At 34.8% G+C, this 241,425-nt stretch overlaps 30 protein-coding genes, 1 long non-coding RNA gene, 2 other non-coding genes and 2 pseudogenes across 52 annotated transcripts; 21 read left to right on the top strand and 14 right to left on the bottom strand.

The window, feature by feature from the left end:
* Positions 1-9,152: 9,152 nt before the first annotated feature.
* LOC147395528 (uncharacterized) lies at positions 9,153-17,682 on the top strand. Of its 2 annotated transcripts, none has more exons than XM_086450941.1 (10): positions 9,153-9,713; positions 10,501-10,690; positions 10,801-10,934; positions 11,867-11,979; positions 12,086-12,209; positions 13,878-14,033; positions 14,918-15,073; positions 15,404-15,483; positions 15,560-15,609; positions 17,293-17,682. In XM_086450941.1, the coding sequence occupies exons 1-10, from the start codon at positions 9,333-9,335 to the stop codon at positions 17,427-17,429; spliced, it is 1,521 nt and encodes a 506-aa protein (XP_086307067.1). In that variant the 5' UTR covers positions 9,153-9,332; the 3' UTR covers positions 17,430-17,682. The 2 variants fall into 2 exon arrangements, with proteins under 2 accessions (XP_086307067.1, XP_086307068.1); XM_086450942.1 differs by having other exon boundaries at positions 9,596-9,713; positions 10,481-10,690.
* Positions 17,683-18,237: 555 nt separating this feature from the next.
* LOC147395527 (protein trichome birefringence-like 9) lies at positions 18,238-20,285 on the top strand. Of its 2 annotated transcripts, none has more exons than XM_086450943.1 (4): positions 18,238-18,775; positions 19,069-19,479; positions 19,559-19,717; positions 19,898-20,285. In XM_086450943.1, the coding sequence occupies exons 1-4, from the start codon at positions 18,396-18,398 to the stop codon at positions 20,229-20,231; spliced, it is 1,284 nt and encodes a 427-aa protein (XP_086307069.1). In that variant the 5' UTR covers positions 18,238-18,395; the 3' UTR covers positions 20,232-20,285. The 2 variants fall into 2 exon arrangements, with proteins under 2 accessions (XP_086307069.1, XP_086307070.1); XM_086450944.1 differs by having other exon boundaries at positions 18,241-18,775; positions 19,090-19,479.
* LOC147395526 (LETM1-like protein) lies at positions 19,941-35,349 on the bottom strand. 2 transcript variants are annotated; one of them, XM_086450938.1, is made up of 19 exons: positions 35,190-35,349; positions 34,250-34,706; positions 33,581-33,672; positions 32,945-33,109; positions 32,444-32,837; positions 32,157-32,275; positions 31,966-32,038; positions 31,520-31,740; positions 31,351-31,395; positions 30,604-30,691; positions 29,523-29,714; positions 27,869-27,993; positions 27,652-27,739; positions 25,855-26,007; positions 23,693-23,821; positions 21,815-21,985; positions 20,522-20,581; positions 20,279-20,424; positions 19,941-20,195 (listed from the first exon to the last, which is right to left on the bottom strand). In XM_086450938.1, the coding sequence occupies exons 1-18, from the start codon at positions 35,228-35,230 to the stop codon at positions 20,299-20,301; spliced, it is 2,739 nt and encodes a 912-aa protein (XP_086307064.1). In that variant the 5' UTR covers positions 35,231-35,349; the 3' UTR covers positions 19,941-20,195; positions 20,279-20,298. The 2 variants fall into 2 exon arrangements, with proteins under 2 accessions (XP_086307064.1, XP_086307065.1); XM_086450939.1 differs by lacking the exon at positions 31,351-31,395.
* Positions 35,350-47,111: 11,762 nt separating this feature from the next.
* On the top strand, positions 47,112-48,376 carry LOC147395525 (putative F-box protein At2g36090). The gene has a single exon (XM_086452637.1). The coding sequence runs from the start codon at positions 47,120-47,122 to the stop codon at positions 48,122-48,124; it is 1,005 nt and encodes a 334-aa protein (XP_086308763.1). The 5' UTR covers positions 47,112-47,119; the 3' UTR covers positions 48,125-48,376.
* A 1,809-nt stretch (positions 48,377-50,185) lies between these two features.
* Positions 50,186-58,268, bottom strand: LOC147395524 (OVARIAN TUMOR DOMAIN-containing deubiquitinating enzyme 6-like). Its single transcript, XM_086450453.1, has 9 exons — positions 58,085-58,268; positions 56,869-57,659; positions 53,812-53,973; positions 53,289-53,366; positions 52,095-52,173; positions 51,848-51,993; positions 51,695-51,760; positions 51,403-51,577; positions 50,186-50,580 (listed from the first exon to the last, which is right to left on the bottom strand). The coding sequence occupies exons 2-9, from the start codon at positions 57,469-57,471 to the stop codon at positions 50,354-50,356; spliced, it is 1,536 nt and encodes a 511-aa protein (XP_086306579.1). The 5' UTR covers positions 57,472-57,659; positions 58,085-58,268; the 3' UTR covers positions 50,186-50,353.
* Positions 58,269-59,905: 1,637 nt separating this feature from the next.
* ELM1 (fission ELM1-like protein (DUF1022)) lies at positions 59,906-70,011 on the bottom strand. Its single transcript, XM_086450661.1, has 10 exons — positions 69,512-70,011; positions 67,918-68,156; positions 64,749-64,845; positions 63,209-63,358; positions 62,940-63,066; positions 61,151-61,263; positions 61,009-61,072; positions 60,821-60,914; positions 60,603-60,711; positions 59,906-60,356 (listed from the first exon to the last, which is right to left on the bottom strand). Exons 1-10 carry the CDS (start codon positions 69,692-69,694, stop codon positions 60,255-60,257), a joined length of 1,278 nt encoding a protein of 425 aa, XP_086306787.1. The 5' UTR covers positions 69,695-70,011; the 3' UTR covers positions 59,906-60,254.
* Positions 70,012-73,275: 3,264 nt separating this feature from the next.
* VAMP714 (vesicle-associated membrane protein 714) lies at positions 73,276-83,548 on the bottom strand. Its single transcript, XM_086450658.1, has 4 exons — positions 83,208-83,548; positions 79,190-79,380; positions 74,236-74,399; positions 73,276-73,679 (listed from the first exon to the last, which is right to left on the bottom strand). The coding sequence occupies exons 1-4, from the start codon at positions 83,422-83,424 to the stop codon at positions 73,589-73,591; spliced, it is 663 nt and encodes a 220-aa protein (XP_086306784.1). The 5' UTR covers positions 83,425-83,548; the 3' UTR covers positions 73,276-73,588.
* Positions 83,549-85,114: 1,566 nt separating this feature from the next.
* On the top strand, positions 85,115-87,480 carry LOC147395521 (uncharacterized). Of its 2 annotated transcripts, none has more exons than XR_015180237.1 (3): positions 85,115-85,579; positions 85,669-85,718; positions 86,942-87,480. It is a non-coding gene; the product is annotated as an uncharacterized LOC147395521 (long non-coding RNA). The 2 variants fall into 2 exon arrangements; XR_015180238.1 differs by lacking the exon at positions 86,942-87,480 and adding an exon at positions 86,723-86,935.
* Positions 87,481-89,066: 1,586 nt separating this feature from the next.
* LOC147395520 (NEP1-interacting protein 1-like) lies at positions 89,067-90,800 on the bottom strand. Of its 5 annotated transcripts, XM_086450533.1 has the most exons (5): positions 90,154-90,778; positions 89,995-90,060; positions 89,596-89,679; positions 89,332-89,487; positions 89,067-89,229 (listed from the first exon to the last, which is right to left on the bottom strand). In XM_086450533.1, the coding sequence occupies exons 3-5, from the start codon at positions 89,629-89,631 to the stop codon at positions 89,179-89,181; spliced, it is 243 nt and encodes an 80-aa protein (XP_086306659.1). In that variant the 5' UTR covers positions 89,632-89,679; positions 89,995-90,060; positions 90,154-90,778; the 3' UTR covers positions 89,067-89,178. The 5 variants fall into 5 exon arrangements, 3 of the variants coding, with proteins under 3 accessions (XP_086306659.1, XP_086306658.1, XP_086306660.1); XR_015180527.1 differs by having other exon boundaries at positions 89,067-89,487; positions 90,154-90,772; XM_086450532.1 differs by lacking the exon at positions 89,596-89,679 and having other exon boundaries at positions 90,154-90,784.
* Positions 90,801-95,974: 5,174 nt separating this feature from the next.
* On the top strand, positions 95,975-99,199 carry LOC147395519 (Vacuolar protein sorting 55 (VPS55) family protein). The gene is made up of 5 exons (XM_086450529.1): positions 95,975-96,056; positions 96,144-96,195; positions 96,969-97,008; positions 97,107-97,191; positions 98,893-99,199. The coding sequence occupies exons 1-5, from the start codon at positions 96,001-96,003 to the stop codon at positions 99,074-99,076; spliced, it is 417 nt and encodes a 138-aa protein (XP_086306655.1). The 5' UTR covers positions 95,975-96,000; the 3' UTR covers positions 99,077-99,199.
* A 3,213-nt stretch (positions 99,200-102,412) lies between these two features.
* Positions 102,413-102,513, top strand: LOC147395518 (small nucleolar RNA Z266). The gene has a single exon (XR_015181253.1). It is a non-coding gene; the product is annotated as a small nucleolar RNA Z266 (small nucleolar RNA).
* A 214-nt stretch (positions 102,514-102,727) lies between these two features.
* LOC147395517 (small nucleolar RNA Z266) lies at positions 102,728-102,830 on the top strand. Its single transcript, XR_015181252.1, has one exon. It is a non-coding gene; the product is annotated as a small nucleolar RNA Z266 (small nucleolar RNA).
* Positions 102,831-105,346: 2,516 nt separating this feature from the next.
* Positions 105,347-111,108, top strand: SNX1 (sorting nexin 1). Its single transcript, XM_086450526.1, has 11 exons — positions 105,347-106,052; positions 106,165-106,299; positions 107,827-107,962; positions 108,373-108,506; positions 108,690-108,764; positions 109,230-109,389; positions 109,487-109,620; positions 109,888-109,956; positions 110,224-110,303; positions 110,537-110,597; positions 110,713-111,108. Exons 1-11 carry the CDS (start codon positions 106,041-106,043, stop codon positions 110,926-110,928), a joined length of 1,212 nt encoding a protein of 403 aa, XP_086306652.1. The 5' UTR covers positions 105,347-106,040; the 3' UTR covers positions 110,929-111,108.
* Positions 111,109-112,122: 1,014 nt separating this feature from the next.
* Positions 112,123-117,299, top strand: LOC147395515 (chaperone protein dnaJ-like protein). 2 transcript variants are annotated; one of them, XM_086450527.1, is made up of 8 exons: positions 112,123-112,459; positions 113,162-113,279; positions 113,842-113,961; positions 114,056-114,142; positions 115,255-115,331; positions 115,507-115,634; positions 115,733-115,869; positions 116,751-117,299. In XM_086450527.1, the coding sequence occupies exons 1-8, from the start codon at positions 112,242-112,244 to the stop codon at positions 116,826-116,828; spliced, it is 963 nt and encodes a 320-aa protein (XP_086306653.1). In that variant the 5' UTR covers positions 112,123-112,241; the 3' UTR covers positions 116,829-117,299. The 2 variants fall into 2 exon arrangements, with proteins under 2 accessions (XP_086306653.1, XP_086306654.1); XM_086450528.1 differs by having other exon boundaries at positions 112,126-112,459; positions 113,165-113,279.
* A 721-nt stretch (positions 117,300-118,020) lies between these two features.
* Positions 118,021-120,580, bottom strand: LOC147395514 (large ribosomal subunit protein eL42). Its single transcript, XM_086450531.1, has 4 exons — positions 120,481-120,580; positions 118,767-118,946; positions 118,485-118,559; positions 118,021-118,392 (listed from the first exon to the last, which is right to left on the bottom strand). Exons 1-4 carry the CDS (start codon positions 120,481-120,483, stop codon positions 118,333-118,335), a joined length of 318 nt encoding a protein of 105 aa, XP_086306657.1. The 5' UTR covers positions 120,484-120,580; the 3' UTR covers positions 118,021-118,332.
* A 3,343-nt stretch (positions 120,581-123,923) lies between these two features.
* LOC147395513 (pentatricopeptide repeat-containing protein At1g76280-like) lies at positions 123,924-134,560 on the top strand. Of its 9 annotated transcripts, none has more exons than XM_086450603.1 (14): positions 124,491-124,516; positions 124,627-124,679; positions 124,768-124,823; positions 124,895-124,968; positions 126,760-126,867; positions 128,862-129,044; positions 129,318-129,956; positions 130,674-130,769; positions 130,940-131,113; positions 131,528-131,755; positions 132,483-132,626; positions 132,759-132,947; positions 133,411-133,530; positions 133,914-134,560. In XM_086450603.1, exons 5-14 carry the CDS (start codon positions 126,766-126,768, stop codon positions 134,319-134,321), a joined length of 2,283 nt encoding a protein of 760 aa, XP_086306729.1. In that variant the 5' UTR covers positions 124,491-124,516; positions 124,627-124,679; positions 124,768-124,823; positions 124,895-124,968; positions 126,760-126,765; the 3' UTR covers positions 134,322-134,560. The 9 variants fall into 9 exon arrangements, with proteins under 9 accessions (XP_086306722.1, XP_086306721.1, XP_086306729.1 ...); XM_086450600.1 differs by having other exon boundaries at positions 124,493-124,516; positions 126,741-126,867; XM_086450596.1 differs by lacking the exons at positions 124,768-124,823; positions 124,895-124,968 and adding an exon at positions 123,924-124,145 and having other exon boundaries at positions 124,459-124,516.
* Positions 134,561-136,620: 2,060 nt separating this feature from the next.
* On the bottom strand, positions 136,621-137,250 carry LOC147395512 (germin-like protein 9-3). The gene has a single exon (XM_086452704.1). It carries the CDS (start codon positions 137,239-137,241, stop codon positions 136,621-136,623), a length of 621 nt encoding a protein of 206 aa, XP_086308830.1. The 5' UTR covers positions 137,242-137,250.
* Positions 137,251-138,213: 963 nt separating this feature from the next.
* On the top strand, positions 138,214-138,851 carry LOC147395511 (putative germin-like protein 9-2). The gene has a single exon (XM_086452724.1). The coding sequence runs from the start codon at positions 138,214-138,216 to the stop codon at positions 138,835-138,837; it is 624 nt and encodes a 207-aa protein (XP_086308850.1). The 3' UTR covers positions 138,838-138,851.
* A 2,099-nt stretch (positions 138,852-140,950) lies between these two features.
* LOC147395510 (germin-like protein 9-3) lies at positions 140,951-141,571 on the bottom strand. Its single transcript, XM_086452656.1, has one exon. The coding sequence runs from the start codon at positions 141,569-141,571 to the stop codon at positions 140,951-140,953; it is 621 nt and encodes a 206-aa protein (XP_086308782.1).
* A 611-nt stretch (positions 141,572-142,182) lies between these two features.
* LOC147395509 (putative germin-like protein 9-2) lies at positions 142,183-142,806 on the top strand. Its single transcript, XM_086451545.1, has one exon. The coding sequence runs from the start codon at positions 142,183-142,185 to the stop codon at positions 142,804-142,806; it is 624 nt and encodes a 207-aa protein (XP_086307671.1).
* Positions 142,807-144,321: 1,515 nt separating this feature from the next.
* Positions 144,322-144,942, bottom strand: LOC147395508 (germin-like protein 9-3). Its single transcript, XM_086452652.1, has one exon. It carries the CDS (start codon positions 144,940-144,942, stop codon positions 144,322-144,324), a length of 621 nt encoding a protein of 206 aa, XP_086308778.1.
* A 305-nt stretch (positions 144,943-145,247) lies between these two features.
* On the top strand, positions 145,248-145,625 carry LOC147395507 (uncharacterized). The gene has a single exon (XM_086452650.1). The coding sequence runs from the start codon at positions 145,248-145,250 to the stop codon at positions 145,623-145,625; it is 378 nt and encodes a 125-aa protein (XP_086308776.1).
* Positions 145,626-146,672: 1,047 nt separating this feature from the next.
* On the top strand, positions 146,673-147,310 carry LOC147395506 (putative germin-like protein 9-2). Its single transcript, XM_086452292.1, has one exon. It carries the CDS (start codon positions 146,673-146,675, stop codon positions 147,294-147,296), a length of 624 nt encoding a protein of 207 aa, XP_086308418.1. The 3' UTR covers positions 147,297-147,310.
* Positions 147,311-152,019: 4,709 nt separating this feature from the next.
* Positions 152,020-156,141, bottom strand: LOC147395505 (myrcene synthase, chloroplastic-like). Its single transcript, XM_086450932.1, has 7 exons — positions 155,844-156,141; positions 155,445-155,706; positions 153,574-153,949; positions 153,226-153,450; positions 152,995-153,133; positions 152,629-152,877; positions 152,020-152,528 (listed from the first exon to the last, which is right to left on the bottom strand). Exons 1-7 carry the CDS (start codon positions 156,018-156,020, stop codon positions 152,226-152,228), a joined length of 1,731 nt encoding a protein of 576 aa, XP_086307058.1. The 5' UTR covers positions 156,021-156,141; the 3' UTR covers positions 152,020-152,225.
* Positions 156,142-161,850: 5,709 nt separating this feature from the next.
* On the bottom strand, positions 161,851-163,787 carry LOC147395504 (germin-like protein 9-3). Its single transcript, XM_086451498.1, has one exon. The coding sequence runs from the start codon at positions 163,655-163,657 to the stop codon at positions 163,037-163,039; it is 621 nt and encodes a 206-aa protein (XP_086307624.1). The 5' UTR covers positions 163,658-163,787; the 3' UTR covers positions 161,851-163,036.
* Positions 163,788-164,266: 479 nt separating this feature from the next.
* LOC147395503 (germin-like protein 9-3) lies at positions 164,267-164,890 on the top strand. Its single transcript, XM_086452966.1, has one exon. It carries the CDS (start codon positions 164,267-164,269, stop codon positions 164,888-164,890), a length of 624 nt encoding a protein of 207 aa, XP_086309092.1.
* Positions 164,891-166,064: 1,174 nt separating this feature from the next.
* LOC147395502 (putative germin-like protein 9-2) lies at positions 166,065-166,688 on the top strand (annotated as a pseudogene).
* A 3,751-nt stretch (positions 166,689-170,439) lies between these two features.
* On the bottom strand, positions 170,440-171,060 carry LOC147395501 (germin-like protein 9-3). Its single transcript, XM_086452414.1, has one exon. The coding sequence runs from the start codon at positions 171,058-171,060 to the stop codon at positions 170,440-170,442; it is 621 nt and encodes a 206-aa protein (XP_086308540.1).
* Positions 171,061-171,209: 149 nt separating this feature from the next.
* On the top strand, positions 171,210-172,319 carry LOC147395500 (putative germin-like protein 9-2). Its single transcript, XM_086451539.1, has one exon. The coding sequence runs from the start codon at positions 171,672-171,674 to the stop codon at positions 172,293-172,295; it is 624 nt and encodes a 207-aa protein (XP_086307665.1). The 5' UTR covers positions 171,210-171,671; the 3' UTR covers positions 172,296-172,319.
* Positions 172,320-174,406: 2,087 nt separating this feature from the next.
* Positions 174,407-175,026, top strand: LOC147395499 (putative germin-like protein 9-2; annotated as a pseudogene).
* A 5,826-nt stretch (positions 175,027-180,852) lies between these two features.
* LOC147395498 (kinesin-like protein KIN-5C) lies at positions 180,853-193,227 on the top strand. 2 transcript variants are annotated; one of them, XM_086451149.1, is made up of 23 exons: positions 180,854-181,053; positions 181,335-181,464; positions 184,076-184,234; positions 184,342-184,691; positions 184,772-184,910; positions 185,839-185,936; positions 186,010-186,166; positions 186,987-187,056; positions 187,154-187,230; positions 187,786-187,839; positions 187,942-188,022; positions 188,100-188,211; positions 188,289-188,375; positions 188,478-188,653; positions 188,771-188,932; positions 189,048-189,155; positions 189,582-189,740; positions 189,818-189,901; positions 189,985-190,190; positions 190,385-190,486; positions 190,897-191,006; positions 191,489-191,640; positions 192,755-193,227. In XM_086451149.1, exons 1-23 carry the CDS (start codon positions 180,995-180,997, stop codon positions 192,950-192,952), a joined length of 3,030 nt encoding a protein of 1,009 aa, XP_086307275.1. In that variant the 5' UTR covers positions 180,854-180,994; the 3' UTR covers positions 192,953-193,227. The 2 variants fall into 2 exon arrangements, with proteins under 2 accessions (XP_086307276.1, XP_086307275.1); XM_086451150.1 differs by lacking the exons at positions 185,839-185,936; positions 186,010-186,166 and having other exon boundaries at positions 180,853-181,053.
* Positions 193,228-197,544: 4,317 nt separating this feature from the next.
* On the top strand, positions 197,545-205,729 carry LOC147395497 (rho GTPase-activating protein 1-like). The gene is made up of 5 exons (XM_086450544.1): positions 197,545-198,346; positions 202,673-202,793; positions 203,087-203,206; positions 204,024-204,254; positions 204,931-205,729. The coding sequence occupies exons 1-5, from the start codon at positions 197,937-197,939 to the stop codon at positions 205,504-205,506; spliced, it is 1,458 nt and encodes a 485-aa protein (XP_086306670.1). The 5' UTR covers positions 197,545-197,936; the 3' UTR covers positions 205,507-205,729.
* Positions 205,730-210,039: 4,310 nt separating this feature from the next.
* On the bottom strand, positions 210,040-214,321 carry NLP1 (nitrilase-like protein 1). Its single transcript, XM_086450024.1, has 9 exons — positions 214,161-214,321; positions 213,290-213,338; positions 212,820-212,911; positions 211,938-212,089; positions 211,802-211,848; positions 211,660-211,693; positions 211,233-211,399; positions 210,495-210,591; positions 210,040-210,378 (listed from the first exon to the last, which is right to left on the bottom strand). The coding sequence occupies exons 1-9, from the start codon at positions 214,241-214,243 to the stop codon at positions 210,203-210,205; spliced, it is 897 nt and encodes a 298-aa protein (XP_086306150.1). The 5' UTR covers positions 214,244-214,321; the 3' UTR covers positions 210,040-210,202.
* Positions 214,322-215,770: 1,449 nt separating this feature from the next.
* On the bottom strand, positions 215,771-225,513 carry LOC147395495 (leukocyte immunoglobulin-like receptor family A protein). Its single transcript, XM_086450025.1, has 4 exons — positions 225,339-225,513; positions 223,246-223,335; positions 220,233-220,500; positions 215,771-216,224 (listed from the first exon to the last, which is right to left on the bottom strand). The coding sequence occupies exons 1-4, from the start codon at positions 225,379-225,381 to the stop codon at positions 215,963-215,965; spliced, it is 663 nt and encodes a 220-aa protein (XP_086306151.1). The 5' UTR covers positions 225,382-225,513; the 3' UTR covers positions 215,771-215,962.
* Positions 225,514-228,768: 3,255 nt separating this feature from the next.
* LOC147395494 (F1F0-ATPase inhibitor protein) lies at positions 228,769-235,160 on the top strand. Of its 2 annotated transcripts, none has more exons than XM_086450665.1 (3): positions 228,769-229,007; positions 229,151-229,234; positions 231,565-234,209. In XM_086450665.1, exons 1-3 carry the CDS (start codon positions 228,867-228,869, stop codon positions 231,574-231,576), a joined length of 237 nt encoding a protein of 78 aa, XP_086306791.1. In that variant the 5' UTR covers positions 228,769-228,866; the 3' UTR covers positions 231,577-234,209. The 2 variants fall into 2 exon arrangements, with proteins under 2 accessions (XP_086306791.1, XP_086306790.1); XM_086450664.1 differs by lacking the exon at positions 231,565-234,209 and adding an exon at positions 234,974-235,160 and having other exon boundaries at positions 228,778-229,007.
* The last annotated feature ends 6,265 nt before the right edge of the window (positions 235,161-241,425 follow it).

Below are 241,425 nucleotides of genomic sequence, written 5' to 3'. Positions count from 1 at the left end.
AAGTAAACCAAATCCAACCCTGCTCCAGATCCGAACCGATCAATTATGAATAGGATCATAACAAATCCATGATCTGATCCATTCAGATCGGTTGAATAGCCTTACAACCATTCCTATTATTTCTCCCATCAAAGATACCAACCTCACATTCAACAATTCTCACTGTTTTCCAGATCTAACAAAGATTAAAGGTGGTTCCTTGCTAGCTCCCTGTCGTCAACAAATTTCATAGATCTACCTTGAGATTTGTGAAATAAAATCGTAAATGATTTTATTGATTTTAATAAAAAGAGATAAAAATCTCAATGTTATCTTCTGATTAATAATCAAATACAAAATAAAGATGGTAACATGTGTATAGCTTTCTTCTCTATGAACTTCACAGGTGATCGAGTAAGAAGGTTGTTTTGATAGTGGTTTTGTTTGTGTTTTATCTTCTATAGAGACTTCTGTAAATTTTCTTCTCTCCGAATTTTGCAATTTATTAGTTGAGAAAGATTTCTTAGTTTTTAAAGAAGGGCTTTAGACTTGATCTTCTTTTTAATCAAAGTGTGAGTCTTTTAAGAACTTTATTTCATCTCTAGAAGAAGTCTTGAAAGTTTTTGTCTTTTGAGAGAGTGTGATTCAAATCCTCCCCAGATAAGGAAGGTTTTGGTATTTATAAACGTAAGTTAAACTACATCTTCAACTTAAAGATTTAATTGGTTGGTTTAAGAGTCAAGTTTGTCCAAATCTTATTTTAAGGATTCTATAGATTATTAGTGGGCCAGACTCATTTATTTTGGTGTAGAGCCTAACACTTAATATATGGCTCACTTGATTTTATTTAGATCACGAGCTTTATCACAAAAAACTCAAATCCAAATTATATGTGATCTGCCTTGATCAATAAGTCTTACTTAAAATATGTACGCCCAAGTCTGATTTTAGGGACTTTTCGATAATTTAGAGATTTGCAAGTTCTCTTTAAATTTTAATGCCTACACTCTCATAGTCAGAAGGTAGTTTCAGCTTTCTCAAGCTTCCCATTTTATCCATAAACATAAACATTAATCAAAACCATCTAATTTTTCAGGTTAGATGGTAAAGTGGCACTCATAACTGGTGGGGCTAGTGGAATCGGCGAGAGCACTATGAGGTTGTTCTCTCGCTACGGTGCCAAGGTCGTCAGTGCCGACATCCAAGACAACCTTGGCCACTCAATTTGTTAAGATCTCAAGTTAAAGGAAACCGTCTACTTCACCCATTGCGATGTTAAGCAAGATTCCTATATCGAAATTGGTGTAAACACTGCTGTAGCAAAATATGGAAAATGTCATGTTCAACAATGCTGGCATCAGTGGATATACCCATATTTTCTTACAATAATCAGCATATAAAGAATTATTTAACTTATACTTGAAACTTTTGTGATAGGTGTCGCATATTTTGCAGATCAATGGGGGAATTATTTTGGTTGCACCTCATAATGGGGTGTGGGTGTGTGTGTGTGTGTGTGTGTGTGTGTGTGTGTGTGAGAGAGAGAGCTTAACTAACATAGAAGGATAAACACTCAACTGATGAAATCCATGAAAGCATGAAAAACATTAGAAACTCTCCGACAAGTTCTTCAAACATGCCTTAAGAGACAAATCAGAAGTCCTCGAGGGAGAGTGAGTAATTAATGCCTTGGTGTGACTCAAACACAAGTAACTAATCACTCAAAAGCATTACAACATATCCACTCGCCATGGGTGTTTGGGTTCGAGGTGGCTCGGTCACAGACACAGGCCCTTGAAATAGAGTGAACCCATGGCCTCCTTATATATAGGCAGCCACACAACATGTAATAGAATAAACCAGTCAGGTGGGGCCTCCATATCTTTGACACTTGATATCGGTGGAAAACCAGATAGATACCTTTATCTCTCAAAACAACAATAATATAAAATAAATAAATAAAAGGTTGGCCCTTACTAGCCTTGGCAAGTCATCACTTCTGTTTCAATAAAAACAAGAATAAAACAGCTAATTAGGAATTCTCAACCATACCCAAATCACACACTAGGTTGTCTAGTAAAATATCCTGTAAACCTATTGTGCTCCTTTGTCATGGGTTACAGACCATTGGATGATCTTCAGGATTCCTATGTTGTGAATCCCAAGGACCATACAATGGTCTGAACCTTGAGATTATAATTTGGCCAGGGATGACGGCAAAACAGCTCTCAAGTCTCTCCAAAAAGGTTATTTGAAAAAAAGGAGCCCTTTTGACATTTGCCAAATGTCTTACTTTTGTTCTCTATATCCATACCTAATAGCATATCTGATTCTATCATAAATGGAACATGGGCTGCCCAAATTTAATTCAGCACATGTGAGAATTTATATTAAAATCACACTTAATTCTTCTCCCTCTTCTTTATTTTTGTTTAGAAGTAGACAAAAACTTTTGTCACATAATGGATAATAGGGTTTTTTTTTTTTAATTACTTGCACATCAGTCCTTGTGGGGGAAAAAAATGTATTTTATCCTCTCATTATTTTACATTATTAAGGTCATTTTCGTCAAACAAATAAAATTACAATTCATGACTTTATGGACTGAACCTAAAACAATCAAATGCTAATCAGATCTCAAAATCCTAAGTGAGTTAAAGCCCAAGCAGTTTTGATCATTGAAATGTGTGATAATAGGTCAATCAAAACCCATAAGTCGTGTCCACGAATAGTCCAAGAAATGAGTCCTACTCTATTTTACCCAATTCGTTGCTACTAGTCCGAACCACGAATCGGTACAAACCAGTTTGTGGTATGGTTCATATTAAGTTCGTAAAATCAAGCGAACCACAAACCCAACAAATTTTGATTGGGTTCGGCAAACCAAACTAATTTATTATATTTCCTTCTTCCATGGTTTATATTTAGAATTTGGATTATTATATTAGTTTTTATTTAACTTGAAAATTTTTAACATTATAATTATACTTATAACTTATATACTTGAATTACATATACGTACAAGTGAACTAATCTAAAGAACTAAAGTGAATAAAGAAATAAATTATCTCTACCCACTCTACAAATCGGGTTCATTCTAGAGCGGCGAACCACAAACTCAAATTTGAACCGAGCCAACCGACGAACCATGTAAGATAAGTGATCAGCTTGGAGAAGGATAGATTTCCAAAATCATGGGATCCATGTTCTCTTAGAGGATTGCTTGAAGCAACTAAAAGAAATTATAAGTTTTTCTTTTCTTTTCTTTTTTTTGTTAGAAGAATTAGAAAATATAGATTTTGAAAGTGTTCCATGTTTGGGGAACTTGATGATTTAGGTATTTTAATTTTAAAAAAAAATCTTTAGATGGATATTTTTCATTTTATCAAATTTTTCTTAAAATTTACTTAAGGTATGTTTGATTGCATGGAAAGTCATTTTCCATGAAATTTGAAATCAATGGAAAAATAGTAGAGAAAAATAGGTAGGGTTGAAAATTCAAATTCTATTATTTGATTATACTTTGATAAAGTCATGAAAAATTATATGGGAAAAATGAAGAAGAAGAAGGAGAGGAGGAGGAGGAGAAAAAAGATGAGAGGAGGGAAAGAGGAAGAGGAAGAAGAAGATGAGGAGAAAGAGGGAGGGAAAAGGATGTCGTGGTGGCGGTGACGACGGAGGTAAGTGAGAAAGAAGATGATGAGGGGAGAGCGTAGTGGTGATGGCGACAGAAGAGATGAGAGATGGAGAAGGAGAGAGAGAGAGAGAGAAAGTGATCGGAGATGGTGATGATGATGACAATAACGACAACGATGATGGTGACGGTGACGGTGACGGTGACGAAGATGGTGACGACGACAAGGTTATTGTGATGGTGATGGTGGGGGTAGGGAAGAAGAAAATATGAGTGTGAAAGAATTGGGGATGAAAATTTTTGGTGGATTTCACTTTCCCACCTATATAGGTGGGAAAGTGAAATCCATATTTTGATGGACTTTTTAATTGAGGTGGAAGATAAATTTTCATTTTCATATGCAATTAAACACTTGATAATGTTATTTTTCATGAAAATTGATTTTTCACCCTATTTTTCATGTACAATCAAACATACCCTTAATAAGTTTTAAAGTCATGTAGGTTATGTGACTTTTGGCATCTTGTGTCGTCCAGTCCACTCGTCATTTCCTGTTTTGGTGCGACTCTAGAGTGTGATTTGGTTACATCTGTAAGATTAAATTAGTCTAAAAGGATCATTGATAAAAACATCCTGGTCCACAGTTTGTTTGGAAGACTTTTACTTTTCAAGTAAAAGTAAACAAAATATAAATAAACTAATTCATATATTTAAACAAAATATATAATATAATATAAATAATTTTTCACATTTTATGGGATTGGGACCCTTTCGGATTGGGATATAATTGACTCAGGACAAATCCAATACGTTATCAAAACGGATTTTATTGGAACCCAAATTTCAATCCATATCCATTGTTATTGGACTTGAACAGGCCAGATTTCAGGTCAAGTCAGATCCGTTGAAAACCCTAATTTATTTAATAAACGCATCAAGTCCAAGCGTAACAAATCATGGTCTGACCACGATTACCAGTTTGATTTTTAAGACATTATTGGGTGTACTAATTAATACTAATAACAATGATTTTGAAAGTTTTTTTTTTCTTTGTTTTGAAAACATAGCAATAGACATTAATGGTGTGATAAAGTTTTTGGAGTCAAAATAATAGGCCCATCTATAGCGCATTTTCGGTCAAAATTTCACGAGTATTGGCATAGTGACCGCATGCAGTGGGTGTGGATGAAATAATGTGCATGGAACCATAGATATTTTTATCTCGAGGAAAAACTCTATGACTCTTTGCATATTCCATGTCAGTTGAGTGTATTTGTTTGTTTTTAGTTAGTCAATTAAAATGTTCATTTTCTTTTGCTTTACCTACTCTATCCTTCCCAAAGAAATCACTTTTTCTACTTTAAGTTGACAATCTTTAAGAAAGTAAAATATTTTAGTTAATTGAAATGTGCATTAGAAAAGATAATTATGGTTTCATGTCTTAGTTATATATTCAATAACCCCATGCCCATAAATATTATAGTAAATTTTGAAAAAATAAAATAAAATTTTTCTACTTTGAAGGTTTCTGATGAGTTATATTTTCTTTTCCTTTTTCTGTTTCTGTTTCTTTTTTCTTTTTCTTTTTCTTTTCTTTCCTTTTCTTTTGATGATACATGCATTCCAAGGGCATGATTACAAAAATAAAACATAAAGAAGATGCAAACAATTTCCATTATCCAAGGCAATCTTGATAGACGGGCAGATTTAAAGTCAACTAAAGATTTATGAGCTATTGCGACAAAAAATAACGACGAATAAGGAAATCCACCACTATAACCCCCACAATTTTTTTTCCAGTATTAGTTGCGCCACGAAAAAAAATATCCACTATTAGTTGCCCCTATGCATGTAAAGTCCCGGCTCCGCCCTTTGTTGATAGAAGCAGAAAAAGAATATCTTGAAAGATTAGACTGGGAAATGTCCACTCAAAAAGCACATGTTTCCAAGCCATTATCTTCTAATTATCTTCCCTAAAAATATGAGAAATCGTCCATGTTGATGTTGAGTTTGTAATATTTCTTCCATAAGAGCTCTCAATTAAGTAACATTGTTCGATGAAATCCCAAAATAGTAACTGGAAGCCCACATCATTTCACCATCTTCATTTGATAATTTCCCCATCACTGGTAAGGTCTGGATTACCCATACAAGACGCATCAACATTAAATTTAATCCGACCTATATTTTAGTTTTTTGCATGGAAACTGTTTTGGGATCCTTGGAGAACAAGAATCAATTAGGTTCAACGTATTCTAAACGATATTTTTCAGACCCCAAAATAGGAACTTTCGGAGTACGGTTGTCTAATATTATCCAATTATGATAACATTTTAATTTTTAGTACTTTTACACTGGTTGTCATTTAGTTTGTAGTAATAAATAGGGTGTGAATACGCGGATTGGGTCGATTCCACATATGCCCAAAATTGGAATCTAAATAAAATTTTAGTTCCGGTTCTTTTCTATTTCAATTCCAGCTATGAGATCCTTGGAATCAAAATCAACCCTACAAATACCTGATACCCATCGAGTACCCATTTCAATAGTTTTTTTTTTTTTAATGAAAAAAATTCCAATAAAATAAATAATTATTATAAATATAATAAATTAACATGTAATTCCTCACTTCAAAGTTAAGATCAATAAAGAATTCTTTAAGTAAATCAAACTTTTAATAACAAAATCGTAGAAAATAATCCTACAGGACATTTATTTGTTGTTAAAATTATATAATATGCAGAAAATGACATTCTCTTTATATTTTAATTTTAGTACTTCAAGTGCATTTACTTCAAGACATCTCTTTGTTAGGATTTAATTAAATCACTAATTTTATTATAAATATAATAAATTTACTAGTCAAGTACCCAAATGAGACTTGACTCTTATGAAGTCCTTAAGATAGCTACCCAGAATTAGACCCCAAAATGATCGGATCCATAATGATAGACCCAAAACCAACTAATCGGCTTTAGGTACATTGAGTACTCATTGACACCCTTAAGTAATCATCAATAATTTATTTGCATCATCATTTAAGAAAGAAAATTTACTTAATCAAGTGACCATAATAGGTTTCTTCATGGAGGGTTCTAAAGTGCGAGAGTGGTTTCAGAGCAAAAGCAACTTCCCTAATAGAAGGATACGGTTATATCATAGCCATCCGAATTATTGTCAATTTATTAAGGAGAGATTATATTGCTAATCCAATTTTACAAGAGTATCCCAATTCAATCATATAAGTGAAGAATTTATATACATCTTAGGATTCATTAAGTAAAAGTTGGTGTGGCAGTAGAAGAAACTCTCTCTATTAAAACCATTGCCATAATATTTCTTGATCATCAAATATGATGCAAGAAAGTTGTTGAATTATTGTGATAGTTACCAAAAACGTATGGAGACATCATAAGGGTCCCCACCCCACAATTTTCTTTCTTCTTTTTGGAGTCTCACGAGGTGGGTTGGTCCAACCACGTGCCGCGTCACTGTAGGCAATAATTGTAGTGTGTGCGATTTTGGAGACCCGGTCTACTGTACATACCTATTGGTCCACGTGTAATAAAAATATTTTAAAGAATCCTACTAGCCTTACTAAGTTAATAAGGATTTCACACTTAGTAAGGGTTCATCTTGTGACATCAAAAAATATGATCCAATGCTTCAGGGTTGTAGAGGACAAAATTATATGAATTTTAGAAAGAAAAAAAAATCAAAAAAATTATTTTTCACCGTTTAATTTTAATCTTAAATTTTAGAATTAAGTTGAACTTCAGAAACTGCCCATTTTCAAAACATTGGATGAAGTCTCCAAAAAATTTATTTTCTGAAATATGAGGTTTTCAATGAAATTTAGATAGTTGTAGTATTAAATTGCTAATGTGGTAATCTATTTGAGCAAAATGACCCTTAATAAAACTTCAATCTTTACTAAATTAGTAAGGAAAATGTTTATCTATCTCAAATTAACAAAAGAGAAATATTTTTCATATAAATAGTAAGATTTTGAGTCTTACTAAAAATCATTTTGCTCAAATGGATTATCATCATTAGCAATCAAACATCATAACCCTCTTGATTTCATGAAAAACTCATACCTAAAAAAAAGAATTCAAAAAATCATTTTATTCTGTGCTTAATCCAAGGTTTTGAAAATGGACGGTTACTAAATTTTCACCTGACTCCCAAATTTAAAATTAAAATTTAATGGTGAAAAATAACTTTTTTAAAATTAAAAAAAAAAAAAAAAAAAATCATATAATTTTGCCCTATACAACCTTAAAGCATTGGATCATATTTTCGGATGCTACAAAGTGAGATTAAGGACACTTAGTAAGGGCAAACTCCTTACTAACTTGGTAAGGTTAGTTGGACTCTTTACAAAAATAAACCAAGGATAAATTGACTCATAAAAACCAACATGTTCCTACACAAAATCATAGATCTATTTTCTTATATATTCCAAACAAAAAGATCTATAATTTGTACATGTCAAGAGCCTCAATTTTGCACGTCAATTTATTTGAGACTAAAAAAGAGTCATAATATTCTTACTTGAAAATTTTCACTTGGTCTATACTCGATCAACGTGGCAAGAGCATAGAACTATAAATCTTTTTCTTTTGGATACATAAAGAAATAGATCTACGATTCTATGCACTTGCCACGTCAATCGAGTAAAAATCGTTGGAGTGAAAATTTTCAAGTCAAATTATCATCAATCACGAAAAAAAAACATCCACAATAGGGACGCCTCCAATACAAATCGACCACTAGGAATGTGCGGTCTATTACCATTTCCAAAACGCCAGTCTCCCAAGTTGCATTCATAATTGTGACGAAAACATGGGACCACACGCATGTACCCATATGAATCGATGATCCGAAAGTTCCATATTTTAAATATAAAGTATCAACTACAGTGTGGATTCTGTACTACAGGAGTTGGATAACCTTAATAACCTCCATCTCTCAAATTGTCAAATCCCAACACCTTATGGTCGATCTGCTATAAAGATTTGACTCAATATTTTCATTAAGTTGTGAATCGTGATAAAATGACATACTAACAAGTACGAGCCTTGTACGTGATTAACATGACAAGTGCACAGAATCATAAATCTTTTTCTTCGTGATACATAAAGATAAAGATCTATGACTCTGCTCACTTGCCATGTCAATCATGTACGGACCTTGTAAGTGACAGTGTGTCATTTTATCATTAGTCATTTTCATTTGAAGAGAAACTAAACAATTTTTTTTCTTTTTATAAAAGAAAACCTAATAATTAGGCTCAAAACCCTTGATATAAATGATGAAATCAGATGGCTAGTATTCACCAATCAGATGCTCCTGTGTGCCGGCCAACTAAAAAGAAGGCTACACGTTAATGAGTGAATAGACCTGTAAAAGATATGACACGTGGCAATAAGTAATGTATAAAGTTGGCTAGTATAACCCTACTCCTGGACTATATTATCCACACCCCTCTCATTCCAACTGGAGAAGACTGCGAACAAATTTCTTCTCTAACTTTAGTTACAGCTCAACCTCCTTTGATTTTTTAAGATTCCATCTCTCTCTCTCTCTCTCTCTCTCTCTCTCTGCAGTCCAATAAAAACAACAACAAACCTTTCAAAACCAAGTTGGGTGGATAGGAAACCTACTTCATCTTCTTTACTCTTTGAATCTTCTCTTCAAACCCAAATTCACAAACATGAAAATAAAGGATTTTTTCTCCATTTTTCTTTGGTTTTCTCTCTTAACTACATTTTTTTCTCCCTCACTTGCCAAAATATATCCTAAGTTCCCTTCTTCGATCCTTCGACCTGAATTGCTATCTGTTTCTATCGAAAACGAGCTTTACAAATCAAAGTACTTCACCCAAACACTTGATCACTTCAATTATCATCCTGAGAGCTACCAAACATTTCAACAAAGATATTTGATCAATCAGAAGTACTGGGGTGGGCCCAAAGAGAAGGCGCCGATCTTTGTCTACACAGGGAACGAAGGCGACATCGAGTGGTTCGCACAAAATACGGGTTTCATGTTTGAGACTGCACCACACTTCAAAGCCCTTCTGGTTTTCATTGAGGTAATTTTTATTTTTATTTTTATTTTTCATTGTAAAACTATTATCTTTAGTTCTTTCTACTTACTATGTATCAGTTCAAGGAAATTTATATTGACATACGACCTTTTTGTCCTAACACACCAAATAATGAAATTTCTTTTGGGTATGTGGATTATCATTAAACTTTTTAATTACCACACCCCATTCCATTTCTTCCTTCACCCCATTCCATTTCTTCCTTCACCAAAGTTCTTTAATTTGGGTTTATTTAGTCTCTACTCAGTTGAAATTATTATACACCTTATGAATTTGAAAATTTGAAATAAACGAAGTATGAAAATTAATATAGTTTATTGCACGATAATTTCTAAGGGGCTAATTGCCCCATTACTTATGCGTTGTCATATATGACTGTTATAAATAATTAAAAAGTTCTTCGAATACTTAAGGAACAGGAATAGAGAGTGAGAGAGTCATCAAGGAAGAAATCGAAGGTTAGATGTAATTAGATCAACATGGGTATTCGAAAAACACCAATTTCAAAATGATTGGTGTGTTAGTAAAATTTGGTGTATCAATAGAATCTTTCTTATTTAATGTGTTGTATAATGTAATAATTGGTGTGTGATAAAATATAAGAAGTGGATGCCCCTATATCAGCTCTCTATTTCAATGAAGCTCATTTTAGATAAACTTTGAAATGATCTTTGAATAATTCAGAATTAGTTATAGAATGGAAGAAATACACATTTTTTATTCTTCTTGCTAGCACAACTTGCGTAATCTAGGTTGAAATTCTGAATCTCAGCATAGATTTTATGGAAAATCAATTCCTTTCGGCGGTAACAAAGATGTGGCTTACCAAAATACTAGTACACTCGGATATTTGAGCTCGACACAAGCCATGGCTGATTACGCAACTTTGATCATCGATTTGAAGAAGAATTTAACTGCATATGACTCCCCAGTGGTTGTTTTTGGAGGTTCTTATGGAGGAAGTAAGTGTTTTTTTTTTTTTGTGGACATTATATATAGTCTTTAAAGACTTTTGTGATTTTTAGATGAAAATTTTTATGAGTCATTGAATATGAACGTTTGGGTTTTGCAGTGTTGGCTGCATGGTTTAGGTTGAAATACCCACACATTACAATTGGGGCCTTGGCATCATCAGCTCCAATCCTCAATTTTGAGGGCATCACTTCTCCATACAGCTTCAACAACATTATCACAAATGATTTCAAGGTAAAAACATTGGGTGGGGACAAATAAGCTTTATAATAAGGTCAATAACATACATACAAATAATAGAAATAGGACAATCCCTAAACAATGAATTATTTAACGAATTTGATCAAATAATAATACAAATTAATAGGACAAGTCAAGCCAGCCCACCAATCTAGTGTTTCAAAAACTTGACCACACTAGGGTTTTTGTAGAGCCATTTTAAAATACAAAACTTTGAAATTTTTCTATTTCAATTTATGATTTTTGGGGAAAGAATATAATTTATTTTCAATAATTAAACATTAGTAATATATATTTAATTAATAGAAAGAAGTAGAAAAATGGGTCCTTTAAATGAGTGTATTAGCCTATTTAGCATATTACAGAAAAGAAAAATCATATTGTATTTCAAGAACTTCTACTGGCACCCAACTTTTACATATTGCACCTCAATTATTGAAATTATTTATTACACTTCAAATAAAGACTTAAAGCACACATTTAAAGTGCGAATTAACATTTCTTCACTAGAGTTTTCTCACAAATGACCCATAGAGTTCCTTCAAGAATGAGAGAGAGAGAGAGAAAGAGAAGGGTGGTGCATACTGGGCGAGATTGACACTCGTCTCCTTCTACCTCTTCAACGTCGACTGCTAGCTCTATGGTTTCTCATCACAATAGAGTAAAACAGATATCATTGTTTTTCTCTCAATTGAAAGAATGACTAATCTCACCCAATTCACTTTTTTTTAATTGGGGTGATATACACAAATTTTGGGGTGTCAATAAAAGCTCTCTTTTGGTTTTTTCTTTCCCACCAAATTAAACCAAGATTTGACCACAGCCCAACAAATATGACAATTTATTTTTTAATAATCATTTAAGTTTCTAAATCATTGTTACAATTTACAGATCATAATCTTGATTTATATTTTCATAAACATCAGAGTGAGAGCGAGAATTGTTACAAAGTGATCAAAGGGTCATGGAATCAAATCGAGGAGACGGCAAAACAATCAGGTGGACTTGAATTGCTTGGAAATTCATTCAACATATGCAAGTAAGATTTTGATTTTATTTTTATTTTTATTTTTTGAATTCTTAAAGTTGCCTTAAACTTTATATTCTCCAGCTTAATTCCTTTTTTTCGTTTTATTTTGATACAGAAAACTTACTAGCGCGAATTCGTTAGAAAATTGGCTGCAGACTGCATACATTTACACTGCCATGACAGACTATCCAACTCCTTCAAACTTTCTAAATCCCTTACCAGCTTTTCCAGTGAAACAGGTGAAAATTAAGTCTAAATTTTTCATGTTCTTGTCTTAAACTATTATCAAATTTTAAGAGAGCTGCTATTGCCGCACTGAATTTTACTAATGCCACACCAATTCCTATATAAATCACCAAAGAATTGCACATAGTTGGCGTGGCGTTAGTAAAAGTTGGTGAGGCAATAGTAACTCTCTTTTTTTTTGTAAATGTGAATTGTATTATTTTTTTACTAAAAAAAAAATCACCTCTCACCGAGATATTTTATCATTTAGTGGTTATTTTAATTTATCATGAGACTAATAAATGACAAATTTCTTTGGAAGAGGTGAATGGATTGGTTTTGGGTCAGATTTGGGTTGATTTAGGACCAATTCAACAATGATCAAATTGGATCCGAAACCAAATCAGATCCTTGTTGGTTTTGGTTTTTTAATGGACCTTGATATTAGGATCTAAATTCGATCTGATAGCAGTCGGATAAGGTCCAAATCGAATGAAATCCGAATTTATATACAAACTATAGATAAACATCGTATATTTAAACAAAACACATCATATGATTTATATTAATTTCTTAAATTTAATCAAATCAAATGGTGTGTTGTGAAACATCGGATCATGTTTTTGTAGAGATTAAGACAATTAGATTGATTAAGATTAGGCTAAATTTGTCTGTGAGAGAGAGAGAGATCTTTTATTAGGACTTCATTTTACTATAGTAGATTTCTTTTTTTTTTATCACTAAGTACACTTCAATGAGAGTGGGCCTTTCTCTCCTCCACGTCATCTAATTCATATCCCGACGTGCTTTGGCCCACTCATGCAGGGTGTTTTGAGTTTAATCCCACATCGGATACTCATTGCCTTGTCTCTCTCCTTATAAGCTCTTGGGCCTCTCAACTATTGCCAATTGGTTTTGAGATGAAGTCCAAACTTATCAAATGGGTCTATCGTTTCATCACCCAACCACTTTATCAACTAAGCTAACTCACACCTGCCCAACCCCTTGTATGTGTTTTGTGGTTTGATCTGTCACTCTGGTACAAACTCGTGGGGCTATAATAAAGCCTACAATGGAATTTATTTTGAGCCCATTTTTAGGTCCAGTGGACACCATCTGATTATTTCATTTTGGGGTTGATGCATCCAATTTGAGTTGATTTCTAATATTAGTTTTAAGTTATTTGATCTTTGGGATGCCGTCGTCAATAACATGCATTTAGTTATAGACGATTTTTTTCGTTCTTGAATGCCGTTATTTCCAAGAAACTCACAATAATTGTTGATCACTATGAGTTTGAGGGATGGTATTAGAGTATTAGACATGAAATATTATGATACTCCAAGATATGTTTTTAAGATATTACGATAGGATTAATCTGATTAATATTAGGTTGAATCTATTAGGCATAAAGCTTGTCTCTGACTAGGATTTCATTATACTATTTTCTATATAAATCCTATTAAAGATCCTATGATTTTTATGTTCAAATCAAGAGAATCATATTCTATTCCTTAGAACAGATTCCCAAATTAATTCGAGCCTATCTTTTTCTGACTAGAAAAGTTCTCTATAATGTTTTTTTTTTTAATAGAAATTTTAAATTTTAAAAATATAAAGAAATAAATAATTTCAACATGTATTTGTGATGCTCTCTTTTTGACTTTTTTTAATCGCTTCAGATGTGTAAGGCCATCGATGATCCAACAACAGGAAATAACACATTTGCCAAGTTGTACGGTGCAGCGAACATCTACTACAATTACACTGGTAATGCCACCTGTTTCGATCTTGACGATAATTCTGATCCACATGGTCTTGGTGAATGGGTATGGCAGGTAATTAATCCACCAGATTTATTCTTGTTCTTATTTCATGCATGTATGTCCCACACCCACCCTAAAATAACACTCAATAGATGATCATGGTTTTTGCCATTGATGGAATACTTCAATCAAGGGCTGTCAATGGATTGGATCAGACCTGAAATCCAAACTGATAACATTGGAAATGGATCAAAGATTTGAGTTCTGATAAGGCTTCAATCTAATGACTTATCAGATCCGGTTCTAGATCAATCATGTCCCGATCCAATTAAAGGGGAAACAACATATAAATTATAGAATTAGGGATAATACATCCCTTGACTCCTAAGGACTCATGAAAAAAAAAACACATGATCCCAACCCTTTAAATGCAAAATCCAATGATTGAGATTTATCCTCAGAATAAGTATCTTTGAAATTTGTGTTATCAAGATACTCATAAATCTCAACCATTGGATTTTATATTTAAAGGGCTGGGATCATGTGTTTTTTTCATGGGTCATTCTTAGGAGTCAACGGATCCCAACCCATTATATAATTAATAATGCATTTGAACAAAATCTCTAGTAAGGCTTAAAATCTTAGTATGTTAGTAAGGAAACTCTGTCTATTAAATAAGACCGGATACTTGAGCGTCAGATCCATGGTGAAATTTGAAAGACTTGCAGTTGGGTAAGATAATTTTATTATATTTTGTCCATAATCGCATCTTCTATTATTGAAATGATTTCTTATTTGATTTCACTATCTTTATTTATGTTCTTTTTAGGTCTTTTTACACTCTTTTGAACATTCAATAAAATATATTTGTTGTGTTTAAAAATAAATTCATTTTTCTAAAATATCTACAAGTATTCATAAATCAAATAATTAAGGCCCTTTTTTGCTTAATGTAGGCTTGTACAGAGATGATTCTACCAACTGATGGTAATAATGATGAGAGCATTTTCCCCGCCTCGCAATGGAATTACAAAAATCGAGTTGCTTATTGTGAAGGAGCATTTGGAGTTGAACCAAGGCCAAAATGGATTACAACCCAATTTGGTGGTCATGTGAGTATCTCGATCCAACATAATTATCAATTTAGGTGCATACTTGTTACGTCCTAGTGAAATAATGTCGTGCCGTCACCGATTGAAAATAATAAACACTCTTTTTTCCACTGTGAATTAAGACCCTAATATTTGGAATAATAACACAGAATCAGTTCAAACTATAGAAAAATTAGAGAAGACAAATTTCTTCACAGAATTAGTTGAATGTTGAAACTAATTATACCAGTGAAGAGCTAAGCTTGAGCTGGAGTAGGTCTAGACTTGGCAAGACTGACATACTAAGACCACATGATGCCTAAGCTTTTCTGTGGTGATTTGCATTGGTAGGATATTAAGATGGACTTGAAAAGGTTTGGGAGCAACATCATCTTCTTCAATGGTTTAAGAGACCCTTGGAGTGGTGGAGGGTATGAAATCTCTCCCCTCTCTCTCTCTCTCTCTCTCTCTCTCTTTATCAATAATTATCTCAATAATTGTTGGCAGGGTTCTAAAGAATATATCCGACAGTATTATCGCCATAGTAGCAAAGGAAGGTTAGTGAAAATGTCTCTTTATTTTTAGAGTCGTGATGAATCTATGCGGTATGTACACATTTGACACGGGCAAAGGCACAAAATTATAGATCTTTTTCTTCGATACACATGAAAAAAGACCGACGGTTCTGTGCCCTTGCATCATTAGCTGCATACAGACCACATATGATGCACCGTGTGCATTCATCATTATTCTTATTTTTATTCCCTTGTGACTAGGGCTCTCATGGATATTATGTTCGATTATTCACCGAAACAATGACCACTCAATAATGTGATGAAGGCAATCATTCTACCAATCCCAACCTCATAAAAATTAAATTAAAATAAAGATCTACGATAATATGACTCGTCATGTGGCATATTCAAAGGACTCCATGACGTGACAAGTTCGGGTATCATAGAACTGCACGCCTCGAGATACATGATTGCACTTCCCCATAAAAAGTGTATCCCGAGGGAATAGTATATCCTGAGACGTATAGATCTACGGTTCCCGAAATTGTCCACGTCATGGAGTTATTTGAGTATGCTACCTAGCGAGTCATATTAGCATGACTCTAAAATAAAATAAATTTTGAATTATATTAAAGTTGGACTCTTAATTTAAAGGTTGTATCATCCAACATGACATTCATGAGGATCCTTTATATTTGTAAAATATAATATAATGGAAGGTCCCTTTCCAACCATAATTATAGGGGTATAAACATTTCACTCCAATCACAATGAAGTAGGGTCCATACTACCTCACTTTATTTTCATTCTTTTTCACCCCTTCAACTTTATTATCTTTTCCGTTTTGACCCCTTTAACTCCAAAGAGGATGATCGGCACAGTAAACTCTAGACTATATAATAAATTACAAAAATGGATCCCATTCCAATTATAGTTTTGAGGTTTAAAATTTCCACTCTAACTACAGTGAAGTGGGTGACTCGGGTTAGTTGAGATGGTAAGGATGACTAGGTTTACTCCTAAGGTCACACATTTGAATCTCTATATACCCCTCTACAAAAAAAAGTGATTATATTTAATTGTTGAACACATACTACGATGGTTGGTACATGCGGTCCACCAAAGCAAAAAAACCTTATAGTGGTGTGGGATCTTCTAGTTAATGTTCCTCTCCTTATCCAAAAAAGAATAACTTTAACTTTATTGTCTTTTCTATTCTACTCAATTTTCAAAAGTAACCCCTTCAACTTTTTATGTTACCTTTCCTTTTCTCCCATTTTATAATAGTACTTCTCCAATTTTATTTTCTTTCCTCTTCTCCTTTTTTTTTTTTTCAATAATGCCCCTCCAACTTAATTGCCCTTGTTCTTTTACCCCTTAACCCAGAAAATGATACTCGTACTCTAGGCCCGGCAAACTCTAGTGTATGTATTGGAGAAAAACTATTTGTTACAATGTTTTTTATGACCTTCAACCATCCATTTTAAAATATTTAATGGCATCTGATGATATTGTAAGAGAGAGACGTGAGCTGGGTAACTCATCAAAAATGACTCATGGAAAAAAAACATGATCTTGACCGTTGAAATACACAATCAAATGGTTTGGATTTATACATAGATCCCTATGAGGCTAAGATAGAAACTAACCTTACTGTATTTCATGTTTATATATATTACTGATCCAAATTTATATATGTATGTTGTTGACGTTGGCTTATGGCAGGGGCTCACCATGTAGACCTGAGGTTCTCTAACAAAGATGATCCAGATTGGCTTTTGGATGTGAGGAAGCTAGAGGTCCAAATCATAACAAAATGGCTTCAACAATACTACACTGACTTAGCCCAGCTCTCTCTTTAAATTCCATAATATTACCTTGTTTGTCTCTTTTCTTTCAATTAAATGAATTTTGTTTTTAATTTTTAAAGCCATTGGTAACCACTTGGTTTCTCTCCAAGGAATGATCCAAAAAAGAAAATATAAGTTATGTGTCCTGCCAATTTTATCTTAATCTCTGTCTCTGTTTTTTGTTGGAAATACTGTCCCATTAGATTTGATTATAATGGGTTGGACCCTTAAGATTGGAATTGGGATTCAACTTATTTTTAAGTTATTTATCGGATCTTTATTATCGATCTAAATTCATATTAAATAATTCTTTTTTGAAATTATAAAAGTGCACTTAAATATCCTAACACACATATGGATATGTTTCTTTTAAAGGATCGATAAAAAAAACATATGAGCACGACCAGAATTTATATATATCATGATAATATGAATTTCATAGATACCTATCTCAAACATGGTTTTAAATCTCATCCGAGACCAAGACGACTCGTCCGATACGTCTCAGAATCATCCACGAATGAGACAGATAGACAAATCAAACGAATCGGATGAGATTTAAAATCACAGTTCATTTTTCTCATTGTTGAATGAGACGACTCAAACATTTTGGAAAACTCATCCAAGACGACTCGGTCTCATTCGTGGAAGACGTCAAAATGAGTTTAAAAACCATGATCTAAAGAAACTTTTCTTCCACAAAGCCGTTTACATTAAGACTAACTAAAATAAAAATAAGTTTTGAGTTGACTCAACGATTTGTAAAACTAAGAGCATGCAATTACAATGCACGTTACACAAAAAGAACCAAACGTGTCTGATATTACAAGAAGAAACGTTCAACTTTTAACAAACTTTCTTCCACAAAGCCGATTACATCCAGACTACCTAAAATAAAAATGAAAAACCCTTCATTCTCTCTCCTCTTCTCTTCAAAAACCATTCATCCTTCTCCTTCTCCTTCTCCTTCCTCTTATCATGGATCTTCAATCTCCTCCTACACCTTTGGTCCAAAAATATCAATTTCTCTCTTTCGTTAAGAAAGAACGAACTTGTGCATTTGTCTTTCTTCTTCTCTTTTCTTTCTTTATGATACTTAGCCTCATTAATCCCTTCCAATTTCAATCCGTTCTTCATAGCGGTCTCTCGCTGGGATTTCAACAGAACAATCGAAATTCTGATTCTGGGGTTTGTGATTATTCTATAGGCCAATGGGTAAGAGACGAAAGATATTTGCTTCAAACATATAATGAAGACTGCCCATTTCTTGATCCTGGCTTCAAATGCCAACAAAATGGACGTAAGGATCGTGATTATATCAAATGGCAATGGAAACCGGATGGTTGTGATCTTCCAAGGTAGGGTTCTGGTAATGCTCTCTTGATTATAGTAGTAGTGGTTGGATCTGTTAATACTAATGAGAAAAAGCGAAATAACACCCTGTCATGATTTCTTCCCTCAATTGTTGTAGGGTTTATATTTCCGTACTAACTTTTATTTAGAAGCAATTATAAGGTTTTGAAACAAAAGAGAAAAAAAATTCCTAGATCAACAACCAATAAAATGGTTATCTACATCAAACATCATACTTAAAAGTGTGTTAGTAAAAAGTTGGTGTGGTAATATAAAACTCGTTTTTCCTTTGTCTTAGCTTTCCATCTCCAATCAACAGATTTAATGCGAGCGAGCTACTAGAGAGGAGCAGAAATGGACGAATAGTATTCGCCGGTGACTCAATAGGTAGAAACCAATGGGAGTCTCTAGTATGCATGCTTGCACAGGGAGTCTCCAACAAATCAAGTATTTTTGAAGAAAATGGGAACCCAATCACCAAACACAAGGGTTACCTCTCCATCAGATTCCAGACCTACAACCTCACACTTGAATACTACAGGGTCCCTTTTCTAGTGATCACAGATCGTCCCCCACAGAATTCTTCGGAACAAATCCGGAGCACCATCAGGATCGATCAACTGCACTGGTATTCCACTAAATGGGTTGGTGCAGATGTCTTGGTTTTCAATGCTGGACACTGGTGGAATCAAGATAAAACTCTAAAGATGTATGAAACCCATTTCCCCTACTAAGAAAATCAAACCTTGTGTCTAATAGATCCATAACAGTTGTATTTTGTGTTTCAGGGGATGGTATTTCCAAGAAGGTCGAGAGGTGAACATGACGATGGATGTGAGGGAAGCTTTTCGGAGGTCTCTACAGACGTGGAAATCATGGGTTACACAGAATTTTGTTGCCGAGAACAACCAAGTCTTCTTCCGAAGCTACTCTCCAGTGCATTTTAGGCAAGTAAACTGATAATAATCAAACCAATACACCAAGAGCACAAGAGACAATGGCTTAACTTTCTAGACCATTATCACCTCGGCTCTTTTAGCATATTGTTTCAAGTTCATACTATAAACTAGATGAGCATCACCTAAGATATGTGAAGAAACTCATGATTTTGAATCCTAAGATTGCAGTAGTGGAACATGGAGTGATGGCGGGCAATGTGACTCTGACATGGAACCAGAAACTAACAACACCAATCTTGAGGCCGAGCCATGGAATAATGTGTTTATTTATGAAACAATTGAACAGATGAAGAATGCAAAGAGAAACGTAGAGTTTCTAAATATTACACATTTGACAGAGCATAGGAAAGATGGTCACCCTTCGATCTACCGAGAGGCAGGTACACCAGTTCCATTCATTCAAGACTGCAGCCATTGGTGTCTCCCCGGAGTGCCAGACACATGGAACAAGCTTCTCTATGCCCATCTGTTATCAAAGGGCTACAGAACTAAGAAGAGCTAGACAGTAAAGATGGGTTATCATAGAGAATTATTAGATTATATCCAAACCTTGTACAGGGTTTCGAAGCTTATAAGTTGCCTGGGCTATTTCCCTCTACAGTGTCTTCACGGTTCATCTCACTGCTCTCCATCTCCTTCATTTTCTCAAGCTGCCTCAAGAGATCTAACCTCTCTTGTCCATATGTTGAAGGTATCTGCCAAACACCAAACCGTTGGAGCCTAGTGTATATATACTGACATTCCAGGGAGATATTCGGATTAAGGTAGAAAACGGTATCAGAAGCTACATACCAGAGCTGGTACATATCTTTGTATAGCAGCCAACATCGCCGCATGCCCGACTGCAGTAACCTGTAAATTACAAGGTTTTATTCTCTAACATTAGATCAAGAGCAGGTTAAGAACTAGTAAAAGTATAATAGAGTTGAATTGTCTTGTAGTCATGGAGGGTGTAATTATTGGTAAGGGAGTCATGTGAAGTACATCTATACAATAGGAGAGACAAAACCAATATAGAATAATATGGTAGAAGCAACTGCATTGATTGAGAATATGGTTAATTAAAGTGTTAATAAACTTCCAGTTAATTTGCTAAGCAATGTACAATAAATCAAATGGAGATTGTGAAAATGGTTAAACAATTCCTAGGAATTTGATGCATAGCCTTGTCCTGGTTCCTATTTTTCTATCCAGTTAAAAAGTACAATCAATGGGATGATTAAGGCCATCTAATAGTCTAATTTTGGATTCCAGACATTTTACAGAGGCCATCAATGCGATGCCCCAAATCACAGCAACTGCAACAAACGCACGATAGAGATCTCTCCAGACAAGCATGGAGCAACTAGCATCCTTATAAATCCATGTTTGAGTACCTATCTTCCAAATGGTCCACGATATAACCACGGAACAAGACTTGCATTGAGATGAGGAAGTTCAATTAGATGGGTTAGATTTTTGTGTCATAATGGACACCAATATTATATCAGTCATAGCGAACTTACACAATCCGGAACATATTCAATTAGTAGGTTGCTTCCTCTTATTTTTCTTTTTCATTTTTTTTCTCTCTTTTTTCTTTTTTTTTTTTTTTTTTTTTTTGATAGGTGTAGGGTTAGTGGTTAGCACATGAAGTTGAGTTCAAGTGGGTTTGAACCTAAGACGTGGGAACAACACTCCACACGTCTTGCCACTTATAGCTAAGTTGGTGGCTTCTTATGTGGACCACACCCAAAAATGATATCAATTGGGTGATCACAGATTTCAGGTCGATATCCAACTTCGACAATTGAAAGGGTTATGCGCATGTGAAAATTGGGCATTGAAATGACGATTGAAAGTTGATCATTTGATGATTGGGACAATAGGTATGTTCTCGACCATGGCCTGAAATAGGTGGCCAACTCATTGTACAGAAAAGCAAACATGAGCCGCACAAAAAATCACAAGGAACATATATTTTATGTCCATCTCAGCCGTAGCTTCCCAAATACAATCAATTAAGATGTGGAGATACGAAAACATTAGATCAAGAGAGAATATGGCAGGCACGGAAATAAGAGGACATGAGCAGTAAGTACGTACAGGAAGGAGCATGAGAATGCCTATAGGAACCACAGATGCCAAGTCCGTTAGAGTTCTTCGAAGTGCTTTCTTCTCTTTTTCTGTTAGTTCGTCACCTGTAAGAGCCCTTCCAAGCAACACTGAAGCAGCAGCTACATCGATCCCTAAAAGTTGAGTGCCTTGCCAAACATCCTGCTTACAGAAATATTACATAGTAAGTCTCTTTTGCTGAGAGACCAATATACAAACTTCTACAAACAAATAGATCAATTTCTTGTCTACTCACACACGTGATCTAGAATAAATTTCTAGCTAACAACGACTACTAGTTTACTCATGCACACTAACTCTTCAATAAATGTAACGGGTAAACTACTAAACCATGTTAAGTCTACCAAAAGGTTTTACTCAAAACAAACCTTTGATGGCTAGTTAGGAGCAAGCTATGTTACCTAGATACAGCAGGAACATGGCGTGGCTATTTTCGAAAGGAAAATATCATCTAGATGGTTTTATTTTTAGGCTATGTAGCTGTAGCCCACCCAAGAGGTGGCTCAACATTGAATTGTTCAAAACATTGAGTTGGTTCCATGGCATGGCAGTAATGTTCAATGTGATGTAAACCTCAGATTATATCATCATCCCAATTAGAGGAGCAGGCAACATGAACACTCTTTCACCATTTAAGTCTATCATAATCATATCTTATGTCAATAAATGAGTTTTTCTCGTCTTTTCTTCCATCCATGTCATTTTCAGTTTTCTTCTTGCAATTTTAGGGTCCTCGGTTTGCTCCAAAGCATTCATTCTCACTGGTGTTGCTATTGATCTATTTTGCAAATGCAAAAACTATATAAAAGTTTCCTTTATTTTATCTCCTATTAGAGCTATTCCTAAATTTCTTTCAATATATTCATTTCTGATTTTCTCTTCTCCAGTCTTGCTACTCATACATCTCAACATCCTTAACTTTTCTATGAATGTGTTGTTTCTTCCAAAGCACAGCTATTATTATTATTGTCTTGTACAATTTTTTCCTTTCGTTTGACTGATACAAGCGGACTTCATAACACTCCAATTTAAAAAAAAAAAAACACGCACACACACACCCGCACAACACCAATTATTTGGGTAATATTCTCACCAATTTGTCCATCTTTATGTATACTTGAATCTAAATAATGAAAGTGATCTTTTTGGGGTATTGTTTGTCTATCAATTTTAAATTAGCACTTCATTAGATATGTCATAAAGACATTTGCAGAGCATTCCATCTTGGTCCTATTTATCTTAAAACCCATAGTTTTGAATGAATTCCTCCATAGTTCTAGTTTTGAATTTGCTCCCCTCTTGAATTCCATCTACCCACATCACAAAGATTTGGAGCTGGCTAAATGAATCATGTTCATCCATTCCACTTTGTCCTAAATTAAGTCTTTTGTTATTGGGAGTGAGTTCATATCTTCTTTCACTACATCTGCAAATTATATACACAAGGGACCTCCCCTTGAAAATAAATAAACAAAGTGGCCTCTTATGATTTATAAATATAAATATGGTATTTAAGATTCATGTAAATAAACTGAAGAGGGTGACCTTTTGATGGCCCCACCTAGAATATCTCCCAAGCTAAAATCCAACTCAAAGGTGATCTTAAGCATCCAATATACCACATTTGTTTGGACACCCCAAAAAGATATTACGTGGTCACTCACTCTGATGGTTTCAAACACCTGGTAAGAATGAGATCATATTGAAATTTGACCTACGAGATATAAGACCCATCAAGCGGTGGGTCTCGTTCGCTCTCTTTGCACCTTGTTTATCTAACATAATTAGCATCAGCAACACTTAGCTAAATATCATCTCTTGACTAATGACACTAGAAGACATTCATACCGTGCTAGTTTCTTTTAGCTTATCAATTGATTTGTCGATGATATTTTCTTTCTTTTGCGCCTGAACTAGTTGATTGCCTGCAACTTCAGCGCCATAACTGACTTTGTTGTGCTCTGTAATCTGAATATCCTGAGAGATACACATCCATCAACTTCATTAACACTAGTTATCCAAAACCAACAGGAAAACTACAAAATCAGTTTTCACCAGAATGAACTCACAAAGAGAACTGAGTATTAGAAAAGTGGCAAAAAATCATTATTTGTCTGAGTTTTGGACAGTTAAATAGCATGCCATCATATATGTGAAATCCATTGGTCAGTTCCAGTATTTGGTCGCACCAATGACAACTACAGCATGACAAAAACAATTCTGATACATAAGCAAATACATTGAAATATATAACTAATTAAGCCCAGATGACCTCCAAAATATAAACAGAAAAAACAAACTAAACATGATCTTTACAAAGATTTTCCCTCATAAACAAAAACTCTTTTAAAAATATACTTTAAATTCCTTGAGACTACAGCAACTAAAAAACATATAACCCAAAATGCTAATGATGACTTCTTGTAAAGAGTACTCCTTGCCTTCGAAGACCTTGCAATTCCTTTACTTCCAGATGCCCCAATATGAAATAGGGGAACCTAGGAACACCCTAAGATCCCAAGATTGAAACAAAGAAACCACCAATGAGGGAAGCAACTTGAATATCAGAAAAGAGACAAGAAATGAACCCATATCTCACATGAGAACCTACAATGCAGAGAAAGATAATTGATTGACTCACCACTCTAGAGGCAAACGAACAATGATAATGGATAAATGCCTCGAGCGATGATGTTATATATAGTTGGAACTTTGTTCAACATGGTAACACAAAAGAAAAACAAGTCGGTCAACAGGCCAAGAGGGCCTACCTTTGGAGTGCAAAAGTGAAATATAAAATAAATAACCTCACTCCTTGAATAACTATCCCAAAAGTACAAGGTCTTGATATTCAAAATGATAGACTGAAGCAAATATACTGCAAATATTACACTCTTTCCGAAAGCCCCAATATACTGCAAATAGTAACAATCCCCACAAAACTCAACCTCTAGATTGGAAGACAGAAATCAACCAGCTTTAAGAAAGGTCCAACATAAAAAGAAAGGAAAAAATGTCAAACTAACATCAAATGAGCTAAAGTAATAACCTCACAATTCCCTAGCAATCACAACATGAATAAGATGATTTATAGATTGGCCACAAGCTTGCACTTAAGGTGAAAGGAACTTCTATACGTGGTTTAAATAATATTTCTTTTTTATCCTTCCTTGCTAACCTTACATACAGGTCAAGAACCCTCTTTGTCTTCCTGCCGCAACTTTAGTACAAGAAGACTCCAAGAATGTTCCCTTTCTAGACGAATTGCACAGGAAGCAGTTCATTTTATCTCAAGAAATTAAGACAACAATTTCCTAGAAGTAACACTAGGTGGGATCAGTAAATTTTACAAGTTTGCACAGTTCAAGGGAAGGTCGGGGTGCCAACATGCCTGCACACTACAAAAAAATAAAATAAAAATTCATAGGAAAATGGTGATCTAGGCCTTAACTCTTACAAGTTACAACCCATCACAAAAATGAATAGAGAGAATGGCGAATAAATATGGAGCAAATTAGTTGAACTTCTCATACAAAATGACACACAAAAAAGATATCATCCCAAAGACTTCCACATGCAAATTGTTTTTTAAGAGACTTATACATCAGTAATCTAAAACCGCAAAAACAACAAACGCTTAAGAGTTGATTTGATTTAAATAACACATAACAAAATCAATGTAGTAGTACTTCGTGGTAGGAGCTCGGAGAAAAGGGAGGTCAGGAAGCAAAATGGAATTCAAAAGTGGGAATCATACCATGGGAGAGGAGAGGCACCTACCACTAATGGCCAGACAAGCTTTTTGGAAGGAAAAAATTTATATGATTAACAGAACCTCAAGGCCTCCAACAAGTTTTTGGATCATACATCAATTGATTTTATCTGAATTATGCATTTGCTAAATTCCTCCTATAGATTTATGAACTTAAGTACACGTCTGTCTCTTAGGAAAATCTCTCACAAGATTTTAAATGTTAGCAATATGTTAAATACAATATACTAAAAGATACCTCATTGTTCTCGGACTGGTTGCTACTTCTTTGAACTCGCTTTTCAAGTTCAATTAGTTCACTCCTTAAAAGTTCAAAGCGGCGAATCTCATTTGATTCCAAGTTTGCTTCACCTTTATTTTCAGAAGTAGCCTCCTCAAGACACTCATCTTCCTGCAAAAAGAAAACATGATCAATGAAAATTTAAATAAAAAGTATGAAAAGTATGAAAAGTTTTCTATAATACAAGATAGACGTCTAGCTTCCAGAATTTCTATCTGGTCCAGCTGGAGCAAAGTAAATTTCTAGGATATTTTAGCAAAAGACAATATGGTCCCCATATCAATACAATGGAATGGATCTTAAAATACATTCTCAAATGGTACAAGAGTGAAACTAACACTCCGAGATTATTTACCTAACATTGTATCAGATTCGGGCTGACTGAGTGTAAATTTTTTCTTTTTCTTTTTCTTTTTCTTTTTCTTTTTTCCTTTTTTTGACTCTTTCTTTCTTATTTTCTGTAAGTAAAATTTTATTGCGTGGGGAGGTCAAGAAGACCTACCTAAGTACAAAGCAGAAAATCAGTAACTACTTTGGAACCAATCACATGAGGTCCCATTAAAAAAGAAATTCCTCCAAAAACACCCCTTAAACTCATCAAAAAGCTTACATCGAAAACTTAGCAAACCTAATGGACCAATGATCACCTCCAAAAGGGTGTCCGCATTCCCTTCAAAGATTCTTTTGGTCTTTTCTTTCCATATTCCTCAACATATGGGGGAAAAAAGTGTTAGTACCCACAAATTCTCTCTATTGGTGAAGGCCATAATTTGCCAACTATGGAATAATTCCAAACAATACTTAGAAAAGAAATAATTAGCATAAAACAACGAAAGGAGATGAAACCAAACTTCCCTCAAAAGAACCATGTATCAATAGATAGTATATCGATTCGCCATTAGATTTATAAACGAAATCAAAGTTTGCTTATCAATTGGCCATGATTAGGAATCTTTCCAAAATGGGTAACCAGACAAAGAAGGTGACCTTAGACATAACTTTAGGAACCCAAATAAAAGTAACATGAAAATCCAAGGGAGAGGCAAGGATTAAGGCTGAATAAACAATTTAACCGAGAACAACCTATCCTGGCAGTCATAGTCACCAAATTCTCTGACTTTTCCCTTCACCAATTTAATCACGACTTTTTTTAATAAGACGCAACTTTTACGAACTTTGTGATTAACTTGATTAACATGCAAGATGACCTTGATGCACGGTAAGAGAACGTGACCTTTATGAAGTTGATGGTGACTATTTTATTGATAATGCGTAAGATAATGAGGATGACATTGATTTTGATATTTTTGATCAATTGATGACTCCGAGTTAGGATTCATGATTGTGATCTTTTCCATATTTTAAACAGTATAAACCTTGAATATGTTGCAGACCTGAGGTTATTTATTTTGGATACAAGAATAATATCAATGTGTGGTTTGGTGATTTATTGTTGATATAATATGAGAACACCAACTAGTAGGAACAGTTATACAAACCTAACCCTAGCTCAATTTTTCCTGATTTTACCGAAATTTCCTCTTGTAAATTGTCCTCCGTTGCACTCAACCAAACCACAAGGAATAATAGCCAATTCTATAAGATAATCAACTCAGGAAAGAAATAAAATTCCATAACGCGTTTTAAAAATTCCGCCCCTCCATCGGGACTTTGATGTTTTTTAAAAGGGAAAAAAACTAATGGATACTACCATAACAATAAGCAAGAACTGAGCAAAGTAATGACAAGTCATACAGTTTGATGCAATGTTGACGATCCGAGCTCTTTCTCAGTGGACCGGTGTACCAAAAAGCTCCATAAACCACGAGTATTACCGACCTTGCTGAAAAATGAACTGTGTAAATCATAGTATACCAATAAAGGGAAAAAAATCACAGGTCTGTGCCCTCAACAAGATCGCCTGAGTATGACAGCACAAAATTACTATAAGCATGTGGTTTGGCAGTTGAACCTATTTGCAGGGATTCCATCCGTGGCACTCCTATCTGGCATTGCATTAGCACTTTTTCTGTTTTTCCTCTTTGAATACTGTCTCTGCTTACTAATAGAAGACCTTGACGAGGATTCATCTTCTCCCTGATTGATCAACACAAACCAACCCATCAGAAAAATGTAAGGCCAAGGTTTGGACTAATATCATTACTGTTGCATAATAAGCAGAAAGAGGCCATAACAGAATCCCAGATGTTGCCTATAGAATTAAGGCCATTATGTTTGTATATTTTGGCCCTGAAATGTCAAAGTTCTTTCCACCATCACCCTTAATTATGTGGTGCATAAACAGGTAGGTCCCAACACAGAATTATCTAGTAAAAAAGCTGAAAACTGCAAATTCAACACTCGAAAGAAGACCACTTAGCAGCCGCTTAGCAAGAACAACATTATAGACTGTTCAATGAGAAGGCAAACCCACAATGAAGACTACAAATATGATCCTTATTTCCCCCCTAAGAATATGCTTAGGTCATGTAGAATATATGACCTAACAAATTAATAAAACCACTTTTCACAAAGGTCGCTGTCCAGACCTGGACAACAAATGAACAAAATTATTCCCTATATCAAAAGGGTAAGTTCTCATTTGAAACTTACCATCAAATATGATTTTTTACAGTTTTCCCTGTCTTTGACATGAATGAGAAGACCTAGAATCCACCGATTGCATTGCATATTGGGCCTTAGAAATCTATAATCAACTTGCATAAAAAACAAGTGTCATCTTGACTAAATTCTCAATCGCCTTCTGATTCTCATGTGTAGATACATGAAGAAGAGATGGAAAACGTAAGTGTCATCTGCTTTAGTTGTTTTAGTGAATTTCATCAATGTCAGTAAATGATATTGGATTCAACACGTAGGCGACTCTTGGAAGGCACTGACAGGATCAGTGACTTATTGAAGCTGATTCGTGAAGTGAAGATATGTAATACCAAGAAGCAAACTACATAGCTATTAGGCTCGTAAAGTTCTATGGTTAAGTTTGAGTTCGTTCTATAACAATTGAGCTTACATTTGCTTTACTTTCAAGAAAGTTATAGCGTAGCTCGTAAAGTTCTATGGTTAAGTTTGAGTTTGTTTTATAACAATTGAGCTTACATTTGCTTTACTTTCAAGAAAGTTATAGCGTAAATGATAAAAATAGTTCAACAGAAAGCTAAAACTTGATCAATGCAACATGCACAAGGAAAATTATAATAGCACATTCTAGAATTTCCATATGGAGTATTTATTATTAGGCATGACCATACGAACAGAGACAGTTCAGTATTTTCCAAACAGATCATTGGTATTAAGTGGATTTTTCCTTCCGCGGTCCCTTCTTTATTCCAAAGTTGGCAAACCATGACCCTAAAATTTAGGAAGAGGAAAATCTTAGGTGAGAAATAATTTCTTTAGGAGATCATCATCAGCATTTTATCTTTCATCTTCCATTGGTGCAAGTTGCACAACGATTTCTGGGTATCCCTTTTTGAGGACTTTATTTGTAGATGGATCAAGTATGTAGGGACAATTTGTTGTTATATTTTCTCTTGTTAGGTAGGTCTCCTCAACCACCTTGTTTATTTTCTTGGATCTAATAAAATTTATATCACCCAAAAACAAACCTGTTGAAGAGAAGCTGCCTTCGCTCTGAAAGATGCCTCAAGAAATTCAGCTTCTTTCTTAAGTTTCCTCATCCTCTCTAGGTCAGAACAAGCAGCTTTTAGATGCTCCTTTCCAGAATTGGAGCTGGAGACATGTAGCTCTTGAAGCAATTCTTCCAATCTTTTTAAAGCTTTTTCAACACTCTCCAATGCCTGGTACCGTATATCAATTCCAAATTTATGATTAGAAGTATTTAACAAGTCCCAAGGCATTAAATAATTTAACAAGTCCCAAAATATAAAAACATAGCAAAAGGACCAGCGCAACCATGGGTCAGAAACTAGTTAATTATAAAACAAAAATGCAGCTAGAATACTCAAAACGACAATAAGAATTAATGAGAATCACTATTCCATATCCAGTAGAAACAGACATATATCCTTATTCCTGTGAGTTTAAATATGTGCGTACAGAGGTGAACACACTTTTGTCAAGTAAGGTGGACTTGAATCCACGTCCTCAAAGTTGCATTGCAATACAAAGGTGAACAAGTGCGTCTTTTCTGTCATTTTTTCTACATTATTTAGCTCTATTCCAACTACAGTCAAGATAAAATGAAAAATATTTAGACATTTAAGTGATTTGAATAAACAACTCAGTACTTGGTCTACTGACCACAAAAAATCCTACATAAATTCATAATTAATCGGGCACAGATAGTAAATTGATATTCATACAACAATTGGCCCCAGATTCATAGGGGACTTCAAGCATTTCTTGCCTGTAGCAATCAAAATTAGCTAAGCTATTTTTGACATGGAAATTATCACCTATTATAAAAAAAAACAAAAAAATACCCATATCAAATAATTCTACCAGCAACCAAAAGGAAAATAGACAAAAATTCAAGAAAAAGGGTCCCAGTCCAGAGTACAATCAGCAATATTTGCATCAAACGATGTGTAATGCATTAGTTGTTCACTCAACTGAAAGAGAATAAATAGACCCAAATCACTAGCAGCAGTCACAACTTATAAAGGAACAAAAAACCTTTAACTACGTTGCAATTTAAACTACATTGATACCAGTGGTGATGCCTACCTTGTCAAAAGAATCTAGCTCTCTCTCAGTCCGTGAACAAGTCCCAGATCCACCAGGAAAGTGAACAATACTTTGCCTCATTTCACTCCTGCAGCCCCAGCCCATATTTTTTGTTAGGTTATGTACACTATCATTAATCATCTCTAAACATAGAGTGGTAATGAAAATATGAAGGTGTAATTTCTTTTTTGTGATGTTTAAGGTTCAGGAAGAAGCATACATATATAGCAGTAATTACTTTCACATAGAAATACTAGGATCTTTATCAAAAGTATTCACACATAAGATCAAAATTATTTGAGTTAAGATTTGATTTGAATCATAGGATTCAAAACGTACATCATAGGACAGCAATAATGACAATGATAAAGTTGAGTACATGCCAAGGACCATTAACCATGAGCCAAACAGTGAAATTTCCTGTTTGGGATGAGTTCATCTTTGTCACCCCAGACACAATCAACCATTAATAGATTACAAAGAAAATAGAATAAATGAAAATGAGCCGACAAGGTCATATGGACTCATTTGGCAGACCAAGCCAATCTCCATTACCATGATTCAAAAATTGTAAAATATTTTTTTGCAATGGATTTTACAGAATTGGCAAGACTCAATGAAGTGGACGATTTAGCTTATAAATGATTCACATCCAAAAAGAGTGAACTCATCAATGTCTCACTAATTGAAAGGAGGTGAAAAAAAACAAAGAGGGAAGACTCGTTGATTTGGCATTAACGGACTCACTTGAGCACGCCCAACTCTTCCATGCTTTCCTTTAACCTATTGTGCCTAAGGGACAAGATAGAAAACATTTAGAATTAAATACTGATTAGATAGGCCATGCCATTAAACGAATAAAGAAACTGAGAAATTAAAATAATTTTACACATTCACCAATCAGAAATTAAATTACCCTCTAGAAAGGAATCTTGCTGCCTTAATATTAGAAGGGTTCTCCAACCATTTACTGTACTTTATAAAACTTCGCATCCAGTAAGAGCACACATCTAACACTCTAGGGATGGCTTCTGCATTGGGAGATCCTTCTCGTTTACTTTTGTGGTCACGAGACTCCTTCAATGAGCCCATATTGCTCAGATAGAAGGGAAGCCACTCCAGCTCTTCACAGACTACCTGTGGATTCCAAAATAAAATCAGGTTTCATGATTGAAAAAGGAAACATATTTGCTCAGACAACATTAACTATATATATATATTGCTTGCAAAAAAGGATTAATGGTCAGCAAAGATGGCTTCAACAGATTTTAAATCTAAGTCGAGGGATTGACACTTCATGCACCTTACCAGCTTTAGCTAAATTGGCAACTTCAACATTAACTAAACATACTCAGTGCTCACCTCCACATACAGTTGATAAGAGCTTATTGATGAGAGCTGAGGATAGTATAGCACGCTGCCTCCAATGAGATATCTAAAGCACCTCACACAAATGAATAAAAAGAACAAACAAATTAAAGAAGATAAACAAACCATTAGGGAGCAATATCCAGATAAAGTGGTAAAATGACATTAAAAACGCATTATTATACCTTATGAAGCTTTCAATAGGATCATCTATGACATCAAAGCGATTTGCGGATAAAAAGGACTTTGTGCTTCTCCCTAAGGCAATGAAGAACCCGAATATTGCAAGATCTTTTTCCAAAACCTGCAGTAAAGAGCAATGCTAGTGTTGGTTAAAGACAAAAATACTTATAATTTGCACAACACCATAAACACTGATAACCAATAAAGAGATCTGGACCCTTTCAGAAGCGGGCCACCTCTTGAATAGGTGACAGAAGTCCTACATTAAGAAGCCCTTGGTGTTTCTAACCTCAATACTTTCACATGTTGTCAGCCTAGACCATATCTTCTCCCGATGAATAACCCGCTGAAGCTGTTCCTGTACAAGTTCCACCCAAAATGCTACCTCTTCTGCTCCGAGATCATTTTTTATGCTACACGATGCAGCCCGAGGACCAAAGTGGACAAGGAATTCTCTGCGTAGACCGATATCCTTCATAAGCTGATAAGCTTGACGTATTGGTATGAAATCAACAAGCATATCCATCAGTCTACCAGTTACATCAGCGATCGTGGAGAAGAACTGAGGGCAGGAAACTTTCGCTGGCCCAAGCTTCGTGATTGCAGCAACGCAGGTCAAAGCAAGCAAGAGGAGTGATAAATCACTTGCATTGCCTGGACCAGAGGACAATCCTCCACCACATCTGGCAGTAAAAGAGAAGTTACATCCTTCATTTCTCAGAGCAATTCAATTTCCATCCATGCAAATATAAAACCTCTAGAGGTAATAATATGGAGAATCACTACATACAGTGTAGTAGCTGCAGTGAAACGTGGATCCCTTTCGAAGTAGTTAACAAAAGTTGTAACAACCATTGGAAGTTGTTCAGACCAAAACCATTCATAAGTGTCAGGTTGCTTGGCTGATAATTCATCCCGGATTAAAGTCTCCAGGGGAGCAGATTGTCGCGATAAGCTGCATCAATGCAACAGAATATGACATAAAAACCACTAGATCTTATGTAAGGAAAGCAAGATAATGGGACACATACTGTAAAGTGAGAAATTAAGGTTGAACAGAGTGTGGTGTGTTTGTGCGTGCATCCGTGCGGGAGTGCACGAGCGTGTGTGTTAGGATAATTTCCAAATTAATTAGAATTCTATGGGATTCTGACTCCCCTACTCCATGGGCAATTGAAAGAAAAAAAAAAACGAGTTGCATGTGCCATTGTGTTTTCTTCAATTCAAATCAGAAGGAAAACCACATACATTATAGCATGTGTTTAAAGTATGCGTCAGACCAAACTCGTCAAGCTTAAGTGGTAGAGAAAGTTACAAATCAAAAAAAAGTAAAATAAATGGTAGAGAAAGTTGGATCCCAATATAAGCTATACAAGATCTGAATGAAAATTAATACATGAAGGCTTACACTAGAAATATTACCGACCTTCGTTGTACAAAAACATTAATATCCCTGTCTCTTCCATCTCCACGAGATGCAATCTCATTTGCAGCTTGCAATAAAGAAAATACTGAAGCCTGAGAATAATTCATGAATCTTCAGACAAGAAACATAAAGCTCCACATAACAATGTTAAAGATTGACTGGTTGCATCCTAATGCAACAAAGAAAAATGTCAACAGGAAGAAGGGAAATCATTTACAAAAAGATCAAAACAAAACGGCACCATAATAATAGGGATGTGTGCATTATAATACATTTTAAAGCGTATATCAGGCTTTCTCCTGTTTCATTTTTCACTGCCTCTCTGCCCTACTTAAGTGTTATACTGTCAAAATTAGTGCAGAGAAACAATATAGACACATTTTATGCTCTATTCTCCTTTTTTCTTACTTTATTTCTCTATCTTCTCTTCAACATGGTATCAGAGTACAAATCCTAGAGTTTGTGATAACTCCATCACAGCTATCAATGACATTATCAAAGAAATTAAACAAGCAAGCTTTAATTCAGGAAACAAAAAAATCACAAATATGGTAATAAAACTCAAATTTCTATAAACTAAAACATAGTTGGGCCATGGCCACATGATTGTACTGTTACTTAACAAGTATATGCTCAGTTGCGTGCTGTTCAATACAGTACATGACGAACCTGATAAGATAGTGCCTTGGCCCATGCATTTTTGTCTACACCAAGCCATGCCTTTGAAAACCAAGAGATTTTCGATAAGGAGCTGCATTCTTTAATTGCTAACTCAAAAACTCTAGATGCATCATGTAAGGACTGGATCAGTCCATCACTATAATCTTCACCTTGCAAAGATTGATTCAGTTTGACCCTCATTTCCTCTACTTCACTGCTGAAACTGCCTTGTGGGGTCCCATTGACTGTTACACCATCATCGGAAGATGCTAATGGAGAGAGATGCCACAGCTTTCTCGCTTTATAAAAGGTTAGATGGTTTTTATCGTACTTTGATAAGGCATGCTTCATACGGTGCCTCTGCCTTGGATAACCCCACTCACATAATAGACTGTTTAGGGTAACCACTTTCTTGTAAGAAAAATGAATTTTAATTGGTTCATGTGAAAGGCATTGACTTGAAGTGCTGCAACATAAAAATTCAAGAATTAGGGTTGTCAAGTAATGTGATAGTGTTGAAACATTTAGGTTTGAACCCAAGACATGGTGTTGGCTCTGATACCCAATGATACAAACCCAGCCAATATACCAAAACTACCTAGTCGACAATTGTGTGGAAAGTTAAGCCCATATCTCTTTGGGGTCTTGACATGATCATATAAAACACAGAAAACGCACCACCTGTAAATCTCAATCTATCCAATTAACTCAACCAAAAGCTCAAAAAAAAAAAAAAAAAAATTCACAAAATCTTCGGAATGAGCAATTATTCTAGGCTCGCCAATTACAAAACCAAAAATTTTGATAGATTTTGACAATTTTGAATATTTATTCTGATACAAACGAAAGTATTCGACCAATTAGCAAAACTTTCTCTACAAGAATTCTTATACAGTATAGAAGCCCTAACTACCATGAAAAATACACAGAAAAGAATCAGATTGGATACCATGAAGAGATGAAGCTTGAATTATGCAATTTAATCGCCATGGATGAGAGAAAAATTTAGATAAAATTTTTATTTTGTTTGGGTGAGAGAGTTCAAGTGGGAGATGAGGAGCTCGAAGGGATTCTTGCAAAAGAAACAAAGAAAAATGGTGGGAAAATGAAGAGATATTGATAGGCGCGTAGCGCGCTTTTTGTGAAAGACGGTGTAGTGCTGACGTGGCTGTACTCTGCCCGTAAAAGTAGGACTGTAAATGGGCCAGGCTTTCTAAGGCTTAAAATCTTTACTTAAACCCAGTCCATCTATTAGACAGGCCGGACCAAGTCGCTAACGAGCCTAGCTCTCAAGCCCTAACCCAACTCTAGACAAGAAACAGGCCTAGTAACACAACCAAAAACCCGATCAATGAATATGGAAGAGAGAATTCTAGGGGTGATATAGTCAATTAGACAGAACCCTCCACATTTTGATCAATGTTATATGCACACTTGTGTGCTTCAAATTGATTACATGCTCCCCTTGACCAAGGTCTTACTATCTAAGACAAATACAAATGACTTAAATGCCCTCATATTCAAAACTAGTCGAAAACCTCTTCATCTGAGTGCGATCCTCTTATATGAAAATGGACTTGAAAGAAAGTGGAAACATTCTTTGTCTTCCATTGCTTGATCGGATGAATTATGCATAAATAATTACGACTAAATCTTTAAAATTTAGATTTTCTCATTTTTTGTTCATTATTCTTTCTCAAAAATCATCAAAATAGATCAAAAGTTTCGTATAAATCTTCGAAACTTGTTAGTATATTGTTCTCCATTCGTCACTCACCGTCATAATCATCGGAATGGATAGCAATGGCCGTTGAAAATCAAGTATATTAAATACATCATAAGAAAAAGGGCATTTTGGATATTTCAAAAATATTATAGTGGATGTGGGGATGAGAGGACTTTACGAAAGAAAATATTTACAACGATCGAGATACCGCCCAAAAGTAAGAGGATATAGAAAGAAGTCCCTCCATTAAGTAATTTTCGCCTTCTTTTTTTTTACCGTATTCAAACTAAGTCTTCAATCTCTTGTAGAAAACCCTTAGATTTTTCTAACCAAAATTCCATTGGATTCAACTTCTCCCAAAATTCGATCTCGGACTTAGGTTTTGATGTTGAAAGACAAAGAATCTCAAGGTATGAATAAAAAGTTTCGCATAGGTGTTGAAGAAAATGGACTTATATGTTTGTCTCTTAGAGAAGATTGTGGTCAAAGTGGAATGCCATTAGTTCAAAATCATTCTGAGTGGAATCTTAAGTACTTGTTTAAAGTTTTAACAGTGCAACCAAGGGTTGTATATGAAATTGTCTTCAATGGGTACAGCTGTTGAACATGTAGGCCCATTCTGCAAGTATCTGGGCCTATTTATGGGTTAGATCATCAGTTATTAAATCCATCGGGCTGGACCACCATCAGACTAGCTTCCCAGCCCATTCCGAAACATGAATCAGACCTAGCATGTGTCAATAACTAAAATGGGCCTTACATACTACCTCATAAATCCTCGAAGTATGGGCCAAAATCAGGCCCATTAACATGCCCAGCTATTAGGGTTGCAACCTGGGCTGGTTGGAGGGTCAACCCAGGCTCAATCCAAGTTGTAGAACCCTCAACCCGATCATCGGGTTCGAGCTCATTAACCCAAGCTTAACCCGAGATTGAATTTTTAAAATCGGGTTGAGCTCGGGTTAAGCCCAAGTTAGGTAATTTTGGACGGGTTGACCTCATTGTGCAAGCTTAATTTCATTTTCAAGTTAGGCAATTTGGGCGAATTGAACTCATTTTTCTCTCTTCAAAATTTATATAAAATTGACTCTTCATTTTCAAATATCTGCAAAATAATATACTTAAACATATATAGCAACAAATTTAAATATAAAAAGAAAAATCAATACAAATATTTTTTTCCTTAGTTTTGCATATATATGTTCGAAGAGAAAACTATTTTTTTTTAAGTAAATAAAAATATTTATATGTATTTAATAGCATCGGGTTGAGTTGGATTGCCCAAAGTCTCAACCCGAATTCAATTCTGGTTGAGATTTCCTAGCTCAGGCTCAACACATTTTCCATGTAACCTAACCCAAGTTTGACTATTATTTGGAAGACATAAAATGCCCCAAATTTTCTTGATTCCTAAGATTTCCACATCAAAATTTGGAAGACATAAAAAAGCCCCAAATTTTCATTAAACCTTATTATTCTCAAGCTTATTTTCATTTTTTCTAATTATTTTATACCATTATAACAACAATTTAAATATTTTCATTTTCATACTGATCAAAATTAGTTCCCGAACTATCTTAAATACAATGAGAACGAAAAGTTATAAAGTTAAGGTCGTGCTTAGTACACCACAAATAATTTGCATTAAAAATGTTTTGCAATGCAAATATTTTACAACAGAAAACCTCTTGTGAAATCATTTCAGAGAAGTCTTAGAAAAATTTTATTTTTATTTTTCTTCTAAAATCTCATTCTGAACTGTACTTTTTCTAATGTATTTGGTTGTATCATCTATGGGTATTTTTGTGAAGATTTGAATCCTCATGTCTAATAGTGACTTCTAGGGACCAAAATCAAAAAACGATAAAACAAGATCTTATCGTCCTTGTTTGAAGTTAGTGGCTTAGAAGAGGCAAGTTTGTTTTTTTTTTTTTTTTTTTTTTCAGTTAAATGGGAGTTAGGCAGACCCCCAACCAAAAAAAAATACATGATTTGCTTAGAAGCATCCTTACATATAATGTCCACCGACCACTGAGGTAGGTCCCTATGCTCAAAAAAGTTATTTTAGACAAATTTAGTAGTGGACCATTAATTTCGACTAGTCATGGTCAACGAGGGTGTGATGCACGTGTTTCTTTAAGTAATGATATTTTTTGAAAATTTATAGATTTTTTATTTATTTATATTTATTAGTTAATATATAGTATTCTAAATATATATAATAATAAAAAAAACAGTTATAGAAATTTAAAGAAAATTAGTAGTTAAAATAATATTATTATTTTTATACACATTATCATCTTAAAAAATAAAGTTTGCTAAGGAGTTATAATAATTTTTAATAATATAAATAATAATTTAATATTTATTAATGAAAATTGTGATTCTTGTGAGTGCACTATTAAAGTACACAAGGTATTTCAACCAAAACATTTAAAGAACTCATTCGGACGTAATTATTATTAAAATTTGTACACTCAATTATGAGATACATTTTTCTCTTTCTCTCTTCTTCTTTTTTTTTTCTTGTGTGGAGGAGAGGCGATAGTTTAACATCATAGAAAACAGAATCGTGATAATCTGTCTACCCCACATGGTAGACTCACTCGACTACCTGACGTGACAAAATTGAGAACCCTAGATCTACGTTCCTGGGATACACGATTTCCTCAAGATACACTTTTTATGGGGAAGTGCATCTATGTATCTTGAGAGTGTAGATCTACGGTTCCCAAACTTATCACGTCAGGTTAGTTGATTGAGTTTGCCACGTGGGGTAGTCAGATTATCATGATTCTAGAAGAAAAGCTTAGTCTTGATTACGATGACGTGTGTAGTTTATCAAACATGCCTCAAGGCACAAAGTGGCATACTTGCTTATAAAGGTCAATAAACCTGGTTGTTACCATGGTTTAAAATATTGGAATGTATCAATATCGGCCAAGATTGATACGTATCGGTATCAACCAAAGATCGATACGAAACATTGAATATAGCATGTTTGTATTACTTGTATCGGTCAATATCGTATTGACACCAAGTGACTGTGATAAAATAATTTTTTTTTTTAAATTACTAAATTAAAGGATCCATTTATGCTTATTAGTTACTAATAGGTGGAATGTACAAATGCATATGTATTACGAGGGTCTTTTGTAATTTAAAATATGTAAAGGGGCAAATCAAAAATATATATGTAAAGAGGATGTGTAGATACTATAAAAGGGAGATATTTTTGTAATTTAAAAAATTGCATAACTTAATTATAAAGAAGTAAGATATTTTCTAAGAAATAATTTCACTTTTGATCAATATTAGGTAATCATATTTCCAAAGTGATGATATGCCCCTTGACTAAGTATTCTTCTCCAAGACTATCATAAATGACTTAAAGACCCTCTCAAAAATTGATTCTATAAAACTGATTTGTTTATAGTGACAAACTGCAAATCCAAATTCGAATCATGAGAATTGACGAAACAAATAATATAATTCTAAACTAACTTTAGCTATTGGAATGTAGAATTGGATTATGAGGAAAACTAAATCAAATTAAAAATCCTAAACAAACGGTCCCCTGCGTTCATTAGTGGGCTTCACAATAACAAAGAGTTTCTATTACCACACCAATTTTTATTAATGCCACACCAATTGTATCCAATTTTTTTAATTATTTATATAGGAATTGGTGTGGCATTAGTAAAAGTTTGTATGATAATAGTAGTTCTTTAAATAAAACTTTGAAATTGGATTTTGTACCGAAAATGACCTTGGAAAATATATAAATTATTTTTTACCAAAATACGCTCAGATTCAAAATCATTTATTACACAACTATTGTTGACGTCAGATGTTGGAGTAGTACAAAAGTTAATTAATTTAGAGTTAAAATATCAGCGTCTTTTTCACGCTATAAACGTAACATTTTGAATGGAATCTTTCGAACTCAATCATTAAGATATAAACCTTCATCGGTTCAATCCAATTCCATTCACACGTAGGATGTTGCTTTCCCAACAACCTATTAAATCCTTTTCAATAAATAAATATATATTTAAATTATATACATATAATTAAAATTTGAGAGCAATTACCTTGTCTCTCTCCTGTAAGCTCTTGGGTCTCACCTTTCATTGTCAAATGATTTTGAGTTGGACTCCAAACTCATCACTCCTTTGCACCTCACCCTTAACATTGTTTTTAAAAGTAAGAGAAAGGGAGAGAAAAGAAGAGAAAATAAATGAGTTTCTCCTCATTTCTCCTGATTGAATCGTTAAATTGGAAAGAGAAGAGAAAAAAAATTAGAGAGAAGAGGATAGGAAAAAAAAATGTAATTTTTTATTTTTTTTCAAAAGTGGAGAGAAAATAAGAGAAGGAAAATAGAGAGAAATCCTTTTAAAATATTTTATAATGCTAATTCTACCCTTAGATTTCTTTTAAGATATTTTAAAATTTCAAAGTTATCCCAAATTCTCTCCCATCAATCCAAACATGATAGAGAGAAATTGAGTTTATATTCTCTTATCTTCATTTCCCTTCTCTTCTATTCTCTTAATAAGTTTCTCTTCTCCCCACTTCTCTCAATCCAAACACAGCATAATTCTTTTTTCTTTTTTCTTTTTTCTTTTTTCTTTTTTTTGTTGCGGTGCAAAGGATAACTTGTGATTAATAAATTATATAAAGTTACATTTCAACATTTTCTTTTTCCAATGAGAGAGAGAGAGAGAGAGAGAGAGAAGCCCTTAATTCGGGAGTGCAATTATACAGGCATCTTTTAAGTAGTGCGACACAATTGGATTTAGGAGATGTGCAGATTGTCGATTCCTACAAAAATTTGAATGTATCAAAGATAAAAATGTTCATGTGCTCTTGAGAAAAATGTAAGAATAGTTTCGATTATTGATAAATTAAGATAAAGTCATTTGAAATAATTTAAACATATTCAAAGAATGCAGATTATAATCCCGATTAAAATAAATATTTAAGTTAAATATCTTGAAGTGTAATCCTTTTCTTATTAACATAGTAAGATTTTCAGCCTTACTAAAAGTTGTTTTGCTTAAATGGATTACCACATCAAGAATTCAACACCACAAAAAAAAAAGTCAAAAAATAATTTGTTTTGAACTAAATCCAAGGTTTTGAAAATGGATGGCAACTGCACTTCCACATAACTCCTAAACCTAAAAAATGAAATTCAACCATGAAAATAACTTTCTTTTGTTTTTTTTTTAAATCATAGAATTCCATCCTCTACAACCCTAAAGCATCAAATCATGTTTTTGGATGTCAAGATGTGAGTCTAAGAACCCTTAGTAAGGGTGGAATTCTTACTAACTTAGTAAAACTTGGGGGACTTTATCTCAAAAAAGTACGAAGAAAATCCAAAAGAACGTAGATATATATGGAGATAATTTGGATTTGGCTAAATGAAATAGAGTAAAATTGATTTAGTCGACTCCAAATCTTTGAGATCACAATTTTTTTCTATTACATATTAGATTGGTTGATACTACAATCATAAAATCTCAATTTATATAAATCACAGATATTAAAATTAATTACATTTGTATATTGACCAAACACCAAAATTGTTTTATATTGGTAGAGTTTTTTAATATCTAAAATTAATGCTCGATGTTTTAAAAAATTCATTGTTGAAGTGGTTGGTTGATAGAGGAAAAACAACATAAATACTTCCAAGACTGAATGACTAGTCAAATCGATTTGGTCTTTTCGGAGGATTAAAATCATGATGAGAAGTATATATCATATAAATGGCAATTGGATTGGACATGGTTCGCTATATCTTCTTCTTTAGAGTCATCAATGTATTGACGAGTTGTTCACGTCGATACTCAATAGGCACGGATCTGACAACAAATTAGTAGATGCGAACCCAACCAACGCCTTTTATTTTATTAGTTAGCATGTTTTTAACGAGTTTAGTAACTCGGTGACGATAGGATTTGAGTTCAGGCCTCTGTTATCATTATCAAATGACTTTACCAACTAAGCTAGTTGACACCTACACCTAACCAAATCTATTGTATTAACCTTGAAAACGATTCAATATAAGATTTTGTGTTCTAGATCTGTGGATCTAATTTGATGCTAAAATCAATATTTCTAGATGCACTTAATCTAATCAAATTTGATTTGATAAAAAAAAAAGATATACAATATATTTTTAAATAAAATATGTACAAACATAATATTGACACAATTACTTTCAAATTATCATATAGTTGATCCAAAATCGCTCCAATGAATTATCAAGCTGGATCATTCAAAACCCAAATTCTCAATCAAATCGTAAAGCCGACTAGATTTGTCACTAACATGGGAGTGTTGGGAAGTGTCTTATTATTACTGGACAGACCCAAAAAAAAAAAAAAAGTTGACATCGTGACACATGACCTTAAGCAATTATTTAAGAGTCGTGCCAAGGAAATTTGATTTTCACTACGTTCTACACTGCGCTGATAAGGAGATGCGCACATAACCATAAATGATTTTCACTCGTATCTTGAAGAAACACATGTATAACCATTCACCACCACATCAATGCAGTGTGAACACAGTTACAAACAAAGTCCCCCAATTTCCATTATTTAAAGGTCATGACTCATGCGTGGAAGCAAATCCATTTGAAAAGATAGGAAAAAATTTCTGGCATGGACCCTCGTAAATATATTATTACTTATAAAAGGGCTTGGATTAATAATATATGATATATCGATATCTTACTTAACACGCAGAAATCAAATTATTTTAATTCCATTAACACGTTATTAAATAGAATAATGATTTTTAACTAGAAAGTCTTCACTCGGTTAATACCCGGCTGATGTGTTGTGGATATGGAACCATAGATCTATTTTCTCGGGATTCATACTTGCAAATCATTATAAAGCATTTGCATATCTCAAGAAAACAGATCTATGATTTCGTGTCCGTTACACGTCAACCGAGTATTGACCAAGCGAAGACTTTCTACCTAGAATATCAACCCCTTATTAAATAATCCTTATCAAAAAAATAAATAAAGAAGATATCCTTAGATATATCCCTCACATTTTGATGAATATTTGAGATACCCCAATTTTGAAAGTGCTGCGTATAATCATAATTTTTTCAAATATTCAACACACCAACTTTTTCTTATAGCGCATTAATCTATATGTAACATTTCATTTCACAAGGATTGTTGTGTTATAAGTAAAAGTTGGTGTGCCAATAGAAATTCTCTTCATAAAAATATTTTGGACCAACCTATTAAATTGGTTGTTTGTCAATTAAACGTTGAATATGGTAATTTTTCTTTTTTTTTTTTACTTTTCAACCTCAAATGTTTATCAACTTTAATTTTCAAACCTCAAGAATAAGATAGGTTTTTAGAAAATTTGAAGATGATTATCATAAGCATTATTTATTGAATCGTGATTATCTACTTATCCCATGTGGCACGCTGCATGCTCAATCGACTCTCCTGACGTAACAAGTTCAAGAGCTGCAGATATGTATGTCCTGAGATACACAATTACACTTCCCAATAAAAACATGTATCCTGAGGGTTATAGATTTTCAACTCCTGAACTTGTCATGTTAGGAGAGTCAATTGAGTCTGCCATGTGGGGTAGTCAGATTATCACGACTCTTATTTATTTAGTTTTTGAATTTTTCTTGAACTTATCCGAATTTAGCGAAATTCTATTAAATAATTGCCTAATAGAAAATTGGTTGCTATGTTGCTCGATTTTTATTCCTAAAATCATTGTCCCAACCTATTATCTGAACACCCTCATCTATAATCTTTAGTCAAAAGTCCTTGATTTTTCTTCCAAAAATCACTCATCTTTAAGTTCTTGAATAATTTTTTTTATCCTTAGATTTTATCTACATCAATTTTCAAGTCTCAAGAACAAAATAATTACTTTAGAGAAGTACAAGACGGTGACATTTAGGACAGAAAGACAATAATTTTCTTCAGATGTGGATAGATGAGGTTGAATAGATTAAAATTAATGTACCATTGAAGAGTTTCAAGATAATAAAATTTTGAGAGAGGTCTTGAGTTTAAGCCCTTTTTTGACCATCGACAAGAATTTATCCTATATTTGTTAGTATGTGTGATTTGTGGGATATTGCATGTACTCGACAGATTTGTGCGAGATATAATGCTCTAAGAGACCAGTTGTGTTAACCTTGTTAGTTGAACCCTTATGAGTTAAGTCGCTCATATTATATAAAAAAATATCATTTTTTATTAGTTCATAAAAAAAAAATATAAGGTCAAGGGGGCATGTCTTTGGGTCGAAATCATATGAGGGTATCTCAAATATTCACCAAAACGTAGAGGGACTAAGATAATAAAGGCATTGTTCAATAAACGTCATTGAGTCATAGACAAAAGGGAAAGGTCATTTAAGTTTTGATTTCATGATGAGGGCACACGTACACCTTAACAAGACCCTATTTATTATTATATATTTAAAATAACATAATTAATTATTATAGGTAGGATTGCTATCGTAGATTAAATGTATTCGAAATCGTACATTATTTAATATATTATCTCCACCTTACTAGATTTTTAATGCAAGAGTATAATCATGTAGTCCCGGGAGAAGATTTACAATCCAACTTCAGTCCTTTTTGTAAGTAAAAACATATGTAAAAATAATGGTTTTTCAAAATATAGGTTAGAGGTTTCGGATTGTGTTGAATTTTTTGTGAGGATGATCTCTATAATGAGAAGATCATTCTCACAAAAAATAAAAAATCCCGAGTATCTTGACCATGTCATCTTGGTTCTCAGACAAGTCTATACAATGGACAATTCACACTAACTATATTGTTTGGTCACCTCTAATATTAGGATGCCTCACTTGAGCCATCTAGATTTTTGGATAGGCGGTGGAAACTACCAAGTTGGTGTACGATGGGGACAGAGGAAATTTTCGATGGAACGGTGAAATGCGTCAAGATCGAAAAATGAATTTGGTTAGGGAGATGCAGAAATAATACTTCAAGATCCATTATGTGTCCAAAGCCTTTTTTTCTTCTTGGCATTTTTTATTATGGCACAAATCTTTTTGGTTATTCAAATAAATAGTTTAAGAAGGGTCAATTGTCCGAAATGAATTTCTAGATCCACTGATGTAAAAACAATCATTTTTCAAAATATGGGTTATTAGTTTGGAATTGAGCTGAGTTTTTGTGAGAATGATCTCTATGATGAGAAGATCATCCTCACAAAAAATTAACCTAATTTGAAACTTCGAAATCCATCAAAAGTGTCTACTAATTATTGGTAAAAAACAATGGTCAACATTCTAAATAACTTTTGATAGGGTTAGAAGATTCGGACTGGGCTGATTTTTTTGTGAGGATGATCTTCTCATCACAGAGATCATCCTCACGAAAAATCAGCTAAATCCGAAACCTCTAACCCATATTTTGAAAAACCATTGTGTTTTACACATGGTTTTATTTATGTCTCATGAACCGCCCCCATATATATATTGTAAATCCGTGGATCTAGAAATTCATTTTGAACAATTGAACCTTCTCAAACTATTTTTTTTAAGAACCAAAAAGATTTGTGTCAGAATAACAGATACCAAGAAGAAAAAAAAGGCCTTGGACACATAATGAATCTTGAAGTACTATTTCTGCATCTCCTTGACCAAATTCACTTTTCGATCTCTACGCATTTCACCGCTCCATTGGAAATTCCCTCTGCCCCTATCATACTCCAACTTGGTAGTTTCCACCATCTATCCAACAATCTAGATGACTCAAGCAAGGCATCCCAATATTAGAGGTGACCAAACAATATGGTTAATGTGAATTGTCCATCGGATAGACTCGTCTGAGAACCAAGATGACATGGTTGAGTTACTTGGGATTTTTTGTTTTTTTGGCATAATTTCTTTTTAATTGTTTGAGCATTTACTAATCCACCTTATAGTAAAAAAGTTATAATTATTTAAATAGATTAATATGTAATTTGATTTTGATTTAAATGGTTTGACTCATTCGATCTAGGATGACTTGGACGAGTCAACTTGGTAACGTCAAGGGCAAAACTAGACAAGAAACTATGATTTAAAATCATACCATATAGCATTGTTTTGGTTCGGCATTTTTCTTATTTAACATTAAAACTTTGAAATCGAAATAAATAATTATCCATTCATGTACATGTATCTCGTTGAGTAGCTTTCAAGATGAGATCTTCTTACCCTGAGGAAGATTGGGCAGAAAGACTCCCTAATAAAAGAGATATTTGTTCTGAACCCCATGTTTTCCATAACCACTAGAACTACTGCGACACCTCCTCGTATCCGAACACTTATAGGCAAAGCATAACTTTGAGAGGGTGGATGTTTGACAACCAAGACATTCGCCATAAACAACATGGTGGATTTATATACCACACAAAATAAACTATAAAATGAGGAAGAAATGATGGACTATATTTGTCATATTCTCTTATTTGAACCTAATTTTTTTTATCATAGTTGAATTGATTTAGGCGTTAGAGCCTTGATAAGCTCCTCAACAAAGAGTAGGTCAGGTGTTCGAAACCCCACGAAACTATAAATTTCTTAAGACCACCCTCCAAATCTTGTTGACCCTTAACTCAACATGTTGCACGTAGGACTTTCTGAGGGGCAGTGTGTGTGACTGTGAGATTAGACCCACCTGAAGTGTGGGATACCCACCCACTCTCTCTCTCTCTCTCTCTCTCTCTCTCACGAAGAGATGTCAGAGTTAAATTTACATTATCCCTAACAAAGTAAATTCTAAATTTGAAAAAAAAAATTATAAAAAAATGTCACAAAACCTTTACTTGTTAGAGGCGATTTAACCTAAAGAATGAAAAATAATCTTATAATCAAAATGTTCCTTTAGAAGTGAGACATACATAAATTAGCGGTGGATCAAACAGACTGCTAAGTTGAAAACCAACTCCTAGGTGTACAAGATACACGCTCTTTTTCACATGAAAAGATTCTAATTCACCATAGAGTTGATGAAATTACCAAAGTGCCCCTACTTTTGAAAGATGACGTGTCTTCGACATCCTATATAAACTCCTCTCCACCATTCCTTCTCTGCCCGTAAAGCTTTCGACACTTACAATGGCTCTTAACGCATCAAAGACGACAGCCGTTGATCCAATCAGAACTACAACAATCTCAGCCGTCCATCCAGACATTCTTCTGACACACATTCTCACTCGCCTCGACGGCCCAACACTCGCCTCAGCCAGCTGCGCGTCGTCTCAATTACACACTCTCACCAACGAAGAAAACCTCTGGAGAAACATCTGTCATTCCACGTGGCCTTCCACAAATCATCCACGTGTACACCAACTCATCTCCAATTTCCCCAACAAACACCGCTCTTTCTTTTCCGATTCCTTCCCCTTCTCAAACCCACCATCGGAAAATCTCCACCCTCCATCATCTCCTCCTGAATTAATCTCAGCCGTTGATCTCCACTACAAGAACAACCTCATCTTCTCCAAAGTTCAAGAAACAAAAACCCTAACCAGTTGGTTCAATTGCTCACCCTTTCGAATCGATCTTCTCGATCCAAAAGATGTCGTTGCAACTCCCGTACAACACCATAGAGAGGACACGTGTCGAATTCTTTCTGAAGAGCTGAAACTCAGCTGGATCATCATCGATCCAATCAGACGGCGCGCAGCGAATCTCTCCAGCTGGACGCCTGTTTCGGTCCACCGGCATTGGTTATCGGGAGAAATACAAGTGAGATTCGCAACTATCTTAGCTGGAGATCGAAGAACAACAGAGTTTGTACAGTGTGGCATAGTTGTAATTTTCTGGGCTTGCGAGGGCGGAGAGATGCAAGTAAGAGAGGTGAGTTTGCAGGTTGAGGACATGGATGGAATTAACTTGAATGGTAAGGATAGTTTGGGAATTCTGATGAGAGTGATAAATAGTGGGAAGAGAGAGAAAGGAAGGAGAGAGGAAGGAAAAGAGAGATATGAAGAGTATTTGAAGATAAAGAAAGGGAGGAAAGAGGAGGAGTTGAGAAGAGAGGGAAGGTTGGATAGAATACTTGTGTCTTTTGGGGTTTCGATTTTTATTGCTTTTTGGGTGTTTGTTTTTTTAAGTTAATTTAATTTGTTTTACCGTTAAAATATAGATAGAAAAAATAAATAAATTATGAGACAAATAGTCGTTTTAATTATTTTGTTCGATTTTAATGAGATTTTGATAATTAAAAGTATAGTTTTAAATAAAAATCTTTAATATTATAATGAAAGAAAGTGGAGTAAAAGCAGTTGGACACCAACATTTGGATTCTAAAATGCCCTCATTTAACATTTAAATTTAATATCATCACAATCAATTAGGTCAAAAATGAAGAAAATTGTAATAGCACAGCCTTTACATCACATTGATTAATTTTTAAAAGTACAAAAACATCCTTTTTGTCATGTAATCTTCAGAACACCTTTAATAAATATTCTAAATTACAAATAAACCCTTCAGAAACATGTGTGTCTGGCTCCCTCTAGTCACCAGAGTGAGGAGATGACTTGACTTGGGGGCAATTGTGCGAGATGGTTAATGTGAATCGTTTGTCACATTGATTCGTTTTAAATTTTAGTTGTGGATGTGGATGATGCAAATTTTGTCGCAAACACATGGCTTGGCTTTTCCGAATTGAATTTTTGGGGTCAAATCCTGAATCATCCCAAATAAGGCCTAACGTGAGCCCATATATAGATTTGGACTTCGACTTCCACAAAGCTTGAATCAAGAACTTTTGATTTTTTATTTTAAATCCAAAATCATGCATCTTCAAGTACTTCAACCTCTATTGGTAAATTATGTTTAATTGAATAAGCTTAGTGTTAATCTATCTTTTTCAACTCACCTTAATCCGCTATTGGATCTTCTATTTCAAAAATCCTATCTTCTTTTTGAGATTTGGATAAAGAATATTCTTCAAAGACGCATGACCTTATACACAAAGAAGTCGAAGTATACGTGGACGATATAGTCGCAAAGTCCTAAGAAAGAGAGGATCATCTTTTTAACTTGCAAAAGCTTTTTTACCTTTTTGAAAAATAGAGATTGCGATTGAACCCTCAGAAATGCCTTTTTGATGCCACATCAGGAAAGCTTTAACTTTATTCTCAATCAGAGAGGGATTGAAATAGATCCTGCCAAAGCGAAGGCTCTGCAAGAGCTTTCTTTAAGAAGCTTCTCCTTTCGGTATACAATATAAGTAAGTAGAGCTCTCTTGTAGCTTTCTTCCCTGCCCTTTAATGAAAAATGATACGAAAGGAGATTGATTGAGTGACCTATTAGAGACGGCCGATTGGTAGACCACACCTTCACATAACATCCTAAAACGTGATTGAATGCCATATGGGTGTCTGGTATAAAGTAGAAAGATAATTTTTCACCATTTGATTTGAATTTAAATGTGGGTGTTCAATGATGGTCTATTTTCAAAGTCTTTATCAAGCGAAAAAAAAAAAAAATTTATAGTTTGGATTTAATATATAATTTGCACTTTTTTTAAAAAATCTAATCTAGACCATGAACTTTAGAGGACCAAGGTTTTGTGATTTAAATCTAAGAGAATCAATTAAGTTTTGCTACTTAAATAGCGATGGACTAATAAAGAATATTGAAAGAATTGGATTGATTCTCTTAGATTAATTATAATGAACCTAATAGGATTTATATAGATAACAAGAACAATCGTAAATGTAATTAAAATCTGCTTAAGAGAATATAATCTAATCTTTACTTAATCTTCACCATAGATAATTGGGTGTAGCAGCATGTAGACGTATCATTATAATACTCCTAACATCTCTTGATATTTTGATTAAATAATCCTAATAAAGTTTCTTAGAAGAAAATATTAAAATATAAGAATAAATCAATCCTAATTTAGAAAGTGCCCTTTTCCAAAATTCGTCAAATTTATTCACTGAAAAAAAAGGCTTCTGCCCAAAAAACAAGGTCATTAATCAGTAACTTTAAGATGATAACTTGATCAATTGAAATAATTGCCAACTATTACAACAAAAAAAAAAAAATTGGTGATATATCAAGTGAGGAATTACCTGTCAATTTTAATATTTTGTTTCTCTCAATGGTTTCTGAGTAAATATCTCTGAGTTAACTAGGTTTGATAGCAATGCAATAACTACATTTTACACAAACTAGCTCATCTATAAACTTTTATTGAATTAAAAATAGTTGGAGTCCTCACAAGCTGCCAATACAGAAGATTTTTTTTTCCATGATTCCATCTTACATAATTTTATGCCAAAAGAAGCTCACCTACTCTCCAACCTTTCCTAAATCTTGTTAATTTGTTCACTCAGTTGCCTTCCCTTTGCGTCTGTTTATGTTAACAGGAGCGGCACTACTACTTCCAGTCTCCACTAGGTAGCAAACCATCGAATCAACATCGTCTCCAAAGAGGCTGTAAGCTTCAATCACCTGCAAGTAACTGAACCCCATCGACAGTACTATCTGCATACTGTTGCTGAGGACCATATTATCCTCCTCACTTTCCAGCTTCGACTCACTCTGTAACGGCCCTGTTGCTTTGCAACATTTGTCAGAAAGCAGAAAGAAATTGTAGTAAATGAAAACAGGGTTATAACAATCAGAGATTCTATTGCCACCCCAATTCATATGTAAATCATAAAGAATTAGCACACATCTTGGGGTGGCCACCTTGGCAAAAGTTGATATGGAAATAGAAGTTCTCATAACAATTGCAAATAATAATCATGGCTCAGAAAGCAGGTCCATCTAAAAATGCCTTCTAATACAATGCTAGAAGAAGGTAGTATTCTATTGTAGTTCATAATCTGAAAGTGTGATATTTTTTAGGTGAAAAAAATAGTACTATTTTATCAAAGTACTACTCATAATCTTAAAGCCTTAACCCAACTATTTGGAGTCGGCTAAACGAATCTTTTTCCTCCACTAGAAGCACAAGAGGCATGTATTTTGTTATTGAAAGTGTGTTCATATCCACCTTTTAAAACCTTCAACTTGAATTTTTTTTGTAACTGGGGCTGCGATTGGCATTAGTTGAACGTGCCCAAAAACCATACAAGTCAACTTTCTCTTAGTTTTTCGCCCATTGGAGCTACTCCTAGATTTTCTTGAGTGCATTAATTTCTAACTTTATATTTCTTAGTCTTTCCACTCATTCATCTCAACATCCTCATCTTTGTTAATGATGATCTCAGGTAAGAAGAATATCTGTGCTTTGGGTGGACATCATCAAAGCATACCCTACATCCTTCAGTGGTAGAGCTAGTAATTTCTCTACTTTTCCATCCATTCTGGTGGTAAGCTTGGATAGAACCCATAGGAAAAAAGCAGAATAATAAACATAAACAACTCACTTGCCCCAGAAGACGATGGTTCTGTACTAGACGTGGAAGACTCTCTCAAGCTAGGCTGATGCTTGAACTTGTCATCAGCAAAATATTCAGCCCGTGAAGCTTCCATCACCATGCGTTCAATTTCCTTCTCAGTCAACTCAAGATCTGAATAGAAGCGTCCCTCGGCCAAAAGTGCCTATCAAAAGATCACAAAATAAAAACAAAGAAAGAAAGTAAAACCAGCCATTCGTATGTGACGTCAATGATTAAATAAAAAATAAAATACAGGGAAAAAATACCAAATGTGAATTACATTATCAATCTGCTGGTCCTGTTGAGCTCTGATAGCGGCTTTTACTTGATCCTTGTCAATGTTTGCCTGTAGGAATATAAAATAAAATAAATAAAAATAGTTATAGATAAAAGTGAAAAAACGAGTAGAAACAACTAGGCAGGTAGGTCTCACCCCCTGAAGACTGCTAAACCCAAGGCCTGCACCAATTGTCAACCGACGTGGGTCGACAAGTGAGTTGTAATGGTTTCCATGATGATAACTTAGCCGGATAGGTGGTGTATCCGTATCATAGTTTCCTTGAAAAATGTTGATAGGTTCTGCATTGATGGATTGTTAGTAAAAATTTGGAAGAACGTAATACGGATTATTGTCTCTATAGGGCCATTAACTATTGAATAATTTCAAATAAGAGTGGCACCTGTGGTGTAGGAATAAATATGGATAGAGCGATTATACATTTCAGATAAAGCCTGGATCTCAACATTGTTTCCATAGACCTTGCATAAAGAAACAAGCCAATCAATGAATCCGCAAAAGCTGAGAAAGGTCAAAGAAATGAGGCCTTCCATATTTTGCTGAGATCCAATGAAGTTATCATTACATAATAATTAAAAATGGGGGAAGGTAACCTAAGCTTGTAAAGTCCAGGGAAGGCTTCAAAAGCTAGTCCTGCATTAATGCCAAGTAGCAATTATCATCACACCTGGACCCATTAAGTGTTGGGTCACCTCTAGAATGTTCCACAACCCAAAAAAATCGCAACAATTGAGTGATCCTAGACGTTGGATTTGAATGTATATTCCATGGACTGGGAGCCAGTATTAATTCACTTTTTTCCTTCATGGGCCTCCAAAACTAGGCCCAGGCTAATGAAGGAAAACCCTCACTCGATCAGTGCAACTTTAGGGTGATTGTGTCATCAAGAGACGGCCAAACGAATCCAAATTGCACCAGTTACTTCAACATGTCATAGAAAGAGAGGGGGGGCGATTTCATATACATGACACAACACTTAGGCCACATTACCACATTAAAATATGAGCAAACTGGAATTTTACTTATCAATAGTTAGTAACAATAAACAACATATTCAAAATAAGCCGGATTCAACTACAAGGGCACGCTGATTAAGATTCCTAACACGAAATATTTGTAAGTCAGTCCCATTAGGGAAAATCTTGGACAAGAATGGATGCCAAAAAGTAGGGGAAAAGAATTGAACTTAAAACTCTAGTTGACACAAGAAATTTTGAAAAAGAACAAGAAAATAATTACAATCTGAATGAACAGCTCATACACTGGAAATGAATGTTCAGTCAAGAAACGTTCTAAATATGCCTTGAATATTTTATTGTTATTCTAAATTGGTGTGATTGCTCTGGATAGAGATAAATGGAAAATTGAAGATTCAGCTCTGAAAGCTTCAATAAAAGTAGGTTTTTTAATATTTCTATCGGCAAAAAAGCCAAACCAGAAGATTCCTTAAAGATAGTGCTTATAAGGCCTAAAATTGTAGCTAGACTCCAAACAATTGGGCTAGGCATATGATGATAATGGTGTGGTGATTGCTGCACAGAAAGCAGGAGTAGCCAATAGAGGTAAATAGCCATACCTTGTCTCGCCTCTTCCTCTTACAATAAGACGTGAAACCCTCTGTTATAAACTCATTGAAGTGATCCCTCTCCCTCTCCTGTATGAGAAAAGCAGAAATTATTACTTTCCACTTCACCTTGTACAGACTAGTATACAATGAAACCACTGACCCTCAACAAACATCACCCAAGTACCTATATCAAATTTTGAGAAGAAACGTCACGGCTCAACCACACAACATTTTCCACACTTTTAATGAACTACATATTTGGTTAGAGCATTATAGAATGGAAAACACAGAAAGTAGCTGCAGATGGTTTTAACTTCTAAAGAAACTTAGTCTAATGTGGACACAGCAATCTAGGCTGTAGCATGTCTTACAGTTACAAAACTTCCCTCCTAGACACACGTGTCAGGGTGCTATTTAACAGGGTAAAAGATCGGTATTTCACAGAAGATAGGAGATCCAAGCATAAATACAAATGTAAGTCCACCTTGCATAAGAAAAGGATGTAGTTCTTCAAAAATATGAATTTGCATACCATATAGTCAATGCACATCTGCCGAATCAAATCATATGCTTCAGTGTCTCCATACACTTGATCTGCAACAGCACGAAATAGACAGTTTCCATCCTCCAGCATCCTTTTGACTTCTAAACCTTTTGCTCGTCTTATATCCAGCTCAAACTGGCGCTCTCTCTCCTGAAATAGAAGCAACATATTAATGCTCGACATTTCAAGATGTGGTTTTGGAGGTCTTGGACTTTTTGTTTTTTCGGAGTAAATTGAACCTGGATTTTAAAGGGGTATTCTTTGAGGAGTTTATATTTCGATGGGGTTCTTTGTGAACGTCGTAGATTTGTAAGGTTGTCTCTTGTTTTTGTGGTTGGTTACTTCAACCGACTGGTTCTTTGATTAATAAAATTTGTCTACTTATCAAAAGAAAAATTGCTCGCCACTAAATTCGGCTACATACAAGAAGGTGTCCACGGACACCTTACATGGCTAAAAACCTTGCACAACAAATTTACTGTAAAAGCAAACGCTAGGAGATCAGGCCGAATAAAGAAGAGGGGAGAACAGGCTTCAAGTTTTGAGGACTGTAAATTGGAGGATGTGACGGTAAAAGGTTGAAAGGGTTTTAGAACTACATCTATTTCTTTCCTGGAACCTATCCATTACTAAAAGGTTCATTTCAGGGGGGAAAAGTAATCAGATGTATGAAAAGGTTCATTGAGTGTAATTATGCTATTTCAACATTGTTATGGGCTAAATCAAGAGAACTTCAAGCAATTATGGGAATATGGCTTACGGGGAAAAGAGCATTAAAGTACCTATCTAAAAAAACAGAGCTAAAGTATACAAAAATAAAGGAGACTGGCCTTCTGGAAGAATTTTTTGAATAATTGTTTGTTTTGGAGATATGTTCAAAAGGGAAACCTTTGCTAGTAGGTATCCTTTGTTCAGGGCATTAAATAGTAAAACATTTTCATGAAATATACAAAAATACTTCCATTTTTGCAGGGAGCAAAAAAAACCTTAATCTTATTTCCACTTCCCTGAAAAGAATATTTAGAAAATAAAAAATAATTAGCAAATATGAATTGTGGTAGGAAACTAGTAAACTAGTTGTAAAATTGATGTGTAATAGAGAATCCATAACATATAATAATAGTATAAATTTTGACATATTTCCATGAAATATACAGAAATATTTCCATTTCCATAAGGTCAGACACGAAACTTAACCAATGGTTTCTTTTTGTAAATATTTTGGTGGAAGTTGCTTTGAATTTCGCAAACCATGGAATGACGTGAAGGTTTGGCAGAATGCAATAGTTACCTCTGCTTCATTTCTTAATGGTGAAATACAAGAAAGGAGAGCATCTTGGGGAAGGAATTTCATGGCTTTACCTTATCTAATTGTTGGATGTCTCTGTTCAATAAGTTCCATTAGGGAATAAATCATCGTCATATGGCAAAACGCATATAAAGAATTGGTTCACGTAGGAATGGACATAGAATACTAAAGGGAGTTAATTCATTTTCAAGCAAGTTTCAACAATACTATTAGTCCTCCACCGGTACTTGTGCATTCAAAGGCACAAGAAGAGGGATGCCATTTGTAGTTCAAACATCAGTGCAAATGGTATTCATACAATAGCGGATCAGAGAAAGCAACAAGCAGAAGTCAAGATAAAAGGTCTTGGTTTCAAAAGAGATATAGCATTACGAGCCATTTGTAGCAGTGGTATACTATTAAGTTTCGTACGAGACAGAATCCCTTCGCCACTTAATGTATGTAGACCTAAAAATGCATTAAGTTGTTAGCCTTCTATCTATACCAATAGTATAAACTCGAAGTTAATGTATACAATTTAATAATTGATTGTGCTTCTAGGTAGAGCTTGTTGAGTGTATATTTTCCTCCACTCTCGAATGTGTCATACCCTAGTTGCAGTAGGGTAGAACACACAAACCTAGAGTTTATGTTAAAAATCTGGTTCTAGGGTGAAATCCGAAGGACTAAGAGTAATGAAGAATCTCTATGTCGAACAAAACAAACTATAAGCTTCAATCTAGGTTTGAGATTGATGGAAAACAATCGCAAACACTAAAATTAAGAACCAATATCGAGCTCTTATGCTATAAAAAAAAAAACAAAGAAAGAGAAGAAAAGTCTCTTCTTTTATTAATCAACCTTCAAAAAAAAAACTACTTTATTGAATTTGTTTATTGGAACTCCTTATATAGATAACTCCATAACAACTTAGAAACCTTCTAAAATACTAAAAAGTAACTTCATAATCTACCTATAACATATTACTAACATTCTATCTCTATTAGAACTTAATTTGAACATCTAAAGAATAAAAACGAATTTAGATAACATAAAACAAATTAGAAACTAACTAGGAAAAGATTTCTAAAATTGAAATAGAAATTAACTAGGATTACTTAAGCAACTTAAAAAATAGAAACTCAAAAAAAGAAAGAGTCCTAAGAGAAGTTGGACTAGGTCTTGTAGACCGGTCAAAGATTGGGTCGAGTTGATTCAATCAATGCTGCTGATTTCTTTCTTCAATGCATCTTAACTCGACCATAGACATTCAGATAAGTATCAGCAAGCCTATCGACATGACTAGTTAAGCCCCATGACCCACTTATAATCATAGTTCTCCTCCTCTCCAACAGATCGGTCTTTTTGAGTAATTGGTTGGTTAACATGGTATCAAAGCACTATGTCCGTATAAGTCACGGGCTGGATTCTTTCCCACATTATAGGTGAAGGGGAGTGTTGAGTTAATATTTTCCTTCATTCTCACGCATGTCATACCCCAGTAGAGCCCCATGACCATCTTATATTCATAATTTTCGCAGGCAGGTCTTAGGAGGGTGTGGATATTGTAGATAGATTAGAAACCTACTTGTAGAGCATGAAATTTTGTATAGTCAGTCGTAGGAGTGTCGATGTTGACGCCAATTTTGTTTATTTAGGTTCTCTTCTTTCTTTACATAATTTTAATACTTTCAAACAAAAAGGAGGGGTGTCACAACACTTAAATTAGTAATAAACAGTAAAAAACCAGAACTTACCGCATCATCAAAGGAGGACCCAAAACAAGGGCTCTGCTCATCTGCACTATTGTAACCTTCAGCTTCAGCATAAGATCTAGGAGAAGAAGGCCTTGAACCTGATGGCGAGGTCCGAGTTGAAACAACAGGCCAGCTTACAGCCCTTCTAGAAGAACCAATCCGTACAGCATTTGAACCACTGAAAACAGTTCTTGAACTCAAATTTGCCGCAGAGGGTTTCGGGGGTGGTACTGGAGGAGGTGGAGGATATGAGCCGCCACTGATGATCTGCAACGGACCAATACTCGAGCGATCATTATCATCTAAATCGAGTCTCTCTCTAATCTGCAGCACACCCAACTCTTTCATCACCATCCCTGCATTAACGTCGTCATTGCCGGCTCCCTCCTTACCAACAAATTCATCAGATGCAATTTCTGACAAAATTTCGTCATTTTTCACGGTCTTGTCGTCTCCACTTGCACAACAGTCTTGATCCTGCACCTCCTCTTCTTGAGGCGTTAATAGGTGTTGTATTGGAGCTGAAGATGAACTCGGCTGGGATAAGCGGCTCTGATTCGACGAAGAACCTGTCGAACTTCGCTGAACAAAGATTCGAGTCATCTTATCTGCTAAAATGCTACCAACTTAGAGACTGAAAACCCTAATTAGCAATTTATCGCGTGTCCTCGCCTTGGGCACGGTGACACCAATTCCTTGGCTGAATGATTCCTTCCAGCCTAAACCCTTCTGCTCCTCACGAATCAATCTATGCATCACCCTAAAAATTCTCATGAAAACCAGACCTCTACCTGAAATTAAATAATAATAAAAATTAAAAAATCAAATTAAACTTACAAGAAAACAAAAATTCCTTGGCAGACCAATTAACCTTAAAATTTCTAATAAAGGCCAGACCTCTACCTGAAATAACAAATAACAATCTTAAGAACTCAAATTTTTTTACAAGAAAGAGAAAAACTTGTTTCTAATACCAAATTCACCTAAGAGAACCAAAAACATCAAAATCCACGACCATTAGGAAAATAAAAAAGATTATAAATTTCTCTTCCCAAGCCCTAATCCATCAATCACCATGGATAGAACCTCGTCGAACTTAAAAGAAAGATCTCCAAAATAATCAAGATCGACGTAGAGAGCTGCGACAATTTCCTATAAATGAACTAAAACAATGAAAAGAAACGAAAAAGAAAACTTGACCGATCAAAAGCCTTACCTTGGAGACTTCCACAGCATCTGAGGACCACAGAAGCTGAAATATCGAACAAATTCGAAGCAAGAAAGGGATTTGAGACTTCGAGGAGAATCAATTTCTAGGGTTTCTTGAGAAGCAAAAGAAAGGGATGAATTATAGACGGATTATTCTTTTCTTTTCTTTGCGCAGAGAGAGAGAGGATCGGTTGGGGGAACTTGTGGGGTTGTCAATTGGGCCTCGTAGCCCATACGCCCACCTCGAAAGGCTAGGTTCATAGCACTCGAGCCCATAAAATGTGGGTTATATTCTAGGCCTATTCACACGAGGATGGTTTTAATGAACGAGACCCACTCGTCTCGAATGAGCTTTCCAATACGTTTGAGTCATCTCGTTCAACAACGAGACAAATGAACCATGGTTTTAAATCTTGTCCGATACATTTGACTTGTCTATCCTTCTTGTTCATGGATGATACCAAGACGTATCAGACGAATCAACTTGGTCTTGGACAAGATTTAAAACTAGCACAACAGACATTATGTTGAATGATTGCACTCTGATGCTTCCTCTAACATTTTCTCAGGACATGCTAGTAACTATTTGTTGGGGGTGATCATAAGAGATCAGGGCATCTGTGAAGATCGAGGTTCAGGAGGAGTACTCGAAGTGGAGGGAAGCTTATCATGAACTTCAAGCACCTCATCTTGTATTCTTGAGTCAAACTAAGAATGGGAGATCATCTTGTATGAAACTAAGGGTGAGGTCTATGATTTTAAATTTAGATTCAGGATCAAGTTATGGGATTGAGAGGTGTTAAGCGCCAATCCATCCTGTTCTGTAACAAACTGGCCTTTAGTCTCTACTTATGCCTTGGATATTTACATTGTAAAAGACATAAATTTCAAGACAAAATATTAGAACATCTTACCTAAAGTGATTGCAACAATTGATTTCCTCAAAATCCTTCTTTGATCTATACCGTTCTTGAGCCAAGTCACAGGAATCAAATTTGATCTAGAGCTTGACCTTTATAGTGATTTTTTGAGTGTTGCTAGGTATATCGAGCCTTTTTAAAAAGATTTCTATGATGAGAAGGTGAAAGATTTTTGTTTATTGTAGTTTGGAACTTCAATTTTTGGCTTCGAGAGCTCTCCAAAAGAGCTTTTAGGGTGATGAAAAAAATATGGGGTGTTATTTTCCATATTAATTGGAGTTGGAGGTTAGTTTTTAGGATCATTATTAGCTTAAAAATGATTTTATTAGAGTTCAATTAGGTGAAGTCTGAGATTTAGAATTTTATTAAGAGTTAATTTTTTCTATAATGGTTTAAGGAAACTTTTTTAGAGTCTGATTTTCTAATCATACACTCCCTGATGTGGCATGGGCAAGAACCACAGATCTTTTTTTCTCGGGATACACAACTGCACATCAACGTAAATATATGCAGTTGTGTATCCCTAATAAAAAGATCTATGATTGAGGGGGTTCGGATCTGAATTTTTATGACCCATAAGTAAGGAAAATTACTTAATAGATCCAAGTCAGAAGTGTTCCTGCTAAATGCACCCCCCGCCCCAACTTTTGAGCGACAAAAGAGTTGCTGATCACCATTAAGATGAATTGATGGAATGATTTTGGCCCACACTCTAATCATTAAAGCGCTCTAATGGAATTCAAAGGCGATACCCAAACTCTGTATTGGGCTGCCTTACTTTACTTCCCCTTATAAAGAATAATCCAAATGACTGGAATTATTCCACTAATAATTTCTTCATGTCCTCCCTCAAAGAAGTATAAACCTCATATCGTCACTAACCACAATAATACAGAAGCGCAAAACAGTAACAAGCCAGTAATAAGTTTCGATAAGAATGTGTTGTTGACATAAACGCAGTGAAGCACATGTCTTCTATTTTACAAAACCAAGCTGCTACTATTGCTGCTATTTTATTCTTGAAACTACACCGCAAAATCCAACAGAATTGTGTTGGTTGTAAATATCATGGAACCATATTCAACAGTTTTTTTTTCTTTTTTCTTTTTTCTTTTTTCTTTTTTCTTGTTTTTTTCTTTCCCGTGCTCATTGCACTTCTTTTTGGTATGTAAAAGCTATAATAAAACCCTGGAGCTCAAAGGTTGCAACTCAAGCAGAGTCCAATTGAAATACCAAAAAATATAAAACAAGCTTTTACTAAGACCGCAATCTCCATCCACGCTCAGCAAGTGCTTCACGTACCCGACTGGCTGCTTCTGCAGTGTCGTTAAGGGGTGGGTAGCTCCAGCTCTCTGATATCTGTATATTCAAACCCAAGAAATATGTAAATGAAATAGTGACATTAGAATTTTTGTGTGTGCGTGTGACGGATATGTTACATATGTGGTGAGACAAATTTGTTTGTTATGCAAAATGATGCTGTTAGATCATCAGTCCTTAAATTATATCTTCCATTCGAGATAATGGTCATTCTTCCATTGCTGATGCCCTGCCAAGTAAAAGCTATACATACCATAGTAGTACTAAAGAAGGTTGGTAACTTACATCCTCTTTACCAGTGAATGGCCGAGCTACACCTCGTTCCCGCAGAGACTTGTGGAAGTCCGAGAATTTCCATGTACACCGCTCAGCTCCAATAACATATACAGGCTTCCTGCAAGTTCGGGATTAAAAAAAAAATAGAGATAATTATACCTTGAAACCTCGAAAGAGATTTTGTATTCGTTATCAATCATAGAGGTAGTTCTGGTCAAAGCATATACCCTGTGCCGCAAGCTTCGCTCAACATACTAACTGAATCTGCTGTGATGACGAAAGCATCGGCCCAAGCTAGATGCCCCATATGTGGATTTGGCCCTACAGTTTTTCATAAGTACTTGTTACACAATCCTTGGTGGTACAGAATTAAAATTCTATTAGCTCCTTCGGAAACCAGCACAATAGAAATTACCTTCACCATCCCAAATGAAAACCTTTGAATGATTACCAAGTTCTTTCAATATTATATTGGATACCTGTTGATAATGCAATACAAAAGTTATTAGTATTCATTGGGATGATTAAAAAAATATTTGCTATATGCAGTTATATACCTTCTGAGGAGTCCTCCTAGAGAAAGAAATCCTCAGGCTTCCACAGCTTGCAAGCACATTTTGCAGTGAGCCTGTTAACTGCTTGGCAAGATCAGCACCATATCGGCAGCGTCCTGTTATATTTATAAAAAAAATGAATAAAGTATTAGACACGGATAACCTTATAATTATCTAGTTTCAAAGGAGACCATTAAGGCAAGAAGGGCAAAGTGAGGAAAGTAGGATTATTTTCATATAAGTTTCTTCGCAGAAAGGGAGAGTTGCAACCTGTACATGTATCATAATGTTTCTAAGCATGCACACAGTTTTGAAAAATTAAACCATTGTAGCAGAGGCAGCACCTGAGGAGGTGCCTAGAGACTGAAGCAGGATATCAACATAATTACAATCAAGTAAAAAATAACAAAAATATTTTAATGTTTTTTAACTTGAAATTAATGACTATACATTATCCCTCTTTCATATTCCCTTTCATGTCCACAAAAGTATGAGAAGGAAAAAAATGTACAATGGATTTGTGCAGTCACAAAGTAATTGGTTGAGGCTTCTTATTCATAGGAACATAGTCATAAACATAGATTAAGCACGGCATTTTCCTAGCAAACAAGTAAAAAACAAAGTGCTTCCATGGCTTAGACCCATAGCTCAGTTGGTTAGCATATGGCAATGCCATTTAGATGTCGTAAGTCCTTATCCATCCAACAAGATGACCTGGATATGAATCTACCAAGAGTTTCGTCATCCAAATCTCCTATGTAAGATATTCCTAAGAAAGTAATCCTCAAATAGCCTATGGCACAGACATTCTCTACAGGATTAAGGGGGTAAAAGAGGAAAGACAATAAAGTTGGAGGGGTAATATTAAGAAAAGGGGGAGAAGAGGAAAGACAATAAAGTTGGAGAGGTATATTGGAAAAGGAGAGAAGAGGAAAGAGAATGTATAAAGTTGAAGTTGTCCTCAAGGTAAGTTCTTTGTAGTGGGGTAAAGATTGAAGACAAAAGGAAAGTAGAGGGGGGGGGGGGGGCTGTTTTACTATACAGGTATGGGTCAGATTCCCTCAACTCATGAAGAATGACTCATGGAAAAAACATATGATTTCAACCGTTTAGACACAAAATCCAATGGTTGAGATTTATCCTTGGGATAAATATCTCCGAAATATGTGTTACCAAGATAAGCATAAATCTCAACTGTTGGATTTTGTATATAAACGGTTGGGATCATGTGTTTTCTCATAAGTCATTCTTTATGAGTCACCAGAACCCAACCCAATCTATATATAGATGTGTGTATGTATAACTTGTGAGAGAACCCTGTACAACTCAGTCTGGGGGGGTGCAACCATCCTGTTTTACTATACATATATGGGTCAGGTTCCCTCGACTCATGAAGAATGACTTATGGAAAAAACACATGATTTCAACCATTTAGACACAAAATCCAATGGTTGAGATTTATCCTTGGGCTAAATATCTCCGAAATATGTGTCACCAAGACACACATAAATCTCAACTGTTGGATTTTGAATATAAACAGTTGGGATCAGGTGTTTTCTCATAAGACATTCTTTATGAGTCACCGGAACCCAACCCAATCTATATATAGATAGATGTGTGCATATATAACTTGTGAGAGAACCCTGTACAACTCGGTCTGGTATGGGAAAATGTGAATGAAATCAGTACAAACCCAGTCAGATGCAAAAAATTAGCAAATGAATATTATAATTCTAATTAAAATCTACAAATAACAACAACAACAAAAAAAAGAATTGCAAAGAAAATTTACTTGTAGGCCCCCCTATGTTAACCACAAGCAAAGGCTTTGGCAGAGGTGCCAATTCATCATGCCAGGCAGCAGCAGCATTCCGAAGTGCAGCAGAATCAGCCTGATGTAGAGCTCCCACGGTTAACACCTAAGATTCAAAATCTTCAACCTCTCAGAAAAATTTACAGCAATCAATTGTATAAAGTATGCTACAATCTAATCATGGTCGATGTTTTAATATGATAGAATAAACCCAGATAAATGAATTTTTTTATTGTAAAGAAACGTACCACATGACTGTCAGGTGGTTCAATAGGCGTTATCCACCTCCGCAGAAACCGAGGGATTTGTTCCTGTGCTTGAGGAGTCAATGGGTAATAGTCATGCTTAGGGGTAATCACCAGGTCAAACCTATTCAGATGTGACCTTGGATGTTGTATCTGCAAAAAAATTATAAAACAAGATGTTTGTATAAATTTTTTTACTTCATGCCAACAAACATGAATACGAACCAGAATGTTAACAGGTCAGGTCGGCTCTGATATTAACGAACCAGAACTTATAAACAATGGTTCGGGTTCTGAAATAGGTGGATCTGAAACCAAGGTAATCTGTTCTGGTTCCAGTTGGGTATTAACTACGTGCATGATGTACAAATTTTAAAATAAAAATAGCACAATGAAACATACAAAGATGGATTAAGATGTGAAAAAGGAGACAATTAATTCACTGAATGACAATGAAATGAATCACAAAAACTTTAAAAAACAAAATAATGTGGCTATTCCCAGCAATTTCAGGAACTTGTTGTCAGCATAGTGACAAAATTCTTCGATTTTTAGAAAAGGTCACGACACTAATTTGTGATTCTTTCAATTGACGATTTAATCCCGACTTATTCGTAAACCTTTGAAAAATACATTTTCATATTATATTTAGAATGAATATAATAAAAAAAATATTGTATATGCAAATCAACCTTGAGGTCGTGGGTTCAAGTCCAGCTTACTCATCTAAAAAAAAAAAAGCCACTTCCACCAGTTTAAAAGGATTGTTGATGTACAACAGCCTTAGCCAATGAATCAACCTCAACATTGGAACTTGTAAGACAAGCTCCATGTGCCCACCGATATCACACCAGCTAATCTAGCTAGAACCATTGCCCATGGAATATCAAACAATTGGAGTGCTGGAACCCTGGTGTTCGGTAAGAGGACCTAAAATATAGAAGTAAATTTACATTTCAAAACCGCCAGACACTCCCTTTACAAAGGAAATCATTATGAACTGAACCATTTAGCCCAGTGTTGTCAAAAGCTGCACCTAGGCCCTGCTTTGGTGCCTAGAACATCCAAGTGCTTAAGTGGGGATTTCAAAAAGATGGGTTAAAATAGTAATTCTATCATCTATGTAATATTTTAGGAAAAATTGTGGTCTAAGGAGCATTTAAGCAAATGGAATAGTCATACAAACCAGAAAAAAAACACATATTTGTGTTTTGGAGGAATTTCCAGGCACCTGATGCAATCAACTCTCAAAGCACATATTTTCGAATTAGTTTTATCCCAGCAGCACCTAAATTTCCCTAATAAGCTCTTGTGAGCCCGATGCCTCTCATGACAGAAAAAAAGCATTTATATATTCAGTTACATAGATAATTATAGCGTGTTAAAAATTAGCAAGGGCTACACACTGATTTTCACATGCAGCAAAAATTTAATACATAGTTTCCTCAGAAATCAATGTACTGTTTTTCATTTCTGTCTTTCCAAATACATAAAAATAAAACACATACAAAATATACAAGGATAAAAAGTTCTATTGATGAACCTGAACCACAAAAACGTTTTCAGGTGCTAATCGTTTTATGGAACTTGCTACAGAGATAGTATCCCGGCCAGACGCAACCACCAGTAAAGGGCCATCCCTGAAAGAAAATGACACAATTATATGGATAGCCAAGAAAAACAGAACTAGATTATAAAATGTATCGCATCTACTAGCTACAGATACTAAAGCATGTGCACTTATAGAACTTTGATGTTAGAGAAGTTCAAGATAGAGATCAAAATTACAATTTTCTTCGATGGGTAGAACTTAAATTGTCATCAAGCCTAAACTGCAACAAGGAATGGTGTACCCAACAAAAATTCAGGAGCAGTTTGAGCAGTTTTGCTATTAAAAATTTCAGTAACTATTATTTTCCGAGTACTTTAGAATAATGTGAATAATTCACATACAATTTGTGTATAAGATGACTGGTCCAAAATTATGTGAATATACCAAAGCATTAAAAATCCGGGCCTATAATACATCATAAAAAAAAAACACAAATGAAAATTTAAGTACAATACTTGCATAATTCGTGAACTTGCTACTCAAAGTTTCTTCATTTATACTATAATTAAAATTATATATGTATTTCATTTTAAACTACAAGGTTTCAAACTAATCGATTTCTTTCGATGGACAGAGCAATTGAGGGAGAGGTATCCATTCCATGGGAAGGGAATTGAAGGCTGGAATTTGTAGGAAAAAACTGTAGTACATGGCGGGGAGTACACAATAGGCATGACATGCACATCCATTTGGCCAATCCAGACAGTTGTCTATCAGAGTCCAAAGTAGCCAAAGAAGCACTCCAAGTGTGAAGAAAACCTACTTTACAGAGAAAATGTCTGGTGTGTTGCTCCAGAAATTTTTTTGCCAATAAAATACACACACAAAAAAACACCTAAAATCATTGCAGGAACATCGTTCCTTAGAACGATTACCATAGTTTAGAACAATTACAGGAGTTTCTTGATGGAGTTTAAGACAAGCGACAAATCATAATGCATACTCCTCAAAAGAGTGTCATGTTTGAGGTGTAAAATTCTACTTCCCAGCAGTTATGGTTGCCTTCGATGGCTCATTGAAAAGAGATGTGCATACCGGTGAAGTATTGTCAAACTCGCATTCTTCTCATCAATTGTTGCTCTGAGATAGAGTAAGTTGCGCAATGGTACCCTCACTAAAGTTTCATGATGAGAATAATGGGATACTTTCAAGGATTTAGTGTCCCTATTGACATACAATTTGGATAATATTGATTATGTTTATGTGATGCTAGCAATATGGACGTTTGTGACATTATCCTAGAAAGATCATGGAAAAATGACATAGATGCTATTCACAGTGCACAGAGTATTATGTATTTCACATGAAAGGACGGTTGTCACATTATTTTCAACCCTCAATTCATTCACGTTATGCTGAAACAGAAGCAGCCTGCACTTCAAGTGATACCATCTGTCACCAGTCTATGCAAATAAGTGTCCTAACTAATTCAAGGCCAACATTTTTCATAACCACGTGTGATACATGCATGTGAAGAATTCAAATCCTCCACATCATCCAACACTTGCGTGCTCCTCACAAAAGAGCACACCCAAAAAAGCTCATTTAAGCCATTGGAACAACGTTTTGCAAAAAGTGGTGAAAAGATTCATGCTCTACTTTGGGTGTGTCCTAACTAATTCAAGGACAAGATTTTTCATAACCATGTGTGATAAGAGGTCAGATCTTCCACATCATCCAGCATTTACATGCCCTTCACAGAAGCACACACCCAAAAAAGCGGATTTAAGTCATTGGAAGAATTATCAAAAAAAAAGTGGTGAAAGATTTATGCTATTTCTTCTGTTGATTTTCTTGGTTTGGAATTAGGAGTAAATGGATTGCTTTTGTTAGTAGGACCTAGTAGGTTTATTTGTTGGAACATTTTCATTTAAGAAGATTTTAGACCTTGGTTTTGAATTGAATTGAGTTGATAATTTTAACATAAGAGTTGTGTGAGGAAGAGTATTGCTCCTGATTGTGCAAACATCTTTAGGTCTGCATCAAGAGGTTCTCTCTTGAATGAGGAAACTATAATCCATAGTATTCTATGGACTAGTATTAATAATCACATTCAGATACCACGACGCCCCTTTATATGTTCTTTATGGGTCTTGACATTTTCCATTGCTATTAAAGAACCTCATTAGCAAAAAGATATAAATGAAAAATGTGAAGATCTTCACTAGAATAATATCTATATGGTATCACCAAGAGAAACAATATGGACAACATTAGAAGTAGATTGGGCAGTTCAAACATTATAAGGTAATCCTATATTCTACAAAAGTAAACTCCATTTGAATATATTATCAATCCCAAATGATCAAACTTAATACGAGGATGATATTTCTTGAGAATTTTGTATTTAGGTGGGATTTGGTAATGTAGGCGGAGAGTTGATTGTTTGTAGGTGTTGACTTGGTTGCAAGTTATGCCCTGTCTTCTACGGAATTTGTTTGCAGTCCTTGGCTTGTATGATTTTAGCACAATTCTCGTTAGGTCATCTCAACATTCAAGGAAGGCTTCTTGTTTGTATCTTTTTGGCTCTGACTGCTATTGAAATCTCTTACACCTGAGGAAAAAAGGTCATTTAATGACTCTTATTATGGAGACTCTCCCTCTATATGTTGGTAATACCATTATTGCCAATAACGGTGCTTTTGTTGCCTATTCAAGCCTTGAGCACAGTGTTGTATGAAAGATCCTGGCACCCCATTATTTACTTTTATTTTTTTGATAGGCAAAGAATTTTATTAAAAACGTAAGGCGGGTAGTTGAGATGACCAACCCAACATACAAAAGAGAACACCGCACCCCACAAGAGGGAAGGTTACAAAACATAATGCACTCCGTTATTAATTTTGAGAACAATAATGTACTCCAAGAAAATTGCAAATTCAATTAATTTTTCTTCTATTTGCAAATTCAATACTGATATTATTCAGAAAAAAAATACATGCAACAATTTTATTAATTATGAGATATAGCAATTCATGAAAAACTAGGTTAGTTTCAAGGTAATTGTGTCCCTCCACGGAGAAATGGTGAAAAAAATTACTAGATATTCATATTAAAAAAAATTGATAGATAGATGTATGAAATTTCAAAGCATACATACTTGTCAAAAGTTTCACAAGCCATTGTTGCAAGCTGCCTCGCATCAGCTTCTAAAACAGATGACAAGCCAACACTGCCTCCATTTTCAGAAGAAAGGGGCATGAGTTTCTTCCCCCCGAATGTCATTGGAAACCGTGATTCACCACAAATCCGCCTTACAATATAGTATAACTTTTTGTGCAGTGAGACTGGGAGCCAATGCAGCCACTCATTGATGCCTCCCCTTGGCCTGGTAATGCGCTACATGTGTCAAGAATGAGAAATGTGATCAACGCCAAACTTTTACTGTCATCATTAAAAAGAAAATGTGCCTACTTTATGGTGAAAAAAATTTGTGTGATCAATACCCTGAACAAGCAAGGAACCAAGTAGTTTCTTATGCAGAAAATCTATATAATAAAACACAACTGTAGGGGCCACTTTTGTGGGGGACAAACTTCCATCCAGCTAGGATAAACATCTCGTCCAAGATCCAAATACAATTTTTGTGGGGCCCACTTTATTGTCTTTCCTTCACCTCCTTTAACCCACTTTCTTGTTTTTAATCTTTTAACCATGAGGAAAAAAATGTAACACTTACATAAGTACATAAGTACATATATACGCATTAGTGCCTTGTCAAAAAAAAAAAAAATTAGTAGTGCCTTGTACCAAATAGTACCAACTATTCGGATTCATTAATTTATCTAGAGCCATGTGCCCTAACATGAGCTCGAAACAACAAATTTAGATTCAGTTGCAAAGAAATCGACAAAAGTTTTTAAGCACTCTGCAAAATTGACACTACCCTGCTGCAAACCATACATGTCACCTATAGTCCTAAGTTGAACAGTGTGAGTGAACAAACTCTAATACATATGGATTTTGAAGACAAATTTCTTGTATCAACACTCGCAGATTCACCAAGTTGGCAAGCTCACTCCTTCAACAAGGCCATGAATCACTCGTATATCACAAGATTAATATTGGTGACCAACATTCTTTTTACCACAATTTAGCTTACCGACCTCTCAAGTTCCCATGTACCCTTAAAGAACAAACAAATCACCGTAGTCCACATCGGTTTCTATGAACTTTCCTGAAAAATAAATCTACGGTCAAATTTGATGCTCTTGTGCTTAAGCCAATGTAAAGGTGCACAAAAAGAACATAAGATTTATGCTATTCTTATAAGTGGGTGATATCCTTTTGGTTTCAACCATGATAAACATTTGGGTGCAAATCAAATCCAACCAAAATTGACTCGGCTTTTAAATCATGGTTTAGTATCAACCGCTAACCAACTAACTGTTCAACATTGATCTACATACTCATTTGTTGCCCCTTAACAATTCTTTCTTCCTTTATCAAAAGCAAGCAAGTTGATGTTTAGTAATTAGTAGTTGAAGGCGGGTTTTCAACATAAGTCGTGGTATCAACACTCATAAGCTATAACCGATAACCATTCCGTAGAGTGTAGGAGAGAAATTCTATTTTTTTAGTTTGAATTCCTATCTGTTACTACTCCTAGTACGATCTATATATATCTAGGTAATAAAAGAACCAATTGTTCCCAATATAGTGGTAAATTTGCAGATTAAAAACAAAAAACTCACATATAACGATTGCTTTTCCGAAAGCCCTAGAGCACGAACCAATCCAACACTCTGATTCTCCGCACCAGAGAAACCATTCCCAATTATAACCGCTCGTCTAACAACACTGTAAATCCCTCCTTCAAAGATTTCTGGCATGCCAAAAGAACCGCTGGGCGGTTCAGGAAGCCTGATTGGCCTCATCGAAAATCAAAACCCAAAGAAAATCCTCCCACTTCAGTTGAATTGCAGAGACTGAATCCCTTCTGATCTATGCTTTGAAAATTGCAAAGTGGATGAATTTACGTTTTCTTCAGAACTTTTTATTTTGAATTATCGATTCAGAGAAGTAAACAGATGAATTTCGAAATCAGCGATGAAGGAGAAGGAATTCTGTGATCGTTTGGGCGTGGAAGAACTATTAGGGTTTGGAGTTCGTGGCAAGATCGGTTTCCTGCAAGAACACGAAGTGGTGGGAAGTTTTAGAAGAATATTTACTAAAACAGCTACTTATTTTGCCGAAATAACTGAATGAGACCTTTTATATTTACGAAAAGGGTTATATAACATGGGGGGCGTTCAAGGGCCAACTTTTTAGCAAACTTTTTGGCAAAACATTTTTCAAAACATGGGTTAGAGGTTTTGGAATGGGCTGATTTTTGGTGAGGATGATCTCTACGGTGAGGAGATCATCATCATCCTCACCAAAAATCAGCCCATTCCAAAACTTCTAACCCCATCAAAAACAGTTTATAAAAAATTGACGGTCCACGATTTTTCAACTTGTAAACTGGGGCTAGAAGTTTTGGAATTAGCTGATTTTTGGTGAGGATGATCTCCTCACCGTAGAGATCATCCTCACCAAAAATCAGCCCATTCCAAAACCTCTAACCCATGTTTTGAAAAATGTTTTGCCAAAAAGTTTGCTAAAAAGTTGGCCCTTGAAAGCCACCCATATAACATATATCTGATTTCCTAATTATTTTTCAAAGAAAGTCTCTATTGGCACCCCGACTTTTACTCATCACACCCCATCTATTTTTTAAAAATAAAAATAATAATAATAGAGTGAGCGAGAATATCATCCTTTCAATCTAAGAAAAAAGGTTAAGTCTAAATATTTTCTTCTCTTTGATGGAGAGATATCAATGAGCAAAGAGTACAAGATCAACATCAATAGATCGGAGTAGATAATCGTTTTTTATGTCAACTTATTATTTTTGATGAATTATTGTCGACAGTGGTAATCCCCGATTTTTTTTATTTAATTTTTATTTTAAATGGCATGTGTTATCGGAGTAGATAATCGTTGTTGATGTCAACTTATTATTTTTGATAAATTATTGTCGATAGTGGCAATCCATGGGTTTTTTTATTTAATTTTTATTTTAAATGGGGTGTGTTGATTTTTTTAAGTTGGGAAGTAGTAAATAATTTATGTAATTGAAGCATGATAAGTAAAAGTTGGGGTGCCAATAGAATTCATCTTTTACTAATTTGATGAACTAGTGGAAGAAAATTGAGTTGAAGGGTATGTCATTAATTTGATAGGGTGGCTCTATTTGTTCACAACCAAATGGCTTATTATACCAACTTTAATAACAACCCCAACACTGGCATCTTCTTCATTTTGAAGCCCCACGCCACTTTTGAACTCTAACCATCTTGGCTTCACATCACACATCACCATTCAAGACTTTAAAATACTATTCACTCATGTATAAAAATGAGAAGAAGAAAAAAAAAAAAAAAAAAGAGTTGTTATTGGCACCCCACTTTTACTTATTTTACAATCTAATTAAAATAAAAAGGACACACGTGATATTTAAAATATATTACATGAAAAAAATAAGAGTAGATAACATTTATTTTTTAAAAAGGATGTTGTCAACAATAAAGTTTAGAGATCTACATTAACATTCATGAAGTAAGATCACACATGATTTTATTAATTTTGATAAAAATGGGAGTACAAATTTCAATGTTTTCCTCTGATTAACAGTTAAATACAAAAATAAAGATGACATGTGTGACTTTCTTCTCTCCAAACTTTACATGTGATTGACTGAGAAGGTTATTTTGACGGTGATTTTGTTTATACTTGATTTTTTTAGGATTTCTATTAATTTTTTTCTCTCCAGATTTCACGCTTTATTGGTTAATAAAAATTTATTGACTTTCGGATAAAGGAGTTAGGCTTGATCTTCTTTTTAATTGAAGTCCGAGTCTCTTGAAAAGTTTTTCTTTGTCTCTGGAGGAGGGTTTGAGAACTTCTTCTACTCCAGATGGAGAACTTTTGTATTTTAAGAGAAAGTAATATAGATCCCCCTTTAAATGAGGGAGGTTCTTGTATTTATAAACTTAAAGATAATTTAACTTTTCAATTATGTCTCAACTTAAAAAAATTTAATTGATTTATTTAAAGGTTAAATTTGTCCAAATTCAATTTTGAAAATTCTATAAATTGTTGGTGGGCTTTACCTACAAAAATTCAAATCTAATCTTTAGAAGTCCTATCCCAACCAGTAGGTTCCAATTTTGACACATAAATCCATTTCTAACTTTTTAGGAGCCGTACTTTGATGCCTCTAAACACCATTAGTATTTAAATAAAGGATGAACGATGATGTAGCCCAGGACTTCAAAAATCTCTGGGGCTCTAAATATAGAATCGTGAATAGTGATTTGGAGCCCCAAAACTTCAAAATGAAACCCGATTGGAGCTTGCTTTGAGGGCGTTATCTATAAAAATCAGAATTTTGCAATCCTGATGGAATTGCTCTAAGTGGAGTAAAAAAATATATGGATAAATTAAACTTTCACCCCATGAGGTTTGCAATAATTCTATGTTGACTCCCTATCGTTTTGACAGTTGCACTTACCTCCCTTAGAGCTATCTAAGGGGCTCACTTAGCCCCCTTGGGCTTACCAAATAGCTAAAAAGATGTTTTATAAAGACTATTTTACTCTTTTCAAAATATTATTCATTTTTTAGAAACAAAAATATCCCTATGAAAAAAATGGGTTCCCACATAATAATATGAATGCTTAGATTGGGAGATTTTTATGATTTTAAAATTTAATTATTTTTTAATTAAAAAAATGAGAGGGTAAACTAATAAAATAACATATGAACTTTAATACAGTCTATGAAAGGGGAGATAAGTGCAATAACGTTATGGGTCAAATAACAGAGGGTTTGAACCTAAGATACAGGAACACCACTCCACAAGTTTGACCATCGTAGCCAAGTTAGCTGAGGTTTGTGCGATTACAGAGATTTAAAAAAATATATAAAAAAAAAAAATTCCATGAAAATATGCAATCATTTGCATTTTTTTCCCAATAAAATCTTTTTCTCGAGCAATCATATGTAAGTTTTAAAATTTAGTGGGGAAATTTATTTGAGATAAGGCATAGAAGATGATCATCGATGGTCTGTGCTTCCACAAAAGATATGTAAAGTTGAATGGTGAAATAAGATTCTATTGTCGATCACATTATTTGAGATAAGGTGTAGATGTACATTGCAATCGGGTGGCCCGATGTCCAGATCAATTAGTTAGGTTGCAGCATTTTCTTTTGTAAGGACCCTAAATTTCACAAATATAAAGAAAGGAGAGGAACCCTTGGCAGGAATAATAAGGATCCAAATCAAAAGGGAAAACAAGGAATATATCCTACACAACAAAAGCACATGAATGACAATAAATAATGAATAATAATCCAAAGATACACAGAGCTTATTTAAGCAGATGAAGATAAAAAACAATCAACATAAATCATAGTTAAAAACTAAGATTTGATAATTTATAATAGATTACTTACAACACAGATTATCCTGGAATTTACAGATCTGTATCAAGGAAAAACTCAGAATTCTCAAGCTACAGTACTCGTAGAGAAATTTGTCAAAGCTCCCCAAGATAAAAGATCGGTGCTATTAATTCTGAAGCCCTTGCAAACATAATAGATGTTTCTATTTGCAATCACACCAAGGAAATCTGAATCATGAAACAGGTGGGCCCTCCTATCTATTAAAGAGGTTTTTGGCATTCTGAAACTAAGATACTGCGTACCTCAATAGAACTTCAAATCTCAAGATCGGCATGAAGGAAGAGTGATGCCCCCACAACAAGCAGCGATGATTATATACAGTAACAAAACTATTAAGCATGTCAACATAGCCCTGTGATGAACAGGAAAAATGTAAGCTTTCAAATTCCAAGAGACAATAAGAAACATGAGCAATTATTAAGGGACTTGAGAGTTTGAGGTTCACAAACAGTTTAACGTGACCAACAGACCAATCTTCAAATTGGGAGCTGTTCTTTAGCAACTAAATTATCTAGATCTTCAGCCCACATGTGGCCAAAAGAAAGGTAAAAGGAAAAAAACTAACCAGAAATGGTATTTGACAACCATGATGCAGAATAAAGTTTCATGCTTTCACATCCATCCTTGGTGCATGCATGCATTGGGTGTCTAGCTAATTGAATCACTAGGCAACCTCTTTTTTAATTGGCAATAACCGAAAATTAAGATTCATTAAATAATCCTAAACATCAAATAAATGGATTACTTTTGTACCATTGAGCCAAAAGTTCAAGTGAAAAGATTGACTTATTTGATGATTAGAACAACTAGGGTTACCTTGAGATGTACCACATGCATAGTGCGTAAGAAAGGAAACATAACCAATTTTGGCCATTATTATCTTGAGCCCTAGAAGTGGAGGTACTCACAAGAGCTTAGCATTTTTCATCCAAAGAGCTCGGCGAAGTCTTCTAGATTGCTTCTTGAAGTGAAAGGCACTGTCTTGCATTGTTGCAGTTTTGTCCACCAGAAGGTCAATCCTATCACCTCTCTCCAGTATCTTGTCAACGTTCTCAACCATGATTGTACGAATCTGAATATCAAGTTGTTATCAGTATAAAAGAAACATGGGATATTAAAACCAATATAAGAAATTTAACGCCCGGATGTCTCCAATATCCTGCAAATATCAATTGTGCTGCAACTTAACCAACGAAAGGTCAGAGCGTCCATGAGATGCAATATTTTCAGATTTTTTGAAAAGGAGGTCATGAGTCTAATGAAAATTGTCTGCCAAAAAACACACATAAAATGGGGAAAAGAGAAGTGATCTGTTTCAAGGAAAGTCGGACCTCGTGATATGACAATGAGAACTTCTCATTAACTTCTAAATTCGTCAAGAAACACGAGAACATAACAGTTACCAACTAGATATGGACCTAAAATACTAAAGAATCTCACCCGAGATAATTATAGAAACTTAAAAAAAAAGAAAAAAAAAAATTGGAAGTCTACTAACCATCTGGTTTGAGAAGCTACCATATGGAACACCAGAAGCACCTTCGCTGTCGTGACAGCAAATCAAGATAGCATGCAACTGGCCCAATATTTGGGTGGACCCAAAAAGGTCCATGGAAGCATGAGGCAAGTTCCGCATAACCTCGAATCAGAACTAAAGGTTCACTATAAGGCTGTAGGTACAAATTATCTTAAGACTTTGAAACAATATTCTGATCAATCATGTCTGCTTGCACCGTCATCCTTGCTCGAACTGAACTCAAAATTTTCGTGTGCAACTCAACGTGTTGACCTTGATACTGCAAAGCTTCTTTGGCATGCTGAACCTCCTTAATTCCCCGAACATAGTCATCGATAGGAGGATATGATTGTCCCCATATAAGGTGTCATCTTAGAGAACTTGTGGAAGAAGGTGTCATACACTCGTACCACCATTTGGCCGAAGAAAGCCACTATACCACTGCTTGGGTTGGTGTTGCAAAACACAATGTTAGTAAGCCTTCAAACACCAACTCTCTTGGTTTGCCATCTGGTTACGGATGCTACACCATTCCCATTTACAGCTAAGTTCCTTGTAGGCAAAAAAAAACCAGATGCCCCAGTAAAGACCACCTCTCTTTTCTTTTTTCCTGAGGGGAAGCTTGGGTTACACAGACCCCAACCAGCTATATTAGTATGTATAAAATATATCTACAAGGGTTTATATGTACAGCCAGGGGCGGAGCCAGGATTTTCTTCTAGGGGGGGCAAACTATACTTAGCGGGTAAGGTTGAAGTACTTTTATATGACTGGTTTTGGAGAGAAAAATCAGGGCTAAGTGCTTGAATATGACTGGAGTTGGAGAACAAATTCAAGGGTTTTATTTTATTAGAAGTTAAAGGAAAAAAATGGTATTTAGGTCATTTCTCAATAGTCTCTAAGAGAAGACCTAAATCAAGGGTGACAATGTCATTGGTTTAAAAACATGGGGTATCTCAATTATTCACCAAAACACCTGCATGTACCCTTTAACCTCGATCATCTGTAATAGATTAATCCAAAATGACCTCATTACTCTCATCTTCAATTTCTTGGGTAAAACTTTTACGCTAATCTTCAACCTTAAGATTAATTAACCCTTAAATCTAAAGAATACAATAGGACTTTTGAAGTGAAAGATGATGACATTTGTAATAGAAAACGGATTAAGACGAGATTCAAAGTGATGGATTGAAGATGAGATTAAATAGATTAAAATTAAGATATCATATTAGTTAAAATGATTGAAGGTAGTCGTTTAGGAAGAAAACTTAAATATTTTTTATTAGAGGTTGAAAATGAGGGTATTTAGGTTATTTTTGTTAGTCCAGACAAGAATGACAATGTCACAGGGGGCATGTCATCAATTTGGAAGAACATGGTTATATGAAATATTAATCAAAATATAAACGATGTCTAATCACAAAGTGGTGTTGTCAGAAAACTTTCCTTACTAAGTAAGGGAAGTGTTTTTCAAACATGGGTGGCACAAAAATAGGTATCCCTCAAAAAAAATTCTAAATCACCTAAGCATCTACAACAATAAAGTTGGAAACACGGTCACAGTCAAAGGGAGGGGGCAATCAATTTGAAAATATGGAGGTATCTCAAACAATGACAATTTGTAGAGGAAGTGTTTAAACTATCCCAAAGTTGAGAGGGGGGGGGAACTGCCATCTCTCGCCGCCCCTTGGCTCCACCCGTGTACAGCAATAAGCATCTACCACAATAAAGTTGGAAAATTTGCTAAGAAAACTATCACCAACCTCGAAGCCTTATCCCAAAGGTTTGGGGGTCTGCCAAACAAATATTGTTCCTCATTGAGGTTGCAATCAGTCTTTGTAGAGCATGCCTAAACCATCTGAATCAATTTTCTCTTACCACAGAATCTTTTGGAGCTACTCCTACTGTTCTCGGATGTGTTACATTTCTAATTTTACCTTTCCTAGACATTCCACCCATCCATATCAACATCCTTATCTTTACCATGTTCAATTTATAAACATGATGTTTCTTGACTGCCCAACATACAGTTCCATGAAGCGCAGCTGGTTTTACTACCCATCTTGTGAATTTTTTTCCGTTCATTTGATCGGTATGTATCAGTCACATAGCACCCCAGAAGTGCACCTCCACTTTAACCATCCGGCTTTAATTCTATGGGAAACATCATCCTCAATATCTCCATCCTTATGTACAAAGTAAAAAAATAATCAGCTACCCTACGAAGATGAAAAACTAGCTAAGAAGTCAGCCATCCAATTCATATAACAGAAGGCAAAATGAAAAGAAGCTATATCAAACTTGGATTTCAGGCTCTCAATAGAAGTTAACCATAAATGAGATGGTCATGGACAGTCCACAAGATGGTTGATGCAGAGGATTGCAACTGAAGAATCACCGATGTCTACAAACTATAAAATGTCTTTGTCACTTGTGCTGTGGCATAAGTATTAGACAGGAATTAATGAATCATACAATTTTTGATCCACTTCTCGTTGGGCAGTAAGGATCAGATGATCCACTACTACTCATATTGAGCTGTTGCCTTGAGATATAGGCAACAACCCCCCCCCAAAAAAAAAAAAAAATCCAAATCTGTTTGAATACACTCTGAAAAGGGTAGTAGTTGAAAAAGCCTGGCAATGCAAGCCAATAAAATCTTTTTTAATTCTATCGTGGACTATGCATTCAGCCATATATGCTTGACATCTTTCTCCAAGCATCACCAATAGAATACTAGGAAAACTCCTTGATAAGTTTCAAAAAGTTCAAATTCTCTTCAGAAGAACCAAGCAGAATTTTCATTATTACCCCCTTCCACTTCAAATCCAAATAGAGGACCATTCACCTTAATATCTCAAGTGACCACCCCAACTAATATTTCAGTACCTGGGTATCATCACTTATTTTTAATTAATGCCTGCCATTTTGGGTAAATCAAGGGATCTTGATTAATCATCAACCCATGTGGGAACTGATGAAGTGCTTCTAAAGTGGCAGCATCACGTAATCTAGAAAGGGTAATACGTGATAAAGGAGAAATATGTGTGCATGGAATTTAGAGAGAACATCGGCGGCATCAAGCCAACCGATTATTTGTAAGCTCTTATCATTTTTATGTTGATAGGTACATCAGTCAACAGATTCTGCGTCCTCCTTTTGCATAATCTTGTCGCAATAAACAACTAACACTGCCAACCATTGGAAAATAGAATTGGGGGGGTGTGGGGGGGAAGGCCAACCATTTGTGTTGAAGGAAAGAAAGCCGTTTCACCATGAAGTACTCCAAGCTTTGGTGGTCCTAATTTCAAAATTTTATAAAATACCTACATAAGCAAGAGTCGCCATTTATTTCACATAAACATTCCCAAGCAATTTATTTTACTTTATAGGCTGAGATTAGCCCCTCTTGCAGCACTCATCTCCTATTCCAACTCCCAAAAGGTGGTTTAGAGAAATTGGGCAAAGCTAAAACATGTGGAAGATGTGACCACCTTTAAAATGCACTATTCGCTTATCCGTTCTACCAAAAACGAATTTTTCACTAGTGATGTGGTCCACAGAGCTTTAGTTTTCTCTAAATTCTTTAAGAACTTCCTCGATAACCGTTGAATCAGAGGAAACTGAGTAATGCTTTCACTGGAGTTGGTCTTGGCCAGCTTATCACGCTACCCCTAGTGCTAATGCTATGGGTCAATACTCACCAATCTCTCCATCTCCATGGATGATTGAGCCTAATGAATAGAACTGGTCTCTTTGGGGAATTTCTTTCCCAACAATCTTAACTAATGTCTCTTAGGTATTCCTACAATTTCTGTTCAGATTCTTACAATAGCTTTGCATATTTTAAATTCGGTAACTTCTTGAGTATTTTGCAATAAGAAAGCAAAGCACTTATTAAGCACATGACCATAGCCTATTAGACAACAAATCCCACACTACTAAGAATTTATTGACAAAAAGTAATAAAATTTTAATACCTATACATAGAAGAGAAAGGCAAACCACCCCAACGCTCGACAATAAAGGTTTTTTTTTCTCTTTGATGATTAACTTTCCATAGTAAGAGGCAAGCCTTAAATTTCATCTAGACTAGCATAGAACTGAGGAAGGGAGATCATATATATATATCAAACAATAATTGGAATATTTCAACCTAAAAGATGCCAAAATCAGGGCATATTAGAATTTTAAGAAAGGTTTCAAGTGATGACAAAAACTCCTTAAAATTTTGGAGTTCTAATATCCTCATTTATGGAAAGAAGAAAAATTAGGAAATTGAAAAAAAAATTGATAGGTAGGAAATAATAATAAAAAAAATTGAGCATAAAAAAGATACTTGCCTCACCAACTTCGCCCCTTACACGATTGAGAGTATCTGCACTGGGATTACTAGAGAAGAATTCCATTTGCTGATGTAAAACCCTTGAAAACTCATCATTCATTGCATAAGCTGGTGCAGAGTGAGCAACTCTACCATAGTTCTTCATGAATCTCATGTGAACATCCTCCAAGTAAGAGAAAGGAATTCTTCCTGGATTAAAGCACTAACATAAGATCATGGAAAGCAAGAAGAGAAGATGAATGGTAGAATTCAATCATGTGTCAAGCGATTAAATAAAAGTATAACAAAATAATAAAACCTAAAATATTGAGAAGAAAATTCTTCATAATGAAATATCAATCAACGAGGAGCTAAAAAACATTAATCTTGCTGAAAGTATTAAGAAATAACAACAAATACAAGAACATTCTATGAATGAATATCCTCTATTTTTTTAGAACACACATAGGCTAGTCTCATATACTGTACTTTTAATTTATGTAACAACGGCATCAGGAGCAGAGCCAGGATTTTGCCCATGTGGGGGCAACCAAGAGTAGAAAAAAAATTGTGGGGGCAACTAAAAGTGGAAAAAAAAAAAAATTGTGGGGAAAACTAAGTAGAATTTTTTTGTGGGGGCAATAGTGGCAGATTTGTTTATCCGCAGCTAATATTTGTCGCAATTGCTTATTAATCCATAGACTTTGAAAATTCTTGTGAGGGCAAGTGCCCCCACTGTAAATCCGCCCCTGAACAGCATGCATGTGTGTCACTTTCTGACATAGACATGAAGTAATAGACATAGAGAACCCAGGGGAAAAGCCAAAGATTGGAGAGAGGGGAGGGGGAGCTATAGTCTATTGATAATGTTAGTACTTGCTCTACAACACTTTTTCCAGAAAGACCAACAAAAAGAAGAGAAAATAATATTAATTCCTTTTTATAATTAAGGTACACCATTGAGATGGGAATTAAAGACCCCAACAAATAAAAGATATACAAAAAAAATTATCCAAAAAAATCATTTCTCACTTAATCACTTTCACTAAATAATTAAAATTTTCCATGACAGGTTTTCACTTTTTGAAAGCGTTGCATGATTGCCCCATTGTCTATACTATTAAAATTATCTTTCTCAAGGTTTTTTTTTTTTTTTTTTGTGGATAAATTAAGACTTTATTAAAAGATGACGAGATAGCCTCAAGGGGAAATACAAACAACAAGATTACCACCTCCCGTTACAAACTAAATCCCATCTAAAAGGGGAAATCCTCGAACAAAGACCACCCTCTAAATTCACTATTGATTACACCACCAAAAAATGAAACCCAAAAAGGTGATAACCACATTCTGGAATGACAACTCTTTCACATTGAAGACAATACTATTCCTTTCCTGCCAAAGACCCCAACAAATGGCGAAAGGAACAAGATTCTATATTTGAGCGAAGGTCCATTGGCTTCCAACTCTGGATCAGCTACAGGTATGTTATCAAACAATCATTCATCTGGTCATCCCCCATTCAATTACGCAATCAATTTTCTTTATCCTATGCATCGCAAAAAATGCTCTCTCAACAATGACAGTAGCAACCAATAGGATTAGAGTGAATGAAATGAGTATGTAAACTAATAGATACAAAATGTTCTTTTTGGCCTCAACCATCTTCTTAGGAAGGCCTCCCATTCACTTCTAAGAACCCATTGTTGGAGCATATGTAAATGAGGAGTTAAGGTGTTGTGGGGGGATGCAGATTTTTTATTGCTACCACAACTTTTACTAATTACACCCCATGAAAGAGAAACAAAAAAGTACATTGGGTGAGAATAACTAATTCTTTCTCTCAGCAATGGGCATATTCTCTTTCTCTTGCCACATGTTAGAGAGAGCTATGAACTGTATTAATGGCTACCATCAAGTTTAAGAACATTTCTCTTTGTATGAAAAGGGATTGAAACCCTAGTTTTAAACCAAAGACCTAATTATTTTTTAGTTAGGTTTCTAGTTTTATAGGGGGGTTTTGATTTTATAGGTGTTCTTAAATTTTTAGAGTTGATATTTATAATTCTAGGTTTGTCAACCAAAAAAAAAACTTAATGAATTGACATTTTTTACTATACCCATTATGCTCTTTTCTATTGTAATGGTTTGTTCTTTATATTCAAAATTTATCCATAGACAATGTGAATGTCATAATTTATTATAGATAGAAATAGATGATACTCTTCTTTTCTCTTTTCCCCACACTTGTTTTCTATGCTAGGTTATTCAGCTATTTATCTTAGGACTTGGTTCTGTTTTGTCTCTAATTAGTAATAAGAATGTTCTCATCCATCCAAGGTGTCCAACTTATGGTTCCATCTACAACATTTGCTAGACCAAAGGTGATCCCGATAGGATGATCATAACCACCTTAGTTTGAGGATCCATGGACACCCAGAGGCCAGTTGTCAGAATTTAACGATGAGGTTAATTTTTCTTTAATTCTAAAGATGTTGCTATGATGATTTGTCTTAGTTGAGACTCCTTGATAGATGTTAATATTTTTTTCTACTTAGTTCAATTTCTGTATCAAATGAAGTTCTCACTCATTAAAGAATCATGTCCCCATCCAATCTAAAGAAATGTCTTCCGTTACTTCAAATATCTTCATATCTACCCTCACAGCCTCAATCGACTTTCGCTTGCATATTCCTTATAATTAGGGTTGTTAGCAGTCTTCGTTGCACACAACTGGAACATTTCAATCAACTTTCCCTTGGTTTATCGGGCTTGCTCCTACATGTTCACATATGCACTCATTTCTAATTTTAACCTTTTTAATCTTTCCAACCATCAACCTCAACAAATTCATTTGTGCTATACTCAATATGTTAATATGTTGTTAAGGATTGGCCTATAATTGATAACAAACAATCTTTTCATAAGCTTATATCCTTTAGGAAAAGCACAAAACTATATCCTTTAGAAAATAAATACATTTTCTCCGATATTGCACACGAGGAATGCAAGGACAATACACAGGAAATTTTCCAAGTGAAACAAAAATCCCTACAACATGTTTGTAGAGGCAGCACTATCAAACCAATAATTTCCAAAATTAATAGTGGAGATGAGGACAAAAAGGTCCCCAAAAAAATTTGAAGGATAAATTAAGGAACCATGATACAATTCATACAATCAAAAAATGCTCCTCGGACTCCACTTCACGATCAGCAAAATTTCCTTAACTGATTTATAAATGTGTCGAGACATCACCCCAGTTACCGATTACACTTTAAAAAGCTCAACTAGTTCAGGCAATAAGGGAAAAATGATATTAGTTTGGTAATAGTAAAAAACTTACACCAGATGTGAACAGGTCAAACCACAACATAAATGCAACTTTGACAATTTGGGGTCTAGAACCTAGAGAACACACACACACACAAAATCCCAGAGAAAGAATAGGAAAATGCTTGATTTGATGTTCTTCCCAAAAGTTTTATGTGCTTCTCCTACAGCCTTCTATGAATTGAAATTCTAAAAGCAACTCTGACAACGAGAATTATTTTGTAGTCACCTAAGCAACTCTTTCAGCATTTTTTACCAATATAGTCCCAAGAATTGCTTCTATTTCATCCCCTCAACTGAGCATAACTGAAGAATTACTCCACTCCATCCTACTGTTAGGTTCAAATATTTCCAGTTTTTTTCTTTCTTTCTGATAGGTCAAATATTTCCAGTATTGAACTAAGAACTCTCGTTTCCACCTTTTTATTAGAACCCTAAATAATGAAACTATCCCTAAAACCCCAGATATCCTAACAAAACCTACGATCAAACCCTAACAATTCGAAATTGAATCGTAATTCATAAATCGATCAAACGATTCCAAATCTGCCTTTCATTCTACATCAATTAAGTAATAAGTCCATCTTCAACAAATTGAATTTCTCTTAATTACAAATAATATGAATCTAAAGGAAATAAATAAAATAAAAAATCAAACCAAAGTAACATATTTAAGAACAAAATTGAAAGAAAAAAATACTAACTTCCGAAGGTATCGTTGGCCATGCAAAGGAAGGTGAGTCCATCGGATCTGAGTATATGAAATATATACCGATCTTGTGAGAAACAAAGCCTTGAATCAGCTTCGGATGGCAATTTTTCCAAGATCCTTCGAGACACAGCGCCTATGTTGCCAGATACGGCGCTGAACTCTGCAAGAAGTACGGTTCCTCTCGCGACTACTGCGTAGAGAATCGCCATTGTTTTCCAGAGCTTCGAGATCTCTGCTTCGATCAAGCAGATGTCATTGAAGAATTTTGGGTTTTTCGATGATTTTTTCGAATCGTAGAGGACAACAAGATGATTACACTCAATAGTTCATTGAGAGGGGGACCGGTTGGTACTTGTCAGCAATGGGTTGACGATCTGCTGGTCCGGTTTGACTCGCCCGAATCACGACTGGACGATTTTACCCCCATTAACTCCTTACATGTGGCGAGTCTTGGGTAAGTTTGGTAACACTTCGGAAGTCTTAAGTCTCTAGTTTATGTTTTTTGAAATCTTAAATTTGAAATCTTATATTATAAAAAAATTATTTGTTTATTATTTTTAAAAAAATTTCGTTATAAATAAAATTTAAAAATATAGTCATTTTAACAATATTATCCTTTTATAATTCTAATAAATTATTAATCAAAAAATATAATATGTTATATATAATGAAATCATCCACGTATTTCATTTTAATTTTTAAGAAATCAAACACCCAAAAAGTATTATTTTCTAATTGAATCATACTTGAAAATTTATATTCCAACAATATAATACTCAAACAGTAAACAATCATGCATTTTTTAGTTGAATTGTAATTTGATCACATAAAGTGATCATATTAATTTGTGCCTGATGTAAGAATATTTCATTATAAAATGATAGATTTTGTAGTGATTCAAAATCTATTAAATAATTGCTCGTTTCATCGACATCAATTTCATAAAGTAAAAACAACTCGTCATGAAAATAAACACAACATAAGAAGTCTTATTGGGTGTGATAATGATATGAAGATAAAAAATAGTTGTACCAATATTACAATAAGAAAGCAACAATGCAAATATATATATATATATATATAGGGAAGGGATCAGTGAACAAAATCTGAGACCAACATCCATACAAAATATCGTGGTCGTTGGATCACGATAGATTTAACGGCGTAGATAGAATTGAGATGCTAATAAACCACGTGCTATTTTTCTCACTTAAAAGTTTTATAAATTATAAACACCTCCCCGAACAAAGACTAAATTTAGATTTCTCTTGTCCTTGTTTTACATTCTCTAACTAAAACCCTAACTCTAAACTCAGATCAGATTTCTCTCAATCCGATCTGCGCTCTTTTCCTTGTCTCCTTGTTTTACCTCCATCTCCATTGTTGTCTTCTCCCATCCCAAGCAACGATTTTATGCGAACAGAACCCCCTTTATTCAGTTCATCTTCCTCTTCTCAGGTAAATGGTAGAATGTAGAAATCGATAGAAATCAGTGAGATTCGAACTCATTTGATTTGAATCGAAGAAAATGAGAACAATCGAAGCTAAATGCATGTCTTTTTAGAGGAGGTGATCTCTGATTTTTATCTAGAATGGCGCGGACTGCAAAGCTGTGGGTGATCGAGGGGTTAGAGTAATTAATTTGCATTTTTCTTTTTGATTATGATTGATTGGCAGACTGATCCGGCTTGCTAGGCAAACTGATCTATGCAGGAAATCAGCTCACCAAGAGGTCCATCAAATACCTAGATTTCGATTTCTGATTTTGTTTCTTTTCTAAAGTTGTTTTTTTTTCCCTCACATTTTTTGAAAAATTGGACTGTAGATGGCTGTCATTGCTCAAATTCAACACCCTTACATTGTAGAATTCAAAGAAGCATGGGTGGAGAAGGTGAGAAGGTTTCTTAAAATCATCAAAAATAAAGCTTTTCTTTCATATCTACCATTTTGTTCATGAATTAGAGATCGTAAAATTCATAATATAGGGTTGCTATGTTTGCATTGTCATGGGATACTGCAATACATTTTATGTTTGTTGTAGGTTCATAGATGCATCCATAAAGACTTTGTTGAGGAATTTTATTGAGACATTAGTTCAATAAAAATGTTAAGTACTTATAGTACTTCATCGTTTTTGGAGATAACTAGTTTTGTATGAATTAGGTGGTTAATTAATGCTTAGAATTTACATTGTCTGAACACTTGGATCTACTCTGTATGTGTATTTTTCCAAAGAGGTGAAGTGATAGGAAGATGGAATGGTAGCGTTCTTTTGTGCTTAGGTCGTCGGAACTCCAAATTACATGTGCCCAGAATTGGTTGCTGATATCCCTTATGGCTTCAAGTCTGATATATGGTCTCTAGGTACAAGAACATTTTCCTTTTGATAAGGATTGTAATGTTTGTAGCCCGGCTTTATTTTTTTTAAACTTTAATTTCTTACAATTGAACAGGGTGCTGTGTTTATGAGATGGCTACTTGTCGCCCTGCATTTAAAGCTTTTGTAAGATTTTTCTCATCCATTTGCTTTACTTAAACTCTTATAATTTTACGGTGTTATAAGATGCTATACTTGGTGCCTGAGACATTACTTGGAAAATGTCTTTCCTGAAACTCAAGAAGATAAAAGAAATATTTGATATAGAGCACTGTCACTTTTTTTTCCATATGAACACTGGGGAGAGTAAATTTAACCCTACTAATGTCACTTAATTGATTTAAAGATTGAACCATGCTGATGACTCTCTTCTTTTTCATGATAAGCAGAAAATCCCTATGTTATATAATGGAATGATAAAATAATGCAAGAAAGTGCTCCAAAGTGAAAATTATAAACCTATATTTTCTCTCTTGGCATGCTCAAAACATAGTCTGGTTTAATTTTATTGCTCTCGTTTCTCTTTGGAGATCTTAATCTTATTAATTTTGTTTGCCAAATCTTATCAATTTTGTTTTTCCGAATGCAGCTTGTGTCCTTTGCATGTATAACCTTGGCATTGTTACAGAGAATTATTTGGTTTTATTTTGACTCAGTTTCTTGAATGTGTTCATTACAAATTTATCTTTCTTGGTTTTTTTTTTTTTTTTTGATAGGTAGAGCTTTAATTATTACAAAAGAAAGAAAGTATACGAGTAGCGAAACTATGAACTCATATTTTCTTAGTCTTTCTACTTGTCAATGTTAGCATCCTCATTTCTGCTATGCTCAACATTTAGCTCCATAAAAACATAATTAGCCTTACTGCTATCCTATAACTATAAAGCTTTGATTCTATGAGCAACATCTTCACCAATCCATCCATCCTTGTGTATAATACACTTGAGATGACAAAAATGATTGGTTCAGGGTATTTTTAGACTATCATTTTTTACTGGACATTCCTTTTCATGGGTGTCAAGGCTAAATTTACAATCTATACATTTGGTGTGGTTCTACTTACTAAGTCATTTGCTAATAACATTCTCCAAGATATTTGTTCTTTTAATATGAGTAGTTACTTCATCTAGGACTAGAACCCACAATATGGATCCAAAAAAGTGGCTTTCCATGATGGCAAGGGATTGCAATCGTTTCTGTAAAATTATGGTTTGTCTCTCATCTTATTCATTTTGAAAGAAAGGATTTGGTGTTTAATTACAAATGAAACAAAGAAAAAAAATAGCTTATTTCTGGGTTTTAGCCAATTTTGATGTGATCTGTTTCAGTAACAATTTCTTTGATCACAGAAGTTGACGAATAGGAAGACTACTACTGGATCTGGTCAAGGGGGTCCACAAGGAGAAGAAGATAAAATTTGCAAATGAAGCTGGTGGCATGCTCTGTCATATCAAGGTTTTCGAAGAGAGTCCAACATCTTTTTTTATCCTTGAAAATGATAAGGATGACAAAAAACTGCATGCTAACAAGAATTGATGCATAAGCTCTTTACATTATTGTTCTCTTGATCTTGAAAATGCTGAACTAGCCATGGACAACTAAGTTGATTGTTGTTGGAAGAGTCACAAACCAATATAAATCATTCCAACATTAACTATGCCGTTAGGGTGTGTGACCAAATTTTTGGATTTTTGGTGGTTGTTTTAGGCATTCTTTCTCCCCTGTGTTCCTTTAATGTAATTGTATTGATTCGGTTATCTTGTTTTGTACCAGTTGGGACAAGCATGTCGAGGGAAACAGTGGTAACGTATGTTGTGTATCTCAAAATAGATGAATTTATTTACTTCAACAATAGAAAAAAGAATGAAACTTACATTGTTCTTAATAGTGTTTTGTTTTTTGTGTGTGTTCAATTTGTCCTTGTATGAACTTTTAAGTATTGCATTCCAGTTAGAAAGGGGGAGTCGTGACTTTTTGACTCCCCCTGTTGACATACTCTCCTGATGTGGCATGTGTTAGAACCATAGACTTTTTCCTCAGGATATGCATCCCCATAAATATTTGTGTAGTTGTGTCCCGAGAAAAAAAACTATGGTTCTAATACATGCCACGTCAGGAGAATTTGTCAGAGGAGGGAGTCATAAAATCATATTCTATTCTTAATTGATTTAAGAATAATGATAAATTGACTCCCCCCAAACTCTCCCCATGTGGCTGTGCATAGAACCATAAATTTTTTTCCTCGCATATAATTATGGAGATGTGAAATTTTGTATTCCAAGAAAATTATCTATGATTCTCTACACAGCCACATGGTAAGTTTGTCAGAGGGAGAGTTAGAAAACCGCCTTGATTAATTGATGGTAATAGGACACTCTTGTTGTCAACCTTCTCGTTCAATCTTACACTTTTTTGGTCTGAAAGTCAAAGAATGCCAACCCTGTAAAAGAAAAAGTCTAATTTATATTTGTGGAGTCTAAGGAATTGGGTTGTAAGCAAAATTACATTAAATGAGAAGGTGACTCATAATATTTGCAATAGCTTTGCAAAATGGAGAAAAGAAAGAAGAATATGATGATGCTCTAAGAGATGGGATCATTAATGATAATGGAACCCTCACTTTTTATTTGTTTTAGTCTGGACCCATTAATGTACTATAATTTATGTGAATGTGTATAATAGTAAGAATGACAATCAATTTTTCTCAGAATTTGTTATATTAATTTCAAAAAAGGGTAAATTCACAAATAATTAAAAAGGTTTTCGGTATTTCCAAGCTTTTGTTAATGTTGACAAAACTACCTCGAAATGTCAAAATTACATGACAACTTTGTCAACATTAGCAACATTTTGAAAATACCAAAAAATTGATATTTACTAATATTATTGTATGTAATTAAGCTGAAAATGAGTCCTTGGTTCATGATTGTAGTAGAACACCAGTTTTCTATTACACTTAGAAGTTCATGAGAACCCCAAACAAGTTCCAAAAAATGTCTTTGGTCCAACACAAAAAAAAAAAATTCATAAATGTAGATTAGATGTGGTCTGCTAAGCTACCTTTGATCCACAGCTCGATAGAAAATTCAATCAAACAAATGGATAGCCAAGTCAACATTTGCATCCATTCTCTTCTCGGAACCTACCTTATAACCTAAAGATGACTAGATGATCAAATGGTAGAAAACCCATTTAAAATTAGTCTTTCTAGCTCATCATAGTGATCATAGAATGTTGATTTCTAACTTAATGAGAAGAAATAGATGCTCTATGTGGAGATAAACAGAAACTAGTTGAAAATCTCATAGAAACAAAGAAAAAAGGAACAACGCTAAATAATTTTATACATAATTTCTAGCCCATTACAAATCAATGTTGACATCGTACACCTAAAAAATTTAGTTACAACCAGGGTAGGTATTGGGTAACAATTAAGAATTGAATCAATTAAAAGAACCTCAAGATATTAGTAGAAAAAAAAAAACTCTTGATATTGTAATTTAGAATAAGAACACTACAAATCCCTTCTGCACAGTGGGCAAGAACCTTGCTTAAGGAGCCATGTATCGATGCAAGGTAGATGAAACTAGTGGTGACAGTGAGGGAAGCTTCGAACCATCTCTCCCACTTGGAAATCCTGAAAAAAAATATATATTAGAGACCCAAATGTATGAGGTTCTTCATATTTGTCTAGATAAGAGAAGTTGATTAAGAATTAAAGCTGAATCCAAAGGCACACCGAACACGATATTTTCTCCCCCAAGGCATCCACAGTATTCTTGGTCGTGATTTTAATCTTTGGGATCTTCTCAACTAAATCTCCTGACAACCCCTTGGCCTCACCAATCTCGAATATACTCGAAACATCTTCAAAACTTATTTCAATGGCACTCATCTGATAACAAACATTGAAATTTTAAACTTTTAAGTAAATTGTGATACATGATCTTCGGTGTTTCAACTTTCAATATTCATAATTTGATTCTAGATGTTGTGCTATTACCTGACTTTGTACTGCATTTAGCATTGCCGGACCCATCTGTTGTCAAACTAATCTTCCACTTAGAAGACTTGCAATAACATCTATCTGTTGGAAGTAAAATTAAAACATGAGAATTGGTGGAGTTATGCTGATTCAAACAAAACAAGTTAACTCGAAAAACGATGAAGTACTATAAGTACTTAACATTTTTATTGAACTAATGTCTCAATAAAATTCCTCAACAAAGTCTTTATGGATGCATCTATGAACCTACAACAAACATAAAATGTATTGCAGTATCCCATGACAATGCAAACATAGCAACCCTATATTATGAATTTTACGGTCTTTAATTCAGGACCAAAATGGTAGATATGAAAGAAAAGCTTTATTTTTGACGATTTTAAGAAACCTTCTCACCTTCTCCACCCATGCTTCTTTGAATTCTACAATGTAAGGGTGTTGAATTCGAGCAATGGCAGCCATCTACAGTCCAATTTTTCAAAAAATGTGAAGAAAAAAAAAACAACTTTAGAAAATAAACAAAATCAGAAATCGAAATCTAGGTATTTGATGGACCTCTTGGTGAGCTGATTTCCTGCATAGATCAGTCTGCCTAGCAAGCCGGATCAGTCTGCCGATCAATCATGATCAAAAAGAAAAATGCAAATTAATTACTCTAACCCCTCGATCACCCACAGCTCTGCAGTCCACGCCATTCTAGATCAAAATCAGAGATCACCTCCTCTAAAAAGACATGCATTTAGCTTCCATTGCCCCCATTTTCTTCGATTCAAATCAAAATGAGTTCGAATCTCACTAATTTCTATCGATTTCTACATTCTACCATTTACCTGAGAAGAAGAAGATGAACTGAATAAGGGGGTTTTTTTCGCCTAAAATCGTCGCTTGGGATGGGAGAAGACAACAATGAAGATGGAGGTAAAACAAGGAGACGAGGAGAAGAGCGCAGATCGGATTGAGAGAAATTTGATCTGAGTTTAGAGTTAGGGTTTGAGTTAGAGAATGTAAAACAAGGAGAAGAGAGAAGAGAAGAGAAATCTGAATTTCGCTTTTGTTCGGGGAGGTATTTATAATTTATAAATATTTTAAGTGAGAAAAATAGCACGTGATTTATTAGCATCTCAATTCGATCTGCACCGTTAAATCTATCGTGATCCAACGATCACGATATTTTGTATGGATGTTGGTCTCAGATTTTGTCTACTGATCCCTTCCCATATATATATATATATATCAAACAACAAGCACCATATAAACTCAAGATGTCCTAGTGTTAAATGTGTTTTCCATCAAAACACCTGAGCATCTATTGAAATTAAGTTAAAACAATAAAAATTTTCATTTTTTATGGTAGAAAATAAATTGGATGTGGATTAGTAATAAATATTGACATATAAAGTGAAGACCAAGGCATTACCAACGAAAGGCATATAAAATAGATATATTAAACAATATATCTAAATTGCAATTTGCAGGAAAAAAAATTCAAAATAACAAACACTAAAACTACTCTAATAATCTCAATTGTTTTTTCTTAAGACACTAAAATCAGCAAAACATAAACCTCATACTAACTTAAAAAATCCTAGAGATTTTTAAATTACAATCATATGATCAAAATTACATATATGAAACATATGATGTTAGAAAAAAATAGATGTTCATTAATGGGTGAAAATGATAAATTAAAGATGGATAAAGATCTTACTTTGTTAGTTTTGTTGTGAAAAATATAAGGTTTTCGAATACGAAACGAGAGAAAGGGGAGAAACCTTGACAACACAATTGCAAAGGAATGAGATGTAGAAAAAATTAAAATAAGGATTTTAAAGTTCGTACAAAAAATGGTTAAGTGATAAAAATCAAGATTCTGATAATGGTATTTTAGGAATAAAAAAAATCAGATTTCAGAATTTCATCTAGCATCCCCCCATTGCTGAATCAAAATTTCTGAATTTTGGTTCTTAAGTCTGAAATCTGAAATGAAACAAATGGAAATAAAAGTTTCTGAAGTCTAAATTTTAAAGGTGGACCATCTCCATCCAGACTCAGAAGTGTTACCAAACACAACTTGGTATTGATTTTTCTTGATTTTTATGTTTGCAACTTTAACTCAAGACAGTAGAAAGTCTGTTGGAATCTTGTTTTGTCTTTTGGCTATCTATAATAAAAAGCATCTGACATGTAAAGAGTTTATTGGAGTTGCTCTAAGACCTAGTAACAAATTAGGCAAAACATGGTAAAAATTTACGAGCCAAATTCTTTATCGTTTATTTGTATCCCATGTCTCTTTCCATGATATCCCAATATTCTCTCTTTCAAAATTTGTCCGAGTTTTAAAACCACATTTCTCACAACTGTTGATGCAAAGCTCTATGTATGACATAGTCAAGCCCTTGAATGGCACGAACTTAGATTAGTACTGGAGGGGCACCATCAATTATGGAATGACCAGTATGTCTTGTTGATTAATATAGAATGTTGGACTAGATTTTTGAAGATTTTGAGAGTTTTTCCCGCCACATGTTCCAAGCTTATTGGTTAATTAGATGCAAGTATACACTTCATCATAATGGATAGAATACCATCGTAAAATCATGGAAAGAACGACCATTGCATTTGTCGTATTTAAGTGATGGATTACAACAATTGCTACAATGAAAATGACAACGACTCGTTTATTAGCTGAGTTTACTATCATCATTAACCATGGATCAGGAATATGTCGAAGGTTTTGATGTTGATTGGGGAAGTTTTTCTAAAGATTTCAGTCGTTTTATTCACCCACATCACACATGCACAATCATCGAGTCGTGTTGTAGGTCATGTGATGATTTAACAGGTTTTATATTAAAAAATTAAAATTCATCTTCCTTACAAGTAATAAATTTAAGAAGAAATGACCCATTTTAAACTTTATATTTAATTTATATGAAATTTGAAGAACTTTATATAATATATGTTAGTTTAAAAACATAAGAAAATTTTCAATTATGTATAATGTAAAAATAAATGATAAAATAAATTGGTGTTGGGTACGATTGGATTGGACCTAACGGTTCTCGTTCAAAAAACCCCTTGTCCCGGTTCAATTCCGAGTAAATGTGCAAGCCTTGACAACCTTAGTCATGTTAAGAATAGCAACTCCTCCCTGTCAATGGGATTAATTACGGGCCCTGTAATGAAAAATGGGCTTTATTTCTTTTGACATCAATTCAAAATCTAAGGTGTTGTTTGTTAAACTGAAAAAAATATGTGCTGAATAGCATTAAGCGCTGAAACTTATAAGCGCTGAATTTAAGTGTTGAAAAAGTTGTTTGTTTAAATGTTGAATCATGCTTGTTACACATTGCTGAAATTGGTAAATTGTCTTTTTTACCCTTACAATCATATTATACATTGTTTGCATGTTTCAAATGCTTATTTATTATCAAACACAATAAAATATATTATTTCTTATAAAATTATAATATAATTTATTTTTAAATAATAAATAATACTCAAATCTTCAATCTATAAATAATAATTTATATTTATAAAAGCCCACAAATTTCAAATTAAAAATAATAATGTCATACAAGTCACCAAAATTTGAAATCAACTTTAAAAGAACTTAATTTTAGATGAATAATTTTCGATGAAAATGAAGGATGTGTAATTATAAAAGTACCACCCTATGGATTAATAAAGGCAACCCACACTATAGCCATTTTTTTTTGTTTATATGGGTTAAAGTTTTTGGAATGAGCAAATTTTTAGTGAGGATGGTTTATATGATTTAGAGATCATCCTCACCAAAAATTAGTCTATTTTGAAACTTCTAACTCATCAAAAATAGTTTAAAAAAAAAATGGACAATTTACAGTTCTTGAACTTGTTTTGATAGAGTTAGAAGTTTCAAGATATGCTGATTTTTGGTGAGGATGATCTCCTCATTATAGAGATCATCCTCACCAAAAATCAACTCATTCAAAAACTTTTAACCCATATAAGACAAAATAATTTAGTCATGATATGAGTTTATTAATTTGTGGGGTGTTTATATACTTATCCATAGGAGATAAAAGGTAATATCCTTTTAAGAATAAATGCATACTTGTCCATGCTCAAAAAAACAAAGGGCATACTTGTCCATGTTGAAAAAAGCGAAGTGCTTACCGCTTCAGTACTTTTTTTCAACATCAAAATAGTGCTGAATTTTTTTCACTTATTTTCAGCAATAAGCGCTGAAAATATAGAGTAAACAAACGCGCTATTTTGATAAAGGTGCTGAATTTAATTTTTTTCAGCAATAAGCGCTGAAAAATAGCACAAACATGCACAATGAGAAAGTTTTTTAAAGATCTCAGTCGTTTTATTCACCCACATCACACATGCACAATCTTGGAGTTGTGTTGTAGGTCATGTGATGATTTAACAGGTTTTATATTAAAAAATTAAAATTCATCTTCCTTACAAGTAATAAATTTAAGAAGAAATGACCCATTTTAAAGTCTATATTTAATTTATATGAAATTTGAAGAATTTTATATAATATATGTTAGTATAAAAACATAAGAAAATTTTCAATTATGTAAAATGTAAAAATAAAGGATAAATAAATTGGTGTTGGGTACAATTGGATTGGACCTAACGGTTCTTGTTCAAAAAACCCCTTGTCCCGGTTCAGTTCCGAGTAAATGTGCAGGCCTTGACAACCCTAGTCATGTTAAGAATAGCAACTCCTCCCTGTCAATGGGATTAATTACGGCCCTGTAATGAAAAATGGGCTTTATTTCTTTTGACACAAATTCAAAATCTAAGTTTTGCAAACGATTTAACTTCATTAAAATCTTACCCAATCATCAAAATGCCACGTGGTCCTTCTGGGTTCACTCGCATCATAACCAGATACCGCTACGATGTACACAATAACCTGATCACATTGGGTTTTGTTGTGCTTGATGGTTAAAGCACTACGCTCTCGGCTCCTTTAAAGGTCTCTCGTCTTTATTCGCGAACGAAGGGAAACAGCGTCGTTTTTAGGTTAGCGAGCTTCCAACAATGGCGATGACCATCGAAGGTACGGTTTTTTTTCCTTCTTCTTCAGAGAAAGCTCTCATGCTATTAATATCTATTAATCTCTTCTTCTGTAACTTAAAATGCTGAATCAATGATTTTATCTGCAGTAAATTCCTCCTCGTGATCTGATCTAGAGTTGTTTTGTATTTCATGCTTAAACGGATTGATCTAGGGTTTATAACTGTGCAAAATTTACATCTTTGTTCGAGTAGAAATTTATTGTTTGTGATTATAAGGATCTGTTGTACTTTTGTTTCGGAGAATCTACAAGTGTGGTTGGAGGAATTAGGGTTTTAGGTTTTTTTTCCCCCGAATTTCATAAAATTGGAAGAGAGTATTGTATTAGGGTTTTGATTGGTGTTCTTCTCCCTTTCTTGGTGGTAATATTTGAAATGGTGAACAAATCCCATTTCGAAGTCAAAGAGAAACAATTACTCTTTCTAGGGATTTAGAACTGATGGTGGGTTGTGGATACGTTTGGACTTGTTTGATCCTCGTCAATTCACGATAAGTTTTGATCTTCTCTATAACAGATTCTCAACCTGTACTTTGCTTATGAGCTCTGCTCAAGATGAATTAATTCGGGCTAGTGAGTCTGAATCTCGAATTGTAATTTTTGATCTATGACATGTGTATTCAAATTGATGCATCTGTTTTCCTATCTTGATTGGGTTAATCTTTATGTTCTGTTAGTTTGATAGTGTTTGTTGATTCCTTTGTATTCTTAACCTTCTATGGCTCAGTATTTGTGAAGTTAAGACTCATCATTGTTTATGATAGAAAATGCTTGTTTGGATATGGATTCCTCATTATAAAAACCTAATGTGTATCTTGTATGCTAGTCATCTCCATCAGCTTGATTATACTTTGATGGTTACTATTGGACTTTTCATTATGTTCTATCCATAGTGACAAAAATCGGCAATTTTTTTTTATTTTGTAAAAAAATTGCAATTAAGTCACAATTTTAGTTGTTGCCAATTAAATCACGTTTTTTCTTTTAAATAAAAAAAATTGCCAAGTTTTTGTGAAAGTATTTGAATTTTGAAAAAGATCACATTATTTTTCTAGTATTTTTTAGGTGTTATTTTATCATTTAATATATGGAATATATATTTTTTACATTTTTATACTTAAAACAATATTTTTATTTTTTTAATTAATCTGATATTTTCCCAATTGTATCAACTTTAGTCGACTTTTTCTTGCAACAACGGGAAATAAATGTTAATATTATAATTGTTTATTGTAACCTTCTTGTCTTTGGATATTCAGGGCACATGTTTACCTTGGAAATTTAATTATTTTGTATATTTCTTGATATTTGGTTCTAACTATTTTATGTTTCATTGTTACATTTGTACTTGGTTTGGGGAATTGCTTGTATTCTCAACAGTGTAAGTAGAATTTTGTCAATTTTTTTTACTTACTTCGCATTGCTGTGTGTGTAGAAACCTTTTAATATAGTTTTTCATGATATGCAGGCTTGCGGGGCTTGCGTTTATGTTTTCAGCTAGCATACTACTGCAAATACTGGTATCTTTTCCATCAAACTGGATACTAGAGTTATTATGATTTTGCATTTTGTAATTTATTAAAAATGAATAATTCCATAATCTGATGGAAGTATATTAGTTGTATCTTATGTTGGATTAAACTTCCCAAAATCATTATATTTTCACCGCTCAACATGTATATATGAATGATTTCTCTGCTAAATTGAATTTTGTTATTGTGATTCTTAGCTAACATGCTTGGATCCTAAATCCTAGGGTTGTGGATTTTCCAGTTCGATTTTTGAAATGACAGGCATGTCATGGGTATTGCATTTCCCATATTAAAATTGATATAAGAATATATATTTATACATATAAAAGATTACTTAAGGATTCTAAAGAAAGACATGAAGCTAATCATTTTTGTGTTTCATTCATGGAGTGGATGGCATCTCCTTCCCAATTGCGACCATGATTTTGCTCCGCATTTTTACAAACTTATGAGATAGATGTTAAACTACAATTTGGGAAATGTTTGTCCCCCCCCCCCCCCCTCCTTTTTTTTTTTTTTTCTTATTTTTCCATTTTGTTTTATTTGTTTAATCTGTTACTGGATAAGTTATTGGGACCCAATTGTGAGAACTCCCTACCACGATGGTCTTATCAAAGTTACCATGGATTGATTTCATAGGGCTTTCCCCTTTATCAATATTATTTACACTTAATAGAACCAAAATAAAAAGAAGTACACATGTTAAATGCCTTACGTTATTTCGCCATTGATTAATGGATCCTTTTTTAATTTTATGGCAGGCTTGTGCATTATACAACAACTGGTGGCCAATGTTAGCAGGTAATGGATAACACAAGTTGGTTGAAAATTGGGTTTGTGTATTGTTAGCCAATGTTGCACTCGAGTCATTGGTGATGTGATCTCTTTCATTTCCACAGCCCTCATGTATGTGGTGGTGCCTATGCCTTGCTTGTTCTTTGGAGGTGGATCTACTCACTTTTTAACCAGTCGGGATGGTGGAGGGTGAGTATCTTTATTCAAGCTCTTTTAACTAATACATGTGCTCATTCCTATATCCATTGTCACCAAGTTGGAATATGGGTTTAAAGTGGCAAAGGAAAACTTTAGAAAAAGGGAAAAAAATATGATAACATACTTACACACATTAGACATTTATTTTAAGTTTACAATATATCTTTTAGCAAAACATATATATATATATATATATATATATATATATATATGGGGGGCGTTCAATGGCAAACTTTTTAGCAAACTTTTTGGCAAAACATTTTTCAAAACATGAGTTAGAGGTTTTGGAATGGGCAGATTTTTGGTGAGGATGATCTCTACGGTGAGGAGATCATCATCACCAAAAATCAGCCCATTCCAAAACTTCTAACCCCATCAAAATTAGTTTACAAAAAATGGACGGTCCACGATTTTTCAGCTTGTAAACATGGGTTAGAAGTTTTGGAATGGGATGATTTTTGGTGATGATGATCTCCTCACCGTAGAGATCATCCTCACCAAAAATCAGCCCATTCCAAAACTTCTAACTCATGTTTTGAAAAATGTTTTGCCAAAAAGTTGGCCCTTGAACGCCACCCTATATATATATAAAAGGAAAAAAACAAAAACACTATTGAATATTGTAGATGGTGCAAAATGTGAGGAGGGCATTTAAGTCATTTCATTCCCTTTTTGCCTATAAATAAGAAATTAGGGTAACAAAGGAGGGACTCACTTTTCTAACTCTAATTTTCATCTCCTTCTCTCCGAACCTTCCTCCTGGGGGTCTTTCCCCTTCAACTTGGGTAGCTGCCATCTTCCCTCGGATGATCATCATTATCATCATCTAAGACCTTATCCACCATTTACCCCATTTACATTCTAAGACCTTATCATCCATTGACCTCATTGACACACTATTGAATATATATAGATTAAATATTTTGTCTCTATGTGGGATTTATTGAGTTAGTTTTTGTCTCTATGAGGAGTTTGTTTATCGTTGGGATTCCATATGTAATGGTTGATCTTCTTGTTTTGATTGGACATCTTGACCGATCGTTGTTTGTAACTCTTTTTGGTATCTATGAAATTTATATTTATAAAAAAAAAAATAGTTCTGCTTCTTCGGGAATCATTCCTGGTTCTCGCTTGGCTTTTTTCTACATTTTTATAGATGATTCAGGAAGAAATGTATGCCGCCACTCCCATAACATCAACCGAACTGCCATTCACTACTTAGAATGGCAAGAATATTTACTTGATTCATGATATAATACTGATCCAAGTCTCTTAATGGTTGCACCCAGAAATTTTTTCTGGAAATTTCTCAAAGAAAGTTTTTGTCTGAACTCCTTTGATTAATTCCTAGGTTGGCCCAGATCATTAAACTAAAGAAAATTCTCGAAAAGGTCTTTCTTAAATCCAATGAGGAGTGCTTTTCTGCAAATTGAAGTAGATCTAAAGATTCAAAAGGAGAGCAAAAAATGATGGTAGATTGAAGTACTTAGAAAGATATGATGACATATGCCTTGATAGAAGATATGGTTTGGATACAGTTGAATGGCAGGTAGGATTGATGTTGCCGACCCCAATGATGATGATGAACATCTCTCAGTTCCTTTCGAGTTTTGGTTGGGTTAATCACTGAAACTAACCCTAGTAAATTGTTAACAAACCACATAACAATCGTGCTGATGGTTTATTTTGTAGATGGGTAAATGCTGCAAAGTTCATGACTGGAGCATCTTCTGTGGGGAGCATTGCTATTCCTGTGATCCTTAGGCATGCAAACCTGATCGAGACTGGAGCCATGTTCATCGAGTTCTTTTCTTTTCTCATTCTTGTCTGCACTGTCTTGTGTTTTCATCGTGCTAGCCTCGAAGATGATTGGTGATAAATATTGGACAGGAAAAAAAAAAGGAATTAAATCTGTGTAGTCCAATTGTACGAGATTTTAAGGAAGAAAAATTCAAATGTTATTGTATACAAAAGAAACATACTACGAAAATTTCTCACATATCCAAAGCTAATGTTTTGTGGTTAGAGACCCAAAGTTTTTTCTCTGAAGGTAGTTCTTTGTTTTTTGATAGGCTACAAGGTGACTCAAACCATCTTTCCGAAGATGGTTCTTCTGAGGGATTCTGTTTATAATGAACAACAATGAACTATCTTCATTTGACTTCTTATTCCAGCTTAATCAGCTCTTTTCTCGGGTACTCAAGTATATGGAAATATGACCATGTGTACAAGCTCTTCCCATACATGTAAGCTCTTCATCCTGAATTGCACTTGACTGAGGTATGGATATTGTTGCTTGTTTCATTGATAAATGTTATACATTTAGCATTTATTAAACCATATTATTTATCTTTCGTCACTTTGGATTTTAAGTATTTTTGTGCTTAGATTCAATAATTTGTATTGTAAGGCTGCATTTCTTTCGTGTATCACTGGATTATTGCATCATTAATTGGTTTTAAGGAAAAAAAAAAAGGCTGCTTCTAATTGACAGAAAATTGTTTCAGTCTGATTTATTTTGATAATTAATTGTCCAAGGATGATTTAGATCACGGTGTTTGTGATTTATTGTGATTTACGGTCTCTGAGATTTTAATGTTTTTATTCATCATGGGGTATACAAAAAACAGGTTAGAAGTGCTGAATGTTTGAGCTATGCCCCTGTTTTCAAGTTGATGACATACGTCCCATGATCTCAGTCTGCAGTGGAAAACAAAAGAAAATGAACTAAATATCCTCATCTTCAACCCCAGCAGAATTCTACCTTTGCTTTTTCTCCCATGAATCTGTCATCTTCCAGCTCTTGAGCTTCCAGTATAAAATATTGTAACCTATTCCACCTCGTATTTAATCTTTTCTACGACATGTTGTGGAAAACCTTTGATTTTTAAACCCAAAAATCTATCATTCTTCACTTCCCATTTTTTTTTTTTTTTTTTTAAATGATGGGGTTCCGGACCCCGGCCCAATTAGGAAGTGTTTAGGCAACTGGCCTATCAGAGCACCATGTCCCCATACAAATCACACATACCAGATAAGTTGGAATAAATCCTTGTGGGTACCCACTTCCCATCTTATCATGTTCTTGAAAATGTGACTCAAATTATTTGGAATTGATGGAGCACGTAAAATGATGATGATATATTTCTCACGGGAGCCGTCTTCTCTTGACAGAATATTTTTTTATTCTCTTTAAAAGAGTTTGTATATATATTACCCTCTCAAACCTTTTTATTTTATATATTTTTAAATAAACCAATTATGAATGAGATTAAATAAAAAAACAAAAGGTCATAAGCACGCCAAAAAGGGTTATGAAACCAAGGGAATAAATAGAAGGAAGATGGGAACAACCATGTTAGACCTTAGATTTCTTTTTTTGATAAGTACCTTACACTCTTAACCATTTAATCACCTGAGTGATAATTCAAATTGAAGAGTTTCTTCGCCAAGAAGAAAAGAATCGGGGGTGTGGTCATCAAGAAATGAAGTGACTACCCTCGCACAATATTTTATTTTGACTATTTACTATGTCAAAAATATTGCTGTTAATAGGGGCATCAAGTACATAACGAAAACTTGTTCAAGTATATTAGTAAAACTTTGCTTAGGTGTTCAAAGCCTCTAATAACATTTCATTAATGGCCAAAGTAAACTCAACCAGGTCAAGAATTTAACTTTTTAGATAGGTATGTCTATTAAATTCCCTGCTATAGACATGGTTTTAAAACTCATTTTGACGTCTCGTCTATGAATGAGATCAAGTCATCTCGGACGAGTTTTTTGATACATTTGAGTCGTCTTGTTCAACAATGAGAAAAAATGAACTGTAATTTTCAATCTTTTCCAATGTGTTTGTCTATCTGTCTTGTTGGTGGGCGATACCAAGATGGATTGGACGAGATTTAAAATCACAATTATGTATGGCAAAGAGGTACATATTAGAAAGATAGCTAACAAGAAGTGGACTAATAATGTGGACATTTGTTTCGAGAACTTCTATTGACACCACAATTTTTATTTATCATTACACTCTTAACTAAATTTAAATTATCAAAATATTAATAGGGTGAGAATATCTTTCTCAATTTAGTAAAGAAAGTTAGATTTGGAAATTTTCTTCTCTTTGATGTATTAACATCAAGAGGGCGGATTAGACTATCGTTCTGCAATTATTATGAAGAAAATTTTGATTTTTAACTGGCGTGTGTTAATTTTTAGTAATTGGATTGTAATAAGTAAAAGTTAGAGTGCAAATAGACTTTTCCTTTGTTTTTATCAGTAAGTATCTCGGGTCTGACCGATCCAATCTGCAAGCTAGCTCACCTAATATTCAGGGATATATACGTCATTTAAGATATAATCAAGGGCATATTTCGTTATCAAACGTAAAAACAAGGGACTATATATATCCCCCACCCGTTAGGGTTTCTCATTCTTTTTCATGGGAAACCCTAGTAGCCTCACTGCGGTCTTTCCTTTTCTCCTCTCATCAGTTCTCCAATTTATTTGTTTTTAGTTTTTTTTTTTTTTCTTTAGGTTCCATTTCTTCATCTTATTCGCACCAGGTACTTATTTTTCGTTTAATATTTTGTTTAGCATTTTTATACTTGAAAGTTGTAAACTGTTTTAAGTTGTTTTGGTGGGATTTCTCTCTTTCTGGATTCTGTAAATCGTTTTTATGATTTTAAATTTGATCTTAAAGCACAGCCCTTAAGATCGCCTTCCCAATCCATGGAAGCGTTTTGAGTCATAGCCGTGCAAAAGCAATGTTAGGGTTTCTCTAAGAGGTTTTCTCTTTCAGATCCTTCTCCCAATCCAACCTTCTCCTTTTGAGGCTTCTTTATATTGGTATTATTTTCTTAATTTAAAAAAAATATCATTTAAAGATTAATAGCTTCTTATGCTATTTTATCTCTATAGTTTTTATTTTTTTAATAAATGGGAATAATTACCAATATAAAAAAAGATATATAAATGTTTTTGTCTCGAAGGTGTGGGGGACAGAACAGATTACCATTAGTCTTTTGTTACTCTTTTTTTTTTAACAGATTGATTTAAACTTACCGCTCTATATTTTGGTAAATATTTAAGATACGCACATGTGTTTTAAAATTTGCTAACAGGCCAAAATGTTCACCAAAATGTGGCTCTTAAATTCTTTTTTTTTTTCTTCATTTTCTTGGGTTGTTTGTTGTAATTTTGTAGTGAGGAGTGGCAAGAATGATGAATCAATTAGATGTGTTAAGGGGATTTTCTTTTCCTCATGAACTTAAAACCATTGAGGCATATTTATATCCTGACTTGCGCCTGTCTCTCACTTTCCTTTTAAATTTATTTCCCCACTTTTGTATTTAAATTTAATATTATCAGTGTTATTTTGAAAGAAAAAAACTAATAAAATTTCAACCCATATGTGTAATCAGGTTGATTAGTTTTCAAAATTACAAAAGTATATCCTATATTCACCAAAATGCGGGTTGTTGAATTCTTTATTCTTTTTTGGGTTGCTTGTTTGTAGTGAGAAGACTGGCAAGAATGATGAATCAATTAGATGTGTGAAGGGGAAATTTGTTTTTCCTCATGAACTTAAAACCATTGAGGCATATTTATATCCTGACTTGCCGTTCGCTCACTTACCTTTTAATATTTGTAATGTAATTAATGAATATTTGTTAGATAAAAATGGTTATGTTTATGATAATGAGTGGTTTTCTTAAAATGTGGTAATTTTTTTTTAATTATTTTTTTATAGAGATTTACTCGGACTTAACTGTATTTTTATTACAAAATGTACTTAGCAACTTCAGGTAATTTGTTACTGACATAATGATGCTCTTGTGGTATGAAGCACTCTTGTGCTAGACTGACAAAAATAAAAATCTAATTGAGGGTCTTAAGCTCACATTGTGGCATCCTAAAACATGAAAAAAGTTAATTTTCAACATTTTGGATAAAAGTTCAAAATATAATTTTTTTTTAATTTTTTCATTTGTTAGAATTAGAAGATTCTAATGCTTATGAGCCCGACAATGACTGACTAGTTGAGATTTGCCCAAAACATTACTTGGGCAATTTAGACTTTCTCAGTTGAATTTTAAATATGTTTTAAATGATATTTTAATGTTTTTGAAATTAAAACATACCCAGAAATAAAACAATGACAGTATGAATTGCTCCTACAAAAGCATATATGGGTTAGAAAATACCAAGTTAGTAATCCCATCCATCCATCAAATAGATGGTTGAGATGCTGGTGATAACCAAGAAGAAATTGTTTATGGTTTTAAATCTTGGTTTGAATTATTAGAGAGCTGCAGTTGTATGTGATGGGAGAGCCTCAACATCTCCTCTAAAATGGTTCACAAGCCGAAGTCAAGCTTCTTTGATCATGTCAAACCTTAAACCTTCAAAGAAGGTTTAATCTTGAAGTCAGCAAAACAATTGGTCGGGGACATTGAAGGAAGGAAAAAAAGTAGTCTTTGAAAATTCTATAGAATGATGGTCTAGGGACTAGGGACGGTTAGGCGTTGTGTTTGGATTAAGAGAAATGGAAAGAATTGAAGAGGTGAAAATAAAAGAGTTTTTGGATTGTTGAGTGCGGGGAGAGAAGAGAGAATAAATTAAAAAAAAAAGGTTACAACTTTTTTCTCTGAAAGTTGAGAGAAATTCTTTTAAAATATGTCTATCATGTCATCTCTACCTCTAGATTTTTTTTTAAAATTTAAAATTATCCCAAGTTCTCTCTTGTCAATCTAAGTATAAAGAACTTCAGATCTCTAGGGCATGCGACTCTTAGTAGTGCTTGGATTGTGTTTCTAATGGGGGAAGTGCTCTCCTACCAATGCTTTGTTACATCCAATATGTCAATATAATTCTTTCTAGTTAATATGGGGTATTGATTTTGGCTTGACATACTTGTTGGGTCAAATCAATAAGGTCTACAAGAAATATTTGAATTTTAATCTCATTGATTGAGTATAAGCATCATATCATCAATGGAATGGTACTAGTGTAATCATATTATTTTTGAAAAATTACTTAAAAGACCTTGGCAAAGGGATTTCTTTCTGCCCTTCTCTTAAATAGTTCTTTTAGTAAAGTCTTGAACCTCACTCCACATTTCTCAAGAATGAAACACCAAAATGTACCCTAATTATTTTCATCACAAAAAATTAGATTGTTGACATCCTAATTGTGTTTCGAGACTTCATTCCAATGTAAAGGATTTGAGAAGGAAGAACAAATCACGTTTAAGTATTTTGAAGAATGTACAATGGTAGGATTTTTTCAATTTTGGATGAAAATCAACCAAGGACGGTTTTTTTAGTTTGAAAACACATAAGCAAGTTGTTATGTTAAGTTTTTAGTTGATTTTTTTTTTCATATATTTTAGTTGAAAAAATTCGAAAAATGAAAATGGGTGGGTTTTACTATTGTAAAGTTCACTAATTTTATTGTCGAGTTTAACATTTTTTAAAAATTATCGAATTCAACAATAAAAAATGTTGAGCTCGACAATAAATAAAAGTTGATGAACAAACAAAAGTGGGCATAATGAGGGATCATTAAGAAATTAAAAATTTACTAATTGAACTATCAAGCTATCGCTCAAAACTTAGGGACTATTTAAAAAGAATCTCCTCCATCATGGTTCTTTAAGTAATTTTTATTTTATGCAACCAGCATGATTTTAATTTGTCAAGGACCTCAGGTATCACGTCTAACCTCTTTGGTGTCCAGATATAATTGTTCATGATTTACTTTCCATGAATAATCTCATTATGTCCACCATATTTTAGTTAGATAGTTTTTAATTGAGAATTCATCAAGCATCATTCCTAATTTCTATTTTTTATTTTTTTACTCTAAGATCATGGGGACCTTAATTTGAATAAAATTTGTACGAGTTGATTTTTAATTTTAAAAGAATAATGCTGAAGTGAACTCAAGATTGAGCCTTAAATCCCACACCTCAACGTGAAAACCATAGATGTTTCCTTGAGATACAAGTGAAAAGCATCCATGGTTCTCATACATTTTCACGTCAAGATGTGTGATATGAGAACCTTGAGGTTACTCCAACACAACTCAAAGTATGGTTCTTATCCACTTTCACATCAAGAAGTGCGATATGAGGTTTTAGCCTAACGTCACTTTTGTATTATTCAAATTTTATTAGCTTTCATCTATTGCTCATGCCTCGTGTTAACATGTACACTTTAATTATTATTTTTAAATTATAATTATTAATATAAACATGAAGGTGTTGTGTACAAACACTTGTCAAAAGGGTTTATTTGTAAGTTAAAATTCTGGTCAGATTTTTAAAGATTAAATATTAAATTTGAAAATTAAGAAACGTGATTAGTTTTTTTATTTTTAACAAAAATAATTTCAATTATATTAAATTTAAATGTAAAATCAGGGGTATTTATGGCCGATCAAATTTTGGTGTTGAACCACTCCTAGGGCTTAAATCACAACGATTGAATTGGTAAATCTATCGATGCTTGGAGGAGAAATTCGATAACTTAGAGGCTGACATCAATTTTCTATATTAAAGGGTACAGCAAATTCAGGCCGCTTGACACGTGTTAATTTCTGGAGGCTTCCTACAGTTCTTTTATGTGAAGGAGCCATATCAAACTTGGACTCATTTAAAAAATTTATATCCCAATCGTGTCTTTCTGCGTACTACGCCCACCGGCGTATTTAAGAATCCTGCGCACCTAATCAAGTTTTGTAAGTTGGTCACTTTCTTCTTCTTCTTCTTCTTCTTCTGCCAATTTTCAGCCTTCAAAGTTCAAACACAGTTCTTTGGCCTCTCTGCTTTAATCATGATTATCACGGTAATTACGAAACTGCCATCAGCTTCTTTTATTTATTTATTTTAATTTTTATTTCATAGTGTTCGTGATCTGAAACTAATTAGGGATTTAATATTTTTTCCCCAATTTACAGCAGAGAAGTCTCTCCGGGTCCTCTCAAAGCCCTAGATCTCCTTCTGCGCAACCATTTTTATCAGTTTCTGTAACTGATCCTGTAAAATTGGGTAATGGAGTCCAATCTTACATCTCCTACCGAGTCATCACCAAGGTACTTTGGTTACTTTTATTGCTAATTTATCCTTCTCTTTCTTTAATTGCCTGGAATTGGGTTTGAGTTAGGGTTTTGGATTAGGTTCTATTTATTCTCAAACCGAATGATCATTTTTGTTGCATGGAGGATATTTGCAATTAATATTCTTAATTTTTTAGTAATAATTTGATCTCCAGTTGAGAATAATTAGAAGAAAAAAAATATTTTGATTGTGATTAGCTGTTTGGTTTGCTGCTTTTCCAAATCAAGAGAGCCCATTGAATAAAATGATAGAAATTTCAACCCCGAGCATGCAAATCACTTCCCATATGTGTTGGATGAACGAGATACTAGTGTAAGTAGTTGATTTTTTTTTTTTTTTTTATAAATGTTCTAGTTTGAAATTCACTAATTGACATCAACGATACAAAAAGGTTTAATCAGTGTAGAAACTGAAGTAAAGAGGAAGATGAAGAATGATGAAATTTTTGTGAAATAATCAAACAAAGCCAAGGAATGAGAAAATAATTGGTCGAGTTGAGAACATTTGTAGAAAATTTCTATCCTTTTTGAATTGTTTCTAGATTTTGAAAAGTTCCTTTGAAAACTGTATTATCTTTTTATTGTTGAAATCAGTGTTGATCTTCTAGGTCAGAAGTTACTGAGATCAACGCAAAATAACCTCATTCAAAATTTTCTTAACGTTGGCAACACAGTGGTAGATGCTGCCTGTCGTACTCCCATGTTGTCATCGCACTCAATCTCCACTTGGCGCCAAGAATGTTAATATTTATTATTACGTTTAAATAAAATATATATTTGATTAGATTCAATTTTAAAAAATAATATTTGTTTTTGGGTAATATGGGGTTTTTGTAAGTGCAAGGGTATTTTTGTATTTTACAGAGAATGTGCAAGTTAGTGAACTATCCCCTAAAAGGATAATCCCACATCAGAAAAAGATAGTCCCACTATCCCCTAATTCATTGTTATTACTTTTGTTTCTGGTATCTAATTTGTTCGAGTTATCAAGGCAATTCTCCTTCTTTGCAAGATGGCGAATTGTGATCGAGAGATTGGGCTTGTTGTATTCTGCAAACATCTTGCTGGAAACCGTTTTGCAAACTTGAGTTTTTACTTGTATAGGGAGCGAATAACGTTTTAAAGAAAATGATCTCCAGGCCTCGAGTTCAACGGCTGTTGTTTTATTTCATTAATTTTTCAGATTCTAGTCCAATATTTTCCAAGAAAGAACACCAGCAAGGCTTAGTTTATTGAGTGGAAGTTGGAGCTGCCTGTCTCCCTTGAGTCTAATAATTAATCACACCACACCACCAAGTCCTTATTCAATAGCTAAACCCTTTTGCTTAATCTAATACCTGGTGATTCTCAAGCCTGGGAGTTAGTATTCCTATGTCACAAAATGTTATAGTGTATTTGGGGATGCTATATTTGCATATCCTGTTTTGTATCTTTCTGTTTTTGGACCTACAGCTTGCAGTACCATTTAACCATTTTAATACATTGAAACTCAAATTTTTGCAGACAAATTTTCCTGAATATCAAGGACCAGAGAAGATTGTCATTCGACGTTACAGTGATTTTGTGTGGTTGCGTGATCGGCTTTTTGAGAAGTACAAGGGCATTTTTATCCCTCCTCTTCCAGAGAAGAGTGCTGTAGGTAACAATCCAACTAGATCTTCCTTACCCTATCACTTTTACTTTCAATTTATGTGGTAAAGTGACATAATTTTCTGACAAAATGGTCATTAGGCATAGTTATGGTTTGGGGACATAGAGAAACTTTGTGAAACTTGCAAAGACTAAGTTGATTTTCTGTGGTACTATCCATATTAATGGTCTGTCCTAATTCTGAAGATACTTCATGTTATGGTTTTTCTAGAATTGCATGGTTTTTATATAATAATTTGGCTGAAATTTTTCATAAGCTGTGCCAATAGAATCTATTGTCATCATTTTTCATATAAATGCTTACGAGGATTATATCAGTTGTACTTGGTTTTAAGCATTTGGTACCTTTTTTCCCCAATATTGTGTGGACTATCTCATTTTACACTCTTTCCTATGCAGAGAAGTTCCGCTTCAGTGCTGAATTCATTGAGATGCGGCGTCAAGCACTGGATATTTTTGTAAACCGGATAGCTTCACACCCTGAACTTCAGCTCAGTGAGGATTTGAGGACCTTTTTACAGGCAGAAGAAGAGGTGAAGTGTTTAAGCTGGAAAGAGTTACGGGAAAAAATTATATTATTTTAATATCCCATTTTTGCAGTTTGCTATATTATAGGCTATAGCTTGTACTGTTTTTGCCCATAAATTTGGTGGTTCTTTACGGAAGATCTATACTTTCTGCCATTGACTTTATATTGGTTGTGTTGCTTTGGGAAGACGATGGAGAGGGCAAGATCTCAAGAGATTGGTATTTTCAAAAAGAAGCCAGCTGATTTCATGCAAATTTTTAAGGTAAGCTTGTGATTTTTGAAGATGGAATCCAGAATGATTTTCGTATGATAAAGATATTTTACATAAAGTAATTACCATGAAAGGAGAATAATTTGAACATAAGGTGTAGGGAGACTCCAAGATTTCTTTAAAAGAATAATTGCTTCTCTTAAAATATGAAAAAAAAAAAAAAAAAAAAACAAAAACAAAACAAAACAAAAAACAATGAGGACTTGAGTTAGAACTGGAAGATGGCAAGTTGTCCTCCGCTACCTGGTCATTTACATTTGGAATCCCTTCTATTACAGGGCCCATCAAACTCATGTTGAAAGTTCTAATTTCCTCCACAACAAGATTTCTAACACTCGTGTTGCTAGAATCCTTTTGACAGTTGGATAAAAAAGCTATTCTACCAAGAACGACTCTTTATTTTTAGACTTCTTGATGAGCTAGCTGTGAATTTGATTTTGTTGAAATGTTTGACAGGATGTGCAAGCTAAAGTAAGCGATGTTGTTCTTGGAAAAGAAAAACCATTGGAAGAATCAAATCCCGAATATGAGAAACTAAAAAATTACATTTTTGAGCTTGAAGACCACCTAGCAGAGGCACAAAAGCATGCTTTTCGACTAGTGAAAAGGCACAGAGGTATGCTCTTTCTTTAGGCGTTCCTTTTCTTGGGCCATATATTTAAGCAGAACTAAATGTGTAAGAGTTGCTTTGTCTTGTCTTCCTGTTTCCACAGAATTGGGCCAGTCCCTATTGGACTTTGGGAAGGCAGTCAAGCTCTTGGGTGCTTGTGAAGGGCAATCGCTTGGGAAGGCATTTTCTGATCTTGGATCAAAATCAGAAATGTTATCAATTAAGCTACAGAATGAGGCAGGGTTACTTTCCATATTCAATCTTTGATGCCACAGTTTGCGAACTTTGTTGTTTCCATGAAACATTTCTTGGAATATCTTTGTTCAAGACCGGAACAGGATATCGATTCTTAACTGTTTTATGTTATGGGATGGTTTTATATTGTCTCACTGTTTCTCTTGATCGACCAAGACAAAAGTCTCGAGATGAGATTTTAAACCTTATTTGTTTCTACTTAGCGAGAGTTCTTTTTTATGATGCCACTCCATATCCTTGATGGTGCAGGCCCACAACCTTCTAATGAATTTTGAAGAACCTTTGAAAGATTATGTTCGTGCAGTGCAATCTATTAAGGTGAGTTCGCTTCTTTTAGTGTTATGAAACCAAACCATCCAAAGTACTGACAAGAGCTTGAATCCTCTGGTCAGTTTATTTAATTTAAAAAATGTTGAAATGAATTAAATAATTTAAAAATGAATGATATATATACATAGAGTTGTCGTAGACATCTTGTTAGACATTTCTATTGATTATTATTGTTTTGTATATGTTTTTTGGTGTGTGGAAGAGGGGTATGGGGGTCATAGAATCTAATATTATCGTTCCCATGCTTGTGAACAGGCTACGATGGCAGAGAGAGCCAATGCATTCAGGCAACAGTGTGAATTGGCCGAAACTGTCAAGTTGAAGGAGATAAACCTGTATTAATCTGAATTGGCCTTCAATTTTCCCATTTTCCTTTTTCTTCTGTTATATGCATTTCCTGCTTAGGTATGGGCATTGGACTTCGAATTGGAACCTACCATTAACCATTATTGTTATTCCGGTAGCACAAATGATTCACACATTTCACATCATTGAATCACAAGGTCCAGATTTGAAGTTTCTGTGAATTTATATGGAAATTTACATTTTTTCTTTTGGTGGTTTCCAGTGACAAACTGATGCTAACACGATCCGATAAGGTAGGAGAAGCTGAGATCGAATATAAGGAGGTGAACGCTACCACCAAGTTTACTTGCCAAATTGATGTGTATATTAATTTGTTATCTTCGGGTGCACTCATGCTGAGTCTATGCTATTTGTCTGATATTTGATGTCATGATGCAGTTGAAGGTGGAGAGTGAGGAAGCAACTAAGAGATTTGAGATGATCGTGCGGCTAATGAACGAAGAGATTGTGCGATTCCAAGAACAGAAAACGTTAGATATGGGTCTTGCTTTCCATGAATTTGCAAAAGGACAGGCACGACTGGCGAATGAGATTGCAGATGCGTGGCGTAGTCTTCTACCTAAGCTCGAAGCTTGTTCTTCCTCTAACACATGAATCTCAATGAAGAGAATACACACATTTAGTTTAGTTTCTGGAGTCTTTTTGTTTATTGTGAAGACTATGAGAGTGAGTTCTGTAATTCCTTCATAAGATATTAGAAGTATTGATGTTTGTTTTTTTGTAACTTCATACCAACTACAGGTTAAAAGGAAACCGAGGATTTTCAATCCTCAATTTTGTTTGCAAAGTAAATCCCACAACTCCAAATCTGTCTTTAGAGGCAAATCTACGTTTCCGAGGGAAGGGAAGGGAAGCTAACGAACAAGCTATGGTCATCGACATTAAAGCTCTACTTCTCAACTGATCTTTTCTTTTTGAGGAATATGGAGTCTTTTCTTGTTTCTTCACATTAGTGGCGGGAATGGTCGATCTCCAGAGCTTGCAATGTTCTTGTTCTCCTTTTCTTCTGTAATTAATAAAATCTATATTTACAGGAAGGAAAAAAAACTCAATGGATTTGCTTCTAGCATTATTTTTTGAAATAATAATCTCGATTAAGGATCAATTTCAAGTCGAATGCACAGTCTGGGTCAAGCATTCCAAAAATTATACTAGGGCTGTCAATCGATTGGGTCTGGAACACATTGGATTTGAGTCAAGTTGGGACTAATTTGGTAAGGATTGTAAAATGATCAGATTCGGGCCTCGGAGGATCATTTTTTTTTTTGTGGGATCTCAATATTAAGATCCAATAAAAATTGAAGTGGGCACATAGATGGGATCAAATCCGATTTTATATAAACTTTATATATTTAAACAATATATGTAATTTACATAATTTCTTACATTTATGGCATTGGGGCATTGTTGATCCAGAATTGACTTATCAGACCCTAAAACCTCAATTCGGATCTGAAGTTTTTTGTAAAATATCGAATTTCAGGTCTGATCCGATCCATGTACAACCCAAAATGACATAATATAGGACAAAAACGACTTGAGCTTGGGCAACTCCTCCAAATATGTAATTTAATTATGGTATTTTTGACATTTTTTTTATATATTAATTTAACATACGGTAAAGGATGTCCTTACTAATTTGAAGAAGTATAAGATCCTTAAATAAATTAGCCTATTTTCCTAAGGGGTACCTAATAAAAATGCTCAAAAGCTTATTAACCGTTAACGACCAACGCTACCGCGATGTTCACTCACGCGTGTGAACAAGACAAAAGAGAGTATCACACGTGCTATTGTCTCGTTGTCTCTTCGTTAGGCCAGAGATTCTCTCTTCAGAGTTTAAATTCGAAGAACTACCTTACAAATTCTCTCTCTCTCTCTCCTCTGTAGCCATTTCAGAGCAGAGGATGAGCTCCTTCGGTCTGTTTCCTCACCTCCAATCTCTCTCTCCTTTGAAGCTCGACTCCTCCAAAACCCTAATTTTCTTCTTTGACAACCCCATTTCATCCTCTCATGGAAGATCGAACCGACTTTCTTTCTCCACAAAGAATTCTCGATCACAAATCAGCTGTTCTTCTGGAGAGAACTCATCTGGTTCGATTCCAACAGGAGATAACAGCTCGAGGTTTGTTTGTTTTTGTTTTTTTGTTTTTCCAAATAATTGATTTTTGTACGGTTTTATTATGATGTTGAATTGAATTTTGATTTACTTTTTGGTAGATTTACTTGCATGAAATAATTGATTGTATGTCAATTTCAAAGGAACTGTAGAGATGAGGAGTTTACTTCTGCTTTAAAGATGATTTTTTCAGTGAGACTTTAGGGTTTGGTAGTTGAAGTCTTGAAGATAATGTCAAATATTGGAAATTTTAGGTTTTAATTAGTTGGGTTGATTTTCAAAGATGTTTCGTAATTGGGGATTTTTTTAACAGAAAAAGAGTATTTTATGGGACTTTGTTCTTTGGAGTGAATATTTGGAGTGATTTTACATAATTTTGATGCAAAGAGTAATTGGGTTTAACTGTTCTAAAAACAAATTCAAGTTTTTAATTCGGAGTAGTTGTGTGCAAGTCAGTCTGTGTCTCGCTTTGGTTGGATATCACGCAAGCATGTATGTCACATGTACATCTGTGCCACGATTATGTTCTATAAAACGTTACATTTATTAATCGTTTTCTATATATGTTGTGTATGGTTCAATTTTTGGCCCTTAGCAGATCAATTTTTTAATCGATTTTATGCTGGTTTGAGTTTTGAAGATTATAAATGATGTATAATTGAAAATTTTCCTAAATTTTTTGTTCTCTCATTCTATTTCTCTTCTCAGCAGTTTCTGTATTATAGAAGGACCAGAGACTGTTCAAGATTTTGTTCAGATGCAGCTGAATGAGATCAAAGACAGTATAAAGAGTCGACGGAACAAAATCTTTCTCCTCATGGAAGAGGTGAAGTTTCCAGAAGTTCCCAAATATTGTTGTAATGGATTTTTTATTTTTATGAAAAACACTTCGCTTACTAACATAGTAAGATTTTAAGCCTTACTAAGGGTCATTTTACTCAAATGGATTACCACATTAGCAATCCAACACCACAGCCCTCTTGATTTCATGGAAAAACTCAGATAAAATAAATAAATAAATAATTCAAAACACAATTTGTTTTGAGCTTGATCCAAGGTTTTGAAAATGGATGGCTAACAGACTTCCACCTCCCAATTTTAAAATTAAAATTCAACGGTGAAAAATAACTATTTTTGGATTTTTTTTTTTCAAAGTTTGTAGAATTTTGTCCTCTACAATCTTATTATGGATGCCACAAGGTGAGCCCAAAGACCCTTAGTAAGGGTGGAATCCTTACTTAACGTAGTAAGGCTAGTTGGACTCTTTTTTTATCATACAGAAAAAGGAATGGGTGTTTGCCAGAGTTTCATGATTAGATTGGTTTTAGTTTACATTTGGCACCATTAACTAACTTGGATGCTATCTTTCTCGTAATGAGTCTATCTAGGTGAGGAGATTACGGGTACAACAACGCATAAAGAGTGCCAAGTTTATTGATGAGAGTAGTGAAGAAGAGGCAAATGAGATGCTTGACATCCCGTCATCCATTCCCTTTCTTCCTCATGTGGTGATTCTCGAAAAACATATCTTTTGTGGTTCTTTATTGTCTTTGAGGTTTATGGTTTTCTTACTAATTTTTTGTGTCTTTCTTTTCGAACTAGACACCAAAGACATTGAAGCAGCTCTACTTGACAAGCTTTTCATTTATTTCTGGTGTCATAATCTTTGGTGGACTTCTTGCACCAACAGTAAGTTGAAGCTTCAAGTCCTTGGCTACTACACAAGACCTTTTACCATTCTTATCATGTACAATTAGTGAGATTCGTTAATTTATTGGAACGTATGTTAATAAGATCATCTTATATCCAACATTTTTTTGGATGCATAAACCGTCTTAATTGGTCTTTATTTGTATCCCCTGTTGGTATTATTCTTGAATCCTCTCCAATGTGCTCATTTTCATTTTATGTTTCCTAGTCTTACCATTCATCCGTCTAAACATCCTCTTCTTAGATACACTCCTATGAACATGTTGCTTCTTGATTGCCTTAACATCATGTCCCCGTAAAGCCTAGTTGGTTCTATTTTTGTCTTGTAAAATTGAACCTTTGTTTTTATTAGTACATGTTAATCACATAACACAAGGGAACATGGTTTACAGGATAGACACACGAGGAGTCAAAAAATCAAGGTGATCGGGAATGGCAGACTTGGCCTTGACTTTGTTTGACTCAGATCTAACTAACCCCCCCCCCCCCCCCCCTTTTCTCTCTCTCTTCCATCCTCCAATAATACCTTTTTGGGAGGTCTATGCATTTAGTTTTGTCTATAAATGAAATAAAAAGACATCACTCAACAGGAAGGAAGTTGGGATCCTTCACTCAATGGTTCCCCACCTAGAAGATCTCATAGGTCAAGAGACCAACTCATTCAGGGATCATAACCATTTGTCAATTTTATTCTTTTGGTTAAAAAAAAAGTGGTTTTGTGGTTGTCTTTGAATACACAATATATGAGCTCAACAAACTTTCTGAACATTTTTGGAAGAAAAATATCCCAAAATGCATCATATAAACTTGGCAGAGACACTTTATTTAAAATTTTCACAGGACTTATAGGCTTCTTCATAAAAAGCAATGTGCTATACTTGTATAATCTTATTGAAGAGGATTCAGGAAATGGTATTCCCTTGTGAGTGTATGTGCGCATTCACAACAAAGGGAACATCTCTATGAAATAAACAATATTAAAGAATATAATCTACTTTAGCGGGTGTACTTTTTTTTTACCCCTTAGTTAAGTAGGCACTTTTGAGTCTTAATGATGACAAGAGGTAAAACTTTGTCAATTTTAATGGCAGTTGGAGCTGAAACTGGGTTTAGGGGGGACTTCATATGAAGATTTCATACGCAGCATGCATTTGCCTCTGCAATTAAGGTATTTACTGTCGTTCAATTCCTTCCTGTGATGATATAGTGTCAAAACCAAGAACTTCGTTTCATATAGCATTTCAGGGATTTTCTTTGCCTCGTCTCATTAGTACTGCACGCAAAAATAATGACTGTGTGGTTCATATTAGTTGCCTGAATTACTTGTTTGAACCATGATTCAGTCAGGTCGATCCTATCGTGGCATCCTTTTCAGGTGGGGCAGTGGGTGTTATTTCGGCATTGATGATACTTGAAATCAACAATGTTGAGCAGCAAGAGAAGAAAAGGTGCAAGTACTGCCTTGGAACTGGTATGTACCAATTTTTTTAAGGACATTTACAAATAGTTGCCTTGAAAGCTTATCATTATAATAATGTACATATGGTTGTATACCCTTCTGAATTGCAGGATACTTAGCTTGTGCTCGATGTTCTGCTAGTGGTGTGTGTTTGAGCATTGAACCTATTTCAATAGCCAGTGGGCCTGATCGTCCTTTGCGCCCACCCACTACTCGAAGGTGTCCGAACTGCTCTGGAGCCGGAAAGGTATATAATTTGACCAAAAAAAATCTTAAACTTGTGTTATCTTTGGGTGCAATTGGGCTAATATGACTATTTTCATTATAAAATATATATATATATATATACGGGAAATGTTCAGCACCCAACATTTTGCCCAACATGTTGTGTCCTACATGGGTTAGAAGTTTTGGAATGGGCTGATTTTTGGTGAGGATGATTTCTATGGTGAGGAGATCATCCTCACCAAAAATGTTGGGCAAAATGTTGGGTGCTGAACATTTCCCATATAGGGTCCCGTTCGGCACCCAACATTTTGCCTAACATATTTTGTCCTACATGGGTTAGAAGTTTTGGAATAGGCTGATTTTTGGTGAGGATGATTTCTATGGTGAGGAGATCATCCTCACCAAAAATCAGCCCATTCCAAAACTTCTAACCCCATCACAACTGATTTACAAAAAATGGACGGTCCACGATTTTTCAACTTGTAAACATGGGGTTAGAAGTTTTGGAATGGGCTGATTTTTGGGTGCCGAACGGGACCCTATATATATATATATATATATATATATATTTGTGCTTTCCACATCCAAATTTGTTACGTTAATAGTTTGTGTTGTGGGATCCAATCCTTCTGATTCTCTTTTGGTCTCCATATTGGCAAAAAAAAATTGGCTAAGGCAAGCGAAATCAGTAGTAGTTAGTGATTAGTAGGTAAAGGTGGGTTGAAATCACATAAAATGTGGGTGTGGAGTCCCTGAGTGATGTTAGAGGGAAAATGTTCATCTTCTGTACTTGCAGTTTGAACTGTTACGTGGTAATGTTATCTTTCGGAATCTGTATCAGGTTTCCTTTCCTTTCCTTCTTGAATTGTGTTATAAGATATTTTTCATTCATGTCTCCAGGTAATGTGCCCAACATGCCTGTGTACCGGAATGGTTATGGCAAGCGAACATGATCCAAGGATTAATCCATTTGATTAAAAAGTAGCTGATGTTGCTTTAACATCAACAGTGTAGCTCTCCTGATTGCATTTGCAGTAGTAATGTGAAATTACAGTAATAGCTCTGGGATTGCAAGATTACCTCATCAATGGGCTAGGATTCATGCCCGTACCAAATGCGGATGTAATAGTATGTTGAGATCCATTGATTGAATACTTCTGTTAATCAAACAATAGGCGTTGTGGTGATGTGGCTAACCAAAGGTTTGGACCTTGAATTATAGTTGGAAGTCCCTACTCTGATTGATGAAAAAAATAAAATAAATGTAGACATCTTCCAGTCATGATGTTCTTTCAGCTTGTTACCATCATCATCATCAAAGATTCATCTAAAAATTTTGGGTCTTAATAGAATGAATCTTGTTCTTCCATTTAATTACATCTAAAGTCAACTTGTTTGCTAATTCGAGTCTATTTGTAATGAAAGCCATATCCCAAAATTATTGTTCAATGAACGAATCTTCTTTTTCTGTTATTTATATCGGGTTTATACATGTTCATGCTACCTAATTTCTTCTTCAATTTCTTGCACCTTAGTGGAATGATTAATTGGTGTATGATCTTTTCCATTAATACATAGTTGCAATACGCCTCATATGTGGGGTATGTGACCACTGTTATGAGGCCTTCATCAAGCCTTTTTTGTATAATCAAAGCAACCTCAACATTAGCAGCCATGCCTTATCCCAAAGATTTGGACTCGAGCCTTAAAATTTGCAGAGTTATCTGTATAAAAGCAATGTTTTCCAATTTTCAAGAAATTTTTATTTAATTCTATTTTATTTTTGCCTTTCTGGAAATTTGAGGCAAAAAGGGAAAACCCAATGCACCATGGTGAAATCGATTAACACACACATCATAAATTCCAAACACCAACAAAGCCTAATCCCAAAGATTTGGGGCCGGTCAAACAAATTCTATTCCTCCACCCCATTTTGTTGAAAACCATCTTTTGCCATTAAGATGGAATTCCTATCTGCTCCCAGTATCTCCATTCACATTCTTTTAGGTCTTCCTCTTATCCTTTTAGGACCTCCAACTTCTTCCTTGGCTCATTTAGAACTTTCAACTTGAATCTTTCTTCTAACTAGGCAGATAATTGATCTTTGTTTAAGTGTTCAACACTCTCTTAGTTTATCACCCATTGGGGATACTCCTACATTTTTTTCGAATGCATTCAAAAAGAAAAATTCAATTATGTAGAATGTCATGTCCTCTACTATTGCATGTTTACTTGGAACCATGCTCCTGGCATCACTGGCATTACACATTCCTCGTTGAAATTACACATTCCTCAATGAAATAAAATTTCCTACTTTCTAAATTTCGATTATAACAACCTAATGCCCAAAATCCTAGCAGAAGCATGGAACCCAAAAAAGTGAACAAAACAGATTCTAAGCTATTTTCCAACTCCAAAGATGAGCGACACGAGATGGAAAAAGAAAAAAGGAAATCCTGAAATGGATTGAGGAAGCCACTGTTTAAAAGAGGGAAGTTCCCTTGCCCTTCTTGTCTCCACCAATTTCAAAATGCTTGCATCTCTGTAAATCCACAAATGACCATCCATTAATATGAAAGTGAAAAATAACATCAAAAGAGAAACTAGAATGCAAACTATGTTGAAGAAATTAACCTTGATTGGGTGCTGGGACACATGTTTGCAACTCTGACATTGCAGCCTCAAAACGATCTTCTTAGTAGTTTTTGCCTAGAAGAAAAAATATTATTTAAACTTGAAATCACTCCAGAAAATATAATCCCAAAGTACCAAAAAAATTTATTAAAAAAAATGCAAATTTACAACTTACTATTTAGAAACATACTACATGGTCAACATGATTGACAATTCTTCCAAGTAAAGAAGAATATTCATGCTCAAAGGGAAATAAACTAGGTACCATAAATGGGTTCTTACTTTCTTGTGAAAGACGGGTTTTGTCTGACCTCCATAACCTGACTGCTTGCGATCATAACGACGCTTCCCTTGTGCAGCAAGGCTGTCTTTCCCCTTCTTGTATTGTGTAACCTTGTGAAGGGTGTGCTTCTTGCACTCCTTGTTCTTACAGTAAGTCTTCTTCGTCTTTGGAACGTTCACCTGTGGAATCCAAGTTGCACATCTAATCAAAATAAGGCAATCAGGCTAGAAATACATGCAAAGGACTGCAACCGACCAAAACGCATGTATATATATATTTTTTTCTATGAAAATTGTTGCACTATATCCCAATTTTCCAGTTAATAAAGAACCATTGGATTCGCAGCTTCCAAGCGATTTGTCCACTACGAATCAGACCCCTTTGGTTCTTCCAAAAACCAGTTCAAATCAGTCCATGGGTATCGGTTTTTTTTTTCCATATACATAAATTAGTGTTAGGAATTTAAATGTTCTCTACTGATAAAAAATGAAATATAGTTCTTTTTTGTAAATTTGATTTTATTAAGAGGAGTACATCTAGAAGACCTACTTAATTACAAGCAAGAAGTTCAAAGTACCCTTGATCTGAACATATAAGGTCACATATAAACAAAAAAATCTTAAAAAAATATTCCCTTAACCTCATCAAAACCTTAACACCAAAAAAACAAAAAACCTAAATAAATGATCGACGGTTAGTGGTCACAACTCGATCAATATAAAATGAGACTATATTATTGTAGCATCCCTTAATCCAATTTATAAAAGGAAAAAAATCTATTATTATTTTTAAATCTAAACACAAGTTTATCAACTGATACTAAGAGCAACTCCAACGCACTCAGGCTCTCACTTTGTATTCTCTCCCAACTGCCGTTATACAGAGCTAAAACTCTCCAAAAGAGCTCCAACGCACTCGCACTCGCACTCTGGCTCTCAACTTCAAAATTTTCTTGAGAGAGATAAAGCGTGAGAGCCAAAAGAAGAGAGTGGATTTCTCTCTCTCTACTTGTTGGTAGTAAAAAAAACGATGGTAGTTGTGACACAACTTAGTATAGCTGAATTTGTTGAGAGTGGTTTTCGCTAGTATGGTTGGAATGAAGACCACTTGAATAGGCAAGAGGACTCTCCACGATAAAATGACTAACAGAGATGCCTCACAGATATGTCTATTTGCGTTGGAGTTGCTCTAATATGATTTGAACCAATTTGAGAGGGATTGAACCACAGAATCAAACCAACTCGATTGGTTGATACCGGATTAAGTGGGCGCCAATCCAATCCCAAACACCCGGTTCTTTATGGGTGAACTCCAATATAATCAACAGTTAACACTAGATTCAATTCTCCTCCCAACACCACAAATGAAGCTTCCCAAGTTAAAAAAATAATACAACCCATCAAACTGAATGTTAGGCACATAAACCAATACGCCTAAAGGACTCTAGATCTGTTAGAATGCTTCAAATTTAAGCCCAATTTGAATTAAATTAGCCTAAAATTCGGGTTTGTATCAGATTTCAGAATTCGCATTTATTTAATTAGGGTTTGTATCAGATTACCTAATAACAAAAATCAATATGAAATTCCGTCGAGTTTAACAACCAATCTATCTACCACAAAAAAGGCAGATTTGTAAAAATCAGATCTAATATCAGTGAAAGAGAGGGACAGCAGCAATTAAAATTAATTGAGAGAGGGATCTCGGACTTACCATGGCTGCACGTTGAAACGATAGCTAGCTACAATCTTCTCTGTCGAGAACTAGAAAACAGAAACCCTAGACTTTTTTGAGTTTTATATAGAGATATTATATTACCAGACCAATATTTGTTAAGAACACCCCAATTCATTTGAAATCACCTAACATTGGTTGTTTAAGTAAAAGTTGGCGTGGAAATAGAAAGAGTCGTGCTGGAGTAATATTGATTATGATTAATAGATTATCAGAATTTTGATTATAATAAGTGTTTTTCGGATTTTAAATGTATATTGCTTTTATATATATATATATATAAATGATGTAATAACAATCATTTTTCGAAATATGGGTTAGAAGTTTCGGATTTAACGGATTTTTGTGAAGATGATCTTTATGATGAGATCATCCTAAATAAAATTAGCCCAATCTGAAACTTCTAACCCCATCAAAAGTGATTTATAAAATGTGGACCGTTGATTTTTTTGACCAATAATTTATAAATCACTCTTGATGGATTTAGAAATTTCAGATTGGATTGATTTTTTGTAAGGATGGTCTTCTTATCATTACCAAACATCAGCTCAATCCAAAATTTCTAACCCATATTTTGAAAAATGATTATTTTTACATATATCCTTTGTTCTGCCCCTATATATATTATGAATTATTTTACGGATAGATTAATGATTTAGTATATGAAACTTGAAGTTTATTATTTATTTAAAATGGTTTGGGATCAGTTGACTCATGAAGAATGTCTCATGAGAAAACACATGATCCCAACGGTTTAGATACAAAATTTAATAGTTGAGATTTATGCGTATATTGACTACACAAGTCTAGGACATAAATTATAAATCTTAACCATTGGATTTTGTGTGTTAAATGATTAGAATCATGTGTTTTTTTCACAAGTCATTCTTCATTCTTGATGAGTCAAGGGATCCTGATTCTTTAAAATATGTTCTCCAAAGGTTTTTCTAGAATCCAGGGCTTTCTTGCTTATTCTCTTTTGGGAGATGTTCTCCCGTTGTTTCTCTGCTTTTCCAAAATAAAATTGACTTGATTTTGTAGCTAGTTTGGGTGTGTCTCATCTTCACCTTTTCAATTTGTTATATAAATATGATCAAATCCAATGGCCCAGATTATACTAGATAATCTAAATAAATGATATTAATATCTCATCATCTATAAAAGGTTTGGACTCTTTAGTATCTCTTATTTATAGGAGTGAGCAGGAGAAAAGATGTTCTAGACCAAATTTATTGATCAACCAAATAAAAAAAGAGGAATTGTTTCTCTTATAAAAGATTTCAAGATTTTAATCGGAATATTATTTTTATTTGCCTCATATTCGTAGGAATTGAAATTTGGAAATTAAATTTTGAGAACAACCCAATAACTAGGTTCACTAGTTGGGGATGAACGTCCATGTGATTACTCAATTGGCTTGATAACTATATTTCTGAAAATTAATTTTAGAAAGTCTACTTTAACAAATTTAAATAGTTTTAAAAATATTTTATTTATTTATTATTATTTAATGTATAGCAGTGGAGTTTCTGATTTTGTCGACATCCAATGAAGATCTGACACCAAATTAATTTTGAGTTTAGTGAATTAATTGACTATTATCCAAATTAATTGATAAATCATTGAACAAAAACAATATATATATATATATATATTTTTTTTTTCGAACAATCAAATTAACCCTAGTTATTTGCATATGTGGTTTGTAGGATATTGATCTTTTGACAAAAATGACAAAAATTATATTTCTCATTAGATTCGACAGATCTATTAGATTTTAAAAGCTAACTTGGTCATCTCCAATTTAGCTTTCATAACAGACTTACATTGAAATTTGATGTAATCTCCAATACCACTCCAATTACTCCAAAACCATTAACACATCATTCTAAGAAAAATTACTAATTCTTAAATGAGAACACCATACGTGAATTATAAATGTTGGTCAATGAAATATTGATGTTTTCATTATTGTTTGATTACAGATAGAAAATAAATAATATTAAGATAAATCGTGTTATAAGATAACAATGTCGGAATCGTGCTATGCTATATCAATTCCATATATATATATATATATATATGGATGGCGTTATTACGACCCCCTTTGCGACACACCATTTTGTCTTATATGGGCAAAAATATTTGGAATGGGCTGATTTTTTGTGAGGATGATCTCTGTGATGAGGGGATCATCCTGGCAAAAAATCATCCCATTCCAAAACTTCTAACCCCATCAAAATTGATTTACAAAAATTGGACGGTTTAAACTTTTTTCAGCTTGTAAACATGGGGCTAGAAGTTTCATCCTCACAAAAAATCAACCCATTCCAAACATTTTTGCCCATATAAGACAAAATGGTGTGTTGCAAAGGGGGTCGTAATAATCCGACCCTATATATATATATATATATATATATTAAAATATTTCAATTTTTTATAGAGAAAGTCATGTGCCAAAACATCTTAAGATGGATGTTTTAATGCGATTTTCTACTTAATTTATTTTTAATGATGATTTAAAATGACTTAAATCTCATTATATTCAACCTCTACTCAAAAAAGTAAAAAAAAAAAAAAATCCTAATTTTTTTGTGCATACATCTTCAAAATATTAAAAAAAAAACTCTTGAAAATGACTTCTTCTTTCGTAAATCCTTTTTGACGGTATGAAGTCTCAGAAACTCGATTGAGATGTTAAAAATTCAAATTTTTAGATGAAAACAATGAGTTCGAACAATTAGGACATTCAATTGTAAAAAAATGTGGGAGATGAGGTTCATGGATTGTTAAAAATAGAAAAATTTACTAAATAGACTATTAATAGATCGACTAAAATTTAGGAACTATTTATAAAGAAATCCCTCCGTGAGGATCCTTTAAGTAATTTTTTCAAAAATCAAATAAAAATTGAGATAAAATTGAAGAAATTGAAAGAACAAATTAAAAAGAGTGTAATTGATTTGAGATTTCACATAATCTTATATCAATCAATCACACGAATCTATGTGCATTGATGGCATCCCCAATTTACAAAAGTATCGTCGTTAAATTTTGTACCATTGGTTATTTTGGATTTTGTGAAATTTCGAGTTATTTTTTTATTGAAAAAAAAAATCCCTCATAGAAATATAAATATAAGAGTTGTCATAATCTAATAACCCCACGAGACATACTCAATCGATTCTCTTGATGTGACAAATTCGAAAATCGTAGATTTGACACCTCGGGATATACAATCCTCTTGGGGCACACTTTTTTATATTAGAAAGTATAGTTGTGTATCTCGAAGAGTACAGATCTGTCATTCTCAAATTTGTCACGTCAGTAGAGTCGATTGAATATGCCACGTGGGGTAATCGGATTATCACGATTATAAAGAAAAAAAAAGAATGAACGTGCGAGTCAAATCGGTTGCTAACAATTTGAGATACACTCTCGTAGTGGTACGAGGGTTGAAACATCAAAAAACACTCTCCTACATTGGCCATTAGGGCACAAACACCAAACTCAACCCATATTTGGGTTTCTCTGCAATCTTCGCTCAGAATAAAATCCAAAGCATGCATATATCGTTTTGCAGGTCGAGGGCTCATCTTCGTTTATTTGCAGAGTCGTTTTGTAGAGCTAAATCACACAAAAAGGTACATTTTATTCACACACACACAATAAAAAAAAAGCACACTTCGCATATTTTTTGCAATTCTATTTAGTTTCAGTAAAAATATTAAATTTTTACTGATTATGACTTGAAAGTTTCAATTTTTTAATTCAATTATTAATTTTTTCAGGGGAGGAAGAAGTTGTTAATAGATAATTAAAAAAAAAAAATAAACGCTTTGCATAATTTTTTTTTCCCAACAGAATTCTATTTAATTTCAGTATAAAGGTTTAATTTTTAATGATCAATACTTGAAATTTTCACGTTTTTTAAGTCAATTATTAATTTTTTTTCAGGGGAAGAAGAATGCTTTCGATGGATCCAAATCCTCACGAACCTTTTCGAATTCGAAAGGTTTTTATTTTTATTTTTATTTTATTTTTTGTGATTTTTTAATTCAATTATCAATGTTCTTAAGTGTTCAAGTACTTTACAAGGTTTATGATGCCTCCTTACGGTTGCAGGTATCAGACATTTTAGCATTGGAGCAGAATCTGTTGCAGCAACGTCAATGCAGGTACAAATCGTTAACGCCCTTCATTTAGGGGAAAGAGACAGAGCTTCCAATCTGCTTTTGAATCTCAGTCAGCGGAATGATTCTTTAGGAGTTGATGACTTTACTTATATACTCGATTATTGTGCAAGATCACCGGATCCGTTGGTAAGCATAATAACTTCTCGAAATTATTGATCAACATTGAGTTTTAATGTGATCCTACATTGTCAATCTAGGTTGTATTAAGTCAACTACAAGAAAGTTAGGATCAAGAGCAAGTATATGGAGCAGTGTTTTTAAATGCTAAGAGGTAAGGTGATACTTCTCACTAGCCAAAGCCTCAAGATAAGCTTTATAGGCATGCGTTTTTAAAAAGATAAATACAAATATATATAAGTGAATAACACAAATTCAAATAAAAGGAGGCTAAGTTTCTTTTATACTATATTATGATGGTCATCTCGAATCAGATTATTTTCACATAATATAAAAAAATAAATAATAAAAACATAAAACAGAAATAAAAAACACAATACCAAATTATAAATTCCTTGAAACTAAATTAAAATTGTACCATACCCATTGTTTAACTCTTCCAAAGTTTTAATTACTTAAACAAAAAACACAATACTTAAGTGTAGCAATGACTCTAACTAAGAAACTATAGCGACACTTTAAGATTAGATGAAGATGTAGAGTAGGTTTTGCATAAAAAAAAAAGAACGAGAGAAAAAATAATTTAAAGAAAAAGTAAAAGAATGAAGATCCAATGATTGATGGAGTTGCAAATTGACTAATGCTTGTCGAGATTAGGACCAATAGTATGGACCTTTATGTTAATTAAATGTTGTACAACAACAACAAAGCCTTATCCCAAATCCTTGGGGTAAGGATCAATAGGTGCCAAAAGGCATACATGTCCTCTAAGGCATAAGTTTTCTTCAATGTCTCTTTGAGAAAGGCATAAGATTTTGGGGAAAATGTCCCTTACGTTAAAGTCTCAAGGCTTTTATGTGAGATGAACCTCAAGGCCTAATTCTCAGGTGCTTTAGAATACGTTAATACAGACTGCAACTTTTGTTACACACATAAGCTAGGGCTAGTACAAATTGATGTATAGGAAACACTTCAAAGCAATTTCCATTTCCTTGCTTCTGTTATCCATAAAAATGTAGAGGTTGATAAGCATGTTCCCTATAGAATTAGAGCTGGATGGTGGAAGTGGGGTGTGCTTCTGGTGTGATATGTGCTGATGCATTCGGATCAAATTAAAAGGAAAATGTTATGTGACAATTGTAACACTGGTTATGTTTTATGAAATTGAATGTGGGCAATCAAGAAATAACATGTTCGTAGTGTAAGAGATATGAGATGTTGAGATGGGTCAGTGGAAAAATTAAGAAAGATAAAATTAGAAGTGAATACATTCATCAAATATAGGAGTCACACCAGGAGGTGATAAGTTAAGGGAAATTCGAATGAGATGATTTGTTATGGGCATCAAAGACCAATATAACTTTTGTTAGAAGGAATATCCCTTTGTACAAATTGAATGAAATAACCAAATTCGTTCAACCATCCCAACTTTTTGGGATTTTGATGATTTTGCCTGTTTTTTTTTTTTTTTTTATAATAAAAAACAAGGAAAAAGAGTAAGTCTTACACTCTCCATTGTTTGTGTTTTTTTTTTTTTCTCCCTGGAACATGTTTTGATTTGTGAAATAGATCGGTTGCCGGTGAAAATGCTGGAGATTGTGAACAAATTGGCTAGTCCTTTCGGGGAATCTCAAGGCCTAATTGACCCATTCTCTCTCTTTTTTTTAATTAACCAACTTGGATGATGCTAAAAAGTAAATCTGTTGCATTCATTTGGATAGTTAGAAAATATTCATTTGGATTGGATGCTTAGGGTCATTTTAGAAATTGTAACTTTTGGCCAGGATAATCTCCTTGTTGGTAGTTAGGACCCATGGGTCCTTACATCCACTATGTGTGGGAGGATGGTTTGCCTGTTCAGCTTATTTTATGTTCCCTAGTGTTTATTAGATAAGAGGATGTTCTTTGAATGTTGCATTTTTGCAGATGACTCTTTCTTGTGCAGTTTGTCATGGAGACTTGGAGAATTATGGAAGAAAAAGAGATAGGTTTGAACAAGAGATGTTGTATGTTTATCATTCAATCTCTCACGAAGGGAGGCTATCTTAATGAGGTATACCATTCCAACCTTTTGTCTTTATCTGTTATTTGAAACTCTTTTTTATGGCTTTCTTTCATTCTCGGCTTCTGTTTACTGGTAATGGTATTTAAGATAATAACCATGAAAAGCAACCCAATCATGATTATAGCATGACCTCTTAGTCTGAACATGTGTTACTAGATTCATTCCTACTATGTTGAACAATGAACATGTTTTGTGGAATACAATGAACCCATACCAAACTAGAATTTTTTCTGGGTTGAGTTTGACATATCCATCCACATTTTGGTGAGTTTTTGTGATATCCCCCTAAGGTCTCAAACTGATGACATACCCCCTTTGACCTTGATCTTCTCTAATAGACTATGAATGACTAAATGTGTGCCTTCGTTTTCAACTTTTTAACCAAAGAAAACCTTAGGTTTTTTCTTCCCAAGACCAGCCATCTTTGAGGATTTTGTGTACAGATGGGATGGTTTATATGTAGACTGAGTTCGAGGCTTTTGTTGGTTTGCTTGCCTTCTTTTGCTTTTGGTTTTTCTTGTGTGGTGGCTGCCTTGACCACCTTTGCTTGTTTTTTTTTTAACCTTGTTTTTCCCTTATTGATAAAATCTTTGCTTTACCTTCATAAAAAAAAGCCATCTTCAACCTATTGGATAAAAATTTTTACCCTAATCTTGAGATTCTATCTACTTCAACGTTTAAAAAGAATTATTGTCCTCTTCAACCTTAAGATTCTATCTACTTAAACCTTCACCTCAAGAACAATTTTTTTTTTTGTATTTTTTTTTATTTTTATAACTGAAATTTTATTAATAAAAGAACAAGGTGTCCTCAAGAACAATATAGGATTTTTTAAATAGAGGATTCTGGGATTTTGGACATAAAAAGTGAGAGTGAGGGTTTTTTATAAGGGACTAAGGCCATGTTGAAAACAAGGGATTGAAGGTGAGGTTCAATATATTAAAGTTATTTATCATAGAGGTTGAAGATTGGAGATGATTGGTTTTTTGGGGAAAGAAATCTATGGTTTTTTGTTATATGGGTTGAAGAAAAAGGCATTTAGGTTCTTTCTTATTATTCTATGAGAGAAGACCTTGGTCTGGTGGGCATCCCATCAATTTGAAAATATAGGAGGTAAGATTGGGGGAGAGTGGGAGGGTGGTAGTAAATACTACTTTGGCTTTGTAGTGAGGAACTCCATTGCCCAGCCATTTAACGAACTTTATATGAGCTATCATTAGGTTCACACCCTTGACCAGGTTCAAATCTCAAGGCTATCCCTTGACAACCTTGAAATGGAGTGGCACCTTTATTTTATGCTCCATCCTACTTGGTTTTATTTTTAATTCTCGGTTCTGTCATATATGCATCACTCTGCTTTTGATGTAGCATGCACTTCTTTTGTTATCCGGTAGATCTAGTTGACCATATCTAAGGCACTTGCTAGCTTTAGAGAGCTCAAAATGTGATGTTTATGTGCCTCCCTCTATGTGAAATCCACCAAATATTGTAATCCATGACATATGAAGCACCTCTTTTTTTTTTTTTTGGGGGGGGGGGGGGTTTGTATTCTGTGGACATTTAATCACATTTAATTTAATCACATTTAATCAGTGATCAATTGATTGTTTTTAATTCTATATGTAAACAAGTTGATGTCGTTGCTTTTGCTTTGGTTACCTTTTTTTCGTTTTAATAATTGTAAGAACGTACTTATATAAAATAATGTAAGAATATGATCATTTCCTCTGGTGGTCTCTGTTGAGTGACTTGATGGGACAAATTGGATCCTTTGCTATTTTCAGATGAATAAACCTCTATCTGGATAGAGCACAAATGATATTTAAACATGTTATTATTGTTGTTGTTTGGTTGGGCACTGTCATGTTCACCAATATTGGTCCAGCAGTTGTAAATTCTGCACTATTTTGGTTGAACTGTAGTTGGAACTAAATTATTCATGTCTTTACCAACAAATTATCTTTTTTTTTTTCTTCTTCCAGGCATTCAATTGGCTGACTTTTCTTGGGGAAAACCATCGTACTGATTCTGTGCTGCCCATGTATAATGTTTTCTTGAATGGTTGTGCTCAAATGCGAAGCATGGCTCATGCCAACAATTGTTTGGGCTTAATGGAGAGCCGACTGATGGGGAAATCTGAAGTAACATACTGGGAGCTTGTCAAGGTTTGTGGTGCTCAGAGGCCTAGCTTCTTGTTATTGCACCACTGAAGGCACTTCATTCATTTCAGTTATCTTTCTTTTGGTTCCCTTACAAGTTTTCTTAGCATTAGTCTTTTTTCCTTTGTTGGTCTTGTTTTGTTGTTTCATTTATAGTAAAACTAGATTAATATTGTGGAAAGCAATTTCAGTTTTGGATGAGTCTTATGTTTGAGTTTTGATTAATTCTGCAATATACATGCATATTCTAATGCCAGTTTTATTTTACTTCATTTGTAGCTTGCAGTTTGGCAGCAAAACCTGTCTGCAGTCCATGAAATCTGGAAAGAATTGACCAAATTCTATAACCCAAGCATTATTTCACTTCGAAAATTTATTTGGTCGTTTACAAGATTAGGAGATCTGGTATCTGCTTGTGAAGCTTTACAACATATGGTGGCTTTGGCTTTCCAGAGAAGTGCCTCTATTAAAAGATCTTCTGGAGGAAAAATTTGTTCTTCAAGATTGGATATTCCCATTCCTTCAAATAGTGAATTTGGAATTAAGAGATGTTGCATGAAGGGCAATGGAAACCGTCCGCCTCATTCTCTATTTGAAGATGGTTCGACAAGAACAGAAGGAATTCTAAGAGACAGCCACGTCGATACATCTAATAAGACACACCAAGTGCCCTATGACATGTACAATTGTCTTGACAGTTCGCTGGTTGAGGCAGATAAAGGTTGTAGAAGTTTGTCTTCTGTGGCTAATCAGGGCAGTGCTTTGGGTTTAGAACTTCAGAGTGGCGGCTTTAACAGGCTAAGAAAAGATATTGAAACCATACCAATTATGAAAGTCTTAAGATGGTCTTTCAGTGATGTGATACATGCATGTGCACAGTCTAGAAACTGTGAGCTGGCTGAGCAGCTGTTGCTACAGGTAGTTTTCATACACTCACTTAAAAAAGTCCTCTTATGTTTTCTAGGATCTTGTTACATTTTAAACTGATATACCCCATAAACAATGTATCTTGAGGATGATTCTCCCTCCTCTTTTGTCTTCTCTCTTCTTCTCCTTTCTAAGAACACCCTCAACTTTATCGTCTTTTTCTCTTCTACCCCTTTCCAAAAACTCCCCTACAACTGTTCTATATTGTTTTTCCTCTTTTCCTTTTTTTTTTCCAATAATACCCTTCCAAATTTATTGTTTTTCCTCTTCCGCCCCCTAAACCCCAATATATCTCAACTTATCAATTTCTATATCTATGTCACGGGCAAACTCTAGTATATGTGTATATCTCAACTTATCAAAAAAAAAAAAAATTTATTTGGCAATAATCTAAATATTTACACTGAACATGGTGACAGTTCAATGAGATAAACATTTTACTGTGTGCAGTAGAGGAGATATTTTTCCTTCTAAAATTTATCAAGTTCTCTGCTTATACCTCGTGAGAATTACGGCATTGGGTTTGAAAATGATACAGACTCACAGTATTTTCAAGTCTCTTTACACTTCCTGTCCCTATGTACAGTTGAGGCTATGTTCATCCTGTTGACTTGTATGCTTTACTAGTTATTTTTATATGCACTTTCATTATATTTTATTTAGTTTTCCATCATATGGTTCACTAAGTTTAGGTTCCTGTTAATGTAGATGTGCAATCTTGGGTTGGAACCATCTAGCCACACATATGATGGCTTCATCAGAGCTGTTGTTTCTGAGAGAGGTGTTATTGATGGCATGAAAGTGGTGAGTTGTCTTGATGGATTGCAGTTTTCGCATAGAATATCAATATCTAAATTCTTTTGCATTCTCTTCAGTTTGCAAATACGACTATTTTCTTGCGTAAATGGCTTTTTTATTTCTGTTTTTTAGAAGCCATATTCTTTTCGACCAAACTTATTTTCATGTTTTGGCAGCTAAAAGCAATGGGAGACATGAATTTGAAGCCTTATAATGCCACTCTTGCAACCCTTTCCATAGGTTGCAGCAAAATTTTAGAACTGGACTTAGCCGAGGCTCTGCTGGAACAAATGGTTGAACATCCATATGTTCACCCCTTTAATGCATTACTTGCTGCGTGTGATGTTATGGTAAACATTTGCTTCTAAAACTTGAGATTCCTTATCATCATTATCTCCTTTAACTGTGTTATATTAGCTTCAACAGTCTTTTTTTTAGTTTTTTTTAATAATTAGAAAGAAAAGGAATCTGCCAAGAACAATTCAAAATGAGTTTTGATCCTTTCCTTTCAGTTCAAGAAGTAGGCCTTGTTTGTTTGATGGTACAATAGAAGTGGTTCAAAAGCAAGCCTAAGAGTCATTAATTTGTAGAGATCTACCAAATAAAAACCAAGATGGAATTAGTTTTACTGATTATGCTTCAACTTCATTCAAAAATTAATTCCAACAAATTATTTTAGTAATGACGACACCTGACTTTAGGTTCCCGTTCTACTACTTGTTTTTCTATGATGATGGAATTCTTGAACTATTGTCATGTTGCAGGATCAACCTGAACGTGCAGTACGGGTATTTGCTAAAATAAAGCAGTTGAAGCTCAAGTCAGATATTAGGACATATGAGCTGCTTTTTTCCTTGTTTGGCAATGTGAATGCCCCTTATGAGGAGGGGAATATGTTGTCACAGGTAGATACTGCAAAAAGGATAAATGCAATAGAAGTGGATATGATGCAAAATGGAGTTCAGCACAGTCATATGTCCATGCTGAATTTGGTAATCCTCTTTTTCATATTATCATCTTCTATCCAGGGGTGGAGCCAGTATTTTGCCCATGTGGGGGCAACCAAGAGTAGAAATTTTTTTGTGGGGACCACTAAGAATGAAATAAAAATGGTTGTGGGGGCAACTAAGAGTGGAATATTTTTTATTTTTTTGGGTGGGGGCAATAGTGGCAGATTTTTTTATCCGCCGTGAGCTCACTAATCAATAGACTTTGAAAATTCTTGTGGGGGCAAGTGCCCTCACTGTAAATCCGCCCCCTGCTTCTATCCCAGTTTTGTACTGGTGTGTAAAAAAATAATGTTAAGTTAACGTCTAGAATATTTGTCTTTGTTTGTTTATATATCTTTTTATTTCCTTTGGTAATAGCTGATATCATATATTTTAGTCCAAAAGATTGATAGTGGATCCCTAACCCCCTCAAATGAGAGAAAATAGTAGGTGTATGTGCTCATTGGTCACTAGACACTTTTGTTCATTCAATTTGTGAATTAATTCATCCAATGTTTCAGATGCTGAGGCATAGGGCATAAGGCATAAGCCTCGCATAATGAAATTTGTAAATTCATAATATAATATATTTAAATAAATAACATTAATAAATAGAAAAATTATGGTAGCTCATAGCCACCATGTTTCAAATTTCTTAAGATGTTGGTACAATTCTGGCTTTTGAGTACACTGGAAAATAACATTTATCTTATATTTGGTTTTCTTTCAGCTGAAAGCTCTTGGAGCTGAGGGCATGACTAGAGAGGTAATCCAGTATTTTGGTGTAGCAGAAAACCATTTCTTTCGCACAAACAGTGATCCAGGAACAGCTATCTACAATACCGTAATGCATTCACTTGTTGAGGCTAAGGAAGTAAGTGTTTTCAATAATGAAGCTAAACATTTTTCTCATTTTCTTTGTCCATATATATATATATATATTTGGCACTTTTTTATTATTTATGGAGTGCTACTTGACTATCCATCCCTTTGTCATCCAATGCAGAGTCACATGGCCATAGAAGTTTTCAAAAGAATGAAATTGTTTGATTTGCCACCGGATGCTGCAACATACAATATCATGATTGATTGCTGCAGTATTATAAGATGTTTCAGATCTGCTTGTGCACTTGTTTCTATGATGCTGCGTGATGGTTTTTGTCCGCAGACATGTACTTATACTGCTCTCATAAAGGTATTCTTCTCAAGATTCTTTGGTATAGAACCATTTTGAGGCTTATGTATCTAATAGGAGTTTTTTTCCAACTCTTAACTCTTAGACCAACATTCTACCACTTTCTTTGAGTTTAATTTGTTAAACATTCTATCTATTGTGACATGAGATAATGGATCTGTACTTAATATTGTTGGAATAAATCACGTAGTTTTGGAGCCGTTTATTTTCTGCCTACCGAATTTAATGTTTTGCCCATATTATGATGATTTTACCTTTTAGATTGGATTCTGTTATTTTGTGTGTGTGTGTGTGTGTGCGTGTGCGTGTTTTTCCTTTAATTTTCTTTATTCCTAATCTTTGGGTTGCCACTTGGTGCTCCTCTCAACCTCTGTTTTGGTTTCCTTTTTTCTTTGTATCCCCATTTCCTGATTAATGGAATTGTGTTGCTTATCGAGACAAAATGTTTTTTCTTTTTCCTCAGATTGTGTTGGCAAATGAAGATTTTGATGAAGCATTGCATCTTTTGGATCAAGTGAGCATGGAAGGGATTCAGTTAGATGTGCTGTTATTTAACACCATTCTTCTAGAGGCATCTCTGAAGGTACTCGTATCTCTGTATATTATTTTGGAAAGGAAAATACTCAAGTAAAATTGAAATTGACATCGATTGACACATTCCTGATGTGGATGTGTGTACGGAGTCATAGATGCTTTCATCGAGATATGAGTGAAAAGCATCTTTGACTCCATACACACATCCACGTCAGCAATGTGTGAATCGATGTCAAATTCAATGTTATTCTAGCACAACTCTTTTGGAAATAAACATAACTATTCAGTAGAACATTAGGGCATACTACAATAACCCATTTTACACTTCTGAGACTCATGTCATTCTATGCATGTGTCTGCTAGTAATTTAGACTGACCAACCTTTAAGTTCTGTTTGATGGTTGACCCTCTATGCTGACTTGATTCTTTCAGGGCCGAATTGACATAATCGAGCTTATTGTAGAGCGAATGCACCAAGAGAAAATCCAGCCCGATCCATCAACCTGTTCTTATGTGTTCTCCACGTACGTTGACAGCAGTTTTCTCAGCACGGCCATGGAGGCATTGCAGGTTCTTAGTATGCGAATGATATCTGAGGACGACAACATTCTTCAAGAAAAGAGGCAAGAGTTTGAGGATGATTTTATCCTCGCAGAAGACTCCAAAGCTGACTTACGGATAATAAAGATCTTTAGGGATTCTGGGGAAAATTTTGCTGCTGCCCTATTGAACCTAAGATGGTGTGCAATTGCTGGGTTCCCAATTTCATGGTCACCCAATGAAAGTCTTTGGGCCAGAAGGCTTTCCTCTGACTATGATCAAAGAAAAAGAGCTAGATGAGAAGCCAAGCTCACCTAAATTTTCCAACAAATGGGTTCCCCTAAATTTTTTATGTTCATGGGGCCAACCTATGAGCCAGTTTGTATTCTTTTTTATGAAATGGCCTAGACCTTTTTTCAAGCTTGTTTCATAGTAATCGAAGTTTCAGATGTTTACACCCGCAAGTTTCAAGATTGGGTGAACATCAAAGTCTATGTGTTGTAATAAAGTAAACTAGTAATTAACCCTCTTTTTGTTTAGTTTGTGATCATTGAACAATTCTTTTAAGCCTCTTTGCATTTAGCTTGGCAGGTTTAGTTGGAAACTAGAGTCACGAAGTAAAATACTGCCCCGCATCTAATGTATTTAAATTTAAACACATAAGTTAATGTTTGTATATAAATTAATTTGGAAGTGTATGTGTTGTCATTTAGTAATGATGTTAAGGCTATTTTGATCTTCTAGATAGTCAATATTGAGTGAAGCTAGTCGACTGGCTTGTTAAGATCGGTGGTGGGGTTGTGTGGACTGTCATGTTGGCAAAATAACACATCAACTCTCTGGGGTCCATGATGTGGTTCAGATTTAGGCGGAAAAAAAGGATAATGCTGAAGTGACCTCACATTGTACACCTTGACGTGAAAGTGTATGGGAATCATAGATGCTTTCCTCGAGATATGAGTGAAAAAGCATATATGGTTACTATCCACTTTCACTCCAAGATGTGCAATATAAGGTTCAATCCTGAGGTCACTCCAACACGACTCGAAAAAAGAAGCAATAAGCTATGAGGCATGCATACCAAACCAAAGAAGAGACAAGCATGAGCTAAGTAACAGCCATTGCACGTCCACAACACCAATTGGGTCCAAGAAGGAAATATACAAACAAGCCTAGTAAACTTCAACCTATAGTTGGCTACCTTGTGTACAACCTTTAACACAAAGCTTAAAATTCCCTTAACCTTGGAACTATACATGTTCATTGGCCAAGCTAAGTTATCTATAATAGTGTTTTTAAATACTATAAGCATCGAAAGCCTCTAGGCACCTTGCATAAGTCTTACATGCATGCATTTTTTAAATAAATAAGAAAGGGTTGGGATCAGGTAACAGGTAACCCATGGAAAATTTAAAAAATCCCGACAAGGAATTTACTTATTCTTGGGATATGTGTTTTATCCTAATGGTTGTCTCGACAAATTATTAACTTCGTCGAAGGGAAGTTCTTCATGTAACTGACATGCATGGACTACTCAAAACCAACACCCCAACCTTTTACGTGACAAGCTAGAAAAGCCTTTTTTCTGGATCATAACCGTTACAGTGTCTGTATTGCACTTATATTGCCACCTCAAATGGTGGAAAACCCTTCACACCACCCACATAGTAGCTATTGTTGTTGTGGATATGAAAACAAGTGCATTAAGGTGTGGAAGCTACTTAACTATTCTACAAAAAAGAGAAAACCAAGATTGAGTCACTTAGGTTCTGCTTGGCACAATTGATCATACTTATTTGGCATCGGTGATGCAATCCCAATTCTTATGCAATTGACTCCATATAAGCACTTCAATTGAATTGGGGTTCATGGGAAAATAAGTTTTGGTCGCAAGGTTCGGGATAGATCACATGAGCCCACGAGTTACATGTCACACAGTGGAGAGCCTTGTATATTTCTCGGGTTCATGGACACCATTAAGAGGCTGTCCATTTCATGTGTATTGGCAACAACCAATTGTGTTGCTCCATTCCTCATCATCTTTTTTCATAAAATAATTAACGCAACAAACATCACAAATTACAATAATGTTATTCAATATAAATACATGATATTCGTTAAAATACTATTCATGAAAATGGGTAGATACCCATTTCTGTAAATAAAAAAAAATAAAAAAACCCATCCCTGGTTATGTAATTTCTCTGGATCTTCCACCGGCATAATTCAACCATCCAAAAATTATGAAATATGATCAACTTGACTTGTGATAATTTATCTCTGTGTTTTTTCTGGAGTAGAAGAAACACATAAAATTAGTATTAAACATGCAATAACTAGGCTAAAATGATTGGAACCATCACCAATGATTGTGTTAATAGATGAACTTTATTATTAGTACATCTTGGATAAAGGCAAGAAAAATTCAATAATCCATTAAAAAGGTGAGCAAAGACTAGATTATTATTTTTGAAAGCTAACACAGATACCCTTGATAGAGTAAAAGATTATTATTCACTTCAAGTGAAAGGAAAATAAATCCACAACATAGATAAGCTGAAGGAACAACTGTGAGATGAAATAGTGAGGAGCTTTAATTTTAGGCTTTGATTGCAAGTCCGGCCTTGATCGCTTGAATGGTGGCAACATCAGTCTTGAATGACATAGCTAAGATGGTGTCATCAATGCCTGTGGTAAAGACAGAGTTGGGAACCGACACTGTTCCAGCATTTGCACTACCGAAGGCGGAGACTGCAACGGCAAAGTTCTTAGCATCTGCATTGTACTGGTAGTGAACGAGCCCCTTAGGGAACACAAACATGTCACCTGCTTGGAGTGTTTGTGTATAGAGCTTTTTATCCGTGTCGACGAAGCCCACTTCAAGAGAACCACCAAGGAGGAAAAGTAGCTCAGCGGAGCGGGGATGAGTGTGAGGAGGATTAATGGTGCCCATTGGATATTGTAGCACAGCATAGGAAACACTCTGGCCATCAAGAGCCGGGAATTCAGCCAAGCTAGTTTTCAAGACCTCAAATGTAGTGGGTGGGTCTGCCCCAACAAGGATCCGTAAGGCAGTGTTGGTGAAGAAGTTGGCGTCGACTGCAGTGACATTTGAGGGGAGTGTAAAGTCAGTGGTGATGTCAGGGTCCCCTGCAGTTGCAAATTTGAGAATGGCAAACACAGCTAGTAGTGCTAAGAAGGTTTCATGCTTGAAAGCCATGGTAGATGACTCGATATGTTATGATAGAATAGGCTGTATAGCTTAATAGCGTATTTTTAAGGATACTTAAGGGTTCGTTGAAGTGTTGTTTATATAAAGGAAGGCAAGGGAGAACTAATGAGGTTGTTGGACTGCAATTACAGATGGCAACTACAATGTTCTGTTTGTCTTATGTCTAGTTCCTTGAAGATATCACCTTGTTTGTGCAGAAGTCTGCACACTCTGTAATAATATCTTATTGAATTTAGTAGAACAAACAGTAGATGAATAAATCCAGATTACTATTAAAATTGCCTGAAGGTGTTATAATGTTGAGATTATAATTTGAGCCAAACCTTAGTCATGTTTGAAGAGTGTGTTTTAATCTTCAATTGGGATGTAATAAGTAAAAGTTGGGGTGCCAACAGCAGCTATCAAAAAAAAGAAGCCATTCCCAGTTATTAAAAAAATAAGAATAAAATAAAAACATAAGTTTCTAACTATAGAACCTATCACAAAAATACCCTTTTCCCTGATATGGGAAATGAAATTAAAAAAATACCAAGTGATACACATATGTGGTTATTTGAGGGATTTTTTTATTAGTAAATTAAGTTAATGATAAGGCAGTCTAAAACTCAAACAAGGACTGAAAAGTATCTTCAACTTGATGCAATCAAGACTCATTAGTCAAAAGCCTTATCCCAATAATTTGGGATCTTATTCTAATATACCATTAGCTGTTGAAATTCTCTTTTCTTGTCTAGAACTTCACATGGAACCAAAAGAAAAGGAGAAACAAACAGCCTAGTAAACATCAACCTCGGCCGGCCGCAACGTCTGTCACAATATTATAACATCCATAAAAAGCAAAGCTCAACACTCCAACACTATAAATAGAAAATCAATCAAAGCTATCCATAACTATAACAAGTCAACTTCAACAAACACTACATTCTTCAGATATTTGTATCTGCTCATATCCTTTGAACCATGGCCTTGAAATTTCTCAAGCTTACTTTGTTCCTTCTACTTGTTGCCTTGGCTACCTCCCCGATGTCCCATGCAAGTGATCCAGATATCACCTCAGACTTCATCGTTCCACCGAACTCTAATGTTGTTGATGGGACATTCTTCACCTATACTGGAATGCGTGGAATATTTAATACTGCCCCAGTAACCTTTAAGGTGACAAAAGCTAGCATGGCTGAGTTTCCAGCTCTTAATGGCCAAAGCGTCTCATTTGCTGTACTTCAGTACCCTGCAGGTTCCATCAACCCACCTCACACCCACCCTCGCTCTGCTGAGCTCCTGTTCGTTGTGGAAGGCAGCCTTGAAGTTGGAGTCATCGACACCACTAACAAGCTTTACACTCAAACACTCCAACTAGGAGACATGTTTGTGTTTCCAAAGGGACTTGTGCACTATCAGTACAATGCCAATGCAACGGTACCAGCTACTGCCATCTCTGCTTTTGGTAGTGCAAATGCCGGAACCGTGTCAGTCCCTAGCACTGTATTTTCTACTGGTATTGATGATGGCATCCTTGCCAAGGCTTTCAAAACCGATGTACCCACCATTCAGAAGATCAAGGCTGGTCTTGCACCCAAGGCCTAAATTTGAAGATCCTCTCTAGCCTCGATATAAGAGCCAACTCTTTCTCATCAGTATTTTGTTGTGTTTATTTTTCTTTTATATGTTCACATTGCCATTTGCTTTAGTATTATTAAATAATAATGAGTTAAGCTTGCAATGACATTGAGGACATTATCAAGAAATTGAAAAATTCTGTCAGTGAACATTTTATGACATTCTTTATTTTTGAGCAATGAGAGACGTTAACATTTCTTTCGAAATCCTGGCTTGTGCACATGGGTTCCGTACTATCTCGGAGTGACTTACCCAAGATCAAAATGAAACAGTGATCCTGAAACATAAAATCTATTGGGATTGTATCTAATATTCTCCTACTTGCAGGCCCATATGGTTAACATTTTAGATATCCAAACCGTACATTTGAGTCATTCTTAACATGGGAATCTTTATCAGCAAAAAATCAGTACATTCTATTAACATTACCAACTAAAGTAAAAAAGAAAAAAACTGCCTTACATTAACGGTTTAGATAATTGGTTCGGATTTTCCAAAATCAATTCAAGCTTAGAGAAGTATGTCAAAATGGATTGAAATTCTATGAGGATGATCTTCAAGCCATGGACAATTCATTGTACAGTTGGATCGTCTAAAATATTCTCCACATACCCCTCAAGAAAGAATGCAAACAAGGAATAAGAATAGGGAGTATCTCAATCCTAAGTCATACATATGGTGGAGTCAACTACCACTTCTAATTATTTTGGCACAAGAACAGTATTATGATACAAAAAGTTTGCAAGAGTGGCAGAGAGAATTTGAATATGTACAAAATGCCTTTGTTTTTAAAAAAATGAAAAACGAGACCAGTTAGTAGGGAGAACACAAGTACAAAATGCCTTACAAGCATAAAGGCTCGTCATTAATTTAAAAATATAAGCATCTAAAAGCTAAGGAATAATGTGAGTGCTATAAGTAGTAGAGGACCTCTTGTTTTTGGCCTTGGGTGCAAAACTAGCCTTAATCTTCTTAACAGTAGACATCGATTGGTTGACCTACCATTTGTCGTGGGTGGTTGAAAAAAAGATTAGGGCTGGTCTAATACCACATGCCTAAACTTGAATCTTCAATCTACTATATTAAGATTCAAACTTTTTACTACCATTATTTAAATATATATGAATTTCTTTATTAGTAGACATTTTAATTCAATATTGTGATGTAATAACAACTTTATCGTTATATTGGCTCAATAGTGGTGTAAATGAATGATATACTCAATCATAAGGGCCTTGTGTTCTTGAGGCTTCATCATCACCATTTACGCCTTATCCTGAATAACAGGTGGGTTGAACGCAATTTTGCCAATCAATAACTCGTGTTTTTGTAAACTATTTAATCACAAAAGCAAAGCAAGCCCATAAAAATCAAGGCAATGGGCTAATACAAATTCTTAATTTGAACTTCTATGGAGAATGTCAGCTCCATGTTCATGCTCAAATTGATTTCTTTGAAAATCAATAACACATGGGGGGTGTTTCTAATGATTCCATCCATTTGATTGAAATTAATCTATTTTTGTTTTACAAAATACTTTACTCTTTGTCGGCTTTTAGTAAACTAAAACTGGATAACAAAAGCTATTACATTTCCTAGGTCAAAAGTTGGCATCATCCGATGATACCAATTCTTGAATCTACATACTTTCTTCAGGAATTTTCACTAATTTGCAATATAAAGTTTCCTCTAAATCTAGTAGAAAAAGATATATTTTTACGTTTGTTTTTGTCTAGGAATTCTAAATTATAAAGTAGAATTAGCCTTTACCATTGGTATTATAGATTCTACAAATGTAGATAATCCATGATTGATAAAATGATCAGAATTGTCATCAATGATTGTGTCAATAAAGAATACACATTATTAATACATCTTAAACTCAAATAAAGGTGAGACAAATTCAATAAATAATCTAATCAAGTGAACCAACATGGAAAAAAGTTTAGAAGATAAAGGATAAATACCCTCAAAAGAATAAAATTTTATTATTCACTATTGAATAACGAAAAAATAAATAGATGCTCAACGTATCTAGGCATGAGGAGCAATGGTAACATAAGATAGTGAGGCTCTAGTTTTAGGCCTTGGTTGCGAGTCCGGTCTTTATCGCTTGAATGGTGGCAACATCAGTCTTAAAAGACATAGCTAAGATGGTGTCATCAATGCCTGTAGTAAAGAGTGTGTTGGGAACCGACACAGTTCCAGCATTTGCACTACCAAAGGCAGAGACTGCAATGGCAGTGTTCTTAGCATCCGCATTGTACTGGTAGTGAATGAGCCCCTTAGGGAACACAAACATGTCTCCCGATTGGAGTGTCTGTGTGTAGAGAATTTTATCCGTGTCAACGAAGCCCACTTCAAGAGAACCGTCAAGGAGGAACAATAGCTCAGCGGAGCGAGGATGGGTGTGTGGAGGGTTGATGGTTCCCGCTGGGTATTGTAGCACAGCATAAGAAACACTCTGCCCATTGAGAGCCGGGAATTCAGCCAAGCTAGCTTTCAAGACCTTAAAAGTTGTGGGTGGGTCGGCCCCAACAAGGACCCGTAAGGCAGTGTTGGTGAAGAAGTTGGCGTCGACTGCGGTGACATTTGAGGGGAGTGTAAAGTCAGTGGTGATGTCAGGGTCCCCTGCAGTTGCAAATTTAACAATGGCAATGATGGCTACTAGTACTAAGAAGGTTCTGTGCTCGAAAGCCATGGTATATAACTTGATATGGTATGAAAATGTAGCTTAGGTTTGTATTTTGAGGTACTTAGACCTTCATGAAGGTGTAATTTATATAGAGGAAGCCTAGGGAGAGCTAACGAGGTTTGCATTCTTTGTGCAGGCCTGTTGGATTGCAACTAGAGATGGAAATTACAATGTCCTATTTGTTTTATGTGTAGTTCCTTGAAGATATCACCCAAGTTGTATGGTAGAATTCTGCATACTTCGTAATATCTTATTGAATTTGATAGAACAAGCAGTAGATGACAAGGAAGACAGCAACTAAACCAAGGACTGAAAAAGATTTTCGACTTCACATAATCAAGAGTCAATTGTCAATGATTATTGATCATCGTTATTATCGATGTATTATCATAGATTGCGTAAAAGCTCTTTTCTCGTCCTCAACTTCATATGGAACCAAGTAAGAAGGATAAAGAAACAGCCTTGTAAACTTCAACCATAGCTGGCTGCCATCTCATGTTAGAAAATCCATAAAATTCAAAGCTCAACACCCTCAAACACTATAAATAGGCAATCAATTAAAGCTATCCATAACCAATCAACCTCAACTAACAAACACCACTCATATCCTTCTAACCATGGCGTTGAACTTTCTCAAACCTGCCTTGTTCGTTCTTCTAGTTGCCTTGGCCACCTCCCCGATGTCCCATGCAAGTGATCCAGATATCACCTCAGACTTCGTTATCCCACCAAACTCTAACGTTATCGATGGGACATTCTTCACCTACACTGGACTGCGTGGAGTATTCGATTCTGCTCCAGTAACCTTCAAGGTGACAAAAGCTAGCATGGCCGAGTTTCCAGCTCTCAATGGCCAAAGCGTCTCATTTGCTGTACTCCAATACCCTGCAGGTTCCATCAACCCACCTCACACCCACCCTCGCTCTGCTGAGCTCCTGTTCGTTGTGGAAGGCAGCCTTGAAGTTGGAGTCATCGACACCACTAACAAGCTTTACACTCAAACACTCCAACTAGGAGACATGTTTGTGTTTCCAAAGGGACTTGTGCACTATCAGTACAATGCCAATGCAACGGTACCAGCTACTGCCATCTCTGCTTTTGGTAGTGCAAATGCCGGAACCGTGTCAGTCCCTAGCACTGTATTTTCTACTGGTATTGATGATGGCATCCTTGCCAAGGCTTTCAAAACTGATGTACCCACCATTCAGAAGATCAAGGCTGGTCTTGCACCCAAGGCCTAAATTTGAAGATCTTCTCCAGACCATTTTTACCAGTATTTGGTTTTTATTTATTTACCTTGTGATGTGTTCATGTTGCAATTTGATTTTAAGTACTATTAAATGATAAAGAGTTAAGTTTGTAATGATGCTGAGGAGATATTAAATTTATTTTCTTTTGAAATTCTGTGAGTGGCCTTATTATGATGTTCTGCATTGTGATGTCTACAAATTGTCAGTGTGTGGTATTGAATCTATTGTCGCGTTTTACATTTAAGAAATATTAGTAACAACCAAATTTCGCGTCATTTCATTCCATTCCCTATCAGTTCCATTGATTGGCCGATAAAAATAATCTGGAAGAAATGATCGAAATACTCCACCATAAGGACCTTTTGTTCCTAAGGCTTCGTTATATATATATATATGAATTTCTTTACTTACTAGTAGACATTTTAAATAAATATTACAACGTAATAACACGTTTATCATTATATCGGTTCAATAATGGGGAATCTTCAGATCACCTACTCCTTCATTGCAAATTCACGTATGGAATTTGGGCACATTTCCTTAAGTTATTTGGTATATTAACTTGCTTGCCCAAAACAATAAAGGACCTTTTCACGAGTTGGACATTGAGTGGATGTTCGTTTGGTGTCATGAAGAGGTTACTTTGGAGTATTGCACCATTCGCAATATGTTGGGGGGTGTAGAGGGAGAGAAATGGCCATATCTTTGAGGGGATTCAAAAAGATGGCACAGAAACAATTATTTCCATTTTGGGCCTTTTGTTTTGTTGGTCCAAAGTTTTTAGAGAATTTAGGGGGATCTTCTTCGAGGATTTTATTTATAACTGGGATGGGATGCTTTGTATTTCTGGTGAGTAGAATCTGTTTGTAAGGTCTTGCTAGGTTGGTCACCTCGACTGGCCTAGTATTATTTTCTTTTCATATGAATATATTGCTACTTATCAAAAAAAAAAAAAAAAATTTATATCGGTTCAATAGTGGTGCAAATGAATGATATACTCCAACATAAGGGCCTTTAGTTCTTGATGCTTCATCATCACCATCTATACCTTATCCCAAATAACACGTGGGTTGAACGCCATGGTGCCAATTCATAACTTGTGATTTTGTAAACTTTTAATTAATCACAAAAACAAAGCAAGCCCATAAAAATCAAGGCAATGGGTTAATACAAATTCTTATTTTGAACTTCTATGGAGAATGTCAGCTCCATGTTCATGCTCGAATTGATTTCTTTGAAAATTCAAAAAGCATGGGTGGTCTTTCTAATGACTCAAGCCATTTGATTGAAATTAATCTATTTTTATCTTACATAAGGCTTTCTACTTTGTCCACCTTTAGTATACTTAAAAGAGATAAATTTATATTTGTTTTTGTCTAGGAATTCTTAGTTATAAAGTAGAAGATCAAGCACATACCATTGGTATTATAAACGAAAAAATAAATAAATGCTCAACATATCTAGGCATGAGGAGCAATTGTAACATAAAATAGTGAGGCTATAGTTTTAGGCCTTGGTTGTGAGTCCCTTCTTGATTGCTTGAACGGTGGTAACATCAGTCTTAAAAGACAAAGCTAAGATGGTTTCATCAATGCCTGTTGTAAAGAGTGTGTTGGGAACCGACACAGTTCCAGCATTTGCACTACCAAAGGCAGAGACTGCAATGGCAGCGTTCTTAGCATCCGCATTGTACTGGTAGTGAATGAGCCCCTTAGGGAACACAAACATGTCTCCTGATTGGAGTGTCTGTGTGTAGAGAATTTTATCCGTGTCGACGAAGCCCACTTCAAGAGAACCTTCAAGGAGGAACAATAGCTCAGCGGAGCGAGGATGGGTGTGAGGAGGGTTGATGGTGCCTGCTGGGTATTGTAGAACAGCATAAGAAACACTTTGCCCATTGAGAGCCGGGAATTCAGCTAAGCTAGCTTTCAAGACCTTAAAAGTTGTGGGTGGGTCGGCCCCAACAAGGACCCGTAAAGCAGTGTTGGTGAAGAAGTTGGCGTCGATTGCGGTGACATTTGAGGGGAGTGTAAAGTCAGTGGTGATGTCAGGGTCCCCAGCAGTTGCAAATTTGACAATGGCAATGATGGCTACTAATACTAATAAGGTTCCGTGCTTGAAAGCCATGGTATATAACTTGATATGGTATTGTAGTATAGGTTGTATAGGTTAATAGAGTATTTTAAGGATATTTAAGGCTTGGTAGAAGTGTTATTTATATAGAGGAAGGCAAGGGAGAGAGAATGAGGTTTGCATGCTTTGTGCAAGCTTGTTGGACTGCAATTAAAGATGGCAATTACAATGTCCTGTTTGTTTTATGTTTAGTTCCTTAAAGATATCATCTTGTTTGTATAGAAGTCTGCACATTTTGTAATATCTTATCAAATTTAATAGAACAATAAGCAGATGAATAAACCCAGATTACTATTTAAATGACTAGCATTATTGCTGACTATCTGGATGTTCTTATCCATTGTTCTTTCTCCCGGGCTATCTGGATGTTCTTTTTCTCCCGGTTCCAGGTGGATTGGGTTCTTCCTTTATCTTTTTTTGATCTGTTGGAGGGTTGGAGTTTGAATATCTTCTCTTCCAGAAAGAGACTTCTCTGGACTATCCTTCCATCGGCTATTGCTTGGGGTCTTTGGAAAGAGCGCAACAACAGGGTATTTCATAGCAAGGAGAGCTCGTTCCACACAGTGACTTTAGAGATTATTGGGCTCCTGTTCCTTTGGTCCAAGATGAACAAAGCGTTTGAGGGAGTGCGCTTTCAAGACTTCTTATTTAATTGGGATTCCATCTGTGACAACTAGTGTCAATTCTTGTATTGTTTCTTTATTTTTGCTTTCTTTCTTTTTTGGTTGATTCTCGTGTGTTGTTTGGGGGCTATCTCAGCCTCCCCCTTTTTCTCTTCTTCATTTATATAATCTTATACTTATCAAAAAAAATTATTGCTGACAGGCAAAATTCATCTCTGTAAATGTTAAAAAAGTAAAAAAAAAAAGATGGAAAGACTAGGGGATGAGCTTCTATTGACACCCCCCCCCCCCCAACTTTTACTTATTACACCCAAATTAAAAATAAAGAAAACAAATGAATGGTTGAGAATAAGTAAAAGTTGGGGTGCCAATAGAAGCGCTCTTTGTTTTATTTTTTTCTTCTAGATTTCTATTTCTTCGGTTTGGGATTTTATATGGGCCTAATTATAATCATCAACAACTGCTGAAATTGCTTGAAGGTGTTATAATGTTTTGTAATGTTTAGATTATAATTTGAGCCAAACCTTTGTAATGTTTGAAGAGTGTTTTGATGTGATAAATAATTTAAGAAATTAGGGGTGTAGTAAGTCAAAGTTGGGATGCCAGTAGCAGATCTAAAAAAAAAGGGTCATGCCCAGCTATTTCAAAATACCCTTTTCATGATATGGTAAATGAAACTAAAAGAATGCCAGTTTGAGGAATTTTTTATATTAGTAAATAAAGTTAATGCTAAAGCACTCTAAAATCAACTAAAGCCTGAAAAAAGACCTTCAATTTCATGTAATGAAGATTCATGAATCAAATGCCTTATCCCAAAAATTTGGGATCTTATTTTAATATACCATTAGCTGTCTAAATTCTCTTTTCTTGTCTAGAACTTCACATGGAACCAAAAGAAAAGGAGAAACAAACAGCCTAGTAAACATCAACCTCGGCCGGCCGCAACGTCTGTCACAATATTATAACATCCATAAAAAGCAAAGCTCAACACTCCAACACTATAAATAGAAAATCAATCAAAGCTATCCATAACTATAACAAGTCAACTTCAACAAACACTACATTCTTCAGATATTTGTATCTGCTCATATCCTTTGAACCATGGCCTTGAAATTTCTCAAGCTTACTTTGTTCCTTCTACTTGTTGCCTTGGCTACCTCCCCGATGTCCCATGCAAGTGATCCAGATATCACCTCAGACTTCATCGTTCCACCGAACTCTAATGTTGTTGATGGGACATTCTTCACCTATACTGGAATGCGTGGAATATTTAATACTGCCCCAGTAACCTTTAAGGTGACAAAAGCTAGCATGGCCGAGTTTCCAGCTCTTAATGGCCAAAGCGTCTCATTTGCTGTACTTCAGTACCCTGCAGGTTCCATCAACCCACCTCACACCCACCCTCGCTCTGCTGAGCTCCTGTTCGTTGTGGAAGGCAGCCTTGAAGTTGGAGTCATCGACACCACTAACAAGCTTTACACTCAAACACTCCAACTAGGAGACATGTTTGTGTTTCCAAAGGGACTTGTGCACTATCAGTACAATGCCAATGCAACGGTACCAGCTACTGCCATCTCTGCTTTTGGTAGTGCAAATGCCGGAACCGTGTCAGTCCCTAGCACTGTATTTTCTACTGGTATTGATGATGGCATCCTTGCCAAGGCTTTCAAAACCGATGTACCCACCATTCAGAAGATCAAGGCTGGTCTTGCACCCAAGGCCTAAATTTGAAGATCCTCTCTAGCCTCGATATAAGAGCCAACTCTTTCTCATCAGTATTTTGTTGTGTTTATTTTTCTTTTATATGTTCACATTGCCATTTGATTTAGTATTATTATATAATAATGAGTTAAGCGTGCAATGACGTTGAGGACATTCTCAACAAAAAAAGAAATTTTTTGTTAGTGAACATTTTATGTCATTCTTTATTTTTGAGCAATGAGAGACGTTAACATTTCTTTCGAAATCCTGGCTCGTGCACATGGATACAGTTCCATACCATCTCAGAATGACTTACCTGAGATCAAAACGAAACAGTGATCCCTAAACATAAAATCTATTGGGATTGTCTCTAATATTTTCCCACTTGCAGGCCCATGTGGTTAACATTTTAGATATCCAAACCGTACATTTGAGTCATTCTTAACATGGGAATCTTTGTCAGCAAAAATTCAGTACATTCTATTAACATTACCAACTAAAGTTTAAAAAAAAAAAAAAAAAAAACTGCCTTACATTAATGGTTTATATAATTGGTTAGGATTTTCCAAAATCAATTCAAGCTTAGAGAAGTATGTCAAAATGGATTGAAATTCTATGAGGATGGCCTTCAAGCCATGGACAATTCATTGTACAGTTGGATCGTCTAAAATATTCTCGACATTCGCCCCTCAAGCAAGAGTGCAAACAAGGAATAATGTGAGTGCTATAAGTAGTAGAGGACCTCTAGTTTTTGGCCTTGGATGCAAAACCAGCCTTCATCTTCTTAACAGTAGACATCGATCGGTTGACCTACCATTTGTCGTGGGTGGTTGAAAAAAATATTAGGCCTGGCCTAATACCACATGCCTAAACTTGAATCTTCATTCTACTATATTAAGATTCAAACTTTTTACTACCATTATTTAAATATATATGAATTTCTTTATTAGTAGACATTTTAATTCAATATTGTGATGTAATAACAACTTTATCGTTATATTGGCTCAATAGTGGTGTAAATGAATGATATACTCAATCATAAGGGCCTTGTGTTCTTGAGGCTTCATCATCACCATTTACGCCTTATCCTGAATAACAGGTGGGTTGAACGCAATTTTGCCAATCAATAACTCGTGTTTTTGTAAACTATTTAATCACAAAAGCAAAGCAAGCCCATAAAAATCAAGGCAATGGGCTAATACAAATTCTTAATTTGAACTTCTATGGAGAATGTCAGCTCCATGTTCATGCTCAAATTGATTTCTTTGAAAATCAATAGCACATGGGTGGTGTTTCTAATGATTCCATCCATTTGATTGAAATTAATCTATTTTTGTTTTACAAAATACTTTACTCTTTGTCGGCTTTTAGTAAACTAAAACTGGATAACAAAAGCTATTACATTTCCTAGGTCAAAAGTTGGCATCATCCGATGATACCAATTCTTGAATCTACATACTTTCTTCAGGAATTTTCACTAATTTGCAATATAAAGTTTCCTCTAAATCTAGTAGAAAAAGATATATTTTTAAGTTTGTTTTTTGACAGCAGCTTTTGGATTTTGCAAGGTATCTTAAAATTTTAAATGGTCAAGTAAGGTGCTTCTATAGATTGACATGTTCCTCTTTTGATTTTTAAAAAGAGCTTGAGTTGTTAGATGGTCAAACAACTAACAAATTTTTGTTTGTGTGGACACCTATCTGTAAGGAATTCAATCCGAAATTCCCAACATGGTGAGAAACAAAAATTAGAGAAAAACACACATCAAAAAGGAAAACAATCACACACACAAGATAGTATTTACGTGGTTCAGCAATTTGCCTACGTCCACGTAAAGATTTCACTATTATCAAGAAGAAAATACTAAGTGCCGCTACAGTCTCAAAAAAGACAACCAAGACTTTAAAAAAACCCTAATCACCAAAAAACGGCTTTTATATATCACGCAACATTATTCGGGTCGGGTCGTCAACCGGATCAAACATAACTAGGCGCCACAAAGCCCAACACTATCAAATTGGTGAATATTTGAGATATTCCTGTTTTCTCAAACTGGTGACATGCCCCCTCTGACCTTGTTCTTCTTTTGAAGACTAACAAAAAATAACCTAATTAAACAATTTCATTTTCTACTTGTAACGAAAAACACTTGATTTTTCATTGTAAAACCAGTCATCTTCAAGCTCTTAACCTTAATACTAAATTTTTAATCTATTTAACTTCATCTTCAATTCATTGTTTTGAATATCGCCTTAATCCCTTGTAGAAAACTCAAAAATCCTCTCTTGGTCAAGGAGTTGAAGGTGACTGATTTAGGGCTGCGGTTAGGAGTGCCCGCCGTATCAATAAAGGCACCCTGAACAATTAAAACTTAATTTTTTTACTTACGTTTTACTATGATTAGAGCACCCCACCATGTCGACATGCCTCCAAAAGTCAATTTTGCATGCTAAATAATGACATGAACATGTCAACAAAAAAAAGAGGTGCTTTGATCAGCTGGGGTACCCAGATCATCAAAACAATTAGTCGGAGTTGCTCGGATAAATGGAGTGCCCTAATTAATAATTTAGGTGCCTTTAACACGGGCCCTGACTTAGGTGCCTCGGATAAAGGGTTTTGATTTCAGGTTGATGACATTGCCCCTTGACTTGAGTCTTTTCTCATAGACTAATAAGAAATTATTTAAATGCCCTTTTCTTCAACCTCTAACCAAATCTCCATGAATTTCTTCCCATCATCTTCAACCTTACCACAAACTTTAGATTTACTTCATAATATCTCAACCAGTAGATTTCCATCAAATTTCTCCAAAATGTCGGGATTTATGAAAATTCTCTAAAATGTCCCATTTTTGCCTCATTTTCTATGAAGCCTTCGACAGAAGGTCTCCAACTCCGGCAAACACATGCCTGGTCTAATAAACAAAGGGGTCTTTTACTACTTCACGAACATTTTGCAGAAAGAGAAAAAATGCACAAAAGATGATAATTGACTCATACTCATCATGATGTGATGAGTCAAATCTCAATTTACACTTGTTCAACCGCAACGTGAAAAAAGCCCATATTCGACTGTCCAAGGCCATCGAATTTCATAAAATTTGACGGACCAAGGCATCAAAATTTTCATTTGTTGATTTTTTTTTTCAACTGGCTGAAACCATCAAATTATTGGAGAATGGGAGAAATTTGGCTGTTATAAGAATTGGAATCTAGAGAACATCAAAATTACAGCGGTCCTAGGCCATTGGAATGCAGTTTCTAAAATTCATGGGCCTTGCCCGTCGAATTTTCTTGTCGAATCTTCAAATTTTCATATAGTGAATGGAATATTCTCCTCTAATTAAATGTCAGAATTTTCAAAATGGATAGTGCATGACTTTTATTCTTGTCAAACTCGAGTTTGATCGACTGAAAAGAAGGCTTTGCTTTTGGAGAAAGGCTTGTATATTGTAAAGGTTTTTCTTGTCCAAGCTTGTGCTTGACCAGGCTTAAAAATTGATTCTTGGTATTCTTTTTAGAAGGGTTTGCGCCTCATCTGTTTTTGTTTGTAGGTTGGTCTTGCATTTTTTCTCTCAATGCTCCATACCTTATAGGTTGAGGAGTCTTACTTTCTATGGGGAAGGAGTTGTAGTGAATTTGAGTTTTCCATCCTTGAAGCTATTTATAGATCTGATATAATTATGGTTGATACATAGAAAATGACATACATACAAGAGGATAACAAGGGAAGGTATACCTAAAAAGAGGAAAATATGAGATATTCATGATTTAGAAATTGGAGCTACTTATTAAAAGAAACAGTATGGCACTTATATGTACCTAAGGTATGTACAACAAACCTCAGACTCATGAAGAATATTCAAAATCAAATTGGGTTGCATTTGAAGTTTTAAGCTTGGCCTAGCAATTCATCAATGTAAGCCAACAAAATATTTTGTTGTTAGATTGACAATACCGGGTGAGTTTTAGTATTGTGAAAATATGTTGCAAACTCTGCGACTCTTGAGCACACAACGATATTCCCTCAACTTATTTTTAGTAAATCAGGAGCGTGCGATGAACAGTTCAATCAGTATCCATAAAACAATTGGGCTCTTAAATGAAGACCTCATGAGGTCTACTTGTTATTCTTATTGAATATGACAATATACTTTCTCTTCTTGAAGAAACAAGTAAACAATACCTAATGGAAACTGAATTAAAATAAAATTAAAAAACACTTATAGTGATGTATACGAAAAAAAATAGAAAAAAATAATAATAAATGAGACCGAGACTAGAGTTTGACTCCACGTCCTTAAGACTATTGACTATTAGTCCCGTACTAGTGCTCACGGTCTTTGGCGATTGTTTCCTAGGATAAAACGATCTCTTTCTTGTGATAGTAGCACTTCAAACCACAAGAACAACGAAACAACTATGATTTGCACACATACACACACTCTATAAAACTAGTATGAAGAATGATCAAGAAAAATTCTATAAAAAATGCAATGAAAAATAGACTATAAATAGAAGAAACAAGACAGTTAAATACCTATTTATGGAGGGATATGACTGTTGGAAAATTACATAACTCTTTTAAAATGTATTGCAACTATTACCATTTAATACACTTATTTGAAGAGGTATATAACTCTTGAAAAATGTGCATTTAATACACCTTGTTGAAGAGATAAATAATTCTTGAAAAATGTATTGCCACTCTTAATAATTTTCTTTACACATGACTATTATGAATAGGTTTTGTAACTACCATGTGATTGTTAGTATGAACCCAAATTTTGAGACGAACCCAAATTCTAATTTATCATTCATTATTCCAACACTACCTACATATGTAAATGTTGGGTTTTACTGAATAGTATATATATATATATAGAGAGAGAGAGAGAGAGAGAGAGAGAGAGAGAAATTTCAATTACATTTTCAACAAGGATAAAAGGTTTTATTCTGTCATTAACGAGATGGGCTCAACAAGCAATGACAACACTTGATCCTTAGTCTCTTGGTTTGTAGCGCCAAAACCATCACCATAATGGTATATGGACTGTCCCCCTCGAGCAGCATTTATTGCAATTCCTATAAAAAGTTCGTTGAAAAGGGAATCATGTACTCGATCTTTGTTCATTTTTTTCCATGTTTCGCTGATTAAATGCAGAATATGTTCACGAGCAACTTCGTTGGAAAAGCCAGTTTCATGCATGTAACATTGGATTGATTTTGGAACATCCCCTCTCTCAAGCTCATCCTATAATAGGAAATAAAAATTAGATTATTCCATAAAGATTCTAGGATTATAAATATAAAAAAACACCGAGTCTAAATGTTAGAAAATGTGTTGTACACACCGTAGAAGTTGCCAGATCATCACAAAGTCGAATAATCATTGCCGATGAACGAATGATGTCTGGGTAACTCTCTAAGTATTCTAATGCCTCCTTGGTGATTTCTTGTGTTACAATGAAATAGGCATGAGTTAATGCCATAGGCACAGATATTGAAATCCATGCATTGTTTAGGTACTCCTCAAGACTTGGGGTATATTTGTTGTTATACCACTCTGCCTCTACTAAGTAAGCTTTGCATAAATCCGTCCACTAGGATAAAAAAGGGACAAATAATGGTTAGGGATTATTTAATTAGCCATAATAATTAATAATTTAATCAAGATAATTAATAATTGAAATGGAAGGAAAAAAAAACTAAATTGATACCGTTTTCTTTAGGTGTGGTAAGACATTCCAACCATGTTTCTTAAGAGTATCGTAAGCCAGTTCGTTACTAGTGTTGTACAGTGATAAGAAGCATAACTTCATATAATTCGGAAGCTGTTCCATTTCGTTAGTATCCCATCTACAAATAATTCATCAAATTTCATCAGGATTGTAAATTAAGATAGTAATGCTAATACATGTTAAGTAAATTAGAATATAAATCCCACTAACCTCCCTACGACATTAGTAAAGAGTTTGAGTTCATCCAAGGAACCATAGATATCGTAAACATCATCAATCGTTGTTACTAGGATAGCCAATTTTGTAAGTGCTTTCCTACAATAATCAAACTTAGGTTCGAAGACTGTTCCAACATTCCATAAAAAGCTCTCCGTCAACCTGTCTCGAGCAAATTTCAACTCAGAATGGGTGCATAGGCCAAGATCCCTCCACCATCTGAATTGTTAATTTAGAAGAATAAAATGAGTATATAAGGATGGACCGCGACTAAACTTGTTGGATCAAACCCCATGTCAAAACTAAAAAAGTACATTCGGGTTATATTTTGCATGCTCTTACATCAATAAATCTCTCAAATCTTTTTGGTGTGCTACTTGCACCATATTGAAATCCAGCTTTGCGAGTTCTAGTATATCAAGATTGATGTAATTTTCTTTCGTGCACACTTCAATGTACCACCTAGCCTCTGTTCGTAACATCCTCCAATGCAAGGGAAGTTCCAAGGAGTGGTTCACCAGTTTATGAAGGCTTGGGGCTATGGAATACCTATTAATGTTCTTTAGATGTCTACTTGTAAAATCTTTGGCCGCATCCAATTGATTTTCTCCTTCTATAGCAAGGTGAGAAGCTTCATACAAACTTAACATTCCTCTAACATCTTCACATAAACTTGCTTTGAAACTACCCACATTATCCTTAAAGGCACTAAAAACATCTGTCACTCATAAATATTTAGTAATAAGAACAGATAATCATTGAGAGACCTTACAAGATTTTAACTAAAGAAAAATGGAGAAGTTTTAGGTGGAGATGGGAAGGAAATAGTTCTATAGGAAAGCATTGGGCTGGGATAGAAATTAATATCTACCATAAAATCCATTTCAAGTGTTGGAGATGATTGTGGGTACTTGCGACATAGCTGAAGTCACGATTCTCCTAACAGGTTAGGAGAATTACAACCTCATTGTGGTGATCACTGAACAAATTCTCGATCCCAATAACCAGAATCGCAAGAAGGGTGAAGGAAGGGAAGAGCGATATCTTCAGGAGAGTATGGTAGATGAATGAAAAATTGAATTTGAGCCTATAATAAAATCTAGGCTGTTTTACACATGTATAAAACTTTTGATCCAATTAAGTCACCAAATATGATTTTAAAATATTTACATAGTCTGATAAATTTAGATAGTTGTTATTGTCCCACCAACTTTTACTAATGCCACACCAACTGTGTGCTATACTTTGGTGATTTATATAGGAATTGGTGTGGCATTAGTAAAAGTTGGTGTAGCAACAGTAGCTCTCTAAATTTATTCATCCTGTTAAAAAATAAATCACATTAAATTCACCTTTGTACTCCTTTGCTTTTCAAAAATTATGCGACCAAATATTTCAAAACCAAAGGAACATGAAGGTAAATTCATTATGATTTTTTTTAGAGACTGATAAACTTATTACCTATTTGTGTAGGTAAATAGTTTAAAATGGTATCTGATTACGTAATTGGACACAAAAAAAAAAAATTAGATTGTGCGAGAGTGACTTCAGTGGGGGACACTCGGGGGACATCTTGACGTAGTGAGCAACACATACCTATAGATGTTTTTTCTCTGAGATACAAGTAAAATGTATCTACGGACATGTACCCCATGGCTCTCCCTTCAAGATCACTCTAGCATGACTCAAAAAATTATTCAATAGATTTTAAAAACTATTGTCAAATGACATAAAAATAAAAAAAGTAGAAGAGCGTTTCAGAGGCCTTAAAGAGAGCCAAATATTTTTCAATATATGAGTTGGAAGTTTCGGAATGGGGTGATTTTTTGTGAGGATGATATTTATGGTGAGGAGATCCTTTTCACAAGAAATCAACCCATTTTGAAACTTCTAACTCCATTTTACAAGTTAAAGAATTGTGCACCATTATTTATTTTTAAATCACTTTTGATGGTGCTAGAAATTTCATAATGGACTGATTTTTTGTGAGGTTGATCTCCACACCATCAGAAAATTCTTGCCCATATATTGAAATATGATTGGTACAATGTTTGGCTCTCTTCGAGGCCTCAGAACGCTTCCCCAAAAAAGTAATTTGGGGTATTTATTTAGAAAGAATTCCTTCCCACTGGCAGGGTCCATTAAGTAATTTTATCCTTAATTTAAAAGTTACTTTAACCACGTTCAATCAAATTGAATGATTAATTCTCCACCTTGGGATATCTCATATCCATATTGTCTAAGGAGCCTAAAGCGAAGCGCCACAGCATGGAGACTCTCCTCAGCCTCAGCAAGATAGTTCTCAGTGGCTATGAGATCCAAAGCTCTCTTGATCTCCTTCTCGAAAAGATACGCCACACCTAGTCTTCCCAGATCATCTATCATCTCAAGACGATCTAACGGTCCCACGTCCTCAGTGTTGATCATAGACCTTACATCCTCCAACTTCTTGGCTCTTCTCTCACACATCTCCTCCTGTGGAAGAAAAACAAGAACACGTTATTATGATCATTTAACCAATTAAATTGATAGAGATCATATTAATATTATCACTCCAATTAGTTCGGATTGAGTCGACTCTATGAATCTTTAGAAACTTAGTTATCAACTACCTTGTAATCACTTTTCAATGACTGAATAAAATCAAAACCCCATATGCTAGGTTTGTAGTTGGCCGATCGTCTAGCAACCGATGTATTACAGGTTTTACGAGTACTAGCTGGGCAATGACCATGCCTTGGAGTGCAAGCAGTGTTGCTAACTAGAAGAGGTGTCATGGGAAAATTCATGGTGTAAAGCTAGTGCTTGATAGCTGTTTTGGTTAACCATCTTCACCTTGGACCTCATTTATATATACAACTCCCATTTGTACGACACATAGCCTCTAACATAATTCAGATGGAAAACGTGTGTAGTTCTTTTAAAATTAAATTCAAATGGAGAACAGTTTTCCATAGGGACATGCATGTTATTAAAACTAGTACAGGTAACATGCATTAAAATCAAACAATATTGTTTTCAAATCATATGGCCCATTTCTAGATGTGAATTAATTTGTAGAAGTTGATTTAGGAATAATTCTTAAAATTTTAATAGTCATGTTATCGTCTAAATCAGCATTGGATTTAATCAGAAAATTTGGTTTGGAGAATAAGTCTTTGGCTGATTTATGACATTTTATGGGCAAGTAACATTCCTACTAAAATAATGTTGTTCACATGGAAAGATCTTTGAGTCATCAAACCAAGACTCAAACCAAATTAATCGGCTCTCCATTTTCTTAACCTAGAACCGAATCGAACTACAATATGTTCCAAACCAACCCAAAGTTATAGGTTTGGTTCTCGGTTTGAACCAAACCAAACCAACCCAAGGGCTAAAAAGGATTATATATATACAACTGTAGGGATTGACTTTCCTCATTGAGTTAGAGAATAATTATACAATAATTATTCTTCGAGATGTCTGTAGGCTTATCCGTCCTCATTGAGGTGAGTCCCACATATGTTTTTTTTCACTAACCGAGTGTCTGGGCCAACTTGCGCGCACCACGACTAATCTCGGGGAGGACTACCACAGCAACCCACCGTCATGGTACCCCAGTTAAATCATGAGAAAAACCCAAGAGGGGAATCGAACCCATGACGTGTGCCTAACCCACACTTCACGTGCTCGCCCTTACCACTTAGGCAACCCATGGGTGGGTAGTCCCACATATGTTGAGAAGAGGAAAAGTTCCTCTCTCATCAATGATTTGCTCTTACCCCCTCACTCACTTTTACTCTTTCCATCGTACAAACAAAAGAAGACCTTTGTCTTACTTATAGTATCACGTACACTATTCTACATAGCGTATATACAAGAAGAAAGTGGGTAAAATACAATCTCATTGAGGTTTCTTTCAAATTCATCCCTTACCCCTTTTTCCCGAAACTCTCAAGGCCTATTACCCTTGTGAAGATTTATTTCTCAAGTTCATGGCATTTTCTAGCATCCCAAAAGATCAAGGTATGGAGGTATTTGTTTACTTAAACATGGGATGTGTATATTGATTTTTAAAAAGAATGGGGATGTGTATTTTTGGTATCAAAACACTACTTATTTCAAATTTTACCATTTTAGTAAAATAAAGTATTTCCAAAAACAATAATTTATCATTGTCAAAAATAAAATGAATATTGCACTATAAAGGTAATTTTTCAATTTCTTATTCATGTTTTGTTAATTTATCCTAATCCCAATCTAGATAAATAATTAGTACATTGGTTCTTTTAATGTATGTACCCTTTCGAGCATCTCTAGCAGACTCTTTAAAGTGTTGGCTCTTTACTTTAAAGAGTGAAAGGTGAAAAAATCATTTCTAAGAGACTCTTTAAAGTAAATGTTAAAAATAAAGAGGCGGCTTCCACTCTCTAAATATAGAGATCCTCCACAGTTAGTTATTATAATGTTCAAAAATGAAAAATATTTTTGTTACTAATTTAGTAAGATTTCAAATCTTACTACGGGTCATTGGGCCCTCATGGATTACCACATTGGAAATTCAACATGACACCTTCTTGAATTCATGGAAAAAAGTAATCTTGAAAAAATAAAAATAAAAATAAAATAAATTTTTATTTTGAGCTTGTTCAAAATGTTGAAAATGGATTGCTATCGTACTTCCAAAACTTAAAATTAAAATTTAAAAATGAAAAATAATGATTTTTTTAAAAATAAAATTCAAAATTATTAGAATTTCATTTTCTACAAGTTTATAGCATCAGATCATGTTTTTGGATGTTAGGATGTGAGCTCAATACCCTTTGTAGGATTTAAGTAGGTTTTAACAATACTTGTTGTTTTTAAATTAAAATAATAATAAATATTAAGTATAAAGAAAGAAGTATTAAGTCTCTATGAATTGGGATCAAATTTTGCATTAGTTAAAATAACTTTTGCTATTTCTTTTATATACAAAATATGCTCTTTATTTTAAAGAACATTGTTGGAGAAGCTCTTAGTATTGTTTATAAAGAGAATTTTTCTAATACCATTATTTGTAAATAATGAAAAATTTTATTGGATTAGTATCCCATGAGTTTTTTCTTTTATTAAATGATTTTTAATATTAAAAATGGTAGTGTACTTATGACTTTTGTGAGCCGCTTGTATCTGTAATTTAGGCTTCAATTTACTGTAATTTCACGTTATATTTAAATAGATATTTATAATAAATATTATTTTAAAGATTTAGACAAGAGTTTTGAGGGTACTAAACTTTTCAAAGTTTAACCCAAAAATAAATTGCATGACAGAAATTGGCTTTTTTAATATATTTTATAAAAAATGTGCTTAAAAAATTGGTGATGGTTTACTTTAAAAAATCTTTGAAATCTTTGTCACATCTCTTTAGCACATGAATCCATGATTTTAAAACTCGGTTTCATGTCTCGTCTCGTACATGCCTGATGTCGAGTCATTTCGGATGAGTTTTTCGATACGTTTGAGACGTCACGTGAGACAAATAAAAAATTTGAACGTGAATCCTAAATCTCGATCAAAAAATGATTTTGTGAGTTAGTCTCGTTCAGCTTCGATATCAAGTTAACTTGAATGATACGTCTCGATCTCGGACGAGTTTAAAAACCATGCATAAATCTAACTGATATTATAATTTCTTAATGCAAGCAAATAATATTATAAAGGAAGAATTACCAAACTGGTAGAGAAAAACATTTCAAGAAATATTTTTATGGTTTTACCAAAATTAACACACAGAAAAGAATTTCGAATTATATAAAACAAATGAATTTTGGAAAGTGTAATTTACTCTTTTTTTCAGAATTAAAATCAATAATCTACCGTGTTGGAAAATTTTCAATTTTCAGTACTTGTTTAAGTAAATAAGCCTATTATAAATTTAGCCTCCATAATATAGGAAACTTACTACAAGAACCTTTTTAGGAAAAATAAAACACAACCGTGACCAATTCAAATTTGAATTGCACTTTCAAAATCGGATGACTTAGTCTATGTTTTTGGAGATGTTGCATTTGTCTCCATGTGATTTGTGGGGGAAATTCTTAAAAGGAAAAATAAAACACAACCGTGACCAATTCAAATTTGAATTGCACTTTCAAAATCGGATGACTTAGTCTATGTTTTTGGAGATGTTGCATTTGTCTCCATGTGATTTGTGGGGGAAATTCTTAAACATGAACACGTGGCTCGAGCAAAGTCCGAAATTAATAATTTTAAGCTCGGATAGACTGTTACATCTGCCCGGTTTATTAAACTCTTCGGATGCACGGATGTCAAGTTCGGACCTGAGCCACCGATCAGTTAAGTAGCACGGATAACGACAGTGTAGGTCGGCGAGTGGGATCTGACAGATGTGCCATTGATTGACAGTTCTAACAACCCACATCATGTCAGATCAGCCCTGATCATCCCAAAGATGGCAGGGCAGTTGCAACAACTCCTACAGCTGACATGTCAAGGAGTGAGCTAACTGCCCTTAGTAAACTAACTGCCCTGGATCATTCCAAAGGGTAGCACAAAAAACGATCGAGTCAAATGTTTATAAAAGGAAGAGAACTATGGGTAAAAATGATTCGATTTCTTCTTCTCTCTAAACAAAATTACATTGATCAACTTGTCTAACTTGATCGTCGGAGTGGACTGATTTGCAGGTCCACTCGAACTAGGAGAGAGGAAAAGTGTAGAGCTAATTTCGGCATCTACATGATTCGATAACATCATGAGTCTCATCATAGAATAAAGAGTCGTGATAATTTGTACAAGAATTTTTACGGAATCATCATGGATTAATAATAGCACAGAAACCTTTAAAAAAAAAAAAAACAACAACAACAATAACGTAGTGCATGTATGTAATAAAGAGAGAATATTTTTGTCGATAGAATCCGGAATCCACCAATCACATGAGCCCTGTATTAATTTACATAACGACGCTAATTAATTAAGCTTAACGTGGCATGCACTGGAGAGTTGGTGAGCACTTCTTCTAGCGAAAAATCTCTCATATTAGAGATAAAGACGTGGAGTGGTACCAACCATGGAAGGAACCAAGACTACTTTTGAACTTGCCTAACAGTCCAAACCCATCTCATCACTAATCAGATCAACCATGGGATAGTGATTGGTGACCCATATAATAAACCAAACTCAACAAACCATTGACACATGCAATTAAGATATCTAATACTTAGACATCAGAATAGTTCAGCAATCCATCATAATCTTTGGTCTTATATATGGTCCATTGAACTTGTTCAATAAGACCACAAATTCATAATTAATATCAACAAATCATCTCTTAGATTGCATTAAAACTGAACTTAACAGCTTTTTTTAAAATAAAATATGTTTCACATTGGAATATTTATATTAGAAGTGAACATTGAGAAAATGCGTTTGGATCAGTTGAAAAGATGGCAGAAATAGGCCACCCAATGCATGATCTTATCATAATTATGATTCAATGCATCCGATGCACTTTAATATGCTGCATCATAATTGCTACTCTAACACCCTCCTGCAATTGTATGTTTTTCTGAAGAAGAAAGATGTGATTGATTACATAACTTCAATCCCGTTGATGATGTCATAACTTGATTATCGATGCATAGCCAAAACATCGATCTTGCTCATTGAAGATCACCACTGAATTTTGATGAATATGATTATCAATTGTGTGCCCTTGATTGAGATGAAGAAATTCTCTTGATGGTTGCCAAAGAAAGATGATGGATTATGTGCCACATGTGTAGATTATGAGGAGTATTGTACTCAACTCAACTCAGATGGACCTGGATATTAAGTGCCACATGTGTTGATTATGAGGAGTATTGTACTCAACTCATATGGGCCTGGATATTATGTGCCACATGAGTAGAAAATGAGGAGTCTTGTACTCAACTGAGATGGGCCTGGATTGGGCCATTGTTGGTTTAGGTAAAGACCAAAATCTGAAAGATTTTAATCCAAAAGTGATTTGATGATCAAATGGTCTTTAATGGACCAATTAAAGGGCTCCATGTCAGTTTTTTCATGGGCTTGAACATTGGTAACAGTCTCTATGATCGAGTTGACAAATGGAAGGCCTCTTTTGGGCCATTACCCATAAGCAATCTTTGTTCTACACAAATAGAAGAAGGAAGAAATTTGGCATTGAAATACAAATTTCAATTCAACCTGCCTTACATTAACGGTTTAGATAATTGGTTCAGATTTTCCAAAATCAATTCAAGCTTAGAGAAGTATGTCAAAATGGATTGAAATTCATTTTGTACAGTTGGATCGTCTAAAATATTCTCCACATAGGCCCCTCAAGAAAGAGTGCAAACAAGGAATAATGTGAGTGATATAAGTAGTTAAGGACCTCTAGTTTTTGGCTTTGGGTGCAAAACCAGCCTTGATCTTCTTAACAGTAGACATCGATCGGTTGACCTACCGTTTGTCGTGGGCGGTTGAAAAAAAGATTAAGGCTGGCCTAATACCATATGCCTAAACTTGAATCTTCATTCTACTATATTAAGATTCAAACTTTTTACTACCATTATTTAAATATATATGAATTTCTTTATTATTAGACATTTTAATTCAATATTGTGATGTAATAACAACTTTATCGTTATATTGGCTCAATAGTGGTGTAAATGAATGATATACTCAATCATAAGGGCCTTTTGTTCTTGAGGCTTCATCATCACCATTTACGCCTTACCCCGAATAACAGGTGTGTTGAACGCCATGTTGCCAATCAATAACTCGTGTTTTTGTAAACTATTTAATCACAAAAGCAAAGCAAGCCCATAAAAATCAAGGCAATGGGCTAATACAAATTCTTACTTTGAACTTCTATGGAGAACGTCAGCTCCATGTTCATGCTCAAATTGATTTCTTTGAAAATCAATAACACATGGGTGGTGTTTCTAATGACTCCATCCATTTGATTGAAATTAATCTATTTTTGTTTTACAAAATACTTTCTTCTTTGTTGGCTTTTAGTAAACTAAAAGTGGGTAACAAAAGCTATTACATTTCCTAGGTCAAAAGTTGACGTCACCAGTTGATACCAATTCTTGAATCTGCATACTTTCTTCAGGAATTTTCACTAATTTGCAATATAAAGTTTCCTCTAAATCTAGTAGAAAAAGATATATTTTTACGTTTGTTTTTGTCTAGGAATTCTAAATTATAAAGTACAATTAGCCTATACCATTGGCATTATAGATTCTACAAATGTAGATAATCCATGATTGATAAAATGATCAGAATCGTCATCAATGATTGTGTCAAAAAAGAATATACATTATTAATACATCTTAAACTCCAAATAAAGGTGAGACGGATTCAATAAATAGGCGTATTTTTTAGGGGAAACAGGAAGATTGTATGACAACAATTATATACATTTTGGATCTTATCTTTTGTTGGTCCAAAGTCTATAAGGAGTTTAGGGGGATTTTCTTTGAAGACTTTATTTTCAATTGAGATGGGATTCGATGTATTTCTAGTGAGTAGCGTCATATCTGTAAGGTTTTGCTAGGTTGGTCACCTCGACTGGCCTAGTGTTATTATTAATGAAATACTACCTATCAAAAAAAAAAAAAAGACGGATTCAATAAATAATCTAATAAAGTGAACCAACATGGAAAAAAGTTTAGAAGACGAAGGATAAATACCCTCGAAAGAATAAAATTTTATTATTCACTAATGAATAACGAAAACATAAATAGATGCTCAACGTATCTAGGCATGAGGAGCAATGGTGACATAAGATAGTGAGGCTCTAGTATCAGGCCTTGGTTGCGAGTCCGGTCTTTATCGCTTGAATGGTGGCAACATCAGTCTTAAAAGACATAGCTAAGATGGTGTCATCAATGCCTGTTGTAAAGAGTGTGTTGGGAACCGACACAGTTCCAGCATTTGCACTACCAAAGGCAGAGACTGCAATGGCAGCATTCTTGGCATCCGCATTGTACTGGTAGTGAATGAGCCCCTTAGGAAACACAAACATGTCTCCCGATTGGAGTGTCTGTGTGTAGAGAATTTTATCCGTGTCGACGAAGCCCACTTCAAGAGAACCATCAAGGAGGAACAAGAGCTCAGCGGAGCGAGGATGGGTGTGAGGAGGGTTGATGGTGCCCACTGGGTATTGTAGCACAGCATAAGAAACACTCTGCCCATTGAGAGCCGGGAATTCAGCCAAGCTAGCTTTCAAGACCTTAAAAGTTGTGGGTGGGTCGGCTCCAACAAGGACCCGTAAGGCAGTGTTGGTGAAGAAGTTGGCGTCGACTGCGGTGACATTTGAGGGGAGTGTAAAGTCAGTGGTGATGTCAGGGTCCCCTGCAGTTGCAAATTTGACAATGGCAATGATGGCTACTAGTACCAAGAAGGTTCTGTGCTCGAAAGCCATGGTATATAACTTGATGTGGTATGAAAATGTAGCTTAGGTTTGTATTTTGAGGTACTTAGGCCTTCATGAAGGTGTAATTTATATAGAGGAAGGCTAGGGAGAGCTAACGAGGTTTGCATCCTTTGTGCAGGCCTGCTGGATTGCAACTAGAGATGAAAATTACATTGTCCTTTTTGTTTTATGTGTAGTTCCTTGAAGATATTACCCGAGTTGTATAGTAGAATTCTGCATACTTTGTAATATCTTATTGAATTTGATAGAACAAGCAGTAGATGACAAGGAAGACAGCAACTAAAACAAGGACTGAAAGATTTTCGACTTCACATAATCAAGAGTCATTGGTCAATGATTATTGAGCATCGTTATTATCGATGAATTATCCTAGGTTGTGTAAAAGCTCTTTTCTTGTCCACAACTTCATATGGAACCAAGTAAAAAGGATAAAGAAACAGCCTTGTAAACTTCAACCATAGCTGGCTGCCATCTCATGTTAGAAAATCCATAAAATTCAAAGCTCAACACCCTCAAACACTATAAATAAGCAATCAATCAAAGCTATCCATAACCAATCAACCTCAACTAACAAACACCACTCATATCCTTCTAACCATGGCGTTGAACTTTCTCAAACCTCCCTTATTCGTTCTTCTAGTTGCCTTGGCCACCTCCCCGATGTCCCATGCAAGCGATCCAGATATCACCTCGGACTTCATTATCCCACCAAATTCTACGGTTATCGATGGGACATTCTTCACCTACACCGGATTGCGTGGAGTATTCGATTCTGCTCCAGTAACCTTCAAGGTGACAAAAGCTAGCATGGTTGAGTTTCCCGCTCTCAATGGCCAAAGCGTCTCATTTGCTGTACTCCAATACCCTGCAGGTTCCATCAACCCCCCTCACACCCACCCTCGCTCGGCAGAGCTCTTGTTCGTCCTGGAAGGCAGCCTTGAAGTGGGACTCATCGACACCACTAACAAGCTTTATACTCAAACACTCCAATTAGGAGACATGTTTGTGTTTCCAAAGGGACTTGTGCACTATCAGTACAATGCCAATGCAACGGTACCGGCTACTGCCATCTCTGCTTTCGGTAGTGCAAATGCAGGAACCGTGTCGGTGCCTGCCACTGTGTTCTCCACACGTATTGACGATGGCATCCTTGCCAAGGCTTTTAAAACTGACGTAGCCACCATTCAGAAGATTAAGGCTGGTCTTGCGCCCAAGTCATAAATTTGACGCTCTTCTCCAGACCATTTTTACCAGTATTTGGTTTTTATTTATTTACCTAGTGATGTGTTCATGTTGCAATTTGATTTTAAGTACTATTGAATTATAAATCATGAGTTAAGTTTGTAATGGTGCTGAGAAGATATTAAATTTATTTTCTTTTGAAATTCTGTGAGTGGCCTTATTATGATGTTCTGCATTGTGATGTCTACGAATTGTCAGTGTGTGGTATTGAATCTATTGTCGCGTTTTACATTTAAGAAATATTAGTAACAACCAAATTTCGCGTCATTTCATTCCATTCCCTCTCAGTTCCATTGATTGGCAGATAAAAATAATCTGGATCAAAGGATCGAAATACTCCACCATAAGGACCTTTTGTTCCTAAGGCTTCATCATATATATATATATATATGGGTAGCGTTCAATGGCAAACTTTTTGGCAAAACATTTTTCAAAACATAAGTTAGAAGTTTTGGAATGGGCTGATTTTTGGTGAGGATGATCTCTACGGTGAGGAGATCATCCTCACCAAAAATCAGCCCATTCCAAAACTTCTAACCCATGTAGGACAAAACACGTTTGTTAAAGTGTAGGGTAAAGCTTAGGGTGGCAAACAGGACCCTATATATATATATATACATGAATTTCTTTATTAGTAGACATTTTAATTAAATATTACAACGTAATAACACGTTTATCATTATATCGGTTCAATAGTGGTGCAAATGAATGATATACTCCAACATAAGAGCCTTTTGTTCTTGATGCTTCATCATCACCATCTATACCTTATCCCAAATAACACGGGGGTTGAACGCCATGGTGCCAATTCATAACTTGTGATTTTGTAAACTTTTAATTAATCACAAAAACAAAGCAAGCCCATAAAAATCAAGGCAATGGGTTAATACAAATTCTTATTTTGAACTTCTATGGAAAATGTCAGCTCCATGTTCATGCTCGAATTGATTTCTTTGAAACAAACGGCCTGGTAAACTTCAACCTCGCCAGCAGCAACGTCTGTCACAATATTATAACATCCAAAAAAAGCAAAGCTCAACACCCCCAACACTATAAATAGAAAATCAATCAAAGCTATCCATAACTATAACAAGTCAACTTCAACAAACACTACATTCTTCAGATATTTGTATCTGCTCATATCCTTTGAACCATGGCCTTGAAATTTCTCAAGCTTACTTTGTTCCTTCTACTTGTTGCCTTGGCTACCTCCCTGATGTCCCATACAAGCGATCCAGATATCACCTCAGACTTCATCGTTCCAGCGAACTCTAATGTTGTTGATGGGACATTCTTCACCTATACTGGAATGCGTGGAATATTTAATACTGCCCCAGTAACCTTTAAGGTGACAAAAGCTAGCATGGCAGAATTTCCAGCTCTCAATGGCCAAAGCGTCTCATTCGCTGTACTTCAGTACCCTGCAGGTTCCATCAACCCACCTCACACCCACCCTCGCTCTGCTGAGCTCCTGTTCGTCGTGGAAGGCAGCCTTGAAGTTGGAGTCATCGACACCACTAACAAGCTTTACACTCAAACACTCCAATTAGGGGACATGTTTGTGTTTCCAAAGGGACTTGTGCACTATTAGTACAATGCCAATGCAACGGTACCAGCTACTGCCATCTCTACTTTTGGTAGTGCAAATGCCGGAACCGTGTCAGTCCCTAGCACTGTATTTTCTACTGGTATTGATGATGGCATCCTTGCCAAGGCTTTCAAAACTGATGTACCCACCATTCAGAAGGTCAAGGCTGGTCTTGCACCCAAGGCCTAAATTTGAAGATCCTCTCTAGCCTCAATATACAAGCCAACCATTTTTCATCAGTATTTCGTTGTGGTTATTTATTTATTTTTATATGTTCACATTGCCATTTGATTTAGCATTATTAAATAATAATGAGTTAAGCGTGCAATAACATTGAGGACATTCTCAACAATGAGAGACATTAACATTTCTTTCGAAATCCTGGCTCGTGCACATGGATACGGTTCCATACCATCTTGGAGTGACTGACCCGAGATCAAAACGAAACAGTGATCCCGAAACATGAAATCTATTGGGATTGTTGCCAATATTCTCCCACTTGCAGGCCCATATGGTTAACATTTTAGATATCCAAACCGTACATTTGAGTCATTCTTAACGTGGGAATCTTCGTCAGCAAAAATTCAGTACATTCTATTAACATTACCAACTAAAGTAAAAAAAACTGCCTCACATTAATGGTTTAGATAATTGGTTTGGATTTTCCAAAATCAATTCAAGCTTAGAGAAGTATGTCAAAATGGATTGAAATTCTATAAGGATGGCCTTCAAGCCATGGACAATTCATTGAACAGTTGGATCGTCTAAAATATTCTCCACATTCTCCCCTCAAGCAAGAGTGCAAACAAGGAATAATGTGAGTGCTATAAGTAGTAAAGGACCTCTAGTTTTTGGCATTGGTTGCAAAACCAGCCTTGATCTTCTTAACAGTAGACATCGACCGGTTGACCTACCGTTTGTCGTGGGCGGTTGAAAAAAATATTGGGCCTGGCCTAATACTACATGGGATGGTGATTGGTGACCCATATAATAAACCAAACTCAACAAACCATCGACGCACGCAATTAAGATATCAGAATAGTTGAGCAATCCATCATAATCTTTGGTCTTATATATGGTCCATTGAACTTGTTCAATAAGACCACAAATTCATAATTAATATCAACATCCGTACCCAGACAAACTATTTACCCGATCAAGAAATCATCTCTTAGATTGCATTAAAACTGAACTTAACAGCTTTTTTAAAAATAAAATATGTTTCACATTGGAATATTAGAAGTGAACAATGAGAAAATGCGTCTGGATCAGTTGAAAAGATGGCAAAAATAGGCCACATTCTTTTCCTCACAGCTGAGTACCGGTTTGAAATGTAGTGTAGATGACGTAAGCAATAAAAAGAATCTTTCTCTCTCTCTCCCCACACACGCACACACACACACGTACATTGAAATTGACATCGTTTCAGAAATTGGTTGCATATGATAACATTTGATTAATGTTATAAAACTGCATAACCACCCACTGCATGATCTTATCATAATTATGATTCGATGCATCCGATGCACCTTAATACACTGCATCATAATTGCTACTCTAACACCCTCCTGCAATTGTATGTTTTTCTGAAGAAGAAAGATGTGATTGATTACATAACTTCAATCCCGTTGATGATGTCATAACTTGATTATCGATGCATAGCCAAAACATCGATCTTGCTCATTGAAGATCACCACTGAATTTTGATGAATATGATTATCAATTGTGTGCCCTTGATTGAGATGAAGAAATTCTCTTGATGGTTGCCAAAGAAAGATGATAGATTATGTGCTACATGTGTAGATTATGAGGAGTATTGTTCAACTCAACTCAGATGGACCTCGATATTATGTGCCACATGTGTAGATAATGAGGAGTCTTGTACTCAACTGAGATGGGCCTGGATTGGGCCATTGTTGGTTTAGGTAAAGACCAAAATCTGAAAGATTTTAATCCAAAAGTGATTTGATGATCAAATGGTCTTTAATGGAATAATTAAAGGGCTCAATGTCAGCTTTTTCATGGGCTTGAACATTGGTAACAGTCTCTATGATCGAGTTGGTATCAACCGACGACGCTTGAGACAAATGGAAGGCCTCTTTTGGGCCATTACCAATAAGCAATCTTTTTTCTACACAAATAGAAGAAGGAAGAAATTTGGCATTGAAATTCAAATTTCAATTCAACCTGCCTTACATTAACGGTTTAGATAATTGGTTCAGATTTTCCAAAATCAATTCAAGCTTAGAGAAGTATGTCAAAATGGATTGAAATTCTATAAGGATGGCCTTCAAGCCATGGACAATTCATTGTACAGTTGGATGGTCTAAAATATTCTCCACATACGCCCCTCAAGCAAGAGTGCAAACAAGGAATAATGTGAGTGCTATAAGTAGTAAAGGACCTCTAGTTTTTGGCCTTTGGTGCAAAACTAGCCTTGATCTTCTTAACACTAGACATCGATCGGTTGACCTACCATTTGTCGTGGGTGGTTGAAAAAAAAAAGATTAGGGCTGGCCTAATACCATATGCCTAAACTTGAATCTTCATTCTACTATATTAAGATTCAAACTTTTTACAACCATTATTTATATATATATGGGTCCCGTTCAGCACCAAACATTTTGGCCAACATTTTAGCCAACCATCTTTGTCCTACATGGGTTAGAAGTTTTAGAATGGGCTGATTTTTGGTGAGGATGATCTCTACGGTGAGGAGATCATCCTCACCAAAAATCTGCCCATTCCAAAACTTCTAGCCCCATGTTTCCAAGTTGAAAAATTGTGGACCGTCCATTTTTTGTAAACCATTTTTTATGGGGTTAGAAGTTTTGGAATGGGCAGATTTTTGGTGAGGATGATCTCCTCACCGTAGAGATCATCCTCACCAAAAATCTGCCCATTCCAAAACTTCTAACCCATGTTTTGAAAAATGTTTTGCCAAAATGTTTGGTGATGAACATTTCCCTATATATATATATATGAATTTCTTTGTTAGTAGACATTTTAATTCAATGTTGTGATGTAATAACAACATTATCGTTATATCGGCTTAACAGTGGTGTAAATGAATGATATACTCAATCATAAGGGCCATTTGTTCTTGAGGCTTCTTCATCACCATTGACACCTTATCCCGAATAACAGGTCGGTTGAACGCCATGTTACCAATCAATAACTCGTGTTTTTGTAAACTATTTAATCACAAAAGCAGAGCAAGCCCATAAAAATCAAGGCAATGGGCTAATACAAATTCTTACTTTGAACTTCTATGGAGAATGTCAGCTCCATGTTCATGCTCAAATTGATTTCTTTGAAAATCAATAACACATGGGTGGTGTTTCTAATGAGTACTCCATCCATTTGATTGAAATTAATCTATTTTTGTTTTACAAAATACTTTCTTCTTTGTCGACTTTTAGTAAAGTAAAAGTGGGTAACAAAAGCTATTACATTTCCTAGGTCAAAAGTTGACATCACTAGTTGATACCAATTCTTCAATCTACATACTTTCTTCAGGAATTTTCACTAATTTGCAATATAAAGTTTCCTCTAAATCTAGTAGAAAAAGATATATTTTTACGTTTGTTTTTGTCTAGGAATTCTAAATTATAAAGTAGAATTAGCCTATACCATTGGCATTATAGATTCTACAAATGTAATCCATGATTGATAAAATGATCAGAATCGTCATCAATGATTGTGTCAATAAAGAATACACATTATTAATACATCTTAAACTCCTAATAAAGGTGAGACGGATTCAATAAATAATCTAATCAAGTGAACCAACATGGAAAAAAGTTTAGAAGATGAAGGATAAATACCCTCGAAAGAATAAAATTTTATTATTCACTGATAAATAACGAAAACATAAATAGATGCTCAACATATCTAGGCATGAGGAGCAATGGTAACATAAGATAGTGAGGCTCTAGTTTTAGGCCTTGGTTGCGAGTCCGGACTTTATCGCTTGAATGGTGGCAACATCAGTCTTAAAAGACATAGCTAAGATGGTGTCATCAATGCCTGTTGTAAAGAGTGTGTTGGGAACCGACACAGTTCCAGCATTTGCACTACCAAAGGCAGAGACTGCAATGGCAGTGTTCTTAGCATCCGCATTGTACTGGTAGTGAATGAGCCCCTTAGGGAACACAAACATGTCTCCTGATTGGAGTGTCTGTGTGTAGAGAATTTTATCTGTGTCGACGAAGCCCACTTCAAGAGAACCGTCAAGGAGGAACAATAGCTCAGCGGAGCGAGGATGGGTGTGAGGAGGGTTGATGGTGCCCACTGGGTATTGTAGCACAGCATAAGAAACACTCTGCCCATTGAGAGCCGGGAATTCAGCCAAGCTAGCTTTCAAGACCTTAAAAGTTGTGGGTGGGTCAGCCCCAACAAGGACCCGTAAGGCAGTGTTGGTGAAAAAGTTGGCGTCGACTGCGGTGACATTTGAAGGGAGTGTAAAGTCAGTGGTGATGTCAGGGTCCCCTGCAGTTGCAAATTTGACAATGGCAATGATGGCTACTACTACCAAGAAGGTTCTGTGCTCCGAAGCCATGGTATATAACTTGATATGGTATGAAAATGTATCTTAGGTTTGTATTTTGAGGTACTTAGGCCTTCACGAAGGTGTAATTTATATAGAGGAAGGCTAGGGAGAGCTAACGAGGTTTGCATCCTTTGTGCAGGCCTGCTGGATTGCAACTAGAGATGAAAATTACATTGTCCTTTTTATTTTATGAGTAGTTCCTTGAAGATATTACCCGAGTTGTATAGTAGAATTCTGCATATTTTGTAGTATCTTATTGAATTTGATAGAACAAGCAGTAGATAACAAGGAAGACAGCAACTAAAACAAGGACTGAAAAAGATTTTCGACTTCACATAATCAAGAGTCATTGGTCAATGATTATTGAGCATCGTTATTATCGATGAATTATCCTAGGTTGTGTAAAAGCTCTTTTCTTCTCCACAACTTCATATGGAACCAAGTAAGAAGGATAAAGAAACAGCCTTGTAAACTTCAACCATAGCTGGCTGCCATCTCATGTTAGAAAATCCATAAAATTCAAAGCTCAACACCCTCAAACACTATAAATAGGCAATCAATCAAAGCTATCCATAACCAATCAACCTCAACTAACAAACACCACTCATATCCTTCTAACCATGGCGTTGAACTTTCTCAAACCTGCCTTGTTCCTTCTTCTAGTTGCCTTGGCCACCTCCCCGATGTCCCATGCAAGCGATCCAGATATCACCTCGGACTTCATTATCCCACCAAATTCTACGGTTATCGATGGGACATTCTTCACCTACACCGGATTGCGTGGAGTATTCGATTCTGCTCCAGTAACCTTCAAGGTGACAAAAGCTAGCATGGCTGAGTTTCCCGCTCTCAATGGTCAAAGCGTCTCATTTGCTGTACTCCAATACCCTGCAGGTTCCATCAACCCCCCTCACACCCACCCTCGCTCGGCAGAGCTCTTGTTTGTCCTGGAAGGCATCCTTGAAGTGGGACTCATCGACACCACTAACAAGCTTTATACTCAAACACTCCAATTAGGAGACATGTTTGTGTTTCCAAAGGGACTTGTGCACTATCAGTACAATTGCAATGCAATGGTACCGGTTACTGCCATCTCTGCTTTCGGTAGTGCAAATGCAGGAACCGTGTCGGTGCCTGCCACTGTGTTCTCCACAGGTATTGATGATGGCATCCTTGCCAAGGCTTTTAAAACTGACGTAGCCACCATTCAGAAGATTAAGGCTGCTCTTGCACCCAAGTCATAAATTTGACGCTCTTCTCCAGACCATTTTTACCAGTATTTGGTTTTTATTTATTTACCTTTTGATGTGTTCATGTTGTAATGGTGCTGGGGAGATATTTAATTTTCTTTTGAAATTCTGTGAGTGGCCTTATTATGATATTCTGTACTCTTGAGCAATAAGAACTGTTAAGACGTTAGTTATCTTTTAAGCTAATGTTCTAATTATCACATGTGCATCTGTTAGAAGCTGTATCAATTCAGTGGCACTGCATTGTGGTTTCTACAAATTGTAAGTGTGTGGTATTGAATCTGTTGCCGCATATTACATTTAAGAATTATTAGTAACAACCAAATTTCGCGTCATTTTATTCCATTCCCTATCAGTTCCATTGATTGGCCGATAAAAATAATCTGGAACAAATGATCGAAATACCCCACCATAAGGACCTTTTTTTTCCTAAAGCTTCATTATCTTCTATGCCTCATTCCAAATAAGAGGTGGGCTAACAGCCGTGATTTCTTCATGGAGATTGTCAACTCCATTCAAAATAATTCATAATAAACGTTTCAAATTTCACATCGTGCTCAACTTGATTTCTTTGAAAATAAAAAATCATGGGTGATGGGTTTAATGGCTCCATCCATTTGACTGCAACTAATCTATTCATATTTCATGTAAAACTTCCTTCTATCTGCTTTTAGTATAGCCAAAGTGAAAAACCAAAAGTTATTATGCTTCCCATATCTAATGACAACATGATCAGATGATGCCTACTGTCTGATCTATAGAATTTATTATAGACCTTTCACTAGAATAACTTGAAATATAATCAAATTGCCTTTCAATCTATCCAATGAAGAACTAAATGTACATTTATGTTTATGTCTAATAATTCTAAATAATAAATTAGAAAAGCACATATCATTGGGTATTATAGATGCTACTTATGCAAATGATTCATGATTGATAAAATGGCAGAAATCATCACCAATGTCAACGAATAACATTTTATTATTATATCTCGAATTCAAAGTAAGGGTAAGAAAAATCAATAAATCCATTAATAAAGTAAGCCAACACTAGATAGAGGTTTGGGAAATGATAGCAGTAGGACTAGGACAAATACCCTTGAATGGATAAAAGATTATAATTCTCTACAAACTAAAATAAAGGCTCAACATAGCTATGCTTTTTGTCCACGTTGACGAAGCCTACTTCAAGATAACCTTAGAGGAGGAAAAGTAGCTCAGCCGAGCGGGGATGAGTGTGAGGGGGGTTGATGGTGCTCGTTGGGTATTGTAGCACAACATAAGACACACTCTGCGCATTGAGAGCTGGGAATTCAACCAAACTAGCTTTCAAAACCTTAAAAGTCTGCAACAATAAAGATCCGCAAGGCAGTGTGGGTGAAGAAGTTGGTGTCGATTGCAGTGAAATTTTTGGGGAGTGTAAATTCATAGGCTAAGTCAGGGTCCCCTGCACTTGCAAGTGAGACAATAACAAAGACAACTATTAGAATCATGAAAGCTCCATTCTTGAAAGCCATGGTAGATAACTTGATATGATGTGAAAATATAGCGAATGTTAGTATTTTGAGGACAGTTTGGCCTTCATCAAGGTTTTATTTATAGAGAGAGGAAGGCAAGGGAGAGCTAATGAGGTTTGCATTCATTGTGCAAGCTTGTTGGATTGCAACTAGAGATGGAAATTACAATGTCTTCTTTGGTTTATGTGTAGTTCCTTGACGTTGTCATATGGGCTGTAAAGTACAACTGTACAAGTCAGCAAACCAAACACAATCAAGACTCATTGGTCAAGTACCATCATAATCATAATCATAATCAAAGCCATATCTAAAAACTTGGAATCTACTATCAATAATTATTATATTTGTAATTCTCTTTTCTTGTCCACAACTTCTCACGGAGCCAAGGAAGGAAAAACAAACAGCCTAGCAAACTTCAACCTCAGCTGGCAGCCATGTTTTAAGCAGAACCCATAAAATACAAAGCTCAACAACCCCAAACATCATAAAGAGGCGATCGATCAAAGAGATCCATAAGTATTGACAACTAACCTCAACAAACACTACCTGCTTCAGATACTCATTCATATCTTGTATCCTTTTAACCATGGCGTTGAACTTCATCAAACCTGCCTTGTTCCTTCTTCTAGTTGCCTTGGCCACCACCCCGACGTCCCATGTGAGCGATCCAGATATCACCTTGGACTTTGTTATCCCACCAAACTCTAATGTTATTGATGGGACATTCTTCACCTAAACCGGATTGCGTGGAGTAGGCAATTCTGCATCAGTAACCTTCAAGGTGACAAAAGCTAGCATGGCTGAGTTTCCCGCTCTCAATGGCCAAAGCATCTCGTTTGCTGTACTACAGTACCCTACAGGTTCCATCAACCCACCTCACTCCCATCTTCGCTCTGCAGAGCTCCTGTTCATCGTGGAAGGCAACCTTGAAGTTGGACTTATTGACACCACTAACAAGCTTTACACTCAAACACTCCAACTTGGAGACATGTTTGTGTTTCCTGAGGGACTTGTGCATTATCAGTACAATGCCAATCCAAAGGAACCGGCCACTGCCTTCTCTGCTTTTGGTAGTGCAAATGCTGGAACCATGCGATGCCTGGCTCCGTATTTACTACTGGCATTGATGATGGCATCCTTGCCAAGGCTTTCAAAACCAATGTCGCTACCGTGCACAAGATTAAGGCTGGACTTGCAACCAACTGAAGGAAGGCTTGAATGTCTCATTTCTAAGATGTAGGCCTTTCTATCATTATTTTTTTTCAATTCATGATTTATTTATTTGTACTTGTTAACCCCAAATTGTTGGGATAAGTCTTCAATAAAAATCTACTTGATTTAATGTTGTGATGCAATAAGTTGGATTTAATATTGATTGGCCATGGCCCAAAGGAATGCCGCCGTATTTTGTTATTTCCAGAGGCATTTGATCTATAGTCATTCATACTCAATACAAATTGTTCTATTTATTGATCATTGGACATGAGCAATGAAGGATGTGTATACCGTTAATAAAGTGGATCACAATTGATGTTTCTCCATAACATAAATTCGTTACTAAAACAGATTGTTTAAGAGATAATTTTATTGAAACGTGATAATATGACTCCCCCACGTGGCATTCTCAATTGACTCCCTTGGTGTGGGGTGTGCCAGAACCATAGACTTTACGCCTTGGGATACACAACTGCACATCCCCATAAATCTGTGGAGTAGCGTATTTGGGGATGTGGGGTTGTGTATCCCGAGACATAAAGTCTATGGTTCTGTCACACCACATGTCAGGGGAGTTGATTGAGTATGCCATGTGGGGGTAGTCGTATTATCACCACTCAATTTTATTAGTTGTAAGTGACATTAGATAGTAGCATACGAAAGAGGGAAAGAGATTAGTTAATGCTTTTGAAATAACTTTTTTAATAAGTGGTCCAAGTATTTCAATAATGTTGCACCATTTTCAATCTGAGACAAATAGGGGTAATTTGGAAGATAGATGCCATAAATATAATACTTGAATAGAGTTCTGAATTTGCACCATAATGTAAAATTGCAATTCGGATACAAATTTCAATAAATGCGGGATTGGGTCAGCCGGGTCATTCCAGTGAAATGTTCAAGTTGCAACATGGTGAGGTCCCTTGTTGATAAATTTGTGTGTAATTCGTGCATTATTTGTTAGTATTATGGATCTTAGAAAATATATTTTGCAATTACAATTCCATGAAATGGAAATTTTGGAGAAATTATGTGCTTCCTTGAGAGTTTGGACGTATTTGTATTGCTTGTATCTTTGGTCCTACGCGTACTAAATTTGGCCCTAGGGCTCTGAAGTTTGTATTCCTTGATTACTCTCGTTTTCATAAAATTACCTTAACTTGAGTTGGAAAGTAAGGGTCAATCCACAGGGAGAAGTTACGGTAATCGGATCAAAGAACAAGTAATCAATGAAGAACTTAAAACTGTTTTTGTTGAAGATTGAGTAACCATTAAACTACGAAGTAAATTTTAGAGATTTTAAATTTAAAATGAATAACATTATAGAGTTGGATTACACCTAGAGTCTTTAAATTTAACTTGCAATTTAATTTAATTTCTAACTCTTTAAAACTCAACCCAAAGTACAAATTATTGTCATTGGGTTGGAAGATGGTCTTTAAGCAATTTGAATTGAATCTATAACTTGGGTCCCTTTACTCAAGAAGTAAGACTCCCAATGACTAACTATCTTTATTAAGCATAAACCATCTAGGAATTTAATCCGAGTATGGAAGATCTAGGTCAAGAATCGTAAGTATAGGGTAGTCTAGATAACCTTGATCCATTGGAGTTGGATTCGATCCATGAAGACAACCTAGTATTCGATAATTAAAATTAATATAGATGTGAGAAATAAATTAAACTATAAATCAAAACTTACTCTAGCCTTCCTCCAACTCCCTAATGGAAGAAGATTAGACTCTTGTCATAGCAAGAAAATAAAAGAGAAGAAGAATTTATAGAAAATACTTGAATTGAGAAAATTACAACCATTCTATTATAACTACAAATGCAATAAAACTAAGCAAATGAAAACAAAATGTTACAAGCTACATCTTCCCTACTTCTTCTCAATGGAGAGTTGAGACTCCTATTTATACACTGTAAACATGAGATGTTCATCGTTAAACTTCAATGTTATGTTGTTTGGAGTCGCCACCATTCTTTTTTGAAAATGAGTGTGAATGAGAGTATGTTCTACCTAAGATCTAAGTAAGGGGATTCGGTTAGAAAATGGAAAAGGTGTTAGGCGCCCCATTCTCTCCACCTAGGGTGGTTATCTTTTTTAGATTTGGCCATTTCTTTGGATAGTTAGCACTCATTCTTTATTGATTTGTTGAATTGTGGAAGCATGAGAGCTCCAACACCATCTTTGGCATGTGCGGGAAGTTTCCTTCCAAGCCCAGTGTCATCATGTCACGGTTCAAGAATAACTTTCAACTCAAATATCTCATGTTAAATTACATTTTATGATATCGATTTCTTCATAAAAATTGTGGATCTGTTCGTTATCTTTTCAACGAATCCGACTTTGCTCAAATCTAACATCGGAGTACAAAGTTATGCTCATTTTACGACCATTACACTCAAAAAAGTTGTTATTTTTTGTATTCTTGTGATTTCCACGTTGTCTTAATTATCCTAGAAAATAACCACATGTAAATTAGTAAATTTTGAATCAAATGTAATCGCATGCAAATATATCATGATTTTCTGTAAGTTTTGTACTATGCAATGATATGAGGACGAGATGACTTTTTATACGAAGAACCAAAATTTTATTGAGAAAAAAAGGATAAGTGCCATCAAAATATGTGTTAAAATATGAATAATTTCGCACTTATCAAGACCGTTGACCCGCCTGAGAAAGAAAAGGTTAGGGCTTTCCCATTGAGCCGGCAAAGGTAGGGCCAGGCTCAATAATTTCCAGCCCATCAAATCCGGGTTGGGCTAGGGTCTCATACTGCCCAACCTGGCCCAACCCGCTACTAAATCTTATAGATATTATCGTTTTTTTAATTAAATGAATATTCTTCTAATAAAAGTAAAATATAATGTCTACTCACAATTTAACTATCATTTATGAAATTTATAGGTTAAAAAAGACATTAGTTTCAAATTCAATTGAATAATCTTCAAATACAATATATATATATATATATATATAGGGTGGGGTTCCGTAGACACATAAAGCTACTCATAAAGCTACAATGTTTTTGTCTTACATGGTTAAAAAGGCTCGGAATGGGCTATATATGGATTAGGATCCGTATACACATAAAGCTACTGATAAAGCTACAATGTGTTTTGTCTTATATGGGCAAAAATGTTTGGAATGGGCTGATTTTTCATGAGGATGATCTCTGTGGTGAGGAGATCATCCTTGCAAAAAATCATCCCATTCCAAAACTTCTAACCCCATAAAAAATTATTTACAAAAATTGGACGGTCTAAAATTTTTCAACTTCTAGACATGGGGCTAGAAGTTTCATAATGGGCTGATTTTTGGCAAGGATGATCTCCTCACCATATAGATCATCCTCATAAAAAATCAGCCCATTCCAAACATTTTTGCCCATATAAGACAAAACACGTTGTAGCTTTATGAGTAACTTTATGTGTATACGGATCCTAATCCTATATATATATGAAAAATACATTTTTACATAAAAAATGTTAAGTTTTAGTACTTTTTTTTTGCCCAACTCGATTCAAGTCAAGCCCAAGCCTGATACTGCCTAGTAGATTTAGGCCTTATAATGTTATTGGGCTAGTATAGTTAGAGCCCGCATCTTTAGGCCGGCTTGAACCCACCCATTGACACCCCTAGACGAACCTAAACCATGAAAGGGAACACAAGACATAGTTGATACACCATGTCACACCCTTGAGAATACAAGTCAAGTCTCCATAACTCCTCCTCCAACATCTCTAGCTCCTAGTGTCAATGTTCCTCCTATAGCTCATCACGAAGGTAAATGTACTTCACATCTTACTTCTCAATATGTTTCATATCACTATGTGTCGCCTTCTTATTGTTCTATTGTAATTACTTTGTCCTTCATTTCTATCTCCTTTAGTGTGAAATAAGCCATATCCGATCTCAAGTGGACATAGGTTATAGACAAGGAAATGAGAGCCCTAGAGAAAAACAATGCCTAGGAGTTAATATCATTACCATAAGGGAAAAAAATTGATGGGTGCAAATGAGTTTTCACCATGAAGTATAAGTTGGATGATTCGATTGATAGATACAACTCTAGACTAATTGCTATGCATAGACTATAAGGAGACCTTTTCACTAGTTGCAAAAATGATTTCCATTCGTATTCTACTTTCATTGGCTGGAAATTTCTCTTGGGAACTCCACCAACTAGATTTGAAGAATACTTTTTTGCATTGTGATTTGTAGGAAAAATATACATGGATGTTCCTTGGGGAGTTCAATTTTCCAATGCTAATGGGAAAATGTGTTGGTTAAAGAAATCCTTATATGGTCTCAAACAGTCGTTGCAAGCATGGTTTGAGCGGTTCAAATATGTTATGTAGGATGTGGGATACAAACAATGTTAGGATGGATTAGACTACCGTTCTTTTAGTCTACGTTGTTGATATTGTTGTTATGGGGAATTGTCCACCTAAGATATAAGATTTGAAAAAACTTATTGAAGAACAATTTGAAGTTAATGAACTTTGACTTCTCAAGTATCTTCTGGGTGTGGAGGTCACTCCAAGACGTGCATTTTCATCTCTAAACGTAAGTATTTGTTGGATCTACTTTTGAAAGTAGGCAAATTGGGAGTTAAACCAGTTGACACTTTTATTGAGCCAAATCATTGATTAGGAAAAAGTGATGGTGAAGTTCTAAAGGATATCAATTGTTACTATTGCTAAGTTGGAAATTTGATATATTGGTCTCTTATGAGACTAGATATTGCCTCTGTAGTGGGTATTGTTATTAAGTTCATTGATGCTCCTTGTATGACTCAACTTGACAATGCTTTGCACCTGATCAGATATTTAAAAGAGTCTTTAGGAAAGGGTATATTATTTTGGTCACATGGCCACATGAGAGTGAAAGCATGGACTAATGCAGATTGGGCATGTTCTATTACTAATCATCACTTGACTTCAGGGTAATGCATTATGGTGGGTGGTAATTTAGTTATTTGGTGAAGCAAGAAATAATCAATGTTGCCCGCTCAAGTGCCCAAGTTGAGTTTCAGGCAATGGCCCTTAGCATATGTGAGTTATTTTGGTTGCACTTTTTATTTTGTGGGTTAGGATGCTCACATCCGCAACCTTTCTAATTTTACGATGATAAAAAAGACTGCCATTAATATAACTTACAATCCGATACTGCATGATCATACAAATAATAGCAAGATAGATGTTATGCGCACGTTCACAATTTCATCAAGGAGAAAGTTAAATCTTACGAGATATATGCTATGTTTCCACTTCTCAATATTAGTTGATGTCCTCACTAAAGTTGTGGGTCATGTTAGTTTTGATCATCCTATTAGTAGAAATTCTCTTTATTTATATTTTTCAACTTCTTTTTGTTAGATTTAGAATTTTATATGAGCCTAATAGTACTAAATGTATACAACTGTCGATGTTGTTTGAATGTGTTACAATGCTCTCTAATGTCTTAAATAATTTTAAGAATTTGGAGTGTAATAAGTAAAAGTTGAGGTGCGAATAGCAGTTCTATGATATAGAGAAACAATTTATTTTAGACGTACATAATCAGATAGTCATAAAGTCGTTTCGAGTTTCGACCATGGTCTATCATTTCTCCAAAAGTCAGGGTTTGATGAGTAATTAATGTAATTCTGTAGGGCTACTATCGTCTAATAAATTCCAATTATTTTAGTTCCTATTACGAACCGTTGGATCTTAATCGTCATACGTGGGCGGTCCAAATTCTGTTTACATCCCAGCGGTCTTTATGAAATTTCAAATCTCACGCTCGTCCCGCTCTCCAGATAGCCAGACTGAGTGGGTGAGAGTAAGAGAGAGAGAGAGAGAGAGAGAGAGAGAGAGAGAGAGAGAGAGAGAGTTTTCTCTCGATTGGATCTGGTTCTCGAGTTGAATTTTCTCTGTGATTCTACATTTTCTACTCTCATCAAAGATGTCGAGTCGTCACGAGAAAGAGAAAGGTGTAAATGTTCAAGTTCTTCTCCGTTGCAGGTAATCAAACTCTACCCCACTCTCTCACTCCAGGGTTAGGGTTTCGTACATTTAATTCCTTTAGCGGTAATTTTTGGCAGAAATCTATTATAACTTCTAGATCTTTTTGTTCCCATGTTTAGATGCATTTATCTGTTTGAATCACCCTAGGGTTAGTTTTCGTAAATTTATTTGCTTTATCAGTAATTTGTCGCAGAAACCTTTTTTCTTGATTTTTTTTAACCCCATATTAGATGCATTTTGTCAATTATTTATTAATCTTTTTTTGCCAATTATTTCAGACCATTTAGTGATGATGAGTTGCGGAACAATGCACCACAGGTGTTGACCTGCAATGAGTACCAGAGAGAGGTCGCCGTGTCTCAAAACATAGCGGGGAAGCAAATCGATAGGGTTTTCACCTTTGACAAGGTATTCTGTTCCCTTTTGACAGTTTTAGGTTGATATATTGTCTCTAAGATATACTAGCTTTATCTATTTGATGGATCCTGCTTTCCCTCAAACAAACCCTAGTTCCCCATGGCTAACAAGTAACAATTAGGATAATAGGTTTAAAGATTGTATTTTTAATATTCATATTGGAGATATTGTATTGAAAGTTTCGATTTTGAAATGGATGGCAAATGGTTTAATTTGAAGTTCCCCTCTAATGTCATGCTTTAAGAATGTAAGTTTTGTTCCTTAAAGAAAATAATTTTATCAGTTTGGTGCTTTGGGAGAAATGTTGTATCGAGGAAGGAGACAACAAAGAGAAGATTGAGCAATTATGGGGAGACTCATAAAATAAACTTTTTTTTTTGTTGGTATTTTTAAGAGCAAGAAGTTCCGCAGCAATGCTTTGGGCCACTGAAACACATTTTAAGTGGAGCCTATGTTATTTGAAGAGTGCACTGGAGTTTAGTTATTTATTTTTTATTTTGTTGTCGATGTTTGTTCGTGGGCAAGTAGGTGAAGGCAGGTGTTGAATCCAGGTCTGTGGTATATTACTACACATATACTTGACCAACTTATCAAGTTGGCACCTTCAAAAAGATTTGAAAAACATGGAAGTTGAATTAATCTGCAAACTTTTTCCTTGCATTGGAATACTATTGGATTGAGTTTCATTCGACATCTTCTGTTCCAATCGAACATCTAGACTAACTAGATATTCATTTTTTTGTTACCTGATTTCTGGAAGTACCAATATTTTTAAATTAACAAATGTTTATAATACAAGAAATATAAGTAATAGATTAGTGGATATGCTATGTGTTGCAACACACCAAGTGGTTTTCTCTACACACTTTATTCAATTAAAAAAATTACGGTAACAAAGGTTTTTTCCCTCTTCATTGAAATGCATACACTCACCAACTAAATCTCCTGAAACTAGTTCCATTTTCTCTACCAACGAATTGAAGTCCTAGGCAATCCAAACCACGGGACTTATAAGTCATACATTAAAGAACTTAACACAACTTTGGTTTTAGGAAGTAAATAATTCTTAATTTTTTTCAATCCAAGGGTCATTTTTATAGGTAAATTAAATCTTTGTTTCCAGATGATTTGAAACCTATTCTTCAATTTTTCTCTTCTGTTTTGGATTATTCTGATCGACCCTTTGTTTGCATTATTAATTTTAGAAACTCAAGGTATATTAAGATTATATAGTACAATGTATGTTTCAATAGGGTGTTCTACCAAAACATGCCTGAAAATTGAAAAATTCCCAAAACTGTAGGTTATTCGTTTTAATTTTAAAAAAGTGCAAATTACTGTTTTTGAAAATTAAAACATTTTAGTTAAATTGGGGAAAATATTTACTGTTTTATAAAATAAGAAAATTTTCCCACTTAAACAGAATTTTTTAACTCTGAAAATGGTACCGTTTTTGGAGTTAAAATGAATAGTCTACTCTTTTTCTTTTTGTGTGTGGGAAATTTTCAATTTTTCTCTATCATTTTGGGAATTTCCTCTTTCTAATATACATTCTCTGAGGGACTATTGCTTGTGATTTAACCTCTGTAAGTCAACTGACTTTCTTGACTGTTCGAAAATATGACTGCATTTAAGAAACATCAAACTTGCTGTTTGTCATAGTTTATGAACACTTGCAATTCTTTGAGCAACTTTGATGCCTCTATCAGTTATATTTTTTATGTTTATGTGTATCCGTAGAGGGAGAAATTTAGGTCCTACATAACAACTTCTCTATTTCTATGCAGTCACTTACGTATTTTAATAGCTATACAAATTATTTTTTTACCTATAAAAATATTAGCTATTTGAATTGGAAGTTTCATAAATCTATCTGATTAACTACATGGGGCTTAACCTGCAAAACTATATGACCTGTGCATCTCCAATGCACAAAGTGGTCATATGACTTATGCCTCCTTTATACATGAAGCACCCATTCAAATGAAGAAACTGGAATTAAATTATATGCTGGGAACTCATGGATTAGAAACTTTTACTCTGTTACTTCTTCCCTGGTTTTATGGTTGTGGATTAGTGTGTTTTAAATATGGGTATTCGTGTGGTCGTTTTCTTTCTTTAAACAATTTTGTTTCACATGCAAATTTTGACCTAAAGTAGTGATTGGGTTTTAAAAAATGGAATAATTTCATCCATAGGACCGAAGTATACACATTGTTTTCTCTATATGAGCTAACATGTGTCTTTGGAAGTTGTGAGCTGTTAAACCATGAGAATTTAGAAAAAAGAAGTATATCTGTTGTGGTGGAGCTAATCAAATTTGTGGTCATGGTCAGATGAGGTACCTGATGCCAGTTGTCCTTTGCTTGACCTATATTCTCACTAAATGCTGCACATTTTTTGTTCCTACTTTGCTGCTGCTTGGTTTTTTCAGCTAATGGAGATTAATGAAAAAAATATTTAGAATTATGATATGAGGTATTATACCAATCAATTGAGGACACCATTGAGATCCTCAATCACTTGGACAATCAACAATACATTCTTTAGGTTTTGAATCAAACCTACATCATTAGTGAACCCATAACCATGAACTATGCAGGTCTTTGGTCCCTCAGCTCAACAGAAAGATTTATATGATCAAGCTGTAGTTCCTATTGTAAATGAGGTATTGGAAGGATTCAATTGTACCATATTTGCATATGGTCAAACTGGTACAGGGAAAACATACACAATGGAAGGTGAATCTAAGAAATCCAAGGTAAATGTTTTTCAATTTAATTTCTCCTGTTTCCTTTCAGACAATTTTTGTGCCTTCAATGTTTTCATCTGACTTGAACTTTTGTATGTTCCTATATTATACTGCAGAATGGGGCTAAGGGACAGTTGCCTCCAGAAGCAGGTGTCATACCTAGAGCTGTCAAACAAATATTTGACACATTGGAGAGTCAAAATGCTGAATACAGTCTTAAAGTAACTTTTTTGGAGTTATATAACGAGGAAATTACAGATTTGCTTGCACCAGAGGAAATATCAAAAGTCGCTTTGGAGGAGAAGCAAAAAAAGCAGCTACTTCTCATGGAGGATGGGAAAGGTGGAGTTCTCGTACGAGGACTAGAAGAGGAAATTGTAACAAGTGCTAATGAGATTTTTACTCTATTGGAAAGGGGATCTGCAAAACGCCGCACGGCAGAGACTCTATTAAACAAACAATCCAGGTCCTGTCCTGTCCATTGTTTGTAGTCTTGTGTTAAGATAAACTTTTCATGTTCTTTTAAACATGTTTCTTTATTTTCAGTCGGTCGCATTCATTATTTTCCATAACCATCCACATCAAAGAAGCCACTCCAGAAGGTGAAGAACTTATCAAATGTGGAAAGCTAAATTTGGTTGATTTAGCTGGATCAGAGAATATTTCCCGTTCTGGTGCCAGGGAGGTAAAATACATCTTATTTTATATTCTCGGGTCCTGAGTTACTATAATAATTTATAATTCTAGACTGCTACCTTGTTTATTTTCCCAGGTCTATTATGGACAGTGTGGATATGGTATTGTACTTGCTTGAAAATACTGTAAATTTTGGAAGTGATAGAAATATTATGAAAATATGGGGGTTGGAATTTTAGAAAATTATAAAGCAAGCTTGAAAGCACTCTCAGAAATCAGTACACTCATGGTTTGCATATGTGATTTGTGGCCAATAAATCACATATGCCATGTTGTTATATACGATTTATGACTTTAAGGTCATTATGTGATCACATATTTGCTCAACGTTCAATTTTGACTGTTGGATACCTACTTCTATAAAAACCCCATTCCCACCCCCCTCCATTCTGACAACACTTAGCTTATTTTTACCCTGATTTAAGTTCATTTCTACTCTCATTTAAGCTAATTTCTAACTACATTCTCTACCTCTCCTCTTCCTTATTTAAGCTCATTTAGTTAATTAATATATTTTTTAAATATCAAAATGATCAAAACATTGAAATAGTTTGCATATTTTGACATAATGTTTGTATATATATATATATATTTGCACAACTTGTAACTTTCTGGAGCAATATTCAAAAATATGTTGACATAAACCAAAAGATAGGGTCAAACCATTACGTTTTGATATTCCTATTAGACTTCACGTGTCTCATCTAACCCAAACTATCTTAATTGTTGCGTATTTTGGATACTTCAAGTATAACAATCATTTTTCTTTTATAAATTTCCACTTGCTTGCCTAGCAAAAAAATATAATATGTTGAAATTAGAAATTAATCGGTGTTCAATTGTCTCACTTTTTATCTGAGTAAAAGATTTTTATAAATGCTGCTTCTATCTTATCGTTTGTCTCTTCAATCTGTTAGGGTCGTGCAAGGGAAGCTGGTGAGATTAATAAAAGCTTACTTACTTTAGGGCGTGTTATAAGTGCTCTTGTGGAACATCTTGGACACATCCCTTACAGGTCTCAGCTTTTGATTGATACCTAAAGTCTATATAATTAAGTATTTTATTCTAATGTTATTCTTGACATTCAGGGATAGCAAGCTCACACGATTGCTTCGTGATTCATTGGGTGGAAGGACCAAGACGTGTATAATTGCCACTGTGTCACCAGCAGTTCACTGTCTTGAGGAGACACTGAGCACGTTGGATTATGCTTGCAGGGCAAAGAATATAAAAAATAAGCCCGAGGTTTGTTGTTTTTGTCTTCTTTCTTCTTCTTCCTCTTCAAATCTTTATCCCGAAAATCCGGTCTTTGTGCTCTCGTCTAATCTATATTTAATCTAGTTAGACAATTTTTATAGATGGATTATTTTTTCATAATGCATTTTTTTTGTTTATAGATAGCATCACCCCCCCCCCCCTCTCCCGGTTAGGTTCATCTGTTTAAAGATTTTGTAACACCTTTATCATTTTCTGCTGAATATATTACTTCACCCAAACGAGAACTTGATTTAGCGTCTCTTTCCAGAGGGTGTGAATGCAAATAATAACATAGGTGGTCTTCGTACTGCCTTTTTTCACTGGCATTCATACAGAATGCTGCCATTGGTATATCATTTTTTACCTAAATCTTGACATAAGGCTGCACAGAAAAACATTTAGAATGAGCCATTTCAGTATGCATCATGAAAATGGATAGAGAGCAGTTAAGGGACTTCGAATGAATTTGTTCAGTTTGTTTTATAAGTCTTGTTCACTATAAGACTTCCAATATGAAGACATAACAATGTGCGCTTAGTGCTTCACATTTTGTTCAACTAGATGCCTACCAAAATATTCCAAGTGAGGCTGCTATGGTCCTCATAAGTTGTTTGAAAATGGCCCAAGAGAAGGGAGGTTTTAACTGCTAGTGTTCTTTATTTTTGTCTGCCATGCCTTACAAATTGCAATTCGATAATGTACCAATTCATTCAGATAATTTTTCAATCACATCTTGTTTTATGACATTAGAATTCTCAATTTTTCTTCTCTTATTATTATTATTATTATTTTTATGTGTTATTTCTAGGTGAATCAAAAGATGATGAAATCAACTCTTATCAAGGACCTCTATGGAGAAATTGACCGGCTTAAAGCAGGTAATGTGCTTTTCCCATTCCTGCGGTTTGTGAAGAACAGACATGATATGCTCTTGACATTTCTTAAAACTCATCAACAACTGCTTGCTTTCTATAGAGGTTTATGCTGCACGAGAGAAAAATGGGGTTTACATTCCAAAGGAAAGATACTATCAAGAGGAGAGTGAAAGGAAGGTATTGCTCTGACCTCAGTTAAAATGCTGTGATCAATATGTGGTTCTGCTTCTGCTTCCCCTGGCATTAGGGACATAGCTGTGGTTATTTTTACTATGGGATGTTGTTCATTTGTCTGTTCTCGTTTGCATTGCAGTTATGATGTTCCTTTTTCCTGCTGACTTACCTATACTTATTCAGATATCCCTTCAATTTCAATTTATTTTTGTACCCTTGAAATATTTCTTATAGATATAAATTAGTAAATTCAGTCATCCTCGCAAATATAATAATGGTATTACCGTTTGGTTTCATTTCCTTTTAGTTGTTAAGATGGGAATCGTTGCAAACTTGTAATTTCTGACATGCAAATGTAGATAATTGTTTCCCAGTATATGGGATTACTTATCTATGAAGAGTGTTTTTCCTACCCACTCACCTGATGCTTATTCTTATACCTTTTCAGTATTTCTTTTGTACCCAACACTTCCTAGTTTCTTTTACGACATTGGTACTTTTAACTTTGATCCATTAGGATTGCCCTTTTTACCAAAGTATTTCTTTCTTTGGATAAAGGCAATGGCAGATCAAATTGAGCAGATGGGAATTATGCTGGAAACAAATCAGAAGGTGAGCCAAGTTATTGATGCTCCATTCTATATGATGGTTTTGGTTTGTTATGAGTTGTACTATGCCATTTCATTAATAATCCCATTGGTATTCTATCAACAGCAAATTGAAGAGTTACAAAATAAATACGAAACTCAGGTCCAACAGTCTTTTGGTTTGAGCTGCAAACTTGATGCCACGGAGGTAAACAAAATGATCTTTTCCATGTGTTTTTCTAGCATTCATACATGGAATTGTATTTACTATTGGCTAGATCACAGAGAAATTTGGACCAAACAAGCAAATTACTGTCTAAAGCGGAGGAAGAACTAAAGAAATCCCAGTATACTCTGAAGGAGAGAGATTTTATTATATCTGAACAGCGAAAAGCAGGTCTGTTATCATTTATTCTTGCTAGTACTTTAGAGGACATGTCTTGTCATTCTCACCCTCTTGAATTTTTTGGATAGAAAATGCTTTGGCTCATCAGGCATGTGTTTTGCGGTCTGACCTGGAAAAGTCTCTTCAGGATAATGCCATGTTATTTTCAAAAATAGGTAGCACTCTATAATTAGCAAATCTTATTAACCGTATCCTCAACTTTCACAAATGTTTATACTTGTTCTCTGATCCTCGACACTTGGGATGGTACTCTGCAGTCAGAGAAGATAAACTAAGTGAAGAAAACAGGTCAGTGGTCGACAATTTTCAGGAATATCTAACAGAAAAAATTGGATCTCTTTGCAACACGGTTGCTACATCAATGTCTAAACAAAACGAACATCTACAATGTGTCGAAAAACTTTGCCATTCTTTTCTGGATTATCACGAGAAGGTATTTTACTTATCCCAGATTGAATTGAACTTTCTCATAATTGTTTTATAATAGTAGTATATGTTAGAATCTGACAAGTTTCATTTCCCTCCCTGCATTATGAAATCCTGTTTATAGTTAGCATCAGATTTAAAGAAGAAATTGGCTACTTCAAGAGCTTTGTACATTTCTCATTTGGAAGCAGTGCAAAATGTAGTGCGGTTGCATAAAGCAAGCAATAATTCTGGTCTGGAGGAGATTTCATCTTTGGTTTCTTCTAATTCCTGTTCAATCAAAAAAGTAAGTAGCAACTACACTGGCATTTTGTTTAAGATTTTCCATTGCAATATTCTACTGCTGTACTTCATTCTCTAATATTGTCTAAACTGGTATTTTCCATCGTTTCGTGCATCAGTTTCTAGATATGGAGGACCAAGAAGCAAATTCAATATTTGGTGATCTTCAAGGTATCTTGTCAAGCCACCAGGGAGAGATGGCCCTTTTTGCTAAGGAATTGCGTGAGGTTTGTTCCTTATATTTGGCTTTCGTTTCTATAGCTTTATAGTTCCCACACTTATAAATTATCAGTACATTTTGTAGAATTTGAAATAAAAACTTTTATTTATCCTAAAATCTGACCTGATAAACTTCTTTTTTAGGTTTCTTGCAAGAAATCCACCACTAGATCTTGGCTCTTTTAATTAATTCAATAATTTGTTAAGCTTTTCAATTCTTATCATATTTGTTTTTTTTCTTATTCTCCAATTGCTTTGCATTTGTGTCAAGAAATCTTTAGAAAATCAACACTGTAAATCACTTAAGTCTATTCCTTGCAAAAAAAAAAATTCCTTCAATAAATTTTTTGGACTATTTCATCCCATACATACATGTTATTCCCTTTTTATAATATGATCTATCTCTTGATTTCTCCCGCCCTGACTTTCTACAGAGATTCCATGTAAGTATTAAACATACAAAAGAGAGTTCTGATTTCATTCTTGGGCTTCTCGATATGCTCGGGGAAGAAGTACATGGGCTTGAAAGCCACACAAATGGCGTTCATGAGATTCAACAAAAGAGCATTACTGAATTTCAGAGAGCTTACGAGGTATCATTTCAGAATCTTAGGTGCAGAAAAGTGATTCTGTCTTTGACCTGTCTGATTTTCAAGCTTAACAATTGCAGGAGCAGTCAACTTCAGAATCAGAGAGACTTTTGGCCGATATGACAAATCTAGTGTCGATCCACATTCGTCGACAAAAAGAGCTGGTATGCTTCGGGACTTATTATATTATCATGCCTTTCTTTTTAGTCTGGTTTCTCCATAAAATGGGTGACGGCTGGGCCTGCAGGTGGAGACAAGACTTGCTGATTTGAGAGACTCTAACATTGAAAAAAAGGCATTTTTGGACAAGCACACTTCGTCAATGGTGAGTATCACCTCTGATGCTAAAAGAAAATGGCAGGAGTTCTCCATTCAAGCTGAGAGTGAAGTGAAAGATAGTGCTGATTTTTCTGCTGCCAAACATTGTCGTATGGAGTCACTCTTTCAACAATGGTCAGTTTTCTCAATTGGGCTGTTCTAAATGAGGAACCTTTTATCTTTTGTGGTGAACTGATTCTTGCATTATCCATTTCTTCATTGCTTTATGTGTCAAATATATATCTATATATATATATTTGATAAGTATGTGTCAAATCTTTTAAATGCCATACTAATCTTCTTCATTTAATCTTCTTGGGTTGTTCTAGTGTAAGTACTGTTGAAACTGCTTCTAAGCACTGGAAAAGGACATGTGAATCTGTGAGCGAGAAGGACAGTGAACAGGTTTCAGCCATTGAGTTACTTGTCAGGTAAAATAGAGATTCCATTTATTCCTTAGTTAGCTTGCTCTTTGTTCCCGGATCAACAAAAGAATGGGCAGAGAGCGGAAGTGTATGCCACTAATGTTTTCTCGGGTTATAATAATTGGTTTACTTTTCTTGGGTGGGAAGGTAGTGGGGCATTGGGAAGCATATAAAGTCTTATGCCTCCTTATTTTTATATGAATGGCATCATTTTGTTGTTGAAAGATAAAGATTGCCCTGATACATATATGTAGCACGATCACTGGTTCCTAGGTTCTTTCTTCTCGGTCAATGGTTGGTTGTTATCAGAAGACAGATTTTCATCATTACTATCATCCCACAACTTCTTATTACCATCATCATCCATTTTTTATTTATTTATAGTTTTGATGGATAGCATCAACTTTTTGGTGCAGAAATGCCCTGGATAGTAACGAACAACATGATGTAGAGATTGGTTCTGCACGGATGGCAGCTGAAGAGGACGTTGCGAAGAGCAATGAAGATATTCTTCATCACTTTGAGAGTGAGTCGCCTTACCAGTGTTCCTGTTTCTTGTAGATTTTACTTTGTTGTATACATGTTGGACAATTGGAGAGAATTGAAACTGCACAATAATTTTCTAAAACCTTAAGAGTTTGGTCGATATTTCTTTCATTTTATTTTATATGCAATAGGTTCATAAAGTGGTATTTGGCTCATGATTGTCAGGGGGATGTTTACTGTATTTAGCTGAGGAGTGCATTGTTGCTCACTACTTGCTCTATTTGTGTTAAATAGATCCATACTATTTGCTCGTGGTAACTAATGACAGCTTGGAACACCATATGTTTGTATTCATATCTAACAATATATGTGTGTTTAAGTATGCGTGAGTGCTTGTATGTATTGATTGTTATATGTTTATTGGTGTAATGTCAAGTGTAAACTGTGGCTATTATACTCAGTGGATGCATGTGGATATTGTTCTGAAGTAGTTTTGGTTATTTACTTGTTAATTGTCTGCAGGCATCTCGGAGCATGGTCGGGAATCAGTATCTAACATAATGACTACTGTTGAGGCACAAGCAGACACCCTCCAGAAATTTCGGGAGGACCATTCGGGCCAGGCAGCACACGTTGAAGAGCAGGCACGGAATACTTTCCAGCAGAGATACATGGTAAAATAATCATCACCAAAGACTTGGGTTTCATTGTTTTACTAAGAAACGTGAACCGATGTCTTTCAAATATTAAGATGTTAGCAAAAATACAATGGAACTCCATAAAAAATTATGAACTTTCAGATAAATGGAAAAATATTCCCTTATTTACATCAAACACAATAATCATTATCACGACTAGTCCACACACATCACATAAATGTATAATCATCAACAAATTTTAAAAATTGCTCTGCTTATATGTGGCATTTCCCCAATATGAGATGAGGCTTGAGTCTTGAGGATGTACGGCACATAATTCTCAATTTTTTTTTTCTGGGGAAAAGAGCTTTTAAAGTTCGTGTCTGTAATTTAAATAAACGAATAGACTAAAAATGAAAAGAACATAATAAGGAAAGAAGTTCAGAGTTCTTCATTTTATGATTTGCATAAGAGTCAATTATCCTGAGGTACGATTTAATAATATGAGCTAACTATTGTGTGAAGTCAATGACTCTTACCTCCTTAGTAATATTTGAAGGATTTTATTACATGTTTATGTATCATATTTCCTATTCATTAACTTCAGTTTTGTTGTGTAAACATTGAGTGATTTTGATCCACCTCCCACCTTTTTATTTATGTTTGACTTCACCCCTTGAAACAATCCTTAACCAAGTCCCCTCCACCATTAACACCGAGGGTGTGTGTAAGCATTGAAATATTCTCACCTTTTTCTTCCCCCCTCTTTGCAAGTGTCACCTCCCAATCCATCCCAACCTTTTTGCTTCCCCCCCACCCCACCCACACACACATAGATTCGGGAGAAAATTGATAACTCTTCATCAATAATTGCGTTCTTGGATGGTTATTGACAACAAACACTCAGATTCCTCCTCCCCCTCCTCTTTTTTTGAACTTTTCTGAAGTGATAACTTTTTTTGAACTTTTCTGAAGTGATGATATGTTAATTAACAGGAGTTTTTTAACGTTGTTTATGTTTTGGTACATTTGTAAGGGTAGGATACGGTCCTCATTGGTTTCCTGTGTTTTATTATGTGTATTTGATATTTTAACTGATAACTGAATTTTGTTTATATTGTATTTTGTTCTCTACTAAATAAATACTCAGGATTATGAGCCAAGTGGAACGACACCAGTGAAATCTGAGCTGGATGTCCCAAGTAAAGGGACTATTGAGTCGCTAAGGGCAATGCCTATGGACACTCTCCTTGAAGAGTTTCGAGAGAACCACCCATATGAGTCACCATCCTTGAAGGAACCAAAGCCATCACTTATACCGCGCTCACCACTCCTTCAACTCAACTGATAAAAGACAATTTCTGTCATCTCGTACGCACAGGTGATGCTCACTGTATGAGATTTGTATGCTTTTGTATTTCTTTCATGTAAGCAGTTTTATTGTAGTAGCTGGAACGGGGGGAAAATGCTGTAGCATAGGATTGCTTTGTGGATTATTACTGCAAAATATAAAAAATCCCACCTTGGGATTTGGCAGAATATCCGGATGGTACGTGTTGTAAAATTGAAGAAAAGCTCTTCATACCTCTGGTCTAATTATTATTATTATTATTATTTTGTTTCCTTGTCTTGAAATGCTCCTTGAAGAGACATCACTTGATACAACTACTCCATGAAGACAGGTATTTTATTTTTACTTTAGTTTGGGTAAATATTTGACATAATCCCCTTTATCAGAGATCGACCTCAATAAAAAGATTGGAGTTAGAAGAAGTTGAGGATATGCGTCCTTGATAGAAAAATTAAGGATTTTTAACAAAAGGTTGAAGTGGTAGAATAGATTTTTCTTCTTTTTAATGGTAATCAAGAGGTTGAAAATAACGAGGTTTTGGGAAAGACTCAATTGTTGCGGTCTCTTAAAACACACCCTTGTTCTTAATGCATTACCACCAAGAAGAAAAAAAAGATTCAACTTGGAAACCTGTTAGCAATTGTTTTGAATAGGTTAGTTAAGAGATCACTGAATCAACCTATTGGACTTTTTAAAAAAATATATTTATTTGAAGTGGAGTGCTTTTTGAGAATATGTGGGTGTGGCAGGAGGGGAACAGGTTCCAGTCTTTAGGAAAACTCTTATGATTTTCTGACTAGACAATTCACTCGGTTTGTACTTGGCAGATGTGGCAAGGTTACAGAACTGTTGATCATTTTCCTTGTGTATCTTGAAGAAAAAGATTTATGGTTTTGTACCCTTGCCATGTCAGCTGTGTACAGATTGAGTGAAATTTTGAGTCAGAAAATCATCACTCTTCAGGGAAAATGGAGGATTTTTGTTACTCTTAGCTCTTACAGAAGACCGTGCAATTGAAGTTAGAAAAAAAAAAAATGCATGTTAATTGATGCTTGGCTGCACTTATGCAAGTTTTGTTGATTCTTGTTTATCAGTGGGCTCTAAGAAGGAAACTGCTGAAGTAACATTGACATTGCTCATGTGGACGTGTCTATAGAACTAAAGATGCTTTTCAATCGAGAAATGAATGAGAAGCGTTCTATGCACACCAATGTCCCAAACGATGTCAATTTCAATGTTACTCAAGCACACCTCAACTAAGAATCACATAAAATGGTTGGTGAACTAAAAATACTTGCAAACTTCTGTAGAACAAAACTTTACTTGAAATACTTTGCTGATTCATAGTTTTTTTTTCAAGCTTACAAACAGGGCCTTCCCCTTCCCGGGAAGAATTCAAAGTTTTGAAATTCCCCCATCCCACCCACAAATGCCACGTGGACACTTTCAAGGTCCACAGACCAAGGAATGGGCCGAGGAGAATGCCGGGTGGCGTTTTGGGACAATGTGGAGGAATCGAGGATACCCAAACTTTACATTAACAATAGTACCGTTGCTTGTGGTCTCACGTTTGAATTTGAAAAAGTGAAATCCCATCTAACGGTAGTTAGAGAGCTTACTTTCTCAGGCCTCAAGTATTCTCTCTGTAGTAAAGGTACAAAAGCTATCATCTTTCTTTTCTTTTAAATTTGGAGGGCATATACTAATAACGGTACAGTATTTTTAAAAATCAGCGAGTCACCTCATTACATGTCCAAGTCGATTCCACGATATTAACTTTTGAAGTAACTCGGTCGAGTTATATATCTAATCGTTTGAAACCTGTGTTTAAATTCTAAAAGGTAAAAAAAATAATGTCTTGACAGTTCTTAAATAGATGTTATTGACTCAGCTAGGTAAAATAATTACGTTATCGAGTTGACTCACCTTATTATTAGATAAGCTGGACTTCAACCCACACCTTCATTGTTAAGGTTGCAATGTGTCAACCAACTAAGCTATGGGTCTTAGCCCTTAATCATTATCGTTGTTTGTTGTCGAAGAACGGTATTATCTTTAAAACTGCCTCAAGATTGCATCTACGAGCAACTCCAATGACTATCTCTACTTTTTTGTCTTATATTGACATATTCTCTCGTCATAGAGAAGATGCTCTCCTCCTAACCTTAACGAAGTCCAACTGGGCCAACCTCTAAATCACTATTCGTGTCTCTAATTCATTATTATCGAACTTATTTTTTATTACGAAATATTGTCGAATTTGGTCGAATAGTTGATTAAATCCGAGTTTTAAAATATTAATAAAAAGAATTTAAAATATTGAATAATAATAATTGAAAATAAATAAAGGACAAAAATTATATTTAAAACATATTTTTATTAAAAAAAAGGGTATTCAAGAATGGCATTTATGTCAAATGATTAGGATACAATTGGAATTTGTATAAGATGAATAGTGAAATAGAGAGCATCTCTAATTTTTGTTGTTGTTTCTTCTCCAATTCTAAAGACGTGAATAGTAATTTAAAAGGTGTGTTCAAAATTTAGTGACTAGTTGGAGCTCGGTTCGGAGGTCTCTATCTCTAAATATAGAGATATAGAGACCGGTTGGAATTGGTATAAGGGTTTGTATTATTACATGAAATTCGATTTTAAGAGATTATAATTTTTTTTTTTCATTAAAAATGATAATGGGAAAATGAATTCTAAAGAAAAATGAATTCCATTATTTGATTGCACCTACAAAAATGTCAAAAAGAAAGTTGGAATTTTAGTTTTTGAGGTGAGGACAATCTCGAGAAAATAACATTAGGATTAGGGAAATCATTTTACTCGGAGGATGGTGTGGGAAATATTTTCCCTCCAAGCTGAAAATTCGCTTTGGTTGAAAAAATGAATTCTAAGAAAAATACACAATTAAACATTTGAAAATCTAAATTTTCAAGAAAAATCATTTTCTCCCAAGTTATCATGCCTAATCGTACAAACCTAAGACTACCACCACTAGGAATGGTGAGTGGTGGGGCCAATAACAATGGTGGACTTTGTGGTGGGCCCAACAAATTGAGGGGAATTTTGATCATACTTTAGGCCTTAGCTCACCTAACGTTGCAAAATAGAGGCCCTTTTTAGAATCCCTGTTCTTAAGTTTCCTCAATTGTCTTTATTTTATGTGAAAACATGTATTTTTTAGTGGAGTAGAAGGAGAAGTGATGATGAAATCTATCTGCCTTTTTGTTTGTTTCCTTAACTACTGTCTCTTTCTCCCTTGTATTTTACTCAGTATTTCTACTTACTAAAATGATTACTAACAAAATACTTATTTTTAAGCTCTTTTTTCATTGGCTAATTTTCAATAAATACACTTTGAAAATTGGAATTCAAGGGTATTTTGGTAAAAAATAATTTTTTCAAGGTCATTTTTGACACAAAATCCCCTTTCCAATGTGTATTCCAAGGTCATTTTGGAAATTGGATACATTAAATGTATGGTCAAAATTTTCTTCATATTGTGTTTCATGTTTCTTGAAATTCAATTAGAAAGATTTGCGGTCAACTAATTGAATGTTTTTTCTTAATTAAATTCTGTTCAGAGATATATTTTCTATTATTGAAAGTAGGTTAATAATCACTTTCACTATTGATTTGATTATTTTTGAGTGATTTTAAAAAAGGAAAATTATAAAAAGAGGGTTAAATATTTTAATATTTATAAATAAAAAAATTATCAAAAACAAATTAAGTTATTGGACAATCCAGCATTTTAGTAACTCGTTGGACTATCTAATATTTTAAATCGATGCTAAATTGTTGGGGGGTATTAAAGCACACTACAATCTAATGATTTAAGTATTTAGAGGGTAGTTTTGGTAAAATAATGTATTTCAACATATTAAAATGCTGGATAGTCCTACGATTTAATTCTTTTTTAGAAAATTTTGAAAAAATAGATTCTTATTTTTTAAATATTAAAATATTAAACTCTTTTTTTTAGTAATTTTCCCTTTCAGTAATTGTTTATGTATCAACTTCCATTGACTCAAGAAAAAAAAATACAAATCCGATATGAAATCTACCAATAAAGATTTACACATATCTCTCGATAATTTATATCTCTACTGATACTTATCTCAAATATAAATCTTGAGCGTTGGATTTTACATTTACATAATCATGATCGTCTATCGCCATTAATTGATGATGATTAGAGATATTTATATGAGACCAATTACATGATCATAGCTATCTGAATCATCACATTATATTGGGTGGCAAATAAGATTATAATACACACAAACAAACATTAAGGAAGGAAATGTTTTATACATCATAAGGTACACAAGACATGATAAGTGGTGAGACTCATGGAATATGTGCGTCCCACACTCCCACTCCTACCCTGAATTTGTTGCCAGGTGTACATTTATACCCTAAAGTACCCAAAGCTGTGTAGAGTACAAGTAACTTATACATCCCTAAAACATTAAAAAAATACTACTTTTGGAGGAGTTGAAGGAAAGTTAGTTGATCTCTCAAAACAGTTTCCTTTGTTTTTAAAACAAAGTTGAAAAAAAAAAAACAAAAAAAAGAATAAGAAGGCTTCCTGCTCAAGCAGACAGAGAGACAAAAGCACTTCATACCTCCCCATCTCCATCACTACCCACCTCTCCTCTGTCTCTCTACCTTTTTTAATACTCACTTGAATAATTTTATACTCTCTCTCTCTTTGGGGTCTTTGCTTCTTCAAAGTTCAAACCCTCCAGCAAAGATAAGAGAGAACAAATAGGAGAAATATAGGATTAAAAAATAGTTAATGATTCTCACGTCCCACCACACCAAACCCTTCCTTCAATCCAACTCTATTCAATTTTCAAACCGCATTTCTCCAATTTCTTCAACTCCCCAAATTTCTTGAAAATAAAATCCCTTAGATTTGATTTGGGTTTTTATTTTTCTTAGATAACCCTTTTCATTGCCAGCCATGACAGAAGTCCTACACTCCCCATCTCATTTTCCTTCCTCTCCAAGCTCCTTATCTTGTGTGTCCACAACCAATGATGGAGCACTCCAGACCCAGACTCAGACTCAGTCCGATTCCCTTATTAACAACCCCAACTCCTCTCCTGTAGTCGAAGTGGAAGACAAAGATAGGAAAGAAAGAGACAAAGAGGGAGATCAGTTGTCTTTGTTGGCTCTTTTGCTAACTGTTTTTAGAAAGTCTTTGGTTTCTTGTAGGACATTGAGGGAAGAAAAGCTTTGCTCTTCGATGGAGATCGGATGGCCGAGCGATGTGCGCCATGTCGCTCATGTCACGTTCGATCGCTTTAATGGGTTCCTCGGCTTGCCTGTTGAATTTGAACCCGAAGTATCCAGGAGGGCTCCCAGTGCCAGGTGAGTTGAGTTTGTTGAACATTCTTTCTTTGGTGTTCTGTTTTGGTTATTAGTTTTTTTAATTGAATTGTTCATGTTGGGTTTGTTTGAGGATTGAATTGTTGATTTTTGTGGAATTGAATTGATGGGTTTTATGTTTGGTGTGGAAATTTATCAGACATAGGTGTCTGAATTCAATTTGAAGTCACTCACTCCATTGGAGAAATATACATTCGTAATGTCTGAATCTATTTAGGACCAGGGGAACGCCGCATAGATGAGATGGGCTTATCATTTGCTCATGTGTTTCATTACCTTCATCCTTATCAGCCATTGAAGAAAAACTATCAGTTTTGTGGCATAATTCGTTTGTTTTTCTCCCTTCTATAGCAAAGTCAACTTTACAAATATTCTTGCAAAAGCAATTCAAGATCAGTTATTTGTTATTTTTCTTAATTGGGTTTACCAGGAAAGGGAGAAATATAGTTAGAAAGAGTTCTCTGAGATCTTTTTGCCATAGGTAATTTGTACGAAGAGTTTGACCAGAAAGGTTTCCGATACATAGTCTTGTTGGCAATATCCTTTCATTTTCATTCTTCTTGTTTCAGGGTCAAGTCAACATATGTTATTGTTCTTGATTGGATTTACCAGGAAAGGGAGAAATGTAATTAGAAAGAGCAATTCAAGATCTTTTTTTCCATGTAATTTTTACGGTTGACCACTAGCGTTTCCAATACATACTCTTGTCCAACATTGGAGTTTGTTCCATATCTGTTCAACGAGATCCTCCCAGACAGTTTTAGATTGTGCTTGAATCTCATTAGTATCAAGCCTCACAATTTCATAAACTATTATCCTAACTTGTCATGATCTTCTCTTCTTAATCTTAAATGAACAATTGATATATATTCCTACGAGAAGATTATGGCATTCCTTTCGGTTTGAGTCCTTTCTCTGATTGTTCTTTATTATAGATTAACAAGGACGTTTTCTATGAAGCTGTTATCCCAATGCTGCCCGGATGTTACCAGTATCCTCCTTTAGGATTCCATTCTATTGGTTTGATTTATCAAACCTAACTTCCCATTTTCTTCTATCCTTGGTTAGTTTGTGAACAAGGAACTTCAAATTGTACGAGCTCTTGGTTCTTCTATCATAGATTGAGGTCTCCCTTTCTATTTTTTCAATTGATGTTCTCCTCCCCATAGACACCAAGTTGGGGTTCGGGAATAAGTCGGCTAGGGGAAAATTTGATAAAATTGGTAAACATCAGAAAAAAGTCAGGAAAAACTCGAGTTAGATTAGGGCAATTAATCATTCCTACTAGTGGGTGTTTTCATACTAAATCATCAAGTTCCGTATTAAACTATAATGATAAATCAAGAATTCCCATGTTGATATCATTTATGCATCCATCCACAACAAGTAACCCACAGATTCACAACATAATCAAGGTTTATACTATTCAATATATAAAAAAGACCACAATCATGTGTCCAAATTAGGATTTAGTAACACATCAAATCAATGTCATTCTCATTTGCATCCTCATTATTTTATGCATTATTTGTGATTTAAACGTGAAGTTCATAAAAGTCACGTATTATTAAAAAAGTTGTGATTAAAATAGTGAAGGAAAAAGTCACGATTTAACAGCTACTTTTTCAATACGTGGGAGACTTTGGTGACTATGCTACTCCCTAGCCCTAGTACTGCGATGAGATGAAGTCATTTGCTTCTCCTCAACCACTTGCTTAGAGAATTTGAGATCATATTTTATTTGGTCTGCACACTTTGTATACTTGGTGTTTTGTATAAACAAGCTTGATGCTTTGAGATAATTCTCTTTTAGAAATCCATCATAGACTTTCATTTTATCTGTTTCATTCTGTTCAGATTTAATGGGCTGGAGGTAGTTGGTCACTTTTGGGTAGAGAATATGATCTTAGATTTCTTTTTTTGTGTGCCTACTTTTCGAAGCCAAACTGTTGAATTTCATTAATGGGGGCTCATTTTTTGCACATTATGCTTCTTCTTGGAATGGATGCTGATGCTCTCATGAAATGGCCTTGATTGAGACAAACCTTTGAGGTCTATCTATCTTTTGTTTTTGAGGCAGGAAAAATTACTTGTAGCATTGGAAATTATCTATGGTCATTACATTTTTGTCAGGAAAATAGATTCTAAAGCTGTTCTATTAGGCCCTCTTCTCTTGGAAAACATAGGTGGATACAGGCCAATGGATGTAATTTTTTTTTTTTTTTTTTTTGGAAATTGCCACTTCAGTTCTTCAAACTTAATTTTTTTGGCAGCTCCATTGGTAATCTGGGAAAGCCTGCACAGGTGAGGTGCTTATATAATCATTGTGTTTCATATTAATATTTTCTAGTAAAGCAGCAGCTCATCCTCTTTTGGCAGGGCCAAAATGTTTTTAGAAGTTTTTGCAACATCTAATTGTTTGTATAAGGTTATTCTTCTATTTTTATTGATGGGTGTCGACGTAGAGATTATTCCTTGGAGGTGGAACTATATATTTTTTTGACCAAGTGCAGGCAAATGAGAATAGTTTGAACATACTTTTCAGTCATAGCTCAAGAATGAAAATGATTGGAACATTCTTTTTCATCAAATCTTAACCAGCACCAACGAGACATCCATTTATTCTGCTTAGCATGGGTTTTTTGCTCCATTCCGTTCAATGCGGACTGAGCAGTAGATTTCCTTTTCAGGTTCTTTACGATTAAGGTTTTTTTTTTTTTGAGGAGAGGAGGAGAAGAAAGAACAAGAGTCTAAAGTTGTCTTTTCTTAGGTAGATTTCTCACTAATAAACCCTTAGATTCCCTTGAGAGAGAAAGTAGGAGTTGGTACAAATTACTCAATTAGGCATTGAGTACATTGAAGACTGAAAAAAGCCTTTACAAAACAAGTCACAACTAATCCCTAAATGACATAGAATCTCAATGTATTTAAAGAATTGTGTGCTTCTTTTGATGGGTGGGTGCAAAACTTGAGAATTATTATTCTGATTGTAAACAATGTAGGCTTCACAGTGTGCATGCTAGATGGTATAATGGTGACGTTTTAGGAAATATTGAAACTTTTTGCAACTTGCTTCCCAACTGTGTAGGCCAGAGTAATTGGACTGTCTAAAATACAAGTTTATGAACTTATCTAACTATGACATATCATAGATGCCAGAAAGATTCTTTGTATAATTGTATGTCCAGATTCGAAAAAAGGAAAATTATAGCAAGCGTTTTGGGAACAAGTCATTATTTTTACTAAATCGAAGGAAGAAAGTGACTGTAGAAAAGGAGAGAAGAAACAACCTAAATAGGGTACTTGACCTTTGTATTATATCTAAACAGATTTATTCTCTCTTAAGAATTTCAGCGTATGAATATTTTTTAAATTATAAATGTGTTTCTAGATTTACATTTTTATCTTTTCTGGGTCATAGCCAATAAACTGTACCATTTTTATGGATGAACCTGGTAAGAATTCCTTATATGTGCTATTTGCGGATTACTTTCAAAATAATGACCTCGGGAAGGCAACTTCACATCTTGGTGCTAATGTCAGTCAAATTTCTCTATTAAGAAATGTGTACCAATCTCTAGGGATGGGGATATTTTTAAGATTGGTGATAATTTCATTATAAATCCTCTGCCTGAAGTCTTCATGTGCAACCATATGACTTATCATAAGATCTATTGTGCCTTCAACGTGACATCATTGTATAATATCAGATGCAGATATCCATCCAAGACACAACAATCATAGACGAACTAATTAAACTTCATGTTTTGATGTCTTCCACATATTAAAAATACCTATAAGGCTATAACCATATACATATGCACACACAAGCACCCTTTTTATATAGAATTACTTTACATATTTTTATTTATTAAGTTGCTTGTTATTTGCAACACATTATATGAATTCGTTAGTGGGGTTCCTTGGGATTGAAATCGAAGACCAGAATTTTGGTTAAAGTATGTAACTCAGCCAACATTGAAACTGATGCGACTCTGTATTCCTTCTGAGGAATCTTGTAAGAACTTTCCAAGTCCTTGTCAAGTTTATATGAAAGTAGCAATTATTACTTGGCTGAGTCACATACATAAGGTGTTATTGCTTACCTGCCAAAACCAAGACAACTCAGTTGTTATGACTTGGTATCTTCAGATGATTTAAATTTGGTTGGTATGTCACCATATCAGATAATTTCAATCTTGGTTCTTCACCCTAGTAACAGTGTCTAATTTTCAAAGCTGTTGTACTAACATCCATGGATGCCGTTTCTTTATTCTAATTCTTTTCTTGAATATCCTTCCACTGTAGTGCAAGTGTTTTTGGAGTTTCCACACAATCTATGCAGTGTTCGTATGATTGTAGAGGGAACAGTGTACCGACAATACTCCTGCTGATGCAGAGATGCTTGTACATTCAAGGGGGGCTGCAGGTACATCACCATGATTTTGTTTCCTTTTCTCTACGCTTTAAGTCTGGAAATCAAACCAGTAGCCTATTAGTTGTATGTTTGTATGTAGTTGGGTCATCTCGACCTCCTTTTGAAATCAAATAAAATTTTAATTGTCAAAAAATAATTAAAAAATAGCCTACTTGTTGGAAGACAATACCATCCAGTTGAGCTGATGGGCTCGATGTATATGTTTTTATTTGTCATTTATAGGATTTTTTTGGTAATCTTCATCTCTTTTAGATTTCTTTTAACCGTGGAATTTAAATTTGCAGGCAGAAGGGATATTTAGAATTAATGCAGAAAACAGCCAAGAAGAATTTGTTAGAGACCAGCTTAACAGGGGAGTTGTGCCAGATGGCATTGATGTGCACTGTTTAGCAGGTCTGATAAAGGTATTTTTTTTTGCATTAGTTCTCTTATATTTCTTAATTACCAGCTTACTCTGAATCAGAAATTTGAATGTCTGTTTACGTAGGCTTCAGGGCTCAACTAAGTGTCTAAATGTAAATTTTATATGCTTTTTGTACCTTCTAAGGTATCTTAGAGTTTTCCATGAGGATAACATAGGGGTAAGCACCACATGCTTATCGATCAGAGAAAAACGTCAGGGAATGCATGCATGGCATAAGGGACTGACCATCACTGGAACCCAGTTAGATCCCCAACTTTTACTTATTACACCCCAATTAAAATAAAAAATAATAATAAATCAATGGTTTAGAATAAGTAGAGGTTGGGGCTTTCTGTCTTTTATTTTTTTAGATTTAGGATTTTATATGAGCCTAATCTTAATTGTAAATAACTGCTGAAGATGTTTGAATGTTAGAATAGGTTACCATGCTTTGTAATGTTGACGTAATAACTTGAACCAAAATTTTGTAATGTTTTATAAATAATTTAAGAAATTGGGGGTGTAATAAGTAAAAGTTGGGGTGCCAATAGCAGCTCTCTTCTATCATATTCTTTTGGGTGGTGAATGGTCCCACATGTGATTTTCCAATTTTCGCTTGGATTGCCTTTTTGTGGTACTCTGAACAAACTTCTCTTTAGTCCCATGTGCTACTTCTTTGCCTTGGATTGACTCCTATGTTATGAGATGGATAGAGTAATATTCATTCAATCACACAAAGAATTGTTGTCTTTTTCATCTTGTGTTGATTTCTATTTTGAATCCTGCATCCGATGCTGCTAATATTGATGCTTTTGTAGGCTTGGTTTAGAGAACTCCCAAGTGGAGTGTTGGACCCTCTCGCGCCCGAACAGGTAATGCAGTGCCAGTCAGAAGAGGAATGCGCTCAACTCGTGAGGCTCCTGCCCCCGACGGAAGCCGCTTTGCTGGATTGGGCCATCAATCTGATGGCTGATGTTGTCCAAGAAGAACATCAAAATAAGATGAATGCCCGTAATGTTGCAATGGTTTTTGCCCCAAACATGACTCAGGTGACCGATGAAAACTTAATTCTCAATTTGTTCATTAGTACTCTCCCGTCTTCATTCATTAATACTCTCCCATCCCCTGTTTACTATTGTCTAAAAATATTTCTCCTTTGGTAAGTGGATTAGCAGGAGAAAATCTACGGTATGCCTTCTGCAGACTTGAAGGATGTTCTTACAATGGCATACAAGTTCACATGGTGTACCCACTACCCACAAGGGTTGAGACCCACTATTTTACTTGACCCACCTAGGAGATATCATATCCCAACACCCATTGTTAAGATGTTATTAAACATCTGAGCTATGATATTCTTGGATGGTTGGTCACATATGAATTGAGAAAATAGTAGAAAGCTGCTATTGGCACCCCCAACTTTTATGTTTTACACCCCAATTAATAAAAAATATAAATAAATGAATGGTTGAGAATAAGTAAAAGTTGGAGTGCCATTAGAAGCTCTCTCATTTTTATTTTTATTTTGTAAGATTTCTATTTTTAGGTTTTGGATTTTATATGAGCCTAATCCTAACTACTGAAATTGTTTGAATGAGTATTATAATGTTTTGTAATGTTGGGATAATAACTCAAGCCAAACCTTTGTAATGTAATAAGTAAAAGTTGGGGTCCCAATAGCAGTTCGCAAATATTAACATAATTAGTAAGTTCTCTTTGATGCAGATGGCAGATCCATTAACTGCGTTGATGTATGCCGTGCAAGTGATGAATTTCCTCAAGACACTGATCATAAAGACACTCAAAGAAAGGGAGGATTCGGTCATAGATTCAGCTCATGCGTCTCACCTAGAACCTTCGGATGAGAACGGCGACCACCACTCTTTACAGTATTGTCTGGAGAAGAAAGCATCCCTGGAAAAAGAAGAGACCGAGCGAGTCTTCAGTGCAGATGAACCTATTCTAGAGAGTGCCCCTCACTCAACTGAAGACGATCCCACGGCCGAAATTCGAACGCAACTCCCTGATGGAAATGTGTCCTTTGGTGAGGATTGTTCTACCGAAATTCCAACCCAGACCAACCATTTAACAAATGAACCAGAAATAAGCGTTAATGGTCCAAATCTTGCACTAAAAAACAAGACTGGCCAATCAAGTAATTCAAATCTTAAAAAGGGACTCAGAAAGGTTAATGGGTTGCCGCCTTTGGTTCATGTTGCGGGACCTGCCGATAAATCTAGAGGAATCAGCATTGTGAGTCGACTAAATTCAAGGATAGAGCGAGTCGAAGCATGGCGGTGAATGAAGCATGGTTTTCAATGGAAGTCTTGTGTCCTGACTGATATGTTCAGAGGTTTGACAATGTGAGTCTGTTTGGTTTGGAAGTTGAGTGTGTATGTTTGGTTTATGTATTATTATTTGTTTGTTTCTGGCGTTCATTAACCTGATCTCATCTGTATGACATTTTCCACTAACATTTTCTGGTTTCCAACAACTATGAAAACTGAACTGGGTTTTCTACTTTGATCTTTCTTCTATTTTTTCTCTTTCATTTATTTGATGGTTGTGGTGATAATTTGAGCTAATAGAGTGACAATGGTGGTCTCAATTTTTTTTTTTTTTTTTTGATTATCATCAGCATTAAAGCCTTAACCCAAAAAAATTGGGGTTCAGCTTAATTGAACGAATCCCATTGTTCTATTCATCTTTGTTTGAAGTCAAGTCTTGTTTTCTGCTGGTGCCTTGGCAGGGAAGTGGTGACTAGGAAGATTATGAGGAGTGTATGATGGAGATTACTTGGCACCATTGTTGTTGTTCCTCGTGCCACTTGTGAGGGCTCATCTTTTTTGCTTTCCACTTTATGGTTCCCCTTAACTGACCTTACCCTGTTAAAGGAGATCTCACAGAAATCCCCATGGGCAATCTATGACTTGCCTAAGTGGTTAATGACTTAAGTCTGACGCATTCCAACAGGTTTAGGTCCTTTGGCGTATTAGTTTAGGTACCTAATATTTGGTATTAGAGCTGAGCACACGTCTTGGGTTCAAGGCATTGGAAAGGCTATCAGCGAAGGCAAAGGGTTCCCAAAAAGGGAAAAAAGTTTTGACAAGTGTCTTGCCCAGAGTGAAAGCCATTGTGGACGTCGAATGCCAAGTGTGTTGGTTTGTTACTTGCCTAAATGGTTAAGGACTTACATTTAACACATTCCAACATGTCTAAGCCTTTCGGCATATTGGTCTAGGTCCTAACAAGATCCTTTTGTTCTTTTTCTTCAGGAGCGTGTAGAATTTATAGACAACTCCATCTCAACATTGGAGTCGAATCCACTCTCTTACCTGTTTCTCCTCTGTTTCATCGATATCCATAACTAATTTCTCTTTTATTTACTTATTTTCTCCATTTCTCCCTAAAACTTGTAATCTTGAATGTGTAAGGCAAACCTTCAAAGCCTCAAGAACAAGATTTGTGTTCTGGAGAAGTTAAAGATGATGAATTTTTTATATATATAAAAATCATGAATTTTCAGCAAAGGTTCGAAGGCAAGGCCGAATATGATTTAAAAAAAAGTTACCCAAGAGGTTGAAGTGTTTGAAGATGTCGAATTTTTGCAAGAAAAGTCAATAGTTCTTGATTAGAGGAAGAAGAGGGAGGAGCATTTAGATCATTTTCTATAAGTCTTGTTTTCCAAGACTGAGGTCAAGAATTGTGTCATCAGGCACAGGAAACTTGGTGGGTTACCTCTAAGTCACTTTAACTTAAACAGTTAAACGTGATAATTACCTCTTGTTAAAGACATTCTCCTAAAAATGCATGTCTTTAAAGGTTGTTTTACCTTTTTTTTGGTGGGTCTCATCACATGATTAAGAGAGATGCATGCTTGTAAAATGTAAGTCTATTTTGACATTTAAAATAATAATAAAAAATTCAAAATACATCTCCAGTCCTGACTCAAATTTTTAGTCGGATTTAAGTAAAGTTTTTTAGTAAAAGCTTTATTTGATGTGAAACACTCCGGTCGTAACTGAAAACATGATCTAATGTCCCAGAATTGCAGAGGATATAATTTTATAAACTTCGGAAAAAAAATTTAGAAAAAATGTTAATTTTCATCATTGAATTTTAATTTTAAATTTGGAACTTAGATAACTGTCCATTTTTCAACATCTTGGATGAAGTTTAGAACAGTTTTTTTTTTTTTTCTCTCTCTTTCAATATGAGTTTTTCATGAAATCTAGAAGGTTCTAATGTTGGATTGCTAATGTAATCATTCGAATGGGCCCGTCAATCCTTAATAAGATTTGAAACTTATTAAGTAAAAAAGAAAAGTATTTTTCTTAAGTAAAATATGATCATTAGAATTTAAGTCTATCTTCAGGTAAAAGACAGTTTGATTCAAGGAGTGGAGAGCAAAAAAATGACAGTTTCTCTTAAATTTTGAATTTGAGCTTCGTTATAATAACAAGTACATCCAGAAATTAGCCACTTAACAATTTCTGGTATTTTGGAATGGAAAGAAAAGAAAAAGAAAGAAAGAAAAAAAAACCTTAAAACTGTTTTGCTGATGCAAAAAATAATTGATCCAAACCTTAGTTTTCAATCTTTGAAAATCGTCTTATCTAGTTCACGAATGATAATGAAATGACTCGTCCAAGTCATTTCATACGAGACAATGAGATTTTTGTAGATCCATGATCTAGAAAGAAGTTGTTTTTTGCAAGTGCCAACTAACTTAGTTGGTAAAATTTTTGGGTGATGATACTATAGACTTGTGTTCAAATCTCGTCACCGACTTAATGAACTCATTAAAAATAGGCTTACCAATCAAACAAATAAAAAAACAAAGAATGAAGAAGAGGACGAGGGGGAAAAGGATTAACTCAATCTTATGGTCTCATCTAATCACGGGCAAGTAATCTCGGACAATTTTTAAAACCACCATTTAAGTGGACCAATGGTAAGGAAATATGTTGTCCACCCATTTTCATCATCACTAGTAAATTGGCTATATTAAAAAAATACCTTGCTTTTATGTGGTGCTCCCTCCCAATGAATTGGATCATACCTCGAAATATGGTTAGTTCATATCCAATAAATTTGGTGTGGATCAAGGATTTGGGATTTTATAAGAATCTGATACCATTAGAGAACCTATATGTTGAGTAGGAATGCTACTTAATCTGGTTTAAATCGAGAATCGAACCAAACCGTGAGTTTTGGATTGGTTCTATTCGATTTGGACTGACTATTGGTTCGGTTCTAGGCCAACAAAATGAAGAATCGATTGATTCGATTCGATTCTTGATTCAGGCATTGTAAAAAATCAAACCAAACGAAGACTGGATGTATAGTATGCAATGATGTAGAGATCCTATGAAGCAACCAAGTATTACTTTTAAATAATATTATTTTACTTCCATCCTTATTACTTTTATTTTTTTCAATATTTTTCTTTTAAATAATGTTATATTATTTTTATCATTATTATTTTTACCTTTTCTAATAATTTTCTTTTAAATAATATTATATTATTTTTATCATTATTACTTTTATTATAATAAAAAATAATTTAGACAACCTACAAAATCGAATCGAACTAAGATCAATTTGGTTTGGTTCGATTTTGGTTCTCATATAATAGAATCAACCTAGGTTGGTTCGGTTTTGTTTTTCCCCCAAACTGAACCAAGTTGCACCCCTAATGCTGAGTTCTAGATCAATTATGGTCCGATAGGGCCCCAATGAAATATGAAAAAATGATCCCAACCTCATCCAATTATTATCGATTCTGATGACTTCTCTCTCTCTCTCTCTCTCTCTCTCTCTTCATCTCAGAAATTTGATTAGAGGAGGTTGTGACTCAACTACCTTGGCCGATAGTCTTGTACATTTTTTTTTTCTAATAGTTGTATGCGTGGAGGTTTGAACACAGAACATGAGAAAAATTTTCCACAACCCTATCCACAAACCCTTACCACTAGGTTAAGTGGTCGTTCATATCTACTTAACTTACTTTGGATGACCAAAATTGAGGAGAGAGGCCTCGGCGGAGTTAAATTTCGTTTCAGAATCATCGGATCCCCCTCGGATTTTGGGAATTGCACTTCGCCTCTCAAAGTGCGATTCCCAAATTTATATTCGATTTCTTCAAAAACAGGGTTGCTGATATGCAAATTCATTTTCAGATTGGGGACAACTTATCTTGAGATTTTGGATTTACGATAAGCTTCAACGATTAGGATCTACAATTTAAATTTAAATATAACTGAATTTAATGATTTGGTTCCCACATAGAAGAGCTACACCAAATTAAATTTAAAATTAAAAAAATAAAAAATGTGGACAGTCAAACCATTTGATTTATTTTCATGGTTGAGACTTGAGACGATATGCATTAAGAAACTGAAACTGCATGGGAGATGAGCTACACCAGCGGTCATCTCAAAACCAAACTTCATAATCTTTCCCTACCCTATTTCATATTATCTTCCTAAACTCGAGAGGATCTTATAGATTTCTTTCCAAATCTGCATCCAAACGATCCCCTTAATCCCCACAACTTGCCCGAACAAAATCTCTCCCTAAACTTTGGCTTAATGCCCATCTTCCATAAAACACCGCCCATTTATCCAGAACCTCCACAACCATTTTCGAACAATGCCACATTCATGTCTTCGAACTTGCAGACACCTTAATCCGCTCGTTTTTTTAGTAACTTCTACTTGACCAAATAGGAAGATCATTTAAATAAGTTTGGCAGACAACCACCAAACCCATCTGACAATCAAACAGAACAAACTTTATCCAGGAAAAGAAAAGTTCAAAGAGCTGGACATAGATCCCGAAAGTTCAAAGATATTCTATTTTATTCATCATAGAATATCTCAGTTATTGCTCAATTTTTCCCTCTAAATAAAAATTCGACGTAAATTTATATTTATCAAAAGGTCTTCGCTAATTACCTCTACCACAAGGAAGTAATGGGGCTACCATATTGAAATCACAAGGAAGGATTGCTTCCATCTAAAGTCAGAAGCACTTTATAAAGGTCCGGGCGTCGATCCCGAAAAATTCCCCAACCGTGTCTCTTGGATTTGATCTTATCCAGATCAAATTCTGCCACTAGAATGTCTTCGTCTTTGTCGTTGGCAGCTGCCACAATTTCTCCGGTGGGTCCTGTTTATTGTATGGTCAATATCACATACCAAAGGATCATATAAGCATATCTACTCATTCTAGGCAACGACATGAAAGTAAATTGAATTATGCAGCCATTGACACTCAAAAATTACCTGCTATGAATGAGTTGCCATAAAATTTGATCGTACTGTTTCCATGTTCTGTCTTAATTATTTCCTTTCCAATGCGGTTTGAAGCAACTAAAGGTACCTGGATTGTCACAAATAAATTAGTTTCCTTCAAGGGGAGGTATACCATAATGCACCAGCACCATAGTGACAGAGTTGGGGTTCGGGAATAATTCAGCAAGAGAGAGCTTTGGCAAAAACCGGGAAAACATTCAATAAATTAAACGAAAAAAAAATGTTCGAACTATAAAAATGTAGAAAAATATGTTTTTTTACATTAAATAAAAAAAAACACTTAAAAATGCTATAAAAAAATTTTAATCTGTGATTTTTTCAGAAACTTCGTGATTTAATCGACAACTATTAAAATCACGATTTTTCAAAAAAATGATAGAATTTTGTTACTATGACCAGCACGATATGCAAATTCCATATCCACCACCAGCACCAAATCCGCAAGATCAGGATTCACGGCCATCCAGCAGTAGGTCAAGTGCATTCATTCACAAGAGTCAATGATAATATGAGGCAGACCATTGATTGGACGCTTTGGATTTGATGAACTAACCCGCCAAAGAGGTAGTGGACAAAGGAAGGAAGGAGATTACAAATTACAAAATAAGAACTCTTCATAGAAATTATGGTTGGGTCAGGATCCTCCTAAGAACCACTTGAGTGATTTTGAAGGATGGCACGAGCTTACGGATAAAAATAAAAACATACCAAATTTGCCCCAGCGTGCCCTTGCATTACTCGCTTCCAATGATCACGAGAATCAAGCCCCTCATCTTGTGGTTCAGAACCAATAGCAGTGGGGTAAAACAATATCTCTGCACCTTGAAGAGCCATAGCTCGTGCGGCCTCTGGAAACCACTGATCCCAGCAAATAGCTGCCATCAAAAGTGCAGTAAATACTTCAGGTTTCTCCGTCACAGTCTTTGAAATAGGAAAAGAAATACACTGTGAAGAGAAAGTCTAAGATATCAGTGGGCTGCATCCAAGGATGGTCTCAAGAGTCTAGACAGCATCAGTTACACATGTCACATTTGTAGGAAGGTATGACACACAATTATCGATCCGCCAACACAAACGGAAGCTATTACATAAACAAACAAATAAATAATTAATAAATAAATAATATCGTACTCACCAACCCCAATTTTGGCAAACTTAGTTTGAAAGACCTGTTTTTTCACAAACATAAGTATCAGAATAATTTAAATCATAAACTAATAAAAGAAGACTCACAATAGAAGTATCAAATTCAAATTAAGATAACATAGAATGCAAACCTTGAAGCCAGTGTCACCTGGATTGAAGTAGAATTTTTCTTGGTAGCCTGAAGAGCAGAACTATTTGGTGTAATCAAATGCAAACCGAAAATAGAAGATTCAAAGAACAAAATAGTGTCTGTGTTGACATACTTGCCTGGTCCATCAGGAATATGGGACTTCCTATAAAGCCCAAGATCTGTCCCATCAGCATCAATTATGGCTACTGAATTGTAATGGGCATTGTTTGCTTCTTCAAAGAAGCTTACTGGAATCACCACTCCCAATTCTTTTGCAAGTTTCTGCATCCTGCATTATGTGCAAAAACATTTGCACGTTAAGGTTCTGCGAGTGAAAAAGCTGACACATTCCTTTGTTTTTGTCCCAGGGCCATTGACTACCATAAAAATCAGAAGCACCAGTTGGATTTGGATTGAACAAAAGGACAATCAGTCAGCCACACATAGACATGCATTGCATGCATGCAAGAGTGGACCTGTAAATGATCCTAACGAACAAATTCTCTTTATACCATTTTTTGACTTTGATGAGATATTCTCCTGTGGACTAGCAGTGATCCTTTTAACCCAACCCAATTACCTACCATCTCATAATCCAACTAATTCGTTTTGACCTAAAGCCCAATCTACCTAACATGTATCTTAAAAAACTAACATGGTCATAGGCTTTTTCCAAGTCAATCTTACACACCACCCTTGAGCCAAGCTTTGATATTTGAATCAATGCATTCATTCACCATCGAAACCCACATCAAGAATCTGTCTCTCTCTAATAAAAGCTCTTGCCTCCTTGCACTGACCCATAATTCCAGGCATCACACAAACTTGATATAATTTTGTATGTGTCCCCCCTCCCCCCCACCCCCAGGCCTCATATCTGAAATGTATTCCGCTCCTATTTTCTGAGGAATCAAAGTCACAAAGGTGCAATTTATATGTGATCAAGAAAACTTTCAAAGAAAAAATCTTTTTGGTGGGGATAAGGTTCAAAGACTAGCCTTTCAGTTTGATCCTTTTACCTTAGAATTGTAGGGTGATCTTTATGAGGCTTTGATCGTTGAAAGTAATCCTCCCTTTGTGCTTGACAGAAATAATATCCCTCAAATAATTCCTGAAAACACCCAACAAGAAGTAAATCAAAGTAGAAGTAAAATCAATGTGTAATTATAAGGGGTAGAAAAAATAGCGGATCTCTTGGGGCTAAAAATTAACCCCATCAAACAATACTTAGTTTACAACAATCCCGTCTACCACTATTTTTTTTTTCTTCCCGATGACAGCTTTTCTGACCATCCAAAACAATGTGATTGATTTATGGGTCTGGGTATCTCAGAACAATAATCCCTTGCAGGTTTCTCTTGTCCATCTATATGTGTGACATGTACGTGTGCCTTAATGATCAAGCATATGGATACCTTGGATACAATCTGAATCCATTTCAAAAGAAGTTTGACACTATGTTAAGGATCCAAGTTTTACAAATTTGTACCTGGATCAGAATGATGTTGGCACCCTTTGCATGAGCAGCTCTAACTAACCTGCGTAAAAGAGGATCACTATAACCACTACCAGAGACAGTGTAAAAAAATCATAGTAAAACCGAATTACAAAAGTAAATTCATTTGTGCAAGCGCATTTGTGTGATTTGAATTCACACAGTTAGATTTGATTTGATTAGAATTATTATTATTTATTTATTTTGATAAGTTCATTAAAAGGTGGTTGATAAACTAACCAAAATACAGAAAAAAGAAGAAACAAAAAAAAAGGCCATTCGTATCCTATAAGAAAAGGGTATATTACAAACCCAAACCCATCTTGCAGTGGATTCTTCAAAGAAGATGCTCTCTCTCTCTCTCTCTCTCTCTCTCTCTCTCTCTCTCTCTCTCTCTCTCTCTCTCTCTCTCACACACACACACATACACAACAAACTCAGGATGGAGATAACACTGCCTTGGCAACCTTGCTGTCTTCAAAAATATGATTGATTGGAATTATGGGAAGTAAGAGATTCTCTACTTCTAAAATTTGGATTTTGCAGCTGTTGGACGCTTAGTATAGGTGACCAAACCTAACCTTAGAAAATTTATTTTTCTTTTTTACGGTAGATTGTAAATCAGGGACGAAACAGAAATTAAGGATATATTTTCTGATTGACGCATGTCGTGTGTACTAATCATAAACCCTAAAAATAAATCCAACCCACAACTGATGAAGAGAAATAGTTCATAATCATGAAGAACAACAACATCATTTAAAAAAATACATAATTTCATTAATAAACACCGTAAAAGCTCAGGAAAAAATTATCAGAAATGGGAATAAAAACCAAGAAATCAACAAAGAGAGAGAGAGAGTACTTTTCTGCTTTATCAACGTTGGTGGAAACATCATCCGAGCAAGCAAATTGCATAGCTGAAACCAAAACTCTTCTTCCCTCCATTCTCTCTCTCTCTCTCTCTCTCTCTGCAGTATCTGAAAGTCCAGGATACTGGATACCAGGTCGCCAATGATTCTACGAGTGACCTGGTTATAAAACTCGGTCGAGTCGAGTTTTTCACTACGGATCCGAACTCTTTGACTGAGCTAGAACTCGATTGAAATCAGTCAATGTTCAAAAGCGGAGTGACCTCAAGATGGAACCTCATATCGCACTTCTTGACGTGAAAGTGGATAGAAATCATAGATGCTTTTGAATCGTATCTAGATGAAAAAAAATCTATGATCCCATATATTTTCACGTCAAGAAGTGCGATATGAGGTATATCCTTAGGTCACTTCAGTATTTTTCTTTTCAAAACAAACTTCAGTCAGTAGTAAGAAAGTCAAAAAAGTCGGCCAGTAGGGTAGGATAAAAAATTAAAACCTATAATAAGCAATCGTTCCAACTTGGGTAGGATAAAAAACTTAAAAGAATTAAAGCTATCTTGGAAGGAGCTTAATATCTTTGGCATTATTATATGAATAATGATTTTCTAACCCCTCCAATACACCCCCTCTAATGTGGCATGTGCAAGAAGTATAGATTTTTTTTTTGGGATACACAACTGCATATATTTATAAGATGTACAATTATGTATCCCAATAAAAAAAATAATCTATGATTCTATATTAAATCACGTCAAGTGACATGTGTCAGAAGGGGTGTCAGAAAATCATGAAGTGACACATCTTACACCCCGACATAAAAGTGTATGAGAATCATATAATTTTTCCTCCATATACAAGTTAAAAAGGTATCTACGAGTTAAAAAGGTATCTACGGTTCCCATCCACTTTCACATCAAGATGGCAATACGAGATCCAATCTTGAGATCACTCCAGCACGGCTCTATATATAAAACTCTTTTGATTCATCCAATTATTGTTCTAGTCACTGTTGTTCCAATTCAGCATGAATACCAAGTAGAGTAATGCTGGGGGCGACATTGGGATTTACTGCGATTCTCACATTTCTGATACGGAGGTGCTCACAATCTTGGCTATCACATCAACACAGTAAGTCGCCTCAGGATTTTCCTACCACAAATAATCCAGAACTGAAACCATTACATGAAAAGCGGTTCTCACACTTGGAGATTTTGGTTCTAGCACCGTAGTAAGAGATATCAAAATTAATTTTCTTCTATTTTATTTTTGAAGTATTAAATATAGGTAAATAGATGAAAAAAAATAAAAAAGAAGACAATTTTGACTACTGCCCTGTCCATATGAAACCGCGATTACAGTGGTTACAGGTTTACTCCTACAGAAACTGATACACAACTCTTAGAGTCAGCACTGCCTCGAGAAAAACCCCTTGGTTCGGCCTGCATATAGAATGCCAAGTATCTGAAAGCAATAGTAATTACTTGGTAATGATGTTGGAAATGGATTTTGACATGTTGAGGATGTTAAAGAAAAATTTAGGAACAATCAATATTGAGGATGTTAAAGAAAAAATAAGGGGGGGAAAAAAAACTCTGACAAATTTGAGTAAATCCATTTACTTTGACCAAATACCCAAAGAGTACAATACTGCAGTCACGGTTATATTGCACACTTACTTCGAAGGGTCGAACAATACAAAAGCATCCTTCAATGGCAATATAGAGAGAATTTTAAAAACTTGGGAAACCCAATAACAAGCAAACTACTGAAGAAGATTAACAGGGACCAGGTATCAGTCAGAATCGTGCCTCCTCTTTTCCTTGTGTTTCCTGTGTTTCTTTTTGTCATCCGAATCACGTGAACGGTGCTTCTCGTGCTTTTTGTGTTTCTTCTCTTCATGCTTCCTTTTCTTTCGGCTACTTTCATCATCTGAGGTGGCTTCTTCAGTGTTTCGTTCTGGTAGTTTGGGTAGAGTTGCATTCACCCTCTCAGGTGAAACCTCTTTTTGGTTGGAGGGAAGAGAACTTGATTCTTCCAAACTATCGCGGGGCGCCCTGCAATAAAAGGGAGGGAAATTATCATCAATATAAAAATGCGTAAGCAAGAGTGCTCACAACTTATAAAAATGCATAAGCAAACTACTGCGTGTGCAGGCATGGGCGCAGGAGCGGGTGTGGGTGCGGGCGTGTGGTGCGTGAGTATGAGTGTGCCTGCGTGTGTGTTGTGTGTGTGATTATGATTTATAGATTTTCAGGAAAGTTGGCATCCCGTCACTTACTTGTGAACATTTGAACTGTCCAGATGTCCATAGATTTATCATCTACATGATTTATTAGAACAATGAAGCTACTACAGGATCCTATATCTTGGACCATCTCACTCAACCCAGGTTACTTGCCATGGACAATGATATATCCAACTATTTGGGGTCAGCAATGCGAGTGGTGTTTCACCATTGAATTCCATCTAAAGCTAGATATTTTGTTAGAAATATACATTCTGTCAAGAAATGTGCCTTCAAATATTTTCTAAAGACCTCAAACCAAGCTATTTTTAAGCCCTCATCTCACCCTTTTGAGGCACTTACCACCCGTTCTCAGTGTGCCACCAGGGGCAGAGCCAGGATTTTCATTCAGGGGGGGGGGGGGGGGTGGGAATTATTAATTGGTTATGATGAAGTGCTTGAAAATGATTAATATAAGAGAAAATTCAATCGCATTTGATTAAGATGTTGAAGAAAAAAACATTTAGGTTATTTGCCATTAGTCCCTGGAAAAGACCAAGTCAAGGGGCAATCTCATCAATTTTAAAATACACATGTACAAATATTCACCAGAAGCCTAAATGCCCCTTGACCTTGCTCTTTTCTAATTGCGTAATTCAAAATGACCTTAATTCCCTCATCTTCAATTTGAAACCAAAAGCTCTTTGATTTCTCTTCCCAAAAGTAGTCATTTTAGCCTTTTGGGTAAAATATTTACCTGTAACCTTAAAATTGATATATCAAACTAGATAGAATTTTTTAAGTAAAAAATGACTTTTTTAGGGTTTTTTACAAGGAATTAAGGCGAGATACAAAATGATGGAGTGAAGATGAGGTTAAATAGACTAAAATTAATTTAATAGAGATTGAAGAGCTTGAAGATGATTTATTTTAAGAAGAAAAGTTAAGGACTTTTTTGTATAAGTTGACAAATGAGGGCATTTAGATTATTTTTTGTCGGTCTAGACTAGAAGAATAAAGTCAACACAGGTATGTCATCAGTTTAAAAACTCGGGGGGCATCTCAAATATTTACTAAAACTATAGAGGGATATCTATATCCCCCAAAAAATTGAGAGGATGGAAGCAACAAGATCAAAGGCGAGATCTCTATAGTTTGATAACAATAGGGTTATCTCAAAATTCTCCAAAATAAGGGTTTCTAAAAGAGAGACAATTTTCTTACTAACATAGCATGATTTTAAGCCTTACTAGGGTCGTGTTGCTCAAATGGATTAGCACATCACCAATCCAACTCTACAACCAATCCAACTCTACAACCCTCTAAATTACATTGAAAAACTCATATTCAAAAACAAAAAAAAACAACTTTTTTGAGCTTGATCCAAGGTTTTGAAAATGGACGGCTACCGAACTCCCGAACTTAAAATTAGAATTCTACGGTGAAAAAAACTTTTTTTGTAATTTTTTATCAAAGTTAATAGAATTTTATCCTCTACAACCCTGAAGCATCAGATCATGTTTTTGGATGCCACAAGTTGAGCCCAAGGACCCATAGTATCCTTACTTAGTAAGGCTACTTGGACTCTCTAAACAAACACACAGGCATCTTAAGAGTTAGGATCGAGAAAGGTGTTCCATTCCAAAAACAATGATAAGGTGTTACATGGCAGGTTTTTGTTGAAGTTTAAAACATCTAGGGCTCTGAACCCAGCCGTGCACTCAGCCCAATGTGGTTGAACTCCACTAAAAATATGCCCCAGAGACACCTAACGTTGTTATTGGAACAGGGCACCCTTCTGGATCACAACTCATCTTAAAATTCACCAAACAGACAGGTGTAAATATCACAAACATTGAGTAGGGGAGGAGGGGCAACAAGGTCACAGGGGGGGCAAATTACAGTTTGAAACAAAGGGGCATCTCAAATATTAATAAAAACAAGGGTATCTAAATCTTTAAAAAAATTGAGAAGGGGGGGGGGGGGGGGGGTGAACATTCCTAGATTCATGCCGTGAGCTCATTTATTTCCATCTCAACATCCTCATCTCTGTAAACCCCGATAAAAATTGTGTTCCTCCATTGCCAGTCAATCAACTCATAAACCACAAATGGTCTTATTATTATCTTGCAAAATTTGCACTACTGTTTGAATGATACATAGTAGTCATACACTCCACAAGTGCATTTGCAAGTTAGCCACCAGCCCTAATCAAGTGGGAAACATCCAATTCAATCTCCACTCCTTATGGATAATCAAGGCTTAACCCCAGACGTTAAGGAAAAAAGGAGGAAGAAAGAGAAAGAAATAGAAAATTTTATTCTTTAAAGATTATCCTTACTCATCTTCTAGGGTATATGTTGTACACAAAGCACACAAGTGAGGGGTCTTCACTCTAAAGATTGTTCCTTTTTATTCCTTAAATTCATAACTTGGTATGAGAGAGATTATTGAAAAATTAAGGAACACATCAAACAAACCTCTTTTTATATGATTGTATTAATTACAAGATTTCATTGTTAATCACACCCCTTCCCACAAGAAACCAAAGTACCTGCCTGGTGATGAGTATTAACACCATCCACTAAACGCTCTACTATTATCATTTATCCAACAAAATCTCAAGGCCCCCTTTCTCCCTATTCTATTGGTTTTCTTAATCATGTTTTTGAGACAAAATTTGGGGCATTAAAATGCTGTGGTATCTTTATTTACTTGCATCTTTCCCTTTTCCTATTAAAAAATGCCAAAAAGATGTCTAACCAACATGCAAAATTTAATGGAGTTAACCTTGTAAAAATATAAGTTTTCTCTACTGAATGCAATATCAAAGTATCAAAAATTAAGGGTGTGTCTGATGGAATTCTAAAATTCCATGGATTTTGAAATTCATAGGAAAATGAGCATGGAAAAATGAGTGGGATGGAAAAAAGGAATCCTATTGTTTGATTGCATTTATAGGGGGGAAAAGGAGGAGGAAAGTAGGAGGAGAGAGAAGGGAGGGGGGGAGGGGGGAGAGAGAGAGAAGGGAAAATTAGGGTTGGCATTCATTTTCCCAAGGGGTTGGGTGGGAAAATGAAATTCACTCAAGAGTGGATTTTTATATTATGGTAGAAACTCATTTTCCATGGAAAATGAGCAATCAAACAACCAAAATTGCAACTTTGCATGGAAAATGCATTTCCCACCCATTTTCCATGCCTATGAAACAGACCCCTAATAGATATTTGAAAATGAACCACAAACAACCTTGGTTTCTTGAATTTTGATAGAATATGACAAATCGGTACTTTCTAAAATATTATGTGTTCTTAAGTTTAGTTCAGGTGGATAAAGACTTTGTTCATGTATCTCAGTGATTCACTGAGATAGATTCCATTCCAGGCTCTGCCAAAACCGTTCTGTATGACCATTTGGGTCCAAGGCATTGCAAGTATTAGGACTCAAGTTTTCCGGAAAAGTATAGGATCACTGGATGAGAATTTGAGGGGGGGTTAGTTAGTAACAATATCTTGAAAATGTCATGCTTAGTTAGTTTTTCTGTTAATAAATAGTTCTAAACGTAGATGCCTGGATGATGAAACAAATAGCTCTAAAATGTGGAAGGTGAACAAGAAACCAGCTTTAAAGGACAAACACATTTTTGAGAAGAAGAGGGAAAAGAGAAAGCATTACTATGTCAAACACGTTATTTGATAACACCAACATGAAAGAAGGATCAAACACAGTCCTAAGCAGAAAACCACCCATCCTCAACAGCAGTGTTGCTTGTGAATAGGACCTCATTCTCCCCTAGAAGATTATTAGTGAAATAGTTTAGTCAAATTCATTGACATACCTTGCAAAACCAAGACCTTGAACTTGTGCTGCTTCAGCATGACCAGCACCCAAGTCTTCTGCAGTGGATCCTCGCTTTACAAGTTCTGAGAATTCATGCTTATCTAGTCGATTACCTTGAGATCGACTTGTACGCTTAGGGGCTAAACCAAGAGCCTCCCGCATTGCCTGTTCTTCTTCTTCCTTGATCCTTTTTATCTCTGCTTTGGCCGCTTCCATATCCAAATCTGAGGATTTCTTGTCCCGACTATACCAGTGTAGGTCTTTGCCTGTTGAGAAAAATTGAAAGCACAGCTAAGACATCTTTTTTCACCGGAAAACTTTAATTAGCCAATAATTATTAAATGGCATAGAATTTGATTGGCACTTGGCAGCAGTATATCCCTCAAAAGACGCACAATATAATAGAAGCAAAACCATTTAATAAAAGGTATATGACTCAGCTATTAGCAGTCAATAGATAACAGTGGCAGAATCCTCTTTTTTTTTTTTCAATAAGTACAGTGGCAGTAATCTTGGTTGCCTGTCAGCTACAAAATCAAGGTCCTTACCGGAAGTAAATGAACATCAAAGCCAGTGTAATTTGGAGCAATGGTCCATCCATGAGTTGTCCCACCAGTTCGATAAGCAGAAAGAGTACTTATACCAGTAGAAGGAATGATGGGCCAATAAAAAAAATAGCTTTTTTTTTTTTTTTTTTTGAGATAAGTAAGACTTCAAAAAAAACGGTCGAGAAAACCACCGAAATACAAGGAACCCACGACAACTAATTGTGTGGGATGCTACAAACTCTATCCCATCTAGCTATAAGATCAACAAAGAAAACCCCCTAAGCTCCCTCAAATAGTTTGTCCCAAAGATACACAAAACCCAAAAACAAAAATAAAGACACTTTTACCTCAAGGGCATTGCAGTTTTTTATATAATGTGGTGCACATTATGGTCCTTTCACACTTCCTAGATACTCAATGACAATAGGAATGAGTCACAAGCTTTGCTATGATTGTCCTTGAGTATTTATAGGTTTTTTTAATCAGATGTTTACCTCTAGCAAATAATTAGTATCAATAAAAATAAAATAAAATAAAATAAAATAAAAAAATAGAAAGGTCTTTGAGGGTGTGTTGGATTCAAGTCAGGATGTTTTGTTGGAAGTTTTGGGGTTACTCGTTGAGGGTTTTGTGTTTAGTTGGGATAGCTTGTGTGAGGACTAGTTGGTGTTGAGTTGGTTAGCATCTCCTTGGGTTGGTCATCTCAACCGCCTTTGTATATTCTCCTTTCTTTTTCGAATTAATAAATTTATACTAATAAAAAAAAAAAGTAGCCCTGCTCTCTTTTCCTTCGATTGTGCCATGTCTCCCAAGGGAGAAGAGTTGCCCCTTTCTCATACATATGGCAGTTGGCTTTTGGTCCTTTTTAGTTGAAATTTTCTGGAACTACTTTCAATTTAAGTTAGAAAGATGAAATTGCAATGGTGTGTCATGAATTTTTTTTTCAAAGACGCAAGTGGGTAAGTCAAAATTACGTTATTACATACAAATCATATTTTTAAGGTAAATAACCAAAAAAGGGTCAAATTTCTAGCTAATTATCAAAATAATAATTATTTTTGAAATTTTAAAATAAAAAAAAAACAACAACAACTACTTAAATCGTTGGACAGTCCAGTGGGTTAGTAACTTCCTGGACAGTCCAGTGTTTTATGCAACGAAAATGCCCAAAGGCCTTGAACGGAGAAGGGCATTTTCAGCATTTTTATTTAAATACAGCATAAAACACTGGATTGTTCACCAGGTTACTAAAACACTGGACAATCCAGCATATTAATTTGTTTTCAGTAAATTTTACAAAGTTGGTATTTTTTTTATCATTAATGAGAAATTTGGTCCTTTTTGGTAATTTTCCGAAAATACTACCTATTGTTCATTCCAAAGTTGCAAGTCATAATAATTTTACTATTATTTATAAAAGCTCAATTTTAATTTTTCGGTAAATGTTACTATGTTAGTCATGGTTCAGTGTTAACTTATTTGGAGTGCAATTATTTTTGTAGAAGAAACTTTAGTGTTTCTTCCAGTTGTTCAGTCCCACTTAAGAATTTCTACAACCATTACGAAGTATACCATGCTGCGATTTATAAATAGCAGCTCTTCTATTTGTGTTACCAAGATAATAGAGTGAAACCATGAAAGAAAGAGTTCTGTCGGAACATTTATAACACTCAACTGAGATTTGGGCATCTCCTACATCACTGTAGATAAGTCTCAAAGTGTATGGTTTTCCAATGATATCAAATATCATATCTAACACCCTTCTCTGTATCTAAGTCACATGTGTAAGCAGCATCATAAAGTACCAACAATATGTGCTTGGTGTTCCAAAATAGATCAACAATTACAGTAATAGGATTCTCAAATATGAAATATCACATAAGCATAAATGAGACCTACAAGAATGACAAGACCTTATTATTTGAAAGGGAAATTGAAGTCAAACCCATGATCTAAGTGTGCAAAAAAACTCAATTAAGCTAACAGTTCAAATCCCACATACAAAGACAACGAATGAAAAAAAGAAAAAGGATCATAAATATTTTTTGATAGGTAAAGGGGTTAGTGGCTTGCAAGATGAAGTTGGGTTCAAGTGGGTCTGAAGTTTGAACCTAGGACGTGGGAACAACGCTCCACGTGTCTTGCCAACTTAGTTAAGATGGCATGATCTAAATGTTGCAAAACAACTCAATTAAGCTACTAGTTTAAATCCTATGTATGAAGCTAACAAATGGAGAAAGAAAAAGATCATAAATATTTTTTAGATAGGTAAAGGGTCAATGGTTAGCAAAATGAAGTTGGGTTCAAGGGGGTTTGAACCTAATATGTAAGAACAACACTCCACGCATCTAACCAACTTAGCTATGTTGGCACTTCGTAAATCTTAATGAAAGCATGCAAGATATTATTAGAACTTCCAACATGAAATCACCTCAAATGTAACGGAATAGAGACCAATAATACCTTTTTGCCATCTCCCAACAGGGGCCTTGATGCTATGACCAAGATAGTTTTCTCGATGCTTATCGGCCTTGACATCGTCCCATTTAAATTCTGCAAAACACAAGCAGATATGGAAGGGGAAAAGATTAAGAAAAAGCAGCAAATGATTTTTTGTTGTTGTTGCACATGACTAAAATTTAGAAACTAATCAACATGGAACATCCTTTTTGACGGATGTAAATGTGAAACTTTGATCAATATCCATTGGTCGAAAAATTGCTACTCTTTGATCAAGGTTAAGCCTACAAGTCATCCTCAATGGAAGGTCAAAGGAAAGAAATTTACTTGAAGTCCCAAAGATCATTGCAAAGCATCTCTATTGAGTATTGGCATGTACAAACATTTATAGTGCTTACTACTAAATCGTAAAAAATTAATTTTGCAATTCGTGGTTTCAGTAGTAAGAAAAGGTGAAACCATTTAGTTGGACAACTATACAGCTGACAATTGGGTCACTTTTCTAGTAATTAGTTTATAACACCAAGTCCATGAAACCATTTTTAGGATTTTTTTTTCCCAAAATCCAAACTCCATACATAGATGAAAGACCTTGAACACGGTCATTAACATTTCCACCAAAAAATGATATCCGGTATTTCCACCTCAATTATTAATTCCAATACTCAAAAATCAATTTGTGACTATGTAACCTAATATTCAGCTTGAATTTGAAGACCTTATAAAGCCTCCCAATGTTATATAATGAAACCCTCACAAATCGTCCTTCTCTAAGTTCTGGTCTCCCAGCACACCCTAGGTTTATCTCAAGCAAAAGTTCCGGAATACATCTAAACAAAAGAAAAACACGTAAATTTTAGGTTTTATTCAATAAATAATACGCTTATCAAAGGGGAGGGAGTTATACGTTTCGAACATATGATTGTTTTGAAGAGTTTAAGCCATGCAATTACATTCAATGGGTGCATTAGGATCCTTATCTTCTTGGCCTTCTCCATGCTCTTGCCTCCTGAAGTGGATGTGGTGTAGTTGGTCAGAGGGGAGGGCTGCTTGATGGTGAATGCATTAGCCTGTGAGTGACTTTCATTGTTGCTGTTTTATTTTATTTTATTTTACGTGTGTGTGTGTGTGTGTGTGTGTGTGTGTGTGTTTTCTTGTCCACCTTTGTTCCTCTCCATTATGAGGGTGTGGCTTATAGATCTAGTAGAGTTTTTCTAAAGTTTTGCGGATAAAGCTAGAGAAGTAGATTAGCCCATTTGTGTGAGGTTTTAGCTTGTGTTCCAGACCCTAAGTAAAGATAAAGGAATTTTGAACATAAATTCCAAGTACTTTCCTCCATGTGCCAAAGTTTCTATTTTGGTGAGAATTTCAGGCTATTGACAGTGAATTGAAATCATACTTCATACCATAGTGACAAAGATTGGGTTCGGTAATTATCTGGGGGGGTTCAAGTCGATTCATTCAGATAAATTCAGGAAATTTTCATTAAAAATGCGAAAAAAAAAAAATTAGGGAATGTACAAATAATGTTTTGGGTATCTTATCAAAACCCATCATTTTCAATCTCCCTAAAAACCCTATCTTGTTCTTGACATTTGAATATTAAAGTTAATTATATTTTTTATGGTAAACAGTAAAAATATTATCATATTATATGATTAATTGATACATCGCCAATAAATTCATCGAATCGCCAATTTAATCACCTAGACCCTTATTTGGATAATTTTATGAATTTCCACCCAAAATTTAAATATATATATATATATAAAATGGAGAATTTTGTGACTATGCTCTGCACAAGATCTATGGTTCTGAATTTATACTCAATAGCGTAGAAAATAGTTCCGATCCCAAAAAGAGATCGGCGCTTTTGGAGTATTGGTCGTGCCTAATAGAATTTATACAAAGAAAGGCATATAGATTTAGGGTTCAGAAATCGAACAGACAATATAATTTCAGGATCAAAATCTCAGGAATGAACTGTAATTGTAAGAAATTAACAAATATAGATAGTTGTAATCAAAATTGATTGAAGGATTGTTATTTGAATTTGATAGAAACCCTATAAATGAAAGAGAGGGAAGAGAAATTACGATCTCGACCACCACGAACGCCTCCTCTTGAAGGATGATACATATCTCCCTTTCTGCTTCAAACTTCAAAGGAATCACTGAGGCTTGGACCACTCGTTGCCCTCTTTTGCTCGCTCGCTCGATTAAAATTGAGGTTTTTCGAGACAGGAGCAGAGGACTCTTGCTTGATTTGAAACTAGATTCTGGCTTTTGGACTTTTATTGGTACTCAAAAAAAACACAATTCTACATCAGATTTTCCTATGGGCCTAAAATTTGGGCTTTTTCTTGTTAGTTGTATCGGGTTCACGCGTAAATTTTGCGCTTTTTGAGTCACGATCCAGGATGACGTCATGCAAGTGTTTAAGTGGCACTTTTTGATTGGATATTACATACATTGGACTGTGAAAACGGCTTGTTCCGGAGCCCACTGTGTTAAAACTAAAGGCCAATCAAAAAGTGTCACGTAGAAACCATTCCCATAGAATAGGAACGAGACACTGTTGTGGATCTTGACCGTTTGCAAATGCAGATTGCTAGGCAAATTACTTATCAAAAAATAATAATAATAATAATAAAAGGATTCCCAGTCAAGTTAGAGGTCAAAGGTAGTAAAAGAAGTAAGATAGTCAAATTAAAAGGTATCATTGAAAAGGGAGGAGGGAGAATAGGATGAGGAGAGGAAAGACAATAAACTAGATCTCGCTTCTTTCTCCCAATGTTTATATTCAAAATTCTAATTGAGTGGATGTCTATATCCCACAAAACTATAGTTTAATGGGATCTATCATTGTGTTTTATTATATAAACTTGTTACATACCAAACATGCCAAAAGTGTTAGATGTGTAGTTATTATCTTAAAATAATGTGAAAAATTACTAAATAAACCTTCTGGAAGGAGTTTCTTTTTAAATTGTTCAAGCCCATTTAAGGTGTGTTTGATTACTTAAAAAAATAGTGATTGAAAAATGACCAACATTAAAAACTCAAATATACTATTTGACTCTACCCAAAAAAAATGTCAGGTAAAAAAAAGACAATAAAGAAGAATGAGGATGAGAGAGAGGCAGGGGTTAGAGGGATAGAAGAAGAAGAAAGGAGTGAGGGTGGTTGACAATGAAGGGTCATTAGTGTTGATGACAATGGTAGTGGCAGCAATGACATTGGTGGTGAAGAAGAAGATGGAGAACATTACGATTTGTGATTTGCCGGTAAGTTTATGGTGGATTTCAATTTTTATGGGTGGATGTTAAGATGAAGGTGGATTTTCATGAAAAAATCCAAGTCAAAAAGTGGAAAATTTAAAACCAACCCCTTTTCCATGGGTAATCACACACAAGTAAACTTTTTTCCTTCTCAATGGTCTTCAACCGCATCTCACACATTATAGTAGTTTTGAAATATTCAAGTTACTTCCTATTTCTCACATTCTTCACATACTTAAGTTTTACAATTATGGTCCCAATCATTTCTCACAACTTTTGACCATGAATGACGGATGGAGAATGATAGACTCATCACTTTGAACATTTAAATGTATTATTCGATTTATTTATGCAATTTTAACAAAAAATGAAGAACAAAGCTGAGATTCTAATTTTTTTTAATATTCCATTGTAATTTTTTACTCGAGTGTCTGTTTCGTAACTATAATATGTACATTTTAGGTATTTTGAGAGAGATATCCGATATCAAACTCGGAAAAAAAAAAATTGGATCACATTTACAATGTCGAGTTCACCACTTTTTTTATCATTGAGTTAAACATTATTATTGTTGAATTTTGATAATTTTTTCAATTTATCGAGCAATGGATATACTTGTCGAAATAACTCTTAAAATCGCCAAAGTCGACATTTTTTTTTTAGATTAATGACTTCACAAAAAATGAGGAGAGCGTGTTATTAGATTAAAAAATAAGGATATTTAAATTGTTTACCAAAATATGAGAGTTACGTTTCATGTCATCATCGCCAGTCATCTAATTTTGAAAAAATTAAAATAAAGAGGTTTTTTCAGGACGTTTTTTATTAATATATAAGATAACACCAAGAGTATATCATTTATATCAAATATTCTCAAAACAAGTGTCAAACCCAAAGTGTGCCCTTTTTTTTTTTTTTTTTAAAGCATTCCTCTAATTTTTAAATCCCACAGACACACTTAGAATTTCCATTTCCTAAATCGCAATTCTTATAGAAGTGCTTCAATTGCGAAGTAAAGTGATATTTTACATCCATTCGACTAAATAAGCATGCAACAACATTGGTCAAATACCCATAACAATATTTGTCCTCAAGTTTCATTCCATACGAGTTTTAATTTTAAGTTTGGGAGTTACTGGAAAGTTGTCAATTTTCAAAACCTTGGATAAAGATAAGGGGGAGGGTTTATTTATTTATTTATTTATTATTATTTTTGAATATGAGTTTTTCGAAGTAACTTAGAGGGTTGTGGTGTTGGAATGTCTAATTTATATAATTATACTTATCCAAAGTATCCAACCTCTCATTACCTAAAAGGCTAAAACCAAGGAAGAAAAAAAAACTTTGAAGTGGCTATTCCGCTTCAAAAATTGGGTAAAACCCCCCCATTTAAATTACAGGTGATATTTCTATTATGGGTGCAACTTGATTTGATATAGGGTCAAATCAGAACCAAACCGACCTAGGTCGATTCCATTAAATGAGAATTGAAACCAAACCAAATTGCCATGGAACGAAATCAACCCGTATAAGATCGGTTCGGTTCGATTCTATGGGTTGCCAATATCTTAAAAATCTAATCGACTCAATATATTTTTAATAGAAATAAATAATTATGAAAATGAAATCTCATCATTATTTTAGACATCAATAAATAAAAAATCATTAATGTATTTAGTCAAACAAAAAGTCAATTGTTTTTCTAACAATTAAAGAAAGTCATTAATCCATCCATAAAAAAAAATATCATTAATCTATTCATTAAAAAAAAAAAAATCATTTTTTCTATAAAAAATAGTTATAATTTACTAAATAGATTAATAATATTTATATATAATTTTATTAATATAAGAATTTGGTTCTTGCTTTGATTTGTTTCTATACAAAGCATGAATCAAGAATCGAATCAAATTGATTAGTTCTCTATTTTGTTAATTCGAATCAAACTGAAGTTCATTATAAATCGAACTAAATCAATCCAAAGGTAGCAGCTTGAACCGGATCAAGTTGTACCCCTAATTTTTATGGAGGTATCCCAAATATCAGTGGAAATGAATGGGTGTGAAATAAATAAGAAAAGCCACGTGTCTTGTAAGAGGTTCTTCAAAATTTTGAAGCTGTCTGTTTCAAAGTCGAACTCACCTGAAAGCGCTAGAAACTTATCCAAATTTTACAAAACCGCTCTTATTGGCTTTTAAAAAGTAGAAAACCGCTTTTGGGAACATTAAACCTGGTTTTTGGACCCCACTTCCCACCCTATATGTGTAATACTAGTAGGGTTTTAGCCGTCATCATCGAGTGACTTGGGAAGAAAGAAAGGAAAAAAACCAGTATTACACTATTAATGGCGATGAGATCTGCTGTGAGACGCATTTCTGTAACTCGTTTAATGGAAGGAAATCGAAGGATTCCTCGATATTTCAGTGATGACAGAGGTAGGATTTTCAGCGAGGAAGAGAGAGCAAAGGAAAAGATCTACATCGAGGTTTTATTTGTTCCCCGTCTCTTTCAATTTATTTATACGTCTCGATCGTCTCTCAAATTGGTTCTTCTTCTTCTTTTTAATTTTTTAATTGTTTAACTTTTTAATTGCGATAAATTGATTTTGTTATGGACGATTGTTCGAAGAAAATGGAAAGGGAGAAGATGGAGAAGCTGAGGCTTAAGTTGGAGAAGGAAAAAGCAGCTGCAGAGAAGGAGAAATCTGAGAAGGTATCGATCGACCAGGGTTTTATCTTTATTTTGTTCTCATCTGGTTTTGATTTAATTTGATTTTTTGTTTTGGTTCTTGATGGTTTGATTGTTTATGTTTTTTCCCTCGTAATGAATTATATGGTAATTTAATTCAGAAACAAACAGATTTTGAATAATTTGTTTCATCCTATCATCACAATATCATAATTATATCTTCACCATTAATGTTTGATCATACCAGAGTCCATCTAATCATTCAGCACATGTTTGATCACTGGCCGTGGTTTTCAAATTCGTTTTTTCATCACCTCTCGTTCGATAGTGATACCGAGGGTTGGGTGGTTCAAGAAAGATTGAACAGAAAAAGGCATTGAGAGAACACACTGATTTTAATGTGGGAAACCTCCTAATAAAACGAGAAAAAATCACAGGCCAAAGGCCCGTATAAATTTTATAAATTTTTTTGATCATGAAAAATATCAAACTTGAAGCCACTTGTTCGAAATCAATTCGACGTTCTCCCTTGAGATATTCTTCAATCCGAAATATCTTCAACTTCAACTCAAGCATATCTGAAATCACTCCGACAACTTCCTTCTTGACTTGTATATCACCTCTAACCTCGTTGCAAGATTTAACGAAAACACAAGAGAGTAAGATAACAATTCTTGGCATACCATTTACTCATATGTGAATACCTAATTCATAAATGAAGAAGTGAGAACTTCAAAACACTTAGGGTGGAGGGAGACTACTTCAATTCTCAAGAGGCATCCAACGTCTCAAAGCAATAAATGGAATTCTGACAATTCACTTTCAAATTCAAACAACATTTGAATGAAAAAAATACATTAGTGCAATGTTTAATTCCAACAAATTCCCCTTTAAATTCAATTCAGAAAATTCATACCAGACATGGTGCAACATGTTTTTGTTTATCCCTTGTCATTACTTTTTTCATCATGTTTGATTGGATTATTATTGGTATGTATCTTTTGAATTCTAAGGGTTTTGATTCTCAAGCACTTCTCCAATCTAATGATACCTTACATCTATATGCTTGAACTTATAGTAAAAAATTGGATTTTTGGTCAAGTGAATTACACTTTGATTATTACAATTGACAATAAAATGATCTTGATTTAAGTTAACTCTTGGAGAAATTTCTTCATCCATAACATTTTTTTGCAAGTCTCTGTGGAAGCAATATATTTTGCCCCTGTTGTGAAAAGAGCAACAAATTTTTTTGCAATTTAGATTGCCGTTAGAAGGCCTCCGAGGCAAAGGTGAATATATATTTAGAGATAGACTTTTTCGAGTCTATGTCATCCGTCATGTTTTGAGTCAGTATATTTGACCAACATAGATTCATCATTACCAAAACACATGTATAAATTTATTATTCCTCTAAGATACTTTATGAGCCATTTAACTGCTTTCCAGTGTTCTTTACCAAGATTTGATAAGTATCTATTGCATAAGCAATGTCAGGTCTAGTACAAATCTTGTCATATATTAAGCTTTTTACAGCTGAATAATATGAAACGTTTCTCATTTCTTTCTCATGATTCATTGCTATCTTGTATCTCCACCAAAGTGCAATTCACTTAGTCAACAATCCAACCTTTCGCTATAAATTCAAACACATAGATGTGAGATATCATTAGATTAGAGATGTGCTTGAGAATCAAGCCCTTAGAATTGAACATGTGCATAACGTAAGAATCCATCAAACATGATAAAAATAATGACAAGAGATAAACGAAAGACTTGTTGTATCATATTTGGTATGAATTTCTGAATGGGTTTAGTAGGAGTTGTTGGAGACAAACCTTGCTTTAAATATATATTTTTTTAATTGTTGTTTGTCGTTGGAGTCTCATTGAATTAAAGAGATTCAACAGTCAATTCCATTTATTTCTTGGGGACGTTGGATGCCTTTTGGGCTATGCTACCTTCGGCTATTGCTTGGGGGATTTGGAATGAAAGGAATAACATGGTGTTTAATGGCAAGATTAGAAGCTCTCACACAAGTTTTTTAGAGATTTTGGGCTTCTTATACCTTTGGTCCAAACAAAATATAGAATTCGTGGGAACTTCGTTTGATGATTTTGTTTTTAGATGGAACTCTTTATGTAATCATTGATGTTGTTTGCTCTTCTTCTTTGTTACTTTCTATGAGGCTTTCTCGGCCTCTTTGTATGCTGTTTTTTCTTTCTCCTTGAAATATATTATACTTTTCAAAAAAAAAAAAATTGCTTTAAAGCCCCCACCTTTTCATTTACAAATTAGGTGCTCATATGTGAGTATTTGGTATGCCAAGAATTGTTTTCTTGTATTTTTGGTAGATTTTGCAATAAGGTTGGAGGTGATATCTAATTCAAGTCAAGAAGGAGTTGTTGGAGTGAGATCGGATTGCTTGAAGTTGAAGATATTTTGAATTGAAGAAGATCTCAGGGGAGAATGTCAAATTCATTTCGAAGTGGTGGCATTGGGTTTGGTATTTTTCATGGTCAAGAAAATTTATAAGGTTTTTAATCTTTTGGTCGAATTGATTTAAAAAAGGTTGTAACATTTTTTCTTGATTAATGGGCATTTTTATCAGCTTTTGGCCTGTCATTTTTCTTCCTTTTATAAGAAAGTTTTCCACGTTAAAATCGGCGTGTGCTCTCTTGGTGCTTTTTCTCTACTCTTTTTTGGCTTGAATCCATAGTCACAATAATTTGAACCATTCGATCCTAACACTTTGAACTACGAAAGGGTAGAAGACGATATACGTCCCGGACTCCTGGATTTTTTGTTTCATGTCATTCACTATGCCGACATGGCTTGGGCAAATCAGCTGTGCCTCATACGATTTTTGAAACCATGTCTCTGTCTGAATGTCTTCAGAGATGGGTCTCTTCACATCTCCACACAAATGGCATATAAGCCTTTGTAGAAACCCATAACCTATGGGACTATCTTCATAGATAACCAAATGGTATACATGAGTCAGTTAATAGGACTCGCCATTCCACAGTTGTGTGTAGGTGTTGCTGATGCATGAACAATCAATCAAGGTGGTAGGTTTTGCAAAATCGCCCAATTATTCCTAAAAAGTAATAAGATCTCCTAACAAACCACTCAAGAGATTCATATTTTATGGGGTTCACAACTGAACAAAACACGAATAATTATTCCCTATCTCATTAATGTTTGTTATGTTATAAACATACAAAAAACTACCATGGATCTTACTTTGGTGTTCACATGCAAGGCTATTGGTCGAGAATGCTAAAAGGTCAATGAGGGAGAAAATGGTCTTCGGGGTGGTGATGGTGGTGGGAGGATGAAAGAATATAATCAATGTGGACAATATCATGGAAACAATCCATCATAGGATTAAGATATGATCACGCTAGCCTATAAAATAAAATAAAAAGATATGATCAAGCTAAACTTTAGTGATGGGATTGTCGATGTTGATGTTGTGGTGTGATCAGTCATGTGCACTACCTATAAGCCATTATATCAAATAGTACAAGTGCTACTCACATGACCCAAAGTCATTGAATACATGACCCCACAACTCAAATTGGCCTTTACCCCTTCAATGTTTTGACACCTTAGGTGGACATCATGATTTTGAGCACATCACATCTATGGCTTCAAACCTTAACTTTTATGCATCCTAGTATCTAACTACCAAGTAGATCAATCATGCTTTATTTATTTATTTTATAATTTGACTTTTTTATTACTTTGGGATGTGCTGGTCTCTTGTAGGATTTGTCTTAGATCCCAAACAATCTAGTTCTATCTCCTTTTCATACGCATCGTTGGCCCACCATCTCTTGAAGTAAATTAACCAAGAGGTTCCATGAATATAAAATGATCCTCTTCACCTCAAAAACTTCCTTCTTGTTGTTGTTGTTGTTGGGAACTTGTAAGAGAGCTTCAACACCTCCTCGACTTATTCTGTTAAAGTAAGAATTTCACTCTGTTGGTGCGACTTCGAGTGTGACATCAAGGACATGCAAAAGGATATCATAGAGAACTCTTGTTCTCGGAGAGATGCTCAAGGTTTTGATATACGAAGGGAATATATGTGATCCCTGAACAAGGGACTTGAGATATGGATCTAGAGGCCTTTCTCTTCGCCTCATGCAGCCATGCCACCCTGTGTGATTCCTTTTGAAGCATATACTCGGGGGGTGGGTGCAGGGCAAATGATTTCAAAGCAGACTCCCCATTCATTGGATAGAGAAGATCGTCAAGATTTTGTGATCTGCTATCGAATTTATTCCAATCCCTATTAGCTCGAACTTGGATCAAAGGGATTGCTTGAATACTTCGTATCAACAAATACTCGGTGTATCAATATCGATTTGATCCGTGATTTCTTAGTATTTGAGGATTCACGGAAACATTTGGGGCTCCATTTTCTAGTTTTTTATTCATGATTGGAAGTTATAGTGGTTTGGATAGAGAAATAAAACTCGATAATACAAAATCCTTTCAAAACCCTTACTTTGGAAACCCTAGAATGAATTGTTTGGGATATAAGGTTCAAATTTTGGCAAACAAAACTAGAACAATAATCAACAATTAATTTACTTGGATCTAATCACAATGAAATACAAGAACAGGGACACATTTTTCTCAATTCCAATCACCAAGCTTTGTTCTTCTCAATATCCCCTTGTTTCACTAAAATATATAAATGTGATTTAGCAGCAACGAATGGTAATGTGCAAAAGAACCACAATTGAAATAGAAAAACACAAGAATAGAGCCTATCGCTCCCAATAATAGTTGAGGTGTGTGCCTTTTCACATTGTCTTTGAAGTGATATTTTCCCACTGCATGGACCATTCCACGATGTTGTACTGTCTGAATGATCACCTCCTTGGATATAATAATTTTTCCTGTCCTTGTAGCACTCTAAGCAAAGGGCCCAAACTCTTTTGGGTGATAACCTTGGAAAATAATGTATACTTTTTTTTTTATATAAGTAAAAGATCAACCACAATGTAATGTATAATGAAAGAAGGAAAAAGAATACAAAGCCAAAACCAAGTGTTTTTTTCAACACTTGCTCTTCTGGTTAGTCCAGTCCCTCCATCACTATTCAGTACACAAATGTATAGACTAAAATATGAATTTCTTGAGAAAAAAGAAGAGGACTGCAAGTATTCCCGATTGCAGACTAATGTATCCTTTTAATATTTGTTGGATTCCTATAATATCAACCTGAGATGGATAAAAATACACTCCTAGGTTATCACCACTCATTCGGCGATCTTCCACATCTTGAACTGGGATGACTAACTGTGAGAGGGTTTTAGGTGCTATTATCTAAAATGTAGTTGAACCCCATGTGGTAGTGGTGTTCCAATTCAGGAATAGTAGTTGTTGAAGTTGCTTCTAGTTTTCGTTCTTTCACAAAGATTGGGGAGGTTCCAACAATTGTACTGTACCAAACTTGCTTTCAGCAAATGCTATGTGTTTCCGTTGTTATGTAGTGGAGTCACTAACAAGTAATTGTATAACTATCTGGTTGTCATTTTCTATTTACTACACATAACATTGTTGCTTTTTCTTACCACTTAATAATTCCAGAGTGCATCAAATTTCCCGGTTTGAATCCTGATTTCACTTGATTTGAACAGAAATGAGTACTTAAAACTTTTGAATTGCAGACCATATATTTATGTCATGTTCTCTTTTCTCATGTCTTTGTCTTTACATCACAATTGTCTTTTTTTTTTTCAGAAACCCAAAGAATGATACAAAGGCTGACATGGTTATCTTGTTATCGAAGATCCCAGCTTGTATGTTGGAAGTTCATATGAGGAATAAATAACTGATCCTAAAGAACTCTTGTAGAGAGGTTTGGTGTTTGTATAGAATATTGTGGCATTTGCTGATCCCTTTCAACAAGTAATTATCCTTATCTGAACTTTCTCTGTATTGGTTGCATTAGTTTTTGCCTAGGTATGAAATGAGGATGACAATGGTGGTGTGCAACTGTTTTAATGGCACAAGTGACACACTCACACTCACACTCACATTGTTGTTATGTTGTGTGCAATAACAATTTCACACTATTTATTTTGACGATTATGCGTTATCCCAAAGATTTGGGGTTGGCTAAACCAATAATATTCTTCTATTCCTCTCTGTTTAGAGCCAAGTCTTCTAATTATTTTGACAAGATGTTTTCAAAACATGTATTTCAATATAATATTTGTTTAAACTGTTATTATAATTATAATAATAATAAATAAATAAATAAATAAATAAACTGATGAATAAAACATCTCTCTTGAATTTAAACTGTTTTAAAATATTTAGAGATTTTTTTTACTTGAAAGTCATCTCAATTGATTTTTCTCGGAGTTTACTACCTATTAGGATTGTTCTTGTGTTTCTACAAATGCTTCTAACTAATTATGTTTTCTATATTTTATTGATGGGTCGGTCTGATTTGTGCTGGCACAGTTAGACTTTGTTAAAATTTTCTATGTTCAATTAGATTGATTTGAAGGAGGATAAAACTAACATATATTTTCAATTTGTTTACCATCCTTCTTTGTTATTTTCTACTTTCAATCAATTGGAACTGATTCCAAATTTGTTGGCAAAATTTCTTGTTTTATTTAATGATTTCATATCTGTTAGCATTGGTTGTACGTAGTTCGTTGTTTTCTACAAATTTATATGTTTAATCTAATAGGAGTGTGAATTTGGTAAAGATACTACTTATTTTGATTATTATCAAGCAAGTTTTACTAAATTATTATGATCTAAATAGATAGGTCTAAAGATAGTTTAAGATTGATTAATCAGAAAATTACTTAATGCACCTTGCTGGAGGGGTTTCATTCTAATTTGCCCCCAAATGTTCCTCGATAAATTGATGGTTCTTTTACAAAAATTTTCTTAATGCCCCTGACCACCCTTTGAATTGGTTAGATCGGTAGTTCAATAAATCAAATCATTTAGATCGGCGTCTGTTAGCAGGACTATACTAGGGGACACTTTTCTTCACATACGTTCATGATAGAAGTAAGTTGTGATGCAGGGTAGAACTGTTGATTACATGCCGGTACAACCATGCTTCAAGGAATATTGGATACCTGAGAATCATAATCTTTCTTAGGAACAACTTCTACGACGATAGCTAGGGGTCAGGTTTGGCATCTATATAATAAAAAAAAATTAAAAAAATAAAAAATTCTTACAGTTTACATCACCATTAGAGATATGGTTGAATGTTGACCGAATTAACTACTCCATAGGAAATACTTGATTTAGGCGCTTGATCTATGGGTTATGATCAGATCTTGCTTTACCAGAAAAAAAAAATGGTCTTGGAGCCTTTCCACTGATTTGCAATTCTTCCACTACAGAGAAGAGATGCCCTTTGAAAAGGTACCTGATAATTTTTTTTATGAGGTGATTTCTAGTCATGGTTTCAAAACAAGTTATTTCATCTCGTCTTGTTCATGGACAAGACCAAGTTGTCTTGGACGATTCATCTCGGTCAATGATAAAACAATCAGAATTCTTCATCATCTTTTACATCCCGAAAGTCTTTCTTCTTGTTGAAGATTTGAAGGTTTGAAGGAGATGGAATAAAATTACATCTTAAATGGGTAGTAGATGTTCTTATTTAGTAAGTAATATTAAAGAGATGTCATTGCCAAAAATTGACTAGAAAAGACACGACCTAGGTTAGTAAATGAAGATTGTACATGTTGGTACCCATTACAACCAGGCTTCAGATATTGTGAAGAAGCAGAAAAACTGGCTTCCTTCATTACCAGGTTATACAAAACAAAACAGATGTAATTATACAAAACAGAACCTATGTACAAAGGATCAATTTTCTAATTTGAGGTGATGTTTTTGTTTTGTTTTGTTGTGTGAAGTTATAATCATAGATTGTTTTGGTTTGTGTTCTTTGGTTGAGTTTAAGACATATTTTTTAGGGTAGAATTGCAAATTATTTTAAGGCCATGAAATCGTTGGAAACAAGGTTAAAAATGACTCAAGTCGACAAAAATACAAAACGATTCCATGGTTTCGTTAACACTAACGAGAGCTAATGATCTATCTTGGTTTTTGGTGAATGGGACCATAGAGAGGAAATTCAAAATATTCAAGATCATATTTAATAATATACACACGTATCCTCATCATTGGCATAGTAATCGAATTCCGAGTAAACAATTATTTCTACATTTATTCCACCCATTCTCTTCCAGGTATTAAGGCTTTTGTCATGTGGGATGACCATATTTTAAGAGATTTTTCTCATCTCTTTCTGAGAAAAGAGTTCCACCTGGATTCAATGTTATCCAGAGAGATGAAGATATTGAGGGTGGAAAAGAATATTCAATTGAAGTAAGTCTTTTGGTGCACAATCAAAATGAGGCGGCAGTAATGAAGTGGGTTCAAATCAAGAAGTTGTGAACCACATCATGGCAACCTTGCTCATCACACAAATTTGATTGTCTTTCTTCATTGAAAATCAAGTTTGCTAGCAAAGATTATCTAAATATCAATATTCTTGTAAAGGTAATTATTATTTCATATAATACTTGAGTTTATATAACATTATTTCATACTATCATGTCCATATTTAGTATATGAAACTAAATAGAACATGAAAAGGTCTGCTTATGGTGTCAAATGGGAGTTGCCTTCCTTGATGATGAGCACAACTACACGTCCTCCATCACCTCTCAAGATCCGTAGCTCTTCATCAATGTATGTGGTTCATGAATGCATTGTCATTGTGATCGACATCTTCAACAATCTCCGACTGGAGAAGCTCTTGACAATAGATGATCTAGGACACAGTGAGATCAATCTTCTGTCCCAGGAACTCAACATGTATCACTATGGAGTAGATCATTTGGGGCATTCCATCCTATTAGGTGTGTAAGCAAAAGAAATCATTGTGAGCATGTAGTGTGGGACAATTCACATGTGCATGATAGGCAAAAACTAATTTTTATTTTTTTATAAGAAAGGCAAAAGCAAATTCATTGGGTTTACTCTGAAAATACTTTTGGAGACTCACCTCGTTGAATATAAGTTCCAAGTTAACATAAGAAATTACTATTGCTTTTGTGATTGATCCAAAATGCCAAGACTGTAATAGAAAACGAATTAGTTTCTAGGACATCCCAATTCAGGTTGATTAGAATCATTCATGATTGTACACCACTATTTTCCAAATCGTTATTTATACAAATAACTGTAACCCATTAAACAAAACAAACAGAATGGGCACATGCTTTGCTTTCCCATATTGAAGAAGCCACTATTATTTCTATTCCATTACTGTTTTTTTTCCATTCCACATAAACAACCTAAACTTAACAATAACAATATAGAGATTTCTATTTCATTACTGTTTTTTCCATTCCACATAAACAACCTAAACTTAACAATAACAATATAGAGATGGCAACCCAAACTTAAGAAATGGGCATGCCAGGAACGTTTCCATGATTGAAAGGGATAGAGCAGATACCGTCATGTTAAGGTTAGAAGGGATGAGGCAGCATCCACATGATGTCAAACTTGGGCTCTTACATACTTATTGGCCTGCCAAAACTTCTTTAATGTTGGTGTATTGGAAGGCGTAAACATACTAGAAAACATATAAATCTACCTTACAAACAACCAACCACAAATATCCTCCCCATTCCATTCTCTATGGTCCAGACTAAAGATAAACCCATTAAAGTTAGCATTCTGTTGTAGGTAAGTTTTTGGAGAATAAAAATAATTCTCAGTAATATATTGCTTATAGATGGGTGGAGTGCTTGTCCTGCCATGTAGAGTTGCTTCTTTTTATTTGTATGATTGGTTTCAAAATGAGAAGAGAGTAATCGATTGTTTATAGATCCAACATGGAGATCGAGAGAGAAATATTTGGGTGAGGAGAGAGTTCGTTGGCTTTAAACTTTGTCTGTGAGGAGGCCGTGAGCTTCGTCTGAGAAGGAGAAGAGAGTTAGATCACGAAAAGAGAGAAGAGGGCTTTAGGGTGTTCTCTGTTATAAAAATAGAACTTGAAAAAATTGCTCTGAGGCACGTAGTAATCTACGTTGTCTTATAGACAACAGACGCCCCCACTCCGATTGAACACGAAGATGCAGATGGGTTGCTGGCGAACTTGTCTTCAGGATACAACAGAGCCCAGTTCTAACACAACTGTATATTTCCTCAAAATTTGCACTATTTTAAGAAAATCTGTCACACAGAATCTCGGATACACGAATGCCTCTTTTTGTAGAAATTTTTTTAATTATATATTTTAACAGAATTGATCTCCATAAAATAGATAACAATTATAAAAATCACACCCATTCGTAAATGGTTTTTGAATCTCAATATATATATATATATATAAATAAAATAAAATAAAAAAGAATTATTAAATTTTCATATAGCTTGAAGCTATTAGGAACTCTCAAGGAGAGAGTCTTTGGAATGAAGAAAGAGTTGAGAATAGGTTTAAAAATCCCTCCAAAACATTTTAAAAGCAATGTGGGATTTATAAAATATTTGAAAAATGAGCCAAAAAGAACTTTTACAAATTTCAATCCATGTGAAAAGTTATCAACCAATAGAAATGTTCTTTTTTAAAAATACTTACTTTTCTTTAACAAAAAGTACACCAACCATAAAGTAACTTTCAATATCATTTTAAAATAAACTTAATTAATTTTATTTGAATCAATTTTAAATAAATATTAATCAACATTTATTAACATTCTCAATTTCTCTTTCTTTTTTCCTTTGAGAGAGGGAAGAGGAGGTTCTCTGATGTTGAACTTTCCATAGGATTCATAGCAAAATTGCGAGAGAGGAGGGTTAGCTATTTACAATTTGAGGATTTAATTAGTGATTGAGGTAGAAATAAATAAACGAAAATTAAGGATGGCACTGTAAAAATCATGGAATTGTTTCACTTAAACTCGTTTTAAATCGCGATCTAACGGTTCAGATGACTAAGGCACTTGTTAGCTCCCTAACGTTGGCTACCGAACCTGATGTATATACATATATGGGTGGCGTTCCAAACATTTTTTAAATAGGTGTTAGAAGTTTTGAAATGAACTTAATTTTGGTGAGGATGATCTATTCGAAACTTCTAACTCATACCTTGGAAAAATGTTTGGCTCTCTTTGGGGCCTCCGAATGCCACCCAATATATATATATTTGATGTTCATAGATATATATCTATGAACATCAACCATTGCTTCCACCTAAACTTCTATTTACCACTCGGGTGCTTCCTTTGCCTCTCGATCCCTTTTTTTTTCTTTATCTGCATCTGGATTTTGATCTAGAATTGGAAGGCATGTTGCTGGACAAGGTGGTGTTGGTGAAAGACCTAGTAAAATATCAAAGTCGTGGTGCATGAAGTCGGAACAGAGGCAGATGTGAAAAATCTCGAAACACATTTTTGATGTGCATAAAGTGTCAGATGTGCTAATTGTTGCTATATGCCCTTAGGGTTGATGCCTCTTCCTCTTTAAGGTTGATACATGTCATGCTTCTTGCATTTCCACCAGAAGTATGAAATGTATCAACCTTAAAGAGGAAGAGGTTAGAAGTTTCGGAATGGGCTGATTTTTTGTGAGAATGATCACTTAAATCAGTGAGAATAATCTCTAAAAGTGATTTACAAAAAAGGACGATCCACAATTCTTTTACTTGTAAACAATGTTTGGCTGGTGTTGATGAGTGGTTTTCATGTTTTATTATATCATTTGTAATTTATTTGTGAAAAAAAATGACGTGGTGATGTAAGGGGACAAAAGAATGAACAATTCACAACTTTTATTCCAACTTGTGTATGGGTGAAAACACATGACAAGTTAAATGAAAAAGAAAATGAATAATTCATGATATTTGTTGATATAATGTATTTCTTTTTTTCTTAAAACTCGATTATATTTGTTTGAAAATTTCAACCGTTGAAAGAGAATATAGTAGTCACTAATGGATCTATATCTAATTAATAATATGTGTTCTTCACCATCCAATATACGCACAACTTGTAAGCCATAAGAATCATATATAGCAACGTAATAAATTCGAACTTACCTCTAACTAAATTGAGAATTAAACTATATACAAAATCAGATTCTATGATAGCTATTACATGTACCAATAACATTTTGAGAGAATGAGATAA

This window comes from Akebia trifoliata, chromosome 8, assembly GCF_017979445.1.
Source record: "Akebia trifoliata isolate Shusen 1 chromosome 8, ASM1797944v1, whole genome shotgun sequence".
NCBI classification, from domain to species: Eukaryota; Viridiplantae; Streptophyta; class Magnoliopsida; order Ranunculales; family Lardizabalaceae; genus Akebia; species Akebia trifoliata.
The sequence above is the reverse complement of the archived record's forward strand: the minus strand, read 5'-3'. Positions and strand labels throughout refer to the sequence as shown.

Excerpts from the sequence above, each read along its gene's own strand:
- LOC147395500 (XM_086451539.1), top strand. The coding sequence starts at position 171,672 with ATGGCGTTGAACTTTCTCAAACCTGCCTTGTTCCTTCTTCTAGTTGCC.
- LOC147395497 (XM_086450544.1), top strand. The coding sequence starts at position 197,937 with ATGACAGAAGTCCTACACTCCCCATCTCATTTTCCTTCCTCTCCAAGC. Across the intron at positions 203,207-204,023 it reads GTTTAGCAGGTCTGATAAAG|GCTTGGTTTAGAGAACTCCC; the intron begins GTATTTTTTTTT and ends ATGCTTTTGTAG. Across the intron at positions 204,255-204,930 it reads TTGCCCCAAACATGACTCAG|ATGGCAGATCCATTAACTGC; the intron begins GTGACCGATGAA and ends TCTTTGATGCAG.
- LOC147395506 (XM_086452292.1), top strand. The coding sequence starts at position 146,673 with ATGGCCTTGAAATTTCTCAAGCTTACTTTGTTCCTTCTACTTGTTGCC.
- LOC147395503 (XM_086452966.1), top strand. The coding sequence starts at position 164,267 with ATGGCGTTGAACTTTCTCAAACCTCCCTTATTCGTTCTTCTAGTTGCC.
- LOC147395525 (XM_086452637.1), top strand. The coding sequence starts at position 47,120 with ATGGCTCTTAACGCATCAAAGACGACAGCCGTTGATCCAATCAGAACT.
- LOC147395501 (XM_086452414.1), bottom strand. The coding sequence starts at position 171,060 with ATGGCTTCGGAGCACAGAACCTTCTTGGTAGTAGTAGCCATCATTGCC.
- LOC147395504 (XM_086451498.1), bottom strand. The coding sequence starts at position 163,657 with ATGGCTTTCGAGCACAGAACCTTCTTGGTACTAGTAGCCATCATTGCC.
- ELM1 (XM_086450661.1), bottom strand. The coding sequence starts at position 69,694 with ATGAGGCCAATCAGGCTTCCTGAACCGCCCAGCGGTTCTTTTGGCATG. Across the intron at positions 64,846-67,917 it reads GCTTGTGAAACTTTTGACAA|GGATGGCCCTTTACTGGTGG; the intron begins GTATGTATGCTT and ends ATTTTCTTTCAG. Across the intron at positions 63,067-63,208 it reads AACCACCTGACAGTCATGTG|GTGTTAACCGTGGGAGCTCT; the intron begins GTACGTTTCTTT and ends TTTGAATCTTAG.
- LOC147395507 (XM_086452650.1), top strand. The coding sequence starts at position 145,248 with ATGACTAGCATTATTGCTGACTATCTGGATGTTCTTATCCATTGTTCT.
- LOC147395505 (XM_086450932.1), bottom strand. The coding sequence starts at position 156,020 with ATGAATTTTCCCATGACACCTCTTCTAGTTAGCAACACTGCTTGCACT. Across the intron at positions 155,707-155,843 it reads CATTGAAAAGTGATTACAAG|GAGGAGATGTGTGAGAGAAG; the intron begins GTAGTTGATAAC and ends TTTCTTCCACAG. Across the intron at positions 153,134-153,225 it reads TTTACTAATGTCGTAGGGAG|ATGGGATACTAACGAAATGG; the intron begins GTTAGTGGGATT and ends AATTATTTGTAG.
- LOC147395524 (XM_086450453.1), bottom strand. The coding sequence starts at position 57,471 with ATGACTCGAATCTTTGTTCAGCGAAGTTCGACAGGTTCTTCGTCGAAT. Across the intron at positions 52,174-53,288 it reads AGAGGAAGAGGCGAGACAAG|GTCTATGGAAACAATGTTGA; the intron begins GTATGGCTATTT and ends TCTTTATGCAAG. Across the intron at positions 51,994-52,094 it reads TATTTATTCCTACACCACAG|AACCTATCAACATTTTTCAA; the intron begins GTGCCACTCTTA and ends CCATCAATGCAG.
- LOC147395498 (XM_086451149.1), top strand. The coding sequence starts at position 180,995 with ATGTCGAGTCGTCACGAGAAAGAGAAAGGTGTAAATGTTCAAGTTCTT. Across the intron at positions 189,156-189,581 it reads TTGCTAAGGAATTGCGTGAG|AGATTCCATGTAAGTATTAA; the intron begins GTTTGTTCCTTA and ends GACTTTCTACAG. Across the intron at positions 190,487-190,896 it reads GCCATTGAGTTACTTGTCAG|AAATGCCCTGGATAGTAACG; the intron begins GTAAAATAGAGA and ends TTTTTGGTGCAG.
- LOC147395508 (XM_086452652.1), bottom strand. The coding sequence starts at position 144,942 with ATGGCTTTCAAGCACGGAACCTTATTAGTATTAGTAGCCATCATTGCC.
- LOC147395510 (XM_086452656.1), bottom strand. The coding sequence starts at position 141,571 with ATGGCTTTCGAGCACAGAACCTTCTTAGTACTAGTAGCCATCATTGCC.
- LOC147395514 (XM_086450531.1), bottom strand. Across the intron at positions 118,560-118,766 it reads AACCCGTCTTTCACAAGAAA|GCAAAAACTACTAAGAAGAT; the intron begins GTAAGAACCCAT and ends TTTTTCTTCTAG. Across the intron at positions 118,393-118,484 it reads TGTCCCAGCACCCAATCAAG|AGATGCAAGCATTTTGAAAT; the intron begins GTTAATTTCTTC and ends GTGGATTTACAG.
- LOC147395515 (XM_086450527.1), top strand. The coding sequence starts at position 112,242 with ATGAGCTCCTTCGGTCTGTTTCCTCACCTCCAATCTCTCTCTCCTTTG. Across the intron at positions 113,280-113,841 it reads TCTTTCTCCTCATGGAAGAG|GTGAGGAGATTACGGGTACA; the intron begins GTGAAGTTTCCA and ends GAGTCTATCTAG. Across the intron at positions 113,962-114,055 it reads TTCCCTTTCTTCCTCATGTG|ACACCAAAGACATTGAAGCA; the intron begins GTGATTCTCGAA and ends TTTTCGAACTAG.
- LOC147395527 (XM_086450943.1), top strand. The coding sequence starts at position 18,396 with ATGGATCTTCAATCTCCTCCTACACCTTTGGTCCAAAAATATCAATTT. Across the intron at positions 19,480-19,558 it reads CAAGATAAAACTCTAAAGAT|GGGATGGTATTTCCAAGAAG; the intron begins GTATGAAACCCA and ends TTTGTGTTTCAG. Across the intron at positions 19,718-19,897 it reads TACTCTCCAGTGCATTTTAG|TAGTGGAACATGGAGTGATG; the intron begins GCAAGTAAACTG and ends CTAAGATTGCAG.
- NLP1 (XM_086450024.1), bottom strand. The coding sequence starts at position 214,243 with ATGGAGGGAAGAAGAGTTTTGGTTTCAGCTATGCAATTTGCTTGCTCG. Across the intron at positions 213,339-214,160 it reads AACGTTGATAAAGCAGAAAA|GTTAGTTAGAGCTGCTCATG; the intron begins GTACTCTCTCTC and ends TCTTTTACGCAG. Across the intron at positions 211,849-211,937 it reads CCATATTCCTGATGGACCAG|GCTACCAAGAAAAATTCTAC; the intron begins GCAAGTATGTCA and ends TCTGCTCTTCAG.
- LOC147395494 (XM_086450664.1), top strand. The coding sequence starts at position 228,867 with ATGGCGATGAGATCTGCTGTGAGACGCATTTCTGTAACTCGTTTAATG. Across the intron at positions 229,008-229,150 it reads AGGAAAAGATCTACATCGAG|AAAATGGAAAGGGAGAAGAT; the intron begins GTTTTATTTGTT and ends GATTGTTCGAAG.
- LOC147395495 (XM_086450025.1), bottom strand. The coding sequence starts at position 225,381 with ATGTATCATCCTTCAAGAGGAGGCGTTCGTGGTGGTCGAGATC. Across the intron at positions 223,336-225,338 it reads CGTTCGTGGTGGTCGAGATC|AATTTAAATGGGACGATGTC; the intron begins GTAATTTCTCTT and ends TGTGTTTTGCAG. Across the intron at positions 216,225-220,232 it reads CAAGGTCTTGGTTTTGCAAG|GGCGCCCCGCGATAGTTTGG; the intron begins GTATGTCAATGA and ends CTTTTATTGCAG.
- LOC147395509 (XM_086451545.1), top strand. The coding sequence starts at position 142,183 with ATGGCGTTGAACTTTCTCAAACCTGCCTTGTTCGTTCTTCTAGTTGCC.
- LOC147395519 (XM_086450529.1), top strand. The coding sequence starts at position 96,001 with ATGTTTCATTGTTACATTTGTACTTGGTTTGGGGAATTGCTTGTATTC. Across the intron at positions 96,057-96,143 it reads TTGCTTGTATTCTCAACAGT|GCTTGCGGGGCTTGCGTTTA; the intron begins GTAAGTAGAATT and ends CATGATATGCAG. Across the intron at positions 97,009-97,106 it reads CTGGTGGCCAATGTTAGCAG|CCCTCATGTATGTGGTGGTG; the intron begins GTAATGGATAAC and ends TCATTTCCACAG.
- LOC147395526 (XM_086450938.1), bottom strand. The coding sequence starts at position 35,230 with ATGGCGATTAAATTGCATAATTCAAGCTTCATCTCTTCATG. Across the intron at positions 32,276-32,443 it reads CAACATGTGAAAGTATTGAG|GTTTTGGAAAAAGATCTTGC; the intron begins GTTAGAAACACC and ends TCTTTACTGCAG. Across the intron at positions 27,994-29,522 it reads AGGCAGCTTCTCTTCAACAG|GGAGAAGATGAATCCTCGTC; the intron begins GTTTGTTTTTGG and ends TTGATCAATCAG.
- VAMP714 (XM_086450658.1), bottom strand. The coding sequence starts at position 83,424 with ATGGCGATTCTCTACGCAGTAGTCGCGAGAGGAACCGTACTTCTTGCA. Across the intron at positions 79,381-83,207 it reads GGCCAACGATACCTTCGGAA|GAAGAATTCCTTTCTCTTAC; the intron begins GTTAGTATTTTT and ends GCTTTAATCCAG. Across the intron at positions 73,680-74,235 it reads ATGAAAAATGCTAAGCTCTT|GGCTATGTTGACATGCTTAA; the intron begins GTGAGTACCTCC and ends TGTTCATCACAG.
- LOC147395512 (XM_086452704.1), bottom strand. The coding sequence starts at position 137,241 with ATGGCTTTCAAGCATGAAACCTTCTTAGCACTACTAGCTGTGTTTGCC.
- LOC147395528 (XM_086450941.1), top strand. The coding sequence starts at position 9,333 with ATGAAAATAAAGGATTTTTTCTCCATTTTTCTTTGGTTTTCTCTCTTA. Across the intron at positions 11,980-12,085 it reads AATTCATTCAACATATGCAA|AAAACTTACTAGCGCGAATT; the intron begins GTAAGATTTTGA and ends ATTTTGATACAG. Across the intron at positions 12,210-13,877 it reads CAGCTTTTCCAGTGAAACAG|ATGTGTAAGGCCATCGATGA; the intron begins GTGAAAATTAAG and ends TAATCGCTTCAG.
- LOC147395511 (XM_086452724.1), top strand. The coding sequence starts at position 138,214 with ATGGCCTTGAAATTTCTCAAGCTTACTTTGTTCCTTCTACTTGTTGCC.
- LOC147395513 (XM_086450595.1), top strand. The coding sequence starts at position 124,065 with ATGCATATATCGTTTTGCAGGTCGAGGGCTCATCTTCGTTTATTTGCA. Across the intron at positions 124,517-124,626 it reads AACCTTTTCGAATTCGAAAG|GTATCAGACATTTTAGCATT; the intron begins GTTTTTATTTTT and ends TTACGGTTGCAG. Across the intron at positions 129,045-129,317 it reads CATACTGGGAGCTTGTCAAG|CTTGCAGTTTGGCAGCAAAA; the intron begins GTTTGTGGTGCT and ends CTTCATTTGTAG.
- SNX1 (XM_086450526.1), top strand. Across the intron at positions 106,300-107,826 it reads CCTACCGAGTCATCACCAAG|ACAAATTTTCCTGAATATCA; the intron begins GTACTTTGGTTA and ends AAATTTTTGCAG. Across the intron at positions 108,765-109,229 it reads ATTTCATGCAAATTTTTAAG|GATGTGCAAGCTAAAGTAAG; the intron begins GTAAGCTTGTGA and ends AATGTTTGACAG.
- LOC147395520 (XM_086450532.1), bottom strand. The coding sequence starts at position 90,060 with ATGGCTGCCATTGCTCGAATTCAACACCCTTACATTGTAGAATTCAAA. Across the intron at positions 89,488-89,994 it reads AAGAAGCATGGGTGGAGAAG|ATGAGTGCCATTGAAATAAG; the intron begins GTGAGAAGGTTT and ends GTTTGTTATCAG. Across the intron at positions 89,230-89,331 it reads GGGAGAAAATATCGTGTTCG|GATTTCCAAGTGGGAGAGAT; the intron begins GTGTGCCTTTGG and ends ATTTTTTTTCAG.